The sequence below is a fragment of the Castor canadensis genome, chromosome X, assembly GCF_047511655.1.
Source record: "Castor canadensis chromosome X, mCasCan1.hap1v2, whole genome shotgun sequence".
Classification (NCBI taxonomy): Eukaryota; Metazoa; Chordata; class Mammalia; order Rodentia; family Castoridae; genus Castor; species Castor canadensis.
In genome coordinates, this window is record NC_133405.1 from 131,210,649 (window position 1) to 131,447,697 (window position 237,049).

Below are 237,049 nucleotides of genomic sequence, written 5' to 3' on the forward strand. Positions count from 1 at the left end.
CTCTGAATTCCCACTTGGAATCCAAATCAGGGTTATGTTCAAAAACAATACCACCACTACCTTCCACTCCTCTCCCCCTCCTACCACTCAATTATAAAATATTAGCTCTACAATTACAGAAGAAGAGTCAAACAAATTATCTCAAGGGCACTGATGAAAGATCATCAATTCCCCATGAAAAGAGACAAATTTTGTTGATAACTAGTGTTACATTAAAGCTGTACATATGTTATCCCACTTAAAGCTCACATCAGCCTCAAGGTGCGTGGTAAAGCTAAATATATTTTCAGATGGGATTCAGTTAGAAGTAGTAAGTTGCTCAAAGTTACACCGCCAGGAAGTAAAAGAATAAGACAGTGTAGTCAGACTCCAGAGCCTTAATCTATAATTCAGGGCATCTTCACCAGTGACATTTGGGACCATGTAGTTCTTTGCTATTGGGGGATCTGTCCCCAGCCTCTGCCTACTGAAAGTCAAAAGCAACTTCCCAGTAGTGACAATCAAAAATGTGTCCAATATTGCTAAATGTCTCCTGGTGAGTAAAACTGCCTTCAGTTGAGAAACAGTACTATGTTGGGGGAAGAGTTGGATTAGAGATTAAACAAATTGCCAATCTATGACAATTTGTCAATAGTCCAACCTGTATTCAAACCTAGAATGGCCTGATGTCATATATTAGTATGCCATTTTGATCAATATAGCAGAAAAAAAGCAAGCACAAAGAAAAGGAGCAGCAGAATAAAAGAAAACAATAAGAGTGCTCTTTTGGAATGATTTGCTTTTATTTAAACCTAAAGAAACAGAAATGGTCCCTACAGACAGTTAAAGAAAAAGACTACTAAATATTGTTAAAGTCTCAAAAGGACTTAAGCTTTAACTAAGAGTAAGCAAGGATAGTCTACAAATCAGTGTATCCCAAAACTCAGCTACATATTAGAATCACCCCGTGAATGTTAAAAATACTAGAATCTAGATCTCATCCCCAGGGGATTCTGGTTTAATTTGTCTGGGTTATGGCCTGGGTTTGGGGTTTTTAGAAGCTTGCCAACTGCTTCTAAATAAGAATCCAAAGTTAAGAAGCACTGCTATAAAAGATTAAACTATTACTTTAGGGCTGGATGCATGGCTCAAGAGGTAGAGTACCTGCCTAGTAGGTGGGAAGCCCTGAGTTCAAATCCCAATACCACAAAAAAAAACCACTAAACTAGTACTTTATCTCTATGAGTCTTATCACTTATGTATATTAAATTGCACAAAGTACAATTTAAACAATTGTGCTTAACAAAGTGTTTAATAGAAACTAAGTGGAGGGGTTGGGGATTCAGCTCAGTGGAAGAGCACTTGCCTAGAAAATGCAAGGCCCTGAGTTCAGTCCCCAGCATCTGAAAAAAAAAAAACTAAATGGATACCTAATAAATAGAATACATCCATTGTCATGAATATTCACTGGGCTACTAATCACCAATCACCATTGCATCCTATAACCAAAAAGGAAAGTGTTCTCTAGTTCCTAACCTTTGGGCCATCTTGTGTCCCACTATCATTCCCAAAAGAAAATGAGCAAAAAAGATAGACAGGACCTTGGTTATTTCATAATTTTTCATAACATTATAAAAATGCAATGGGAGAATGTCTTTAATTATTGGATAAAATGTGATTTGGAATGGTTTCAAAGCTCTCAACACTTTATTTTGGACTATTCCAAAATGATTAGATGACTTTCCTAAAATTTAAGCTTGTCCCTATGGCCATAAATAATCCAGAATTCAATAGATGCATCAGTTTCTAACATGTAATTTATTCAGTTAACAACAGGAGATTATTACCACAGCCTTCAACTATGGAAGAGATAACTATTTTCTAAAGTAGCTTTCTATCACAATGACCAGCAATTCTGGCCTAATCTAAACATGACACTCCAAGAATATTCCTTTCCCACCCTTTTCCTACCTGCTATAGTAATCAATAAAATAGTATTGACATTCAGATCATTTCTTCAGTATTGGTAATCATTTCTAACCACACTGAAAAAAATTGTCCAGTAATACGCATTGATTCTTACAAGATGGCCACTTCTCAAATATCAACCTATGTTGTTCAGAACACAGTGCACCAAAATATGGCAGCTTGGCAATTGAGAAAACAGAGGAAGCAGGAAGGTCCCTCTGACCTTCTCTCATCTTTCTCCCTTGAGGCAGGCCATAAAACTTAAGAAGTTCACTCCCTGATCCTCTTCCTTCTTTCCCTTTAAAGGCCTTCATGTGACAGGTGACCTGCCTTATCTATGGAGAGAAGAAATGTCCCAAGAGAGGCCAAGAAGACTCTAAACAAACAGGCCTTGCTAAATTTCCCCCAGTTTGTGACCATGAGATTATAACTTTTTGTCCTCCAATCATACTTCTGCACTACCATCCATTGAAGTACAGTTTTCCTTGGGTCTTTGGGATTTCATTTCTGTTTTTGTTTAGTTTTGCTTTGATTTTTGGCAGTGCTAGGGGTTGAATCTAGGGCCTTGTGCTTGTAAACAGACACTGTACCACCTGAGCCACTCCACCAGCTGGGTTTTCATTTCTGAAGGCTCCTGTATTTCAAAAAAAAATTATATTAAATAAGTTTGTTATCACACTCTCTTGTTAATCTGGTTTTTGTTATGGAGTGTTAGTCATAAACCTTATTATGGGTGAGGAAAGAAATATTATCTCCCCTACAAAGTGTAGGTCTCTTTTCACATACTGATTCATGGAATCTGTAAGGTTCTTGACAATTAAGGAACAGAAACCAAAAATTATGCTCCATTAAATGTTACCTTTCAACTGCTACTCTGAAGATTAGGAGGGTGGGATTGTTATTTTGTTTTGCTGTTATAACTTTGTTGAGTATCTTTCAGAAGAAAGAAAAGACCTGGAGGTGTAAGAAGTTTTCTCAGGCCCTGTAAGTACATAAATACCTTCAAGAATAGAGTGGAATTCAACAAATTATGGTAGAAACTCTTCAAAACAGTATATTCATGTCCATTAGGACAGGATTGAACTGGAGTTTTACTTTAGACACCATAACTAAAAGAAAACACCCATGACCCTGAGTAGCAGAAACACCTGAATTTATATAAAGTATATGTTCACAGAGCTATGTATAATTTAATTATATTTTAATTCCACAAATGGCCCATTCTAACCCAACAGTTAATTCTTTTGCAAAAAGAAAAAAAATGAAGGTAGGGAGCATAAATGCATTCTTCTTTTAGATCTAGCAATCTGCTTTGTATGTTCAATATATGCCATATATACATTTGAAATATGTGCTATTTATTGCTTGGTTAAAGGGAAAATTTCTTAAACTGCATAAATTATTATTCTCTAATTTATTTTGTATAAATTCTGCTTTTCCTCATTCCATCACTCCTTTCTCAACTAGAGGTAAATTCAGGCCAGGATGAAGTCTCGGAATGGAAAGGATGAAGAGACATGGAAGGAGAAGGGAGCAGATGCAAATGTGAGCTTTTTCTGTAGCTATTGATTGCTTGACTCTGCTTTCAGTTTCCATTGATTTGGTGGTGTTGACTGGATGTACTATACCTGTGGTCTGTTTCAGGGAGCCAGTGTTCTATTTTCCCTGCAGCAACATGTCACCTGTACACAGGTCATTTCCCAGAGACCTCACCCTACAGGGAAATAGCCAAGGGCTGAGAAGTAAGCCAAAGTACCTCTGAGCAACCTAAACAGATACTGCCATGTCTCCACTGACCAGAACTTACATAAAGCAGAACATCCTTTAGAGCACTCTGTGCATAATTCTAGTAAACTCAGTTGTGTGATTTTTCTCAGAAGCAGAAAGTTTATTGGGAGTTAGGAAAGGAAGGCTACCAAAGGTTGAGACATGAGCAGCCATAAAAATGACACCTGATAGACTACAAGAGAGAAAAAGGCTAAACAACAAAAAAGAAATCCTGCAAAACTAAGAACCAAACAATCAAAAATCATGCCATGTAGAAGCAAATAATCTAATACTTGAACTTCACATAAGGGCATCATTATATTCTGGTGTGGGAGACGTTGACACTCATCATGATAAGTCTGAAATAGAAAAAAATAAAATGTGTTCAGGAAAACTGTTGGAAAAGGGAGGAAAGTACAGAATACAATTTAGAATGATTTCTAGTCAAAATGGTTTTGAACATTCCTTGCTTTCCAAGGCTGTGGTGATAGTAAGGTCATAATACTAATAAAGACACACCTTCCCAGATTAGCAGAAACCTAACCATTTGGAATCAGCTTTCTCCCACTGCCCGGAATTGCCCAAGAACTTGAATATTAATTCAGTGAAATTCTTTGCAAAGGGAAAACTAGAGAATCTGACCACCATCTAATGGATACTTCCCTATGACTGCTGTTGCTTCCTAGACTATGGCATAGATGACTGGCCACACATCTGAGTAAATGCCCATGGATCTGACACTGTAAACACACATCACCCATCTGCAAAAAGGGCCCTGGTGGGCATCTTTGTTCTGCTATTAACAGACAAAGATAGAGAGGCTCTGAGAAGTAGTGACACAACCAGTAGGTGACAAAGCCAGACCTAAAACAGAGGTTCATCTATTTCACCATGCAAGCTCATTGTGTACAATGCAAATGCCAAGAAAAATCTGTCAATATAAGCAGGACTATTAACCTGGTTTTTTTTAATCTTTCAAAGTGATCTTACACAGTACACATAAGATATGCATAATTTCTGTGTCCTGACCCATGAAATATCTTGTGAGGACGGAAGACATACAGAACAGAAGAAATTATGCTCTAAAAAAGCCTTACACATTTTCGGACTCAAATAACAATAGCCATCAGAAATTAACAATACTACTTAGAGATTAATTTCAACCCAATTCTGATCTTGTTTAAGATGTAATAATAACTTTATGTGAAAGAACAGAGCTGTAAATGAAGCAAGTAATCAAGTATCATTTAGAAACAATACATTACATTATAGAACTTTAAATGTATAGCTATACTCATTTACCATGTTAGTGACATATGTCACTACAATGTATGACTTGGGAAATTAATGTACTTGCTTCAACTTTACAGTATTTCTCTATCAATATCCACAAAGAAGTGTGCCCTCTGCTGGATGAAAATGAGTACTATTTTGGGAAGCTGTACATGAGACCTTACAGTCCTATTTAAAGTAAAAATTTTCAATACTTGAACTCTGAGATATATTTCAGAAATTAGTTGGTTCTATTCCACATCAGTCTTCTAATTTCCTTTCTAAATCACTAATAAAAACACTTCATTTACAGAAGATTCAAAATGTTGCTAAAGACAGAGTGGCTCAAGTGGTAGAGAGTCTGCCTAGCAAGCACAAAACTCAACGTTGTAAATGCCAAATAATTTTAAGTTTGCAAATATCCAAATAAGCACAAGTATTACCCCATTTCATTTAACCAGTATTTATTCCCATGTAGCATGCTAGATTTTGATGATACACAACCAAATAAGGTGTGGTCCCAACTCTCAGGAAATTATCGAGTGGAAGATGGTGAGAAGTAAACTAACAATTGTAGAGTACCAGATGTTGTGAATACTGGGATGCTCTAGATATCCCTTCCACAAGGAACTTGTTGCAAAGGGCTACTTCATTCAACATCACACCCCTTTCCAGGGGCCTACACCAATGACTGACCCAGGTCTGAGAATAAAGGCCCTGACTTCTCAGCCCTACTTCCTACAACTCCCAAGGACCATTCTAGCTCCTAGATCCCCCATGAGGTCCTCCAAGCCTATTTATAGGCTTACATCCAATCTCAATCCTTCTCTCTACCCCAGTGGTTTTCAACTGAGGACAATCTGACACCCAAACCCTAGGGCATTTGGCAATGTCAAATTGAAAACCACTGGGGTAGAGAGAAGGATTGAGATTGGATGTAAGCCTATAAATAGGCTTGGAGGACCTCATGGGGGATCTAGGAGCTAGAATGGTCCTTGGGAGTTGTAGGAAGTAGGGCTGAGAAGTCAGGGCCTTTATTCTCAGACCTGGGTCAGTCATTGGTGTAGGCCCCTGGAAAGGGGTGTGATGTTGAATGAAGTAGCCCTTTGCAACAAGTTCCTTGTGGAAGGGATATCTAGAGCATCCCAGTATTCACAACATCTGGTACTCTACAATTGTTAGTTTACTTCTCACCATCTTCCACTTGATAATTTCCTGAGAGTTGGGACCACACCTTATTTGGTTGTGTATCATCAAAATCTAGCATGCTACATGGGAATAAATACTGGTTAAATGAAATGGTGTCTATCCTCTTGACAGCAAGAGGATAGAGGCCAGGGATGCTGCTACACATCCTACAGTGCACAGAACAGCCCTCATCACAAAGTACTCTCAGTCCAATACATCAATATGGCACAGTTGAGAAACTACCCAATCCTGTTCCTTCCTTTGCCTTCAGTAGGTGTTGATCCCAAGGTCATACTTTACTAAACATCCTGTACCTCTGTTATATAGTCAGCTGTTTAGGGAAGAGTTGTATAATTGCATCTCCAACAAGAGCTATTTAGTTTTATACATGTGCATGAGACAGAGATTGGTATAAATTTACTGATACAAAGGTACATTGTAAGCATATATCAAAATGTGACAGTGAAATCGCCTTTACAGCTGATATATGCTAATAAGAACTTTGAAAATTTTTACTGATATAAAACAAAACCGGGAAAACATACACTGTAAAATAAAGAGTGGTTATTTGAAAGTAATAACCTTAAGAGTGATTTTTATAATTTTCCTTTGTGCTTAAATTGCTTGGGTGTTCCAAGATTTGTGGTTTTGCTCTAGTGTTTGTTTTCTTTGTGTGTTTGTTTTTTGCATTAAGCACATGTCACTTGCAGGGCGGGGGTCTAATTGCAAAGAAAGAAAACAGGGTCAATAGTCAATAGTATCAAATACTTCAGAGAGGCAAAAGAATAGTAGACCGCAGATAGGGGAAAGTCCACAGTGGTGTCAGAGAGACAGTTGAACTGAAAGATAAAGGGTAGTGGAATGAAAGAAAATAAAGTGAAGAAATAAAGGTAACCCACTTTTTACAGAAGTACGACCCAAAGAAGGAAATAGGAAGCTAGAACAGTAAGGAGAAGGGGATGAAAGATCCACACAACCTATTTTAAAGATCGGAGGACTTGAGCACGTTTGCTGCTAATGGAAAAGGGATCAGAGAGAGAGAGAGAGAGAGGTGATGATAGTAGAGAAAGGTGCATAACTGAGAGCATGAGATGCCTGTGAGGATGTAGGATAAGATCCAGAAAATGCCATGGCTGGATTAGCATAGGCAGAAGCAACAAAAGGTACAGTGAGTACAGAGATCAAACAGTGATACTTTTGGAAGTGATGAAATGCATGCCTGGTCTTCCTCATCATAGGCGAGAACATCTTCTGAAAGAGAGGGTCTGACTAGTAGGACAGGCTCTTGAAAACAAAGTGAAATCAAGGAGACAGCTTAGGAGAGGACCTGGGAGGCTTGTGAAGCCTGAGCCTGCTAGAGGGTGCTCCTAGAAAATTGTTCTTTACTCAGCTTTGAAGTAAGAACTTTGGACTGTTTGTATGTGGTTTGGCACCACTTACTTGACCTATACAAGGGGACTGACTTCCAACCAGTTTCTCCACAACACTTGGGTCCTGGGTCAGGGAGGGTGGGATCCAAAAGGTCCATGAGATTAGGTATAGCTCTCCACACCTAGCAACTGTACATCCTTGAGGGGAAATTTGGGTACACAGTCTGAGATTATTCTATGCTACTTCCTATGTTGGGTAACAGCCTCTGTAGACTTCCTTAACGTGTAAGATTTAAAGAAACTACATCTCCCTGTGCCTTTCAACATCCTCTGCAAATCTCACCTCCTACCGTTGGGATGAGCAGGGACAAAGTTCCACAAAGTGTGAAAATGAGGTCATGTCCTGCTACATCCAGAGCTTCATTTGTCTGAGCACCATCTTCCCATCCTTCCCAGACAGGCCACTGCCAGTATACTCTGATGTAGGACTACTGTGACACACACCCTTAATACACCATGGGATTTTGCATGCCTTGTTTAAAGGAGTAGCCCTCAACTGGGGGCAATTCTGGCCCCTGGGCACATTTGGAAAGATTTTTGATTGCCACAAATGGGGATGGGGGACATTCAGTGAGTGGAGCCTAGGGATGTTCCTAACTATCCTATAATGCACAAGGCAGCCCCCACAGTGAAGAATTATCCAGCCCCAACTGTCAGTAGTGTCAAGGGTGTAAGATCATGCTTTAAAGAGTTCATCATCTGAGAGGAGAACACTTTAAAGTTTTCCTATGTAAGGGTTATTTGTAATTTGAAGTGTAAGCCTGTGACAAATGTAAGAAAATTCCAAATAAGAGGATGAGGAATAGTAGAATTTATAAATTTCCACCAGATGGTGCTAAAATATAAATAATAATCCAACCTCCTCTAGCAACCACTGGAGAATTCACTTCTTCCTCTGGAGTAACGGGCATCCTTTTCAAATAAGGATTCTTACCTATTAGGTGCTTAGTGTTCCCCACCACCAATATTTTTATGCAAGTTAGTAAAATGAATAATAACTAAAACTCAGCCTGGAAGATGAACAGAGCCACCTTCTCAATGAGCTACAGAATTTCCATTCCTTGTAGCAAAGAGGGGATGGGAGACTCTGCCAGCTTCTTGTCTTCTTCAGCTAACTTTTACCTGAACACCAGGGCACCTGAAAGACAGAAAATTCCAAGCCTTCTTTATCCTTTGGATGGCTGAATACTGAAGTTCAGCCCATTAGTGGATGTAAACAAAAGTGTTGTAGACAAATTCTAAGGCAAGGACTCTAAACTAGGGTGACTGCCCCCAAGGGTCATTTGACAACATCTGAAGACATTTTTAGTTGTCACAACTGAGGGTATACAAGACAGCCCTCAGGGCAAAGAATTATTCAGCTCCAAATGTAAATACTGCTGGGGTGGAGACACTACCTTAAAGGAAAGGGGCATATCCCAGTTTCCTCCCCCACCCACCCCGCCCTGTTCCCCACTGGCTGGAAGAAAGGTGCAATGGTGTACCAACTTGGACCATGTGGGCCAAGGCAAGAAACCAGGGAGGGTAGAGCTGCAAGATAGAGCTCATGGAGTTGCCGCACTGCCCTGTACTCCTTACACCCAGACTGATGAGAGACAAGGATTTGAGCCTCTCTTCTGAGTCTCTGTGGCAGCAGACAAAATAGCAGCAATGGCTTAGCTAATACTAAGTGTGTGTGGGGAGTGGGGTGTATACACCTCTTTCTCCCTGTTATCTTACCCCTCTTCTCTTCCCTGATGCATGGAAGGCCCTGAATGACTCACCTGCTTCAATATATACCTGACTTTTCCCAGAAGACAACACACCTCAACCCTCACCCCTTAATATCCATAGATAACTAACATAACTCATTTCCTACCACGTTTATTTATTTATTTTTAGCTGTCTTAGGTTTTGAACTCAGAGCCTCCCACTTGCCTAAGCTCTCTACCACTTGAGCCATCACCCCAGCCCTTTTTGCTTTAGTTAATTTTTCATATAGTTCTTTCATAATTTGACTTCACACCTCAATGCTCCTGCATAGCTGGAATCATAGGCATGCCACACCATGCTCAGCTTGTTTTTTGAGATAGTGTCTCACTATTTTGCCTGGACTGGCCTCAAACCACAATCCTCCTACAAACCACGTACATTTTCTGAAGTGGAGGAAGAATCATGTCTAAAATTATCTCCCTTGGCATATATACTTTCTGGCCCTTACCGTACATTTTCTTCATATAACTTACCATCACACACAATTATATTATTTCTTTTATGTCTATACTTCACCCAATACATTGGTAATTTTATGAGGTCAAAACTGTCTTGTTCACCACTGTACATCCAGTAAATAGACTAACACTCCCCAATAGTTAAAATGTATACCACAAATATTTTAAATGTTATAGTGATCACATTAAGTAAAAAACTAAAACGAAATTATTTTTAGCCTTTTATTTAACCTAAACAGTCTTTCCCTGAGATACTTTACATTGTTTTTTTCACACTAATTCTTCAAAATCCAGTGTGTAATTTATCATAACAGCACATCTCGTTTCAAGTCTCACAGTCACATAGAGCTCACGGCCACAATGGACAATGCAAATATAGAATAATACTTGGCACATAGTGGGCATCCAGTCTGTATGTCCTAAGTGATCTTCAGAATCATTTTGATTCTTCTATGGTCTAGGAATAACATGGTAATAATGTCCTGCCGCTGATATTGCCTAATTGTCTTAACCATTTCCTCTTTTTGGGCATTTAGGTTATTTCCAACTTTCACTTTTTAGAATTCTACATTAAACAACCAGTTCATGCTTTGTTTTTCCTTGGAATAAATAAATGCCCAGAGTATGCCCCTTTTTAGGGCTCGCCGCATTTTGCCAAATTACCCCAGAAAGAGTATGCCACTTAGACTTCCATTGGTTTATGCTTGATTACTAAGACTTTCCTGACACTAAACAGGGCAGATGTTGCTGGTGATAATTACGACAAAACACCAATAGGTACTTTTGTTTATTTATTTAATTTTTGGTGGTACAGGAGTTTGAACTCAGGGCCTCATGCTTGCTAGGTAGTCGCTCTACCACTTGAGCCACTCAGCGAGTGTTTTGTCTGCTATAATGCACCCATACAGTAGGTTATGCACATCTTAGGGATGAGAACCACCAGACTGGAGAGGTTAAATAAACTAAGACTGGAATCGCACTCATACTCAGATCTAGGTCAATCTATTTTCAAAGCACGGGTATTTTCCACCCTCCGTTTTGGTTAAGATGAAAGGCTACAGACAAGGGAACAAAAATGAGAGTTGAGAACAAGAAAAAAAGTTACAAGGACAGGGACTGGGACCATGCAAAAGCAACCTTCGCCTTCTTGTTCCGCCACACTCAGGGTCCCCGTTGTCGTACTCGCGCCAGTACCAGCACCTGGCTCAGCACTCAATTCTCCGCCCAAGTTCTCCCCACCCTTCATGTCCACGCCCCACCCCACAGTGCAGATTCCCAGCTCGTACCCCGCCCCCTAGTGTTGCGTAGCCCTCGCGGTGAATATGACGTCCACGGCGTAGGCGGGACTTCCGGCGCGCCGCAGTGAGCCTGTACCGGAAGCGCGCTTTTAGTTGCCGGGCAACAGCCCTTCCCGCCCCCCCTTCGTTTGCCCACCGAAAATAGTTCCCTGCAGGCCCACAGCCCGGGATCAGCAAGCCGCGTGGCTACGAGGTGATTCTGGGGACAGCTGGGTTTCTTTGGGGCAGTAAGGGAGGAACCTGGTTGTCCCGGGGCCTGGCATCCTCAGAGACAGGGAGAGCCTGAGTCTTGGCGGTCATGTTGTCGTAATTATCATACCGCGGCAAAAGTGGGACAGAAGCCGATGAGATATTCCTAAATCCTTGCAGATTGTTAGAGGAGACTAGTTCTAGAGACTCGCAACTCTTGAGCTTCCACATCACTGGATTACTGGTAGGAATTCTGGTGCCCGGGCCCCCCATCCCACACCACTTCAGTCCTAGTTTCTAGAAATGAGGCTCAGGCATTGGGAACTTTTTTTTTTAACTCTCCAGGTGATTCTAATGTTCTGAGAATCACCGTGTTAGGTCTGTAGATGAATGTGGGTTTTTCCTATCCAGTCCAATATCTGAATAGAAGATTGTTCAGGATACATCTTTGGAAGGATGTCTAGGATACTGGCCTGTCTGATAAAAATAAAATAGGGTTTTATTTTTCCTTTTCCCTCGCACTTTGACTTCTGTGGCAGGTCAGAGTTTTTAGTGGAAGTTATCTTGTGAACATGTGGCAGCTGCAGCTGTGATCCGTAAATAGAAAACGCCTTTGTCCGGTTTTCTTGCATAGTAATGTGGTGGGAGTTGATCCAGTGGATCATGAAGTGCCTTTTAGCTCTGAAATCCTGAGATTCCCTTAGTTCAAATGGTTCTAAGCAGGTTTTTGTTTTTTGTTTTTCCAGAAATGATTGTTAAAATTTTGTTTCACAGGCTAGGTTCTGTATTCAGCTGTTTTCAACTTTAACTCAAAGCAACATTACTTGAAAAATCTACACTAAAGATTAATAACACAAACAAGGCTTTCTGATCGCTCCCTTGAATTGTGGGATTGGGGATACTCTTTATATAAATTATACAATTTATACTAGTATAATTTCTTAGAGTAAATCCCTATGAGATAGCAGTGTGAACAGAAACCATATATATATACATTTTTTCTTTCTTTTGTGGTGTTGAGGATTGAAATGAGGGCCTTGCACATGCTCTACCACTGAGGTACAATCCCCAGCCCTTGATTATTTGAGACAGGGTCTCCCTGTGTAGTTCAGACTGGCTTTGAACTCTCTATGTAGCCCAGAGGGCCTCAAACTCAGATCCTCCTGCCTCAGCCTCCTGAATGTTGGGCATGCACCACCATGCCTGGCTCAGAAACCATATATTTTTAAAAGATTGTTGGTACCTTTGCGTAACCTTAAATATAGGCAAATTCATAGTAAGGTGTGTGAATTTCCTCTTGTGTGTTCACTGTTGTGCTGGGAACATACACAAACTAAAGTTCCAGGGAGAAAGTTTCATTCTAAAGCTGTTTTACAGATGAAGGATAATTTGTTTCTTAAGATCCAGTATGTAAATATGAGATGAAAAGGATGGGGGAAGTTGAGCTATTAAGACTACAGTGTAGGTAGGTGAAGTCACAAACTAGGTACAGAACTCTCAGAACTACTTCTCTGAACTGGAGTTGTGACTCAAGTGGTAGAGTGCCTGCCTAGCAAGCGCGAAGCTCTGAGTTCAAACTCAATACCATCAGCAAAAACAAGAACAGAACTACTTCTCTACATTTGGAAAACCGCAGTTGGACAGGTGGATACAGAATGTTACACTAGTTGATTTAAGGCCAGATGAATTGAAAATATTAATGTATTTAAACATTTGCTTCCTGAAAATATTTGGGGCCTTATAGTCAGTTATTTGAGTTACTAGCTCCTCAATTATTTCGGGGAGTAGATGTAGGAGGAGAGAATGTTATCAGAATACACAATTTCAGAAGCATCCAAGGGCAAGAAATAAGAGCTATTTTTTTTTTTGCTAGTAGGCAATTTAAAAGGAATAAATTGTAGAATCTTTGCCTACAAGTAATTAAATGCCCAAATGTGTGAAGCGTAAGTGCTGTATTATTTCAGAAAAGAGAGAGATTAGCATGGAATTACCATGAATATGTTCACAGAAAAAGAAAACTTGGAACAAGACTCTAGAAATGTAAAAAGTGGTCTTAACTATTTAAATTAGTCACAGTTTTTGCTGATACCCCTTAGTTTGCAATACCTGCTTATTCAGTCCTTATTTATCGTCACTAGGTTTTGCTGTATGGAAGACATGCCTGAAGTGAAACCAACTTCATCTGTTTCTTTTCAATTGCATTATCATTATGCTATTATCAGTTACACTGTTTTTGAGTTCTCCCATTGCCTGTTGTGTTCGTAAGTCAGAGGATAACTTCACTTTTTCATGGCCTAATAGTTAACTTCTGACTCTGAAGCTAGTCATGTAGGAATTCAGTGAACTTGCAAATAAATCCATTTACAAATCCATGACCCTTGCTGACAAATTAAACAATGCCCTTCTGTGAGTGGAATGTCATTTATATGGGAAAAAAGAAAAATTGTTAACTGCATCCTTTCAGTCTTCTTCCCCATGCTAATGCCTTCTTTGTGACAATTCTAGTTTGCAACATCCAGAACAGGATAAAGTGGGGCTTGGGGTTGAGAGGATAAAAAGGAAATAAGACTCAGTTGTTTTATGGCTCCCTCACTCCTCAGTTTTCAAGGTAGTTGTGATAGACAGGAAGGTTCAAGCTTTCTAAACACAGTGGCATGTGTACTTGTGATAGGCCTTTGTCCAGTTGAAAGAACTTGGACTCCTCCTTCAGGTGGAAGACAACTTTTCAGACTTGTGCCATCTTTGATGTTCAAATAACTAAGCAGGAACCATGCAAAGCCACAGAAGGGAGCCTGTGAGGGCATCAAGCTGGTTAAGCTTGCCAGCCTCAGCAACCAGCTAGTGGTGGCAGCAAGCCCATCCAAGAAGTTAGGCAGGAAGCAGTGCTCTTAAAAAATAATAATAATAATCCCCATTTTATTAGTATTTTCTGTAATTGAAGTTCCTATAGTGTTTATATTATATGGTTCTCTGACAGCATCGTATGTTTGAAAGATCTCATAGAATCACATGACTCAGTTTCTCACCATGCCTTCATTTATTTTAAAGCAGCCTTCAACACACCTTCTTCCTTGTACTTTGCAGCAGTATATTCTAAAGGCCTTAATTAGATCCCCAAATTATCTGGTTGGCTCAGCCAAATCTGTGGAAACCTATATAGGAAAGTTTGGACTTTGGGGGCTTTAGCCAGAGTAACTGATTTAATGATTGGCTTTTAATATATTTCTAGGTAAAAGTCAAAGTAAATGAGTATTCAGGATACTAGTGAGAAAGGCTTATAAGGTAGAAAGAAAAATCTAGTTACAGGGGATTTTGTGTTTTTATTTTACTTATCTGGTTGCCATAACATGTCCTAGATCCTATATTTATAAGAATATACATATGCAATGAAAAAAATGTCTTAAGCCACTGCCTTTCAACAAAGCCACATTACTTATATGTGGATTTTTTTAGTAACCTGATGGAAATAGTCACATTTTATCAATTGAAAACTACAAAGTTCTTTTCTGTTGTTCTTCATCTATACTTAATGCATCTAAAAACATGTCTTCTAGAGTAGGCAGACTCTGTAGAATAAAATGCATTTTTTTAGAAAGACTAGATGGGAAAATACATCATTCAAGACTTGGCTCTGTCTCGCCTGTAGGCCTCGGCAATGTTCAGTGAATGACCTCAGCCCTGTTTTTTTCCTTCCTTCTTTGGTGGTGGAGGACTGACAATGAATGGTCTCTGTACTCACCCCAGCTCAGCTGGGTGGTGACCATGATGCCATTGTACTCACTGGGGAGAGCTGCCCAGTTTGTAGAGCTTGGATCCGGCCTTCCCTAGCATTGCCAATCTTTTTTCTCTCAGCTCTGCCAGCCCATTAGGGAACAAGTTGTTCAGTTCACGAAGGCTTGTGCCATAAAAAAAGTAAGAGACTCCTGGGAGGTGGGGAATAAAGCATAAAATAAAAAACCATGGAAAAGGCTGTACCCATAGCTTTCTTTTCTTTGAGAAGAGGTGGGGTCTGAAAGTGTTGCTGGAATGCCTAGGATCGTTTTAATGTTGGCTTTTTAGAAAATCAGGCATTCTTATGAGGTCCTTAAGCCCTCTACATGGACAAAATAACCAGCTTTAAAAAGTTAACAGAATCCATTTTCAGAGGACTTTCTCTTCTTCCCTTGGGAGCTAATTGATGGGAACTGATGAACTGATTTCTTAGCAAGGATGAATATATATATTCCTTCTGGGGTGTAGATACTCAGAACTCCGTTCTGCGTTGTGTCCTTGCTGTGGTTCTGTCTAGCAGTGACAGTTAACAAGGTCTTTGTCAGAAACCATGGCACTGCTTATGTTTTCTAATCCTGTTGATTGATTCTGTTTTATAGACAGTCTTTTTTTGTTGTTTTTAATTATGTCTTTAAATGTCTATGACAAACTGTAAGAAATGGTCCAATTTATTTAGTCATGGAGACTTTTTTTTTTTCTTTTCACTGAATATTAGGAACTGATCTCCAAAATTGCCATTGATCCTAATCAGTTTTCTTGTATCCACTAGTCTTATTCAGAGCCTAATAATTTGTGAAATGTGTGAGACTTGCACAGTTCCTCCACTAACTTCCAAGTGCAAATTGAGGAGCAATTAGGATGTTTGATATATCGAGGGCAGAGTATACAACTTAATATGTTAATGTAAAAACAGGGGTGTTTTTTATACTCCAGGGAGCTAGAAATAGTGCTTATATATATTTAAAGGGATGTTTGGTGGTGGTAGGGGGAGTTCTTAGCAAAGAAAAGTATGAACATTATATGAAAAGATTGTGGCCTACAAGCCTGAAATATTTACTATCTGAATCTTTACAGAACAAAATGCTAGCATAAAATAAGAACAGTAATCCTGGAAATACTGAATTAGTGATTGTAAAGCTCTGTACAAATTGCTGTTCCTTTAGACATATTTTTATCTTACTTGATTTTGAAAGATTAATTTTTAAATTCAAATCAGTCATTTAAAGTGGCTAATTTGCATATCTGTTGGATTTTAGTGATTTTACAAACACTTAAAATATAAAAGACATGACAAATAGGTTTGGGGATTTGCTGGGGTGGGAGTGGGGGGGCGATAATAAAGCTGAGAGTGAAATGAGCAGTTTTGACATTTGGCCCCAGTGACACTAAACTTCCTGAAGGATGTCAGCAAAAGTGATTATAAGTATCCCAGTAGCCAAAACTAATTGAATTCCTGTGCTACTTATTATTCAAAAGCGAACAAAATTGCTTGCAAAGTTGCCTGTATTCCATTGTTAACATAAATTTATCTTCCCTTTATGGCCGGGTTTTAAAGCAGCCTAGCACCTGGGTTGTGGGTATAGCTCAGTGATAGAGTGTTTGCCTGGCATGGATGGGGCCCTGGGTTCAATTAATACCACAAAAAAAAAATAGATTGATTAGTTAATATGTCTTTTACATGGGCTGAATCTGAACTGCCTCTGCTTAAAAAGCTGAAACTGACTTTCTTCCGTGATCTCAGCTGATTTTCCTGGTTTTTTTCTTGCAAAAATGCTCATAGTGAGTGATCTCTGTGATTGTGTATTAGGGAAGCCCTTCTAGCAAATTATTTGTTGACCCAAAATTATAAATAACCTCTCCTCAAATTAGTGCTCCTCCCCCCATTTTAATCACAGCCATTGACATTTGAGCAGCTAAGAGAACATCATGAGTTGCCCTTGAACCTCTTCAACAGTCATCTGCTTTATCATACATACCTAAACTAGCTCTACCAAAGGAGCCTCTCGTAGACAGCTCATGGGTTTTCAGAATATTGATGTTACTACCTTTAAGGCCAGGCTGGATTTTCCCAACTATATAAAAACTGGATTTGGACTAGAATAGTATTCACTCACAGTGATGTTTATTACAGATATGAGCCTATCAGAATTCCTAATTCAGGATAATTGACCTGGTTCTAACTGTCTTATAAGGCATAGAAAGAACTCTAAATTCAAAGCTTTTTTATTTTTTTGAGACAGGGTCTCACTGTGTAGCCCAGGCTGGCCTCATACTTGTGATCCTCCTACCTCTGCCTCCTGAATTTTAGTGTCACAGACATGCATCAACACATCCTGCTGGGATTCAAACTCATAATTTTCAGAAGGCACACAGATGTCTCCTAGACTTTTCTAATTTAATTCCTATGCTACTTGCTAATCTATAAAACAAATTTGATTAAGATGCACATGGAGTTCACTTTGATGCTGTTATGTGCTACAGGCTGTCAGAAAGCTATTCAGATTTCAGTGATAGAAATATGAAACCTGGTTCTAATGAATTAGCCACTTACAGTTTGCACTTGAGTATGTGCACTTCAGTATGTGGTTTAGCACTTGAGTATGTATTCATTTCTGCCATAATTTCATTTGTGTTAGTTTTATTTCTTTGGGTGGTAAGACACCCATCTATTGAATGCTTTGTTTCACACTAGCTAAGTTTTTTGGTAACTGCTCATGTTTTAAGCCTTCAGATGATAGCTGAAAAGTACTGTGAATCCAGTTTACACTTTGACTGTGTTTGTTAACTTTTTTTTCCAGTTTGCAGCCACTGTGTACGTGCACATTCCTGAAGTTTAGACAGGGAACAGGACGTGTGGGCTATGGTTAAGATAAATTTACAGATCAGGTCAGCCCTTTTAGAAATAACTTATTTGAAAGCTTGTTATATTTTAAAAGAATATGAATAGTTCTCTTTAGATAGAAGAGCTCAGTTTTTAGCATAGCCATCACAAAACATATGATAGAAATTACAAAATAAGTAGGAAAATTAGGACTCCTTCAGTATCTGATTCCCAGAGTTCCAAAACCTAAGTAGCTGTTCATTTAGCATCAAGTTGTTAGTGGTTTTGTCTCACAGAAGCTTAAATTCGCATGCACTAAGTACATTCTGGTGTAGCCAGGCATTTTAGTATCTCTGAACTCCTGAATACAGGAAGAAAATCAAGTCTGTTTTAAATAGGTTATAAATACCTTTAGGTATTTCATTCAGTGGTTCAGTAAATCACAACAGGTAAGTAGGTGGTGGGGAAAGGAGTAATCCTGGCAGAGTGATGCTATTTGTCAAAGGCAGTCTACACAGTGCCTCCAATGGAACTGTTTTTCCTCTTGCGAAGAAACAGTGCTTAGGAAAGGAGAGCATGTGTGGTGTCCTTCAGTGAGCACATGCTCACTGAAACATAAACCAAAACAAGGCCCATTTGAGGGGCTTAAAGTCTGGAGTACACTTGAGGCTGGACAGATGTCTTGTTTGAAGAGGCTTCTGCAAGTCCCAAACCTAAGGCAAGAACCAGCAGAGGTTCCCAGTCACTATTCAACTCAAGGCTCAGGAGAACCGTAGCTTATTTTAAATAGGCATTGACCTATTTTAAGGACTGGTAAATAAAGTAATCATTGTAAATTCATGCTCTGTGTACTATTTTGTATTTACATACTACTAAATATTTATATGGTTATTTTCATAGACTTTACTTACAGTAGGAAAACAGCAATTAAATGCAAAACCATTTAGGGCCCTTTGACTTAGATAATCATGTCTAAGGGAATCTCTCCTTTTCAGACCACAAGGACATAACCATTTGCCATGGTCTTGTAGGTATTTGCATGAGGTTCAGGCATGGTACTGGCAAGAGGCAGCTTCCCAGGAGCTGCTTTTCAAACCACAACATAGTCATGAATATCCCATAGTGGTACTGATCATACTGATTCACATAGTGGTTATTCTTTCCTAGTTTCAGTGCCCACCTGGACTTTCCCAATCAGAGATGGCAGCACAGGTAAGATTTCTTTTTTTATCTCCTGAGTTTAAAAAAAAATTTAGTCTTTAAATTCTTCATGTTTGGTATAGGAATGTAGCTCAGTGGTAGAGGGCTTGCCAGCATGTACAAGGCCGTGGGTTTTGAGGCTCAATCCCCAGCACTAACAAAAGAAGAAAAATTCTTAATGTTTTCATTCCGTGATAGAGACCAAAGAAATATATGTTGAGCATCAAAAATCCAAAATGTTCCAAAATCCAAAACTTTTTGAGCACCAATATTACGCTCCAAAGGCTGTAGATTTTGGATTTTCAGATTAGGAATGCTTGACCAGTAAAGTTCTACGCAGACATTTCAAAATCTGAAAACACTGAAATCTAAAACACTTCTGGTCCCAGCATTGCAGATAAGGATACTCAACCTGTACATCAGAAAAATAAAAATAAAAACACCATCTAATACATTACTAGATATCTCTTGTCCCAGACATTGGGGAGTGGGCTGGGCCAGCAGGTTAGTAGGGAGCAGAAGAGGAACCAAAGGTTATCATGATAATCAGTTAGAATTGACAGGCCATTTATAACTTGGAACTAGTAGAGATGGCCAAGATGATAGTGTCAGATCTTTTATCTCTCTCTGTCTTATCTAAAAATGATCATTATTAGCTTTTGTCCTCACATTATAAGACACCATAACCTTAAACTAATTGTCCTGTTGGTACCTGATATGCACATACATAGAGATCAAGTGTATATACACACGGTTTCCGTTGTGGGTACAGAACTATCGTATACCTTTTGTGGCCCAGTAGCATCCTCATACAGAGTGTAGGTATTTAGTAGATCCTCAGTAAATATCTGTTGGTTAGTTTATCAAACATTTGAAGATTTCTCTTGAGGATGAACTGTTTGGTGTCTGCCCTACACTTTCCTTTGTTTTGTAGGCATCTACATCGAAAGCTGCCACGTCCTGGTATTGTCATCCGATGTATGCGAGATACTGGCAACATTATTATCAAGCAATGGCTTGGATGCAACGCCACCACAATGCCTACAGGAAGGCTGTGGCATCCTATTATAGTTTCCCATGGTCCTTCCCTCCTACATTTTTGCCCCAAAGTCCTGATGACCATTATATGGCCTGGCAGGGTTCTCACTACAGTTACTCACATTTCGGAAAGTCCGGGCACCCTGCACATGACACCAGGAGGACCCAGACATCCAAAAGAGAAGACCAAGCTTTGTCCGAAGAGGAAGAAGAGATGGAGACGGAGTCAGATGAGGAGATAGAATGTGACCTGAGCAATATGGAAATCACCGATGAGCTCCGCCAATACTTTGCAGAGACTGAGAGGCACAGAGAAGAGCGAAGTAAGTTCAGGCCTCTGTTTCCTCATGCTTCCTTTCCTTGCCCTGATATTTCTTTTTTTTTTTTTTTTTTTAACCTAACCAATCAAGTTAGTTTATAACTCTGTATTTGGGTGTGGGTAATATTCCAAATCCATTTCCAAGCCTGGAAAAGCTATGATGATGTTGCACCTCATTCCAGAGTGATTTTGTTTAGGACTGTTTATTTTAGTTCCAGAACAAAGCTTATCCTAATAATACCTCCACCATTTATCAAATGTTAAATACTCCACCAGATGGACTTCTATACATGTGCATGCATGTGTACATTCTCTAACCTACACCACAGTCCCACAAGGAATTAAGCCCATTTTACAAGTGAGAAAAATGAACCATAAAGAGGTTAATTACACAACAGTCATTTGCTTTTAGGGTTCAAATTGTGTCTGCCTAACTCTGATTCTGTACTGTATCCTCTAAAGAAGTGTCAGGGCTTCTCCTTGAGATTGCTATACTTTTGCCACTCCTCTGGAACTCAGTGCAGAGATGGTCCCGGTGCTGCCCAGCTCCTGAATCTGAAATAGCTCCCTCACTGTAAAGATCAGCATGAAACTAAACAGAACAGTGAAATGCCTCACACTAACAGCTTTCCTATTTGATTCTAAACTGCAGGCTAGAGAGTTGCAGTCAAGACCTGTATCATTGGTTAGAAAGCAGAAATTTTCTTTTCTAAATTTCTTACAATCTTGCTGCCAAAAACTATCAAGATTCAATACTTTGTTTTAGTGAAGTCTAATTGTCTGATATTTTACCTATAATTTTGTTTGTTTTAGTTTTTGTTGTTTTATTTCTTTGGTGTAGGGGCAGGGAGAGTTGTTTTGTTTTGGTGATACTAGGGTTTGACTCAGGACCTTGCTCTTGCTTGGCAAGCACTCTACCACTTGAGCTGTGCCCTTAGCCCTTTTTGTTGTAGGATATTTTTCAGAGTCTGCCTTCCTGCCTGGCCTGGAACTATAGATCCTCCTACCTATGCCTCCCCCATAGCTGCCATAGGTATGTACCACTACACCTGGCTTATTAGTTCAGATGGGGTCTTGCTAACTTTTGGCCAGGGCTGGCCTAAAACCATGACCCTCTTGATATCTGCCTCCTGAGTAGCTGGGATTACAGGCATGAGCCACTATGCCTGGCCTTTCTCTTTTTTGGGGGAAGGGGGAAGAGGTTCAAGACAGAGTCTTGCTGTGTAGCCTGAGCTAGTCTTGAACTCAAGATCCTCCTGCTTCAGCCTTCCAAGTGCTAGGATTATAGGTGTGTGCCACCATACCTGGCTCCTTACCTAGAATTTTCTAGTAAATAGAAACATAGAAGCCTGGAAATGGGAAAGTTTCATTTCTCTTTTAAAACATCTGTATGTTTTAATGATAGGTTTGTATGTGTTGATTCCCACAGGATGCCAGGAACTGAGCAAGGGACTTTGTATAAGCTATCTACCTGTGTTTTTTTCACCAAACTATTCTTTCAGTTATTTTCCACTTTCCTCCTTTTGATTAAACTGTTGACTCTCTAATGTATATTAGAGAGTATATCCAAACAAAAATTCTTTAAAAACTACTTTCTGCTATACATAGAGTACGTTTCTCCAGAAATAAATATATAAATTTTACCTTTTCTCAAAATTCATGCAACCAGTATTCTAATTTAAATATAATTGAAGCACATCCACATTTGGTTGAGATGCTATCTGTTACAGCTTTCAAAAAAAAAAAAAAAAAGGTAAAGTGATGGAGATAAAGTTTATTCCTGTGGTTCTTACCAGAAGGTAGAATAATAAGTTTTTCCCACCAGATATTGATATTTTTATAGTGGAAATTATAATTAAGGATGTGCACAAAAAATAGCCATATTAAAGGTCATTTTGAATTATCTGCTGAATTAAAATAAACCTGATAGTTATTCAATAAAAAATGAATATGAATGAAGTAAAAATTTAATAAAATAAAATGATGTCCTCTTGATCAGATAAATTAACATAAGCAATTCAGTTACTGATATACTTAACAACTATTCCTCTTCCTCTCTCTTGCCTGATAAGTAGATTTCTAGGTAGATTAAAAAAAAAAGGTCATGAAAATTACCTGCTAAGTCATTTCTGGCACTTAAACTTATTTTGAATGAATAAATGAAGTCTTTCAATATTAATTATAAGCTTTCAATCAGAGGTTTCCTGCTCTTGTCCCATAAAATACTGTACTCACTCTGATTCTGTGGGGCATTTTACCATATGATAGAGGCAAATGCTCTATAAACTTGATGAACTTCCTGTTTTTGTTGACTTCCCAAATCTGCTTAGTTTTACTTCAACACTGCAAATTGCACTATCATTATCAATGGTCTGGGTTGATGGCCCCCAAAATACAATGTGGTTGAGTCCTTAACCTCAGTATGTCAAAATGTGACCTTATTTAAAGACAGGGTCTTTCCAGAGGTAATTAGGGTAAAATGAGGCCATGAGGAGGTCCTAAAGCTAGATGACTTGTGCCTTCTAAAGAGAAAAACATGGACACAGGAAGACATGCACACAGGAAGAACACCATGTAAGTACTGGTGTTCCACTGCCACAAGCCAAGGGACATCCAGAAGCCAGAGAGAGGCCTGGAACAAATCCTTCCCTAGCTCCTTCAGACAGTTCATGGTGCTTCTGGCACCTTGAGTTTGCACATCTGACCCTCAGAACCTCGAAACAATAAATTTCTGTTCTAAGCCACTCAGTTTGTGGATCTTTGTTATGGCAGCTCTAAGAAACTAATACAGTCACTCAGTGAGAAATTTCTTTGTTTCGCAAATGCAGTCTGTGACTGGGACATAAGTTAAACCACACAGCTTTTGCCATCTCTGTGAAGACAATATGTTACATATTTGTTTTATCATGATCTAGATAACAAGCCATCAAACAATGGAATTTTATGGAAATCTCCATCTTTAACCTTACTCCCTAATCTTTACATTATTGTTCAGAGTAGTATACAGAGACAGCTGTGGCAGAGCCATTCAGATCACAAGCTTCCAGCCTTGTTACCTCACTTCTTAGCTGGAACTTCTTACTCTCTTGTGGACCCCTACCTTCACTATCCTGTACCTCCGTCTACTCACCTATGAAATGGGGATCCTAATTAATGGACTGATAATTACGAAGATGAAAGAAGATAATACAGGAAAGTGCTTGGTACAAAGACAGTGCCCAATAAATGTTAGCTGTTATGGCTAGCGATCTATCCTTTAATGTGGATTATTAACCCTACATTGATTTACTCTGATCATTTTGCCTTGATTAGTACTTGATTCAGATTATGCATATTTTTAATAAAGATGTTTTGTGGCTTCAAACATATATTTTTGCTCTAGATATCACCTTTCAAACTTTTAAACTGATTTAGCTTTTTTTTTTTTTTTGGTGGTACTGGGATTTGAACTCAGGGCTTCATGTTTGCTAGGCAGGCACTCTACCACTTGAGCCACTCCACCAGCCCTTAAACTGATTTAGACCTTTAAAAATGTGAAGAATGAAAATTTTGATATCTGTTAAATTTAATCATTAACATAATTTATAGTTCTGTTTCAAGGACATTCTTGCTTGACACAATTTAGTATCGTAAAATACACAGAAAATGGACCATCTTTCATATCACTAAAATCACTAAACACAACAGGCTTCAAGTTCTTTGTGCTTTTATAATGTGTAGTTGGGGCTGAGGGTATAGTTCAGTGGTAGGGTGCTTGCTTAGCACACTTAAAGCCCTGGGTTTGATCCCCAGCACCACAAAAATAAAATGTGTAGTTAGAGTATAATTCAAAACTACTTGTCCTAGAGTATCTGCAATGCTTTCATGTCCTGCAGCCTTCCCTGAAATCATTATTGGGTCCTTGGGAGACGTGAAAATTGTCTGGTGAGGGTGAGAACAGGATATGGTGTTGGGCCTAATCTAAAGACTTGGTCTTTATTAAAAGAAGCTGCCAGGGCCTGATCCTGCACCAATAAAAAAATAACAGGCAGCAGATCACTGACATTTTTTTCAGCAGTATTTTTGGTCGGTCCAGGATGAACATATGTTCTTTCAAGCAGCAATGAGGATGGGATTCAAACGTAAGTAATTTGAATGCTGTGTTAATCAGATTTCCACCACCATGACAAAATACCCAAGAAAAAACACTTAAGAGCTAGGGATATAATTCAGTGCTGGTGTACTTGCCTAGCATGTTCCAGGTCCTGGATTCAACCCCCAGTACTGCCAAAAAAAAAAAAAAAAAAAAAAACTTAAAGGAAAGAATGTTTATTTTGACTCACTGTTTCAAAAGATTCAACCCATGGTTGGCTGGCTTCCTATTTGGGCATGAGGCAAGGCAAAATATCATGGTGGCAGAAGTATATGGTTTAGAAGTCTACTCACCTCATGGCCAGCAAGTGAAGAAAGAGGGAGAGTGGTAGGACCAGGGACAAGATAGTCCCTTCCAGGGCATACCCCCAGTCACCCACTTCCTACAACTAGACCCTACCTCCTAGTTTTCACCACCTCCCAGTAATGCCATCAAATTATGAATCTGTCAGTGGATTAATCCATTGGTTAGGTCAGAACCCTCATGATCTAGTCACTTCCCAAAAGCCCATCAGCTGGCAACCAGACCTTTAGCACATGGGCTTTGGGGAGCATTTTAGATATAAATCATAGCAAATGACCATGGTCCTTTCCAATACATTATTCTCACTAGAAATTTTCATGGAGATTTAGTTAACAAACACAGTTGGGGAAAGCTTTAATAAAGAGATAAGGGACCTAGGTAGTGTGAATAGTTTGCTTAAAAGTTTTTGTTTTCTTTTGCTCTTGGAACCACTAAAAGCTACTTGTTCAGTAAGGGCAAATTCAACTTGGAACATGAGTCATTTGGAGAACACAGGACTTTACAAAACATTACTAGCAAGAGAACACAGGACTTTACAAAATATTACTAGCAAGGGAAAGCATAGCTAAATTTAATAGATTTAACTTTTCAGTATTATTCACTTCCATAGGAACATATGAAATCACAATTCATTGTCTGAATCTTGTTTAACACTTTCTTAGGATAAAATCCTTCAGACGAGATACAATGTTCTTGTTTGTGATTGCTTCTCTTCCAGATAATCTCTAATTTAATATCTTTCAATCCTCAAAACATAAAGAAGACTTAAGTAGGATAAGAACTCCTTTTGTGTGTTGAGAACATGTATACTTTTGATTTTATGTGGTCATTTCCTAACAACATACTTCCATTACATAAAACCAGTTGGTAACATTACTTATGAGAAAGTAGATTAGTTGGGAAGTTTTAAAGGTCAGCTGTGTTTTCAATTATTTCTTAGAAATACACGGAGTATTTTTTTTTTCATAACTGGTCATCAATTGAGACTGCAAGGTTATATTCCTAGTACCTAGAGGGAACGTGAATGAAAATTATCAACCCCCATGGAGAATAAGGCCCTCCGAAACAAATACTGCCCCTGTTGTCTTAGAGATGTGTCAGTCAGATACTTACCACCTGTGACTTGTGGATGGACGTTGGATTAAAACAAGGAAAAATTCTCAAAGAATATGATCTCCTTAAACCAGTTAGGAAGAGGAGACACAAATTTTAAAATAATGTATAGAAGAGTGTCTGTGTGTAACCAGTCTTACTGATACAAATGAGGGGAAGAGCCAGTGCCCTAAGCAGTGAAGAGGATCCTCAAGGGGTCATTGTGGAGAGATGGAAAGCACCCTGGCTTAGAGGAATAAGGTCCCTTTGGGATGAGAGGAAAGAGTAAGTCCACTCCCCACTCAGACACTAACGTGCTATTTTTACTAAAGGTCCCAGATGTGTTGTTTATACATCTAATGGGAAACATACACTCATTATATTCTGTTCATTTCAGTCAGAAGGTTTCGACTCTTGTTTTCATAGTGAGCCTTCAGTCAGTTTGCTGTTCTCCTTCATTCCCCCTCTATGGAAAACCTGGAGCATGTGGCAAAGCTTATGGCCCAGTGTTTCCTGAGCTGTTTTTAGTTTAGACAATGTGGTTAAAGTATGAAATCACACTGATTGAGCACAGTTCCACCACGTGTGTTTGTTTCATCTAGTCCAGATGTTCAGAAGAACATATAATATAAAGCAATCAGTAAGATGATAGATGTAGAAGGTCATAAAAAATGTGGAAGGGACAGATGTAAATGCACTTTCCTTGTAAAAGTGCAAATGGTGGTTGTCCACGAGCTTTAACTTAACATTTGTCAGACAACAAGGGACACAGGAAGAGGAGACCAATCAGAAAAGGCTCCAGTTCTGCTGGCAAACACCTGTGTTTTGAGTATGTTGTTGACAAGGCAGAAATGAGGCATTCTAATCTAATCAAGTTTATACTTTCCCTCCCTTGTTCTATCATCATTAATTTTGGCAACATAGCAGGAAATCTCATCAAAAGACAAGCTAATCCAGGAAAAATGAGGGGAAATAATAGTCTCAACACTCATTATCTTAGCGCTTTGTCCTTCAAAATGTTCTGCCTTTGGGGTTAATTATCTGGAATACTGGATGAATATTATCCTGCTATGTAAGATTCTCTAAAGTCTGAGTAACTTTCCATAACTTCTTTTCCTTTCTTAATTATAAGTCAACATTTTTTTTCTTTTCTCCTTTTATCGTTTTTACATTTACTTACATGTGTATACACTATTTGTGCCACATACTCCACCCCCCACCCTCACCTCTGGGCAGAACCTGTTCCACCCTCTTCTTTGATTTTGTTGAAGAGAAAACATAAGAGATAATAAGAAAGACATAGCGTTTTTGCTAGTTTGAGATAAAGATAGCTATACAGAGAGATTCCTAATATTGTTACCATGCATGTGTGTATTACAACCCACATTGGTTCATCTCTACCTGACCTCTTCACTACTCCCTAGTCCCCTTCCCGTAGTGGCCTCTGCCAGTCTAAGATTACTTTATTTGCTCCTCAACAGGGAGCACATCAACCACATTCAAATTTTAGGTTTCCTTCTCTTTCCCTATTCCTCCTGTACTCGTTAGTGTGTGACTCATGTCCAATAATATTACTTCATTTGTTTTAGGTCTGTAATCCACATATGAGGGAGAACATGCGACTTTTGGCCTTCTGAGCCTGGCTAACTTTGCTTAAGATGATGTTCTCTAGTTCCATGCATTTTCTTGTGAATGACAAAGTTCATTCTCTTTTGTGGCTGAGTAGAATTCCATTGTGTATAAATACCACCTTTTCTTGGTTCAGTCATCAGTTGTGAGGCATCTTGGCTGTTTCCATATAAGTCTATGTTGGCAACATGATGTTGCTGTATAGATTAAGAAAAAAAATGAGTCATTATATATCCTATAATGGCCACAACTTACCTCTGAATCTTTTATACTTCGACCCTGCCTGGCAGCTTTCACTAAATAGTGGTGGGGTGACTTGAAAAAAAACCCTTTATCTGATATATGATATGAAAATACTTTACCCCATTCTATGACTTCAATCTTTATGTTTCTCCTCCAGTTCTATTGAAATACAATTGACAAATAAAAATTGTTTATAATCAAAGAAAAAGATTACATGGCCTAAACCCAGATGGAATCCAGTAAAGTTTTTCCTTAATACTATAATACTGTTTTTCTTGTTTTAACCCTGTTTGCATATTACTCCTTAGATTTGTTTCCTAGGACTGCTGTAACAAGTTACCACAAACTTGATGAATTAAGACAACAGAATTTATACTCTCACAGTTCTACAAGTCCAAAATGAAGGTGTCCCCCAGGCAAAAAGCATGTGACCCTATCTGAAAAACAGCCTAAAACAGAAAGACCTGGAGGCAATGGCCTAAGTGGTAGAGCCCCTGCCTAACTAGTGCAAGGCCCTGAGTTCAAACCCCAGTACTGCTAAAAATAAAAAATAAAAAAGATTAACTATCACAACTCTATAAGGAAAAAAATTGCTTGAAAACATTGGGTTCTACAGCTATTTTTAATAAAAATAGTCCAAGCATCCATGCAAGGCAACTATTCCGTCATGTCTGAAGTGTGATATTCGTGCTTCCCAGCTTCAGTAGATGGTTCTCTACCTGGTTGGCTGATCCAGGGACAGGAAGAAAATCTGGTGGTGATTGAGGACCCTTTCTTTCAATGGGAAGGAGGAAGGAAGCAATAAATAGAAAACAGGTGAAGTGGAGGCCTTCACTTCACTGGGATGTTCCATTCTAAGATTTACTTGGTCCCAGAAGGTGATAGGTGCTGGACATACTTTCAGATACTATCTGTGACCTTCAACATATAGCCAGTCTGAGGATATTTGGTTTTAAACTGACTCTTTTTCAAATTTATAATGTAACCTTCGAACACCGCCTTGAGTAAGTACAGGCAAAGCAACTTGAATGTAAGGTAACAGGGTCCCACCCCAACTCTTCAGTGTCCCAAGGAGTCCACAGGGAAGAACCCATTCCCAATACCCTGTGACATTTGAGTATCTGTTTCCTATTCCTGGGTTGTCTTTGTTTTTCTTTAACAGCATCTAGAAGGAAAAGCGTTGTTTACAAAAAAGTACTGTATGACTTTTGTCCAAGCAGTCATTGGACAATCTCTTCCTGAGCACCCCCTTGGTGTCAGGCCTGGTGTCCTTCCAGGCCTGAGGATATACCAGTGAGTAAAGGTGATGTGATCCTTTTCCTATAGATGGCCCTCAGAGTGGATCACACTTCAGATCAGTGTTTTACAGAGGTAACTACTATGCAGGAAACCATGAACCCTCCAAATCTCCTGAAAGGCAGGGAAGAGACAAGGATTTGACCTTAAATTTTCACGAAGCTGAAAAGAAACGAAATACAAATTGAGAATAGAGACACACACAAGGCTGTGTCTTCTATTTGATTCTTTCACTGTGAACTTTACTAAGAACTAAGATCCTGTAAGCAAATCCTGAATATGAACGTGGAACATTGCACAGGCTTCCTTGACTGATGCCTGGGTATGCTTCCTGTTTACAGCGAGTTTTATTCATAGATGGCAACATGTAATTGTTTTACCTATTTAGTATCTATATCATTTTTGTCAGAAGAATAACTAAAAGAAGCATAATTAATACACATTATACATTGTAGAGAAAGAGAATAAAGATTTAGAAAGGTTAAATTCACTCATCCTAACAGCAGAGAACAGTGCTTTTTAAGATAGCTAAGATCCCAGTGTTTTCAATAAAGGAAATGCAAATTAAAACCACACTAAGATTCCACCTCACCCCTGTTAGAATAGCCATCATCAGCAACACCACCAACAACAGGTGTTGGCGAGGATGCGGGGAAAAAGGAACCCTCTTACACTGTTGGTGGGAGTGTAGACTAGTACAACCACTCTGGAAAAAAATTTGGAGGCTACTTAAAAAGCTGGACATCGATCTACCATTTGATCCAGCAATACCACTCTTGGGGATATACCCAAAAGACTGTTACTCCAGAGGCACCTGCACACCCATGTTTATTGCGGCACTATTCACAATAGCCAAGTTATGGAAACAGCCAAGATGCCCCAGCACTGACGAATGGATTAAGAAAATGTGGTATCTATACACAATGGAATTTTATGCAGCCATGAAGAAGAACGAAATGTTATCATTCGCTGGTAAATGGATGGAATTGGAGAACATCATTCTGAGTGAGGTTAGCCTGGCTCAAAAGACCAAAAATCGTATGTTCTCCCTCATATGTGGACATTAGATCAAGGGCAAACACAACAAGGGGATTGGACTATGAGCACATGATAAAAGCGAGAGCACACAAGGGAGGGGTGAGGATAGGTAAGACACCTAAAAAACTAGCTAGCATTTGTTGCCCTTAATGCAGAGAAACTAAAGCAGATACCTTAAAGCAACTGAGGCCAATAGGAAAAGGAGACCAGGAACTAGAGAAAAGGTTAGATTAAAAAGAATTAACCTAGAAGGTAACACCCACGCACAGGAAATCAATGTGAGTCAATGCCCTGTATAGCTATCCTTATCTCAACCAGCAAAACCCCTTGTTCCTTCCTATTATTGCTTATACTCTCTCTACAACAAAATTAGAGATAAGGGCAAAATAGTTTCTGCTGGGTATTGAGGGGGGGAGCGGGAGGGGGTGGAGTGGGTGGTAAGGGAGGGGGTGGGGGCAGGGGGGAGAAATAAACCAAGCCTTGTATGCACATATGAATAATAAAAGAAAAATGAAAAAAAAAAAAATAAACACCAAAAAAAAAAAAAAAAATCCCAGTGTTTGTTAAAACTTCTAAACTCAGGGACTTAGATTTAGACACAATGTTGAACATCTGTTGTGTCACTGAATCTGTCAGTGAAGCCGATTATAGTCTCGGGACAAATTTGAGAGTAATACGACAACGACCCCAGAACTTCACTGAGGCCCTGCCTTCTGGATGCAGAGTCTCTAAAGCACCCAGCAGCATGTATATGGGATTGTCTCCTCCAGACAGATATGAAACAGAGCCAGGGCATCAATAATGTGCCCTGTGCTGCTTGTTGGTGGCAGAGGGAGTCTTATTTTTGCTAATGTGGGAATGTCAAGCCTTCATAGGAGGCCTTGAGTAAGAGATCTTTCAGTCCACTACTGCCTTTAATGGACAGACCAGGGCCCAGCCATCAGCCCCACCCCCAGCCTGACCAGGGTTCTTAGGAAGTACTATTCTTGGAACTTTGGGTAGAAGCAAGTGTGAAAGGCCTGTACATATACTTAGTGACTACACATATCTTACCTGTCTGTAACTGCCTACTGGTGCCCTAGGTCACCTTTCCTCTTTTTGCAAACACTAAGCAAGCTAAGCTTTCCTTCCAAAACCTACTTGAGAACAGGAGTTGAATCATCGCAGGACAGAGGCAGGAAAAAAAGGGATGCACCCAGGGAGAAGCTGGCCCCAGCAGGCTTCCACCCAACCTCAGCACCAGGAACCCATGGATCTTGAGGAAATAAGACACAAATATAGCAACAAGCAACTGCTTTTCTCCCATCCACTTTCAAGTTTTTTTTTCCTCTCCCTAGAAGTTAGTTTGGAAGTCAGAAAAAGTGTCTAGAAATGGCCATTTTCTCTAGCTAATTTGGACCCATTACATCCACTGCTGCTCTGCTCCAGCAGAACTCAGTTTGGGGGAGGGAACTGAACAGCTTAAATACTGGTGTTTGTAACCTGGCAGATCTAAATTTAGCAGCCAGTGCTTGTTGCCCTCCAATTCATTTGCCTATTAGACCAATATTTTTGTTTAGTTCTGCATCTTACACTACATCAATCATATTCCTTTTCTTCGCGTAACAGCTGTAGGGCATTTATTTTGTTTGGCAGCCGTTTGGCTTAACCATATATTACTTCCATATGTAAAACTAAACTGCAGATGTAAAAAAATAAACTGCAGATGTTCTCAGACAGCAGTGTCACATACATGTGACCATATTCATTTTTAACGACGTTTCCAAGTTTGTAAAACTCCTTCCCTCCATCTCTAAGGTGGTAGTTGTAAAGAAGAGAATTTATGAGAGTGGCTGTACATAACCATATAAGCATCTTCCCTTCACACATGATTAGCTCACTGCTGCGCTCCCTTCCAGAGACTGATAAGAGGACCAACAAGGAAGGAATGATTTATATCATTGTTTTATTCTCCTACAACCCTCTTCACTCCTTATCTAGTGGCATTTCTCTTGGTGGCAATAGTAGCTACAGCTAATGTGCTTTCTATCAGTTTCTCTCTTGACAGTCACAAAATCTATGTGAGTTGGCTAAATTTTACCTTCTGCAGCATTGTTTTGCTGACATTTTTATGTTGCTATTTACATAAGAATAAAAACTGATGTTGGGACTTGCTCTAGTGAAAAAGAAATAGGGAAAAATAAATAAAGATTTCTTGCTTTACAGGAATCCCTTTAAATAGGATTTACATTTGCAGTTTCATCTAGGCTAACCTGTGCAGTGGCAAGTGAAATCCCACAGTGAGGAAACCAAAACCTCCCCCCTACCCCCCAGTTTCAGATTTGTTGATAGAGCAGAAAGATCAGCAGGCAGGGGTCTTCTTTCCAGCTGTAGAATTGCATGTCTTGGCCCTTTTACCTTCAGTAAATATCAAATCATTTAACCTTTCATCACCTGGTATGATTTGTGTTTTGCACCTGTGGAAGCATCATAGCTCACAGTTGCAGTCTATACTTAGGAGGGCTTAATCTTTTTCAGCTTATCATCAATACCTCTTTCAGAAGGGTGACCCACACACACACACCTCATTTGTGGTGGTAAATACAGTTTCTTGCAGCACTGGACTTTCCAGGAAGCCTCTCATTCCCATGCTTGAAAGCAGGCAAGCGCCATCAGCCACTTGTGGCTAGGCAGATGACGGGGAACCCAGGTGGTTTCACTTTTCTCCTGTACTTTCAGGGTGCACTGCAGAGGTTTGGTGGATTGGAGTGACAGGTTTCCTTGTGGCTTTTGGCATTTCTTTCAGTGTCTAGAATCCTCGGGGTCAGGAGAGCATCTCAGCTAGCATAGTAGGGCTGATTCCACAGTTGGGAAGGGAAAGCTGGGGGCTTTAGGGACTGCAGGCAGCACTCACTGTACCTCTCTCTTGCCCTACGTATGCATGTGTGATCATGTTCATGTCTGTTTCCAGGGCGGCAGCAGCAGCTGGACGCAGAGCGCCTGGAGGACTACATAAATGCTGACCATGGCCTGTACTACAACACTCACCGCACAGTGGAGCCCCCAAGTGAGAGGCCCGGCGAGCGGCGCCAGGCTGAGATGAAGCGCTTGTACGGTGACAGCGCCGCCAAAATCCAGGCGATGGAGGCCGCAGTGCAGCTGAGCTTTAACAAGCACTGTGACAGAAAGCAGCCCAAGTACTGGCCTGTCATTCCTCTGAAGTTCTGAGCCCTGGGCACAGGGTCCCCATCTCACCCCCTTCCTTTTAGGTATGGTGTTTCTATCTCTCTTGTGCATTTCTCGGGGAAAGAGGGCTCTGTACTGAGATATAAACATGTTCACCAAAGTCCCAGCGGGCCCCTTATGGGGTGGACGGAATATGTCAGCCGCTTAGAATTCTGTCAGCAGGATGTATACTGTTGCCAACATGAGAAATTTTCCCTTGACGTGCCGTAATAATTTGGTATACATTCTACCCATTTCTGATGTCAGTACGACTATTCATTAAAGTTCTTCCAGAGATAGTGCCTAGCGTTTTGCCTTTTTGTTTCCTTCTTTCTTTAACCCGCCTAAACATACGTAAGTCTTAAATAAGCCAGATGTTCTGTGACTCCTGTAGCCCCACTGAAAACCATGCAAACCTGTAGCGAGACAAATCCCACTTGTTGCTAACGCGGAGGTGGGCCTGCATGCTCTGTAAAGAGCCAGGGAGTAAATTCTTTTGGCTTTGTAGGCCACGTGGTCTATGTCATGACTAACCAACCCTGGCCTTACTGTGTGAAAGCATAGATGGTAAGTAAACAAATGGGCATGGCTGGGTCTCAATAAAACTTTATAAAAAAAACAGGCTATGGACTGGATTTGGTCTACAGGTGATAGTATGCCAACTGCTGCTCTAATGGAGTGAAAAATCTGACATTATTGGTATTTCACTTTTACTGCACAGCTAAATGTCCTGCAGAATTGAGAGCCAAATTTGGTCACTTCTACAGACTCCTTTGTTGTAGAAAGTCATGACTGAGCTCTTATATATAGTAAATATTGTTTCAATAAGAGAATACATCTCTGAGAATGAAAATCAAAAAATTGATGGAGCTGTCCATTTATAGAAGCCAGCAGCCTTTTAAATAAGTTATGACAGTGTGTTGCCAGGGTGAGCCCATGCTGGCCTGAGAAGATTAGCACATCCATCAAAGGTTCGGCATATTTCTCCCTAAGAACATTTAGCTTCACATTCAGCCCCTGCACTGAGACAAATGCATTACTTTCCCCAGCCCCGGGTGCTGCTTTTGCCAAGCTCTCGTTACTGCAGTTGTAATTTATGCTGAGATATTGCAGACAAAAATGAGAACTCATTTGCCCCTGATGTGACATGTGACTAAAGTTTCAAATCTAGGTGTTTCTCCTTTCTATTAGAAACTCATGCCTATACAATAAAATAAAATAAATATGATACAAACCAAAGCCTGTCATTGTGCAAGTGCTTGGCTCTTTTGAGAATGAAATTACAAAAAGATTCTTTTTACAATGGACTCTCACACCTGCCCCCAAGAACCCACCGTGCAGTGCCACCCCTGCCAGCTCTGATGCTTTGGGCAAGTTACCTTCACCTCTCATTGCTTCTCGTTCCTTCCTCATTCTTGAATTAAGTATTAATGTAGCAGGGAGGAGAATCAGAAGAAAACAGACTAGGCCTGAGACCTGAGAAAGTAGCAGGGAGGTAGGGATGTTATAGCAGAGAGATAAAACATGAGAAATCTGAACATGAGGAAGGTCATGTAGCACTGGGGAGGGGAAAGTCACGCACTAGGATAAAGTGGCCAATGAAATTAAATATAACCATATAAGGACTAGACCTTGCTTTTTGCTTCTGTAACCTGCTTGCAAGGGTATATAAGGTGAGACCCCTTTGTTCTCAGAGCTCAGCCTTTGGACACAAGTCCACTGAGTCTGTGCTGGCACAATAAAACGTTGCTTCCTGCTAATTGCCTCAAGAGTCCCATATCTCAGAGAGCAACTTCCTGCAACACTAATAATTCCACCTCATGAAGTCATTGTGAGGACCACATTGACTCGTGCCTAGCACAAGCTGTAATCCCAGCACTCAGGAGGCTAAGGCAGGAAGTTCAAGGCCACCCTGGGTGAGACCCTCTCAAAATAAAAAAAGTTCTGGCCGCACGGTAAATTTCCAATATTTATATTGACACTTACTCCCTGTCTTTAAAACTCATCATAAAGTGCTAGGGGAGTGTGGTTATAAAACTTCCAAATATGGAAAAATATTTCCCTGTTAGCTCTTTGAATCGGTGTGATGGTTTCTGGATGCCTCATGCCTGCCTATCCTCCTCCCCAGGTGTCCCCTTGAGTAATTTGTGATAGGCACCCATGACTTGCTCATTCATTTATTCAGCAAATATTTGTGTGCCTTCCACTCCAAGTAGCTACACCACAGTCTTTTTCTCTCAGGGAACCTGCATGCTAGGCAGGCAGGCAGACAGGTGTGCCATGATCATAACTGCATCTGTACATTGCCAGAGGAGCTTCGAGAAGCAAAGGAGGGCAGAGCCTCTCAGCCTCAGCACCACTGATATTTGAGGCCAGACCAGTCTTTGTTTTGGGGAGGGAACTGTCCTGTGCATGTAGGATATTTAGCAGCACACCTGGCCTCTAGCCACTTGAGGCCAGTTGCACCCCCACCACCATTGTGACAACTAAGAATACCTCCAGACATTGCCAAATGTCCCCTTGTGGGGGCAGGGCACAAAATCTAGTGAGGAGAAAGGAAATTGTCAGGAAAGGCCCAGGGCTGTCAAATGGCTTTCTGAGTTTGGGGAACTCACAGTGGTTTGGAGAGACTGGGGCAGAGAGTTCCCTTGGGTCCTGGCTTCAGAGAAGGCTAGACAAGTAGGTAATACTGGTCAGATCTCACAAAGAGCACTTGGAAAATGTTTGTGAGCTTTCTGCCAACACACTAGAAAAGGCTGAGCAAATTCATAGGGAAATGGCTAACAAAACTAACTAGGGTGAGGTACTGAAGGAGGACGTAATCAGCCTTGCAGGGGAACTCAGCTAAGCTCTCAAGGTGTCCCAGAGAATCCACACATAGCTAGAGTTGTTTTTTGGTGGGGTAAGCCAGCTTGCCGAAGGAGGAACTGTCAGATCTGACCTCTTTACTAGCTGCCGACAAATGAATTTACCTGAAAAATGTAAAAATGAGACCCCAGTCTCAACAGGTCCCAGTCTGGATTTTTATCTGTCTCCTCTCTCTTCTTTCCCCTCACCCCTCTCTCTTCTAAATCCTATTTTTGCTTTGTTGGCAACTGCCTGGTGGTTTTTATTCCCTCATGTATGTGAGAGTATCTGGGCATGCAGAGCTCATTAATTGTCTCTAGCTCTTTGGGAAGTCAGAGAAGAGTCTGTGGATGGCTCAACTGATAGGAAGGATAGCTGAGGGGAACACAGATTCAAAGAACTGATGTCTGCTGGCAAAAGCAAATTGTTCTTTCTCTCTCTCTCCAAACTCAATACAACACAGTACATGTCTGACACTGGTTGTATGGCAGTTTTCCCCACAACACCAAGCAGTTCTCCAATGAACGCCAACTGGGTGTCCCATAATTCAATTCAACTCGGACATAGTCTATCTGGACTCAGCTCCCACAAGTTAAAAGCTCAGTCCCACAAAAACCTGCCTCACTTCAGATGCTGATCACAAGTACTAGGATGTCACCTGTAATTCTGACCAACTAGCTATAAGTCGGGGTTCTCATGGCCCCTCTTTGGGTTTCATTAATTTCCTAGGGCAGTTCACAGAACTCAGCGAAACACATTGACCTGTTTGTTATAAAGGATATTACAAAAGATACAGATGAACAGCCAAATGGAAGAGATGCACAGGGCTCATATGTGGAAATGGGTGAGGAGTTTCCATTACTCTCTGGGTGCACCACCCTCCAGGTAACTCCATGTGTTCAGCTACCTAGAGACCTTGAAACCCAGTCTTTTGGGGGTTTTATGAAGGCTCCATTGCATTAGCTTGATTGATTGACTCATTGGCCATCAGAGATCAACTTAACCTTCAGCCCCTTTCCCTTGCTGAGTTTCGAAGGTTGGAGCTGAAAGTTCCAAACTTCTGTCAAGCTAAAACAAAACAAAACAAACAAACAACAAAAAAATAAACAGAGGAATCTGTACTCCCATTTCCTACTTGGGGAGCAAGAAATGTTTCTCTTTCTTCACCTGCCCCCAATTTCTCCCTATTTTATCCTGTTACACTAAAATAAGTACAAGGTGTTGCAAGACACCTTGAAATGCTTTTCACGTTTGTGGATCTCAAGAACTTGTGATTTTGCATGCAAAATGGAAGCTGTGGGAGCCCCTTCACCCCTCCTCCGATAACAGAAGGATACACACACATTCACAATAGTTCTGAACTATGCAGTTAGATTTTCAAACGGTCTGGAGGTGATAAAATTTAATTACTGAATGAGCATTTTAGGGTTTGCTTCAAAATGTCATAGACCACATTTGGTTAGTAAAGGGAGGCAAAATTAAGGGCCATGGTCAGATGTTTAGCTGAAGCATCTTGGAGATTTATTTTGGCTTGATGACTGCTGGAGTGGCTCAAATGATAAGAGAGCCTGCCTAGCAAGCACAAGGCCCTGAGATCAAACCCTGGTACTGCTAAAACTAAATAAATAAATAAAAATAATCAGAGAGATCAGAGAGCTAGTCTCCAAAGAATAATGATACTTATTTAGGAATAGCAGAACACTGCAACAGGAATATGTATGTCATAGTAAATAAACATGACCATTTACAAAGAGGATGATGAGGCAAGGGAAAGTTTTAAAGGCAAAAATGAGGATTACATCAGATATTTTGAAACAATAATCCTTTGCAACAATGATTAATAACCAGAGTGATGTCAGTCCATAGTTAAACAGACAGTTGCTGGGTAAAGGTTAACACAAGTGACTTCGTTTTGATTTTGACAAGTGTCATACCTTTAATTGCATGGTTGTTTCCCTGTCCTGAGGCCATCTAGAAGCCCACTGAGAGTTGCCTCATTAGAACAAAAGATGATCCTGTCGCCCAGGAAATTCCAAGGTTTTTAAGGGCTCTGTGTCAGGAACCAGGGTCAAAGACCAAAGATTAGACCAAAGACTCCTAGAGTCCCTATCTGTAAGAGTTTCAGGAGCTCCATGTCAGGAACCAGGGGTAGAGACCAAATATGCGTTTCTTATCATATCACAACGGTGACCACTTATAAGCCTCTTACAGAAAAGATGTTCAACCCCACTGGTAATCAGAGAACTGCTAATCAAGATAAGAGTGATATTTCACACCCTTCAGATAGGCAACTGTTATAAAAGAGTGAAAATGCCAAGTATGACAAGCATGTAGAGAGTCAGGAAATCATATTGGAACGGGAGTATAGGTTCACCTACCATGTTGGAGAGCATAGTGCACGTGTGACCCAGCAATCCTATTCCCAGGTGTATGCCAAGAGATGCTTCCATGTGAGCACAGGGAGGTGTACACAAGAATGGTCACAGCAGCATAGTAATATCAAACAATAGGTATAGTTCACTATGGGACATAGATCAGTGAACTATAGAATGGCATAGTACATGAGCCCTTAAAAGAACTGAACTGGACTACATGTATGATAAGGTAGTGCTGAGTTTTTTTGAAAGGCAGTTTGTAGGACTGGGACGGTGGCTCAAGTGGTACAGTGCTTGCCTAGCATGCACAAGGCCCTGGGCTCAATCCCCAGCACCACAAAAAAACAAAATTTTAAATTAAATAAATATGATAGTATTTACACAAAGGTTAAAAAAAAAACCCATCAACATATGGGTGGAAATGTATGAAAGTGATCGAGACACACACATTGACTTCAGAATAAGGTTAGTGCTGAGAAGGGGCACCATTCAGAAAGGCTTTTTCTGTGTCTCTAATGTTTATTTTCTTTATAACAGAAAAGCTATGGTAATAACCCAGCTTTGGTGGTTCTATATTCATCAAAGTTTTTTCTAACACAAAATAATTTATCTCTCACTTCACTTCTAGCATTAAATATTATATGAAATGTTTATTTGTTTGACAATGAGCCCTACCCCCTCCTAATTGCTTTACAAATATTAATTTCTTTAACAATCTGCCTGTGATAAATGTATGAGGTAGCTGTGACAGTGACACAACCTGTCTTCCAAAACTGTTAGATTAGGTGTGTTTCAGAATTCAGGCCTTGTTGTATTTTTGGAAAGCAAAGCAGCACATACAAAGCTAATCCCAATGGGCTGGAGCAGCAGGATGCCATCAAGACAGTTGTACTATCAAACACAACACTCTAAATGGGATAAAGAAAGACCATAAATATCTTCAGTTCCATTCAGGTCAGGTTTTGTCATCAAATTGTTAAGGTCAAAGTCTTGCTGCCAAACAAATTTTTTTTAAAAAACCTTTCAGAGTTTTGGGTATTTGTGAAATGTGGTGAAGATACTATTCCCATTTTGAAGCACAGAGAAATTAACCAAATAAACAAGATTTACTTCAACTCATGGAGATGGGCTTCAAATCCAGATATTCTGACTGTCAAACTCCCAGCTTTTAATTACTTCACCATGCTGAACTCCGTCTGGAGAACCATAAGTCACAATATGCGTAAGGTACAGCGTATCCAAAGCCTAAGGAAAAATCTGGAGCTGATTCCTGCTCCAGTGTCTGTCACACTGGAGCTCAGGGTTAGTTAGCTTCTAGAACCTACTTTGGCTTGAGAATATGTGTGTCTGGAGAATGCATTTGCATTCTTTGTCTGAGCTTTAGAACTAAGTGATAAGAAGAGGGGACATATCCCAGAGATACTGAGGAAATAAATAGAGCTTCCAGGACTTGGTGAGCTGAGGTAGGTGATGAATCAGTCTCAGACGGTACTTTCTTCACTGAGGTAAAGAAAACTGAGGAACAGGTTGGGGAAGAAGGGTAATTCTGTTTGGAACACAGAGAATTTGAAGAGCTCAAGTTACATCCTGTCAGTCACTAGATGTTTGAGTCTGCATTAAAAATACAGATTTTTGAGTCCTCGACCTTAGGTATGTAGAAAAGGGGACACCATATGGACTAAGAGGGATGGACCAATGACAGTAAGGTCCTGAAAAACAATGACAAAGGTAAACAGTGGCTTATGATGGGTACAGAGAAGAAATGGCAAAGACAAAAATGAGGAAAACCAGGAGGTAGACATGTGTCAAAACAGGAAATTGAGTGAGACAACCAGACAATATGGCTTCTATTAGGAAGTTGACTTTACCACCAATAGTTATTTTTGAAAAATAATATATGTGTGTGTGTGTGTGTGTGTGTGTAAATGGAATCTAATCAAGAATCTACATCTATTACTAATTTACAGGAAGTTCAGAGAGAAGACTAAGCTATTAAAAGACACTGTGAGGGGCTGGTGGAGTGGCTCAAGTGGTAGAGCACCTACCTAGCAAGCATGAGGCCCTGAGTTCTAAAAGCCAGTGCTACGGGAAAAAATAAAAGAAATACATGACTTTTATGTTTCTTTCAATCAGAACAGTCGCCAAGTCGTCCCCTGTGTACATTAGCTTTTACTACATAACAACCCATCCCAAAACTTGGTGACTTAAGATGAGTTTCTGCTAACTTAGGCTGGGCTCAGCTGGGGGACACTTCTGCTGGATTCAGCGGGGCTCACTCTTATAGCTACAGGCAGCTTGTAGGCAAGTCAGGTGCTGACTGGTCTTGGATGGGTCCATCTCATGACTGGGCTGTGGATCCGGTTGTCATTGGGTTATCTGCTGAGGTAGTGGCTGCTGTTGGGTCACATGTCTCCAGAAGGTTAGCCCAGGATTGTTTACCTGGAGGTAATCACAGGGGTCCCAAGAACAACAATAGAGGACAAGTCCCAGGGTACAAGCACTTTGCAAACTTCTGCTTTCTACATATTTGCTGATTTCCCATTAACCAAAGCAAGTCACGTGGCCAGGCCCAGCGTAAGATTCAAGGAAGGAAAAACAGACTCCAACTTTGATGGGAAGAACTGCAAATCACACTGTAAAAGTGTGCATGCAGGGATGGCCAGAATAACTGCTACTTCTTTTGCAAGTAACCTTTTGCATCCCTTCCTTGTTCCTGTCTATGTGCTAACTTACACAATTTTACTGCTAGAGCGTAGGACCAAGATTCTACTTTGAGCTCTCCCCCGCCAACTCCTATGCACCTCTGGATATACCATTAGGCCTGGTCTCCTGACTTTTGGAATCACAAAATTATAAGGAAACTAAATGGCCAGCCAATTCAGTATCGCACTCAATTGAGGGTCCTCTACACAGTTTCTTGGATGAGGACCATCTTGCAGACAGATGTACAAGCCCTCATCCCTATGGCAGACCTTCAAATCCTTAAAGAGAGTTAGCCCCATGATTTCTCTTTTCCTGCTGAAATATCCCAAATGTCTTTAATTGTTTCATTTTATACGATGTGACGGATTCCCTTCCCTTATTATGCGCCTCTAATAATTACTATGACCCAAGGATCCTTATAAGAGACAAGCAGGTGGATCAAAGTGATGCAAGGAGCATCTGTGCTGGCAGCCTCTAAGAAATGGAAAAGTCAAGAAAATGGAGTCTCCCCTGGAGCTTCCAGAAGAAAAGCAGCCCTGCCAACGCCTTGCTTTTAGCCCTGCAAGACTCATTTCAGACTCCTGCCCTCCAGAAGTGTAAGAGGATATATTTGTGATGTTTTAAGCACTGAGTGTGTGGCAATTTGTCACAGCAGCAACAGGAAACTGTCAGAGATGGGAACTGTGTGATTAATTGGTGAGGCTATGTGCCGAGCACTTCATAGACGCTAGAGGTCAAGTTCTCATTTTCCAGATAAAGAAATTAACTTGGAGGAAGTGAATTGCCCAGAGCCAGCAAGCTAGTCTGTGGCAGGAGCAAAGACTGAGCGGGGTTTTGAGTCTCTCTGAGCTCTTGCATCTGTGCTCCGCTTACCATCTTGAGATAGAGGGAAAGACTTGAGTGAGCTCCAGATTTCCAGCTTGGGAGACTGGGGAACTGTCTCCATCGACTGCATAGGAATTCAGGGGGGAAAAAGGCAAAGAGGAGATTGGCTTGTATATGCAGAGTGGTCCGGTGAGCATTTTAGACAAAGTTCTGGATTCTGGAGAGAAGGTTAGACCAGAGGCAGAAATTGAGCAACTGTGTGTCTGTTTGTGGTGGCAGACTCCACGGGGGGTAGAATAAGCCTTTTAGGGAAACTGCAAAGGCTAAAAGACAGCTAGCTGGGTGCCAATGGCTCACACCTGTAACCCTAGCTACTCAGGAGGCAGAGATCAGGAGGAGGATCAAGGTTCAAAGCCAGCCCTGGGCAAATAGTTCTCAAGACCCTATCTTGGAAAAACCCATCACAAAAAAAGGGCTGGTGGAGTCGCTCAAGCAGTAAGAGTGCCTGCCTAGCCACCATGAGGCCCTGCATTCAAACCCCAGTGCCCCCAAAAGAAAAGAAAGACAGCTAAGGGAGAGCTTTGAGAAAACCTAGAATTTGAGGGGTAAGTAGAAAGAAAAGTATCCGTAACATAAGCCGGGAAACCTCAAAAACACTGTCATTAAAAGAAGCCAGACACAAAAGACCCATGTTGCACAATCCCACTGGTATGAAATGTCCAGAATTAATCAGTACAACAAGACAGGAAACAGATTAGCAGTTGCCAAGAACTGAGGGTTGAATGGAAATGGACAATGGCTGCTAATGGGTCCAGGGTTTCCTTTTGGGGGTGACAAAAATGTTGTGGAACTTGGTAGAGGTGGTGGTTGCACAACACTAAACACACTAGGAAGCACTGAATCCTCACGCTCAAATGAACATTTATGTTATATGAAATTCTGCTCTGTGGGAAAGTAATGAAAAAAAGTTAAAAATATTGGACTTAAAAGCTGTGGTTTAAGGATAGAATAAAACCTAAAGAGGGATGTGCAGAAATCACATAGTATGTGTAATATTTCCCAATTTTTTTCCAGAAGTACTGGGTTTTGAACTCAGAGTCTTGCAATTGCTAGGCAAGTGCTCTACCACTTGAACCATGTCCCTGACACTTTTTTGCTTTTAGTTATTTTTTTAGATAAGGCCTCCCACTTTTTGCCTAGGACTTCACTTGCACCAGATTCTCCTAAATATAGCTCCTGTGCAGCTGAGATTACAGATGTTAGCCACCACGCCTGGCTTATTGATTGAGATGTGGTCTTGCTAACTTTTTGCCCAGGCTGCCCTCAAACTGTGATCCTCCTTATCTCTACTCCTGAGTAGCTGAGATCACAGGCATGTTCCAAAACACCTGGCTTCTTTGTTGAGGCGGGGTATCACTAACTTTTTGCCTGGGCTGGCCTTGAGCCTTGATCCTCTTAATCTCTGCCTCCTGAGTACCTGGGATCATAGACATGTACCACCACATCCCATCCAATTTTTATTTTTTGCCCAGGAACAGTTGTTTCATAGGACAGCATTAATATGCACCAGAACACTATTCCATGAGACAGTTTGAGAAACACCTTTTCATTAAATGAGGCCTCATTTTAGCAGAGTACATCATAGGGGTCTTATGTGGCCACAAGTGCTATAGCAATTACCCATGGAGCAGTAATACAAAGTAAATTCTCTCTGGTACTGTATGATGCATTTTTGCATAATGAACATTCATGAAGCATCCACCATTTTCCAGGTCAGTGGGAGATAGAAAGCAGATCAGATGTGGATCCCGCACCCAACGTTATGCAGTAAGGGAAAAGATGTAAGGGAGGAATAAAGGCAGTGGAGAGTTAAGGCAGTGAGAAAAGTATGCCTATAATGCTTCCGGAATGCAGGGAGGTGAGGGTCAGGGGCCAGAGTGGAGGAATCATGGTTGGACTCCACTTCCTCAAACGGACAGAGTTGGCAACATGGAGGTGGCACAGACTCCAGGAAGAAGGAGCAGCACAAGGCGGGAAATAATGTTGTATATGGGAAACAGAATGTAGCTCCATCCGCCAGCCTCACGAGATCTTCAGACCTGACAGCACAATGGAATCACGTGGATCCCACTCCAGCTCAATTAAATCAGAACTGCTGATGGTGAGGGCCCAGACTTCACTGGGTGTGTGTGTGTGTGTGTGTGTGTGTGTGTTAAATAAAGCTCCCCAGGTGAAATTCAGGAATGGTCCAGTTTTTGAGGACTCAGTCTGTTTTCTGTGCAGTCCTAGTTGAGCCTACGAGGCTAGATCAGTTGTTCTCCACACGGTGTGGGAACCACCTGAGGTTCACTTTGAGAGATCATGAAGGTAGCCACTCCTTTTCAGACTTAGGCACATGTGAGAATCTCCTGGGGAGCTCACTGAAACACAGACTCATGGTCACTGCCATCAGGGACTTTGGCTCAGTGAGTCTGGGGTGGGTCAATGGACTCATGTTTCTGTCAGGTTCTCAGGCAATGATACTATGCAGGTCCATGGATGCCACAGACAGAGGTAAGAACTTGGATTCAGTGGCAAAAGAATAGGAAAAGAAGATTTGCAGCTGTTTTCCTTTCTTAAAGTACATAAAACAAAAGCGAATTAAAGTGAAAAGTGGTGGCATCAGGGTGGCCATTCTAGGATTTGCAAATATCCTGCTGCTCCTCATCCTCCATAGCCTGTATGTTATGACAGGGAGAAGGACGTGAAGCCCTGGCCAGGAATAGCAGGTTCATGAAGCAGACTGATGGTGCAGAAATTTGGGAAGGGGTCAGTTTCTGAGGACTCAGTCCATTTTCTGTTGCTAATAAAACAATACCACAGACTGGGAAAGTTATAAAGAAATGGGTTTATTTTGATTCATGGTTCTGGTCCAAAGTCAAGGGGCAGCATCTTGCTGGCAGACTCCTGAGGCAGTGGAGGACATCACATGGTGAGAAACAGGGACTAGCCAAACTGACTTTTATAGTAGCCGTACATGAATGGATTAATTCATTCATAAGGGTAGAGCCCTAACCACATTTTTAAAGGTCCCACTTCTTAATATCTCCTATTAAAGATCAATTTGCAACATGAGTTTTGGGGCGGACGAACTATATTCACACCATAGGTCTTTACAAACACCTGAACTGAACAAATCCATTTTTCACAAAGATGTTGGCAGTATCTGTTTAAAGGTGACTACCTTGATAAGAATCGGTGAGGCCTCATCTGGGGAAGTGGGAGTGGAACCAAGGAGAGAAGATGGGCATGAGAGAAGGGCAGAAATAGCAACTCTGTCCTTCCATGTGCTGGAAGGATGCAGTAAAAGCAACTGTTTGGGTTTTTTTTTTGGTTTTGGGGGGTTTTTTTGTTGCTGTTTGCAGTACTGAGGTTTGAACTCAGGGCATTCATCTTGAGCCACTCCACCAGCCCTTATTTGTGATGGGTTTTTTCGAGATAGGGTCTCTTGAACTATTTGCCCAGGCTGGCTTTGAACAGTGATCCTACTGATCTCTGCCTCCTGAGTAGATAGGATTACAGGTGTGAGCCTCCAGCGCCTGCTTTTTTTTTTTTTTTTTTTTGGTGGTACTGGGGTTTGAACTCAGGGCTTCACACTTGCAAAACAAGCACTCTATGGCTTGAGCCACACCTCCAGTCCATTTTGCTCTGGTTATTTTCGAAGACGGGGTCTCTCGGACTATTTGCCTAGGATTGGTCTTGAACTGTGACCCTCCCAATCTCAGCCTCCCAAGTAGCTAGGGTTAATAGGCTTGAGCCACTGGCACCTAACTTAAAAACAACTCTTTCACTCTAACCAACCCATCGGAAATCCTATTGACTGTGTCTACTTCTCACACTTCCCTGCTGGTCCTCCGTCCAAAGCACCACCATTTGTTTCTTACCTGTATTAGTTCAATAGCTTGCTATACACCCTTGCCCTCTTACCATCTATTCTCAACACAGCTCTCACAGAGATAATTCTAGAACCGGGGCCAGATCAAGTCACTTTTCTGCTCCCATCTCATTTGTAATAGCTGCTCAAGTCCTTAGTGGCCTGTAACACATCTGTTATCTTTCTAACATCGGTTCATTCTACTTGCCCACTCTGTCATTCTCTAGCCCAATGGGTCTCCTAACTCTTTCTATGAACTTTCTTCTCAAAATGTTCTCCCAAGACCAGCAGCATCAGCATCAATTGGGAGCTTATGACAAATGCAGAATCTCAGGTCTTGCTCCAGACCCAAGAGTCAGACTCTGCATTTTAAAAAAGACCCACAGGGGATTCCTGTATACCTCAGTGTGGGGAACACTGATTCAGAACAGTCTCCAGGGACTGGAGGTGTGGCTCAAGTGGTAGAGTGCCTGCCTAGCAAGTGTGAAACCCTGAGTTCAAACCCCAGAACTGCCAAAAAAAAAGGGTGATCAGGTCAGAACCACCTGGCATACTCAGCCCCCAGATTTTTGCAATCACCATTTCTCTACCTGGAAATGGCTTACTCTCTAGGAAAGGATCCACATGAATCACGGCCTCCCTCCTGTCCTCAAAGGTCACTTAGGCTAGATAATGGGTACCAAAACCCACTCAGAGGGAAATAATACTGGCAGTCTATAACACAAAGGAACTACAGTCTATAAAAATTTGATGTATTTCAAAATAACTAGAAGAGTCTGCAAGTTTTCAATCCACAGAAATGATAAATATTTGAGAATATAGAAATTCTAATTATCCTGATGAGATCATTACACATTGTACACATCCATTGAACTATCCTACCATGCCCCATAATGCATACAAATATTAGGTGTCCACAACAATGGGACTGGACTTTGAGCACATGATAAAAGCGAGAGCACACAAGGGAGGTATGAGGATAGGTAAGACACCTAAAAAATTAGCTAGCATTTGTTGCCCTTAACACAGAGAAACTAAAGCAGATACCTTAAAAGCAACTGAGGCCAATAGGAAAAGGGGACCAGGAACTAGAAAAAAGGTGAGATCAAGAAGAATTAACCTAGAAGGTAACACACATGCACAGGAAATCAATGTGAGTCAATGCCCTGTATAGCTATCCTTATCTCAACCAGCAAAACCCCTTGTTCCTTCCTATTATTGCTTATACTCTCTCTACAACAAAATTAGAAATAAGGGCAAAATAGTTTCTGCTGGGTATTGAGGGGGTGGGGGGGAGAGGGAGGGGGCAGAGTGGGTGGTAAGGGAGGGGGTGGGGGCAGGGGGGAGAAATGACCCAAGCCTTGTATGCACATATGAATAAAAAAATAATAAAAAAAAAAAAGAAAAAGCAGTTCTCAACACCTCGGCTACTTTTATTTCCCTATAGCATTTATCACCACCCAAAAATGGTGGCCTCCAGAGGGTAGAATCAGATGTGGAGAGACGAGGTACAAGATGACTTTTATGAGTCTAAATTTTTGCGGGATTATTTGACTTTTAAATTATGTGCACATGTATATCTTTGATTTGTTTGAGATTAAAAACTGATTAAGAGTCACGCTCACACCTGTATTCCTAGCTACTCAGGAAGCAGAAATCAGAAGGATCACGGTTCAAAGCCAGCCTGGGCAAATAGTTCAAGAAACCCTACTTGAAAAACCCCTCACAAAAAAGGGGGGACTGGTAGAGTGGTTCAAGGTGTAGGACCTGAGTTCAAGCTCCAATATCAAAACAAAACAAAAACTGATAGAGAATAAAGGCACATATTTCCAAAAGAAGCTGGAAAAGAAAGAATAAAGCCCAGACACCAATGCTATGGAAGCAGCCTGGAGACTCTGAATAGCAGCCTTCCAGCAGACAAAATGGAACATCTTTATCTTGTGAGCTGTAGAAAGGGAAGGAATAGCTGAATATCTGAGGGAATTGGTGATGCTTCCTCCATGCACTTGAATGGAGGTGAGCCACCTGACTTGCTTTGGCCAATGAGATGCACAGTTTTCCCTTCCCTTCCCCTCCCCCTCCTTCCCTTCTTCCTTCCCCTTCCCCCACAATATCAGTGTTCCATCCAGCTGCATGAGTGAGGATGTGGAGGTCAGTTTCAGATCCATGGCCATGTGTGTGAGCAACAAATAAACCTTTGGTACTTAAAGCCACTGATATTTTAGAGTCATTCCCACAGTCCAAGCTCATATCTCCTGACTGCCACAGGAAGGGATCTTGGGAGTGGGAGACAGTAGTTTTTTAAGAGTCAACAAGAATGAGGTTTTGTAAATAATCACAGCAGAGTCATCTCTTCTGCACAGGGGACATAACTCAAACATATGGGATCCCAACTCTTCCTGAATGGCTGCAAGTAGCCCACAGACACATGCTTTGTTTGGCTAGGGTAGTTGTATAAATGTTTAAAAAACTGGGGAGAAACAGAGGGAGTGTGCAACTTACTCTTCTCTTAACTATACTCCCTAATATTCCTGTTCCTTACCAACAGCCTCACGTGACTCATGTACTTGCCTGCGTAGACCTGGGATGCATTTGGGTTTATATACCTGGCCTGTCTATGCATCAGACCCATTGAGAGGAAGTAGAATAGTCATTACCATCCTCACCTGAAAGACAAAAAAGCAGAATCCTGAAAGCTCAGGAGGCATCAAAAATGACACGTCACTGGGGTTGGAGCTGCCCTGGCCCAGAGGCTGCTGCCTTCCGCCTCTGCAGTCCTCCTAGGAGGTTAATGCATTGATTACAGACTCCATTGTCTAATCGGCCCACACTGCCTTAATTTAGCACCAAGAAAAATTCTGGGCTGCTTCTAACAGGGGAAAAAAAAAAAGAAAAAGAAAAAAAGCCATCCTGAACCAAACTCCGCAGTCTCAACAAACAGCTTGCCTTTTAAATCCATAAACTAAATACAGGGAGGCTCTTTGCATTCATTCAGCCAAGCCACTGAAGCTCTTTTTCTCTTCCAGCCTGAACTTGTTTGTGGTAAAGACAGCCAAGAAGAGGAAATTAAAGAAATGACTCCAACAGACTATTTCCAGGATATTCTATTAAGTACAAAAAGCAAAGTACAAAAGAATATGTATGGGATAAGGCCATTTGTCTAAATGGAAAGAATACTTCTATCTTTATATATACATTATATATGCAAAAATGTTTCCAAGGATATCTATGAAGCATTATTTGTCCCTGGAGGGCAGTCTGGGGGTTGAGAGCAAGAGGGAGCACACACTGTAGACACCCAACCCCGTTCATTCCCCCTCTGTGACAGAAGCCCTTTAGGGCCACAGAGTCTTCTTGGCTCCTGTTTTAGACAGGTGAAAGTGCCGAGAAGTCATGTTCCCCACACCTCCACCCCAGGGCAGCCCTCAATCAATGGCTAGTGGGACTGGGTAGAGAAGTATGACAATTACTTCACTCTGGGGCCAGATGGTCCTGAGATGTGTTTTCTAGGCTCCTTCCCAAAACTCCTGGGCCTTACCCCACGCCAGTTGCCCCACTGAGACCCTCTCCCTTTTCTGGCTACCAGCCTTTCTCTCATTTTCCTACTCCCTTATCCTTCCAAATAAATTCCTAGTCCTATCTCAGGGGTGGTTTTAAGAGGAGCACTGCAGTACCATAGAATTTTCTTTGTCTGAGCTGTTCAATATGATAGCCACTAGCCACATGCGACATTAAATACACACGTCAGGTGTTCAACAGCTACACGAACAGCATTACCTAGCATCACCCAGAGTTCTGTTGGGCAGTTGCTTTGCTGCCAGCACCGGAAAAAATGAGTGCGCGTGTGCACCATATCCATCAAGAAACAAGCAGCTGTTTTGAAAGGGGAAAAAGACTTGACTGACTTCTTTGACCCTGGCTGAAGTCTGGGGGTTAGGGGTTTTCATGTGGGAAGCTGATTTGAACTCAAGTATTCCCCTAATTCTGCTGCCTAAACCTTAGCCTACAAAGCTGTTTGTTAAGAGCAAGATGCTGTGACATCTTTATGCAGATAAGACCAGGGCACCTTCCCTCCCAGCAGACACAGCCTCACTCCAATGCATACAGCACTTCAGCATTCCCACCCCTCTTGGAGTGTATAAATCCAGAGTAAGGACCAGGCTTTTGAAATTTAAGAACCAGGAAGAGCTTTCTTCCCCCTCCCTTTGGGGGACTAGGATTTGAATTTAGGGCTTCACGCTGCTCGCAAAGCAAACACTCTACTGCTTGAGCCACACCTCCAGTCCATTTTGCTCTGGTTATTTTGGAGATGGGGGTCTCATGAACTATTACCTGGGCTGACTGAGAACTTCGATCCTCCCGATCTCAGCCTCCCAAGTAGTTAGGACTACAGCCTTGAGCCACCAGCTCTGGGCTAGGAAGAGCTGCTCTATGTTTTGCATTTCAGCCCTTCCCTTTGTAATGACACCAGACAGAATGGCAGGACTTGAGTCTGAGTTAGCAGGAGGGCCAGAGGATAAAAGAAATATGGAGAACAACATTAAAAAAAAAAAAAACACTAATAATGCTACAAGAAAAAATATGGTTTTACTACACAAGTGTTAATTTTTCAAATAGCTCAGTAATTTTACTAAGGGAATTAATGATCAGATCCCATCTGTTTCTGTATGACTGGGTAATGGCCTAGTTATATGATTATGCCCATTTAATGACAAATCTGGATCTCTGTAGTCATTTTAATGGATGGGATATTGCTCATGAGTATGATGAAATTATGGCCACATACGGTATCTGAATATTGTATTATTCCACCTAGTACAGAAATATCCAGGAGAGGAAAATCCATAGAGAAAGAAAGTAGATTGGTGGTTGCCAGGGGCTGGGAGGAATTGAGGGAGAAAGAAAAGTGAATACTAATGAATGTGGGGTTTCTTTGGGGAGAGATGAAAATGTTCTAGAATCAGTTCTGGTGATGGGGCCGAGGGTGTAGCTCAATGGTAGGGCACATGCCTATCATGTGTGAGACCTTGGATTCAATCCCCAGTACCCCCAAAAATTGTGGTGATTGTTCCACGACTCTATGACTACACTAAAATGCACTGAATGCTGCACTTTAGCAGGATTAATTGTATAGTATATGAATTGTATAGTATATGAATAAAGCTGTTATTAAAGTGTGAAGAAATACAAAGGTTTATCTCTAGTAAGAAGGAAATTTTACCCTAAATCTATATACATATAGTCTTCAAACATTTCAATTGTTCCTCCAAGTTTCTACAGAATACAGACAATAGCCTCTAATCCTGTGCTAAGAGCGCTACTTCTTGTGGGTAAGCTTGAACTCTCAACCTGCTCTTACTCAGAGTATGACAATTTGCATTAATTCAAAGGTTTCTATAACCCATTTTGTGCCAGTCAGCTTTCCATTACTGTAACAAATACCTGAGATAATCAACTTAAAGGAGGAAAGATTTATTTTGGCTCATAGTTTTGGAGATTTCATTCCATATTGTTGCTTGACCCTGTTGTCTTTAGGCTTGTGGCGAAGCAGTACACCATGGTGGGGAGCACGTGGCAAAGGAAACCGCTCACCTCATGGCAGTCAGGAAACAGAGAAAGAGAGAGAGAAAGGACCAGGCAGGGTCTTAATAACCCCTTCAAGGGCACACACCCAATGACCTAACTTACTCCCACTAGGCCCCACCTCCTAAATGTTCCATCACTTCCCAGTAGTGCCATGGGCTAGGGACCAAACCTTCACGATGTGGGCCTTGGGAGACATTCAAGGTTCAATTCTATTCCTTTTCAGGAAATTCAGAAACCTTGAGAGAACAGAAACACTATCTCTCTGGACTTATGCTTGAAAAACCAAGTGTTCCAATCTGTTGACTTATTTGCCATCTCCCTTTCCTCTTGCTAGAAGAGGCCCTTTATTAGTGTGTAACATTTTGTCAGTGTCAGGTGCTGGGGACAGCCCCATGCAGCAAGATGCTCCCAAATGTCAGCTACTAGGAATAGAGCCTGTCCCATCTCATGCTAACTCTCTGGCTGAAGATAGCTGGAATTTTCTACACATTGAAATTATTTTTTTCTCTCTTTGTTATTTTATCAAGCTGCCTTCTCAAAAGTTGAATATGTGGTTGATATGACTCCACTATAGACTAGTGAAGGATCTTTTGGACAGATCTCAACTCAACAGAAGCCAGCTTCAGCTATATTTTCTTCTGGCTTATAACTCCATTTTGTGGTTTACCTTATCAGCTGAAGACAGTTAGGGGTTGACAGCCATCCAAAGATAGCTGACTAAATAATTGTAGCTATCAGAGCTGGCTTCATACAAGGCTGTTAACAAGCTCTATGAAGTTTAATCCTGAAAGCAATCCTGAAAGGTACATGGTATTGTCTCCATTTTATAGACCTTTTTTATTTATTTTGTTTATTTATTTATTTATTTATTTATTGTGGTACTGGGGCTTGAACTCAGGGCCTACACCTTGAGCCACTCCACCAGCCCTTTTTTTGTGTGACTGGTTTTTCAAGAGAGGGTCTCACTAACTATTTACCAGGGCTGGCGTCAAACTGCAATCCTCCTGATCTCTGTCTCCTGAGTAGCTAGGACTATAGGCATAAGCCACCAGTGCCTAGCTATAGACCTTTTTTAAAAGGAAGGTTCACACTCTTGGGGATATACCCAAAAGACTGTTACTCCAGAGGCACCTGCACATCCATGTTTATTGCGGCACTATTCACAATAGCCAAGTTATGGAAACAGCCAAGATGCCCCAGCACTGACGAATGGATTAAGAAAACGTGGTATCTCTACACAATGGAATTTTATGCAGCCATGAAGAAGAACGAAATGTTATCATTCGCTGGTAAATGGATGGAATTGGAGAACATCATTCTGAGTGAGGTTAGCCTGGCCCAAAAGACCAAAAATCGTATGTTCTCCCTCATATGTGGACATTAGATCAAGGGCAAACACAACAAGGGGATTGGACTATGAGCACATGATAAAAGCGAGAGCACACAAGGGAGGTATGAGGATAGGTAAGACACCTAAAAAACTAGCTAGCATTTGTTGCCCTTAATGCAGAGAAACTAAAGCAGATACCTTAAAAGCAACTGAGGCCAATAGGAAAAGGGGACCAGGAACTAGAGAAAAGGTTAGATCAAAAAGAATTAACCTAGAAGGTAACACCCACGCACAGGAAATCAATGTGAGTCAATGCCCTGTATAGCTATCCTTATCTCAACCAGCAAAAACCCTTGTTCCTTCCTATTATTGCTTATACTCTCTCTACAACAAAATTAGAAATAAGGGCAAAATAGTTTCTGCTGGGTATTGAGGGGTGGGGAGAGGGAGGGGGCGGAGTGGGTGGTAAGGGAGGGGGTGGGGGCAGGGGGGAGAAATGAACCAAGCCTTGTATGCACATATGAATAATAAAAGAAAAATGAAAAAAAAATAAAAAAAAAGGAAGGTTCAAAGGAGTTGTGTAACCTGTCTGGGATCACACAGCCAAGTAAGAGACTGAGATCTTATATAAACCTAGATTCCCAAACTTGGGTCCTTTATCCTTTATCACTTTATCTACTTGCAAACAACCATCAATAATTTCACTTTAGAGCTGGGATCTATTCAGATTCAGTAAATTCTAGTAGATAATAAAATAAGCTTTAATCCAGACAGCTTGAGCTTCATCCCTACTTCAGCCTCTCACTCAAGAGTGACACCAGGCTGGGTGCCAGTGGTTCACACCTGTAATCCTAGGTACTCAGAAAGCAGAAATCAGGAGGATCACTGTTCGAAGCCAGTCCAGGCAAATAGTTCCTGAGACCCTATCTTGAAAAAAACCCATCACACACAGATAAAAGGGGGCTGGTGGAGTGGCTCAAGATGTAGGCCCTGAGTTCAAGCCCCAATACTCCAAAAGAAAAAAAGTGACACCAGGAAAGTAAGACAATCTCACCTCTCTGTGACTCAGTTTCCTCATCTGCAAAATGGGGATAACAACATTACCTGCCCTCATAAAGCTATTTAGATATTGGGTGCCAATGTACTGAGCCCCAAGGAATGAATCATGATGGTTCTAAACCAGCCATGGTCATCCAGTGACCCAGTTCTGCCCAGTGACTTGTTAAAACAAAGGTTCTAGAAAGATTTTTTTGCCCTTGAAGGAAAGCAAAGGGCCACTCCTTCCTGCTTCAGACGGTCAGGAAGGAATGTGCTACTTGGCCTCACTGCAAGCATTTTATGACTAAGAGAGGAAAGCCAAGAGAATGGCCAAGAAGGCTTGACAGAGTTGAGCACCTAAATTAGCCTGTCCACTTTCAGACTTCTTGTCATATAACATGATTCAGTCCGTACTTATAAGCCACTTGACTTGCAGCCAATAGCCTTCTAAATTATGGCACCATAGTCTTTGGAAGAGGGACCAGAGGTAGCCAAGCACAGGTGCAACAGGGTCTTCCTCATGTCCCCATGGGTCTGATTTGGGAGCTACATAGGAAGTGTCTTAGGGAGCTACACAGGAAGACACATAGAGCCATTCCCATGTCTCCAAAAGGAATTTACAGTGCTGACAGGAAGCCTGACCCAATAGAGCATTGACAATGGGGACAAGGGACAGGCTCATAGAACCTGAGAGCTAAGTATGGCCAAAAAAAAAAAAAAACCTGAGATGAACAGAAAGTGAACAGAAAGCCCCAAAGCCCAGCTCTTCCTACAGCAGCCCCAACAATTTGAACTTAGACACAATGAAGAGTCTTGATTCAAATGAGTTTTAAGTTTCTTCCATTCTTCTGTCTGGAGAATTGAATAGAAACTAACATCAATTGCAGACAAATAAGGTTTCAGTCCTGCACATCTGGGCTCAAAGACCAAAAGGCGAACGCATTGCACACATAAACAGGCCATTACAGTGTCACGGATAAGAGGTCCTGGGAGTACCTGAACGGGTTCTTTCTCAGGGACTGAGGGTGGGGCTTCCTGGAGCAGGGGCAGTGGAATTCCTAGAAAGGAAAGAAATTGGAAATAAGGGCACAAGGTATCAAACAACCACTGCATTCCAATCATGGTTTTTGAAAAGGAACAACATTGGAGCATGAAAAATCCATGGAATAATAGTAGTATAAGGGCAGAATGGAGGACAGTCCCTTAAAGAAAACTGTTTAAAAATGGGCACACTGCACAAATGTCTTTACACTTCAACAGAGCTCAGTGAGTACTGTGTTGTGGGTTAGCACCCTTCCTAAGAACCAGCTTTTGGAACCCCCCATATGGAGGGCACAGTGGACAATTTCTGGCTCAGTGCTGTTGTCCCATGATATCTCGTGTTCCTTCTTCCATTGTAGTAGAAACCCTGATTTTTTTTAATTGGATACAAGGAAAGGCTACATTTCCCATTCCCCTTGCTGCCAGTTGTGGTCATGTGACTACATCTAGCTAGTGAGATGTGAGCAAAAGGGTTCCATGACTCTCCTGTGACAGCTGGCATATGTCCATTGCACAGTTGTTCTTCATCCCGTTCTCCTGCTGCCCAGAATTCTAGTGTGGTGGCTGGGATCCTGACCTTCATCTTTAACCACAGATAGAAGGTCACACCCTGGATAGGTGGAGCAATGAAGGTAAGGAGTCTGGGTCCTCAGGGACTTCATGGAGCATAATAGCCACACCAGCTCTGAGTTGCCCTGTCCTGACTTTTACTGAGAGAAATAAATTTCCTCTTCTTGAGCCACTATGATCTGGAGTCTGTTACCTCCAGCTATAACTAATCATTTCTGATGTTGCAGCCACCAGCCATACCGTAAAAAAGTCCTATGTCATGACCGTCAGGATCTGGGCTATTCAAGATGGAGGGAAATGAGCTGGATGCAGTGGCACACACCTCTAATCCCAGCATGTGGGAGGCAGAGGCAAGAGGATCGCAAGTTTGAGGCCAAGTTGAGCTACATAGCAATTTAAAAAAAAGAAAAAAGGATGGTGGGAAGCCATAGTAGATCCCCCCATCCTTGATTCCCAACTCACATCTGCTGCTCACCTGGATCACATTTATTGTAACTCACTCTGTCCGACTTCTCCATTCTCTACAATAGTCAGTTTTCTTTCTATTTTTGCTTAGAGCCATTTCCTAAGATGTTTCAAGCCTTTTTTTTTAGTACAGTAGAAATAGAATTGGTTAACAAACAGAAACAACCCAAGTAGCAGAGACTCTCATTATGTAAGAACCTCATTATGCATGAAGTAAAAAGCAAATGGGTATAAGAATCAAGTTTCTAAAAAGAAACCATAAAAGGCGTTACTGTTCTCTCATCTGTGACTCCCTTCCGCTTCCCCTGGGGTAAATGGCACTCCCTGTGCAAGTCTCTTTTTTATGGTAGACATGCACATCTGTTATTTCTGTTTTAGAATATAGCATGTCTCTCTGGGTCACAAAAAGCCATTGTTGCCCAAGTTATGAAGACAAGAGTATTAATTCATCATGAGCAGTTCCCAATACACAGTACTTTTGTGTCATCTTTCCAGAAAAATAGTTTTTTGTCCTCGTTAGAAAAGCAGATTTCTGATACGATATTCTAAACTCTGCATTTGGTCTTGTTTCATATAAGGAAACAAAATATACTAAGCAAATATAGCCATAAAAATAAAGCCATAAAGCATCATTCCATGAACTGGGCATTGATTGAGTCCTTCCCAGTAATTTGTTAGGTTATGTTAAGAACCTAAGGAAGTCAATCAGTCATAGAAATAATCATCCATGGAGTTTAAGAGCCTAATAAATTGCAACCCTGTTTCTACCCAAGTTTAAGACGAATTGAAAAATAAGTGCAAGAGTACAACCAACAGAGATGGAAATATCAGCTTTGTTACTAATAAGATGATTGAAGAATGTGGTTTTAAATCCAGGTCCCAGTGGACTTTCTAATACATTTCCATTGACTTGAACTTAACTGTGGGCTCCCCTATTTCTCGGGTAGCGTCCAACCACAAGCTCCTCTCATAGTGGAGACCAAGCTAAGTGGACATGCAAATCTAGAAGAGAAATAAACCAAGAAACCTTGAACCCTGCTCATCTCCTTCTACCAAATTCACCGATCAGAAATGCCATTTCTTTTACTCTAGGAGGTGGTTATTAGAGAAGTAAGGACATGGAGAGAAGCTATACTTGTTCTCTTCTTTCCTGTAGCAGACATTGTTCCTGCTCCACCTCTATCCATGAAGACTTACCAATTAAGGCTGCATGTCAACAGCCCATCATCTTTTTGCCCAAGGGTTTTCTCCAAAGCCATGGGGCAGAAGCCCTCAACCAGTGATTAATCCAACTTGATACACACCTAGCCCCCTTGCCCATCATATAGGTAACTCTGAGGTGCAGGTTTTATGCCATTTCCCAGAGTTTTATGGCAGGAAGAGGCCCAGTCCCCCATCATAATAGTCAGTTCCATTATGCTTTCTTAGTGTTATCTGGGGTCAGCACCTAAGCAAGCTGCTTGCTCTCCAGTGCTATCTCAAGTTCACAGTATGTTTTCATACTGCCTGGCCTCTGAAGTTTTGGTTTTGTTTTTGTTTTTTGCTTTCATTTTTAAAAAAATTAAATTAAATTTATTTTTAACTAATACATAAAAACAAAAATTGGCCAGGCACCAGTGGTCACGCCTATAATCCTAGCTACTCAGGAGGCAGAGAACAAAAGGATCTTGGTTCAAAGCCAGCCCTGGCAAGTAGTTCATGAGACTCTATCTTGAAAGAAAGTGTGTAGAAGGGTGAATATGGTAGAAATGTTATGTACTCATGTATGAAAATGGAAAAATGAGACCTATTGAAACTATTCCAGGAATGGGGTGGGGGGATAAAGGAGAATGATGGAGAGGGTGAATTCAACTATGATATATTGTAAGAACTTTTATAAATGTCACAATGTACCCCCAGTATAACAATAATAAAAAAAAAGAAAAGAAAATACCCAACACAAAAAAGGTTGAGAGTGGCTCAAGTGGTAGAGCACCTGCCTAACAAGCATGAGGCCCAGAGTTCAAACCCTAGTACCACCAAAAAATAAAAATAAAAAAAATTGTACATATTCCAAGGCCAACCTGGACAAAAAAGTGTGAGAACCTATCAGAAAAATAACCTAAAAGAAAAAAAGGACTAAAAGAGTGATTCAAGTGGTAGAGCGTTGCCTAGGAGGCACAGGCCCTGAGTTCAAATCCCACCACAAAAAGTAAATAAATAAAAAGAATAAAAGACCGCATCTCTCTACCTCCCTTACAGCTAGGTATGATCATGTGATAAGTATTTAGCTAATAAGATCTAAGCAGAAGTATTATATGGGACTTCCTGGGAGGCTGCTTAAAGAAAGAGTTGCCTTTTTTTGTCTTTTTTTTTTTTTTGGTGGAACTGAGTTTTGAACTCAGGGCTTCCTGCTTGCAAAGCAAGCACTCTACCACTTGAGCCATGCCTCCAGTCCATTTTGCTTTGGTTACTTTGAAGATGGGGTCTCTCAAACTATTTCCCCAGGCTGGCCTCAAACTGAGATCCTCCTGATCTCAGTCTCCAGAGTAGCTAGGATTACAGACATGAGCCATAGGCCCTTGGCTAGTTTTAGGAACATGCATACTGATTTCCACAGTGGTTGCACCAGTTTACATTACCATCAACAGTGGGTTTGACAGATCTAAACTGGGTGGTTAGAGGGCTCACTCTGACCGTGATACTTGGAAAAAGATAAGAAGTTGGGAAGGGAGCAGCCATGCTAGTGTCTGAGAGAAAGCATTCCAGCAGAAGGATCAGCCAGATCAAAGGCCCTGAGGCAGGAGTGTGCTTGGCCTATTCAAAGGACAGCAGGGAAACCAGTGACTGAACCAGATTTGTGGAGGAATCCTACAGGGTTTTGTCAGCTCTCCTGAGTACACTGCCTTCATGAAATGGGAAGGCCCTGGAGAACACTGAGTAGAAATGGGAAATTCACTCTTACGTTTGAAGCCCATCCCTCTGGCCACTGTACTGAGAAGAACCTGGGGGAATCAAGAACAGGGCGGGGGTGCCAGTGCCGGGGTGATGCCTACTGCCTCCTCCCTTTCCCACTCCCAAAAGCACACTCTCAGAGCTAGGCAAAGTAAGTACATGAGAAGAACCTACATTAGCACTCAGGCATTCTTTAAAATGTAATTTTTTTCTGATCATAAAAATAATGTGTACTCATGGTAGGTAACTTGAGAAACCCAGAAAAATATGGATAAGAGAAAAAAGTTACCGAAAGAATACCTCCCAGATACAACCACCATTGATATTCTGGTCTATTCCTCTCTTGTCTGTATAGTTGTACATAGCCAGGTTCATAATGCACACATAGCTTGGTATTCCACTTAATCTCTTAATATACTATAATAAGCAGTTTACCACTAATAGAATTATTTATTCTAATGGAAGCATAATATTCCATTTTGTGACTATATAAAATTTAACTCAAGCAGCCCAGGTAATTATTAGTCTTGCAGGTTCTTTCCACTTTTTCACCATTATGAATATTTCCTTATTTATAAATAACGCTTCACTGAAGGTTTGTATGCATAAATTTTGGTCTGCATTTTCTATTTGGTTGCCTTAGGACAGATTACAGAGGTGGAATTAGCAAGTCAAATAGAGAACATAATTTAGATTTTTGATACTATCAAATTGCTCTCCAAAAAGGTCATGCCTATATAAATTCCCATGTTTACTAAGGTCATGAGCAACCTTAAAGATAAAAATTCCTCATTAACATTATCCTCTTTTAAAAGATTTCTTTTTAAGATGAGAAACTGCTAGAATTTCACACATCATATGCATGGCACAGGGAGAAAATAAGATTCTGCGTATGAAAGAGTCATTAGAGTTTTTAAAAGAAACCTGCAGTTAAATGATGATCCAGCTTGAGAAGTGCATATGAAACCAAGTGCCCATTGGGTAAACTTGGTTGGCTTCGAAGCAGTCATAACTAAATATATATGGTTGCTAAGATACTAAATTGGAGACTAGGAATTAACTTTAACACATTCTCCTCAAATTGAGTCATTCCAGTACTAGCCTTCCTTTCTTTCTAAATGGAAACATTTGTGATAAATTGGTGTTTGGCCAGAAGGGGAAAAAAATGTGCAGAATGAGAAGGTGATAAGAAGTAGGAAGAGGTAGATTTTAGAGCAAGTCATTACTTCATAACTCCATGGCAATCATTTAACCCTTGGAGTTAAATAAAGTCCGAATACTAATGCCCATCTTCTCTACCTCACAAAATTTTTATGAAGATCACACATGCTAATAATTGGCAAAATTACAGATAATCAGAATGCGTTATGTGCATGTTGAAGTCTCAGGTCCACAGCTTTCAACACTTAGATGTAAAGAGGGTCTTCAATACCTCTCCAAAGGGCTCATCTGTATTCATTTGTAGCAGATTCAACAATCTGCTTTCAGGGAAATTCCATTGAAAAGAAAAGAATAGTGATGCATGTCATAATTCTAAGCCCCTGATTAAACTGAAGTTTTCTAAAGAGCAAGGATCATATCTCATTCACCTGGACAAGAAGGAAGTCCAGGGAAGAATTTCTTTCGTGCCTCTGAGCCTCCTTACCCCCATCTAACTGTTCCATCCCCACCCTGAGCTGACAGGCAAGCTACTCATGCAAAATCAGCTCTTCTAAACTTTTTCTGGCCCCATCAATCTAGGTCCAGACTTCTGTCTGCACCCATGTTACGATCCCCTGTTATGACACCATTCCATGGGATGCACTGATGCTCTTCCCCACAGACCAGCCAGGCTCCACGGACTTACCCTGCTGTCTCCTTCTCCCTGGCACCTGCTTTGGCCCCTAGCACTGGCTCCGCACATGTTCTCTGAATAAAGGAATGGATGGGTTTTCTAGAGCCCAGGTCACCAAAGGAAGCCAATGCTCACCTGGTGAAAATGAAGCCATTGTGTATCTCAACTCCAGAAACATAGCTATAAACCAATCCCTACATAAAGGCATGGTTATATACTTAACTGTGTTTATGCAAACCTATATGTAGCATTCTCTTGGTAACATAAAAAGTGAAGAATAGGAGAAGCAGTTGAGGTTACTGAGGCCTGACGCTAATTGTGCAGAAGTCTCATTTAAATCTAGTCCTCCTAAACCAGATGCCTGTAATCCTAGCTATTTGGGAGGCTGAGATTGGAAGGATCGTGGTTCCAGCCCAGCCCAGGGGGAGTTCCTGAGACTCTATCTCATTGGAAAAAAAAGTTGGGCATGGTGGCACACATCCTACCTGTCACATCCTAGTGACAGCAGGAAGTTTAAAATAGGAGGATCTCAGTCCAGGCCAGCCTGGGAAAAAAGCTAGCCCATATCTCCAAAACGACCAGAGCAAAAAGGGCTGGTGGAGTGGCTCAAGTGGTAGAGCGCTGACATAGCAAGCATGAGGCCCTGAGTTCAGACCCCAGTAACAGCAAAAGAAAAAAAAATCTGGTCCTTGTAAATTGTCTACCAGAAACCTAATTCAGTGTGGTTCTTGCATCTGATGATTCTAGATAGCAGTGGTCACTAATAAATACTGTTGCCTGTGAACCACCCCAGAGATTCATAAGTAATTGATCTGGGGCCGGACGTGGGCATCTGGACCTTTGAAAAGCTCCCTGGAGAACTGTAATGTGCAACCCCTGCTGGAAACCACTACCCGAAAGTATCTGGGATTGAGATGACTGATCTAACCAATTAAACCTCAAGGCGGAGCACATCAGGCTCCCTGGACACCTCTCTCTCTCTTTCTCTCTCTCTCATTCTCTCCTATTTATCCAATAAGTTCCTTTGAGATGATTCTGCTGTTTTCTATCCAGTACCGCAGCACCCTGGCATCTTTCACGTGCAGAACATAGCAGTATATAAATCACAGACTATGAAAGGAAAAGATGACGCAGTTGGCCCCTTCTCCTGCTTTAGCTTGTGCTATGTGTGTGGCCTTATTGATGGGAGGGCCTGGGAGAAGCCCAGAGAAAACACCAATACACTGGGTTTTGTCAAACTTGTGTGAAGTTTAACTCTTGGAAGCCAGGCAGAGACAGGGTGGGATACCATGTGACTGCCTTGTGATGGATGCCATGTGGCCAAGAAGTAGTTTAAGATTTTCTGAAATGGGCACTTCCTGTCTTTTTCTTGTGAGTCCAGGGTCTGCAAGAGCCATGACTTGGGTGAAAGATGGGGAGAGGTTTTTTTTTTTTTTTGTCTTTTCTTTTTTGGTGCTGGGATCGAACCCAGGGCCTCACGCATGCTAGGCAAGCGCTGTACCACCGAGCTACATCCCAGCCCGAAAGATGGGCTGAGATGCGTCTCAGTATCAGTGACACCAAAGTGTTCTTTACATAAGATCATCCTTGCATGAAGGATGTTAACTGTGGTCAAGCTCTGACTGAACCCTCTCAGAGGGCCAGGTTCTTCTCTCCCATGGAATTGATCCTCGATGCCTCTCACAGAGAGATATCACCCAGCAGATGATGCATGAATATAGAGCACGTGCCCTGCAAATTGTATTTCAATAAACCACATAGGCCTCATGATTTACTTCTAGCCAGCATCAAAAATGGTTTGCCTCAAGACCCACAGGCACTGAGATTTTTTTTCCATCGGCCTACTCAGAGCCGGAAGGTATGAACCACAAGTGCCCAAGAGAGACAAGCCTAAAATAACATTGGGCATCTCTCTGATGCCATTTTGCTCTGAGGAGGGAGAGCACCTTCCTGGGGTATATTAATGAAAGGGTCACAAAAAACTTTGGGCTACAGATTCCCTGACAGCCGCCTGGCTGGGTCTTGTCCCAGGAGCCTGACACTGATTATCTCCCTGACAATGAGCACCTCAGCACGATTTTGCCAAATATTACTTTTTAAAGCTCTAAGCTCAACAATTCTCCCAGAGAGTTGCATTATCCCAGGAGCAGGTAAAACTGGTATTGCACTTGAATTTGATTGCTACAATCGGGGCCTCAACCATCATGAAGATGAAAGAAGTAAAAATCCAGACAAATCACAATACTTTTCAGAAAACATCAAATAGCAAAAATGTACTATGTCTTTTAGTTCAGTGTCTTGGTTCCGTTTTTTTCCTGTTATTGTGTTTCTTTTGTTGTTGTTAAATCGTATTACCAGGACTTTTATACTAAAAGAAAGGGTTACACAAGAGTACTGTTTCCACTGCCTGTAAAAGTGAAGGAAGTAATTCTAAGGCTTCTACTGGAAGCCCTATTTTCATTTTCACTGAAAGGTTCTCAAAGTTAGTTAATGAGGACTGGGGGCAGTGGCTCAGTGGTAGAGGGCCTCCCTAGCAAGCATGAGGCCCTGAGTTCAAACTCCCAGTACCAACGACAACAAAAAATCGAAGTAAATTAATGAGGATTTCTCAGGGCCATCGTATTTGCCTGCTTGCCCCCAACAGCATCAGCTGATCCTTACGCAGATACATTTCGTGCAGTTCCATGAAATACATCCATTGCATCAAACCTTTTCCTACAGCATCATCTCTTGTTAACACTGGAACATGCCACTCCATTGACAGATAACAAGACTTTTAATTCTACCAGGCAGCTTGACTCAAAGCCACGGGTGCCAGGGCAGAGCGCTAGAGCGCCAGCAGAGGATTCTGACATCTACACTCATTTCTGAACTTGATATTTCACCAGCTTTCTAGCTCCTGATCCCTGCTGTAGCATCAGATTTTGGGTTTAATCATCTGCCGGAAATAAGCAAGCAGTTTTACAGGATAGGAGGTTGTGGGGTTTTCGGAAACTGCCATGATGAGTTTTCAGAAATCTGTCAAACAGAATAATGCATTGTTTTCTTTCTATCTGAGGCTGAATTTAGTTCCTGGATTTATAGACAACAGGTTTGCAGACATTGCTATTTGTGATAATAATGGTAACATTTATCAAAGATCCCTTCCTTATAATCAGGCTTTCATATGCCTGAAAATCACACCCCATGGGCAAGGGCAAAAGCCCTAGATAGGGAGTCCAGAGACCCAAGGTCAAGTTCTGCGCTTGACCTTGCTCCTCACCAGTTAGATTATTTTAGATAAACACTTTTCTGAACCTCTTTTTCCTTTTTTCTCTTTTTTTTTTTCCTTTAACTTCTCTGAACCTCTGTTTCTTTACAGTGAAGTTACAAGTTGGGTGGCAACATCTATTTCAAGACTCTTCCAACATCAACAATTGTAAATAAATACAAATTTCCAAAAACGCTCTCAGTCAAATTTTTTTTTAATGAAAGAACTGAGGGGTTAGGAATGTAGCTCATTAGCACCCCACCTCCCATAAAAGAAAGAGAATGAGAAAAAAGAACAAGAAAAAATTTTAAAGAACCAAATAATTCAGGGTTTCTTTGCTTTTGCTAAACTTTTAATTTGGTAGCTACCATCTTTTCCTCTTATTTTAGTGGGAAGGATAGAAAAAAAAAAGCAGAAATAGAAATCAGAGACACAGGAAGGGAAGAGGAAAAGAAGAGCCAGTGGGATGACAGAAGCTGCGCCCCCGGGCCGGCTGTTCTGCTCTTCTGCCAGGAGCCCTGAGAACTATGGCAAAGAACAATGCCACGAGATGCTGGGAGTCCACCCAGCAGCAGTTTCCTCTCTCAGAGGTCATAATTCAACACACTTCAATAAATATTTGCAGAGTCCCTTTCTCCTGTAAGAGGAAAGAGAGCCTCAGGCCTTTGGAACTTGCAGAGAGATGGGGGAGACAAGATGCTCATGGAGAAGCAATGTCAGGAAGCCAAGAATCAAGTCCAAGGTTGTATGGTAGGATAAGATACTGTGTGGTAGGCAGAGAACAAGGGACTCGTGTGGTCTGAGGGGAGTCTGGGAAGGTTGCAAGGAGAGGTGGGAGTTGATGGACCTTGAGAGTTGAGAGATAGAGATGTGTGCAAGCAGGAAAGATGGGGAAGGACTTTCTAAATCTATCCATTCTCTCTCCATCGTGTCCAGATGCCTAGGGAGGGCAGGTGCCCACTTTTCTTCAGATATGCAGCTAGCATTTTAAATAAGCCTGCATATATGCATCGTCAGTGAAAAGAATCAGTATTTTTCTTCCAAAAGGGCCATTTGGTCAACATGTTGAACTTCTCTATTTCCTGCTAAAATGATTTTTTTATTATTATATCTTCCTGATTTTTTTTTTTATTATATCTTTTTCCAAGAAGCAGTGGATTTCACCAGGCTCAACTGGTGGAGTCATCATTGCACTGGAGGTTTTACATGGTCGTTTGCAAGATGATCCACAAATGTGAATGACTTATTACCTCTTTTTTCCATTCCTCCAGCTCTGGAAATGTATATTTAGGTTGGGAGGCCAGGAGGCATAGAAGAGTGATAACAAAGTCCTATGAGGTATAGGTTTGTTTTCAATCTCTGTAAGGATCAAACCCTTCAAGTTAGAAAGGCAAGCAAATGGTGTGGCTTCTGCCATTGGGGCTTATTTTTAAAAGGTACTTGCTTAATGTATGGATTTTTTTATTCATTTATTCATATGTACATACATTGTTTGGGCCATTTCTCCCCCCTGCCCCTCACCCCCTCTCTCTCCCCCCCCACCCCCTTGCTTCCAGACAGAACCTGTTCTGCCCTTTTCTCCAATTTTGTTGAAGAGTAGGCATAAGCAATAATAAGAAAGACAAAGCGTTTTTGCTAGTTTGAGATAAGGATAGCTATACAGAGAGATTCCTAGCATTGTTGCCATGCACAAGTGCATTACAACCCGAATTGATTCATCTCTATCTGACCTCTTCACTACTTCCTGGTCACCTTCCCATATTGACCTCTGTTGTTTTAAGGTTACTGTATTAGCTCCTCTGTACTGGGCACATCAAACACTTTCAAGTTTTGGGTTTCCTACCTTTCCCTATTCCTCCCATATGTGCCCTCCCGTTAGCATGTGACCTATGTCTAACAATATTACTGTATTTGTTTTAGATCTAAAGTCCGCATATGAGGGAGAACATATGATTTTTGGTCTTCTGAGCCTGGCTAACCTCACTCAGAATGATGTTCTCCAGCTCCATCCATTACTTGTGAATGATAAGATTTCATTCTTCTTCATGGCTGCATAAAATTCCACTGTGTATAAATACCACATTTTCTTAATCCATATCATCAGTAGTGGGGCATCTTGGCTGTTTCCATAACTTGGCTATTGTGAATTGCGCCTGGATTTTGCACACACACACAAGCACATACATGCACACACACCAGAAAGCTATGTTTTGGAAAGCAAATCTCTAAGTGATACAGCTTCATTTCTATGTAGACTACAAGTGGTACATCAGTGAAGACAAGACACAGAATGGGAGATAATCTTAGCAAATTATATATCTCATAAAAGAGTTAGATCCAGAATATAGAAAGACCTTTTGCAACTCAATAAAAAGATGACAAAGAGCTAAACTAAAAAAAGTGGGGGGAAAATCTTTGAATAGATATTTCTTCAAAGATGATATATAAAGAGGTAATAAACAATGATAGATATTCAACCCCACTGGCCATCAGGGAAATGCAAAGCAAAACCACAATCAGATGCCACTTCACACCCCCTAGTATGACTATAATAAGAAAGGCAGACACCAACAAGTATTGGTGAAGACACGGAGAAAATGAGACCCCATATGCTGTTGGTGAATATTGAAAATTATGCAACCACTTTGAAAAACACTCTAGCTCAAAAAGCCAAACCCTGAGTTAGCATACCATTCAGGAGTTCTTCTCTTAGTCATGTGCCCAAAAGAAATGAAAACATGTCCACACAAAAACTTGTACACATAGCCAGGTGCTGGCAGCTCACGCCTGTTATCCTAGCTACTTGAGAGGCTGAGATCAGTTGGATCATGGTTTGATGCCAGTTGGGGCAAATAGTTTGTGAGACCTCATCTCCAAAATACCCAGAGCGACATGGACTGAAGGTGTGACTCAAACAGTAGAGCACCTGCTTTGCAAGAGTGAAACTCTGAGTTCAAACCCCAGTCCCACCAGAAAAAAAAACAAAAACAAAACTCATACAAAAATCTTCATGGAAGCATTATTCATAATAACCCCAGGTTGGAAGCAATCCAAATGTCCATCCAGTGAACAGAGAAACAAAATGTGGCCTATCCATACAATAGAATAGTATTCAGCCATCAGAAGAATGGAGTACAATACATGCTACAACTTGGATAAACTGAAAACCTGATGTTTAGTGAAAGAAGTCAGGCATAAAGACCACATTTTGTCTGAATCTGTTTATATGAAACGTCCAGAGTAGGCAAATCTATAAAAGAGGAAACTATGTTAGTGCTTGCCTAGGGCTGGGGGACAATTGGAAGTGACTGTTAATTGGTCTAGAGTTTCTTTTACAGGTGATGAGAGTGTTTTAAAATTGATTTTGGTTGCTATTGGAAACCACTGAAATTGCATACTTAAAAATGTAGCTGGATGTTGTACTGTACATCTGGAATTAGGGAGTGGAGGCAGGAGGATCAGGGTTTGAAGCCAGCCTAAGCTATTTTTAATGGGTATAAAAAAATGAAGGATCAGAAATCACATGACAATGACTGTTGCTACTTTCTAACTCAATGCATCAAAACAGTTCAAATTGGTGCCCATCTATCTTAAGGAACCAGTCTTGTTGATGTACATGGTCATAGGGCATGTCCCTGAACACACTTTGTCACAGGGTAATGCTGATACCTGAGGTCACCATCCTGGAACCCAGGAATCCCTAGGTGGGAGTGGGATATCTCTCCTAGCAATGTCACCAGGCACCCCACAGAACTAGCACCTTTCCTATAGGCTGAAACCAGTTTGAGTTGGTCAGGAGGCAAGGAGCAGTCTTTGTCACTCTGTCATGGAATCTACATGAAATAGATCAGATTTCTGTGCTCAGAAAAACAACTTCCCAATTTACCTGTACATATCTGCAAACAACGTAAAACTGATTTCTTAAGATGGTCTTTTTTGAGAGTTTATTATCAAGAACCCAGCAATTCCACTTCCATTCTAAAAAAAAAAAAAATTTTTAATTTTGAAAAAAGCCACACGTACTAAGACATTTATCATGATATTGCTCCCATTAGTGAAAAATTGTCCCCAAATTGGGGAATGGTGAAATAATCCCACAATCACAAATCTATTGGAGTAATGATGATAAAACTGGTTTTGAGAAAATGTTCAGTGAAAATGAAGCAGACTAGACATTAGGGAAAGTTTGGAATATTTAAAAACCATACAGCTTGTTTTAGAGTACATCCCTGACCCATCCCCTCTGAGCCCAGAGAGCCCCATTTCAATTGCAAATCCTTTCTTAGGTTAAACTAGAATAAAATTTCCTCCCTCATGAATTTAGGGTACCTGAGAATTAGCACAGGTGTATGCGTGAGCCCAGACCCTCCCCCGGCCCAGAGGCCACTGGAAACAGTGAATGACTCAGATTTTCTCCCCACCTCCAAGTTAAGGATGACATAAAAACAACCTAAAATAAAATCCTTCCCTTTTTTTTTTCCTGCACACGGCGCCTCCATTCCACCTGGCCATGTACCCTACCTGTAATCCCCTTCCCCTTTCCTATAATAAAACTCTGTATTTCCTTCACTACATCCACGTGTTCTGCTTGGATTCTTCCTTGGCAGAGCACAGGGACCAAGATCTTCTGATTAGAATCATCAGTGCCTTCAACAAAAACACCTTTTAAAGGCACATACAGCATGCTGCAAATGTACCATGTATGCATGTGAAATACACACGTACAAAAATAGTGTTTTCAGCCAGGTGCCAGTGGCTCACACCTGTATCCTACCTACTCAGGGGATAGAGATCAGGAGGCTCATGGGTGAAAGCCAGTCTGAGCAAGTAGTTCCCAAGACCCTATCTCAAAAATACCCAACATACACACAAATAAAAGCAGGGCTAGCAGAGTGGCCTAAGCATGCCTAGCAAACATGAGGCACTGAGTTCAAACACTAGTACTGCCAAAAAAAAAAAAAACCCAGTATTTTTATTTGGGTCTTGGGAGGTCCAGTGGTATTTATCTTTTTAGATTCCCCATTTTCTACAATGAGCTTTTATTACTTTTAGAATAAAATAATATTTAAATTCATTAAAGGAATTAAAATTGTGCTTTTTCCTTACATAAAATAATTATGGCTATGAACTATTGCCTGTGTTTTCTGGTTGTCCTGGACAACACTTCTCAAACTTTAATGTGTGTGCAAACCACACAGGATCGTGTTAAAATGTGGTTTGGAGTCAGCAGGTCTTGGGGCCTGAGTTCCTACAGTTGTAAAAAGCTCCCAGTTATAGCTCCTTGCACTTGGGACACACAGCACACTTTGAATTGCAAAAGACCAATGAGTTCCTTGAAAGAACAAAACTAACCAAACAAAAAAACATAGATTGGGGATTGCTAAAGTCAGGGACAGATTCCTATAAACTGGTACCATGCAGAGCCAGGTAGCCAAACTTTCCCCCAGCTTTAAAAAAACCAAAAGGCCAGTGTTTGTTCATCTTATGTGACCTGAGTTCAGTTCAGATATCTTTGAAACTAGAGCTGGGAGCATGACTCAATGGTAGAATGCTTGCCTAGCAAGTGTGTGGCCTTGGGTTCAATCCCAGCACCATAATAACAATAATAATAATAATAACAACAACCTTGAAACCAATCCATGATTCTTTCCCTTAGCTGTCAAGGAATTTTTCTCTGAAATGTCTAGTACTTGCTCACTCTTTCCCAAGGGCTTTCCTCTGGGCAATAACTCACCTGAATCTTGTCCAGTCTGTCTGCTATACTAAAAAATCCAGTTGTTTTTCTGCTCTGCAGCTCTCAGGCTGTGCCCTCATTCACTGCTGTTCATGGTAATGCCCCATTGTGCAATAGTGCTTCTGTGAGTTTCCTGTTTGCTGCTGTAACAAATCACCACAAACTTAATGGCTTAAAACAACAGAAAAAAAATTTTTTTTCACAGTGCTGGAAGTCATACATCTAAAATCAGTGTATTGGCAGGGCCAAATTCTTTCTAGAGGCTTCAGAGAATCCTTCTTCCATTGTGAAAGCACATCATTCCAACCTCTGATTCCATCTCTGCAGCTCCTTTTACTGCCTCTGGCCTTAATTGTCTCCCTCTTATAGGGCACTTTGTGATGACATTGGGCCCACCCAGACAATCCAGAATAACCTCTCCACATCCAGATTTTACCATATAAGTCTCTTTTACCATATAAGCTAATATATTCACAGGCTTTGGGCACCTTTGGGAGTGATATTTTGAACCTAGCACAGTGGCCTATGTACCTATAGTTACTTGTCTCTTGTTAAGTTTGTTATCTTCTTTCTCTTGATAGTTTGGCACCCAGAGTTAGCTGTAGTCAAAGTTACTGATCACAGAGAGCACAGCAAATTAATTTTCTTTCCTTTACTTATTTATTTTTTGGCAGTGATGGGGATGGAACCCAGGGCCTCCTGCATGCACGGAGCTACAGCCCCAGCTCAACTCTGTATGGATTTTCTATTGCTATGTAACACACTTACAAACTTGGTGTCTTAAAGCATTGCAAATTTTCCACCTCCTATTTTTAACAGGTCAGGAGTCCCAGGTATAGTATGACTTGATCTCTCTCAGGGTCTTTCAAGGCTGAAATAAAATGTTTACAGCCCTATATTCCTTTCTGGAGACTCTGAGGAAGAACATGCTTCCAAGCTCATTCAGGTTATTGGCAGAATTCAGTTCCTTATGGTTGTAGGACTGAGGCCCCCATTCCTCCCTGGCTGTTGGCTGTTGGCTGAGAGCCTGTCTCACGGTTCTATAAGACAAGTCACATTCATTCTCAAGTGGTCCCCTTCATCTCCAAGCCAACAATGTCAAGGTGAGTCCTTCTCAGACTTTCAACCTCTGTGACTTTCTTTGCCAGCTTCCTCTTCTCCCATCAACAGTGAGCTCTGCTTTTAAGGGCTCATGCTTACTCAGACTTTCCAGCTGTGCCACATAACATAATCATGGGAGTAGCAGCTCATTATAGTCACAGGTTGTGGGTGTTGGGGAGTGAAGAATCTTGGGGGTGGCGTTTTTAGAATTCTGCCTTTTTTATAAGCACACAACTCTGTACCCTGCTACCCCAAAATTTTGTAAGTGACAAGAGAAAACCACTGAGGTGGGGTGACTCACTGCAGTAAATATTCTTGGTACACTACCTGTGGCCCTAGGGCCTCACCTCCTCAGTGCCCATTAGCCACCTTCTAACTACCAGCATCCACATCTTTTTGCCTGAGGTCATTCTTCAAAGCCAAGAAAAGTGACTCTGCCTGGGTTGCTGAGGAATTATCACTCCCTGGGAGCAACCCTCTGATCAACAGTTGGGTAGCTAGTGGATAACTACCTCAGCTCCTTCAAGCCTGGGGTTAGCTGACCCGCATGCATTTGACACCAGAGCAGTGTGGTTCTGGCACCAGTGGCATCAGTATCAAGGGAGCTGGTTTGAATCTATATCCATGGGCTTCCTGCCAGACCCACTGAATGAGAGAGTCTAGAAATGGAGCTCAAGACATACAAGCTCCCTCTGTGATCTGATGCCTATCAAAGCTTGACTAAGGGACTAGAGGAGCCTCAGTTCTCCAGAAATTAGGACATTTTCAGCAGAGTTCAGCCTTGACATGGCAATGAGGTTCACAGCAGTGCTAGTCAAAGTATGATCCGCAGCTGGGCACCAGTGGTTCACGTCTGTAATCCTAGCTATTTGGGAGGCTAAAATCGGGAGGATCAAAGTTCAAGGTCAGCCTGGGTAAATAGTTCACCAGATGCCATCTCCAAAAATAAACAGAGCAAAATGGACTAGAGGTGTAGCTCCAGCAGTAGAGTGCCTGCTTTACAAGGGCGAAGCCTTGCGGTCAAACCCATCCCACAGAAAAAAGCATGATCCACAGACTGGCAACATCCCCCATCCCTGCCAAGCTTGTAAGAATGCAGATGCCTGGGGCCCCACCTGGACCTGTTGGTCCCTGGAATCCCGGGATTCCAGGCTGCACTGAAATTTGAGAAGCACAGCTCTGATCTGAATGGAAATGACCAGGAGGTCAGTGGCAGAGAGAGGTTTTGAGGCTCCCTCACTCTGATTCATCACACAGAGGGGCCACCAGCTGTGCCTCTAAATTGGTGACCCGGAATGACCATCAGAGAAACGGCTGGGGGCCTTTACTGTGTACACATGGGAGACATTTACAGACAGCCTAGACCACTGCTCTTTGAGACCAACAGATATGCTATCCCAGTTGGCCTCATCCTGCCAGAAGCAGCCAGGGCTGGGAAGAGTGGGCCCCAGGCACTGTCCTCCAGCTCTGCACAAGGAAAGAGTCCTGGAGGGATGTCAGGCAATCCCTTCATTGTTTGATGGAGCCTGTCAGCAGAGAACGGCATAAGGAAGAAGAGCTAGGACCAGTGGGAATCAAAGGAGGAAATGGTAGCCAAAAGGGAAAAAAATAAAACAGAAAGAGAGAGAGAGAGAGAGAGAGGAGAAGGTATAGGAATAAGGAAAAAGAAATCAGAAAAAGACAGATTGAGAACAGTCAGTGATTGTAAGATGTGAGAACAGCAAGGGGGACACCTGCTGGGGGTCCGAGCCAAGGACACTGTGGGGGCGGGAGAATGGGATTTGAGCAGCCGGTGGGTTCTGTCTAAGCAAGCGAGTTTTGCCATGACACTTATTCCCCACCTCAGAGTCCCTTTTACACACATGTGGACAGGCGTGCGTCATCACCTGTGGTGAGGAGCCGTGAGCTACTACACGGTTTGAATACATGGTGAGACAAAGCTCTCCAAAGACAATTAATGCTGGGTTTAGAACTCCATTCCAGGGATACGATGCTTTTTCTTGTGATAAAGCCTTAGTGAAAGGAGATGACCAAGAAAAGCACCATTGACTGCTAGCAAAATGGGACAGGTGTCAATATTTGTGTAAGTACATATACACGAATACTTCACACACACACACACGCACGCACACACATATCAATCTACATAGATACATAAAGTGAAAGTTTGGAGGTCACTCTCCAGTTGGAAGGTGTTCTACAAACACACACACACACTGACAAGCAGTGCCTTCTGAAAAAGCCACACTTATGCAGTGAAGATGACGTAGGATTCCCCCATACTCTGTCCTTCTAGAACAACGCTAGCTGTCAAGAGCTTTCTGAGAGTGAGGCTCTGCACTGCACCCTCTAAGCGCATTAACTCATTCATCCTCCTCACCTTTTAAAGAGAGGTGTGATTCCTCTCCCATTCTACAGAGGAGGAGCGTTACTCAAACAAATTCAAATCATTCAAAGTCCCACAGTTTGTGTAAAACCAGGGGCAGGATTTGAAACCAGGTCCACCTACCTTCAAAATCTGCCTCTTAGCTGAATCAATGAGCTACTTCCCAGCTAAGTGTATTTTGCTGGAGCTGGTCAAGACCAAATGTGACAAAGTACCACCCACCTTTACGACTTGCCTTGCTTCCTAGGATTTGATAATTAACGTCTCCAGCCAGGGAGCCAGGCACAAGTGGCCCAACAGCAAGGTGAGACCCCAACAGCATCAGGAAGAGAATAGAGAACCACCCCCACTCTCCACCCCACCCCATAAGGACCTGGCCCTGAAGGCAGATCCCACACCCCACACCCCACTCAGGGAGACTCAGAAACCCTGTGTTCAGCCACTGCCAAGGGACATCTCTTCCACACAGGAAACTGAACTGGATTTTCTAAGACATCAATCTGCTCACACCACCCACACAAAACTCCTTTACAAAGTGGGAACCAAATGCAGAGAGAGAATGAAACTTCCATGGCTGCACGCCTACATAATTTTTTTCCAGACCCTTTGCTGTGGTACAAAGATGTACACGCTCAAAGGTTGATTAGGAAATTGGCTTCCTAAGTGGCATTTTGTGTGATAAGTTTAAATCACAAAACCACTGTTTTTAAATGCATGCTGGGCAGGGAAATGCAGGAGACAGGAAGGATAATGGGTGTGCTATTCATTGGGGGAAAATAACGCCATACTTTATAATTGCTTCAGAATCAGTCATTTGACAGCACAAAGAAAAAAATTAACTGAGATAAAATTCCCTTTTGGGGATGTGATTATGATTATTCTAAAGCAATCATTATTCATTTTACATATTAGGAAATTGCTCCCCAAATATGACCTGTTTAGAGATAGACAGCTACTTTAATGTAATTCTAATAAAGGATTTTGATTCTTTATCGTAAATTCAATTGCATTTTAAGAGATCAAAACAAGGGTAACAGTTTTTAGAATTAGAATTATGAATTGTGATTGCCTTACTAAAAAGAAAAAGGACATTATGTAGGTTGACTGATGGGCTAATATTTTATCCTGTGTGTGCTATGCTTTTATTTGTAACCCACAAAGCACAAGGGTATTTTTAAACCCATGACTAGACAAAGGAGGGACAAAGAATGAATAGAAGTATGGTTTGGGGCAGATCAGATGACAGAAGGCAGAACTGTCAACCTCCTGGATACCTTCTGTTTTTGACAAGGAGCAAAAAATGGAAAGAAAGAACAAAATGCAAAGTGTTACCATTCTGGCAGGGGGGGACTGAGAAAATGGAATATGGGAAAGAAAAAAATACTGAGTAGCTATTATTGAAATCCCCATGGTTAAGGCACTGAGTCTTAATATTCTCTTCTGCAAACCTTTGATAATGCTTTTCCTGCCTATCTCTATTTCTTGAATTCATTGGGTAACTACTGGGTGATATATAGAGTGCATATACAAATGTATGGTGGATTCACAATTAGGATTTGTGCATGTTTTTAGAGAAAGAGATGATCATAGGGAACCAGAATATATTAAATTGCAGTAGTTAGCTTCCCACGCCCAGATTCATTGCTTTTCCAGACAAAGCTTCTAGAAGGGAGAACAGGGACTGCTCAACATCCTGACTGGATGTCAGGAGGTGTTCAAGCAGAAGGATGGTCAGTCATTGAGAAGAGAGTCCCGAAGCCATGTCACATGGCCTTGTTGGAATGGCAGGGACAATCACATTGCAGGTGTTCCTTCAAGTTAGTTGCAGTGTGGTAAAGAACCAGTCCTTCTCTTGGAGACCAATTCTGGGCAATGAAATGTGCAGTGAGTTGCAAAATTGTTTTATCTGTTCCTCCTTCTGGGGTTGAAATGGGCCCTGCTCACTTCCATTTTGGAAATCACCCTGTTAACATGTGTCTTTCCCAGCTGAACAGCTGAATAAGCCTAGATCTTTGTGTGTGCTAAACAAAAGGTGACCTTTTTCCACAACACAAGTTGCTGTTTCCTTGTGGACAACATAGAGAAATGTGTGCTTGGTGATAGCACCACCAAGGATTATCCAGATACCACAAAACGACCATCCTAATCGAATGCCAGCCAAGGATTTGAGGTCAACGTGAAGATCCTGACAACAGATTGTCAGGATCAATATTTTGTCTACAAGGCAGATGAAAATTTAGGCACATTCACCACAAATAGGAGGAATAGCTAATGTGTTAGGCAGAAGAATCAAGATACTGAATGGTGCATATAGGATATAATGGGGTTTTTTAAATATAAATAAGGTCTTTGGAGATTTTGTGTTTGGCTGGGTATGTAGCTCAGTGGTAGCATGAGTGAGGCCCTGATTTTAAAACCCGGCACAGAAAGAAAGACCAAGGTGGGGGGGGGGGGAGGAGACAGGGAGGGAGGGAGGAAGGAAGAGAGAGAGAGAGGAAGGAAGGAAGGAAAGAGAAAAAAGAAAAGAAGGAAAGAAATAAAGTTTACTTAGTAGCAAAGAAGACTGAGAAATTGTGTCCAGCAAGATAGAAGGAAAACCAGGATACTAAGTGTGATGGTACATGCTTGTAATCCCAGTTCTGGGGAGGCTGAGGCAGAAGAATATCAAGTTTGAGGCCAGTCTTGGATACATAAGGAGTTCAAGTCCAGCCTGAGCTACACAGTGAGACCCTGTCTCAAAAAAACAAAAAAGGGGCTGGTGGAGTGGCTCAAGCCATAGAGCACCTGCCTAGCAAGTGTGAAGAAGCCCTGATTTCAAACCCCAGTGATGCCAAAAAAGAAAAAAGAAAAAGAAAACCAGCAATGTGTGGGTTCAGGGTTCATAGAAGCCAAAATAAGAGTATGTTTCTAGAAGAATGGAGGTGTGCAGTGCAAGAGTCCTATGTGACCACATGACAGTCATTTGTGTCCTTGACAAGAACAATATCAGCCGAATGAGGGGAGCACTAGTCTTACTGGAGTGGGTACTTGTCATATAGGAGTGGACTCCAGGGTGTGGGGGTAAGAAAAGTACATGTCAGTGTGGTGACTCTTCTCAGAGGTTTTGCTAAGAGGGAGCAAGAAAATGGTACAGTGGCTGGAATGTGTGTGCATCCGTGGAAATGCATTCACCTAATTCAAAGTAAAATTGCAACTGTGGCAGACTTTGGAAAGAGAGGTGTTTGGTGCAATGAAATCCTATTGGGTTATTGGGCCAAGTGGGTAGGTCACACAGGACTTCCAGGGTGAGGTGATGCTCACCCTAAGAACCAAACCAGGCAAAGAGGAGGTGAGAATGACGTACACAAAGGCATGCATTGGGAGGGAGGGCCTGAAGGAAACCAGCATGACTGGAACATAAAGAATGAGTGCAGCTGGGCGCTGGCAGCTCACATCTGTAATCCTAGTTACTTGGGAGGATGAGATCAGGAGGCTCGAAGTTCAAAGCCAGCCCTGGGAAATAGTTTTCAAGGCCCCATGTGCAAAATAACCAGAGTAAAATGGATTGGAAGTGTGGCTTGAGTGGTAGAGAACCTGTTTTGCAAATGCAAAGCCCTGAGTTGAAACCCCATCTCACCAAAAAAAAAAAAAAAAAAGGGTGCACACAATGGGACATTAGGGTCACTCTAAGCAGAACTTTGGAGGACATGGCAAGGAGGCCTTAAAATATAGATTATTAGGAATACTACCTCATACCCACCAGGATGGCTGTAATTAAAAGGACAGAAAATAATTGTTTTGGCAAGGATGTGGAGAAACCAGAATCCTCGTACACAGATGGTGAGAAATAAAATGGTGCCACTACTGTCAAAGATATCATGGTGGTTCTTCAAAAGGTGGACATGCAATTACCACATGATCCAGCAGGTCCACTTCTGGGTATGGATCCAAAAGGATTGAAAGCAGGGACTCAAACCCATATTTGTACACCAACGTTCAGTGCAGCATAATTCACAGTAGCCAAAGCATGGAAACAAACCAAACATCTGAAGAATAAATGAAGAAGCAAAATGTGGTATGTCCACGCAATGGAGTATTATTCAGCCATGCAAAGGGAGTAAGTACTGGTACATGCTATGACACGATGCTAAGTGAAAGAAGCCAAACACAAACGCCATATGTTGTAAGATTCCACTTATTTGAAACATCCAGAAAAAGCAAAACTGTAGACAGATTAGTGGAGGTCAAGGCCTGGAAAGAGGGGACAGTGGGGAGTGACTGCTTAATGAGTATGATATTTCTCTTTGGGCCGATGAAAATGTTTTGGAGCTACATAGTGCTGACGATTCCACCACACTGTGAAGGTGATAAGTACCATTGAATGCTACACATTAAAGTGTTTAATTTAGCTGGGCATGGAGGTACACGCCTATAACCCCAGCACTCAGGTGGCTAAGACACGAGGATCTTGAATTCAAGGTTAGGCTACACAGTGAGGCTGTGTCATGAAGAGGCTAATTTTATGTTCTGTGAATTTTACCTCAATATAATAATGATAGTAATAATAACAGAAAGAAACATGTTATCAGAGTGTTTCCAACACAAGGAAAGAGAGAAATCCAACCTAAGCAGCTACAGACTTACATGTTATTTGGAGTCCCCTAGTTTGAAGAGGAAGTTTGGAAAATTAGAGACAATTGGCCATAGGATAACCACGATGCTGAAAGACTTCCAAAACATTTATGAAAATTTCTAAATCATACAAAACTTTGATTTTTATAACAGTCAAAGGAGTTTGAACTAGCTTGGAATAAAAGCAGCCTCCTCACGGGTAGGCAATGGGAAACATGGTAACTTGGAATGGAAAACACTTTAACAATTACAATTGTTGAGAAGAAAACAGTAGTGAGCTCCCTGTACTGAAAAGTCTCTAATTAAGGATGGGTCACCTGGGATTCCAAAATGTGGAGAATTGGACTGGAAGAGTTTTCAGGTTCCCTTTAAGTCAGAGAGATGCTATGACATATTTTTAAGAGTCATTTGGGAGGGGAGATAGCAAAATCCTAGTCCAAACCAACATTATTTTTTCCAAGACTCTACTAAATTAATTCGTTGTTACTGGGCAATTGGGAAGTGTAGGAGAAATAAGAGAAATCACTGTCAGCTAATCCAAATGGTAACGATGAGCTACTTAAATACTTTTAAGGTCTATGCATGGTTTAATATTAAATTTTATCTGCAAAAACAAGGCTACACTGTCAGATTAGCTATATTCCTGGACATTCATTGTGAGTTTCTGATAAACCACTGTGAACTCATCTAAATTCACACATTCAGGTAATTCAGCCACAGTTCAAAAGTATAGTTTCCTGCAAAAGATACAAGCATCAGAGAAGGACTTCTAGATTGAAATGCTCGGTACGAACCAAACAAAAATCACTTGCCGGTTGCTCTGACTCACAGGAGACAGCACGAAATGACCTGTGTTTTAAAGACTTTCAGCCAGCTTTGAAATCTAGGGCCCCCTGGATGTAGTCATTTTCCCCTGTTCTCTATGTCACAGCAGAGCTGAACACTAATTGTAAGAAGGATCCCCTGAATGGACCCATGGTGGAGGCTATCACCTGTCCCTTGTAGTCCAGATCAGCAATCGTAGAATCTGGAACCATCTCCTTCAGAATGAACATGGTGGAGGGGACAGAGCCGGGCTCAAATCTAAACCTAGACATGCTGTGTACTCAGTGTGACCCAAGACCCAGTTTCTCAACAAGGAAAGGTCTCTACACAGTAAGATAACCAGGAAAGTATGAGAGAGAATCTAGTGTTCTTGCCTGCAGTGCAGGGAAGCACTCAGGAGAAAGCCCGGGGCACAGAGAGCCAGAACACAGCCATTTGTCACCTGCAGGTGACTTGGAAAAGCCCCCAGAAGACTCATAAAGGGCCCAATTTCTCCCTTTCCAGAGGACAATCAGACCCTTAAAATATCCTGCAGGCAAAAAACAAATCATCTTGTCTTCCCTTCATAAGTTGAACATGGTAAATTGTAGGAGAAAGCAAAGTTCATCTTTCATTGTTTTGTTTTGCTTTGTTTGAGACAGGTTCTTTTTCACTTCTGCCTCAGCCTCCTGAGTGCTGGGATTACAGGCACGTACCACCACACCCACCAAACTTGATCTTGTCATTTTTTTTTTAAGACAGGACTTTTCTATGTAGCCCATGCTGGCCTTGAACTCAAGATTCTCCTGCCTCAGCCTCCTGAATGCTGGGATTACAGGTGTGAACCACCAGGCCCAGCCAAAGGTGTTCCTCTCCTCCTAGATCTGCCCCTGGGTAGGTGCTCACTTGCTTCCTTACCTCAGAGCTCCATGCTTCCTATTGCACTTTCTGTCTCTCCCTCTTCCATTAAAATTGCCTACTGTCCACAAGGCTGGCATCATGCTAGGCATTTAGAAGCCATCTCAATGTACACTCGAGATGAGGGGTCCTCAGTTTTTGGGAGCATTTGCAGTCAAGTGCTTGTTTCCCGATTCAGTGACAAACTGTCCAACGACACTGGAGAGTTATCTTGGTTTATTTCCTGTTGTTTCTTGAGTCTTTGCCCTACTTTTTACTCACTTGGTACTCAAGGCCACCTGACCTCCATCCCTCACCCAAAGTAAACAAACAAAATCCCAAATGACAGAAGACCAGAAATCAATGATTTCCTTTGCCATCTAGAACAAATGCAGAGCCAAAATGAGGCACTCCCTATCAAAAGGATCGATAGGAGGCAAAATGTGGGGCCAGGCACTTCTAGCACTTTCTCACAGCGGAACCTTGGTATGCCTTCATCCTAAAGCTGGGAGAAAAAAAGGGTTAACAGTGATAACATCACCACCACCACCAAGTCTGCATCTGTAGCTATAATTCATTGAACACCTCCCTCGTGGTAAGCACTTTATCACTGTTTTCTCCCTTAGTCCCTACACCATGATAAAGTGAGGACCATAAGGTATGTCAGAAATAAGGTCTCGGGGGGCCCAGAAGGAATAGAGCTAAACACCCAACGGACACAGGTGGTTTATTTTAAGAACAACTTATATATGTGTGTAATGTATGCACGTGGTGATAACTGCACAGAACAGACAGTCTTGTGATGGAACTCAGCAGTTTCCCGCCCCTCACCCCCACAATGGCCTCCCTCTCCTGAGGGAATGTCCACCATCTAGATTCATGGAGGTGAGGCATTTTGGATATTGGCATGAGAGTTTGGGGTTGTCTCAATGATTGGGGAGCATTATTGGCATTTTGTGAGCTGGGACTGGGACAAGCACCGGGTTTGTTTTTTGTTTGTTTGTTTCTTGGTAGTACTGGGGTTTGAACTCAGGGCCTCATGCTTGCTAGGCAGGCATTCTTGAGCCACTTTTTTTTTTTTTTTTTTTGCTTTAGTTATTTTCCAGATAGGGTCTCAAGCTTTTTGCTGAGGGGAAACCCTCAGATTATGATCCTCCTACTTAGCCCCACCCACCATGCCACAGCTGGGATTACAGGTATGCACCATCAAGCCTGGCTTGTTTCTGAGGTAGGATCTCAAACTTTTTGGCCTCAAACCACAATCCTCCTATCTCTACCTCCTGAGTAGCTGGGATTATAGGTGCAAGTCACTGAGCCAGGCCTTCAGACATGTTTTAATCTTCTGACCCCACTTAAAGAGGATGAGAACATTAATGATGCCATTTGCTTGTTTCTAAATGCCCTTCATTTTTTTCCCCCAGCAGTTGTGGGCTCAAAGCAAAAGTGAGCAGAATACAGAGGTTCCCACACATCCCCAACCCACACAGGCACTGTTCCCCCTCTGCAAGTTCCATTTGTTCCATTCAACAAACCTACATTGGCACAGCCTTGTCATCCAGAGTCCTTATTTTTTACTAGATTTCACTCTTGCTGTTGTACATTCTATGGGTTCTGACAAATTTCTAATGCTATGTAGCCACCATTGAAGTACCACAGAGAACGGTCTCACTGCCTTAAAAACCCTCTGGGTGTCAGCTATACCTTTATATCATCAAGATTTGCTAACGTTTTCATTTAGCTGTGCAAACAGAGTTAAGTCATTTTTTGTCTTTCCCATAGGTGACCATCAATGGTGAAACCCAATTCATGGATTTCCTATTCGTTTGAGAAGGCAACTGTCCTTTTTAGAGAGGAAAATATAAAAGATCAAAATGGTACCTAATGTACTGAGAAAGCAACTAGCATAAACTAGAGGCAAGTTTTTGGTGGTGGTGGGTTTTGTTTTTGTTTTTGTTTTTCTTTTGGTAGGACTAGAATTTGAACTCAGAGCTTCATGCTTGCTTGCTAGGCAGGCACTCTACCACTTGAACAGCTCCGCCAGCCCCCAGAGAGACTTTTAAGAATCACATGTCAAGCCAGATTTCCGGTCCTATGGCCATTGTGTCGGAGAGATAAGACCCATGAGTGCTTGCAGAACAGCAAGGAGCGAGGCTCACACACAGGACTGAATGTCTCCCAAAATACTATACTTAATTATACCTATTGCTAAGATAGTACATCTCAATATTTTCACCACACACAAAAGAATGATAGCTAGGCGAAGTGATGGATATGTTAGATTGATTGTGGTAATCATTTCATAATATATACACATATCAAAACATCATTTTATACATGGCAAGTTTACACAATTTTTATTAACAATTATACCTCGTCAAAACGGAAGTAAAATATTGGAACAGTCAAAATGCATCTTTATGGTGTGCAATTACTCTGTACTCTGAGATGAAACATTGAGGTTCACTTAAATCTCAAATTTTAAAAATTCAGTTAGAACTATGATTTTTATTTATAGTTTAAAATTAAGCTGGGTGTGCTGGTGCATACGTATAGTTCATTATCCAGAAGGCTGAGATCATTTGAGCACAGGATTTCAAGACCAGCCTGGGCTTTTCTTGATTATAAAAGCAATTCTTTCAGTCTCCAGCACTGTAAAAATAAGCAAAAATTCTTGCTCATTGTGGAAGTCTGAGAAAACATAAAAGGGCAGAAAAATAAAACTAAAAACTCCATTAATCCCATATCCCAGAGATGAACCCTGTTAATGTCTTGGCATCAGTTAATATATTAGTAAGGGTAGGGTTACTTCTGTAACAAATAAACCCCAAAATACTTAATGACTCAAACACAACAGCAGTTTATTTCTAGGTCACACATGTGTCTAAGTCAGTTCCAGGTTACCCTTGGGAGGAGGAGGGGGAGACCTTCCGCTCCACAAAATCCTTCAGTGTGCTAGGGTGATAAAGGCAAGGCCACTTCAGCACATGGACTCCAAAGGTACCCTGGGTGGCAATGGCTCTTTCCAGCTGGGAAAAGGCAAATTACGTAGAAGCATGTGTGTTGAAGGTTTTATAGGTAAGGTCCAGAAGGGGTGGCCGTCCGTTCAGACCTCATTGGCTAGAGCTCAAGCACACTGCCTCACCTAAGCATTAAGCCTCTGGGTGTATAGCTAGATAGAAGAAATGTGTTTGTTGAAAAATAATAATCTCTATTCTTGTATATTTTCTTGCAGTCATTTTCAATCCATATATATGTATATTTGAATACAACTAGGCTTATAATGTATATTTAGCTTAAAAAGCTGAAAATCTTTTGAGCATTTTTCTACACACTTCTTTCAAATAAGGTTTCATAATATACAATCACGTAGATGAGGGTTTTCAAACTCAGCACCATTGACATCGGGGGTCAGATCAGTTGTTCTTTCTTTTTATTTTTGGCAGTACTGGGGTTTGAACTCAGGGTTTTGGCAGTACTGGGGTTTGAACTCAGGGTTTTGGCAGTACTGGGGTTTGAACTCAGGGTCTCACACTTGCTAGGCAGGCACTCTACTACTTGAGCCACTCCACCAGCCCTTTCTTGAGATAGAGTCCGAACATGATCCTTCTGATCTCTGCCTCCTGAGTAGCTAGGATTATAGGCATGAGTCACAGGTGCCAGGGTGGGTATAGGGGGGGTGTTGTCCTATGCATTGTAGGTCTTTATTAGCATTCCTGGCCTCTTCCTACTATATGATATTAGCAGCCCTCTCCCCCCTGCCCCCCTGGTTGTGATGATCAAAACTGCTAAATGTCTCCTGAGGGTCAAAATCATGTTCAATTGAGAACCACTGAGCTAGCTCAACAAAAATTTCATGTAGCTACTTCACAAAGGTTGAGCAATTGTTGCGTTCCTGATTTTGTTTTATTGTTTTATTTGCTACTTTATCTTACTCTCTGATAAACATCCTCTCACATTAATTTTGACTTTAACAGTTGGTATTTATTTAGGAGAGTCTCCTAAAACGGGATTATTAGGTCAGATGCTATGAATATTTTTAAGTGTCTTGATACACACTGCCAAATGACTTTCCAGAAAGGCTTGACTGGTTTATTCAACCACCTGCAGTGTATTTTGCTTTCATTTGTAAAGATTTTGGTTACTTAATCTGAGAATATTATTATTTTAAGATAGTGTTTCTTTAAATAATGGTGAAACCAAATATGCTTGTTAGCGCATCTTCTGTAGTGTTAGTAGCCTTTGTTAATTCCCCAACTGCTGTTTTGTTTTCTTAAAGGTTTTAGGGACAATTGCTTGTTGAAATGAATCCATGACATTTCCAAAGTGAGGAAAATTGTTCTATTAAAATGTGGCTTTCCTTTGACATTGTGTACACAATTGTTATAACTTTTTTTTTTAATCACAGCAGCCCATTGTGACTAGCTCCAATATTTGGACAGCTGTTCTTTCTTTTCTTTGGTTAAAAAAAAATTCTAGACTTCTAGGGAATGACAGAAAGTGGACCAATGAGTTTACTTTCATCTCAGTGCACAAAACCTTCCAGTTCTTTCTTGGTTCTACAGTGGCTTGTTGAGGCTGTATTTTGCCAAAATACTACTTCACATTGTCAAGCCCAAATCCCATTCTGTTGTTTTCACTGTCTCTTGGGAGCCTGCTAAGATGTAGGGACCAAACTGTTCTTCCCCAAACCAGGGCTTAGCATGAATTCCTCCTTGCCCTCACCCAGGCCACCTTTGTCTCGCTGTCCTTTGCCGGCAGCCTCAGTTACTGTTGTTGGATTCCCACATACAGTACACTCAGGAATCATTCTAATGGATTATTTTCCTGTAATAGGAGGACACAAAGTTAAACCTATGAGCTCCCTGTTGTTTTATTACTGCATGCAGATTGGTTTGGAATGATTATTCCCGTGGGATTGTGAAAATGAGCCAGTGATCCGCCCGTCTAGCACAAATCTCTGTCCTTTTATGTAAAATATTATTAGGCTTTCTAGAGCTCTGTTTGATGAAATCTTTACTAATCCAATAAATTTCAATAGATGAAATGTTTGCTTCCTCCTGCCTTTCTCAGTTCCAAAGCCTCTCTCTTCTGGCTTAAATGTCTCTTAAATGTACTATCTATTGTTACTGTTTATGTAACTCTCTGTTCAAGTATCACGATGAAGTTCCAAAACACCAAAGGAACACAACAGAAGATATTAGGGGCAAATATGGGGCTCAGAATGTCACAGAAAGCATTAGCCCTACAAAAACTGCAAGGGTCTTACGGCTTTTCTAATACCTCTGTTGACAGGAAGATTGTTCTCTAAGGAGGGAGAACGAATTTAAGACCTGGACACTGGTTAACCATTAATTCGCTTAAAGGCTCAAGTGCGAGGCCCTAGCAGCTTTGGGAGCAGCAGTTGGCTGGAGTTGGAAGTTGGAGTTAGAGTCAGGGGTGGGCTTCCGGGGATCAAGAGGGCTGACTATGACCACCACCAAATCTGACCCACTTCAGATTGGTGGGTGCCACCTGTGTTCTTCTAAGTCGTTTGTTACCCCCAAGTAACTTCAGTCAGGTCTGCACGCTTGTATGCGCATTGGAATCACCTTGGAGGGACTTTAAAGTATGATGCTTGGGTCTCAGCCCAGAGGCCCAGATGAAATCCGGGTTCTCAAAAGCACTCCAGTTGATTCTGATGTGTGGCCAGGTTTGAGACCCGCTACATTGTCACCATCCGCAGCCCTTATCTGAACAAAAGGATTCTGGGCTGTGGATTGAGGCAGCTCTGCCAAGTACTGGGTGTCCTTGGGTCAGTGTCCACGGCATCAGTTTCTTTATCTGTATAATGGGTGGTGGCTAAGACCTCAAGGCCCCCTCCAGCTTTATTAGTTTTCATCGGGGACGCGGACGGGGTCCCAGAATCCCGCTGCCCTCTGTCCCCATCCTCCGCTGGCTCCTCGGGGTTTCCTCGCCCTCGGCGATCTGTCTGGGGTCCCCGAAAGAGCCGCGGGTTTGGCCCGCAGTGCGGGCGCGCTCGCTGCCCCCAGTAGGGCCCTCGCTCCGGGCGCACAAAGCCCCCGGCGCTGACGTCAGGGCCCCTCTCGGCGCGGCCGGCCCCCAGTGCAGGCGGAGCCGCGCGGCGCTCCCACCCCGGCCAGGAAAGAGGAGCCAGCGACCAGCCCAGCGCAGCCCAGCGCAGCCCGGAGCCCGGCCCGTGCACGTGCCCGCCGGACCTGCAAACTTGTGCCACCCGCACTGCCCGTCCCCGGGGAGCCCGAGCGCCCGCTGCCCGCGCCCCTCCCGCCCGTCTCCAGCCATGGGTAAGAGAGCGCGCTGGCCCCGCGCCACGGCCACGGCCACGGTCACGGTCTCGCGCTCCCGCCAGGGAGGGGCACGCCCCGCCGAGGGTCCCGCCCTGCCCCCAGCTCAGGTGGCATTCCTCCGTCACCTCGGAGACCTGGTCCACACCCCCAGGGGGTGGGGGAAGGAGGGTGGACGTGGGAGGGGCGCTGCGCAGGTGTCCGGCTCGCCCAGGTGCGCCGGGCTGCGGGTCCCTCCTCCCGCGGCACCCAGGCCGCACCGCCGAGTGCGAAGCGCCCGAGCTGGAGAGCTGGGTCCCCAGAGGGGTTGCAGGGACAGCAGACGGCGCGTCCCGGGCTGCGAGCTCCTGCTTTATTTCAAGGGGTTGCTCATCTCCTGGGACGATCTCCTGTCTCCGGGTCCAACCCTGTCCCGCCCTGGCGTCATCCCGTTCTCCTTAAACCCACAGGAAACAGATACCCGTTTCCCCAAACCTGGGGTCGTCCGAGAGCTCACTTCGGAACCCTGACCCTTGAAACCAGGAAAGTGAGTGGGAGGACAGAGGAGGGGGGACAGGATGGGACAGAAGGTGAATCTCTCTTCTTTGTCCCTGTTTCCAACTATCTAAATGTGGCCCGGGCGCAGGTGGAGACGGTGTGAAGCGGGTTCCAATGCAATTGGGAGAAGGACTAGCGACGGTGACAGACTGCTCAGGAGAGCGAAAATCTCCAACCTGGCCCGAGGGGGGTGTTAGGCGGCGGTAGGATCCTCTCTGTCACTTCCTAACACCCCGAAATGCTGCTGTCAGCAAATGTCGTCAAACGGGGACTCTGTTAGGAGGAAAACTCATAAAGAGTGCCTCGGAAATTAACCTAATTCCGTGGCAACCCTGGAAATGTCTGAGAGCTGTGCTTGGAACGGGTTTTTCTCTACTTTATTATCCTCTAGTGACAGACTGCTCCAACCACAGCGCCACAAAGACGACGAAGAACCCCTATGAAGCATTGCTAATGGAGAACGCAGTGGGCTTAAACATTGCGGGTTTATGGTGAGGGCTTGGGAACTGCCTGCTGGTTCCCCCCATCATTTACCCGCCCCTGACATTCCCACATTAAGAGTGGGGGGGGGAGTGGTAATTTTATACTGATTAAAATTTCGGTGAGGAATAGTAAGGAGAGCACGTTATTTTGCATTTAAAAGGAGCCTGAAAGAATTTTATAGCTTTAATTTTAAAAAATTTACTGTGCTCAAAACATGAAAGGAAATAAGGTTCCTTAATCCAAGAGGAGCATTTCTTCCCCAAAAGTTAAGTGAGAGCTAAGCTAAGATCCTTCTAGAAAGGGCAGAACTGAGTGGCCTGGAGCTCTACTTCCCTACTTGTTGTAAGGTGGACATGTGAGTTGTCACACCACTGGGGGGGCCTTTTAAATGAGACATACCCAAAACTCAGGCCATGGCAGTGGGTCAGCTGGAGGCAGCTTTGGCCAAAGTTGCTGCCAAAGGTTACAGTTCACAGAAGTACAATATTGAGGAATGAACTAATTTTCCTGAAATAAAGTTAGTTCTGGTTTTTGAACACCAGGCATTGAGATTTGGATGTTGAATTTGGGCATGGAATTACCACATGGGGACCTTCTCAATGGCTTTTGCATTACTCTGGACTTAATTGGGGGTGGGCTTTATTTTTAAGTAGATGTAGATACAGTTCTCATGAAGCGAATGTCAAAGCCAGAGGTCTGTTCTCAAGGAAGTACTTTGTGTCTTGGACAATTATTAGTTCTACACTTCAACTGACAATTTATGTTAATTTGTGCATACTTCACTGATTCTGGCAGTAGCCTTGGTTTTAGTTTGTAGTTTTACATTAAAAAGAAAGTTCCTTTCATGCCAGAAAGGAACATACTGATTTCCTTTAGAGTCGTAGTAAATACACCACAGGGCCATGAACTGGTTTTATTTTTCCAGATGTATTTAATTACTGAACATACCCTTATGAATGTTTTAATTGAAATGACTTACTGTTGAGAAAATTCTAACCATTGATCCATTGATTGGTTCTTTCACAAGTCACTTCCTTATCCTGGTGTCCGTTACTTCACTGGTAAAATGGACGAGGTTTGTAGAAATAAATGCCCCTTTGGAGTCACACTTTAAGGTATTCAAAAATATTTAGAAAAATAAGATTATAAACAGTGGTGGTGTGTACAACTCTTATTCTTGAAAGCATCTTAAAAAGAAAACATGGGTTTTGTTGTTGACCTAATTGACTTTTTTCAACTTTGTTTAGCTACCATTCACATACAATTCAGTTAAGTGTACAAGTCAGTGGATTTTAGTGTATTCAGGATTGTGTGACTGTCACCACTATCTAATGTTAGGTCATTGTCAGCACCCCAAAAAAGATGGTAGTCACTCCTCATTCTCCCCTCACTCAGCCCCTAGCAACCACCAACCTACTTTCTGTTTCTATGAATTTGCCTCTACTGGACGTTTCATGGAAATGGAAAGAGCCAATTACTGTTTGAAGTGTGTTGGATTATTCAGTAACTTAGTTTGTTCTGCACAATGAGACGATGTTGATGTATTGTTTGTAGGCAGTATACCACCTAAATGAGTGTGTTGAACTAATTATTTCTCTGACTGAAAGGTTCTTCCTATTACAGGCGTGCCCTCTCCCCATCAGACTTACTCTGGTTTTATCTGATCGGAACCACCTTGGCCAACTGAATTTTGACTCATAGGCCTGAAGACATAGGAACTGAATGGATTCGGTGCAATAAATTCTTAGAGGGCATTTGTGGAATAGCCCCCTTGCTTCATGTATCCAGGGAGAAATACTGATTTTGTTTCATTAGCTACTTATAATTTTAAATGAAAATGTGTGTGAAATGATTAGATATAACAGAAAACCAAAACAGTTGTTTCCACCCATTTTGTAGTATGGAAGCTTTTTGTTGCTGTTGTTCTTGTTATTGTTTTGAGATAAAGTCTAGCTATGTGATGAAGGCTGGCCTAAGTCATGGGCTAAAAGTGGTCTTCCTGCCTCAGCCTCCTGAGTAGCTGGGACCACAGGCCTGAGCCACCATGCCCAGCTGAAAGGAAGTACTTATGATTATAAAATTAAGTTATTTCACTAAATAGCACTTTTTTAAATGCTTTTTTTTTTTTTTTTTTTGGTGGTACTGGGGCTTGAACTCAGGGCCTAAACCTGAGCCACTCTTCCAGCCCTTTTTTGAGATGCTCTTTTTTCGAGATTGGGTCTCGAGAACTGTTTGCCTGGGCTGACTTCAAACCTTGATCCTTCTGATCTCTGCCTCCTGAGTAGCTAGGATTACAGGCGTGAGTCACTGGGCACCTTGCTAAAATACATTACAGTTTGCATACAAATTGCCTAGCAATACTGATGTAAAGACAGCACTTGGTTCTGTGGCTCTGGGTGGGACCAGGTTTCTGCATTTCTAAGAAACTCCCGGGTGCTGCTACCTATGCTTCAGGATCCAAAAAGTAGAGGAAAAATCTGACAAGCTGCAGAGACCTGGTCCCTGCCCCAACTCGCCCCTAACTTCTTGTGTGATTGTGGGTAAATCATTCTTCTTCACCTCAGCTTACTATAAAATTTTTTTTTTAAAAAGGTGAAACTCCTTTTTGAGCCCTTGGAGATCACAAGTATATAATTGAAAAAAGGAAATGAGAGAGTAATGTTATGCTTGAAAAACATGCGCAAACGGCTCCCTAATTGTACAAACACTATTTGGTTCCACGAAGCCAGCAGCACAGTCATCATTTGTAGTTGGGGTCAATGCTGGCATCTTCTATGTGCCTGCCTACAGGAGGATTGGCTCTTGTCCAAGGAGTGGTGGAGGAAGCCATGATGTGCACGCCCTCTTTAACACCTCCAGCTTTGGCTTCTGCCCTCTACTTTTTAGAGCCTGACTGCACCAGAGAACCTCTCTTGACCTCACCGCCCAGGGCCCGAGGTGGTCCAAAAGGAAGCACACTGAAGACCCATACAGGCACAGTTTGGTTCTGGAAGTTTGCTCTGGAATTCAGATGCAACTGAAGACAAAGCAGTGGCATCCTAATGAATAACTAGGCAGGAAATGGCCCCAGCATGTGTAGCCAGCCTCCCTTTGAGTCTAAAGGTCTAGTAAGGCACCCACCCGGGCCCTGGAGAAGGCTGCTTTCAAAACAGGCTGAAATGTTGAGTAAATCTCAAACCACTACCACAGAGGACCGTTTGTGACAAACAGGAAGTAATTAATTCTTTGCTATATTTTTTCTTCAGCAAAAGCTGTTACCCAAGCCACTTGGCCCCTCCAAGGGGTTCTTAGAAGAGATTTGCTTTGGGATCAAGCAGTTGGATGCTTTATTGAAAATGCCAAAGTGGTGAATCATAAAAAGTGCCACTCTAAGCATTAATTCACTATGTTTTTGTTGCAAAGTCTAGGCTTTTGCTTTGAATGTGAAGTCCTGATTACAGTTCCTTGACGTGTTTTACTTTTTCTTTTTTTCTGACATGAATCACAGCTAAAATTCATTGGCTTCTGTTACCCACTTTGACTTTTTTTAATACTGGCATTTGAACTCAGGGCCTCATGCTTGCTAGGCAGGCACGGTACTGCTTGAGCCACTGTGCCATCCTTCACTCTGAGATTATTTTAAAGGACAATGAGGTTGGGAACCAACCTGTGTTAAGCCCTTTTATATCACTCACCCCACTCCCCATAAACCTTTAAAATTGTCTTGCCCAAAATTATTTTCCAAGTGATTCACTTTCGTTAAGACTTTACAAAGCAATGAACCTGGTTTTCAAGAAAGAAAAACTTTTTCGGGGGACCCATATTTCATTAATTTATATAATATGGAAATAAATCTGATAATTATGATGACAGATACAACTGGCATGAACAGGTTTGGGAAGAAACACAAAGGACTCTCCTTAAGTGCATGATTCAGCTGGTAGTAGAAGTAGCACAGACATCCTAGAGAAGCACTTGGAACCCAAGTTCTATGGACAGTAGTCAGTATGGTTTAGAAAAAGAATGGAGGATCTAGGGTAATTGGGTGGGGCACAGTAGGTGAATGTTGGTAAGAGACCATCTGCTGTATGATTGAGCCATTGTCTATTGATGACTTTAACTTGATTTTTCTGGTTATGGTTAGTTGGCTTGCCAGTACTTTTAATATGTCTCCCTTCCTGTTTAAATATCAAATTTGTTAAGAGCAGAGATCATTTTATTCAGTGTTGTATCCTTGTGTTCATTTGAATGATTGGTATGTCATAGGGCCTGCATAGATACTTGTTGAAAAATGTAGATCTTATCATATAAAATGCATTTTTAAATTAAGGTCTATCTATTACAAATGTGTAGATTTTAAGGTATGGAAAGTTATTCCAAACTATGCTAAATTAAATAGGACAAGTGACATTATTGTTACTTAGTAACAATACTTTTATCTCGGAATTACATGTAATAACAAATTCAGCACGTGAAGTCACTTTAGAAGTAATTCGATTGCTCCAAACATACACAGACACAACAATTTAAAGAGCAGCTTGAATGTTCTTCCATTATTTTTTTTGCTTTTAGTTTTTCTTCTGATGTTATGAAGTATTTTCCTCTCTCTGGTGAAAGTACTTCCTTCTTACCAGATTTTTGAAGTTCAAGCAAGTGTGGGGCGAAACACTTTGTTTCAGTGAAACTCATCATTGCCTTGAGGATTAAAAGGCAACAGTTTTGTTTCCATTCTCACCGGGTGTATTAAGAGTTAAATAGATTTATAGCAGTGTCACACAACCAGCATGTTCTCATGGAACCCCAAGCCTCTGTTCCTGTTACCTAACAGCACCATGAGGCTCTCTGTGAACGTGAGTCCTGCTCACGTGTGCTGAGCACTGTGCTAAGTCTTGAAGCAAAAAGTAAATAAGCCAGACTCCATCCACAAGTAACCATTCATTTGGGCTGGGATGTATCTCAGTTGTAGAGTACTTGGCTAGCATGCATGAAGGCCTTAGGTTCAATCCCAGGACAAAAAAAGAAAAGACAAAAAAACAAAACAAAAACCCAAAACAAAGCAACCAGTCATTTCACACAGGCAGAAAAAGGAACCGAGCATCTGAGGACAAAAGAGGGGAGGTGATCTTTCAAAGAGGGTTCCCTGGGGAGGCATTTATATTTGATCTGAGTCTTGAAACCCAAGCAACTTGGTGGGGCAGGGTGTCTGGGAGAGAACATTCCAGGCCCTGGGTACAGATGGGCAAGAGCAGGACCCATGACAGAGGCTGTTGGGTGGGCACTTTGAGTAGTTGAGAATGGCCTGAGGTGGGGGACCAGGGACCTCATCTCAGGGAGAGTTGAGACCAGGCTAGACAGTGACATGCCAGGAAAGAACTTAGTCATTACTCTGTTTCCCTAGAGGATCATGAAGGTATTTGAAGCAGGCAAGTGACAGCTAGAAAGAAATGACAAGTATTCTGAGGGGATAAAAGAAACCCACTGAAAATCCTTAGTATCTGATTGCAAAACTTCTAATGAAAGTATTAAAGGGTTGGGGCCCTGGCTCAACTGGTAGAGCTCTTGCCTAGCAAGCTCAGTGCGTGGAGTTTAAACCCCAGTACTGCCAATAAATAAATCAATAAATAAATGTATAGAAGGAGTTCTGAGAAGGGTGAAACCTTGTGGTTCCTGTGAAGCTTCCGGTGGAAACTTGGATCAGAGGTGAGTTGAGAGGATAACCCATGCAAGAAAGAGGAGTGAGCCACATTTACTGGCCTGGACCTAGCAGAGAGTAGGCGTGTGGGAGAGGGAAAATTAGATTTGACACTCGGGCTGAAAGCCAGCTGGAGTAACAGATTTTAGTTGATTACGAATGGACACACATCAATGAATCTTTTACAAAAATGTTTTTAATCTTGTCTGTTGTCTCCTCTTTCTCAAGGGTAGAGAAGGAAGTGTGAGCTTTCTGGGAGGCAAAGAGATAATGAGTGGACTTTGCTGTGACTCCAGCGGGGTTGGGGGTTGAAGTAGAAACCCATCCTTGTCTACTTACTCATTTCTAAAAGTGGCATTATTTCTTCTTTAAACATTTGAAAGAATTCAACAAGAAAGCCATTTGGGTCTGGTGTTTTTCTCATGGAAATGTTTTTTAAGTTATGAATTATATTTCTTTAACATTAGGACTGTAGCTGTAGGACTTCATACTTTTTGTTTCAGTTTTGGTAAGTTATGTTTTCCAAAGTCTTTGTCCATTTTATCTAAGTTATTAAACTTATTAGCAGAAAGTTCATATTCTTGTATCACCTGTTTAATCTTGTTTATAGGCTTTGTATTCCAAATGATACAGGAATTTGTATTCTTAATATTTTAATTGATCGATAATTTTTGTTTGTTTGATGGTGGCACTGGGGTTTGAACTCAGGACGTCACACTTGCTAGGTAGGTAATCTACCACTTGAGCCACTCCACCAGCCCTTTTTCGTGTTGAGTATTTTGGAGATAGGGTCTTGCTGAACTATTTGTCTAGACTGGCTTCAATCCGTGATCCTCTTGATCTCTGCCTCTTGAGTAGCTAGGATTATAGGCGTGAGCCACTGGCACCTGGGTGTTTTTTGTTTTGTTTTGTTTTGTTTTGTTTTGTCTTGTTTTGAAATGGGGTCTCACTATGTAGCCCAGGCTGGTCTGGAACTCTCTGTGTAGCTCAGGCTGGCCTCCAACTCTTGATCCTTCTGCCTCAGCCTCTGGAGAGCTGGGATTACAGATGGTTACCACCATATACTCTCCTTTAAAATTTATTTTAATAGCTTGATACTTATATGTAATAATTATATCCAGTAGATAAATCAATCATTTAATGGAAAAGGAACACATTTTTCAGTAATCAGAAAGTAGGATTTTTATGTCTAAAAGTAAACATTGCTTACTTGATTAGAATAAATAATAACTACCAAAGGAAAAATGTTTAAACTTGATCTTTTGAAATTTGCCCTTAATGGCTGCATATCACTCAACATATCTGGACTTGGTATAACAAGATCTATTATAAAAGATTTTAAATTAGAGTAGATCGCCAGTTGAGCTTAGTACTTGCTTTGACTTTTGTTTGGCTCCTGGTGTGGTTAAATTCTCCCTTCTTTGGAGGAAGTGGAGATAGGTACTAAAATTAAGCAAGTTCCGTTTCTTCCCACTTAAGTATGCTGTCACAGCAGGATTTCTCAACCTCAGCCTATTGACATTTTGCTGGCCTTTCTGGGTCTGTCCTCTGCATACTGTGTATAGTATATTCCTCCACTTGTAGTAACCAAAATGTCCCCAGACATTGCCAGATGACCCTGATGGAAGGTGAGGGAGAGACAACAATATTGTGCCATATTGAGAACTTTTTAAGATTTAAAACGATTAAAGCCTTTTTGTGCTTCATAGTATAAAATCGGAGTAGTGACTTCAGTCTTTGAGGACTTGGTTGAGCACATCTGCAGAGTGGGAGGATCACTGGCAAAAAAGATTTTCTTTTTCCAAAAGAGATGCTTGATTTCTCTAGCTGGAGAAAATTTTATTTTGTTTACATCCTTTTCCAACATCACCAGAGAATCTTGAGGCATAATGGGGAAGACCCTTATAGACCACCTGATCCCTTCTTTTTTGGGAATAAAATGGTGTGTAAACCATCTCAATAATGAGCTGACCTCTCCTGGAAATAGAATGTCTGGTTTTCCTGATAACTTCTTCAACGCTTGGTGCACTTTCTTTCTTAAAGGACTGAATCTATGAAGTGTGTTTTGCTTACTAAAATCATTTTCGTTTTCATCATTTTCCTTCTCTTCATTAAGTAAAAAGACATGAAGGATCTAATCACATCCTTAATTACCATGGTGGCCTTTCCATATTTAGAATTGATCTCCTCAGCTATAATCAAATCTACCCAGATTAAGCCTTTAAGACAACCTTCCTGCACGTTCTGTCCTTAGCATATGTGGTCATGTCTTTGTTAGGCTTTTGCTAGGTGTTTGTAGGTGTTAGGTATTTGACAGTTTCCCACAGAGAGCCTTTTCCTATATCCCCCCACCACCTCCCTGCTCCCCCATCTTTAACTTCTTTCCTAAAATGGAAACCATAGCTCTGGGTTTTTTTGTTTTTTGTTCTTTTTTTTCCCCCTTGATCTGAGCTCACTTGCCAAAGAGTGCTAGTGTAAAATGACAAGGGACATCGGAAGCAAAGGGTAGGGGGAGCTTAGAAAACCTACTCTTTTCTGTGAGCATTGGGTCACTGTTTTCAGTTTAGAAATGTGGTTTTTATAACATCTCCCTGAAAAGGCTGTCTCAATGGTGAATTTTAAAATGGAAGCTTAAATTCAGACATCTGTTCCTCCACGCAGTGAGCAAAGAATGGAGGTGTAATTAGCAAAGTAATTCAAGCACTTAAGATAACTTGATGCAGCTCTTTATTTTATATTTTCCTTTTAGTTTTCCCATTTGGCATATTCTGACAGTTTCCATGGTAAGTAAAACAGAAGTCAGAACATTAAAGGATGAATTTTCATTGCATGAATTATTACCATTTTGCAAAGCCATTGTGATGGGTTACCAAAGACTGTTTAGAGCTCTATTACGGAATGATATCTTGTCACAAATATTTTTAGATGTTTTGTAAGAGCATGAATATTACAAAATCATTTAAAAATGTGTTATTGAAATATAATATACACACAAAAAGTAGGCAGAACCTAAGCATACAGCTTGATAAATTTCTACTAATGCTTAGATTAAGAAGCAGAAAATGGGACTGAGGGTGTAGCTCAGTGATAGAGCACTTGCCTAGCATGTGTGAGGCCCTAGGTTCCATCCCTAGCACCCCAAAAAGAAAAAAACAGCTGCAGAACATTCCCAGCCCCTCAGAACCTCCCCTCAAGCTGCTGCCTTTCAAGCATTCCCACCAAGGGAATATAGTTTTAACTGTATTTGCACTTTACATAAATGGAATCATACAGGATAAACTCTTTTGTTGGCAGTTTTTGCTCAATGTTAATAACATTATTTTAAAACTTGGGGATGTTTTCTGTCTGGAAAATAGACCTGCTTCTAAATTATTATGGTTAAAAGCATTTAGGACATGCCTTCATGTATAGAACCATCAAGCACTAGTTCTTACCCTCTATTTTAAGGGAAAAACACTGGCCTAGCAGCTGTGCAATGGGATCTTTGAAATTTCTTTCTTTCTTTTTTTTTTTTTTTTGTAGTACTGGGGCTTGAACTCAGGGTCTACACCTTGAACCACTCCACCAGCCCTTTTTTGTGATGGGTTTTTTTTGAGATAGGGTCTCACAAACTGTTTGGCCAGGCTGGCTTCAAACCGCGATCCTCCTGATCTCTGCCTCCTGAGTAGAGAGGATTATAGGCGTGAGCCACCAGCGCCTGCCTGGCTGAAAATTCTTGATGAGAGATGAGATGGGTACATGAAAAACACGCTCAGAGATGGAGAGATCTCAAAGATGAAGCATCCTTCTCGTCTACCTCAGAAATGGAAAGTACATAGTGAGGACAATTGTGAATAAAGAAGAAGTGGTAGCTGTTGGATATTTGTTCAGGAAATGATCAATAGGAATTTTCTCTGGATTCAGGATATAAGGGTATAGTAGACATTAAGGCCTCCTTCTAATTGGTTTCCTGAGTAAGATGCAGTTTTAAGAGTTGTCTAAATTGATGGTAATTCTTCAGAAACTGTTAGCTAGTAGGTTTGGTAAAAGGTTCAAAAGCCTGGAATGATTTCTGGTTTGCATCTGAAAATTATTTTATATTTTCTATACAGAAACTACCACCTACTTAATAATTCATCATTTCCCCATTGATTTTTATATTTTCTGTATATTTTTTTCATTCCTCCTATCTGTGTGAGTATATCTGTGGACTCCATTCTGTTTCTTTGGTCTGTTTTGCCATGCCTGTGCTAATATTACACTGTCATAATCACCATGGATTAATAATAAGCCTGGCTATCTCTTAGGAGAAGTTTCTTCCTTTTGCTCTTTAAAAGTGGCTGAGCTAGCCGGGCACCAGTGGCTCATGCCTGTAATCCTATCTACTCAGGAGGCAAAGATTAGGAGGATTGAGATTCGAAGCCAGCCCCAGCAAATAAATAGTTCATGAGACCCTATCTTGAGAAAACCCCTCACAAAAAAGGGCTGGTGGAGTGGCTCAAGGTGTAGGCTCTGAGTTCAGGCCCCAGTACTGAAAAAAAAAAAAAGTGACAGCTGTTCTTGATCTTTGCTTTTAAACCAGCTTCTCATATTTCACAAACACCCCTGTAGGGTTTTGATTGGGATTGCAGTGCATTTACAGAACACACATTTCATGACAGTCAATGTCTCTACTGTGTTTATATTGAGTCTTCCATTTGCGTACATGGTATATGTCATTTGATCATTTACATCCCCAGTAATGTGTTTGCATACTCTTGGAATTTTATTTTAAGGTCCTTCATTGTTTTTATAGCTTTTAAAAAAGATTCAAAATAAATAATGTTCAAATCTAATTCCATGGAATGTCATGGTTTCCTTCCATAGACTCATGATTTCAGAAACTCCAGCTAAATGAACAAACTTGGTCAAGTAAATAAAGAAGCTGTAGTGGGAAGCTGATCCTGAGTTATTACATACCATCCTGGTCACTGTATGGCAATGACTTTGACTCTACCATGTACCAACCATGTAGGACACACTGGACACATGCAGACTTTGAATAGGGTTTCATCTCTTTCTGAAAGAAAACAGACTTGACCATCACTGAGGAAAGCTTCAGCTTCTTAACAGAGCTTGGTTTAGTTCATTTTTTTATTCCCCCAGCTGCTTACTTATGTTGTATTTCCCAATTAGTATTAGTTTCATGAAAAATGTTGATTTCGTTGTCATTGATGCAGAATGATGAAGCCAAAACAGCTCTTCTATTAATTTAAGCAGGAAATCTGTTTGCCAATGGAGAACATAGCTAGTGGATAACATGCCAGAATGATTTTGGCTTGCCTCATGTTTTCTCCAGGGAGCTTATGAGTCTTGGGAGCCACCTATTGAAGGTTAAAATGTCTACACAATGACAGAGTTCACCATTTTCCTAAGAAGGGACCTTGTCCAGGTACACCAGAGGCCTGAACATGGTATCCCATTGTTTCAATATTCATACAGAATGCAAGAAAAGAGGAAAGAGTTTAAAATAGATGTGGAGAATTTCCTTCCATTGAAGATGGTTGTGCACCTAGGGAACTGAAATTGTGACAGAGTCCATTAAAAATAAGTTCAGAGGGTTGGAGGTGTGGCACAAGCAGTAGAGTACCTAGCCCCAAGTTCAAAACCCACTACCACCAAATATTTATTGGACTGAGTGCCAAGCTAGTGACATATAGATGATTACGATGTGATTTTCACACTTTGGGCCACATGCTTGTGAATTAAAGGTATGCACACACAAGCCTCATGCATAGCAAGTGCACTAAGTATTGACACAAGTAAAATAATGGCGCCCCTCAAGGTGCTCTGCCTCAGGGAGGATAGTCAGCAAACCCATGTGGCAAGTATTAGGGGGAAAGTATAGGCAGAGGACACAAAATGCTTCTAAACAGAGGGAATACGTGGTGGGAGTCCTAGAGAATGAGCCCAAGTGACAGGAGGTATTTTTACTTAACCCAGCCATTGACATATTATAAGAAAAAGAAAGTCCTCGATACATTAAAATGTGACTTTGGGATTAGTGATGTGGCTCAAGCTCTAGAGTACCCGCTTTGTGTGTATGTGTGTGGTAATGGGGCTTGAACTCAGGGCCTTGCACTTGCTAGGCAGGTGCTCTACCACTCAAGCCACTCCACGAGCCGAGGGCCTGCTTTGCAAACATGAAGCCCTGAGTTCAAACCCCAGTCCCTCCCCCCAAAAAAAGTGACTTTCTTCTAAATGAAAACTACAATTCCATTTGCACCATTACAAAGACCAAGCTGACATTCAATATACAAATTCCAGCTGGGCACCAAGTGCATACCTATAATCCTAGCTACTCTGAAGGTAGAAAGCTGGAGGATGGAGGTTCAAGGCCAGCCCGGGCAAAAAGCTCGTGAGACTCCATCTCAACCAGTAAAATCTGGGTGTAGTGGTGTGCACGTGTCATCCCAGCTACACAGGAAGTGTAAAATAGGATTCCTTTACAGGCTGGCCCTAGCATAAATGAGAGACCCTATCCCAGAAATAAGGAAAGCAAAAAGGGATGGAAGTGTGATTCAAGTGTTAGAGCTGCCTAAGGAGGACCTGAATTCAACACCAGTATCACCAAAAGGAAAAAAAATTGCAAATTCCCAGTTAAAAGAAAAGACAAAGGCCAATTTTCAATTAATATCTTAGAGCAGTGCAGTTAAAGTAATCTCTCATAGAGATTTAATTGGAGCCCTCTGTTTGAGTGTACTTCCATGTTTGCTGATGTTACTTGTGAAAATGAAATTTTCAAGATTACCTCGTTTCCCTAGGTAATTTAATGGAACACTTCTCCTGGAATATTTCACATAGCTGGTCAGTCACCCTGCAAAGGGGAGACTGGCACTTGGGCTGCAGCTCAAACTTGATTTATTCCAGAAAGTGGCTTATTCAGCCATCAAATGAGATTCTGTGAACTGCTGATACCCATCACTTCACAGAATTATTCCTATTCCTCAAGAAGGTCTCAAACTTTTATTGCTCCTTTACTGGGGATGGAGGCTAGAACCAAACGAAACTGCTGGACACTTTGTACGTCTTGACTGATGTCCCTGGGTGACATTGCTCCTTCACCAGCCCTCATGTGCACATTTGTGTATGCATTTCGATTTCAGGTATTGGGGGAGGGGTAACTGGGGATTGATAGATTTCAGTACTCTTAGAAGGCTGCAGTCATGAGAAACTATTCTTAGGGCTGGAGGTGTGGCTCAAGTGTAGAACACCTGACTAGCAAGTTCAAAGTCTTGAGTTCAAACTGCAGTACCACAAGGAAGGGGAAGGGGAGGAGGAGGAGGAGAAAACTTTGTCATTTAGACTGATGCTTCTCATCTGGTGTCAATCCTCCCCTCCTTCCCAAGGGGACATTCAGCAGTGTCTGGAGACATTTTTGGTTGTTATGACTAAGGACAGGGGTGACACTTTTGGTTGGTAGAAAGAAGCCAGAGACACTGCTGAACATCATACAGTGGACACCCTCCACCCTCACCCCAGTAATCAGTCCCCATCCGGGAAGAGTGTCATGAGACTGAACACAAACCTTTAACACATATTGCCTGTGGGAAGGTTTGGGATTTGGGCTGAATAAAGATTCTAGACATCAAATAAAGGGCCCCAGGTGTAGAAGGAGCTGTCCAGTTCTGGGGGTCCTTTTCCAATGGGGATCTTCTAGGATAAGCCTTTTCCTGAAGTAGACAAACCTAGTCCTGGTTGTCAGTCTTCATTGGTGCTGATATGGACCTACTTGTGTAATTGGACTCTTACCATGAACACGACATTCTTTGTGATAAAAATAATGAAACATAAATCATGATAACATATATACTGTAAAAGTGAATCATAATTAGCTTCAGGAAATCTTCTGGACCCTAAAGGTTTTATTTATTTTTTAACCTTTCTAACAATCTCACAATTTTTTTTTTGTTATCTCAAAAAAAGATAACATAGAACACTGAAGCCAACCAATTAGGTTTTCATTCACTATTTAATTTCAAGGAATAGGTTTAACCTCTTTATTTTCTAAGAGCTGCTACTGAATAGTACAAAGGTGGGTTTGAGTATCCTGTTTGCCTGACTTTTCCTAATGGTTGGTGAAGACATTAAGTCGAGGCATAAGAAATAGTTAACATTGGACCATTTTTGTTGTACAAATATGACATTTTCATATGGTTCAGTCTAATATGATCTAGTTGTCCGTAAGCTCAGAGGAAGGCAGTGGTCTCCATACCCCATCCCAGGACCATTTCCACTGGGATTGTGCAGTAAGACTAAGAAATTCTGTTCTAGGCTAGGGGGTGTGGCTCAAGTGGTAGATGCCTCCCTAGTGAGCAGGAGGCCCTGTACTAGGGCTGGAGATGGGGAGTGGGGGTGGGGGGGAGAAGGAAGGAAGGGAAAGAAATCACCTGTTCTTATTCTGAAACTTTGCCCATGTTGTCATAGCCCATTCTGATCAGTTTATGCCCTCCGTAAATGCTGATTATACCGTGCTGTGTTCGCTTCAGGTGCGTGGAGCACCTGTCTGGATGAGTGTTACAGAGGGAGTGGAGGAAGTTCTTTAGTTATGTTCTGTCAGTTATTTCACTTAGACTTAATAAATGCTTCTGAGTAGTAGTAGTTTCTATTGGTGTATAAAATTGATTGCAGTTGATATTTAAAGGAAAGTGTTTTGCCCCTGTATTTGGTTGAAATTAGTAAAAACTATCATTATCATTTCCTGATAATTACTAAATGTCAGGTTTTTATATCTATACAGTTTAATTAGTCCTAAAGATATTTGTATCTCTGTAATACCATATATTTTCAGTTGGGCTACACAGTGAGTTCCAAGCCAGACTGGGTTACGTAGTGAGACCCTATCTTAAAAATAACAAAAGCAAGCAAACAAAAATAAAATTCTCTTCTTCCTACCTCCCAACCCCACCTCCAGTCCATTTGCCTAATCCGTCTTGGTGATGCCTGCCATATGGTATATTATTTGAAATCTTTCTGAAGCAATGTTTGACCTTTGTTGACCCATCCCTACAGTTGAAAAGAGGTTAGATGGAGTCCCCAAGTAAGGAGGTAAAGGGAGTTGAAAAATTAAGGAAGTAAGTGATTCTGATGGAAAGGAAGGTGTACCCTACTGTAGATCACCTGCCCAAGGAATCGGAACTTTTCTGTACATCATGCTCATGAGCAGATGCCTCTATAAATGCTACTACAGAAAAGGTCTACTGTGTCATGATTGTCGCAGTCAGCTATGGTAATGCCTGGAGAGAAAGAAGATGCCACAGACGAAGCCCAAGCTCTGAATAGCCACAATGGTTATTTGCAGTTTTTGTTGATGTCATCAGAGGTGCAGCTTGCTTTTTCCCAGCCAGCTTCTCAACTCTCCTGGTGTGCATTCATTGCCCAAGGGCTACACCCTTGGCCCTTCCACGCTGACAGCCCTTGGTCTTGAAGCAGAGCTCACAGTCTGGTGGCACATGTACCTGTGAGCAGAGAAATTATGAGAAGAGTGAAAAGCAGAACAATAGAAATGTGTTCAAAAAAGCATTTTCTTCTGGTGATAGAGTACTACAAATACTGGACGGCGGGTAGCAACAAAAGCAGAAGTTCTCCCACCTCTCTTTCCATAGCAACTTCCAGCCTCCCCTGCCATTTTCACCCATGCCAGGATTGAGAATCAGAGCATCAAAAGAGGAATTTGGAATTATTGAATCCCCCTCTTGTGCAGGAAGCCAGGAAAGTCTTATAAAAAATTATGAATAATCATCACGAAGGCTTAAAGGAGTTTTACATACACAGCTTTAGAAAGAAGTAGCCACAACTTGGTTTTTCTCCCCTTCCTTCCTCCCTCCCTCCCTCCCTCCCTCCTCCTTCCTTCCCTTCCTCCCATCCCCCTCCCTCCCTCCCTGCTCCTTCCTTCCCTCCCTCCCATCCCCCTCCCTCCCTCCCTTCCTCCCACCCTCCCTCCCTTCTCCTTCCTTCCCTCCCTCCTTTCCTCCCTCCCTCCTCCTTCCTTCCCTTCCTCCCATCCCCCTCCCTCCCTCCCTGCTCCTTCCTTCCCTCCCTTCCTCCCTCCCTTCTACCCATCCCCCTCCCTCCCTCACTCACTTCCTCCCATTCCCCAGTACATGTATACTTTTGTCTTCTTTTACACAGTGGCTGGCTGTTTTAATGCCTGTATTAACAAGTTTCAGACTTTAGTTATATCTCAATGTTGCTACTTTTGCAAGTGAATATCCTACTGAAATGTATTCATTTGGGAAGAATTCGACCTTTTCAAAAGAGCATTTTCTAAATGTAGCAAATTATCATTGATAGTATAATGAAATTAGGAAAATAGAGGTGGTTGGTAATAAAACTGATCAAAACCACCAGTTGTATCATGGATAAACCATAAATGTCAGTAACGCCAATAACCTGATGAAATACCATCATTATCCGATGCTTCCTTCCTCAGAAACCTGGCAGCACCATCACAGGTACCTGAAAATGAATTCAGGCATTGGTGGAATGCTGAACAAATTCTAGCTTCATATTTTTAGTCTCAGCACAATGATTCATTTAATTACTTCTATACATTTATTACCTGTGAAGTTATCTTTGCAGTCATGGAGACAGGGTATATGTTACTGTTCCCATGGTAACTTTGTACTTAAAATGGCAAGCTGCACTTACTTGATTTAAAAATATCTACAGTTTGATTGATGTAAAACCCTCTACATAATTTGTTCCCAACCAGTGACTCACTCCTCATGTAACTGGCATTTCAGTGAGTGACTTGATCACATAAGTTGTTTGGGGAACTAACTATTGCTGTAAAGCACTAATGATATTTTAAATTACCATCATTGAAACATTTGAATATTTAAAAAATACTGCACATGTGTCTTTGCCATGTTAACACAGTGACACAGGCTTAACGAAATGTTTACTAATAATTCATGGACACAGTGACAAATTGTAATTGGGTGTGAGCTATGCTCCATGCACAGTGGATATTGAGGCCAGCATACCCACTTTTCACTTGAGTCTGCGCAATGCTGCACTTGAACATGGTGGTCTGCTTACATCTCCCCTGTTATCATGGAGATGCTATGTATTTTTTAAGATGGAGCCTTGTTCAAACACACAATTAATAAACAAATACATGTTCTTTTCAAACAAAAGTAAGCAGAATGGAAAACTGTACTATTTCTCAGCCAGTAGCCTGGAGTGGGTGCCCAGGGACAATTCCACCTCAGGAGGACAGTATATGGGTACACAGGCTTTGTGGCAACTCTTGACCACTCAGTCCTTTTGTACTTGACTGTTTTGCAAATGGCTGGAGCTTCCAGAGCATTTTGAATTCTGGGAAATTTATATAGATAGATACATTGGTGATATACAAGTGTCCTACTTTGGACATAGTGGTAACAATGCTGCCTTTTTATTTATTTTCTGTTTAGGTGTCCATTTCAAAAACTTGGGGGCAGCATAGGGAAGAGAACTGCTTCAGTCGTGAGCTTCTCTTTTCTCCATATCTGCTGTTATGGAAACCTTTCACTGGCAGAGTGTGGCTGTGTTTCTGTTTGCATCTTTGTTTGATGGCTCAGGCAAACTCCTTTGGTCATTGAGAAAATAAAATTGTAGTCAAAGCCTCCCGAGACAGGCCTAAAGACTGCTGCCTAAGGTTCCTTCCTGCTGTGTACCCAATGTGCAGTCCTTGCAGAGGTTGGGCCAGAGCAGCTGAGGGGCCTTCTGGGCCCTTCAGAGTCTGTTGGGGGATGAGTAAGTAGCAGATGCACTTAAATAGAACTATACTACAAATGCAGGAGAATGAGCCTTAACAGAGTTTTGAGTTCAGGCCAAAAGGACACTGTTTTTATGAATCAACTTGATTTTCACAGAAAGCAAAATTTATGTGTATATCAATTAAAACCTGGAGATATGTACACACTTGCATAACACATATATACTTATAGAAATGAGCATATATAACATGCACACAGACGTGCACAAATGTGTTTTGTGCATGACAAACACACCCACTGTAGGTATATACATGTACATGTCATACACACATGTGACACATACATCTATAAAAACATTTACTGAGTCTTTACTATGTGTAGGCACTGCTCTAAGTGCTTTACCTGATCAACCATTGTAATCTTTGCCATATCACAGATGTGACAACTGAAGCCACACAGCTAGGAAGTATCAAGGCTTTTTTTTATTTTTTGGTGGTACTGGGGATTGAACCCAGGGCTTATGCAAACTTTTGATGGCAAATATTTAATACTTTTCATCTAAAATAAGTTCTATATTTTCCTCATACTTCTAGTAAGATGATTTTGCAAAATCTGATATCTAGTTTTCTTTAGGTCGAGATATGGAAATGAAATAAACAGATTAAACAGGCAATTTTTAATCTACTCCTTAAGTAGCCGTATGGGGAGTAATTTTTAAGTAGCAAAAACAGTACCAAGTACAGCAAGCAATGATTATCCTAGTGACATGGGTGAAATGAAGTGACCATCTCTTGCCACACCCCATCCTTTCACTGATTAAAGCAGCAATTCTTGCCCTCTCCAAGCTATGTAGCCCAGCTCTTTCATTGTCTGACTTAGTTCTCTTTGCATTCACATTATTGGCTCTCCTGTTTAAAGGACCATTTTAATTAAATACTTTTTTCAATTTTGAAAAATTACTGACCTTCTCCCAGTTGTGTCTATCAGAAGGAGTGCTCCAAAGGCATCTTGTTCTCTAGTCTTTTATAGAATTGTTTTAGGCATAAACCTCATATAAACATTAAAATCATAAGGAACAAAGGGGAGTCAGATGATTTTAGGACTAAGTCAAATTTCTGCAATCTGATTTTAGATGCTAATTAATAAAGCACCCTGAGCAGTAACTGTCTTAAAGAGTGACAACAATGAAATGTTTTATTGATTCAGCATCACTTTACTGACTGAACTGTAGAGGTATTTTTCAGCAGTGCAACATATACCAATGGAGAAACTGTAAAAATATTATTGTCATAATTTCTTTACACAGTGCTTTTCAGAAGAGAATTTTAGAAGTAAGAAGGCAGTTTTTTGGATTTTACTTTTAGATTTACTGTGGCTTAAGCCCATGATTGTTTGGTAAGCTTGTTTGCTTTCACCTGTTGTGGCGTTGGTTTTCTCATCTATGAAAAGAAAATGGTGATAGGACAAAGGAAACACTGAACGCCCTATGTGGTTGGTGGCTGGGGTAGGAACATCTTCCATGTCAGAATTTTACGGCTACTGTTGAGTGAAGTTCACATTTGCTTTATCTCCAAACATTTTCTAACTCTTTGGAAACAGACTACATCTTCAATGTGTAGGGCAACACATAAGGGGTTTTCTTCAGGAAATGTTTTTGTTGACTTAGCTGCATTTCATGAGTCACATATTCCAGTTCACAGCAGAGCCTGCTCTGGTGATTTGCCAGGTAAGTACCTGGTAGGAGCACGGAGCTCAAGCTTGTATAAACCCCTTGCTGATATTTTATTTCAACAGAGCTTGAGATGGACTGATGAACTGTTAAATGATCCTGGAAACACAGCCTGCTTTTGGAAGTGAATTTGGTTGGAAAAAGTAATTGTAAAGGGCAAAAATGACAGACCTTTCAGGGCCTCCATCACTGCCTTTTCAATAGGACAGTCACTGGCCATTTCGATTGAATTAGATAAGATTAAATTAAATGCAATTCTCTAGCCACATTAGCTACATTTAAAATGTTCAGTGGTCACATGTGGCTAGAGGCTACTACGTTAGACAAATATAAAACAGTTCCATTATCACAAAAAATTACACTGGACCGCGCTAGTCTGGGAGACGCCTAAGGAAGAATTAATTATGCTATAGCAAACAGAAGATTGGAATGAAGTTGAGATGATTCTGTTCCACCTTGCGTCCTTAAGAGCTCTGTGACCTCTCTGAATCCCTGTAGGCCTCAGTGAACATGTCAGCACTAAACTGCTACTTCTACACACTTACCATATAGTGATATTATTATAACGCTGACGTGACAATCGGATTTGTAAAAGTATTGTTTTATGGTTTAGAGAGTGACCTTTGGAATCAAACTGCTGGATTTAAATGCTACTTACCTACAAGTTAACTTCTCTGGGCCTTGATTTTCTAATCTGAAGAACAAGTGCAATAAAGTACCTATTTTGTATGGTCGAGTGGTGACTGGTTTCTTGTATGTAAAGTGATAGGCCAATGCCTGGCCCACAGAAACTACTCAGTGTTTTAGCTGTTATTATTGATTTATTTAATCCGTCTATTGAAGCACATAGAATACTATCAAAACCTTTTGTTACAACCGGTGTCTTCAATTTTCTGATATTTTCTAGATGTTTGGCCTCTATGTAACATGTTGTTCATGAATATAAGTATGTCACATTGTAGCTTCTTAATGCTTATGTTGTCCTGCATGAATTAACCACCTCTAGAAAGCACATTGCTTGCAGTTTAGAATGGTGTGCTTAATTAAGGTTTCTTCTTTGATATTTCAGCCATATAATTAGTTCTTCCTGAAAGAGACTGATGTCAGTGCTGAGAAATTCTCTGGCAGTCTCCTTCGTTGATGCATATGGTCCTGTCTCCGGGTTGTTAAAACGCAGAGTGAAGTCACCCACAAGGGCTAGGATTCTGTTCAGAAGGGTTTGATTGTACCTCACAGGTGGCTAGCATCCTGTTTCAGTGGAGTGATTGGACTTGACAATGAAGGTAATGCTAAGACAGAGGACTCAGTGTCCACCTCGTGGTTGACACCGTGATCCATGATCTCTGTTTGGATACAGGCACAGATGCACCCATCCCATGGTTCTCGCCCCAGCTGTGCACTGGCCTCACCTAGGGACTTTTGAAAATGCTGATGTCTGGTCCAACCCCAGAAATGCTGGTGTAATTCTCCGGGGTGCTGCCTGGGCATGGGGAAGTTTTTTGAGCTCCAAATGTGATTCTGATGTGCAGCCAGGGTTGGGAACCCCTGCACTAGCCTGAATCTAGTGATAAGGAGTGACCACTTTTGAAGTGGGGCCCACACGTTGAGTCTATACCATCCTGGACGGAAGTAGCTAGAAGTTTTCACAGGGTCCTGTCCAAGTCCATGTTTTGTATTTTTTTTTTAATTTTGAGGCATGGTCTCACTATGTAGCCCAGACTGTCCTCAAATTCACAATCCTCCTGCCTCAGTCTCCAGAGTGCTGGGATTACAGGCATGTACCACAACACCTGGCCCATATCCATAACATTTTTGTCAGTGATAAGAATCCATGTCAAACACAGGAATCAGTCTCATGGATGATGAAGTTGAGCTGGAAAGAGAAAGTAGACATTGGATAACAGGTGCCAAAGGCATATTGACAGGTTAGAGGGAAAGATGCATGAATCTAAGGGGACATACAAGAGGAAGAAAGAGAAAACCTTTTGGTTACTTTAAATAAAACCAACTGAACATGTTTGGGATCTGGGGAACTTAGCTGAACAGCTGTGAGAAGGGTTAGGTTGACCACCAGTTGCAGTGGCTGAGAGTGTACTTTTAGAAACCAGTCTTGAGCTTGAATCTGGCTTCCCTGTGCCCTCCTAGGTGACCTGGAACACATTCCTTATCCTCTCTGTGCTTCATTTACCTCCTTCATTTGGTGGGAATAAGGCACCCGCCGAATTCTATTATGATGAAATTAGATGATTTATGTAAACTGCAGCTCCAAGCCCTGGCCCATATTCAGCACTGTGATTATAAATAATAAAGTCATGATTAGCATCAAGTTGGTCTTCATCATTATTTGAATAATGAGCCTACCCAGAGAGCCAGCAGAGCAAGTCGCTGTATAAGTAGAAGTATCTAGTGGGAGGTGGTGGGGGGGGGGTGTTAACAGGGAAACTGAGTAGGAAGTATATGTGAACTCTATGTACTATTGTTGCAATAATTCTGTAAATCTAAGTTCTAAAATAAAGTGTGTAAGAAAGTTATTGCCAAGGTAGTGTACTGTCTTGGAAAATGAGAATGAGATATTTATTCATTTTCAACAAATATTTGTGTGCCAGCCGTATGCTCAGTAAGCCTGAAATTTACCCTTCTCATAAAGAACCAAAAGATTTTTGTTTTAAATACTCCTGGGGCAGATATTTCTAAGTTATATATTTCCATATGTATGCTGAACTAGATTTGATCCATTTAAAAATTTTATTGATTCTTCTGTCTGTACAACAAATACATCCTAATAAAAAATAATATCGTAAAACATAACATCTGTGCAGGTAGAGGATATAACGATATGTATTGAAAGCTGTTGAGCAATGTGGGGTGGGAGGAAAGGAGTAAAGGAGAGTAATAGAAGGGGTTGAATGGATCAAAGCAAAGTATATTCACAGTGGAGATACTTCAAGAAGCCTCTTTGAACCTTGACTTTGGAATTAATAACAAAAGACAGGACTGTAAAATTAGTACAGAGTGGGGAGTACTTGTGGGAGGGGGGATGGAGAATGAAGGAGATTAAGGTGAAGGAATATGGTTGATGGACTTGATATACTTACATGAACTAGAACAATGAAACCTCTTGCAATTCCTTGCAGTGGAGAGGGGAGAGATGGTGGGGGTGATCTAAACAATGTATAATAAAAGCCTATTTGGAATTGTCACAATGACTTCCCCCATACAATGAATATACCCTAATACAAATCTTTAAGATTGTGTTTATTCTGCAATAACTTTTGATAGAGAAAAGCTGTAAAACAGTACAGAGCTCCTATACACCCTTCACCACCCCCAATGCTAGCAACTTCCATAACCATAGTACAGGGATGGAAACAAGGAAATTAACATGGGCACTATGTTCTTCTTCCAGCAACTGTTTTCTTTTGCAGGATCCTGTACAGGTTCCCATGTGGCATTTAGTTGTCACCTCTCCTTAGTCTCCTTCAGCCTATGACAGTTGCTCTGTTTTCCCATGTCTTTTGACCTCAAATCTTTCTGAAGAGTAAAGTGAAGCATTTTGTATCATGTCCCATGTGGATTTGTCTGATGTTTTCTCACCATGAGTTTCATAGTGTGCATTTGGGGCATGAAGGCCATAGATATGATATGCTTTTGGCAACGTATCTTATCAGAGGACGTGTGACGCCAGGAGATCTCGTTCCCTGTGGTATTAGCCATGATCATTTAGGTAAGGGGGAGTCTGCAAGTTTTTATCTATTTTTTTAAGGACTTTATTTTTATTTATTGATTGATTGATTGATTTTAGTGGGACTGGGGTTTGAACTCAGGGCTTCACACTTGGAAAGCAGGCACTCACAAAGCAGGCACTCTACCGCTTGAGCCACACCACCAGCCCTAAGGACTTTAGTTTTTAGAACATTTTAGATTCAAAGAAAAATTAAGAAGGTACAGAGATTTCCCACATATCCATCCTCTTCTCCCACACATGCATTGCATCCCTCAAGTTTGGATCTGTTTTTTGGGGTTTTTTTTGGTGGGACTGGGGTTTGAACTCAGGGCTTCATATTTGCAATCTCAGCCTCCCAAATAGCTAGGTTTTATAAGGCGTGAGCCACTGGCACCCGGCTTAATAGTCCCTTTTAAAGTTAGACAAACCTGGATTTGAATCTAACTTTCAAGTGTAAATGGCAAAGCGTAATTTGTAAAGTCAGACAAATCTGGATTAGAATTCTGCCAGTCTACTTCAGTAGCAAATTGTTCTGTCTTCCAAGTCAAAGTCTCCACACCCAGAAAACCTGCGGGGTGTTCAGAAAGGGTCAGTGAGAAGATGTAAGTCATGAACCGCATAGCGACGCTTCCATCAATGACAGGCTGCATGTACTACAGTGATTGCATAAGATTATAACAGAGCTGAAAAATTCCTGTCACCTAGCGACACTGGAGCTGTTGGAGAGCAACGTATTACTCACGTTTATGGTGATGCAGGTATACACAAACCGAGCACACTGCCAGTTAGATAAAAACAGCACGTGCAATTGTGCACGGTAAGTACACAGTGCTTGATGATGACAATAAATGAATATGCTACTGGTTTATTTTCTTTTAGATACCTTTATCATTATTTTACAGAATATTCCTTCTACTCATAAAATTCAGTTTGCTGTAAAACATTGTGCCCGGTTAAGCCAGTACCAGCCTCACACATATCGTGCTTACCTCACCTCCTGATTGCGTCGCTTTCTCTTGTGTTGACTTCATCTCATGTTTTGTTCATCATGGCCCTAGAAGCAGTAGGCTGTACCTTGTATGTACCGTACAGACTAGATGTGTAGTAGGTGGTAGCATATAGGATCATGTAACTACACTTTGTGATGTTTGCACAGCAAGGAGGGAGATCTTAGACCAGGTGAGTTTACAAGGTAAGGGCCCAATAAATGTCAGTTGCTTTTATGAAATTATCTATCCCACACAGAGAGCTCTTGATACCACAAGGACTGGAGGTGTGGCTCAAGTGCTAGAGTGTCTGCTTTGCAAATACAAATCCCTGAGTTCAAACTCCACTTCCTCCCCTCCCCCCCACAAAAAGAGTTGACAGCACAAAAGGATAAATTATTAGCTTTATATCCTAATTAATGTGTAAGTGGGCTGTAGAACTAATAGGAGCTGTAGAAGCAGAAGAGACATAAGACTCTTTTGTACATTGATTCCTCACATTTAAGTGTAGTTAGATCATTCTCAAGTTCATGGTCTTGTTTTTTATGGCCATCATTCCAGAATTTTTCTGGGAATGACTGTAGAACACAAAGGAGTATTTTTCCATAACTACCACATAACTTAATAATAAAGGAGTTGTATATAAAATTTAAAAACCTTATTAAAATTGTTCTTTGAAGTCAGTTTGTGGACTAATATGATCATTGAAAAGAGTTTTATAAACTTGAGCAATTTTTCCTTCTCAACATTTACTTCATTTTTTTTGAAGTACTACATATTTCTAATGGATTTCATACTAAGATATAAAGTTTAATAGGCCAGGAATTTCTTGAAAAATAAAAGGTTAAAAAATGCTACGTTCACTGTTTGTCTAGATGGGTTGTGTTTTGAAAGACAGAAGGATTACAACATGATCGACATGCAGTACATCTGTTGAGTTTAAAATTTCATCTAACCATAAATTATTTGTTCAAACTAATCTTGTTATAGCCTAGTGCTATGAGAAACTGTTTGTTTTTAGATAGGTATCAAATCTTTAAAACATAGTGGCCAATAAAAGCAAATTCAGCTACCCTTCCCCCTCACAATAAGGACACGGTGTCCTAGAAACAGGCAGACCTATAGTAGATTCCATTTTAATGCTGAGCCTCCAAAATGGGTCTTTAGAATTAAATTTGGCTATTAGCCCAGATTTACTCAAATTTATAACAAGCACTGCTTTGTATTCAGTGTGCCCCGGCCCCCAACTTTGTAACTGGTTAGGGGAGGGGAAGTAGGAGGAGACGCGTGAACAAAAAACAAAAGCAGCTGCTGGGGAGAGAACCCAGTGAAGAGGGAGAAGAAAAACAATTCTGCCACAGCAGCTGTGCAGATTCTCAAAAGAAGCAGCCCTGCTTTACATTTTATCTGGAAAGTTTTTGCGGATTTCAAGATGTTCTTTATCGGGGGAGAAACAAAATGACACAGGTGAACTGATGTATAAATGAAATTGATTTAAGAGACAGTGACTCTTGAAGCAACACAGCCCTTGCCTCTTTATAAAATTCTGGGCTTTTCTTTAATATTCAGCATCAAGATGGGTTCAGAGGATTATGGGGGTTTTTTTGTTTTTGTTTTTTAAGCTCAGTGGTTTCATGAGTGGAGGATATAGTTGGCTGAGGACAAATATTCTCACACCCAAGATCAAATAGGGGTTTTTAAGTGTATGGCAGTAGAATTAACAAGTGATACAAACTGGGCAAACTGAGAGGATAAGAAACATGGTAGCTCCTTGATTTGTTTTTTGGGATGCTATTATTGGTCAGAAAAATCAGAATTCCCTGGGAAATGTGGAAGAGGCAGAATGGCTGGCTGGACTAGCAAACTCTTTCTTGGAGATGTGTCTCCATGGTGTACAGATGGCTCATGTATATGCAATATTTATGTCATTGTATTTCTTAGCACCACAGGCAAGTTCTGCATTTTATAAGATGGCCCACTCTGAAAGGAAATTTTATCATAGCATGTTAACCACTGAGTTTAATAAACTGTAAAAAACAAAAAAGAATTCTTAAAAGAACCGCATTTGAGTGCAGGGTGATTGGATCTTCTAAGGGCCATGTACCACATCTCTGAGCATCAGATCATTTAATTTTTTCCTGAAGACAGAAGTAGTTCTGAAGTCATGGATGCCTACTCTGGGCCTCACTTTCTCTTGAGTTCAGAGATAAACTACTTGTGCAGTGAGTGCCTGCCCCTTAAGTTCTGGAAAGTTCAGGAGGCCTGGAGGGAGATTGAAGCCTTAAGTGCTTGCCAGGTCAACCCTTAAGGATTGCTTAGACTCTTCAGACCCCCAACCCCAGAGTGTCAGGCTAGAGTTATAGAGAATTCCAAGTTCACTGAGTCTCCCTTTTTCTTTCCCCCTCCCCTCCCATCTATGTCCTGCTCAGCCTTCAAAGCCCTGCATGGATTCCTCTGGTTCTAGTACCTCTGGTGTCTGGCACAGACACTCACCCCCAGCTCCACCTGTTGGTAGTGTCATATTTGTTTGTGTGTATGTCCTGGCCCTAGTAAGACAGGCAGTTCTGAAATCTATTAGGTCTGTCATTCCTTGATAGGAAGGAGCCGCCTTCTGCTCAGGGTGACAGACACATTGATGTTGGATGGCAGTGACCATGAAGATGACCTTGTACTTGCTATGACCATGCTGGCGTCTCTCTTCCTGGAGGCTGGCCTTACATTGGAGAAGATCCAAGAGCCTACATGGGGAAATAATAATGAACACAAGCTTAAGGACAGACTGCCGATGCGTCTCTTCTGCTAACTATGTGCTTTGGGCAAGTGCCCATCTTTTATTCTCTCTGAACTTCAATTTCCTCATTGGTAAATTGGAGATTGTACTTACTTGACAAAATGTTGTCAAGAGTATAACATACTGACTCAAAGAAAAGTGCCCGACCTTGTGTAAGGCAGTGCTCAGTACTAGGGAGGTAGTATTTGCCTTGGCTCTTCCATAGTTGGATGATTGGGGTTAGCCTGGTACAAATCCAGGTTCTGAGACTGGCCATATGACCCCAGAGATGCCTTGAGATCCTGGTGGGAGATAAAAAGATGATGTCTGGACCTGGTATCAAGGGACTCTCACCTTGCAGAGTCACAGTGGGCAGTTGTGGACTAGGAAAAGACCCTTGGACAGAGTGACATAACAAAGCATGAGAGTAAGTCTATCCAACCCAGGCATCTCTTATGATCCTGACGCTCATGTTAGCTTATGGTCATTTCTAGGACCCACTATCTAGCTGCAGAGAGCCCTAGGATGGCTCCAGATTCACCTAGCGGAATCTTAACTACACACTCAACGGAGTACACTTCACTAGAGCCCAATCCTCATTCCCTTCTCTCTGGGTCTGTGGTTCGGGCTGTGGCACTGTAGGTCATGTGTATGGGGGCACCAGTGACTCAGGATTGTCAAGGCTGTAAGGATAAGGCGAGATAGGCCTCTCTGTGATTGGATCAGCATTAGGTTGTATGTCTGAGTCATGATCCCTGACCAGGTGGGAAAACAGAAGCCTGAGACTTTTCCTGGTTTCCTGACTGATTTGCCGCTGGCCTTTGGGCAGCTATTGCAAGTGGGCACTGTTGTGCCAGAGTAGAACGAATGCTGGACTAACGGTAAAAGGTCTGGATATTAGTAGCCCTGGGACTTCCACTGTCTCATCTTGGGCAAGCCACTGAACCTCTGTGTGCTTAAGTGACCTTGCCAAAAAAATATGGTATTACCCTCTCTGAGGAATAAATGAAGCAGTGTTGAGAAATCGTTTCCCGAGAAAGCCACTTTCATTAACGCAATGGAAAACATTCTGGCTCTAGCTCAGAAGGCTGAAGTGGTCAAATGACATAATGGATATAAGTGCTAAAAAAACCCCAATCTCCATTGATAGAACCACTTTAAATAACACATTGAGGGCAAACATTTATGTATTTAGGCTCCGGGTATCTCCCACTTATTTTATTTTATTTTTTTTTTGCTTGTTTATACCTTAACAGTAATGTTCTTTTTTTTTTTCTTTATTCATTTATTCATATGTGCATACATTGTTTGGGCCATTTCTCCCCCCTGCCCCCCGCTCCCTCCCTCTCCCCCCTACCCACCTATTTTTGAAGGCACTCATTGTCAGAAAGGAGAGAAGACCTTGTTAAATAGGCTCTTATTTATATTTCTCTAATGGAAGAGTTTTGTTAGAGAAGATCCTACCTCAGTGGTGGTGGCCTGAGGCTATCAGGAAAACCACACACTTATACTCCTGTTACATAGTCAGCTGCTTTGTGTTCCTATGAATACTCTCCTGATCATATAGGAGTTCTGAACTTAGATCAATGAATGAGGAGTCATGATACATGATGTGCACACTTACAGTATAACCTTGTGTTGTCACCCTTTGCTTCTATGTGGCAATTCTTTAAAATTTGGGGTAGCAATTCCTTAAAAATAAAAATCTTAAAGTCAGAGGTCATTTAATGAGTTTGTAATGAGAAATAAGATCAGACGTAGACCTACTGATCCCTTTCTTGGCTGGGAAAGCTCCCTGGGGATCTAAATTTCAATAACTGTTTGAACAGGGAGAAATAATAGGCAGAATTCACTGAAAGAGGTCCATGATCAGTGCTGCTGAGTTCCCAGCCAGCTCCTTCTGATCCTCTTTAAGTTTGCATTCTCTGCTCCAGAAGTGCACTTGAACCCAGAGTCCCCAGGACGAGCAAACACAACCCTCTGGAGTTTGCAGCATGACCTTGTCTGTCTGTCTGGACTTTAAGAATAAGGGGTTCTCATTCCTGGCAGATTTAGGGGAAGAGTGAAAACCAAGTCAGATGACTCTTATAATTCCCTCAAATGCCACAACAGGAAGAGTGGATTGAGCAAGAGTAATTTTTTTGACTCAGGAGATTGAGTCTTCTTTTTTAGACAAGGAAGTGGGACATTCCAGACGACAACATAAGAAACCAAGGAGACTAAAGCTAATGAAACCTCAAGGGAGGAAATGAAATTCTCTGGGTTGGTAGAAACAGCTGCTTTCCCCAACTGGCCTGTGTCACTAAACTACCTTAGTGCTGGCCATGTTTATCTTCTACTTTCCCTATATTTTCCCAGAAGCCTCAATGACTGTTTTATGCTGAGGCAGTAAAGGATGTTCCCATGCATGGTTCTCTACATGTTGGAAAGAGAATTATGCTTTCTTCACAGTCTCCATAGCTGCCTCCTGTGTGTTTAACACATTACATGACTCTTGTGAATTCATGAACTCTAGCTAGAAAGCTCTGTTTGGGGGTTTCAGAGAATAGTTGATGGATCTGATTCTGAATGAAAACCTCCCTCAGAAAAACAAATCCTTCTTTTTATAGAATATCTGAGTTAAGAAACTGAAAAGACTAGAAGAGGGGATTTTGAAAGTTTTCACCACAAAGAATTGATAAATGTTTCAGGCAAAACATATATTTAACTCAATTTAAACATCAGACAGTGTATGCATGTATCTAACATTATATGGTGCCTCGTTAATATGTACAACTTTTCTGGGTTTTTTTTTTTTGTATTCAGTTAAAACTTTTAAATTTTGCAGTTGTATAAGACACACACACAAAAAATACAAGGAAATTGAACAGTCTCAGAAATACAGACAGTTCTATTACAACACATATTTTGAAACCATGGAAATATGCATATGATCAGAATTTCACATATGCCCATGTGCCATTTTCTTCTGGTAAATGCAGAAATCTGTATTCAGCTGAACCAAGTGACATCAGTCAGAATATATGAAACACACACATGCACAACAACCTCTATACCCATGAGCTGCACTAGTGTGTGCTGCACACTAGAAACCACATCTGTCCACACCTGGTGTTAGGACCTTCCCTCTGAATTCAGAACATGCACCTGTAGTCCTTCTAATGCCCACTCCACAAACAAATGTCAGGATTCAAGGTGAAGTGACATATCTATTATTTCTTAATCATTCAATGTATGTAAAATGGTGCTGCCATTTTTATTGGGTTCCTATCTTCCCTGATGAAGTTTTTGAGTGTTGTGTCCCTAATCCCCGTAAGTCCTGTGTTTAATATGTGCCTTTTGCACAGTGATGTTTTTAGCCCGCCTATGTCACGTGATGGCACAAATGGGTGTACGAGCCTTTTGCACCAAACTTCCCATCTGATTTCATGCCATTTAATGTTATTTTCAAGATAAGAGAGACTCATCTCTTTACAGATATTTGATAATACAATAAAGTTCTATTTGTGATTTATTCAGAATTCACACAAGAAGGAATACATTTATTTGCCAATGGAACAAAATTAATGACCTTTAAAAACCTTATAACTGGAGACAATGATTAATGGAAAAAGAGAAGGCTAACATTTTATGATAACTAACTTTATGCCTTCCAGTAATCCGTGCATTTCATCCTCAGGGCTAACCTGCTCAGGTAGGGAATCAAGGCCCATAAGTGACCAGACTGGGAGTTACAGCTGAGGAGTGACCCTTCTCGCCATAGCAGTTTGATCCACAGTGTCCTCTGTTCCCCTTGTTCATCTCTGTCTCATTCCATTCTTGTGTACTTCTGTCTTACACAGGTATAGGCATAGTGAGTTCCTTGGGTTTTTAGTGACAACCGATCCATTTACCAAGGCTAAATTGGCATCTTGGAAGACTTTGCCTTTTCTATGAATTTGTTGTCCTTGTTGTTTTTGTTCACTGTTCTCAACTTTTTTTTTCTATGGTGCTGGGGATGGAGCCCAGGGCCTCAGGCATGTTAGGTAAGTGCTCTATCACTGAGGTACACTCCTGGCCCCTCAAACTTTTTATGTATTAGTTTTCATCCCAAGGGGACTTTTTTCCTCTAATTGCCTCCTCAGGCCATCATCATACCACAGGTGCACAATATGCAAGTATGCGGGTTAAGTATCCCTCATCTGAAATGCTTGGAGCCAGAAGTGTTTCGGATTTTGGAGTTTTTCAGATTTGGGGGGATATTTGCATAGGCTTTACAGATTGAGCATTCCTTATCGGAAATTCAAAATCCAAAACACTCTGAGCATCAGGTTGGCAGCCAAAATGTAGGTTTTGGAGCATTTCAGATTTTGGACTTTGGGATTGGGGGTGGGCAATCTATATCTGTTTATGAACTGTATATGTATTTGTGCTTTGTACATAAAAAGAGTAAATTTACTTTTGTCCCTCAAGAGCTCATTTTCATCTTATTGGGGGGTGGTATTGCATAGTCAGTGTCTTCAATTCTTTGCAATAAATATATCTGCTTTAAAAATGAATATCAGACTACCTTTGAATGATTTTTTTTTTTGCGGTGCTGGGGTTTGAACTCAGGGTCTACACCTTGAGCCACTCCACCAGCCCTTTTTCATGATGGGTTTTTTTGAGAGATAGAGTCTCGTGAACTATTTGCCTTCAAACCGTGATCCTCCTGATCTCTGCCTCCTGAGTAGCTAGGATTACAGGCGTGAGCCGCTAGCATCTGGCTAGAATGATATTCTTGAGTTTGCAGGAGATGAGGACCATTGCTTGGGTTGTATTTCCTAGTGTCCTATGAGTGAGCATGACAGCAAGGCGACTCACATAGAGCTAATCCTGATTAGACAGTGGGGCATAAAGAAGGAGCACAGGATTCCCCATCCCTCAGTTTCTCTATAGAAAGAAAAAAAGCACACTCATTTAGCTAAAAACAAATGGAAAGTAACCCACTGCTGACTAATAAGTGCTTCTGCTTCAGTAGCCTGTATTTAGTACATGAGTATATTTATAAGACACTACATGATAGATTCCCATCCTGGGTAGTTAGTGCTTCTCCAATTTGAATATGCATCAGAATCACCTGTGGATTGTGTTAGATTCTGATTCAGGCTGCTCTGAGGTGGGGTCTGAGATTCTGCATTGCTGATAAGCTCCCAAGGGATACAGATGCTGCTTGATCCAAGAACCACACTTGTCTTTTCTCTTTTTTTCTTTTTTTTCCCCTCTCACATACAGGTAAGGGCTCTACCACCGAGCTACACCTTCAGCCCAGGGACCACACTTGGAGCAGTAATAGCCTAAGAAAACACAAAGGCACTTATAAGGGGCCCTCAAAGTAATTTTAGAATTTTGCAAAGTCAAGGCAGTAGTTCTCAACTGGGGTTGACTTACTCGTCTGTGACCATTTGGTACTGCCTGGAGCCATAATTTGGTTATCACAACTACAAGGCTATACTAGTGAGAAGAGGCTGGGGATGCCACTAAACACCACAGGATATGAGTGCCCTCGACCTGTGTGGGTATGCTGCGTGAACCTGACTAAGAGTGGTGGGGAATGAGAAATAAAACACACACAGACATACAACAGAAAAGCTGGGTATGGGAGGGCTGCACGTTCCTGATGGGAAACGTGAGCGCCTACCTGAGCCAGAATGTTTATTTTAATAGGTCAGTACAAGGAAAAGACTCAGGTAAAAATCAAGCTTTAACAATTCTTGATGCAAGGTAAAAGGAATGAGGTTTGGTGTGCTAATTTTCCTAAGGCTAATGAAGCTTAATTATAGCACATCAGTTCTAGAACCATCGAGGCACGCAGGATACCTTATCTAAGGTATTGATTAATCTGGCATCAGGGAGTCTCCTAACAGTTCTGGTACTTTATCTAGTTTTGCATCAGGGGACTGGTATGCGGAAACAGCAGGTTGTATTCTTCAAGGAGATGTGAGAACAAAGGTCAAGACACTAGGTACTGGGGAAAATATGGTAGAAGAGGCTGTGCAAACTCCATTATATCCCAGTCCAGGGTTCATGCCTGGTCCCCAACATATGAGGATAGCCCTCACCATAAAGAGTGATCTGGCCCAAAATGTCAATAGTGCAAGGCTGAAGAAATCACACTCTCCCAGTACAGCTGCACTTACTAATACAAGTATCCCCTCTCCTCAGCAAGAGTGGCGTTCAACCCAGTGCATTGGCACCACATGGTTTGTAGTGATAAAGATCTGAAATTGATATTAACAGATATCACTAATTGATTTTAAATGGGGCAGTAAGTAAATTAATTATAATATAAATAAGTGCAGTGAAGTAAATTAAAAGGAAAACACTTTTGGAATCATGAACTGGATGGGTAGTTCTATACATACCGTAGGACACCCTGGGGCTGAGAGGAGGAGATGCCTCGTCCTCACGGAGTGTGCTCGTGGTTTGCTGACCGAGGCTGTACACGCTTGGTTGACACTGTTTATTGGATTGGCATGCAAGAGAGCCCAGCTGGACATATTTGGAACAAACTTGGGACATTCCTTGGACTCCTGAAAATGTCTTACAGCTGGGTAGCAAAGTGGTGCAATGTTAGGATTCACAGATTGAAGATTCTTTATAACAATAGAAATACTCCAGAATTCACTGTGGAGGATTTCCCTTTCCAAACAGTGACAAATACAGATTGGTGCATAGATCTTGGTATGCCATTAACAATCTACTCTTATTTCCTGGAACATGTCAGCATCTGTATTGTTCAGTGTGTTAATGTAATCAATTTGTATTTGAATCATTGAAAACAGCAGTAGTAAGAGATGAGAGTAGCTCATCCGAAGGTGGATTGTTTGAAAGCTTTTTCTGTCCAGTGTAATTTTCAGTATAGGGTAAAAGAAATTTAATGTGATGTGATTTACTCCTGTAAGGTATTTGAAAGTTGTCTATAGTCTCTCTTGGAAGATAGCATAGTAGTAAACCAATGTCAACTGGATAATACCAATCCACTCATAGAAGGGAGAAAAGATGTGTTGGGTCAGTCAAGATGGCTTTAAATCTTATTTGCTGTGAAGGAGAGAAGCATCTGAAATATACAGTTCCGACAAATCTCAAGGCCAGTAGCATTTTAGAGACAGCCTGGCTGTTGGGCAAGAATGTTGGAGCCTGTGTGTTATGAGTACTTCATACAAGAAAATCCAGACTTTTCCTACAAATAAAAAACATGTCTGTTGAATAGTTGATTACATCATCTGGAATAAATATTCCTTACTTTTTTGTCCTCAAGAGTAAAACCAAGTCAATTAGCTGAACCATCATAATTTCTCTTATTTCATTTTTAAAACTCTACACTACCCTTTTATCTAATGGTATGTCTTCCTGTGTTAGATTGAACTGTATGAAATTGCCCACACATGGCCATTTTTACCTACATAATCAACAACTTCATATGTTCTAGTCTAATATTTACCAATACATTTACCACTGTATTTTCATTCTTGTGCGAAAAAGTAGCTTTTATAAGAATGAGGAGTAATATCTGGGTACATTGGGTTTTTTGAACAGCTGGCTCTATCTATTGTGTTGTTCATCTTTACAGGATCAGTAACCACTTCCCTTGGGGGGGATGATACCCCTCATATTTCATGATGCACAAATCATGGTGGTCTCTTTCATTATTTTCCAACAATTCAGAGATCTCATTTCTCTCTCTCTTTTTTTTGTTGGGGGGGGAGGGAGGCGGTACTGGGGGTTGAACTCTAAGCTTCAAACTTGCTAAGCAAGTGCTCTACCACTTGAGCCACTCTACCAATCCTCTCAATTTTTAAAATGATGATCCACCTATCTTCAGGCTATATATTTAAATTTTTGTTCATAGTTATCATATTTAAGATTATTTTAAAACCCTAATTTTTTGGAGGTACTAGGATTTGAATTCAAGGTTTTGTGCTTGCTAGGCAGGTACTCTACTGCTTGAGCCATGCTCCCAACCCTTAAAACCCTAACTTAAAGATTTTCTTTTTGTTTTGTTTTGGTTTTTTGTAGTACTGAGATTTGAACTCAGGGCCTCACACTTGCTAGGCAGGCACTCTACCACTTGAGCCACTCTACCAGCCCCAAGATTGTTAAAAACCTTAATAGTATCCCAGCATTTCTGTCCTATCAACCAGATACTCACATCTCAAGATACTGACAGATATTCCTTTGGGGGCAGCAGGGTTTTAAGGTCATAGAAGTGTCTGGAATACTGAGATTTTAAAAATGTTTGCTTTACTAATGATCTTCTAATGTCCATTACTATTTTCCATGATGGAGATAGCAATTGTGTCACTTTTCAAATATATTTGACTGTTGCATACCTGTTAACATCTCATGGAACTAACAGTCTTCCATATGCAGTCAGGAAAATCCTGTTCCACACCAGTTACTTTCCAAAAGGATTTGTTAATAATTGCCTATGATTTTCACCCCAGAACGATACTGTTCCTCCTCCCCCACCCCCAGCTTTTGGTCCATTCCAAAATACACATGGACTTGACCTAAGAATTTTGCTAAAGGAACATCATTCCCCTCTAGGGAAATGAAAGCTGCATGTGTCAACACAAGTTTAGAACTCTTAAAACAACTAAAAATGAAAAAACGTACCAGGTCATTATATATTTTGCAAAAACTAGATTCATAGGTTTTACTGTGGCCATTGTCAGTGCTTTACTGTGAGGCAGAATCATAGCAGGGGGATGCTAAAGAGCTTATTGTCCCCCTGGGCTGTTGTGATTATGTGGGTATATTTAGAAGCTGTAAAGAAAGCAAAGCATTAGCTAAGAGGCCCCAGTAGACACTCTCAAATTAAGATCTCGCCCATTAGGAGAAAAACAAAGCCAAAAGAAAATATTCACATTGCAAGGAATGATGAGCTCTTTCTCACTGAAATGATGTAATAGTTCAGGGAAAACAGTGACTGTGACTTACTTATTATTGTCATTTATATCTCCTAGGGCTGAGTAGTTGTCAGAGAGGATAAGAGAGAGGGAGTACGTGGGAGGCCTGCTTTGGTTCTCTGCTTATAAAAATCGCCACATTTTAGCAAATTTATATTTTATCCTTAAAATAGGCTAAAAGCAGCAGACCCTCTCACTGCAGGTGCAAGATAAAATGTGAAGCGTTTCTGTAGCTAATCACTGTTCAGAAAAGAGCCCAGGATTGTTTAGAACCAATTGTTGGATCTGCTATATTCTTTCTTCTATATAGCTTTATGAATTTTTGTTTAACTTGTAAATGATCGATGACAAGTGACTGTGTGAGACTCTGATTTAATTTGCAACAAGTTATAGTACAGTGTCTCAGCATGACTCAACTATTTTAAGAGGGAAAATATGTTAACTAGAAATATTCATTTCTCACCCTAAGATAAATGAAATATAACCAAGGTCCGTGGCCGTGGCTGAAAAGAACTATTTTATATAAATTCACATAGATCAGAAATGGGTGATGATTGCTTGATAAACTTTTATTGTCTAGCCTGTCTGATTGGCTAGATTTCATAGAATTTGTCCGGATTTGCTAGCATAATACAGCATTTTTTATCAAGTGTTTTAATCTAAGAGTGAGGGTTTAGTTTATAGAAGAAAGGTTTGGGATTCTTCACATGATGACTGATGCATAACCATTTAATGTGTGGATTTGTTTAATGGCTTAGTGGGCCAAGATGTCTTTGAGACATTTGGAGGGCTTTGCTCCTTTGTCTCCCCTGTGTGCTGCAGAAACAGTGAGTGCTCCCTCCCTGAGATGTTCTGGAGAGAAACTCTTCCCCACATGACAGTGGGTTTCCATCTTGGAACCAGCTCTGTTAAACTCTAGGGAGGATCCAGGCCTAGTTCCAGCAAGTTCTCCTTATGAGGTCCCTGAGGATGTGAAAAGATGTAACACCCTGCAGAGTTTCAGTCTTTTTTTCTAAATCTCCAGGCAGGGTTAAGATCTCTGGGAGAAGAGGGCAGAGACCTCCATCAGCATAAAACATCCTTGCACAGAGAGCAAATATTCTGTCCTTGCACAGCACCCTCATGACAAAGGCTCATCTGCAATGGCTTCTTTCCCTTCAGCAGATGAAATCAGGCTTCCCTGTGCAAGGCTTGCCTTCACTGCCCTGGGGACCTGTGAATCCTGAGATACCAGCTAGTGGGTAACTTTTAGCAGGTAAGTCTTTATTTGTGGGTACTGAAAAGCCAGGGCTATCCAGAGTTCAGGAACCCAAGGCATAGTACTTTGTGGACTCTGATGTCCTCCATTCTGCCTGCTTCTGATCATTCAGCAAATCTGACCATTGATTTCATTAGTTTTGGGCCTTTACGTACAGAGTAAGGAAAAGACGTGAAATTTAGGCTTTTGCTTTTCATAAAATTGCCATCAATTCCAATAATATGTCAGCCTAAGGGAAGGTAGAAATCAGTATTTGATAGGAAGAGTGTTGTTTTGTTGTAGATTCAGTGTTGGTCACCATACTGTCTCACTCTAGTAGGGAGTTCCATTAAACCTAGGAGGAAGAGCTGGTCATTTGAGAAGCTACGGTAATCATATGCCTTCTTAGATGTGAGAGCTTGACAATCCCTGATATCATGTTTAAGAAATACTGCATTTAACTGGGAGCATGGCTCAAGTGGTAGAGCACTTGCCTAGCAAGCATGAGGCCTTGAGTTCAATCCCCAGTATTGCAAAAAAGAAATACTACATTTATAGTGAAAATCCGTAACGCACTAAAAATTTTGGTAAACACATTGCCAATTTAGTTGTGTGATTTAGGTATGAGTCTGGTTATAAAATGCCATCTAGATCAGAGTTTGGCAAACTGTGACTGATAGACCAAACTGGCCCACTACCTGGTTTTGAACAGCCCACAGGCTAAGAATGATTTTAACATTTTTAAATGATTGCAAGAAAAATCAAAAGTACAAGAATATTTTATGATGTACACACTATGTGAAATTCAAATTCAAGTGTCCACAAGTACTTTTCCAACACAGCTAGGTCCTTTATTTTGTGTGTGTGAAATGAGAGCTCCCTATGTTTCCCAGGCTGATCTTGAGCTTGTGGACTCAGCCCTCTGAGTAGCTGAAACTACAGGTAAGTGCCCCCACACCCAGAGAGGTCTATTTATTTTTATATTACCTATCGTCACTTTGTGCTACGATGAGAAAATTGAGTCTTTGCAGCAAAGACCATACAGGGCCTTGCGAAGCCTATCTGGCCTTTTTACTGAAACAATTTGCTAACTCCTAATTTAAATGATCCAGAGTATGCTTGTTTTAAGTTTTGTTAGATAACTTTCCAAATGATCATTAAAATTTCTTGTGGAAAACTGGTCAACCCCTGAGAATAAATCTAAATGCCTGCTCTGAACAAGGCCACATGAAGATATGACCATTGCTTCAGCCTTGAGTTATTCATAATCTTAGTCCTGAATCACACACCAAACACACGCACATGCATATGCACCCCCCCCCATGACTATGTTTAAATTGTGTCTTCTCTTGAGCTACTGGACAATTATTGAGAGCTATAAAATTGGAAGTGCCAAACTGGAATAGAAACCCCTCTTTCCTCTGTTCTACCGTGTGGCCCAAGGTGTGATCACATCAAAATCCTCAAGTTACTTACTGGCTCATTTTGCACCTGCTGTGCTTACCTTCTGAGAGAAAAATCCTCCCCAGACCTCTTGACAACTAAGGTAACTCATAAAATTGTATCTCTGCTTTTACAAGATTGTAGGTAAGTTCTCTGTGCCCCCAGGTGTCTGTCGGAACTTCATATACTGGAGGAAATAGGGATCTTCAGGAGAAAACTACCACAAGGTGTAACTTCTGGCCACTAAAGGGAGAAGTGGTCTTTACACCATTCCCTCCCCTTACTCTGATCTCACAAGGCCTTTTGTTTTCTTGTTTGGGATTTAGTGCATTCAACCTTAAACTCTAGTGATTTGAGTGATTATTCTATTCTCCCACACGTCCAGGGAGCTTCTGGAAGATGGATGCTGTCTCTTACTTATCCTTATGTCTCTGCCATGTGTTAATAGCCATGGATTGGTGCTTTTTTGTTTTTCATCTGTTTTCTTAGGAAGCATTTTTTGATCACCTCTGTATGTGGGAATGGATAATAAAAATATTTAACAACCTTAGGTGTTGGTGAGGTTCCATGATTTGTTCAAGGAAAACTAAGTTGCTAGAGACACACACTTTTTGGTAATTTTTCCCTCCTTTTTTTTTGCAGTACTGGGGTTTTGAACTCAGGGCCTACACCTTGAGCCACTCCACCAGCCCTTTTTTGTGTTAGGTATTTTCAAGATAGGGTCTCACGGAATTAATTGCCTGGGGCTGGCTTTGAACGGTGATCCTCCTGATCTCTGCCTCCTGAGTAGCTAGGATTACAGGCGTGAGCCACCGGCGCCGGGCTTTTCCCTCCTCTTGATCATCTGTGGGCAAGTTCTTACAGTGCATTATGTGTCTTTACTATTGGAGGAAAGTATGTTTCTTTATGTGGAAAATCATTCTGATTAATAGTCATATTTATATTGAAGTAATCTGATTCCTTTTGCTACTACATTAGGAAGCTATCTCCTGGCACAAGGTAAAAGGTGAGTCTTGCAGAAAATGCTTCCAGTAACATGATGCACAGAAGAACCCTTTGAAGTCTACCTACCTATGCCACCTTCTCACATTTGAAACTTTGAAAACAAAATACTGAAATATTGTATTCCTTTATCAGCCTCATTTCTGGGCTTCCTTAGTCCTTTAAACTGTCCTGGAGCTATGTAGTCTAATGTTATACCTTAGGAGATATCGTTAGCTTCCAAAGGCATATCATCTGTTAAAGATTTAGAAATCGATTTGATCATTGATAACAGGGATATATGTATATATACATATGTATATGTTTATACAAAAAATAAGCCTTGGTTGGCTTATACCTACCTTGATGGCCCCATCTACCTATATATCTTTCTATATAAGAGCAAACCTTTTGCTTTCATTATGTGAACCATCCATGTCTACTCAAACGTAGCACAATTATTCATACCTTTTGGAAGATGTTAGAGCCTTAAGCCTCTAGTGTATCTCAGAGCTGTGAAAGGAGGGAGAAAGGAAAGCTTCAAGAAAATTGGATGGACCAAACACTTACTTGGACTGGGAAGGGAAAGGATATTGGGAAGTAAGTAAAGGTTGCCTTTGTGTGGTTCCACGAGGACTTTTCTCATCAGAATTGCAGTGACACAGGCATGTGTTGAGCTTTTTGTTTCCCTAGAAATCATGAAGTCTAGCCACCATCCAAAGTTCAGTATTCAGATAAGAAAACCCAGCTCAGGCCAGGCGCTGGTGGCTCACCCCTATAATCCTAGCTTCTTGGGAGGCTGAGATTGGGAGATTGCAGTTCCCAAGGAAAATAGTTCAAGATAACTCATTTCCAAAATAAGCAGAGCAACATGGACTAGAGGTGTGGCTCAAGTGGTAGAGTGCCTGCTTTGTAAGCATGAAGCCCTGAGTTCAAACCCCAGTCTAACCAGAAAAAAAAAAAAAAAAAACCAACTAAGGAGAAGAAAGGAATGTGCCCAAGATCTCAATTGACTAAGGGTACAGGGAACAGTCTGACATAGGCCCGTGTGAATCTGTGACTGAAGAAGTAAAGAGTGTCTTGTTTGGAAGGAATTTTGCAGAACAGGAATTAAAATGAAAATTTATTGTATAGTTACTGGATAAAATAAACATTATTTATGTAGATACCCCAGATTTTGTCTGAAGAAGTGATTATTCCTAAACGTCTCAAAATGCCAGTTTGGGGACAATCTTGGTAGGCCCCGTGGTACATAAGCTTACACACACATTGATGGAGTGAGTTGTTCTGCTCCTTGTCAGAGCTTACTCGTGGAGGACTTTGACAGGACTTGCCAAGTGAGTCCACCCACACTGACTGACACTCAAAGGCAGCATGGTGGTGCTTGAGCTGTGCTTAGGAGATTGTTGGGTTGGCAGGGAACTTCTCGAGACTCTTGTATGTCAGTATTCCGCTAATCAGACAATTGCTGCTGTTTTAAACACTTGCCTTTGCTTGAGAAAAATGGGTTCCAGAAAAACAAATCCTATCCTACCCAAAAGCCATGCTGGACAGGAGGCTTAAATAGTCGTTTTCCTATTCCTGAAATGAAATGTGTCGAAAGTCCACAATTTGCTGCCCAGGTCTAGAGCACAGTACAGAAAAGAAAAATGCTCGGGGTGCATGGTAGGCAGAATTTTCTGCCTGTGGACATTCACAAGGCTGCATTGTGGAAACAGAAGCTGCTCAATTTGTTCATTGTTCTGTGGCTCCTACTTTGGCAGCCAGAAGCGAATTCATTATGCAGTGATTGGCATACTTTTCTTCTGTTTATTTCATGCCATGGGTACAGTGACACATTCTGTGCTCCCTGCAACCTCTCGCTTTGCCTCTTACTGTTCTGGCCTGCCTCTCGCCTCCCATTCCTCCTGTCCTGCCGCCTTCCAAAGCCTGGACACGAGCAGACTTGTGACTGCTCGTCTGAAATCGTATGGAATGATTAGGTGGCTACTTTCCCTTGACTCCCAGCAAAACACACTTTGTTCTTACATCTGGGTGGGTGAGGCAGCCAGCAAATATTTATTAAGCACCCACACAGCACATAGCAGTGTGTCCAGCCCCTTTTTGGGGACTGCAAGCTCAGACAAATGTCTGAACAAACACGCCACATTTCTCCCTTGGTGTTTCCGCCCCCGAAAATGGGGCCTCCAGGGTTTAGAAGAGGGAAATTGAAATTGAAAAGCAGCTCTTACAAAATTACCTTTTGCAGAGTTTTTAAAAGTCATTATTATTATTTGAATTGCTTTGCGCAGCTGGAAAGCAATTTAACATGACTCCTCCCAAGTCAAGGGGCTGGTTTTAGTGAATTCCGGGACAGTGTTTCTCTGTGCCACCATCATGTCCATTTCAGTCAGCTGGCGATCGGGTTACCATGCAGATTCTGATTCTGCATTTGTAACCAACCACCTTTCAGAAGATGGCAGACTGCCAACCAGGGACCGCCACACTTGAGTAACACATGCTCAATAAGTGGGTCTCAGCCTTGACGGATTGGGATCACCTGGGGAGCTTCACCAACTACTACTACCGGAGCCCCACCCCAGGGATCCTGGGAGTGTGGCCTGGGCATAAGGCAGTTTCATATCTTCCCAGATGGTTTTAATATGCACCATTGTGGTTATCTTGAAGCTTTGTGTGCAAGAACCCAATTTGTCCTCTTGGAAGGGAAGATAAGGCTTCCTTTTGGTTCTAAAAAGTCAAACTGAGCCCTGACCTCCGTTCTTGAAGATGTGGCACTTGAAGAAAGCAACCTTCTAACTTAACTCACTGGTTTCCAATCACTGGTAATTGTGCCTCCCAGGGAGCATCTGGCAGTGTCTAGAGACATGTTCGGCTGTCACATCCGTGGTGCGTAGAGGGCAGGGATGCTGGTAAGCAGCCTACAGTGCAATCGAATAGCCCCAAATCAAGACTGATCTGACCCCAAATATTGATGATGCCAGAGCAGAGAAGCCCTGGTATAACTTGCCTGACACCTGTCCTCAGCAGGCTGAGTTCAATACCTCTTCCTTAACTGGCTGTGGCGAGGGACTAGCTAATCACATAGACCTAATAGCCTTTCTTTTGTTTTTAAATCAACATGATACTATGGCAAGTATTCTGAAAGAGAAAGTCAGTTTTCCTCAGTAAAACTAAGCTATTGATGTACAAGCTTCCAAAGTTCCTTTCAGTTAAAAAAATTCCATGACTGAAAGGAAATGGGGTATGGCTATTGCTTAATAGTTACAGGTTTTTTGTTTCTGGGTGAAACAATTCTGGAAATGGATGGTGGTGAGGGTCACAAAGCATTGTAAATGTTCTTCATGCCTCTGAATTGTAAAGTTCATATTATGCCCATTTTACCACAGTAAAAAGGAGACCCTAGGATTCCTTGATCATTGCTTGGACAATAAACCTTATGCTTGCCTGGTTTTAAAGTGAAATTACCACCCTGCTTCATGTTCTCATTACACTCAGTCCTTTTCTTTCCTAACACTTGTGGCTTGAAATCACGTGGATTTGTGGGATTGAGTGCTGCCCTGCCCCACTAAACTGTTGGCTTTGTTCTCCGTGTCCTCCCCAGCACCCAGCAGCTTTCCTGGGATTTACCAGCCATTCCACAACTGCTTGTCTGATGGCTGGGTAAATAGCCTGCCTGGGGACGGTGTTTGCCATTTCCACATGTTCTTATTTACTATCTTCTGTCTTCTAGCCCTTTGCTGCAGGAGGAGGTGTAGGACAGAGAGACTGTGGTTAGGTACTGGTTTTATGATGCTGTTCTCTGGGAATCGGCTTAGATTAGAATCATCTGGAGTAGTTTCCGATCCATTAATCACAGCAGCCCAGATTCACATTCCATTGATCTGGGGGGGAGGGGTCAAGCATCAGGCCTTTAAAAGGGCACCAAGGTGTACCAATGCGCATGACAGTTGAGAACTACTCCTTAGGTCCTTGCTTCAAGTGTGGTCCCAGGATGAGAAGCATCAGCATCACATCAGAGCTTTTGAGAAATCCAGAGTCTCAAGCCCAGGAATCAGAAAATGCCTTTTAACTAAGGCCCCAGGTAAATCGTTCCCGTATTAAAGTCTGTGAAGCCTGAAGTTTCCTTTGTTGCTACTGGCGCATTATTTTGGTTGGCCTGGAGAGCTGTTGGCTCCCCCATGAAGGACAGTGTTGTGCATTTCTGGAGGCAGGAGAGAGCTCTGTAGTGCAAATGTAGTTCACGGAGAAAGAGGTATTGTTACCATCAGGATCAGTTATGATTCTATTTAGATAATTGACTTTGGAGAAAAAGGTAAAAAGCACTTTTCCCCTACTTCATTTCTAGTCTCAGTTTTTTAAGCCACCACTGAACAGATCGAGAAGAAAAGGGGTGGGGAAGGATGTGGGAACCAAATAGATGAAATAAAAATTCTCTTATCCCATGTAGAAGAAAAATAAAAGACAAAGTTAGGTCTTTTTCTTCCAGAGAAAAGAATGCATTTCCTGTTTGCCTTTGCAGAGAGCCTGAGCATAATGCTTCAGTGTGTGGGGGCCACTGAATAAAGAATGTAGAAATGGCTGAGAGGGCAGAGTTGGAACTGCCAAATATTGGCTCAGTTAGATACCATGTGACAAATGCAACTCTTGATTTCATTTACCAGGGCAAGAGAGAAATGTACAAGCATTTCTCTATGTCCTTTGTGGCTTTGCGTGAAAGGAAAGTGAAGGTAATTAATTTTACCTTGCAGGGTTTTGTGTGGACTTTGGAGGATCTGTGCAATTGAAAGCATTTTCCTATTCCAAGCTTTTCTGATTCCAAGCATTTCCTATTCCAAATGGCCTTCTGCAAGAAGTTGAGCTTTGTAATAATCCCTGGCTGCATAAGGAAATAGTTCAAAACCCTGACGTTTTCCTTTAGTGTCGATTGTATTGAAAGATGACGTGACATGTTACTAGAATCACAGAAATATAGTTCTTAGGTGCTGAAAGGGTCTTTAGGGATCACCTAACTCAGTGGCACTCAGTCTGTCCCTGTCACACCTATAAAATATAAAGCCTGCAGTTAGCATCAGCTGACTAATGCAAGCGTTCTCAAGCCAGTAGGGCACAGCAGAATGGCAGGAGGGATGGAGAAGAGGTCATCTTGGAACAGAAAATCCTCAGTAGTTGGGATGTGTCCCATCCACTATTGGTTCTCAAATTGCATCATCCGTGGAAATCAGCTGGGGTCTTTACAAGCTGCTGCTCTCTGGGGTCCAGCCACTGGGGAGGTAAGACGAGAGGGGATGGCAGGTCTATGATGGAAAGTGATCACTGGGCTTCTGAGACTTTATGGGGACTCTGCTGCCTCAAAGCCACTGGGGGAGGGGTACCCTCTTCCTACCAGTGTTCCTGGTGTAATGGAGCCAGTGAGGAAGAGCTCCATGCTGTTCCTTCTAGCATCCTCAGCAATGTCTTCCCCCAGGATAGCCTCAAGTGCTTCCTACTGTTCTTATCATTATTAGAGTTTGATTTGCTTGCTTGCTCTTTGCTGTGGAAATAAAAAGCATTTATCCGTGGACAAACAGGCACAGACAGGACAGCAATTAAGTAGTTGAATGATGAAGGCCACCATTCCAGGAGAGGCTTATTAGCTTAGCTCCTGTATCAGATTTTGAGAATGAGAGCTGCTCTATTTTGGCATCATTTTCTTTGATTCAACAGTGAGTTAGGGGGGAAGAGAGGTAGAGTCCAGTTCAGTGTTGGTGGTCAGGCATGTTCAGAGCTGGGAATGCCTGCTGAGGGTTTCCCAGGGTCATCTTGTAGGCAGAGAGGAAATGTCTTGAAATTTGAGGACGGAAGCCTGAAGTGAAGGGAATATACAGAGACTACCTGTTGTATGCCCAGCGATGTCAACAGTGCTGGGAATTTATAAATACTGCCTATGTGTGGAGGCTTTTTCACACGCTCCAGTAATGCAGCTACATCCTGATATGTATACTACTATAAACATAAAGATGAGGGAATGCAGAATTTAGAGGGAATGTTTGCAGACTTCACTGGAGAAAAATGTGGGGGACTCCAAAGAGCTCGATTGAGTTCGTAAGGGTATTGGGTTAAATTAATCATTGATTAAATATGGAACTTCAGGAAGAGATTTTGTTTTCTAATTCATAAGCTTACATTTGAATACATTTGCTTTGCTGCATATGTAGAATACTAATTCAGTGAAATCTTTGTAGCACACATCCCAGAAATCAATAAGCATTTTATGCTCATGAATCGTAGAATCAGAATGGGTGAGCAGCAAGGTCAGAATTTCATTTCTGTTGTTAATTTTACAAATTACAAGTCTGTTACAGATGCATACATTTAAATTCTTGGGCTTTACACACATTGTCCTTCTTGTTTTTTGTGTTTAGGTTTTTTGGGGTTTTTTTTTGTTTTTTTTTTTTTAATGTCAGCGTTCTTTTTGTTTTGTTTTTCAGTGGGGCCATTATAACATTTGGAAGCACTGAGGGTGAAAAGTGAAAACAGACCACTCAAAACTTACACGTAAAATAATATCTGGCTTTTCAGTACTAGACAAGCCTCTTCTCTGCTCATTCATTGCAATCAGATGATGGTCTTGACACATAATTGTACATATTAAAGGGGTGCAGTGTTATTTTGAGGTAGGTTTACAATGTGTAATGATCAAGGTAATTAGCATATTATCTCAGCTATTTACCATTTCTTTGTGTTGGGGACATTCAAAATCCTTTTTTCTAGCTATTTTGAAGTCTACAATAAATTACTGTTAGCTATGGCATCCTACTATGCTATAGAGCACTAGCACTCTTTCCTAGTATTTAACTGTGGTTTTGTACCCAATCAGCAACCTTTCTCTATACACCCCTCCCCTTCCCAGCCTCTGGTGACAGCTATTCTACTCTCTTCTTCTAAGAGATCAACGTTTTTAGCTCCCACCTATGAGTAAGACCATTTAGTACTGGCTTTCTCTCCCTGGCTGATTTCACTCCATGTCCTCCAGTTCCATCCATGTTACTGCAAGTGACAGACTTTAGTTCTTTTTCTTGGCTTAATGATACTCCATTTTGTGTGTATGTCTGTATTTAATAAAATTTCTTTATCTGTCAGTGGACACCTAGGTTGATTGCATATCATGTTTATTGTGAATAGTGCTAAAATAAACATGCTAGTGCAGATGTCTCTTCCATATATTTAGCCCATTTCCTTTGGGTATTATACTCTGGATCTTATGGTACATTTAATTTTTTAAAGGAACCTCCATAATAGTTGTACTGCTTTGCATTCCCACCAACAGTGTACAAGAGATCCCCCTTCTCTCCATCCTCACCAAGATTCAGTGAAACCCACAGTGAGGTACCATGTCACCCCAGTGAGCATGACTATTAGTCTTCCGTCATGCTTGTCTGCAGCAGTGGCTTAGGGTGGAGAGAGGTGAGACCTTAGGAAGTAGACCTGGCACTGGGGGTGAGCTATTCACATACTGATAGAGCTGTAAGCATCTTTATACCCTCTCAAAAGAGTGTCTCAAGCAAGGTGACATATACAACATACATTAAATGTTCCACAGATATTTTCCTACACCTTTCTGTGTGTTTCAGTTTCCCACCATATAGAGTCCAAAGCAGGCCAAGTGTTCTGTTGGATCATGTCATCCGAGCCCATCTACTACATGAATCCTCTTAATATTTTGTAGTGGGTTTTGTGGGGGGGGTGCGGGGGGGTACTTGGGTTGGAACTCAGGATTTTGTCCTTGCTACACAAGTGCTCTGCCAACTTGAGCCACGCTCCCAATCCTGTATTGAATACTTATGCAGGCAGGAGTTGTGTATTTTCTTCTGTCACATTTATTTACATCTTTGTCTCTGATCTGGAGTCCTTGGTCGGGAACCCAACTTCATTTTTCTAATGTCTATGGGAAAACTCAACCCACTTAATAACATGCTACATTATAGTTTGTAGCTCTCAGGAGAAAGAATGTGACAAGAGAATGGAGACTACTTACTATTTCTGCTTACACTATGATTCCAGAATCTTTTTATGAGAGCAAATAAAGGCGAGGTAAAATCTGCAGAATCTTTAGCTTAGGGAGTTTGCATTGCTGGTTAGTAGGTCCTAAAAAACATTTTCCCTCTATTTCAGAACAGAACAGATTTTTCCTCTGGCAACTAAACACCGTATTCTTGAAACAGATGAAATATAGATTTAGTTTGGTGCATTTTACTAGGTTGAAGGAGGCCTAGTGACACTTGGTTCCAGATTAAAAATCTGATGAAGAAAGTATGCATTTACAACATAGAAAACTATTCTAGATATTTTATTAAATGAACTTTCCTAGACTATTCTAAATCTGTGTTGTCCAGTGGAAATAGAATGTGAACCATGTATATAATTTTTAAAGAGGTTAGACAGGTATTAAAATTAAAGATTAAAGCCAGGTGAAACTGTATTAAATTAGTTTATTCAACCCAGTATATCCAAAGTGTTATTTCAATGTGCAACCAATATAAAAAAATTAAGCTATTTTACATTTTTTGTATTAGGCCATGTTGAAGTCCACTGTGGATTTAATACTTAGAGCACTTGTCAATTATAACTAACCCCAGTCGAATGCTTACTGGTGATATGTGACCAGGGACTCCTTGTACTGGATAGCACAGTAGCTATAGCTCCTCATTCCTAAGCCCAGGGAGTGAAAGATGGTTTAGAAAGATGACCATTATGAAAAGGGATTCTTTGAAAAGAAATGTGATCAAACATGGTGGTACATGCTTATAATTCCAACATTCAGGAGGCTGAGGCAATGAGGATAATAAGTTCAAGGTCAGCCTGGATGCATAGTGAGATTCTCAAGAAAACAAACAAAAAAGCTCAACAGGTAGTATAAGGAACTAAATTGCTACACATGAAATCTTTGCTTTTGTCCAAGGACCACAATGTGGAACTAGCAATGTATATAATGTTTTCATGTGAAATGGAAGGACTCTTCAGTTTGTAGTTTTGAAAAATCAGATCTTGATGCTTCCTAAAGGCAGATGTACCATAGCATACTTTCTTAGCTTTGTAGCTGTAATAACTGGGTTCAAATCCTAGCTGTTCTGGAGCTACACATGCTAATTTTTCCAGCTTCACCCTAGGAGACCCGGCAATCTGTGTTTTTAAGCCCTCCAGGTGATGTGTGTCAAAAATTGGGGAAGTCACTGTGTTTTTACTGATAGTTGCTCAGTCCAAACAAGTGCAACTAAACATGGCTGAGGAGCAGCCTTTCATTATTATAATGAAATAATTAAAAGATTATCTTTTAAAGACAATGTTGAGCATTTCAGTAGCTTTTGGAATCAAGTGTTTGAATCTGGTCCTTTGTGTTTAAGGCTGTTCATGTTTTACATTTTTCTGTTGGATGCTACTGTAATAGTTTAATATTGCCAAGGTTTCTGGGCTGGCTGCTTGCTGCTTATTAGAATTTTCAGTTGTAGAACTGATAATAATTACATTCTCCAAGTGTCAAATTTAGCAGTCTAATGGAAGAAGCCTCTAGCTGTCCTTCTAGAAAGTTCAACTGAGAACGACCAGCAGCATTATATTTGAATCTAAAACCTATCAGTGACAAAGCCGATTCTCAGTTGCCTAGGAATGGATTGTCTACGCTGTAGCTTCCTTCAGGTGACTTTCTAATCTTTGGATGGCTTATGCCACTAGCCAATCTATTCATACGTAGATGTTGCTCATAAATTATGATCTGCTTATAGGAATGATAAAATTATTATGGCTGGGTGAGAAAATGTACTTTTTGCCAAATACATAGTTGTGAAATGTTGGAAGGGTTTTAATGTATTTTTGGGAAAAAAAAAAAGATGAAGCAAATATGGTGAAATTACTTTTTATACAGTCAAAGAAATGCAAAGGACATATGGCCAGATACAGTTTCTGAAATAATTATTTTTTTCATACTGTCTTAGAGAAATGCCTTGATTTCCCAGGAGCTTTACCTATCCCCTTCCAGCCACTCCCAGTCCAGCTTTGTCAGGTGCCGTGAGGAAGCCCTCTAGTTCAGGGTCCTTGTCAAGTTCCCCTGTTCTTCGAGCTCTTTGGTGGAACACATTTTACATTTTCAAGAACTTGGGATCCTGTTACGTTGCTTGGTTTCTCTTTGACTGCTAAAGGAGACATCCTTGTGAATGGACAGCATGCCATACTGGGACAGAAAGCCACTGTCCTCATCTGCAGTTCTAGCTGGTGAGTGTTTCCTTTAGCTTCCTGAAGGCAGAAAGGGGTTGCTTTGTGTGTGTGTATTGGGGGGAGGGGGGGCGGTCAAGGAAATGTCCTTTTCTGCTCTGTGACCCAGGCCTTGGAGTGACACTGAAATACACAGCTGGGAACTCTGTGACCCAGAGAATGGTCTTGCTTGTGCACTTACATGAACACCAGACATGCTCTGCAACTTGGAAGTTGAGATGGTGCTCCCAAATTACCCCAGCAGCTTGTCCATTATTCCAAGGAGTGACACAGCATCATGGCATGTGCATGATGTCACCTTATGTTGCCAGACAACACTCTTTCGGACATACAGAACCCTGTCGTGGAGGCTGAGTTCCCTTGGGAACAGCTTGTCCCACTTTCCCCAGCTATTATAGGTGGGTGTTCTGTGGCTCAAGCTTGCATAAGCTGGCAAAAGTTTCCTTCTGCTTTTAGAGTCAGCGCAGGCCATCTTGACACACAGTGGATTGTTCCAGACCACCTCAGACCATGTACTAACCACATGTGTACCTCATTCTCTAATGATTCCGATAAAAACTTTAAAGTTCCCTGTGATGTTACCTCCTGAGGCAGGCTTTTTGTACCATTCCTGGGTGACCCAATATGTCAGGAATGTAGGACCTAGGGATATGTATCAGGGCACATTTGCATGTAGAAAATTTGGGGATTTCTTTGTTCTGTTTCTGCAGTGCTGGGGATGGAAACTAGGGCCTCCTGCCTGCTAAACAAGTGCTCTACCACATGTAGAAAATGTTTACAAATGAGAACTGTTAAAATTTTGAAGACAAAGACGTAGACATCTTATAATTCACCTTTGTGTCTCCCTTGATGAATAACTAATCAAATGTATCAGTGACATTCTGAAGACACTCATGGGTGATCTGGAAGTAGATCAATCTGTGGTCTCGGGCTGTGGAGAGACTTGAGCACGGCCATCATTTGTTGCTTGCAGCTTCGTCCTTGATCCTTGCTTAAGGAAGGATTGCCTTAGGGAATTATATCAGGGTAATCTCTCTGTGACAGATGAATTTCCATTAGTTCTCTTCTCCCATAACACAGCACTCTAACCTACCAGAGCTTTTTAAAAAATTACTCTTGTGGAATTTTTCCTTTAACTTATTTTTACTTTTATTGTGGTAAAATATGTAAGTCATACAACTTACTGTTATGGTTTGAATATGAAATGCCCCCCACAGGCTCATGTGTTGAACACTTGGTCCCCAGCTGGTGGTGCTATTTTGGGTGATTGTGGAATCTCTGGGAGGAGGGACCTAGCTGGAGGTAATAGGTCTTAGGGTTGTGCGTTTGAAGGCTATACCTGGTTCCCAGTAGCTATTTTCCTCTGCTTCCTGGCTACTTTGAGGTGCAGAACCTCCTCCATCATGTGCTTCTGCCACCACGATACACTGCCTCACTTACAGGCCCAGAATCAACAGAGCCAAGGACAGAGTCCTCAAATCCTGAGCAAAATCCTTGCTCCCTTAAATTATTTCTGTCAGTTATTTGATCCTAGTCACTATAAAAGTAACAAATACACTTGACAATGTAACCAGCTTAAAGTGGCAGTTTGGTGGCATTTAGTACATTGTGTTGTATAAACATCACTAGTGTCTAGTTCTAAGGCATTTTTGTCACCCCAAAAGGAAACGCCATTAAGCAGTCCCTCCCTGCCTCTCCCCTCTTGTCCTAACCCCAGGCATCCACTACTCTGTTTTGTCTCTGAACTTGCCTGTGCAGAACAGTTCATGTCAATAGAATCATGCACTCTATGGCCCTTCAGGTCTAGTTTCTTTCACTCAGCATCATGTCTTCAGCATCCATCACATGTCAGTATTTTTTTATTTTTTTTTTTGCAGTACTGGGGCTTGAACTCAGGGCCTACACCTTGAGTCACTCCATCAGCCCTCCTTTTCTGTGAAGGGTTTTTTTGAGATATGAAGAGTTTTTTCGAGATATATCTTGCGAACTATTTGCCCTGGCTGGCTTCGAACCACAATTCTCCTGATCTAGCCTCTTGAGTAGCTAGGATTACAGGCCTGAGCCACTGGTGCCTGGCTATTGGTTATGTGTCAGTATTTTGTTCCTCTTTTCCAGCTGATGGCTACTTTATGGTGCAGATAGAAAACATTTTATTTATCCCATTTATGAGGTGAAGGACATTTGGGTGGTTTCCACCTTTTGGCTGTTGTAAAGAGTGCTGCTGTGACCACACACATCCCGAGCTTTTGTTTGAGCACTCATTTTTAATTCTTTTGGGTGTATACCTAGAAGTGGAATTGCTGGGTCAGATGGTAATTGGATGTTTCACTTATTGAAGGACATGGCCTTTTGCTCATGCCATTTTTCTGTGGTATTGTGTCTATTCTATTACAAACCCCTGTTGAGACTTGGCTGCACCTTGATTCCCTTTCTTGGTGGCTTCTTACATTTTCCCATGAGTCATGCAACCTTGATAGTCCCATGGACGCCCCTCATTCAGCTCTGCCTGGAGGAACTACTTCTGCTTTCTTGTATCTCCATTTGTGTGTGGCCTACCTGCTTCCTTTAGTTGTGACCATTTAGCAGAGATGGATGCTAGTTCTGTGCTCAAAGGCACTGGTTACTATTTTTACCTCTATTGTTGGACTATTCTAGTAACAAATGGAAATTACAGAAATAGATTGTGGGTGCTGAGAGTGTGTAGCTCAGTGGTAGAGTGCATGCTTAGCGTGCACAGGCCCTGGGTTCCGTCCCCAGCATCATCATTGACAACAGAAACAAAAAGAGGTAGAGAAAGAAAAAAGGAATGATTCTGTTGTTCACCAAGTTCAGGCCTACACTAAAATATAGAACAAGAGTCTACCTTTTTTGAAATATTAAAAGGCCAGAGATTAGGCATAAACCAAAAAGGGGATGAGAGCTTGAAGGAAAGACTGTTGCATATACTGGATATGAATAAAGGATTTTCAGAGTAACAATAGGGTCAAGTTTGTTTTGTTTTGTTTTTTAAATCTTTACAACCACCATGTGAGGTGGATTCTAATATTATTGCACTTAAATACAAAGAAATGCACAGAGAGGTTTGTGACTGGCTCAAGGCCACATAGCTGTAAGGGTGGCAAAGTCAAAAACCTTTGTGTTTTTGTTTTTTTTTTTAATGGGATGGAATTTGAACTCAGAACCTCATATTTGCTAGGCAGGTGCTCCACCACGTGAGCCACCGTGTGTGTGTGTGTATTGGGTATTTTCAAGTGGGTCTCACAAACTTTTTGCCTGGGTTGGCCTCGAGCCATGATCCTCCTGATCTGTCTCCCGTGTAGCTAGAACTATAGGCGTGAGCCACTGGCACCTGGCCAAAACCTTTGCTTCTTTGAGTGCTCTTCTAGTCAACATCTTGTGGTCCTCTGAGAGAGTAAATCCAAGGTGGCACAGGTATTAGTTTCCTAGGGCTGCTGTAACAAAATATCACAAACAGGGTGGCCTGAACAAAAGGAATCTAATCTCTCACATTTCGGGGAGGCAGAAATCCAGAGTAGAGGCAGACTTGACTCCTAAAGACCCTGAGGGAGAATGCATTCCATTCTTCTCCTAGCTCTGGTGTTACCACCTATCCTTGGTGATCTTGACTCGTACACTCATCACTCCAATTTCTGCTTCCACCTCTACATTTCCCTACCATCTTTCTTGCATGTCCAAATTTTCCTCAAAATCTCAGTCACTGGATTATGACTAATCCTAATCCCCACTCTAATCCAGCATGTTTTCATTTTAACTTGATTACAACTGCAAAGTCACTATTTTCCCATAAGTTCATATTCTTAGATGCTTGTGGGTTAGGACCTGAAGGTCTATTTTTGGGAGACACAGTTCAGCCCACGACAGCACATAAACTCATCTGTCTACAGTGTGTGAGTCTTCGCTGCTGCCATGCCACACCTTTTGCTGCTTTTGAGGGTAGACCCTGTGGCTGTTGTTACTTTCTTATGCCAGCACTGCAGTGAGTACCAACAAGCCTCCAACTTTGAAAATTGCTCTCCAACTTGTGTCCCCCAGAACCTTCCAGAATGTCTTGAGCATACTTAGTGCTCAATGAATATTTTTGAATCTAATTACCAAGGAATATGCCATTTACAGTATTAATTTTCCTCAATATATGTTCTCTTAAGTTCTCCTGAAGCCCTAAAAAGTGTAGGCTTTTTCTTTATGAAACTGTTCATTTTATTCTTAGACAGGAGCTTTACTCTATTCATATTTGTTTACACATTGTAAAAACAAAGATTTTGACTGCCTCATAACGTCTTTGTTAGTTCACACTTTGAATAAAAATAGGATTAATATATCTACTGTAAATTGCTGTCAGCTCAAGTTAATGTCTTTTCACACAGTATGTACTATCAAATTTCCCATGTGTTGTTGCTCAGTGTAAGAAAAGATGACCCAGGGAGTTTTGTTTAAAGCAGCTCAGTCTTTTTGTTTTTTTTGGTGGTACTGAAGTTTGAATTTAGGACCTTAGGCTTGCTAGGCAAGGCACTCTATCAGTTGATTCACACCACTAGCCCAGTCTTATTTATTTATCTTTTAATGCTGTATTTAATTTTTAAAAAACAGTACAGTTTAATGAAATAAGAACTTGATGTTCTGGTGATGGAAAAATGTGAAGGACAGGATACTTCAGCCACATTTGAAAAGGAAATGCATTTTTTAATATAAATGTTTGGGTTTTACTCATTCCTTAGGCAAAAATTGCAACACTTGCATTGTCTAGCTCTCTTGAGCACTTTTTCATGGCGCTTACATGGACTGAAGCAGCTGGACTTTGATATAATCATAATCGCTATCGTTGAAGGGCATAATGTATGGCACACATGTTCTCGTTGGCCCGTTTAATCCCAAGGCTGCCCTGTGAAGTTGGGACAATCGTCCCTTTTAGAAAAATTTAAGATTCAACTCACATAACAGAATGAGCCATTTGAAAGTGAAGAATCTGGTGGTGATTAGTACACTCGCAATGCACGAATGAGGAAACGGACATAGACACGGTCAGCCCCTTTCCCGAAGTTCTCTAACTGGTAAGTGATGGAGCCCAGTGGAAACCTAGTGGGAACCTGAGCCCTGGGACTCAAGGCCACCCTGTGCCACCTTAAGAAGATCCATGCTCGTGTTCAAGCTCTCCCTTGAATCCTGGGTAGTGACAGAAAAGCTCTTACACTCTTTGACTTCATGTTCTTCACTGAAAAGCAGGTGAGAAATCTGCTGGTTGCTGAGACCTCGGGACTACACAGAATTTCTTATTCCCTGGAAGATCAGACAAAACCTTTCTCCCATTACCAGATTTCAAACCCTAGTTGTTTGGAGTAAATAGCACACCAGGCAGGTATCCCCCTTCCATTTCTTGATAGTCTACCTCCACATCTGTCTAAACCAACAGTCTTCCCTTACATTTTAGAAGGTTCAAGAGCTTTCACCAGGGTGGGACTAGGTCAAAGCAAAAGATAAAGGGACACCCACTCACTAAGTCTTGTAAGATACAGGCACTAGGCACTCTCTTGCCTCTCCTAGTCCTATCTGGTCCTACACCTCCTCTAAGATCATGCTCAATTGTCACTCCCTGTGTCCCTATTAACTTCTTTCCACTACCGAATGCTAGGATCTCCCTTACTTCTCACTCTTTGTCTTATTTCTCATTTCGGTTCTCCTGCTCCTTCCACTTCCTAAATGTCAGCAATCTGTGCTTGACTTTTTTTCCTTGCTCTGCGAAGCCACCTGCACCCTCCCATCTTTGTGTTGATAACTCTCCTCCTTACAGTTCCAGCCCTGTTCTCTTTCCCACCCTCAAACTACTAACTGTACTTCCTGGTTAGCCTGGAAAGTCCAAATTTATTCCTGGTTAGTTGGAATCATCATTGATAGTACTCCTGTCACTCCCAAAAGTGCTATACACTAATCTACCCTTATCTGTGGTTTGTTTCCTTTGTTACCTGTGGTCAACTTTGGTCTGAAAATACTAAATGAAAAATTCCAGAAATAGTTCATAATTTTAAATTATGTCCCATTTTGAATAGTGTGATGGAATCTTGTACTGTCCTGCTGTCTCCCACCTGAGATGAGAATCAGCCCTTTGTCCAACATATCCACACTGTATATACTGGCTTCCATTAGTCATACCTAAGGAAAGTTTAAAAATTGGCCGCATGGCCGGGCCATGCCCAAAACCAATTAAATCAAGACCTCATGGAGTAACCTGGGCACTGGGATGGTCCAAAAGCTTCTCAGGTGATTCTGATGTAAAATGAGCACAGGCTGAGCAGCTCCAACAACTAAAGATTTAGGGTTAAGAGAATCAGCCATGTGCTAGTGGCTCACGCCTATAATCCTAGCTACTCAGGAGGCAGATCAGGAGGATCGTGGTTCAAAGGAAAATAGTTTGAGAGACCCTATCTCATAAAAACTCATCACATAAAAAAAAGAATTGGCTGGTGGAGTGGCTCAAGTGAGTAGCGCACCTGCCTAGCAAGCGTGAGGCCCTAAGTTCAAGCCCCAGTGTTGTGGGCCTCCCCCCCACTGCTTAAAAAAAAAAAAAAAGCAGTGAATACAAGTCAGGAGTTATGGTAGTGCCTTGCTGTCTTCAGCCTGGAGCACCTAATGGTGTCTCCGTCTGCCTTCTCTCTAACTTCTTTAAACACATTTGGAAACTGCCAGACTTGGCCTCGCAGTTGTAAAAGGCTTCATTTCTAGACAATGTGACTTTTCTGATAAAATGTATCTAGACGTTATAAAGTACTTTATAATCTTCTCTGCACACATATATTCACTGTGCTTTTTAAAAAGAAAATAGAGACCTTGAAGGATATTCTGGAATGCTCTGACATTTTGGGCTTTTCTTTTGAGATGGGGTCTCACTATGTAGCTCAGGTAGGCTATGAACTAAAGATCCCTCTGCTTCCTGAGTGCTGGAATGTGTGCCATCAGGCTGTCTGACACTTTTGCAGCACTTCTCAAAGTCTTTTTCACCACCGCCCCCCAAAAATGTTAATTTTAAAAAGAAAATGAATGTTGTGTTCTGAAAGGAGAGTAAATAAAGCCAAAAGGGGACCACTGGTTCAACATAGCAATTAAACTAGATAACTAGATTAAAAACTGGCCCCATATTTAATCACAACTCCCTGATGTTTTTAAAGCAGTTTTATTAAGTTGTAATTCCTACATCATACAATTCACCCATTTAAAGTGTACAATTCACTGTGTTTTAGAATCTTCACAGGGTTGTGTCACCAATACCACAATCTAATTTTAGAACATTTTTGTTCTTTCTTATCTTAAAGAAAAAACAGGGCTGGGGACATAGCTAAGTGTCAGAGCATTTGCGTAACATGCATGAGGCCCTGAATTTGATCCCCAACATCACAAAAACAAGATAAACCAAAACCCATATCCATTTGCCAACACCCCTCCCCCCAACCTCTAAACCATTTATTGGCTTTGTCTTTACAGATTTTCCTATTCTAGAAGTTTATTTTGATTGGAATCATATGTGATCTTTTGTATCTTGCTTCTTCAATGCCATTGGATAGATCTAAATGTACCACATTAAGTTTATCCATTGATCACTTGATGGGTCATCTGATATCTTTTGGACCCTTGCCTCCCACATTCCATTCATCTGTTGTTCCAGAAGCTAGAATGTTAGGATAAAGCAACTAACCAAAACAAATAAATAAATAAAATAAAAAATACAGCAACTAACCATCTCCAAGCATCCCACAGTCTTGTTTACTTATGTACACGATTAGCCACTGTGGAATGTCCTTAGAATTAGGGCAAAAAATGCCCCCAGGGTCCCAGAAAGGGGAAAAAAAATGTGGATTATTTTATGTGCAAATCTATAATCTCTACTTCAGGGATCTGTGCAGTGAATTGCTTTAATTGAATAAGTGTGAGAAAGGAGAGAGACTTGTCCAAGAATGCTATTGCCAAACTTTGTAGAAACAGCATACGTTGCTTTCTGTGCTGTGGAATTTCCCCTCATTTGACCTAAGGGATAAAGGAAAACTCTTATGCAACCATCATATTTTAAAAGTTAAACTTTTCTATGTAGGCTGGTTAATAGCCAATAAAAAACAATTTTATAGAAGATGACTAAGCTCCTCTATTTTGCTTTTAGTGAGAGATGATTTACATGTCTAATTCATGTTCTATTAACAGTTATGGGAAATAAATGCAAGAAAAACCCAAGACTTGTTTTGGAGCTGAGTTAAAAGTCCTCTGGTTATATTCAGTTGTGAAGATTATCTTCCAAAGTCAGAAACAGAATAAACTGTCAAATTACTCTGCTGAGGGGTTGTCCTTTTATTTTTAAAATCTGGCAGTTTTAGCTATTGTTGTCTAAAAGATTTTTTTTAACACAAAGCATTTTCTCTTATTTCAACTTTTGTACTTTAAGCATACACTCAAGTAATTTAAATGTCTATGAACTTATTTCTGGAAAATCAGTAGTAGAATTTGAACTCAGGGCCTCACACTTACTAAGCAGGTGCTCTACCACTTGAGCGACTAGGATGGCCATTTTTTGTGTTGGGTATTTTTCGGGATAGAATCTTGCAAACTGTGTGCCCAGGCTGGCTTTGAACCATGATCCTCCTGATCTCTGCCCCTCTCCTGTGTAGCTAGGATTGCAGGTGTGAACCACCAGTGCCCAGCCTAGAAAATTCTTTGTCCTCCTTAAATCTTCCTCAGTGTTCCTATGTCACACTTGGATATAAAATGGAGACGTTTTACAGAGTCTAAGAGTTCAGAAGACGTGCTGGGCTAAGTACTCATGAGCGTAATTTTTAAATCTGTCCACCAACCCTTCCATACAGTTACTGACCTTACTTGTTATAGAAGTGACATCAAGAACTGAACATAGATAATTCAGATTTTGTTTTTTGTAATTCAATGTAAGCTCTAACTGGCCTTTTATGTGGAACACATTTGAGCCTTCGATGTTTATACCAGCTAAACCTGTTTCTTTTGTCTTCCTCTGTTCTGCTGAGTCTGCCCACTCCCCTACTGCTTCCTTTGTCCCCAACTTGAAATCATGCATTTGGTTCCTAATATCCAAATTTAGGATACAACATTTATCATAATGACATTCAACCTTTTCAGATTCTTATCTTTCTGGTTTGTGAAGTCCCTTTGGACATCTGATGATTTTTGCCATGAAATGAGTTGGCCTCACTACCTAGCTTCATGTCACCTGCAATGTTGATAAAGAAAATACCGGAACTCCATTTGAACCATTAATAAGCCTGCTGAAGTACAGAAAGGCCAACTGCAATCACTGGAGACTGCCCAGCACCTTAATAGTTTGATCACTACTTCCAGACACAGCTTTGAGATCTGGGAATCAACCTCACTACAGGTTCTCTCTTCCACATTCCCTTGTGCAGAAGGGTACCTTGAAAGACTTTTGTAAATGTCTGGCTATAATGATTGCTCTTGACTGATGTTTGGATTGAGATGCACAGGAGATTAGTGACGCACACTTCTGGGTGTATCTGTGAGGCATTTCCAGAGAGAATTAAGTAAGTGGGTAAGACCCACCTTGAATGTGGATGGCCCCATCTGATAGACTGGGGAACCAACATGGAATAAACTCAGGCATATTCTCTTTCTGTGCTGTGAGCAGTTCCTTTCCATCATGCCCTGTCTACCATGATGCTCTGTTTCACCATAGGCCCAGAAACAAGGGAGCTGAGGGACCTCGGACTGAAACTTCTGAAATGGTGAACCAAAATAAATCTTTCCTCCATTAAGTTGTTTTGCTCAGTGATGAAAAACTGATAATACATGTGTCAAAATCTAGATAGCTTGTGTCTGGAAAACTCCCTCACCTAACAGTCTAACTTTATCAGAAGAGAGCATGAGTAGCTGGTCTTACATCTAATAGTCACTGCATCCTCTCCTAAGTGATCATAATCTATTCTAGACTCTTGATTCGAATGTATCTCAAATTCACCATTCTGTGTTTTTTTGAAATGTATTTCTTTCTTCCCCTCTTGAAAACTGCAAATGCGTTTCCCTGACTCCATTTATGTTACAGGTGAGGATTTAGTTATTTTATCTTGAAGTTCTCCAAGTATTTGGGGGCTTAATTTGTCTTCGCTGTAATGTTTGAATTCATTTAGAATGTCTTCTATTTAGTTTGTGGGCCCAATTTTCTCCAATTTTTTTCTATTCTTTCCTAGCCAAAGGTCTTAGTGACATGAAGAGTTGGCTGACTTTTCCAAGTCTTGGAGCCTGTTGGAGACAAAGTGGGATGCCTAATTTTTTCACATACTGCACCTCAAAAGACTTTGAAAGCTCACCTTTCTAACCTAATCCTCTGAAATTCTTGTTTGCCTTTTAACTCATACCATTCCCTGTCATTCATGTGTATGTACTGTGAAAAGGGTTGTTACCATAAACCACTCCAACTTCTTGTTTTTCCGTTTGCTTTTCTTTGGGGCTCCTTGATGAGTATATCACTGGAGCGTGATGTCTGTGACCATCCTGTCCTCTAAAGCAGTCTTCCTTTAAAAAAACTTTTGACTCTAATTTGCTTTTTTTTTTTGAAATCTTTGGAAGGTTCTCAAGTAAAAATAGTGCTTTGTACTGTGGTACCAGTCCCTTGCCCCTACTGCCTGGTATAAGAAACATGGTCATGCCAGGCACCAGTGGCTCACGTCTGTAATCCTAGCTACTCAGGAGGCAGAGATCAGGAGGATGGAGGTTCGAAGCCAGCCTGGGTGAATAGTGCTGGAGACCCTATCTCAAAAATACCCAACACAGAAAGTGGCTGGAGGAGTGGCTCAAGTGGTAGAGCACCTGCCTAACAGGCATGAGGCCCTGAGTTCAAACCTCAGTACCACCAAAAAGAAACATGGCCACTTTCTCCCAAGATTTCCTTCACCTTCCAACACAGTGCGCAAGAGAGTAAGCGCTTGATCTAGTGCAGCAGCCCACCTTGTCTACCTTCTGCAAGAGGGAACCGCAGCCTTGCTAGGCAAGGTGATTCAGAACTTATCAGCTGCTGTTCTTTGCTGAATAAGATGCTGCACAGATCTGTTCCACTGGTTTATCGACATCACCCAGTAATGTCCTTGGAGAAAGACTAAAGGTTAAGGGGCAGTTGACTCTTCCAGTTTTGTTAAGTTTCTTGCTGATTTCCCATGGTCCTTCCTACTACAAAGTAGATAATCAAGCAACAGGTGACTTGTTTAATATTACTCTATTCATTCAGTTTGTAGCAACTTTTCCTCTTGCCTTCAATAACCTCTCACTGTTTTTAAGAAGGAAATGGACCCCGTCTGATCTTTTGTTACCAATTTGAGATATAAAAGATATAAAGAATTGTTAGTAAAAAGTTGTCACATATGAAACTGCAACATCAGTATGTCTCTCTGGTTTCTTTCACACTTTGCTGCAAATTTGAAAAAAGGACAAGGATGGACCAAAGAAAAATTATTTCTTTATTTTGCCAAAGACTTTGTATCTTTCCTTTGAAAACACCACATATCCCAGAGTTTGAAAAACTGCTATAATTATCACAGGACAGCTCATTCGCTGGGAAAAAAGTGAGTGAATTTCCCATTAGGAGATCATGGTTAAAATAACCTATCAGTGCTTGGGACCAAATGCAACTAGAAAGTGTGTTCAAAAGCTGCATTCATTGAGGAGGGAGAAAGAACCTTTCACATAATGAGCCCTGGGAAGCTACCAGCATGGAAAAAGGGCGTACAATTGCCAGTTTGGCATCTGAGTAACTACTACCAGCTTCATTTTGCTTGTGGTGGTACAGCTTTTGTGGGTTTTCTCTGGGGCCGAATCCCTGGTGTCTTCAAGCAGAATTTCCACTTAGTCTGTCTTTTAAAGCGCTGCGTGTAGCACTGTCATTTACCATTTTTATAGGAAATAGTTACTCTGGCCTGAGTGAGGGACATGGTGCCCAGTAAATCTTTATTTTAAATGGTCATAGCGAGTGGATAGGAGGTTTCTTATATAGATATGACATGAGCTATGACTGTATGAAGTTATTTGTATCTTTTGCAGCTTGTTTGGCTTTTTTGTTTTTGTTTTTGTTTTTCCTTAAGAATTGCCCCCGAAAGATGTTTTTGGTGAAATTATGAACTTTCTAAAAATGTGCAAGATCCTTTATCAAAGCAGAACAGAGAAGAATCTTGAAAATTTTGGCTTGCTGCCTAAACAAGATTAAAAAAATTATTGGCAGAGTTGAAGGTAGGAAGGGGAGATTGCCTTAAGGCTATATTGCTTTGTATGATTTTTTTTGGGGGCTGTACAGGGGCTTGAACTTGGGGCCTAACACTTGTTAGGCAGGTGCTCTACCACTTGAGCCACTCCGCCAGCCCAGCTTTGTATGATTATGTCAATTTTTAAAGTGTATTTCCACAATCAGAAGTAAAAGAGATAGGCTCTTGGGGGGTGGGCCTCCTAATTCGTATAATTTATACTGCCTACCTGTCCACCATTTTACCCTTACCATTTAATGGTATGAAAATAGTGTTATAGCTGGGCCCTGGGGGCTCATGCCTGTAATCCTAGCTACTTGGGAGGCTGAGATTTGGAGGATTACAGTTTGAGGCCAGCCTCGGTAAATAGTTTACACAACCCCATCTCCAAAATAACCAGATAAAAATGGACTGGAGGTGTGGCTCAAGCAGTAGAATACCTGCTTTGCAAGTGGAATAAAGAAAGTACTCTTAGAGATTTAAAACTGAGACCATGGACTGAGTTTAAAGAAGTTGCAGAGGCTTTGTTGTGTTTATCAGAAGAAACTTTCACTGACTCCAGTGAGCTTGGTGGAGGGAGCTGCCAGTGTCTTGCCCCATTGCTTTTCCCCTCATTCCACCTGGGTCTTAACTACTTTGCCTCCAGAAAAAGGAGGTCACAGCTAAAAGGCAAATAGAAGTTCGTCTTTGGCTTTTTAGCTTCCAAATACCAAGATCTACTTGGTAAGCTTCTTGGTTTTGACTTGTATCATTTTTGCCTCATCTGCTGACTTGTGAACTTAATCTATGAACCTACCACACATATCCTGACCCTGGACTTGACCCGCTGAGCTGTGCTAAGCCAGATGAACTAGATGGTTGATTTTTACTATTTCTGAGTCATGGACTTCTGAAGAGCATGTTGAGAATTTATAACCCCCTGCCCATGAAAAGTGTCAATGCAAACGTATGCAGACTTTACCTATAGATGTCTACGGATTCAAAGTCACAAGCCCATGCTGGAGGATTTCTTTATCTTGTACCCTTTATTTCTGTTTTGATTTTTGTGTTACAATCTAAATATATTACTTTTGTTAATCGAATCTGTTCAGATTATTTTTCAACTAACTAATGAATTAGAAGATCAAGAACCTAAAATCAGATTTTTCTTATTTGATGAAGTACAACTATTGAGTCCTGAACGTGAATTTGAAAGTACAATACTTACCTTTGTGATTGCCAAAAAGCGTTGTTGAGAACCACAATATTAAATAATCATCAAATTTTTAACTGAATTACTTTGAATGTAGAATATAAAACGCACATTTATTATTTGTTATTTGAAACGGTGTCTTGCTATGTTGTACTGACTGGTACTGAGCTGTTAAGCTCAAGATGAAACTAGAATTTTGGACCCAAGACCCGCATGTTCTGGGATTCCAGGTCTAGCCACTTGCCCCTCTATGCCAAATAAAGAGGCACAGTGAAGGCAGAGAAAGGTGAGTTATTACACTGCTCAGGGCATGCCATGGGATGAGGTAGAGTAAGCACTCAGCCCATTTTCAGCCATCTTTGTGGTAGAAACATGAGCTATAGGTTCAAAGAGACAGAACTGGGGGCAGGGGACAAAGGTATGCATAGTTAAACAGGCCGAGTCACAGGTGTGGTCTGGTTGGTCACAGTCTCAGTCCTTGTTCTGAGAGAGATTCTGATCTGAGGTCAAGCAGGTGGTCCACCCTGCTGAGGCTTTACTGTTGGGGGTAGTTTCCATCCCTTGTCATGAAGATGTTATCCTTCATTCCTATCCTTCCTTGATTCCAAGGTGGCTGCAGGAAAGAATGGCTAAGAGCAAAGGACGATAGGTACAAAATGGAGACAGAGATACCATTCTCTGTTTAGTTTACTCTGGGGGCCCAAGTAAGGAATTGTTGCTTTTTAGCAAAAGCAGTTTAAGCACCTCTTACAAAGTGATCCTACTGTCTCAGCCTCTCCAGTAGATGGGACTACCAGCCCATGCTACTATGCCTGACAAACAACAAAAAACCCTGAAACAAACAAAACCCTTATTTAAAGGCCAAGATAAATATGTTGAGGAATTGACTATTAATGGTCTCATGTCCAGGTGGGGAAAAATCTTACAGTTGCCAAAAATGGTTACCTGATATTATCAAAAGGGTAAGAGTGGATAATTGCCACCTCAGGAAAAAATTTACCTACATGTTTTTCACAAGCCTTTGTCTTATGTGCGTGTCTTTAAAAAATAAAATAAAACACAAACTCATTTGGGGATTGTAGAACTCCTTTGCCTTGTTTAGGCTCCATATGGGAATCACATTTTAGACTACATTTTTCAGCATCCCTGAGATTATTGTAAACTTTCTGTATATTTTAAAAGACAGTCATCTTTTACTCTTCCCAACAAGGTTTATGTAACATTTTTGTGCACTATTTAAAATCCATAAAACAAATTAATCAGGGAGGAAAAGAAGTTGATGATGGGGTAGGGGGAAGAGACTCTAAGAATTATCTTGTTTGTCTTCTAAAATTCCAGGTATAAAAACCACCTGGCCAACTGATAAGATTTTTCTTGAACGAACTGTGAAATACTTTTTTTTCAGTTTGTGTGCTAACATTGATGTTTTAGTTGTCGCTACCAGTGGTACCAGTTGCCAAGGTAATAAAACATAGATTTTTTTTTTTTTAACCTGGACTGGAAGAAGGAAGAGAGCCAAAGAAAGGAATGATGCAGCCGACAGGCCTACATGGGTGAGGTGCGTTATCTATCCCTTTATTTCAGTAGCTGTGCATCCTTACTTTGAAGCACTGTTGAATACTCTGTGGGTGGTAGGATCACGTGTGGGAAAGAGCTTAGTTATAATAGCTGGCATTTATTGAGTGCTTGCTATTCTAAGCACATTATATGTATTAGTTCATCTAATCCCCATGACAACCATACGGATTAGCAGGGTTCAAATCCTGACTCATCCACTTCCTAGCTGTGTAAACTTGTGCAACTTCATTTTTTAAATGAACTAAAGCTATTCCTTAGGGTTGTAGTCAGCATTAAGAGATGCCAGTTATAATGCATTTGTAATTGTGCCTGGTGTATAAAAGAACTCAAATAATATAAAAACAATAACAATCTGTGTACACAAAGACTTAAAAGTAAATGTTCATAGCAACATTACTTGTGATTACTCCAAACTGGAAACAACCCAATGTATTTTAACTGGCAAATGGATTAAAAAACAACCATGATATGTACATACTATAGAATGCTTCTCAGTAATGAAAAAGAAAGACATATGGAGTCAGGAAAGGAGATGTGTTAGTTACGTTTGCATAACTGTGACCAAATACCTGACAGAAACAATTTAAGGGAGGAAGGAATTATTTTGGCTCACAGTTTCAGAGGGTTCAAATTCATGGTTGCTTACCTCCATGCACTTGAGCAAAACATCATGGTGGTGGGAGCACATGGTATGTTATGTCCCCTTGTTATGGACAGCAAGCAGAGAAGGCGGAAAAGATATCTCAAAGGACCCTTCTTCAATGACCTACTTCCTCCAGCTAGGTCCCATCTCCTTAAAGTTTCAAGAACCTTCCAAAATAGCACTCCCAACAGGGGACCAAGCCCCCAACACATGAACCTTTTTGGGGGATACTTCATATCCAAACCATAGTAGAGATAAGTTGCAGAAAGGGCACAGGACACTTTGTAAAGTATTGGAGCTGTTCTGTATCTTGATTATGGTGATTATATAACTACATATAATTACTAAATTTCATTGAATTGTACACTTAAAATTGGATGACATTTAATGTAAATTATACCCCCAAACTATAAAAAAAACACACTTGCTGCAAATTATAAGGTTGTATAACATTAGACTTTCTAGTATTTTAGAACAGGTGAACTAAAAATCTTAGATGCTGTTTGGAGGACTGTTTGAATTATTTTGAAGGAGAATTAATGCAGGTATTATTGGGCCCTCTCCCTATACCTATCTACTATGAAAGATACAATGTCTATTTTTTTTTTTCCAGTACTAGGGTTTGAACTCAGGGCTTACACCTTGAGCCACTCCATCAGCCCTTTTTTGTGAAGGGTTTTTTGAGATAGTCTTGCGAACTATTTGCCCCAGCTGACTTTGAACTTCAGTCTTCCTGATCTCTGCTTCCTGAGTAGCTAGGATTACAGGTATGAGCCACTGGCACCTGGCCCAAAATCTGTATTCTTACATAAATCAGAGAAGTTGCAGACAGTTTGTGTACCCTAAATCATCCATCAAGAAATCCCATGAGAATTCAAGATGTGATGAGTACTTGGGAGTATTTGGGCAGAGGCCCAACTCTGGGGGCATCCCCAAAAATTAGGTCCTACCACTTGCTCCAGAAATCAAATGGAAAAGTAATGGTGGAAAGACAGGAAAGGAATCTACTCAATGTGGCCACATTGAGAAGACCAGAAATCAAGCATCTCAGCCCCACCTTTGGTGTACTGACATGAGCTCTAGGTTTAAATAAAGGAAGAATTGGGGCAGTGTGTGCAAAGTACGCATAATTAAATAGTCTTGGTCAAACTGTGCTTTGGTTGATCATTATGCGAATTCTGGTTCTGTTGAGGTGACTCTGGGGAAGTTGTGTTCACTGTTATCTTTTGAGGGAGGGGACAATCTGGTTCCCATGAGATGATGGCTCCTGTTTAGGAGGGGCAACTACTTCATGAGGTGATCTGTCTTTGAGGCTCTGCTGTTTTAGGAATCCAGGGTGTCTGCAGATCGTAGGCAATGACTAGAGACTTCTAGGTGCTTCTCCAAGATATCTGGCTCAGGATATTATAAAAGGTGACAGTTGAATGTCCCTGCAAATCTTGAAAATACCTTAGCTGCTCTTTTCTTGGTAGCTTCAGTCTTGAAGGGGAGAATGGGATAAGCTAGGTAAATTTAGGGCACTTAGTCTTATATTACCAGTTCTTGGACAGACTCCTTAAATGATTGGCATGCCTATGGGAAGGGCTGAGCAGAAATTTGACCCAAAGGAGACAGATACAAAATGGAGGTAGAAGTGCCAAGCTTTACCCTGTTTTTAGTTACCTATCTGGCACCTGTAGGTCCAAGTGAAGAGTCAATTATTTTAGCTAAACAGCGCTGATAATTAATGGGGTGCATCAGATTAGTAGGGAATAGTAATGGCCAGGGAAGTCGCCTGACTGAGATAAGACTTCAAAGGGTTATATAGATGTTCTGGGAATAATTTGAGCAGAGATGTGGCAGCCACAACAAAAACTTGAAAATGACTGGACCTGGAGAGTGTTGGGAATGCTCCAATTATGGAGGACTTGGAGGTTTGTCAGCTTCATATAGGACTGCAAAGTGCTCCTGGTTGTCCATTGCTGTGCCAGCACTAGTTTATACTGGTTCTCACTCTGATTCAGACTCCTCCAACTCCAAGTTCAATGACATAACCTTGGTAGCTTCACGTTGGATTGGCCATACTAGGAAAATTTATAGCATAAAATCAACAAATACCACAGAACCCAGTCTCTCCTCACTCCCAGCCTAAGTGTTACCTGTATACCACTGATTCTAATTGTGAACTTGAGAGAAGGAAGCAAGCAGAATGAGCAAGAGGTGGCTGGGGAAGTATAGAAGGAACAAAAAAAGAAAAAAAACAAGTATTTAATGCCAAAAGGAAAGAAGTAAGATGGATTTTGTGTAGTGTCCAAGAGAATTTAAGCAGCAGGATGCCTTATCCTCAGCACAGATGTAATAAGCATCATTTATACAAAATGAGGTGTTTTCAGACCTTCAGTAAATGGTGCTTCCACTTTCCTCAACTTTGAGACATAAGCAGCTCTGGAATTGTCAATGCAAGCAACGTGGAATTGGATCCTCCCTTCATTGTGCCTCCTGACATTCTATGATTGCCTTCTGAATGAATGAAATCATGAACTAATCCCCACAGAATTGCCCATGCTGTATGCTTGCAGTAAAAAAATCTTGCTTTCTTGTATATCTACCTCATTAATGTGCAGCTTGCAGAAGAGCCAGGAATTTTGTATCTTTGTGTACCTTAACACCCACTACTGTGCACTAGGTGCTCCAGAAATGCTCATTGAAATAATAGAATTAGGCAATTTCCATTTTAGATTCCATGCAGTTATCAGATCAATTAGCATTCTGTTGCATAAAGCAAACCAAGCCTTTCCTAAAATGTTAAAAAGAGGTACTGTTAGGTGATGAAAATCTTGGGCTCAGATGCTGGTCTTTGTTGCTGGAGAGCGTCAGCCTCACAAATATGTCACTTTCTTTGTATAGTATGGAAATCCAAGATGGAGGAAAGCAGAGACTTTGTGGGCTTGAAACCAGGGGCCTCTGGTTGCTGTATGTTAAGGTGAAAAGTTATGTACTACATGGAAATTTTCTATGCTTTTGATTTCTTTGCATCAGATTCTACTACCTACATAGTGATCATTGATGAGTGATGATGGTAGTAGTTATTGCCTCATTCTGGACTTTTTTTTTCTGCCTAATCTATGAGAAGCTGAGTATTGGGGCCTGTAGATGTCCAGGTGATGCTCCTCAGAATCTGTGAAGGTTTCCTTACTGGACAAAAGAGACTTTGCAGGTATGACTAAACTAAAGATCTGGATGGAGAAATTACCCTGGATTATCCATGGGAGCACAGTGTTGTCACAAGCAAGGAAGCAGGAAAGTCAGAAGGGGATGTAAGGATGCACATAGAGATGAGGGGAACAGAGGATTAGAAGCTCTTTGACAGTGGTCATTAGAAACTGAAAAAGGCAAGGAAATGGATTCTTCCTTGGAGCCTCAGTAAGAATTCAGCCCCGCCCGCACTTTGATTTCTTCAGCCTTGTAAATCCGATTTCAGACTTCTGGCTTCAAGAATCTAAGAATAAATGTGTGGTCATTTGTTACGGCAGCCTTAGGAAACTGTCTCCCCAAGATTTACATGTAGTGTTTCTTTACTTCAAGGTGCACAGAGATCACCTAGGGAGTTTGTTAAAATGCAGGTGCTGATGGGGGTCTGGGGAGGAAGGGTAGGATTTGCAGTTGAATAGAGGTCCCCTGGGGATGCTGTGAGGCCACTGGTGTCAGCCCCAACTTTGAATAAGAAGGCTCTGGGGGAGGTATTCATTATCTGGGCTTTTCTCTCCCTAATTGTTTTTGGTCAACTTCACTAAAATATTATATCCTGTTGGGGCGCCTTAGTTTCTAGGAGCAAGTAGAGAATTAGAAAACGTTTCCAGGCTAACCACAAAGACCTGGAGTAGAGCCAATATGGGAAAGAATAAAAAAGCTGCAATTATTCAACCTGAAGAAAAGAAGGCTGAAGGATGATTTAATAATGATATGTGAGAAACCAGAGAGTTAATAAGTGGGAAATGGTGATTAACTGTTCCTTGCCTCTACTGAGCCAACCAGAGGATAAAATAACAGCAAGAAGAATTTGGGTTTAGGAACTCCGTACTGCCAAGGAAGACTGTGGTTTTCTTTGACAGAATTTTGCAGCTGCAAAGGGCCCTGGACTCCATCTGGCTCCAGCCCCTCATTTGCTAGATGTTGAAACCAAGGCTGAATGTTACCTCTGGAAGGTCACAGACAAATGACAGGGAGTGGAGTGGCTTGACCATGGCCACTGCACCACTGATCGAAGGCTGTCCTGAGGGTGTAAAGATTTCATTGTTGCTTGTGTTTTCAAAATGATTTAAAATTGGGGACGGCTCAGACAGTCTCCTGTTCTTAGGTTTGGTCACACAGGTGTGTGCATGCCTGTGTGGATACTCATCAAGTTGTGTGCTTGACATTTGTGTGCTTGACTGTGTGCCTGCTATTTAGTCATGACAAAAAATTCTTGCTAGCGTTTAGAAATTGAACATGCCGAACTCTTCATAACAGCCACAAACTGAAAACAATCCAAATGCCTTTCAAAGTAGACTGGATAAATAAAACAGAGCCTATTCCTATAATGGATTTCTCTATAGCAGTGAAATTAAGTAAACTACTGTAATGTGCAGCAAGGTACATGATTCTCATAAGCAGGTTGTTGAATGAAAGTAGCCAGACACAAAAGAACATTCCACAGGATTCCCTTTTTAGAAAACTCAAAACTGAGCAAACCTGAATGTGGTATTCAAAGTCGTATCAGAGTAGGGTGTGGTGATGCACATCAGTAATCCCAGATCGAAAGAAACTGAGAAGGAGTATATTGAGTTCGAGGTCAACCTTCACTACATAGTGAAGACTCTTACCTCAAAGTCGTGGCAGAGGCTAGCTTTGAGGGGGTGGTAGGAGCATAAGGGAGTTCTGTGTGGATCCATGGGTATATGCAATTTATGAAAAGGAAGGGAGGTACATGCTTCAGATGTTTGCATTTTCTTTACTTGTATTCCAATTAAAAGCTAAATTTTCAAGTGGGGCTTTTAGAAGATTGGAAGAACCTTCTCAGACACCCATCTACTATTAAGTGTTGGAGAATTTAATTTTGTGCTTTATTTTAAAGAAGCATTGTAGAGATAGTTGCATTAGAAATATGTGTACTTTTATAGAATCCCTAGAAAATAATTGCTACAGAGAAACCTCCCGTTGAGGAATTCATATGTTTAAATCTCACTTTTAAACCAAAGAAAACCTATTCTGTAGTCTGCTTTCTCGCTGAGCGGGTGGTACAGTCTGTCTGTCATGAGAATCTGAAGCCAGTACCAGCCCTCAGTTCCTTTTTGGCTCTTTGTAGTGCTGCAGAATGAAAGAATGGGGTCATTTTTTAAACGCACAGCTTGCGATAAATAGTAATTTTGTGAGGAGACAGTTTTGTCATGCCGGGCACATTCTCCTGCGGCAGTGCTTGGAGACTTGCAGTTGGGTTTAGATGGTGTGAAGTGGTTCAAGGCAAGCAGCCGACCAATCAGAGCTTGTCACCCTGAGCCAGAGTTCACCAGAAGCCACGTCCTCATCCTACCATTGGCGGTATAGTTTCAAATTAGTTGGCTGACTTACCTGGAATGATTTCATCCTGGCAGACTGTGCGGGAGAGAGTCGACCTGGCAGAGCTGAAACTGCCATCTTAAAAGGCTGTTTGCAAGGACTGCCCTTGGCTGGTGGCTGGGAACTTGGGTGGGAAACCGTTCCCTACAATATGACACTTCTCCCTTAGACTTTGCAGACCACATGGCTTATGCTGAAGCCTGGAATTGGGGTATGTTTGGGCAGAGGTGCCTAGATCCCAGTCTCACTCTGGAATGGGCTTCCCTGAGCAGGAATGTTGTACATGTGCTATTGTCTTTTCATGGTTAGTGACGGAGTATGCTGTGTAGGACCCCTTAGGGGGGAGAAAGCATTAGGAAGTCTGCATATCTTTTCCCCTTATCTGTCTGCATGTCCTTATGTTTCTGTAACAAGCATTGGCTATAAGTACAATGCTATGCTGAATCTCAGGAGGCCTCTGTCCCATCTCTGAACTTGAGGTGATCTTGGAGACTCAGATACCTAAGTGAACATTTGAAGCGGTTTTTCAGTCTCCCCACTCCCTCCAGTGCAAACAGGGTTAGAAGGCACTCTTGTGGGCTGCTGGTGGGACATCCTGGGTAGAGGACAGGTGGCTTCTAAGAAAATCGTAAACCATTTACCCTTTGATCCAGGAATCTCACTACTGCTGGAAATTGGGCCTAGAAATACACCTGTACAAAGTGATATACATAGCAGTTGTCCATTATACTCTTTCCCCACCCTTATTTGTAACAGCAAAAGACCAGAAACTAGTGTCTGTAGGGGCTGAATCTCCCAGGGCACAGATATCGCTGGGAAAAAAAGAAGAGGAAATTGATCATTGATACATGGAAAGATTTCTTGTAATAAATCAAGATACAGCATGTGATTCCCCCTAACCCCACCCCACCCCTCACCCTCCACCCCCCACCCCTGGGCAAAGGGTTGGAAGTGTGTGCTATGCTTTAAATAATGATTAAAAGTGATGACCTGTCAGGGGCAAGTTAGACTGTGAACAGAGACAGATGTGTATCCTATCTTATTTTGCTTTTACAATTGTGTCAATGTATTATTACAAACATTTTAAAAGGTCACATATAAATGATGTATATAAAAATAAAACTATCATACCTGAAAATAAGAAAATCTGTATGTTCTCTCAATTGTTACCTTTGCCTATATCAACTATGATCTACCTGCCAGCCACCTGTTCTTGTAAATTTTTATTGAAACACAACCATGCCTGTTCTTTATGTATTGTCTGTGGCTGTTTTTGCACTAAAATGGCAGAGTTGAGCAGACACCATATGGTTCACAAAACCTAAAATATTTACTATTTGACCCTTAAAATTTTTTCACATTGTATATGCAGTCATTAACTGAAACGTTGTTATGGGGTGCATGACTATACTGTCATTTATCACATGTCATCTAAAGGTTATACATAGTTTCATTGACATCTTCCATTGACTTTTGGGAAAGAGGTTTAATATCTCAGCTTTTCAAAGAAGCTATATGTTAAAGAGCTTAATTATGTGTTCCCACTCACATGCATGGTTTGCCAGAGGTCCAGACTCCCACCCCCCGCACCCTGTTCTGTGCACTGAGCTACACAGGCTTAACTTGAGCTAGTTAGTAACTGAGTAGATTCTCAATCAGAAAGACAAGCATGTTGCTCGGACCGTTTGTAGATTCTAGTCACTACTCCCTCACACACCAAATATGATATGTATCAAAAATGTTACTTTGGGCTGATTCCCTGATTCTGTTTTCTATTCCCTTCTTGCTATCAATTATGGTAGTTAAGTTCTAGCAAATTGATTTTCACTATTGTGTTGATGACTTTAGTAACCCTATGTGAAGGTAATTGCTAGTTTTATTGTCTTAATGTTATGATGACTGTTAGTATAATCCAGAATAATCAATGATATTCAGCCTCAGGCTGATTATGTTCAATTGTTTCACCATTTGTTTGTGAGTATTTATGGTGTACCATGTACACATCCGGCCTCCAGGCAATGACAATGTGCACAAAAAAAATCAACTGATATGTAAGGCAGTGTGTAATTATGTCAAAATGGATAGGACAGGGTGTTGGTGCCATGGTGCCATAGAGTTCATAGAATGCTGATGTGGTAAGGAAAGGGCTTGTGGAAATCCTGATGGCTGCGTTTTCTTAGCATCTTTTGAATCAGTCCTTTCCTCTAATTTTGTTCTATCTGGTCCAGACCACCATCATCTCTGACCTAAATTACTGTACCAACTCTCTGGTTATGTCACCCACATTTATATTTTTAAACACTTGTATTGAGGTATAATTTATATACCAGTTCTACAGTTTTAAGATGCAATTTAAACAATTTTTAGTAAACTTATTGAGTCATACTGCCATTACCACAAGTCAGTCTTAAGCCATTTCCATCACCCAATAATATCCTTTAAGTTTATTTGCAGCTAATCCCAGCTCTCATCTGTAATACCAGGTTCCCTGGGAACCACTGATAAACTTTTCAACTCTGCTGTTTGCCTTTTCTGGACATTTCAAATAAACACACTTATAGCTGGGCACCAGTGGCTCATGCCTGTAATCTAGCTACTTGGGAGGCAGAGATCAGGATTGAGGTTCAAAGCCAACCCAGGCAAATAGTTCACAAGACCTTATCTTGAAAATACCCAACAAAACAGGGCTGGTGGAGTGGCTCAAGTGGTAGAGCATCTGCCTAGCAAGCATGAGACCCTGAATTCAATCCTACGATTGCCCAAAAAAATTAAAATATAAATAAAAATAAAAATAAACCACTTATGTTTCTTGTCTGGGTGTTTTCTCTCCCCCGCCCCCACTGAGCATTATGGTTTTTTTGAGGTTCATCCATGTTGCAGCATGTATCTATATTTTTATTGCAAAATAATACCCCACAGGTTGGGCAGACAGTGTCCATATATCGGCTAGTGGACACTTGTTAGCACTTCTTGGTTATTATAAATAATGCTGCGAACATTTATGTACAATTTTTGGTGATACTGGGGATTGAACCCAGGGCCTCCTGTTTGTCATGCAAGTGCTCTACTGCTTGAGCCATGCCCCTCTAGCTCTTTTGTTTGTATTTTGTTTTTGAGTATGGTCTTGCTAAATTTACCTGGGCTGGCCTTGAATTTGTAATCTTTCTACCTCTGCCTCCTGAGTAGCTGGGATTACAGATGTGCCTGGCATGTGTACAAAGTTTTTGTGTAGTTATATTTTCATTTCTCTGAGTAGAATTGTCATATAACTCTTTAGACTTTTGAGAATTTCCATATTATTTCCTAAGACAGGTACACCATTTTGCATTCTTACCAGCAATATGTGAGTTCTAGATTTTCCGTATCCTCACTAACATTTGTTATTATTTTTTTCAATTATGGTCATTCCAGTTTGGGTGAAGTGGTATCTCACTCCCTTGTTCAGTCTCCAAACAAACAAAATGATTTTTTTAAAAAACAAATGCATGTCTACTATGTTATGCCTTGTTTGAATCCTTCTAATGGATGTAAAGGGAAGCTTAGATAAACTCTTTGACCTGTGGTCATAGGTTTGGTTCAACTCTGATATGGAGAAATTTGCTGGGTTCTAAATACCTTCAAATTTCTGTGGGGAAATAAAGGAAGCAGGATTGGATAGTGAGAAATTGGGCTGCAGTGACATCACAACCAAGGTGTCTGCTGATCCTATAGAGACATCTGGTGCCAGGGAGGCCTTTCTGGTCTCATAGTGACCAGTCTTTGAGTACAAGAGAAGGTGATATGACCATCGGTAAGAGCAGCCTTCTTTAGCAGGCAACCACTAGGAGGAAATCTACAACTACAAGTTGTCATTGGTCAATTCTACCCACAGTGGGAGTATGAGTGCATTAGTCCCAAAGAGGGAGAATCTGGGTGACACATTACAGCATCCAGTACACTGGCTTCAGGGCCATCCTGTTCTGACATTCTCTCTTAATCTTTTGTGACTTCCCCCCCCTCCTCTCTGGGCTCTACCCTGGCTGCTGTAAGTTTCTTTAGGTTCTCAGGTTTCTTCCAGTCTTACAACCTTTGCACATACTGTTCCTATAAGAGGAAACAACGCTCCCCACTTCCAAGTACCCCTCCCAAACCTCTGATCACCAACTCTTAGTTCTCTCTAAACCTCAGCTTAAAATACCACTTCCCCTAAGAAGTCATCGGTGACCCCATCCAATGATCCTGTGTGTGCCCCTCTTGTCAGCTGCACTTGTCTTTCACAGAGCCACTGCACTTGTAATTATCATATTTGTTTGACATCAGTCTTTCTGTATGGGCCAAAAACTCCATGACACAAGCCTTGTCTGCCTTGGCATCTCTGTATCACCAATGTTCCAGAACAATGCCCAGCATATAGCAAGCACTGGCTATGAGGAAAGCAGTCTTTTTTATCAAAGTGTATCACCATCTTGGCTACTTGCAGTTCCGGGTTCTTATTCACTGAAATCTGTTTTCCCACTGAAATTACTACCTACCCCACCCCCAAATTCCAAGTGTAGCATTAGCCAATTGTGAGCAGATTGTGCACCCCAATTTAGCTAATCCCAGTAAAGGGGGCAGGGCCCCACTGCGTCAGGAATAAAATTGAGGACCTATGGTCTGTTCCTTGTGCTTACTGTGCCTGTGCACTTGTGCACCCTTCTGCAGAAGTAAATTTTGACTTGCCAAGACAATTCTCCGTTTCTATGTCTTCAATTGTGACCCCCGGTGGTCTTTGGGGGTCTTATTTCTAACATGGGTAAATACTTGTTGAATAAACAAATAAAATGAATGACTTAAGGAGAAGCCTGGGGCCTGCATGGGGTCCAATTGAGCAGTTATTCCTCAACCAGATAGTTTTAATGCCCTCCTGTGTCTTCTGCCTGTCCCCAGTCTCTCCTGGTCCTTCCAGTTCATATACAAAGTGGTGTTGGAATTATTGTCCCCCGAAAGCATATTTGATGTTCACCACAAAAATTTCACAATTTTATTGTTTATAAAATAATGGTCACTGAAAAAGCAGAAATCAATGTATGTGTATAGCTATGTAAATGAACATATAAGTAGAAAAATAACTCAGGATTTAGCTCCAGGGCTAGATGTGTGGCTCAAGTAAGCACAAGGTCCTGTGCTCAGATCCCACAAACAACAACAAAAAAGAAATTTAGCTCAAAATATTAATCATGACAGTGATCTGGAGCGTCTATTTTTTCTGTGTTTCACTTTTTTCCTTTTATTCTGCTAACTTTGAGAATTTTGTTAGGTTTCCAACATGCTAGTCTCACTTATAAGCCATTTCCGTACTATAATGAGTGTTATTTATGAAACTTTATTTATTTTTTTTTTGTGGCACTGTGGTTTGAACTCAGGGCCTCATGCTTGCTAGTCAGTCACTCTACCACTTGAGCTACTCTGCCAGTCAGTTTTTGTGTTGAGTATTTTGAGACAGGGTCTAGCAAACTATTTCCCCAGGCTAGCTTCAAACCTGGGTTCTCCTGATCTCTGCCTCCCACATAGTTATGATTACAGGCATGAGTCACTGGTGCCTGGCTGTGAAGCCTATTTGAATACCAGTTGTTTGGAAGTTGGACTATGTTTTACAAGAACTCTGTGCAGATTAAGTGCCACAATGGAAAGATGAAATGCCAAGGTGAAAGATTGTTCGAGCATGTTTGGGGGCCAGGGGAGCAGACCTTGGAAAATGTGTGATGTGGAACAGAAGTTACAGTCACAGGAAGTTCTTGGTTGATTTTTTTTAAAGTCTTTATAATGGTCATTGAATATTCATGTAATTCAGGCTTAGGCTATAGAAGGAAAATGTAGGTGTTTCTTCTTGATTTCACCTTTTATTTCTTGAAACAAATATGACTAAAAAGTGACAAAGATGGCTGGGGGTGTAGCTAAGTGGTAAAGTAAATCTCCAACACTGCCAAAAAAAAAGGTGACAGAATTTTAAAAGTCAGCTAATACTTAAATTACTGTGTTAGTAAATTTATTTATTAAAAGGACCTTGTTATTAAGCTAGTGTTAAAGCTGTAATTTGGAGAGCCCTTTTGGCTGTATTATGAAGTCCAATATTGGGAATTACTCATTTGTGATACATAGGAGCCGTTTTCTAATGCTCTAGAATTAATCCACTTAGTGCTGAGTGGCTAATGGGTTAGCAAACACTTCCATTTTTCTGTAAAAAAATGGATATTGTGAGAGCCCAAGTGATGCAGAAAGGAGGCTGAATAGAATCATAATTCATGTACTCACACCATGCAAAATATAAGTGGGATTAATGTTAGCGTTTCGATGGGGTATTTATGCATTGCATTTAGAAATTACATACTGAAATCCATCAAGAGCAAGGGTCCTTATTTAAATTAGAATTTGAAAGTCATTGGTAAATATTGAAATTTGGTTTCTGAACACTTATTTATTGATCATAATTATTAGACTTTAAAAAATTACCATCTTCCTTTCAATTGAATTTTTTTTTTGTTTTCTTGAGGTACTGTAGATTGAACCCAGGGTCTGGTGCATGCTAGGCAAACATTTCACCACTGAGCTCTATCCTCAACCCTTTTTCAATTTATTTTGAGACAGGGTCTCACCAAGTTGCCCAGGCTAGCCTCAAACTTGTGATCCTTGTACCACAGCTTCATGAGGGAGCTGGGATTACAGGTGTGTACCACCACACCCAGCTGTTAACTGATTTTTCTCCCAACTTTTTCTGTTCAGCACTGAATACTTTAGCAGCAGTTCGCAGATGTGTAAAATGATATTTTCCTCCACCTCAAGTAGTTTCATATGGTCTCATTTGTGTATTATTGGCTTGGATTTTAGACTTATAACACCAAGTTTATATATTTAACATATGGAAATGTAACAAATGCTTTAGGGGGAGCTAATACAAATAGACACGTTGAATGAATGAGTAATCCATCTGCTCATCTGTCCATTGGTAGTAGTCTCTTTGGAATAGTCATAGAAAGCATTTGCCCTTATCAAACACATGTCAAATGAGGCCAAGAAATGAGTGACCCTTCAACCAAAGTGTTCCACAGACAGATGAATGGATCCAGAAAATGTGGTACATATACATAGTAGAATACTATGCAGTCAAAAAAATGAAATCCTGTCATTTGTGACAACACAGATTAACCAGGAGGACGTTACATTAAGAGAGATAAACCAGGCACAGAAAGAAATACTGCATGATCAAGCTCATATTTTGTATCTAAAGTTGATATTATAGAAGTAGAGAGTTGAATAGCGGTAACCAATAGTAACTGGGGAAAGAAGGGAGAAAGGAAGGATGGGGAAATACTGGCCAATGGATATGAAATTATGAATAGGAGGAATAAGTTCTGGTGTGCTGCAGCACAGTAGGGTGACTACAGTTAATCATATTGTCATGTGTACTTTGAAAGAGCTAGAAAAGCGGCTGTTGAATTGTAACAAAAATGATAAATGCTTTAGGTGATATGGTTATCCTGATTTCATTGCTATATAATGTCTATGTTGATTGAAATTGCACTTGTACCCCCACAAATATGTACAATTGTTTCTATTTAAAAAGTAAAAAACAAAAGCAAATCATGACTCCTGCATGTGCTGGCAGTTTACCACAGTACTGAAATTTGCCTAAAAAATGAGGACGAAGAAGAAAACGTTTACTTTAAGAAAAAAACGGTAGTGAAGAGAGAAAGACTTGGCTCTGCTTTAGGGTAGGTTTCTTTACACTTCCCCTATAGAACAAAGACACAGAAATGTGAGCCCATGGAGAGTAAAGCAGCCTTGTTGTGAGCAGTGAGTCTCATTTGGGGTTCAAGAAGGGCCCCAAATATTCAGCAAAGTGCTCAGGAACATGGATCAGAATTGCATGGTACAGTCTAGAAATTCTAGGGTTCATTGGGAGATGTGATAGAGAGATGTAGGGGAATTCAGAACACCACAGAGGAAACAGAAGGAGAGAAAAGGTGGAAAGCTCCAAGGTTTAGCTGTTCCAGGCAGGCAGTCAAATGGCAGAGGAGGAGAAAGATGGGGAAGCAAGCAATAGCATTCTTCTCTGCCCAAGACAGAGACCACCACTGTGTCCTCAGAACACAACCTCCTACATGGAGTGGGGAGCATTTCAGAGAAAACCCATGATGAGGACCATGAATTTGGAGGCTGTTCCAGGTTCTGTGTGGGTGTCCGCCTCTTACAGAACATGGTGCTGAAAGCTTAGCACCTGCTAAATGGCAAGTTTCCTTGCAAAGTTGCTGACTGTACTTACTCTTCGCAGGCCAAAGCATCCTATACAAGTGGTGGAATGCTTAAGATTTAAGTCAAACATTAAAAATTGATTTATGAACATACATCTAGTGGTAAGCAGAAATCTAAGTATCTTTTAGTTGGAACTAAATATGAAAGATAATTAGAGAATTTTCACTCTCAACTTATTTTTGCATGGAAAAATCTGTCTCCTATGTACATTGGAAACATTTTGGTTATAGGAGTAGGTTAGACCAAAGGCCATTTCATTCCAATGAAGAAAAATTTTGTGAGATGGCATTGGTGATTTGTCCTAAATTGATACCAAAAGAGCTGGAAGCCTTTCAGGTACTCAAATTTCCACTGTAGAAAAGAAAACCTTCTGGTAAATATTAGAAGTACCTGCATAAAGTAAAGCGAGATAAATCCAACTTTCTTGATTTTTGCTTCAGATTAAAGACAATGAGTTGTCTTTTTGTTTTCCTGCTTTTGTTCAGAGTGTAGTCAATGGTAAACAATGGGTCAAAAACTCTAAGCCACGGATAGCTCAGTGACAAGGAAATATGTCTGCAGTCAGAGAAGAAGCACCTCTAGCAACAGACAAGAAGAAAACCCTGTGGGTGATGCCAGGATATATTTTGTGTTCCCTGTGTTTAAAGAGCTTTCTGGATCCTGGCATTGACCTGGATAATGATATTCTCCAGTTACTTGGCCTCCAGTTTTCTTTGTCTTCAAGACTTGGCAACCACTATATTGTATCCAACTGGAGTAATAATTCTGATGCTTTTTTATTTAAGTACTTCTGAATGTACTAAATTGATGAAATGACTGGATGACATGTTTGGCCGTGGTGTACATATGTGATTATTAAAGCACCTTTTAACTGTTAGAAGTGAGGCATTAGAAGTTTTTGCTGTTTAATGAACATCAGTCAGATGTGAAATTTAGTGACTTTTAGGTTTAGTTTTGTTTTTGAGACAGGGTCTTGCTATGTTCACACAAAGGCTTGTTCACTAACGTTCATGGTAGTATAATAGCACAAAGTGAAAACAACCCAAAAATACCCCTCAACTGATAAATGGAGAAGCAAAATGTTGGTATATCCTAAAGTGGAACGTGAGTCAGCAATCAAAAGAAAAATACTGGCATGTGCTAGATGTGGGTGACCTTTGAAAGCATGCTAAATGAAAGAAGCCAGTCACAAAAGACTACATGTGTCCAGAGGAAAAAAAAATTCATAGAGAAAATATATCAGTACTTGCTTAGAACCAGGTTTAGGGGAAGTGGGGAGGTAGAATAGGGAGGAATGAGGATTGACTAGTTGTAGGATCAGGCTTTCTTTTCATTTTAAATAAAAATATTTAAACTGAGATTATGGTAACAGTTGCAAGCATACAGTTCGAATAAGTGGAAATAGGGGAATATAATGAAAAGTTTGGGAAGGGAGTTCAATCCCCAATACCTCCAAAAATTTCTTGGCATTATCATGCATCATAACCAGTGAGAGAGGCAGATTGAGGAAATGTTAATACATGATTCTATGCTGTGCCCCTTTGATGCATATTTTAATTCAGGAAATATGCATGTCTAATTACTGCCATTGGATACCTAAGGGTGATGTGTTTGGATAGGTGTTTTTGACCATGGAGATGGTTGTTCTTCAATCGGGTCAATAAAGCAGTTGCTGCTGGCAGATGGATGTGCCTCCTCTTCAACATTGAGGTCATTTGGGGCCCTTGGCCTTCACAAACCTTAGGTGGAAAATTAAAATTGCTTAGCATTTTTATGTATTGAACCCTACTGATGTGTATTAGATGTGTAAATTTGCACTTCATTGTTAGCCAAAATTTTCCTCTCTGGTAATGAAGTGCTATTTACTTAACAATTCCTTGTTTGTTTTGAGACAGGTCTTTGCCTGTTGCCCAGGTTGGTCTTAAACTCCTGAACTTAAGCCTCCTAAGTAGATGGAATCACAGGGGCATGCCTGGCTATTTAAGTTTCTTGGAGGACATGATACATATACAGTTCTTTGTTATTTAAGATTTTAAAGAAATTAGACCCTTATTTTATTATTGGTGGTACTGGGGTTTGAATTCAGGACCTCGGGCTTGCTAAGCAGGTGCCCTGCTACTTGAGCCACTCCACTAACCCTATACTTTTATTTTAAAAGCGAAAAGGTGTAAACATTGCAGATGTTTTAGCAGTTATTATTTGAAAAATCAGTGAGTTCACACCAAATGTGATCACATTTTTCTAAACCTAGGTTACTTGCTCTGGCATGGCACCAAAGAAGAAACATACATGGTCCCTGTCCCATCAGAAATGGAAGTCTTGATGGATTGAAAGACTTACATACATGGACACTTTGGAGAAAAAGATACAATGTCATTATGGGATAACTGGGGGGACAGACCTGAGATACAGTAGAACCAAATCATATTTCACAGAAGCTGTAACCATTGATTTGTACCTTGAGACAAGTGGGAAACCAGTTCAAAAGCAGAGGTAAGAAGGTGCATGTAGGTAACTGAGAGGAACTGCACAAAGGGAGTACAGACACTGGGTTTGATGGAGAGGAAGGTGATCCATGTGGGTTGGTAAGAGCCAACCTCATCTAGTAGGCAGCTTCCATTGTAGATTGGGAGAACGATTTGGTGAAAGTAATAATAGTTTGGGACAGATAAACTTTGATCTGGGATTCAAGATAGGAGAATGTAGAGGTTGTAATTGGCTAGTCAGCCCTTGCTACCAAGCTTGAAGCCAGAATAAGTTAAAGAAAGGGGCAAGCTTTGGGTGCCAGTGGCTCATGTTTGTAAAAGCTATGCAGGAGGCAGAGATCAGGATCTCAGTTAGAGTCCAGCCTGGGGAAATAGTTCTCAAGACCCTATCTCGAAAAATAACCAACACAAAAAAGGGCTGGCGGAGCGGCTCAAGTGGTAGAGCACCTGACTTGCAAGTGTGAGGCCCTGAGTTCAAACCCCAAAAAGGGGAGGGGGCCAAAGGATGGATTTGAACTGTAACCCCCCCACATACACACAACCCTATTTGGTAACTAATCAAATGTGGAGGAGTCATACTAACTGTTATATGTATTTTAGACTCCTTTTTATTTATTTATTTTTTTTGCAGTTCTGGGAATCGAACCCAAGGCCTTGTTTGTGCATGCTAGGCAAGCACCCTACCACTGAGCTACATCCCCAGCCTGCACTAATACAAATTGTAAAGAGAGCACAGACTTGGCCAACTTTGACCGTTCCAAACAATATGGTTATACAGATGGAGAAATGGTTGCCCAGAGAAGAAGAAGTTAGATAACTTCTGAAAGTGACTTAGCTGGTAAATGCCAGAGCTGCGATTCTGAAGTCCTGAGATAAAGTTATTGGGAGGGTGGTACTGCCTTTGAGAAGGGAAATGCTGAGAAGGATGAAGGGGGCATCCAATGAGGTTCAAGAAGGGGAAGGGTGTGGAGAGGGGAGGTGGCCCAAACAATGTATACACATGTGAGTAAATGTAAAAACAATAAAATGAAAAAACTTTTAAAAAGTGTATTCAGCTTGCATATTTTGAGTTTAGAAACGTGAGATATTTAAATTATCGTATGTGTATAAATATGTAAATGTATGTGCATATATACATGCCTCCACACGTGTATTTATATACCTGGGTGAATGTGTGCATTCATTCATGTGACTCTGCATTTATCTGTATATGTATATGAAGGCCTATATTATACCCGTATGTACACATGGCTGTATATATGCATGCATATTTAATACAAGTGCATACATATATCCATGCATACTTTAACTTAAGTATTTTACATCCTTCTAAATTCAAAATGTTCTAAGTTTATCTTCCCTGTCCTTATCAGACTCTTCCTTCATTCTTTTCTTCAAATATGTATATAACTATTTGTGTGTGAATGTGTGTGTATACATATACACAAATATACATCCTTGTGTCTGTGTGTGTTATAAATGAACAAATAGAGCTTAGAAAAGAAATTGTGTCCTAAAACAGAATTGAGGGTTTGGGGCCTGGAGGAATCATTTGAACCTGCTAGTGGGGTGACTTCATGAGAGAGAGCCTTTCACACATTCACAGATGGATCCTGGGGAGACAACTATGGGGGGCCACAGGGGGAGGAGGCGTTGCTTCTCTCTGGGGCAACTGCTCTAGTGTTTGACTGGAAGTAAGCCCAAAAAATGTCATCTGAATTTTTTGTTGTTGTTGTGCCATTACTATGCCTGTTACATAGTAAAACTTGGGGACCTGAGACATGGTGCTAACCCTCTTGGAGCCTCCAGGCAGGCAGGGGACTGTGTAGACTGCTAGCCCATCTCATGAAGGTGACAAAGTGCTGTGCTTTGTGCAGATTTCGCAGGATGTCACAGGTGGCTAGCTGGCTGTAGAGGCCACAGAAGGTTGTTAGCACTAAGCATGGAGGTCAGGTGGTGCAATGCTCAGCCAGCTATTCCTCCTGGGGGACAGTTCTCCAATCCTTCTGTGACCTTGTCTGGAATGAGATACTTCATATAAATTCATCAACTTCTTAAAGCAGAAGTTTTAAAAAACTTTTAAGCCCGATGGGCTGCTTGAACTATCATTTTGATGCTTTCATTTGTGGATCATGCTGCTGATGTTACATTTCCACACTCCTCACCAAACTCAAGGTCATGTAGATTTTCTCTGTTCCTTTAAGAGTTTTATAGTTTCACATTTTCCATTTCCAGTCTGTGGTCTAATTTTCGTAAATTTTTGCTTGATGTGTGTCTAAGTTGATGTTTTGCTTCTAGACATGAAATCGTTCCAGCACCATTTGACAAAAAGACTCCTTTCTGTATGAAATTACTTCGTCAAAAGTCAGTTGACTGTCCTTGGGTGGGTCTATTTCTGGGTCCTCTGTTCTATTCTCATCTATGCATGTGCTTTGGTCAGTACCACACTACCTTCATTAACATAGCTTTACAGTAAGTCTTGAAATCTGCTAATGTGAGTCCCTCCAACTTTGTTCTTTCTTGCAAGGATTTTGGTTATTCTAGTTCCTTTGCCTTTTCATAGGCACTTCACAATTTGGTTGTCAATGTCTCCAAAAGGCCTGCCAGGAATTTGGCTTGACTACATCAAATCTATAGAGCACATTGAGGAGAATGAAACTACCATTTTTGAACATCAGTTTTTTTTTATTTTATTTTTTTATATTATTCATATGTGCATACAATGCTTGGGTCATTTCTCCCCACCCCCAACATCAGTTTTTAAGTAGGGCTTTAATTCCTAGGAGACTTGAAAGTAAGAGAGAGCTCAATTGAGTGGTGATGCAGGCCAATGAGCCCTAGGGTTTGAGTGTAAGTTAAAGCAAAGGTGGAAACTGAGCCTGGATCAGTGACTGGAGACTAGATCACACACAGATGGACGTTGGTCCTAGTGCAAGGTGGGCTGGTGGGGAGCAGGGAGAGATGAACTTCCGGGTGTGAGGGAGAAATAACAATGTCTAGGCACCTTGTAAAGGCAGGAGGCAGGAGGCAACTACAGTTCTGCTGGTGGCTCTGTTAGGGTACAAGGCATACGGCCTTTCACCATCATGCTGTGCCTCTTCCGCCTCTTCTTGAGGAGAGGGAAGGGCAGGAACAGAGAGAAGAGCTTACCCCAGAGGGCACTTGGCTCCATCTTAGCTTTAGGACAGCCCTGGCATTGCATGTCACTCACCCAGGTCACAGGGCCTGGACACCCATTGAGCCTAGGCAATAGCAAAGGAGCTTGGGCTTATGTGAAGAAGGGTACCGTTTTAACCACCCCTACTGCTTTGCAGTTGCCATTAAAGGGCTCAGAGAGAGCCCTTTCAAAGAGTCTTTGTCCTTCTCAAATTAAGACTCAATCCTTGGGAGAATTAAAACTTAGTGGCATAGGACATGAATCATTTCTTTTGCTGGCCTCCTAGAGAGATGTTGTTTTTATGACTTTGCAAAGGTGCCAATCTGCTTTGCTAGGCTGAGCATGTTGCATTTTAGGAGTCTCCTTTAGCAAAGGCAAAGGTGACAGGGACAGTCTTTGAGAAAGATGAATGTGAAGCATTTGCTAACATCCCATAGGCAAATCTCAGGATAAAGCCATCTATGGTGTGTGAGTCTGTGTGTCTTTTGCTGTTTATTCATGGAGAGGGCAACAAAAAAGCATGGCAGCGGTGTCCCCTCGGAGCATTTCTCCTTAATAAATATTTACAATAACTGGATTTCTTCATTTTTGTCAATTTCTCCAGGAGGAAGGGAGATACCTGCTCCACAGCAGGATTGGAGGAAGGGTTCAGGGTTTATGATTATTTTTTTAAGCAAAGAATTTAATTGCAATTTAATGACAAGAGGGAAGCTGTTTATTACACAGCGGCCTAGTAAATACTTTCTAATAAGTTTTTAAGCCGTTGGAGAGGCTTGCTTTAAGAAAATTGAAAAAACTCACAAGGTGCTTTGAGGGAGGCGAATCATTGAATTTCAGACACTGTTGCTAAGAGCAGCCTTGCTTGTCCTCTCCACCCCCCTGGCTTTTTCAAAAGCAGCACGCTTAAAAGGCTCTATTGTGTGAAGGGGGATATGCTAATTCAAGGCCCATTTCCCATCGGAGTCTTTTTAGGCCTGTCATCACTGAGATATGAATGATGATAAAGCGAGGAGAAGGCACAGGGCCACTTTCCGAGGGTTCTGCTTGGTTCCTTATTGTGCAGGGAGAAAGTGGATGAATAGGGTGGCAGCTCCAGTCACCCGTGAAGCCCCTCGGCCTGCGGGCTGCCCAGAGTTGAGTGGGTTCTCATGGGTACGCTGTGCCCTCCCCCTAGGCGCTGCCTCCTGTCATCCTAGCTAGACAACCACATCCTACAGGGGACTCCTGGCCCCCTCCAAGGAAAGCCATGTGCTTAAAATTGAAAAATGAGCCAGGGCAGGGAAATTAAAGGGTGGGGGGCATGTGGGGCTGGGGTTGGGCTGCCACCTCCTAGAAAAGGCATGACCGAGAAAAAAAGCGAGCAGTGTTTTGAAATGGCACTAACAAGTTTATGATGGCAAGGCCATGATTGAAGGGCTATCCAGCTATGGATCCCTTCAAAGCCACGTCTTGTCATGGTTTACTACAATTTGAGTTAGTTATTTTCATCTTCAGCTTATCCCATTGGCTTTCTCTTCAGATAACTAGGTATTAGCTAAATTTTGATGCTTCAGACTTCTGTTTTTGTGGGGCAGATTTTGTCAGGATTCCTGTGAAATGAGACGGACAGTATTGAATGTGGGACTCCTAGGCTTAAAAAATAGGAAAAACGTGTTTTTCTTCCTGCTCTCAGTGGCTGATTTTTATGCAGGAAAGCTCATTGTGCCCTTGTGGGCACATTTTAGCTCAGTTAGTTTTTTAAATGTGTAAATTTTGAAACTGAAGAATAATGCATTCATTAGCAAACAGCCATTAAGACCAGCAAAAGTGCTTCTAAATTGAAATTTCACATGACTCATTGGAGGCAATTTGTATATTTGTCATGTGTACGTGTGGTATATTCTGTATAGTTGACCACTGTGAACCTTTTGAAGCCAAGAAAGGAATGATAATTGAATTGTAGGCTTGTGTTGAGTACTCAGTAGATACCGATGGTGTGTGCTTTAGGTGTAAAGTAAAAAATAGGATATCTTTTTTTCAGTGGTCTCTAATGTTATGTTTTTAAAAAATTAAACACTGTAACTTTGCTTCCTTTGATTATAAAATGAAAAAAGCTAAAGTTTGATAAGTTTTTGCACTGTGAAAATGGGAAGTTATGCTTGGCGTGGTGGCACATATCTATAATCCCAGCACTCAAGAGGCAGAGGCAAGAGGATTGTGAGTGCGAAGGCAGTGCTACACAGCAAGTTCAAAGTCAGCTGGAGTTACATAGTGAGATGCTGGCACAAAAAAACAAAAAATGGGGCTAGCACATGGCTCAAGTGGTAGAACACCTGCCTAGCAAGCATGAGGCCCTGAGTTCAAGTCCAAGTACCACCAAAAAAAAAAAAAAGCCAGGCATGGTGGCTCATGCCTGTAATCATAGCTACTCAGGAAGCTGAGATCAGGAGGATTGCAGTTCCAGCCAGCCTGGGCAAAAGAAGTTCAGGAGATCCCCATCTCAACCAATAGCTGGGTGGGGTGGTGCACGTCTGTCATAGATAGGAGGAAAGCAGTCCAGGCTAGCCTAGGCAAAAAACAAGACTCTATCCCAAAAAAGGACTGAAAGCCTACGTCAAGTGATAGAACACCTGCCTAAGCAGGAGGCCCTGAGTTTAACCCTCAGTACCTCCAAAAAAACTAACACTCAAAAATATGGGAGGGATTCATAGGCTGCATAAGACTGTTTCTGTTAATGGACCACATATACTCCTGCGATCCTGTAGGATTGTATAACCTAGTAGTATAGTTATAGCTATCTTAGTTGGTGTAAGAATACCTAATGATGGCAAAACAAAGAAATCATCTAATCATTCATTTCTCTGAACATATCCTCCTCTTTCAGCAAGGTGTGACTGTATTTATGTCCACAGAACTTCATTGGATAGAAACTAGGGTTAGAGCCCATTCATTCACCTCTATGAAGAAGTAGCTCATATCTCAATACACATAGGTATTAAAATGACTAAGAGTGTAGATTTGTTCCTTCCTTAAATTTGGTCCAGAGTCTTCTGTTTGGTGGGGTCCATTCACTAGTATGGTAAGTATTCATTAGCATTAGAATCACAGTCTGTTAATCACATTCTTTTTTTTTCCTGGTTAAGGTCATAGCAGGTCAGGGTTATCACAGTGAAGAAGTAAGTCAGTCATCTATGCTAGTGATTGAAAGTGTCAGCTGCTGCTGGGCACCAGTAGCTCACACCTCTATAACCTAGCTACTCAGGAGGCAGAGATCAGGAGGATTGTGGTTGGAATCCAGCCCCAGGCACATAGTTTGAGAGACCCTATCTCAAACACCCAGCACAAAAAAAAAGGGCTGGCAGAGTGGTTCAAGTGGTAGAGCACCTGCCTGGCAAACATGAGGCACTGAGTTCAAATCCCAGTACTACCAAAAATAAGAGTGCTGGCTGCCACTGCTTGCAAACCCAAGACTGGTCTAACAGCTCACAAAGCCATCATTCACATGTGTTGTTTATGTGTGTGTTTAATCTCTGTAGGTGGTGCATGATCAGAGTTTAACAGTCACTTTATTTTGAGTAACGTCTTGCGTTTGTTTGAGTCAGCTTTGGTACACCGCTGAGTTGATGCTCTGTTCATATCTCCAGAAGTTGGAAGCTAATACATAAACGTGTCGAGCATTTTTCACATCTAGCAGTGATCATGTACATCTCCTCTTTACTATAAAATGCCAAAGTTGAACAAAAAAGCTAAATATGAAAACTGCCTATTACAGACAGATTGGATTGGGCATGGCACAGAGGTGGAACAGAGAAAAAAAATAGGTTTTTCTTTTATTTCCTTCTGGTCTAAATTTTTTCCTATATGTCAATGTTATATTTAAATTTTTTTTAAAGTAAAGAAGGAGTTCATGTCTGAAGTGGTAGAGTACCTGCCTAGCAAGTGATAGGCCCTGAGTTCAAAGTCTTGTACTGCAAAAAAAGAGGGATGGGGGGTTGCCAGTGTCCTTTGAACCCCAATACCTCATCCCAAGATTGTGAGGAGACATAGAAACCATTTGAGGGAGGGCCCGGTGTATGTCCTCCAGTTCAGACTCTGAGTTGACATTGAGAATTGTGTGATCCTGAAAGTGACACTTCTTGGCGTTGGTTTGGAACTCAGTCATGCACAAGACCCTTGATATTTCAGGCAGCTCACCGATGATGGCGCTACTGATTGGAAAAGGTCATGGATGATGATAGCTTTTTTCGTTTTTTAGGGTTTTTTTGTTTTTGTTTTTTGGCAGTATTGGGGTTTGAACTCAGGGCCTCACTCTCACTAGGGAGGTGCTTTACCACTTGAGCCACTCCACCACTCCTTTTTCATTTTTTAAAGACAGGTCTCACACTATGTTGCCCAGTCTAGCCTCAAACTCCTAGACTCAAGCGCTCAAGCAGTCCTCTTGCCTGTCTCCCAAGTGCTGGAACTATAGGTACACCACCATGCCTAGTCAATGATAGTTTTTTTTAAATGCTCATGTAAGCTGGGTGCCAGTGACTCATGCCTCTAATCCTAGTTACAGGGAATCTCAGTTCAAGGCCAGCTGGGGCAGTAGTTGGGAGACACTGTCTTGAAAATAACCAACACAAAAGGCTGGTTGAGTGGCTCAAGTGGTAGAGCGCTTGCCTAGCAAGTGTGAGGCCACAAGTACGCAAAAAACACACCAAAGGGCTGGTGGAATGGCTCAAGTGATGGAGTACATACCTAACAAATGTGAGTCCCTGAGTTCAAACCTCAGTACCACCAACATAGTAAAATAAAATGCTCGTATAGATAACCAGTTCTAAAGATAAGAATCCAGGGCACCAAGGAGTTAAGTAATTTGCTTCTTTAGTAGTTGGGGAATATCTTAAACTGTTAGCTTTTTCTATGGGTCTAGTGTTACTGAAGAGACTGTGAAATTCCCAAAGGTATGATGTGGTGGGGAGGGGGAGCTCCTGTTCCTTGCTGTCCCTCTAGTACCCATTCTAATGGCGTTCATTCTATGAAGCTTTCCTGCCAATCCCCCTTCTTTGGCTCTTATCTGTCATTAGTGCCCAGAGTTCAGCTCTGCTATGTGCTTGTCCTGTGGTTCCAGCCACCATCCTGTGGACTATGTGAGTTCAGGGAGGCGGAGGATCGGATCTTCTATTAGTCCTTCAGCAACACAAGAGCAATTTCCCCTGGCTAGATGCTGGGCCTGAGCCAGCAAATGAATGAGACTTGGACCCAGTGCTCATGGCCCGTCCAGTATGGCGTGATGCTCGGTGAGTCCAGTTACCATGCCAGTGCCCCTCACCTGAGTAAATAAGTAAATGACTGCTAAACAAGTGAGCAGTTGCATTCCCCAGCTCCCCAATGAGAAACAAATCTCCATTCTCTTGATGTCTGCACAACTCAGCACATGGCAGCATTTGATAAATATGCATCAAGTTAAACAAATGAGTGATTAATTAACAGTAAACTGTTTAGAACTGGTTTTAGGTATCCTAGAGTAAATTACAGGTATTTCAAAAAGAAAGAATTGCCCTTCATCATCTATGGCTTTCTGACTGTGAGTCTTATATATATATATATATATATATATAATATATATATATATGTATATGTATATATATAAACATATATTATATATATATAAGTATATATATAATATATTATATATAAGTATATATATATAATATATGTATATAAAATATATATTTTGGTGGTTGTTTTGTTTTTCTTATAGTGCTGGGTATTGAACGTAGAGCCTTGCACATGCTAGGCAAGTGCTCTACCACTGAGCTACATCCCAATCAAGAAATAATGAGACATCTAGATTTCTTGATGGGCAAGGAGGAGGAGAATCAAAGGGATCGACATGTTCTGGCTGAAAATTTCAAAAGTTATCACTTTAAGCAGGTGTTTTACATTGAGAGTAGTTACTGTAACCTAGCTGAGATGCATTAAAACAAATATACTAATTATCTGTTTTTTATTCAGTGATGAAAAGTAGTCATGAGCAGCTATTACCATGAAAAAAAAAAAACCTCTTTTCCTCTACCAAATGTATTAAGACAAGTATGAGGTTAATAGGTTTGAAGTTAATATCTCATTTCCTTTGAATGTTTTGACTAGTGTTAGCAAAAAATCAAATTACATTTTAAAAAGTAGTAAATGTTTTGCATAATTAATGTATTGACTGATCAATTATCTGTGCATCTGATGAATTACCTGTCACTTTCATCTGTGAAACTGACAAAGCAGTAGAGGGTACACAGCCCATCCTCCTAATAAGATTTTTTGATATTTTAAACAAGCTAATTGTAGGATGGTCAATTAGAAGTAAAACTGGTTAAATTTTCTGAATGTTTGCATTTCATTTTATATCACAATGCTGTGTTCAGTCTATCCTTTGTATGTCAGTTCTTAGGATCAGGGGCTTAAAAAGAAAAAAAAGCTTCAAGCTCAAATTTGGTTTTAGGATTTGAAGAATTAGCCCCAATCAAAAATTAGCTTTTTTGTTCTGTTAGCCCAAACATCAGAGAGCATTTTTTTTTTTTGCAATATAATTGCAGCAGCTTAGATTTTTTTTTAAATGCTTTTTCATTTTAAATGTCTAGAGGCACTTTGTTCTCCTCCACAGCGGCCATTCTCAACAGTGGAGCATAATTAATTACACTTGTGGGCCTCAGTTATGGACAAGAATCTCCAGTAACCTGTTATTTGTAATAAAGCATGAAGGTGTACTGAGTTTCTTTTTTGTTTTTGTAAGCATATGCATTTATGCTGATCCTATGCCACTGTCACTGCCTGGCACTTGGGTGTGGTTTTCCTGCATGCATGAGAACAAATGGGATCTCAGCCTGGGAGCTGGGAATTGCCCATCAGCCAAGTTTCTCCCCTGAGAGTGGGTGGAGCAGGCAACCATTATCCATCCATTATGCTCTGACTGAGGCAGGTTGACAAGCATAGTCCTGAAGCTTTATTGCTTTCATGAAAAAGCATTTCAAACCTCACTCTGGTCTTACCTATTAATCATAGCAACTACTTTTTATTGAGTGTTCTTAGGTCTTGTGCAAAGCCCCTGGCATGCATTAGCTCACTTAATCCCATGGCATGGTTTATCAGTGGCTTTCATTAAAAAGATAAATTGGCATAACAGGTATTGATTTCTAAAGATTTATGGTGTCTTTTCTATTAGGCTCCGTCTTGGCCCATAAGATTTTATTTTGAAAGGGTATTTTGTAGAAATACATGGATACGTTTTTGCTATGATATAGTATATATTTTAGGAAGAATTAGCTCTGCTTAGCATTGTAGATTTAGCATTTGGGCCTCATTCTTTAGAATATTTGCTAACTCTGCACCAGGTGAACACAAGAGCATGTTGGGCTGTGAGTCAAGAGAATTGAATTCTTTCTTTCTTTTTTTTTTTTTTTTGTGGTACTGGGATTTGAACTCAGGGCCTTATGCTTGCTAGGCAGGCACTCTACCACCTGAGAGTTGAATGCTTTAGTCCTGTCTTTCCCAATTACAGATAGGAAAAGGAGAAAAAGGCTAGTTTTAAAACTTCCTTCCTGCTTTGGAATTCTATATATATAACATTTATTTTAAATAAGATGAGAAAATCAGAAGAATTGAACAAAATTCTTGTTATAGTTTTCTGTGAAAAAAAAAATTCTAGATTGATTCCAGTGCCTTCATCTTAAATGCCTAGGTGGTAAAATGAAAGTATATATGTAGTTCTGGCTTCTCAGGGACCTCAATGGTATTGCCATCCCTGTGGCACAGACCAAGGACAAACACCAGTGGTAGAGAACTAGACACCTTCCTCTCTGAATTGCCAGCCATCACCTGGTAGCCATTTTGAATGTATAGTAGTCCATTCTGATTCCACTTGAGTTTATAACTGAGCAACCTCAAGTTGTGAGTTGATTAAAAACACTAAGTGAGCATGACTTTAAAATGTGTACTGGTTTGTTGCCACCTTTGAACTATCTTAGTCCCCAAAACATAGAAAGGGATTTTATGAAGTGGTTTTTGGGGGTCAACATGGATGGGAGCGTTTGCCTGATCTCGTAATCCCATTGTTGTAGTTTGGATGCTGCTAGCCAACTGGGTCAGGCTTGCAGGTAGGCTCAGCTACACAACTTGCAGAGCCCAGTGCAAAATCAAAATATGGGCTGCTTGTTCAAAAGAAAGGAAAAGAAGTGCTGTTCAAACTACTAAAATACAAAGCTTTCCCTTTTCTTTCATGGTTCTGCTCTTGACTTGTCAGGGTAGTTTTGCTTTCCACTTCATGTCATTCTAAGTAAAAAGTGGAATTTTAAATTATTAGTGTGGATCTTACTGATCACCCTTACATTGTGCAGTGCAAGCTTTAGTTGCAAATATGAGAGCATTTAATACATGTGCAATCACTGAAATTGCACGATTCATGTTTTATAGCTAGTACATGCATTTGTATGTTATTTTAACCAGAACAGTGGAAACACTGCACAAAAGTAACTCAACTGTTGAATTTTACTTCTTGGTATGAGCACATTCTCCTAACATTCTTTCCCTCTGGCTTGCTAATGGAAAAGGAAAAAAGTGGAAGGAAAAAGAACTCTGGGTTACATATCTCCTTTCTTTCCATGGCATTATTTTCAGTGTAAGTGCTTTGTCAATAGAGGAATAAGTACCTTGAGTGAGAAAGGATACGATAGGTTCCCTGGCCATTCATGTCTCTTAGAAGTCCACTGCTGCCTTCCTGCATTTGAAACAAGTTGTGGTTTAAATGAAAGCATCACCTTTAGGACTGCCAGTGTTTACTCGGTCTGGAATATAACATGCTTCCCTTGCACTGACTTTGAGTCTAACTGAACTCCCTAGGTACCATGGTCCACCAAAATGTTGAGTTACTGGGCCACTGTGAATGCAATATGCAAATGGAATGACAAGGAGCCCACAGCTCCTTTACTCACTTGTATGCCTCGTTGACTCATTGGACTTCATGTGTGAAATACAAGTTCAAAGATAAAATTAAGAATTTCAAGACAGTGGCGTGAGAGACCCCTCTGAGGTCAGGACTCTGTTGTTGCTTAACATGCTATGAAGGTGGCACTGCTTGAGTGGTTCTCTGACATGAAAAAAGAAATTCAATTGTGTTTAAAAACCAAAAAAAAAAACCCAACTACAGACAAAAATCTAATTTGGTTTTGGGTACCCAGGTATTAGCAAAGCCCTCTAGATTGCAGAAACCCGTTTTGTCCATCTGAGAGTAAGTACCGTTAGAGGCAGGTCATTTTTAATTCTCTTGCCTTATTCATCTCAGTTCTACTTATTTGTAGGTTAATCTCAGGCGCTGCATTTTCTTTTTTCATTTTGTTTTTGATTTTTGGTGGTACTGGGTCTTGAACTCAGGGCCTCACGCTTGTTATGCAGGCACTCCACCACTTGAGCCACTCCACAAGCACTTTTTTTGTGTTGGGTATTTTCAAGATAAGGTCTCTAGAACTATTTGCCCAGCTGACCTGTCACCGCAATCCTCATGATATCTGCCTCCTGCATAGCTAATATTATAGGCATGAGCGACCAGTGCCCGGCTTCAGGTACTGCACTCTTAATGGTCCTCCTTCAGGAGGACTTTAGGATGTTTTGAGGACAAATCTAGGGCATCTAAGGAAAGCCCTTAGAAATCTGATCAGGCAAGTGAATGGGGATAGGGAAGGATCTGGAAGGGCATGAAATCACTAGCTAGTTCATCGTTCCCCCCACCCCGCCCCGTGCCACCCCCTTCCTTGGACCTATGTGATGGTGGTGGGAGCATGGAGAACTTCCGAAACAGTAACTGACGAAGTTGAGGCTCAGGAAGGTCATGTGGCATCATAAGGCTGGTCAGGGTGGAGGTGGGCTGCAAGGGATGCTGGGTGAGGATGCGGGTATGAGATCTCCACTCGGCCGTGGTGATGTGCAGCCCTGTGTTCTATAGTGTGGTTGGGGAGGAAGTTCCAGGTTACCATGTTTTAGGGAGAAAGGAGGAAGTGGTAGGAGAGCGCTTCTGAGTGACTCATTGGTGGTAACCTGGACACTCTGAGTTAAACAACTGACTCCCCATAACCTTGTCACCTGGGTCCTTATTTAGCTTTGGCTCCTTCTGTTGTGACTGCCTGACTCCTGAGTTCCCAGCTTTGGCATCCAATGGCTAAAGCCTAGCTCAAACTTGTATCAGCTGCATGACCTTGGCCAAGTCCCTATGGCTCCCTTTGGCCTTGGTTTCTCTGGCCATGCAAGATGAATGGTGAGGCCCACCTCTCAATACTGTTAGGCAGGAAAAAAAAAAAAAAAAGACAGACAGACAATGGGTTAAGTTCCTGCAGCAACCCTGGTACAGAGGAGATGCACAGGCCCTGAGTGCTAGCTAGCCTCTGCTGTACCTTGTGAGCTACAGTCACATTTTGTGTGAGTGCTGTGAGTTCTCTGGAGACAGTGTTGAGCCCAGTGATTGGGTTCCATGTAGCCAGTACCCTCACCTGGCCAATGGTCCCTGGTAGTTGGCACGTACTTAAATTTCCTTGCAAGTTGGTTGGTAATAGTTGGTAGGAGAGCATGGACAAAGGTCAGTCCAGTGTAACTGGTCTTCAGAGCTGTTTGATGCATTCTGTTACTCAGAGCAGTGGGAAGAGAGCCTGGAGGGGGCTCGTTCAATAGGGGGTCTGTATACCTAGCTGAGAAGACGTGTCTTTCCAGCAGCCCAATAGAGAGAAACTCCTTAATCTGTACATTGACTTGACTTTGGGGAAGATGACAACAACTCTGCGTGTTGAGAACAGGGAGCCAGCTGAAGTGGCACCTAGGAAAGAAAAACCCTTCCTTGTGTACCCTGAGTTCTCAGAAGGGCTCCTAAAGGGTCATCTCATCTTTACCTTGCTAGGCACATCCCAGAAGTTTTCAACTTCTGAAAAGTTTTACAGCCTGGATGTCTTGTGATTTAACCTTGAATTTGAAAATGTCTGTTTTCCTTTGGCACTGCAGGCCAAAGATATCGAGACCCACCTGCCTCATGCAGCCTTCCTTTGGGGCACCCTAGTGAAGGTTAGGATTAGTCTAAGCGGTCATCTCCGACCTGAGGCAGACGGTGTCCTTCCAGTGGAGAGAGTAGGCATTTATCACTGAGAGACACAGGGAAGGGTCTGGGTGACTGCTGTAAAGACACAGGGTGGCCTTTACCTAGGAGGCTTTGAAGAAGAGGAGCTTGGGGCTGTGCCTTTCAGGAGAGTCGGAGCTGGGAATGTTGGGTAGGTAGGGTTTTTGGCAGATGATGCAAGGAAAATCCCTAAAAGAGTTCCCCCAGGTTCCCCCAGCTTTGTAGTTGAGCCACCAACTCTGTGGGTTAAGAGAATATTCCAGCCCCCATGGCTTCTGGTGACATGAGAAAAAGCCACTGCAGAGACATGACTGGGAATGCAATAGCAGTAGTTCAGAGCTAATGCAGGGGCTTGGAAGTCTTGCCCTTGTTTTTCTTGACCTGGTCCATGCTATGTAGATGAGTTAATTGGGAACCCTTGCAGGAAGAGCTCATTGATGGCATGCCACTCTTAATGAGAGAATCTGAGCTCCCCACAGTACGTGATATTTAACCAGAAAGCATGTTGCCAGTACATCAGCTGTCTCCCAACGTATGCCTTTGTACATGGAAGAAGTAAAAATTTTCCTTTATCAAAACCATTTTAAAAAAAACACACTGTCATCTGCTTCTCTTTATTTGGTGGGGGGTGGGTGTTAGGTGTAGTTCTATCATGTTGGGGTTTATTTCCCAGTGTGATGACACAGTAAGAGTATTATTTGTCTCTCTCCCTCCCTGGGGTGACTGATCCCCTGAAAAGTCAGCCACACTCAGGCCCCCAAGCAACCCAGACTTGGGTCAAACTGCCTACTTTACTAAGGCCAAGACCATCAGCCTTCCATCATGTGACCCATAAGATGGGGCTGGTGATTGCCCCCTCTTAAGGCTGTCACGTGGACTACATCAAGTTGTAAACATAGTCTTCTCCATGCTGGACAGCTTGCACTTGTAACCTGACAGTCACAACCACCTCTTCTAAGATGAAATTCCTTAAATGCTGGAGTTAGATAGACTTTTCCTTTTCCCTCTATTTTCTCTTTCCTCATTTTCATGTTGGGAGGAGAAATGTCCCATCCTGCCCCCCATGGCTGGTGTCTGCCTCTTCTGTGATGTCAACATATCATTTATCCACCTCTGTTTGCATCTTAAATCTCTCAATCCCCGCTGCTTCCTTAGCATGGAATATTAGAGGGACTGTCTTCTGCCTGTGTTTTTTCTTTATCTGCTGCATCTTTCCCTTGCCATTCCCTCACTCCATTTCTTTGGAATGTGGGCTGCCCTCACTTTCTCTTCACTTTTCAGTCCTTTCATAGCCCCTCTAAAAACTGGTTTCCATTCCAGTCTCTGTGCTGATGCTGGCAAGGCAATAGGAATTTTCCATTTCAGTGGTCTCTGCCAGATCCTTGCCTTCTGGCTGCCTTCACTGTGGAACACCCCCTCCTTCTTAAAATTCCCTCCTCTGTGACAGAGCCCTGTCCTGGACCTTCTCCAGGACATCCTCTGCATTGTTTGAGGGTGGTTCTTCCACTAGAGACCTCCTGAATTAGATGGAACCTGCAAGGTTTGCTCATCTGTACCTTATGCCTTGGCATCCCACCCACTGCCGCCATAATTGGGTTCCTCTCTGCTGATAATACCCAAGCCTTCATTTCCAAGCAGCTACGCAGACACGGCTCCACATACCTTCCAATTGTGATAGTCTTCTCTCTCTCCTCACCTGTGGGGGCTGAACTGGTGTGTGGTACGTGTGTGTCCCCTGCACAAATAATTGAAGTCCTAATCCCCAATACCTTTATTAGGAAATAGTTTTGGTAAATATAATCAAGTTGGAATGAGGCCATATTTGATTAGAGTAGGCCCTAGTCCAATATGACTGGTCTTCTTATGAGAAGAGACATAGATATAGACAGGGAGAACACCATACAATGACATGGGCAGAACCTGGAGGGGTGCATCTACAAGCCAAGAGACATCAAACGATGGCTACCACTGGAAGCAGTAAGGAAGGATCCTCCCATGGGTCCCTTCTGAAAAACCATGGCCCCGTCCACACTTTGGCTTTGAACTTCTAGCCTCCAGAATTATAAAAGAATAATTTCTGTTTAAAGCCACCAAGTTTACACTACATTGTCACACAGCCCTAGGAAAGGAGTGCGTCAGCTGAGCATATGTTCCTTCAGCATTTGATATCCTTTCAGGGATCCAAGCTGAAAGTCCTCTGATCAACCATGAATCCCCCATTCCTCACCTTAATGCTTACTTGTTCACTTTCGCCCCAGCTGGTTGCAGAGTCTCTACTTACTCCTCAGTCAAGTGTGGTTGCCCTGACTCCAGCCTCTCTGGTTTCCTATCCATCTATCAAACTGCCCTCCATGTACTCTTTCTAAAACAGCTCTGAGTATGTGACTGTCCTCACAGCACACATTTGGTGTGTCCCTACTGCCTACAGCAGCTGGCTGCACGTTGGAATTACCTGGGGGAGATATTAAAGCTTTCATGGGGACCACATGGTCCTGACTATCCAGTCAGAATCTCTGGGGCTGGAAACTGGTATTACTATTGTCAAAACCTTCCAGATGATTCCAGGCTGTGCTCTTACCACTCTCTCAGTCACTGCCTGAGAGAATGACAATAGCTAAAGCAAACATAGGGAAGAAATGATAGTTTTAAAGCAGTGGTTCTCAGCTAGGGCATGATTTTCCCCCAGGAGACATTCAGCAGTGTTTGGAAGAATTTTCAGTTGTCAAAACTGGCTGTGCTCCTGGCTTCTAATGAGTAGAGACCAGGGATGTTCACGACATTTAGGTCAAGGCCCTCCAGCAAAGAATGACCCAGTCCCAAGTGTCACTTTTGCTGAGGTTGAACAGCCCTGATATGAGAGGAGTGCTGACTTTGTGACAGACAGATGTGGTCCACACCAGTGAGGAAAATACAGAGGCTGCCTCATATCTGTGCTGTGCCCATTCCTCAGCCTGGAATGTTGAAATTTATCATGCTGCACCGGTTCCCATCATGGGAAGCCCCAGCCAACTTACTCTCTTGCTCTTCGTTTGGAAATGAGGTACCTTTTTTTCTTTTTTTTTTGTCTGGAAAGAGGTGCATCACATCTCCAGTTGGCTCTTGCCAAACTCCACTCAACAATTGCTGTTTTGGCAGCTCCTGATGCTCCTAATGAGGACACTGCCTATCAGTAAGTAAACAGCTGATTAGAGCAGGAAGAAAGTGGCCAGGAGAACCTTGTGTTCATAGTTACTGACACTAGCCAGGGGTTGGCCTGGAAGCCACCTCTACCATTAAAGAAAAACACTAATACTGATAGCTTATCCTTATGGAGCTTTGAATTTGAGAGTGCTTGTATATAACCATTCAGTTTGATCTGTCCTTTTAGCCCTTAGCTGTATGCGATATAGCAGATATCCAGGAGGTACGGGGGAGAGGCATCTAGAAGGAGAATAGAAGTAAGGAATCAGAAGACAGCCACATTGGATAAAAAACTAGAAATTTAATTTTGGTAATGGAGGACAAAGGCTTTGCCAAATTGATAAAGCTTTGGAGAAGGCTAGTTATGGAAAGGACCTGATTCTAGACAGTCAAGTTCTAAATTTCTGACTCTATTCTGTATTTCTAGTTTATGCATTTTTTTAGTTTATACAATATTTTAAGCAGCATAGAATTAATATTTTGGATATTTCTACTTTATAAAAATATCTTTTCTGCTTCAAATGTACTATTTAAAAATTCTTGTTCTATGGACTACATGAAATTAAAAAGCTTCTGCACAACAAAAGAAATGGTCTCTAAATTGAAGAGACCACCAGAGTGGGACAAAATCCTTGCTAGTTATACATCAAAGGACTGATATCCAGAATATACAGGGAGCTCAAAAAACTAAACTCCCCCAAAAATCAATGAACCAATGAAGTGGGCAACTGAACTAAACAGAACTTTTTCAAAGGAAGAAGTCCAAATGGGCAAAAAAAAACATGAAAAAATGCCCACTATCTCTGGCCATAAAGGAAATGCAAATCAAAACAACACTAAGATTCCACCTCACCGCTGTTAGAATGCTTATCATCAAAAAATCACCACCCCCAAAAGACCAAAAATCATATGTTCTCCCTCATATGTGGACATTAGATCAAGGGCAAACACAACAAGGGGATTGGACTTTAAGTACATGATAAAAGCGAGAGCACACAAAGGAGGGGTGAGGATAGGTAAGACACCTAAAAAATTAGCTAGCATTTGTTGCCCTTAACGCAGAGAAACTAAAGCAGATATCTTAAAAGCAACTGAGGCCAATAGGAAAAGGGGACCAGGAACTAGAGAAAAGATTAGATCAAAAAGAATTAACCTAGAAGGTAACATACATGCACAGGAAATCAGTGTGAGTCAGCTCCCTGTGTAGCTATCCTAATCTCAACTAGCAAAAACCCTTGTTCCTTCCTGTTATTGCTTATACTCTCTCTTCAACAAAATTAGAGATAAGGGCAAAATAGTTTCTGCAGGGTAGCAAGGGGGTAGGGGGGAGAAGGAGGGAGGGGGGGTTAAAGGAGGGGGTGGGGGAAGGGGAGAGAAATGACCCAAACATTGTATGCACATATGAATAAAATAAAAATTAAAAACAAAACAAAACAAAACACCACCACCAACATGTATCGGCAAGGATGTAGGGAAAAAGGAACCCTCATATACTGCTGGTGGGAATGTAAGCTAGTGCAACCAGTTTGGAAAACAATATGGAGGCTTCTTAAAAATCTAAACATAGATCTGCCATATGATCCAGCAATCCCAGTCCTAGGGATATACCCAAAGAAATGTGATGCAGGTTACTCCAGAAGTACCTGCACACCCATGCTTATTGTAGCACTATTCACTATAGCCAAGCTATGGATTCAGCCAAGATGCCCCACTACCGACGAATGGATTAACAAAATGCGGTGTTTATACACAATGGAATTTTACTCAGCCATGAAGAAGAATGTATACACAGCAATGAATACGCATGTGAGTAAATGTAAAAATGATAAAATAAAGAAATAAATAAAAATTCTAGTTCTATCTGTAATTCTGTTTTCTGTGAATAAAAAGAAGGCTCAGATAGCTGTTACCAGAACATGGCTTTACTTTTATTTTGGGAAGTAGTGTGAAAAGAGGAATCACCTTACAAAAATCTATTTTATTTACTTAAATATTTTTTTGAGACAGAGTCTCACTATGTAATACTGGCTGGTCTCAAGTTCATGATCCTCCTGCCTCCTCCTCCTGAGTGATGGGATTATAAGTGTGTACCACCACGCTCAGCCAAAAACTTCTTTTAAAGCAATTTAAATTCATGCAAGTAAGTGTGAGGGATTTTTACGCTAGACTGTGAACTGAGGGTTGTTTTGGTTCTGGAGTTGTTGTTCTGGGTATTGATTTCCTCTGAGGGACAATGAGGAAGGATTATGTGAGAGCATATTTCATGTTACATAAATGTTCCACAAACTGTGAAAATTGCAGAGGAATTAGTTGTTAGAAGGAATTTGAAAATGTCCCTTTTTGGTGTTTAATGACTCCTCATTTTGAGGCCAAAAGAAACCTAAAATGTAATTCCAGAAAGTTGGAAAAGGTAGGTAATTGGCTGTGTGGCTAGGATAAGGTAGATTATCCTGCAACTCGACGAATTCTCAGTTGGCTGAACAACCATAGTCACGTAGGATAGAATAATGACTCGATTTCTGGTACGCAGAGTACACTTCACAAATCCTCCTCTGCTCACTTTGTTGTTACTTCTATACCATAGCCCTCAAAGCAGGTAGGAGCACCCTGGTTTAGGAGAGTTCTGTGTCCCATTAGCCTATGGGTTGCTTGAGGAAGGCACCATCATTTGTTCATGGCTGTGCTTCTTGGAGATATTAGCACCTGGGACATCATTCCGTGCATGTTTACTAAGCTAACTGTAATCCTACAAAAGACTTACAGGTTTATATGAGATAAGCCATGTGAAACTGTTGTTGTTCTTAGGCAATATCAGCAATATCATCGTTTAATCTAATACATCCATTTTGTGGTGCTGGGGTTTGAACTCAGGGCCTACATTTTGAGCTACTCACTTTTTTGTGATGGGTTTTTTTTTTTTTTTTGAGATAGGGTCTCCCGAACTACATTCCCTGGCTGACTTTGAACCATGAGCCTCCTGATCTCTGCAGGCATGAGCCACCAGCGCCTGGTGTGTCAATATTTCTTATTGCTTTAGCTTTCAGAAATATCCTTCCTGTCTTATAGCATGGGACTCAAAGAAATATTTTCAGCTCTGGCAAATATTTCCCATCTGATTCACTCTATATATTCACTTTTCTGGCCAAAAACTGGATGCATACCTCAAAGATGTTATATATACCTCTTCTGCTTTCTTTTTGACAATTTTTCTATCACTTTTTTCTAATTTAGATGGCTTATTATAAACATAAGTGGTATTTGAGGCTGCCTATGAAGTGATACGATGGTACTTTCTAGAACTGTCTTAAATCATTTTCCTAATGAAATTAGTGAAGTTGCAAATAAAGCAAAACAGATGAATTGTTCATTTACCTGTAGTTTTTCTAGAGTGAAAGTGGATAAAGGTATCTACTGGAGGATTTGTGACTGTTTTGTCCAGTGGTTTTTTATTTCTGTCACTATGATATAGAACTAAGAGTCGTCCTCAAATTAAGAATGTCTTCCCGTTTGTATTGTTACACGGAAATAATATTTCTAACTAGGTACAACAGCAGGGGTCTGTGGTCCCAGCTGTTGAGGAAGGTGAGGTAAGAGGATTGCTTGAGTCCCTGGATTTGAAGCCAGCTTGGGGGGCATAGCAAGACCCTGTCTCTAAAGTTAATTAAATAAAATAATATTCTTAACAGTCAAAAGTTATCCTAGTCAGTTTTAGAATCAAATGACTTTGTTAGACACTTAGTAATATAGGTAATCATATTGTTCTCTTTTGTGCTGAATTGAATCTTGTTTTGGTTTGAATTTTCATTTGGATTGCTGAGGGGAACAAGCCTGTCATACACCAAGACTTTTCTATATGAATGGACCTAGGTTGTCTTTGCAAAACGTGTTTAAAACTGCCCCCTTAGGACAAATGGTAGGTTTTTCCATGAAGGCAGTTATATCACAAACGAATCTGTTTTTCTAAAGGCTGCAATTTTAGGCTGCATGCTTCCCTATTGCCTCACCAGGATACAAAAAAGTTGGCTTGAGACCATAATTTAAGTGAATGGTTGATTGTGGGTGTGGTCACCTAAGACAATGTTTAAAGAGAAAAGCGAGATGTAAAATTAAAAGAAAGTGTTGAAACAGGGTAAACTGGTTTTCTAAATCTTTCCTTGCTTAACATGCCAGAGGTATTGAATGCAAAAAGGTTTAGGGGAATTATCTAAAACCAAAGCATTAAAAGATCAGGTTCTTAGAGGATTTTGATTCAGGATCTTATTTATTTATTTTTAAATGTATTGAGCAACAGCCCTCAAAACTTGGGAGAGTGTTTTTGGAAGAAATGGTCTTCAACTTGCTTTATGTTGACTTTCAAGATGGCTGTTAAGTCTATCCAACCTACAGACTATTCTTGGTCAGGAATTCCTTCCACTTGTAGTGATCAATGGTTGTCTTTGTATTTGACTTGAGTTTCTGTAATTATTCTAATAGCAACACTGAAGGTAAGCGGGCCAGCTTAATACACTTAAAAATGGGGCAGAAGTTAGTGATGCTTGTAAGCATTAGGTTCGCAGTCATGATCAAGGCTTATGTGCTGGAGCAGGTTGAGAACATTGCTCCTACGGTATCTGCTTACTTAGGAAGGCTATAAAACCAGCCATCAGAATCATTAACTGAGTATTTAGAATGCTCTTGATTTTGTGTGAGGGGATCTAATGAATAAACTCAAAATGTCAGCTTGTAACATGTTATGCTTATTTTTAAATAAGGGTCCTTTTTTTTTTAAAATAAATTGGACTTGAGCTCAAGTTTCTTCTTCTGTCACATGTATTGCTCACAGACAAAGGCGTGGATTCTTGCTACTGTTAAACCCATGTTTAGGTTTTCTCCCCCTCAACCTACTTTTACTCCTGTCTTTAGTATGTTTCTAAAAATCAACCTGTCTGTCTTTGAGATTTGTGAAAAAGCATTTTTTAAAACAAATAAAATAGAGGCCACGGGTACGTCCTTTTGACTGTGCTTTGCCAGGGTTTGGGGATAAACAGAATAAATTAGACCGATGCCCCTTGAAGGGGCGGCATGGGAAAAACAGCGCTGTGCTCATGGGAAGGCAGGCATTCTCCCAAGAAACAACATATATTGTGTCCCCGAATAAGTCACGTGGTGGGAGGGGGCTGTTTTCTTTCTCCTCCACATCCTTTCCTCTGATGTCACAAATCTATTCTTTCCTGGGAGAATTAATTAGTATTCATTGGGTGCAGTTGGCAAGAAGAAAGAAGGGAGCAGAGGGAGGGGGAGATCTTAAGAGAGACTGCAGGGAGGAAGAGCCTGGTGGGGGAGCAGGTCCTTCCTGGGGTGCCTTGTGAGTGGGGGCACAGTCGACGCAGGATGGCTGTTTTATAACTGGGATCCTCTGACGTATGGCTGCCTGCTCCTTGGCAGCCGTCTTTATGGACCAGTAGGCAGAGCGCAATTGACGCTGACAGGACTTTTACATCTTGGAAGGGACTGTAATCTACTGTAGTGAAGAACAGAGCGGCTCAATCAGGAGGGTGTAAATAAGAGACGGAGGGGAGTCCAAAAGAAAAGGAAGAGGAGGAGAAAAAAGTGTGTGTTGGGGGGAAGCAGGGAAAAAGCATTTTTGGTGAATGGTATGAAGCCAGCCATGGAAACTGCAGCCGAGGAAAATGCTGAACAAAGCCAAGAGAGAAAAGGTACCCAGCGCTTGACAATGGCCTGGATAAAGCTTTTCACTGACGGTGCTTGAAAAGGGTTAGCCGGGTTTTGTCTCTTTGTAAAATGGCTCTGAAACAATCCCTATAGCATGGTCTTGTTTTAGGGTGGTTTTTTCCTGTGGGTTGAGGTTAAATTGATAGAGTACCTCTCTTCAGTCCACTCCTGTTGCAAATTGTCCTACGAGCATGATATTTCATAGAAGGATGACCATAGTTTGTCACCTTGGGTGGCTGGATTGGGGGATTGGGGAGACTTTTTTTTTTTTTTTTTTTTTACTAATATAATTAATCCTAACTCAGGTTCAATGTTCTGCATGCCATATTCTGGGGACATGAAATGTGCTGTTCTCGGTGGGGCTTGCATGCTAATTATGCTTTGGCTCCGTTAATACTGGAGTGATTTGGACATTCTAGAGTTTTCTATTCTAATAAGTTGCTCTCTCTGTATCAGGCCCTGACTATGTGACATGTAATAAAGATTTACAGCTGGAACTTGAGAGAGGGAGCATCAGCCTGGCGCTGATGGAAGCGGGGGTCTTCTGTTAATTATGACAAAGATTTGGGAAAGGAAAATTGATAAAGGTCTTGTTCCTTAAAGAGCATCTTAGACCATGTCACAATTTTGATATCTAGATTAGCTCTTTGGAGAAATCTGTGTTTTTGTGGCTAAAAAAAAAAAAAAAATGGCAGAAAATAGGAGCTAAAGTTAATCTCTCTTTTCCTAAATATTGACTGATGTCAAGTTTGATGCCCAGTGGAATCAGCTCAGCCTCTGTTAGGTTAATGGCATTATAACTGATCTCTCTCACTCAAAGATATAAACCATCCTAAATGCACAAAAACATATTCTGTGACTGCAGTGACTGTGGTATCAAAAGCCATCACACTCAGACTTTACGCCCAATGAAAGTCACTAAATAACAGTAATGCTACAGGATGAAGGCACAACTCCGTCTTCCTTATGAATATGTAGGTTAAGCCATATGAAATTGCTGACAGTCAACCATTTTAAACCTAGAAAACCAGCATCTATATGTAATTCCACTTACAAGCGTGCTGGTATAAAGGCTGCTTCTGTTATGCAGAATTTCTTCTGTATCCATTAATATTGAATCCGAAACAGGCCAATTTCATTTGTAAAATTTAGGTTTTAGAAGCATGATAAAATACACATAACATAAAATTTGCCACCTTAGCCATTTTTAAAGTACACAATTCAGTGATATTAAGCACAGAGCATTTTAATTGAAAAGTTGATAGTTTAGTTTAATCCTTGTATCAAATCTATCTTTCCCCCAATAGAAAACCACTCTGTCATGTCTTTCTTTTCTTGGCTATGTCTTTTTCCCCTAATCTATGTGAATGATCAAAGAGAATAAGAGAAGCTCTTGGGAATATTTATCAAGTCAAGGAAGTGAGACAAAAGTTTAAAAATTCATTATTATGATTAGATACTAAGTTGATTGCATGCTCGAGGGGTATAATAACATACTTGTCCTGAGAGAACCTATCACAGTTCATAGCATTTTTCTCCTAAAGGAGATGATTTTGTTTTGTGCGTACTTTTTATGAATATAATGTTTGCCCATGGCAGATATAACCATTTTGTTCTCTGCAAAAATATACCATTTGTTTTTCTCTTGAAGATAAGCAAAGGACACATAACCTATACAAAGTCCTTAGTATACGATTGTGTAGTTTTAGTCTGATGGGCTGCTGTTATTTTTTTGTCGATTAAATATTTAACAACAGGTCTAGAGGTTCCCACTCCATCCTTGACAACCTGTGTATGAACATTGTTAGCTGTGGATTTAGAGACAAAATTAGAAATAAAAGATTATTCTTGGAGGAACTTTAAAAATTACCAAAATTTATAAACACTAGCTGTTTGTCAAATAATTAAAGCTGGCAAACTACCAAAAGATAGTGTCACATGCATGATACATGCTTGAATAAGAAAACAGACCAGGAAATTTATTTTTACTGATTGATCTGTAGCAAAAAGGATTATGGTCATCTTGTGATTCACCAAAATGTTGATCTGGAGGGTGTCTTATCTACTAATGTTAATTTAGAACAAGTTCATATGCCAGCTGCACAAGGTCAGAACTCACAAGTATCTTCCATAGTTCTCCAGTTTGCTTGCTTATTGTCATTAAGGTCCATGAAAAACAATAGCCACAAATGGTCACGTGTGCTTGTCACTGCAGTCTTCCTTCAGATTTAAATTTAAGTTTATAAAATAAATGCTTATTTCATTGACATTAACATTTAAAAAACTGACATCATTATTTATAAAATGCATTATATAATTCTGGAGCTGGTAGAGTCCTTTCTTCCTTCTTTTCTTCCTTCCTTCCTTCCTTCCTTCCTTCCTTCCTTCTGCCTTCAGCAAGGGTTCTTATTTTCTAAATGCAATCCTATACATTTTGACACTTCACTTTTTTTATTCCCCTCTGTTCCTCCTTTCCCATTTGTTTTCAGTTGTTGGTGACAGGGACAATGCCTGTCTCTTAATTTGGATTATTATTACCCAATGCCTAGTACCCAACAGCTTGTGAATTAACAACTTTGGATAATTATTACAGTGTCTATTAAGAATGTAAATTAAACTTAGATTTATGAATTGACCTCAGCTTTTCTAGTTGTGTCCTTTTCCCCGGAGGGAGTTTAGGCAGGACAACTCATCTGATGTATTGTGATTCACTAACTACTACTGTTTCTTCAGAAACTCAGTGAGAATGGCTTTGTTCCTATTTTCAACAAAACTAATCCAGGTCTTTACAAAAGGAAAGCATTTGTGTTTTGGAAATAGTCAAGAACATGGAATACTACTGTCCACAGTTCAACTCAGTATTCAGTAGATAGTCAGGGATTTTTAAAGAAAGCAAGCAGATTTTCTCAGATGGATGTGTGAAATGCCAAATTTTTACAAATGACAGTTTTTCAGTTGAGAACATTCAATTAAAGTATGAGGATTGAGTACGCAGATTCACTGCAAATAGAATAAGTGGAGGAAATGAATAAGACAGAATCAAAGGAAATAGATCATAGGCTCTAATAATAAAAAGATAGTTAGGTTTCCATTTATTTCCGTGGAGTATTACTTGATGTCAATTCATTTGAAAACAGATGCATCTGGAATTGCTGGGAGCATGTAACCACTGGGTAGAAAAACAGTTGAATTATAACAACTATGGATGCTCTATTATATAAAAAAAAAATCTTGAGTATCTGTGATGAAAATGATTACAAGAAGGAAATTGGAATCTCCTGAAATAATTATGGTAAGGCTAGTTTAGTTCCTATGAGTCATTGCTGAACCCAATTCCAGAATCCAGGCATCAAAAATTAAGTTCCTAACTACTAGGGAGAAAAATAGAGTACATTAGAAATAATATTTACAAATTATTTACAGGATATAGTCAGAGTAAGAAATGACTCCAAATTATTGATTTGTTTAAAAGATTAGCAGATCCATTTTAATCTTTTTGATTAAGTTCATACAATTTCTTTTTAATTTAGCAAAATGCACTCTTGGCTTTCCTTTATTTGAGAAGAAAAGCACTCTTCTGGAATGCATGACTCATATAAAAACTCAAAGGGACACATTTAACTTGTTACACTATGCTTAATGATGTACAAGTTACTGAATTTTTATTGACATTTTTCTAACTTGTTTCTATGAATATGGCACAGAGAAAATTTTAGATGCAGATTTTCTCTGTAAGTATTTGCCAAGGTGGACATCTGAAGACATGGTGTCTGGGGAATAGGTTGTAGAGAAAAGGGTCTGGCCAGATGGTGCGGGACGTAAGTAATAGGTACGATATGGCATCCTTTGGTATTGTTTTTTAAGGAAATTTAAATGTGGAGAAAGGTCTGGATGAACCATTTGATGTATCTGCTACTTTTATATTGTCAATTCTATCAGCATGCTTGTCAAGGCTTAGCTCGGTATTTCATTTGAAAAAAAAATCTGGCTCATTTCTGGAAGTTGAATGTAAACCTGAATTAATATCATAATTAAGATCACATTCCTCTGTTACTTGGAAGCACAAGTCAATTTAGAGTAAGTGATCTTAATAAAATAATTTCTCAATCTTGCTATATCTGAAAACATGCAAAATAGCCCATGGTAAACTTCCCCTCACCGGGACTGGTGATGAATTAGATTATTCCAAAGGGACTCCCTTAACCTTTTTCTCCTTTGGATCAAATACATATACACGTGAGGTGGTTGGTCAGCAGTAGGGGTTGGCCAGCAATAGAACGGTTTTAAGAGAAGGAGGCTACAATCCCAGCCTTGCAAGTTTGCTTTTGTTGTTCATTACTTGTTACTCATTTAATAATGTCCTTCTTTGAAATGCCATCCTTTCTGTCCTCTCAGCTCACGTTATAGGAATGAAAGGGTACTTACTCATCTTAGGCACCATTCGGAGTAGTGTAATGTTGAGTGTAACCATAATTTTGCTGGTTGGTGGCAAATTAAATAGCCAACAATGCCACAGAAGAATTTTGGTCCTCAGCCAGCCCAGTGACATTTGTTTTCAAAGAGTATATAATAATAATTAAAAAAAAGTCCTATTTTAGAGGGCTGATGTTTTATTAATTACATTAGCTGCTTTACATATTTAAACCTTACTATGCTATATTTAATAGTAGTGCTCAACACACCTTTTTCATAAAGGTGGAGTAGCAAATATTTTAAGCTTTGCAGGACACAGGTCTCTGTTGCACCTGCTCAAATTCTGCCGTCATAGCATGAAAGCAGCCATGGATAACAAGTGGGTGTGACCAGGTTCCAGTAAGACTTTATTTACAAAAACAGAAGGCCATCCATGCCAACCTTTCCTTTATTCTATTGTATTGTTATGGCTTTCTTTTAATGTTTTTAAGTAATGGCTAAAAAGGAAGGATGACAAATACAGCTTTGAAAGACCTTGACCAGTGAATATGGGCAGCAGTGTTTGCCACTTAGTTGCTTCCAGTGATGCAACTTCCAGCCTGCAGTTCATTTGTTCATTTAGCCTTGTCACTAAATCGCATTATGTAAATAAATGGAGAAAAACGGAACAAGACATTGTTTTCCTTTCCTCAGTTTTCTCATTGTTTATGTCATGCCCATTTTTGGCAATGACTATTCACAATTGTCCATGTCTCCATAAGCCACTACCTCATCTCTCTTACCTCAAAGGGAGAGCATTTGATAGTCTTTCCTGTGTAGGGCACCAGCCATTTTCTCATTAGATGTCTGGAATCAGGACATTTCACTGTAGCATTGGAGCTGAGGCTCCTGTTGCAATCAGTTGATTCCCTTCTAGGTGTTGGGACTCTGTTCTTAGTATTAAAATGTGTACTGTGATCTCTGAAATTTTACACATAATCTTACATTTAATGCCTCGATTCTAAGTTTGGTTCAAAAATATAACATAGAAGTGATTTTCTTCATCTCCTAAGATTTACTGTTATACAAAAGCTAGTATTTTTAGTATTAGTCCCAGGGATTGGAACACATTGCTCAATCCCATATCAGCATCTGCTGGAGTAGCCATGTTTTCATGTTCTGTGAAGCCTCTCAGGCATGGATGCCATATTTTTCTCAGAACACATATCACTGTTGGGGAGTCCATGGTTTTTTCACTGTCATTGCCCACAGGCCACTGCCCGATTGCCCGAATGTCTACAGATTTTCCCATCCATGTGAGGAGATGAGGACAGGGTTGGGATGGATTTTCTCATTTGCCCAGCCACACTAGGGGGAAGTCAGTGTAGGGGGTCCTGGAGATCCACTTATGGGCCCACGGGGTCCTAGGGTGCTCCTCTACTTAATACCAAATATTCATTCAGTAAACACTGGGCACCTATTGTGTGCTAGGCCTGTAGTAATAAAATTTTAAAAAGGAAGATGAGGGGCTGGAGGTGTAGATCAGTGGTAGAATGCTTGCCTAGCATGTGCGAGGTCTCAGATTCAATCCCCAGCACTCACCACAAAGAATGGAAAATTTCACATCAAAAGTGATTGAGCTACTTAGAATCCTCTTGCTTGGGGGGTCAATATGAAGGGCTCAGTGGTACTTTACCAAGAGGAATTTGGATCATACCATAAGGTGACTTGACCTTCTGGTTCTTTCCACCAGCTTTGCTGGGGTTCTTTGCTTCAGAAAATGTAGGACACCTTTTGTTTGAGAGAACTGCCTAAATAGCAGGACAAACATCTAAATCCAGGGAAGGCTAAGAGTTAAGAACTCTTAAAAACCCTGGATTAACAGCAGTAGCTGAGGACCAGCACTGTTTATTTAGGAGACACAGAAGCACAGCTCACCTCCACATGGACTTCATTGGGTGCAACCACTGCCTCTGCAAAACAGGAGAACACCCACATGCCTGGGCTGCAGGTAGATGATGCAGTGGTCTCAAAGAGCATCCCCTGGAGGCAGATTTCCCAGCTACACATCCACGCTCCTATACCTCCTGGTTCAATGACCATGAACAGGCGATGATGGTTCCCTTCTGTTGCCCTCGGTTCTTCATTTGTCAAGATAGAATCATAGCTTCATAGGAAACTTCTGACAAATGAGACAACAGGCACCATGTGCTTAACACAATGGCTAGCACATCATAAGCGCTCCATAAATTATAGCTATCATCATTATCAACGGCAAAAACAGCAGCACAAAAATAGCTTCATTATGCAGTTCTGATCTTACCCAAATATCTTCTCCTTTTCCTTTTAATAAGACAAAATTTTATCTTACCAGAAAGATCATTGAAATAGGATTTAAGACAGGACATTCTAGGCTCTTACATCATGAGCAGAAAATGAGGTAACAGAGAATAAATATTTCAATGGAAAGACAGGCATTTCATCCAAGATTCAGCGGGCCATGGGGTTATTTGCCAGATTTTCAGGACTGGAACTGGGTGCCATTGTGGAAAGGGGCCCCTGTTCACCTTTGCTTGTGCAGCTGGCAATAATTGTAGTGCTAGGTTGGTCTGAAAAGAAAATACACAGAAAGAAAAATATTGTGAGAAAAAAAATTTTAGTTATAAATAGTATCTTCCAAAAATGAGCATTCTTTGGTGGTGCTGGGGATGGAGAAAATAAGCAAAGAAAATTTTGATTTGTATAAACTTAAATTCAAAAATAGAGGATGAGATACCAACACTCTTAAATTTCTGATGCTGAGTTGAGAAACTGGTACTGAAGGGTTGCATTTCAATAGCACGTGTTTTAACTACCCATTTCCTTTAACTGTATGGTAAAAGATTAAATAAGAATGCTGATATAGAAACTTTGCTGGAGATAGACACTGACTCTTTGCCACTGAAATTGGCAGTGAACAGCAGAGCTGAAATGGAAATTGGCAGGTACCACTGGATGTACCCAGGCTCAAAGAACCACCAGTACCGTCCCGTGCCAACCCTGGGGGACAGGGCTGGCCCCTTGAGCAGTCCAGGTAAATACAGCGTTGGGGTGAATTCTAATAGCAACTCAATTGTTATCTTTCCTATGATTTGTAATGGCTTTTAGTTTGGTGATATTTTATGTTTTGCTTGATGCATTCATTTGTTGGCATGGGTAGAATTGGCCCTTTGGAATTTTTAAAGTCATTTTTCATTTTCTATCCCCCTCTCCATTCCACCCCATATTTCTCCACCTTCTTTCCTCCCTTCCTCTTTCTTCACCCCCACCTCTTCTCAAAGGGAGCAGTGTACAGTGAGAGATACCTTTGGGTTAACTATAAAATTTCCAATGTCTGAACCAATAATGGGGAAGAGGGACTACACGTGTCCACCACAGGCCTGAGAACTGGGCTGGAGCAGTCAAGAAGCTTTGGCTCTGGAAGTCCTGAGCAACTCGAAATGTCTTTCCAACTCTGTTGTTTGTACCGCCCTCTTTTAATGTCAGTCATTGCCTTTGAGAAAGAAAAATCAAAGCCTATGAAATGAGAATCTGCTAATTGTGTTTTGAACTCCCTCCCAGGTAGGTTCCTTGGGTCCAGTTTCTATTTTTCTGGCTCCTGAAGAATGCTGGCCTCTCAGACCACTAGGTGCCAAGTCTGAGTGAAATGTGTGTGAGTCATTTTGGGGACCCAGGATGGGGAGAATGCTGAGCAGTATGAACATCCTTCTTCCTACGTCCCCAAGGTCTACCCAAGTCTCGCTGTTCAGCTCAGTGATTTTGTCAACATAGAACTGAAGTTCAAATTGTAAAATGTGATATTAAGGGCTGGTGGTAAGTCAGATAAACAACAAGCTTAAAGTATTGCTGTGATTTTGTGTCAATCCATAAAGTCATTTCTCCCAAAATGGTTGCATATTTGTTCAGAAATGAACCAGAAATAAACCAGAAATGGCAGTGTATCTAGTAACTTTAGAAAGAGCAATCCCAAAGTACAATGTAAGACATCCCCATTGAATGGCAAAGCCATAAATCCCATAATTTAATAAAACTGTTTCTTTTTTCATTAAGACCCAAATTGTGGTGTTGGGTTAATTAACATGAAATCTGACTTTGAATTTAATTCTGTCCTGGGTTATGCATTCTTCCATTCAACATATGACTATTAGGTGCTGGTTCTGTACATGCTACACTGGTTAGAAAAGGTAAACAAGAATGGGTCAAGTTAGCCGGGCATGGTGGCACACATATGTAATCCCATCTTCTTGGGAGGTGGAAGCAGGAGAATCATGGTCTGGTCTGAGGCCAGCCCAGGCAAAGTAAGTGTGAGATCCTATCTGAAATACAAACTAAAAACAAAAGGGCTGGGGGCATGGCTCAAGTGGTAGAGCACTTGCCTAGCAAGCATGAGGCTCTGAGTTCAATCCCCAGTACTGGCAAGAAAAGGAAAAAAAAAAGGATTTTGTATCCATTCTCATCTTTTAAATAATTCTTTAAAGAATGCAAAGAATGCACAGGGTTGGGGGCTAGAATCTGGATTTAAAAACTTGCCGTTAGATGTGACATCTCTATTCAGCAATAAAAAGAATGAAGTACTGGTATATATTATGACACGGATGACTATCAAAACATGGTGCCAAGTAAAAGAAGCCAGAACAAATGCAATGTGGCTCCATTTGTCCATAGAGATAAAAAGTAGTTTAGGTGGTTACCAGATGCTGGGGGAAGTAGAGATGGAAGGGTGACAGCAGATGGGCACAAGGGATCTCTCTTGGGGTGATAATAATGTTCTAAAATTAGATTGTGGTGATGATTACACAACTCTGTAAGCTTACTCTAAATTGTAACATTTAAAACAGTATATTTTACATTTTTATAAGTTGTATCTGAAAGCTGTTGTTTTGCAAAAGTCATTTTCCCTTAAAAAAAAAAAAGTCATTAGATATACAATAGCTCAAGAGCAGAGAAGGGGAAGGAAGGAGTATTTGTTAACATGACAAGAAATTCCCCGTGTTATTAGAAACTACCGAATAAGTGTTAGATGACACCAGGCCCATTGGAAATCCAGAAAGAACTTAGGAGTCTTTCCTGAATTTTAGTTATTAAGCCATGTGGTAAACTAGTGGCTCATGCCTGTAATCCTAGCTCCTCAGGAGGCAGAGATCAGGAGGATCACAGTTCGAAGCCAGCCTGGGTAAATAGTTTGCGAGACACCGTCTCGAAAACAACCATTGCAAAAAAGGGCTGGTGGAGTTGTTACTGGAAAAATGGCCTTGAAAATTACCTTGGTTCTTGTGTCCTGCAGAAGAATTCAAGTAAGACACAAAGATTCAGTAAAAGTAACAGTAAAGTTTATTAGGAAAGGATTACACTTTCAACAGATTGAAGGTGGGTTGTCCCTAGAGTGAGAACAACAGGGTCAAGGGGAAGAGAAAGAGACATTCCCTGTTCCATGCAGGAAATGGGAGCAGAAACTCAAAATGGTGGTCCCCATCTCCTAGTCTTATACTGGAGAGCTGGGGGAATCACTTGGCCAAACATAATGAATGGATCTGGGTGGTTGAGATGGCTGTTAAAACAGGGAAGGGTCATTTTGGCCCCTGGGATGATTTTCTGGATTTGGGTCATTGTTTTGTTAAGAATGACATTGAGTAATCTAGTTCTTGCTCTAATTGATAGAGAATTTCTGTTTGAAATTTCTGACGTTTGCTTTATCTAGCTGTTAGGTCTTGATGTTTAGGGTGTGGGTTACTCTTGGGTAAAGAATGAATTAAGCTTCTGGGTAGTGGTTAACTTTAAAGCATCCTGTGGTAGCCTCTGGGTTCTGGCTACCTGATCTTATGTAGAAATTAGTGGAGTTGGGAAGTTGAATTAAGATGATTTTTTTCCTGTCTTCCTCATGTGGTCACTACTTATGTCTAACTGCTACCTATGAGAGTGGCTGAAGGTGTAGGCCCTAAGTTCAAACCCCAGTACCACCAAAAAAAAAAAAAATGTGCTAAAGAGAAAACACTGATATTTTTATTGGGAAAAAAAAATTCTTCTATCAGTTGCTCCTGAAGGGTTTTTCCAAGTATCAAGCAGTTTCTTATAAGAGCCCAGATATATGACTTTTGTGCTTTTTACCCTACAGCCAAGCTTCATGATATGCACATTCTAGCCATCAGTTGCAGCTAAGAAGGAAAAATATAAGGTTGCAGTTGGCTTTCTGAAATAGGCTTGTTTGGAGTTTTTCCTGAAGAGTTTGGGGTTTTAAAGGTATTATGGTGCACATGCTGTCTGTACACAATCCTATCAGCAAGGTCTGGGTGCTGCTACAAAACCAACCTATTTATCTTTCTAGAGAGCCCAGGTCTAAAATGTGAAGCCAAACAACAGCCCCTTGGCCATTCAGTTGGGGTTTGGCACCAAGGAATTTGAGGTCAGCACAAATTGTCTTGCCAGATGAGTTAGGCAAATAGTTTGTGAGACCCCATCTCCAAAATAACCCGAGCAAAGTGAACTGGAGTTCACTGGAACTCAAGTGGTAGAATGTTGGCTTTGTAAGCACAAAGCCCTGAGTTCAAACCCCTATCCCCCCTTCCAAAAAAAAAATCCCTAGTTTTCAGGTTCTTTTGAATTCTGGAATGGTATGATGAGAGATTATCAAAATCCCATGGTATCAGGTTGCTAGTGATGTTACAAGTGAGAATTCCATGAGCTAGCAGGTTTATGCCTGGGGAGAAACAAAATCAATGTATTTGATTTAAAAAATTATCTTCCTACATCCTGAGATGGTGTCTATCCATACATGGTTGTAGTTTTTGTGTGTACTGATTGCAATCATTAGAAAAGGGATGCTTTTGAGGCCCCAAATACTGGGACCATTTGTGTCTTGAGCTGATTGCAGAGACCTTACACTTGACAGATTAAAAAATGATGGTGCAAGAGATGGACTGAGGGGATGTGACCCAGCCATACTATCACCTTCCCAGGCACTTGGGTTTTTCTTGGCTTCGTATCAATGCAGCTGCCATTCTGTACTTACATCCCGAGCCAGATGGTGTAAGGGAAAAAATAGAGAATTCCATATTGCTCTTAGCTTTTTTTTTTTCCCCTCATATTTCTCAGTTTCCTTTCATGGGGGCAAAAGTGGTTTTGATACAAGCTGACCAGGAAGTCTTTGCCAAAGGAAAATGTCTCTTTCACCCATGCAGTCACTATACAGGAGACTTAGCGCCTCCCCAACTTCATTATTTCACACTGGAAAGGTCAAGGTCACTCCAGTGTCCTTAGCCTTGATCTTCTTTTCATGGCTACTTATCTTTTCTTTCTGCTGGGACTTCCCAATAAAATTGCATTTTTAGGACATGGATAGTCTCTCACTATTGGTTTAATTCCTTTGGGCCGGCACTGTCCACATCTTGTCTAAACCTACAGGAGATGAAAGGATGGACTCCACGTGAGGCTGCCCTGAGGGGCCAGGCCTGAAATGGTGGCCTGACACAAGTGGCAAGTGGTGACAGAAAGAATGACTAGGAATTAATGGGAACTTAGGAGAAATTCTCAAATGTCTCTTACTTCCCTCCTTAACATAAGATGCTATTATTTCATACAGGCTACAAGCTAATGGACCAAGATGACTGTTAATACACTGGTAAATTAATAGGTTAAAGTTGAACCTGAGGAGTACTCACCAATCACAGAGTCCTTCTCTCCCAAATCCACATTGCTGGGATGCTTGGGTTGAGATGGTCATAGATAACTCCAGAAGTCCAGATAAGGAGTATGCCTCTAACATACAGAACACAACAGAGGGTGTGGCAAGAGGGGAGTTAGGGGATCACTGGTGTTTAGCAAGAAGCCCATGTGCTGGGATTAGTATTGGCAAACATAGAGGGTTGGTGCCTGAGAGGGAGGGAGAAGTCACTGCTGTGACTCAGCTCTCACTGTTGGAGGCTGTGCTACCTGCCCAGGTATGACCTCCAGCAGGCTCCCTGAGAACTGCAGCCTTTATCTTTCTGCACCTTGTGCTGAGTGTACTTCCCTGTCGTGATCTGCTCTGCAACCTGACACCTGTGAGTGTGACTCTTGGGAAATATTACTGGATTTTTGCTCTTGTTCTTTAGGGCCATTCTTTATTCACGTAAGTTTGTAAGACCACTAAGTTTGAGGTCTTTTCAAAAAACACTTACAATGTATTTCAGGTTGGAATCCCGCTTTCCTGTCTTTGCATACACCAGGAGCCTTTGTCTGGGCTTGGGTGTCCACTACAACCAACGGGCTGATCACGTGATGTGGATTCTACTGGCGCTACCTCTCTGCTCCCCACAGGCTGGGTGCAGAAGCTGAGCTTATTCAGCTCAAGCTGGGGAAGCTTCCAGTCACTCCAGGTTTCCAGTTCGGTGCAAGGAAGTAGTGAACACAAGGCAGGCACACTGTAGCTCAGGTTCATGCTGTGAAGTTCCTTGGTTTTCAGGGTTCTTTGCATTTTGTTTTTTTCTACAAAATGGTCTATGGTACAGTAACTGTTTTATAGCTTACTTAGCAAAGACTATAATCAACCCTTTGTGTGTGAGTGTATGAAAAATTCCTTGATTGTTTACAAGCCTTCACATTTTTTGTCTGCGTACTATTGGTGTGTGATTAGCATGGGCGGTGTAACAATGGCCTGCTAGATCTGTGCCCTCTTGGTCTTGTATCTGCTCCTCATCTTGGAGCAGGCAGGCAAAGGTGACAGAGACAAAAGCAAATCAGTCGGTATTCACTGCTGTCAGGAACAACAGATGGTTTTAGAGAGACAGCTCAGATGAATCCAGCCCGAGTAATTCAGTCTTTTACAAGTAGTAACATCTGATCTTTGCCTCTGTCATGATACCACTTGCATTTTGTTTTCAAGTTATTTAATTTTGGTTTGGAATCTTTTGCCCCCTTTAAGGATATCTGGAGATACTTGGAAGTTGTTAGAAAGTAGCTGAGGTCAGCTACTTGAGTCGTCTTACCTCTTCAGGCTGGGTCCTTTCAGATGCCCCAGTCCACACACAACCTCCTTCCATGTTTGTGGAAAGCTGACACAAGATGGCTTTTGTCCTAAGTGGAGTGTTCTCTGTGTATCAGAAGCCATTCAAGTGGGATGAGGTTTTCTCTGAAGACCATCATGTGGATCTTATCTGCTGATTCCCATGCACGGTGCTGTACACACACACACACACACACACACACACAGAGACACAGAATAACTCTAGTGATGTTGGGCCAGCAGGAGAGGTAATGAGTAGACTTCAAACAAGCCCTTCCCATCTTGAAATAGCCTTGCTTACTTTCCATGCTGTCCCACTGTGGTGATTAATGGAGATTCCTATGAGGATTCCTATGAGACTTGTGATGCTGCCCATTGTGTCTTTGTAAATAAGGTTTTGTGGAACCAGCCCCGCCTATTCACTTACAGATGAAATGTGACTCCTTTCAGGTTCCAACAGTAGCATTGAGAGGTTGCAACTTGAAGCCCTCTAAAAAGCCCTGAATCAAGAAGTGACATCCTATCACTTTTGCCATATTCAAATCCTCAGAGAAGCAGTTCATTAGGTTCATCTACACTGAAGGGGAAGGAACTCCAAGGGCATGAATATAGGAGGCGGCATTACTGGGGTTATTAGAAGGCTGCCAGTTCCAAGAGGTATAAACATTTCACAGTGAACATGGAGCCAGTGCACTTTCCCTAAGCCTCACCTGTCAGGGTGGAGAGCATCCCCACCTCCAATTGCTGGGTTCCTAGTAAGTGACAGATGACCCTTGAGGCACCACACTACAAGCTGTCTGAGTGGAAGTCCTCATTATTTCTTCTCTGCTTTGTCCTGCCTCAAGGACTGGGACCAAGAAAGCACTCATGACACTCATGGCTGTATATGATGTTGTACAGTTTGGGTGTCTTTTGTGTATCTGGCTGGATTCTTGGACCAGGCTGGTAAGACCTTGCCTTCTGAATTGTGCAGTAGCACATTCAAGTGAATTAGCTCAGTAGGCATTTAACTGAATTAGAACTTGAGTGGCGAAGGCAGGTCTCCAGTCATCTGCATTGGATTCTAAATTGGGAGAAAGAACATAAATGGTACAAGTATATAGTAGACCCTTGGTGTCCATGGGTATATGGTTCCAAGGAGACCACCATTGAGGGGAAAGAAGTGCACGCTTAGGATGCATAGAGTGTCTGCTATACTGGGGGCACTTGACTTGTTTTTCCCGTGACGCTACCCATCTTGCACGGAAGGATAGGCCACCTTTCAACAAGTCTAAATTTTCACTTTATCACTTAAGTTAAGCACATTCACTTTTATCTTGTGTTTGGACACCATTTACTTTTGGGAAGGCAGATTTTCACAAAATGAAGGGTAGAGAAACACTCAGCAGATCACATAACAATTTAAACACAGCTGACAATAATGCGGGACTCAGCTTCTCTGAATCAACTGAGCTGCGGAAGGAAAGTATGGGAATTAAAATTGAAGTTTTGTTTTTGACTTTATTTTTACCATGCTTGGTCAAAACTGCATGTACTCAGTCTGTGAATAAGGCGACTTACTGTACATATTCCACTGTGCTATGAACGCTGTCTGTGCAAACACATCCACGGGGTGTGGGGGCTAGTCTGGGTAGAGGAACAGGTATGTTTTAATCAGCTTCCTGTATATTCCACCCCCCCCCCCAATTCTAGCTTCTTGTCCTCTGCTTGTCCCAAGTCCTCCCAGAGGACACTTCTGCCTTGCCTTGCTGACCTGAAGGCTCCTGTCACCAAGTGCGGGGAGCTCACTAGTTCTGCAGCCATACCATTGTCCCCCTCCCCCCCAACCCACTCCCACCCAGGCTGATGTGGCTTCTGCCTTTTGCTACTGATCCTGAGGTTCCCAGCCTCTTTAAACTGTTAGTGTCTGTTGTAAGAATCAAACTTAGCAAACGGGTCTTTATAAAAGCTTGTTTTGAGGTATAATTGATGCCTCCACTGCATCCATGCCAAGTGAAAAGTGTTGACTTGAGTGTGCATCTGTCACACCCCTTTTAATCCCTCCAGGCTGCCTCCCTCCCCGCAGCAACCACTGATTCGCTGTCTCTCTCTCTCTCTCTGGATTTGTTTGCCTTTTTTGGATTGGCCTTTATGAAGATTGGCTCACATAAATTCTGTCATCCTTTCTCATTTATCTGTTCCTGTAAACTTTTGTGTGACATTGGTAGCGTAATGGCTTCATGACTTTGTCTGGTTTTTATCCTTTCTGTTGCCTTTAAAGACACCCTGCTCCCTTTGAATACAATTCAGAAAGACCCTTTCTGCTACCACCTACAGATGAAGACTTCAGTTTGCACCCACTCCAGTCCAGCCTACACACCATTGCCAGATTCATCTCTTACAAGAACATTTCAGAGCACGTCACTCGCCTGCACACAAGCCTTCTCCTCTCCCACTTCCTGGAAATGTAGCAGGAGGCTCAGACTGGTTTGGACGCCTCCCACGGATGGGGGAGGGCCCACCTGCCTTTTCCAACTTCTCCTCGGTGTCCTTGAGAAACTTAGCCATACCCTGGTCCCCACACCACATCTGTCCTGCTTTCTGTCCCTCAGGCTTGCCGTAGAAATCTGTCTGGTCTTACAGGCCTGTGCACACTCCTGCCATTCACAGACCCTTTCCTTAGCTTCCCATACTAACAGAGATCTCACCCTACCTCACTCCTTCATGTCCTTGTGTTGTCCCTCTTTTTATTCTAAATAAATATTATCTTATGTGTTATTCCCTCATCACTACTCCCCCCCCAACACCCCAAGAATTAGTGTCATGAAAGACACACCTGCAACCTGCACCACAATGTCTCCCACACAGCAGTGAGTTGACACTCACTGCATAAATAGAAGGGGTCCAGGACAGCAGAGATGCTACCCCCTAGACGGTCAAAGAAACTGAGTGCCACTGGAACTCACCATTGCTTCCTACAAATCTCCCTGCTCTGAAAATACATTGTCTGGATTCAGAGCTAGCTTCCCTTATTCCACATCAGTCTCCCTAATTCCTTTCCCCCCCACTTCATGAGATTAAGGGCAAACATATGATCTTTGGGAGTGCCACAAAAAGTAGTTTGTGGAACAAAAAAGCAAAGGAAGGGACTAACAAGTGGCTTTCTTCGATTTGTTTATTCTCAGCCATGTATCTTTACTCTTCTATAATCATTAATTTTCCATTCCTCTTACCTTATCACAAATGTCTGAGGTTAATCTATTTTAAGATGTTCACAGCGTGCCACAAAAATGAAAGTTCCTTATTAAATAGATTTTAGGGCAGTCTTTTAGAAGTTTGCTGAAAACCAATTGCCTTTATGGCATTAGAAATAGTCTCTGCATTGTTAACATTATATGAGTGAACTCTTATGTTTAGGACTCTGAGAGTCAGAAAAGAAACCTATCATTTCAGTGACCTTGCACTTAGCTTTTTAACAGGAAGCCCTGATGAACTGACTTCATAATACTCTGAATGCTTTCTACTAGTGGTTTTCAGACTTCAGGATGTTAGGTCCCTTTATACTCTTAAAAATAGAGCCCCCCCACCCTTCCCCAAAAAAGATTTTACTCTTGTAAGTTATACCTATACTTTCTATGTTAGAAATTGTAACTAATAAATGGATGTAGTGTTTAATAATTTCTTATTTTAGCCAAGTGGTCCACCATTGAGCTACATCACCAACTAAACCTATTTATTAAAAATAACAATAAACCCATTATATGTTATCCTAAATAGTGTTTAAAAGAGATAGCTGTTTTTCAATTCAAAATAATACTTTAGTGAGAAGAATATGTACTGTTTTACATTTTTTTGCAAATCTCTTTAATATCCAGCTTAGTTTAATAGTAAACACCTGGATTCTTGCCTCTGCCTTCATTCAGAACTATCCTATAGTGTCTTACTTTAGTTGAGGTATATGAAGAAAATTCATTGCCTTACAGGTATGTAATTAGAGATGAAATGAGTATTTTAATGGCTTTTTAAATCATTGTGGAATTCTTCCTTGATAATCACCAAAATTCAGCAAGCAGTGGTTTCTTAAAGACTACTTACAGTGTGGAATCTGAAACATTTTGTACTTTGTTCCATTAAAAATTCATTGCTCTGTGTTACACTTTGATTGGCTTTTATATGTGAGAATGATTTTGTAAAATCACATACCGGTTGTTTGGAAAATATTGATTCTCAGAATTGTACAGATCTTCCAAATATTAACACATTTTATTAAACCATAGCAAAAAAAAAAAAAAAAAAAACCAAAACCATTTGTTCCTATCACCAGCGATTTCATCAAGATGTCCTCTAAACTTGGGAAGCAGGCAGGCTCATATGGGCAGGTATAAGTTTTCCCAAATTCATTGGCAACAGATACTATCAGTTGTTTCCTTTGAAATGACATGCTGCTCTCTTGGTTCATTTTTTTGAGAAAATTTTTGCCAAACACTTATGCCTGAGTAAGTATAGCTTGTCAGTGATTCTTCCAAGAAAAAAATGGTATTCTGCAAAAAAAAAAAAAAGTATTTGTCTGGCTTATGATTCAGTTACATCAGAACTTTAATTTGCATGCAGGTGAGTGCTGTATGTATCCTTTCTCCCATTTCATTGCATAAGATATCAAAAGATGTGTACTTGGGTTGAGGTTTAATAAAAACAATCATTTTTATTGCACCCACTTAAAGTGGGTGAAACTGACTTTTTCTTTTCTTTTCCTGTGAGTGCATGGTGATGAAGAATAAGCCACTTCTATATACACTTTGGGGTCACTGCTGATTTGAGTTTTACAGTTTTACCTTGCAAATGTCAGTGCAGCAAAAAAAAGTAAATAATATCTTAGCACTGGTAGCAAAAGAGTTTTGAGCTTGCAGTCCTTCTATAGGGGCCTGGGAGCAGGGCTGTACAGACCATCCTTTGAGAACCCTGTGTTCTGCCTTCCCGGCTCAAAGTGGAACTGCCAGACCTGCATGATGGAGCCATGGGGAAGCTAGTGGGAACAGCAGAAGCATACTCCTCTCCCCAGGCCCCCCTGAACAAAATTCTGCATTTTCAAGTTCACATTTAAAGTTTACAAACTACAGGGCTCTACGGATTTTATTTTAAAGGGCCTGATGGTAATTATCTATGGCCAAGTGCTCAACTCTGCCTCTGTAGCTTAACAGTGGCTATAGATGATATGTAAATGAATGTGTGTGGCTGTGTGCCAATAAAACTTTATTTATAGACACAGCAATTTGAATTTCATACTTTCCATGTGTCACAAAATATTTTTTGAGCTTTTCTTCCCCCTAGCCATTTGGAAATGTAAAAATCATTCGTAGTTGATAAGCCATATGGAGAATGAGCTAGATTTGGCCCATGGGCTACTGTTTGCTGATCCCCTGCTCTATTCACTGGTTTTTCCAAATTGAGCATTTGTTGAAATCACCTGGGGAGCTTAAAAAGCAACTCTTTAATTCCTGAGTCCTACCCCTGGAAATTCTGGTTTAATTGGTGTAGGGTAAATGCTGGGTATCAGGATTTTCAAATGCTTTCCAGATGAATCCAATGTGCAGGAGAGTGAGAACTTCTGCTCTATGGTTCTTTTTTAATACAAAGTAAATTTTGTCTGAAGCATTTATTTTAAAGTTTTAGAATTTGGCAGTGTCACCGGCTATCTGAGACAAGGATTGTGCATTGTAACCTCAGAGTGGGGGGTTCTCACCCTTGGCACTATTGACATTTTGGATCCAGTCATTCTTTGGGATTAGAGTCGTACTGTGTCTTGTAGGATTTTTAGCAGCATCTCTGACCTACACTTACTAGATTCCAGTAGCAACAGCTGTGATAACCAAAAATATCTTCAGACATTGCCAGATGTTGCCCAAGGGGCACAATCATCCCCTGTAGAGAATGCTCTTTAGCCTACTCAGCATCAGGAAGGCTTCTGTCACCTGCTAATCGCTTCTGCTTCTCTGAAGTAGTATTCTATCTGCCTCCATTTCCCTGTTGCTGTGTTTGAAGGTTGCAAAGCTTGGTTCTTGCTGCTGTTCTTTCTAATTTTGTAGCTCATTAGAAATCAGTAAAGTAGTAAGGAAGGCCCAGTGTAGAGGGCTGTATGGTGGATGTGTGGATGTGACATTCATTCCCTGGGGAAGAATCTGAGCTGTTGTTCCCGCTGGCCCTCCTTCTGAGCCAGCATTAAATCTGCAGCCAAGATCATGGACAACTTGGGCAAATCACTTGGCCGTTATGAACTCACAGCCATGGCAACGGCCATCCACAAGCCTGAGGACAAAAGGTGTTTTATTCTGTTGTTCTGCACAAAAGGTTCTAGGGATGCTGGAGACAAAATGGCCATTGAGAGTTAGAGGCATTGATGTGTATTTTTTCTTTCTCTCTACTATGTGGCTTATATTTAAACTGCCTTAGGCTAATGTACACTGGAGCTTTTGTATGAAACAAAACCTAAAACTCTCTTTAGTGAGAGACCAGCTAAATGAATGTTCAAGACACTGGCACAACAGAGTTTTGGGGAGAGTAATTGTAAATTACTAATAAAACATGCTAGAAAGCCTGGTATTGGTTTTTTTTTTTCCCCTGAGTAGAGAACAGTCATAAAAAGTTTGCTTTCCTTGCCCCCTTTGGTTCATGTTAACCAACATTGCCATTGCTGATTTGAAGCTTGGGAAAACTCAGTCTGTAAGGTTTCATAAGAGTATCCAAGCAAAGCACTGATCTTCTTTAGCTTTTAGCAGTTCAATGCTATGCTGATACTAGGCACCACCCCCATATTTAAAACAGCTTGCCAATGACTTCTCCCACTGGGGACAGCCTGAGTCTGAGGTCCACTTCCTTTGTCTGTATAGGCACTTCCGGCATACACAGGGTGTATTTAAGTCTGCTTGCTCAAGTGGCCATGTACCTGTTTTCTCAGTCCCCACCTAAAACATGGCACTAAAGAATCTTTGATGTGAGAAATTCTGAGGTTACCAGTGCTTGCTTGGCTCTGAAAAAGCATTCTAGTCCTCTTTTCAAGACAGCCAAACAACTTGGTACATTTTGTTTTCTTCCTCACAGCCTCTGGAACTTGCCATTTGATTTACAAGTGACTAAAGTGGTACAGCCAAACCCTAGTGGGGGCCACTATTATCTTAGAGAGAAAATACCAAACACCACTGAATGTGAACGCAGGCATTGCGACATGGACATGCGCCTGAGGCTGGGAAGATGGAACTGCTGACGAGAAATGTACTTTTCAAACCTCCCTTCCTGTTTATACAGACCACCAGGGAGTGGGGCTTGTTACAGTGCAAGTGCAGACTCGGTAGAGGGTAGGCCCAAGATTCTGCATTGCTCACAAACTTCCATTTGTCACAACCTAATGTGGTGGTCCCAGAGCTGCCCTGTGCAGAGCACTTTCAACTGACACATGATCCACTCATCTCTCTCTCTCTCCCTCCCCCGCTCTCTGCCCCTCCCCCGCCTCCCCCACAAGGTTTCTCTCTATGTAGCCCAGGCTTGGAACTGGTCATCCTGCCTCATCCTATTGAGTGCTGGGATGACAGGTATGTGCCACCATGCTGGGCTCTTATCTCTTTTTGACCCCTGAAAGTGTTCATTGCTGTCCAGTAGAAGTTGTCAGCATCCAAGTTTAGCTCTTTTGGGTGGCAGGCCCATGTGTCCTCTCACATCAGCCAGAGTAATCTTCTATAACCCCAATCTGTTGCCCCTGCTTCAAAATGCTGAATGGCTTCACATGATTCTGAGGATGAAGTCCAGAATCTTTTAAGGCAGCATAGAAAGCCCCACGTGGTCTAACTCACAGGACCTCTCCTGCCTTCCCTGCCTTCCCTGCCTTCCCTGCCTTCCCTGCCTTCCCTGCCTCACCTTCTCTCTCAACTGTTCTCTGGATTCTTTCACTAGAATGTTCTGCTTTTTCTGTTCAGGTGGCCTGAGAATGCACCCTGCTCTCTCCCACCCTATAGCTTTTGTTGGTGCTCTTTCTGCTTCCTGGATCACCTTTCCTACCCATCCTTTCCCCCTTATAGCCAGTTAACCCTAATTCAAACTGGATTCAAGCTCAGGAAGCCCAGAAACCCGAGTCAATCCCCATTGCTTGCTCTCTTCACACTTCTTAACTTAAAAGTTTAATTCATGTCTGCCCGTCCCCACCCCCCACACTCCAAGAAAGTGTGCACCATACCTGTCTTAGCTCACCATTGGGTCCCTAGTGCCTACCCCATTCTCAGGACATCAGAGACACTCAGTGAACACTAAGTATCTGCTCCTTGAAGAATGTGGCTGGCTTTTCCCTCCCTGTCCATGCTTGCCTCCACCCTTTACTCTGCCTCCGCAGCAGCTTCAGTTAAAGGAGACCTCTAAAAGACCCAACACCCCTGGTGATGTTTATGGCAAAGAATTTCTTTTGTTTGAAGACTGAATTGTGCCTTCATGTGTACCTATTCTGCTTGCTTCTTTGAAATTAATTATAGGTCATCAAAGTTGATTCCTTGATTCTTTTGTGTATTTCTTTTAGTGACTGACTTATTAGCCATGGATGGTTCTTCATAACCTGATGTCTAATAGCTTCAAGATTCTTGGTTCATATATTCTGTCCAGTTTTTTAGCTGTTTCAGGCAGGTCTCTGGTCCTCCATCTTGGCCAGAAGCTGGGAATAATTTTGTATTGTTAGATTTTCATAGTGGAATTTGGCTGGTCATAAAAGGAAACAGATAGAACCAGCCTCGTAGAAAGCTTACATGATTCCTCACGCATTTGTTCTTAAATTTGAGCATGCATGGGAATCACCCAAAAGACTTACAGAAACACAGATTTCTGGGACCACTCCCAGAGCTTCTGTGGGATAAAAGTTCTGAGAATTTACTTTTCAATGTGTTCCCAGATGCCACTGCTGGTCCAGAAGCATACTCTGAACCAGCACTTCTAGATATGGGTCTGCAAACTTTTTCTGTAAAGAGTTAAATAACATGTATATCAGGCTTCACAGGCTGTGTGGTCTATCACAACTGTTCAGTTCTGCCACTGCATGCAAAAGTAGCCAGACGCTGTATAAATGAATGGGTGTGGCTCTGTTCCAATAAAACTTTATTTGTAAAACCACAGGTCGTGGTTTTGTAACTCTTGTTTTTGGAGAACTTTGAGCGTTGACTTTGTGATGGATACTGTGGTGGGTAATTGCTATTCTCTTTCAGAGTGAAGAAGTTATTAATATTCCTGTGGACATATTGCATTAAACATGGCTAGTTCTTTGATATAGTTTGCTGTACTCAGAATTACATGATAGACAAGGCAATGTCTACTTTTCTAAGCTGGATTTCTATCTAATATTATGAAAACAGAATGTTACTGTAGACATACAAGATAAAGAATTTCTTTTGTCCCCTCCACACACACTCAGGACTGACCACATAATTTTCAGGCCTGGTATAAAATGAAAATTCAAGCACCCTTATTTAAAAATCAAGAATTTCAAGGTAACCATGGCAGAGCCTTGAGCCAAGCATGGGCCTCTACAGGACTGCATCGGTTACATACCCATGAGGCTGGCCTGAGCGCTCAACACCATCACGGCCTCTGCCATATACACACCCACATGGATTTCTGTCAAATGCTATTTATGTGAAGGCAATAATAGTGATATCCAGTTTTAGAAAATATGTTTAGTTTTTTCTTTTTGTAGCAGTTTTGGATGAGTATGTACCATGTGATCAAATTGCCCTATATTCAGTGATTCCTTGCACATTGGATAGAGGCGACTTCTAGACTGACATAGATGATATAGTGGAAACGATCCATTTGGAGGGAGTTGGATATCCACAACAAATATAATTTAGATCTTTGGATAACTGGTCAAGCAAGCTAGGATAAGCTGTACACCCCACAGTATTATTTCCTATCAACTTTTCCTAGGTTGTATGCCACAAGCTTCTAGTCATGTTGACTAGCAGGGTTTATAAGAGTTTTCTCTGTGTGTGTGAAACAAACATGACCAATATGGTGACTTCAATTCTGTAGGAGCCAGGTTTCCACCAGCCACAAGATAAGCCTTCTGCTGAAAACGTAAGAGCGTTGGCATCTGCCAAGAGTGATTTTATTGAAGTGATCTGCCAGCTTCTCGGATCCCTGGTTTCCCCTGCTATTACAAAACTAGATCCACAGCGTGGGATATATAGAGTCTTTGAGAGAGATAAATTGGAGGGAAACTTCAGCTTTGATGTAGTGTTCCAACTGGGGACTGGACAGCATCATTCTTCTAACCCCACTTCTCTTCTTGAGCCTGGGAGCAGCTGTGATATTTCCTTTGAAAGAAGCAGAATGCTCTAACCCTTTGGGTGAAAGTTCCTTTTGAAGTAGCAACTGTGAATTTGGAAGGATGAGTTCTATTATTAAAGGGTGAAGGTGCTGTACCATAATACCTAGCCCTAACAAATGAAGAAAAAGGACGTGGTTAATTTATATATATATATAAAATAAAAATATCCAGAAGTTAATGAGCATTTTATCAGGTTATATATCACCGTCACGTCAATTGCTTACTCAACATACTATGTCTTTCTGTACAAAGCCTTCCTGCCCCCTCTCCAGTATGAATAGTACTCCCTTTCATCCTTCCCTTTCCCCCTCTTCATCCTCCTCAACTGGCTCTCCATCAGTCTGTATCCTGGCCCTCATTATGTTATACTATAATGAATATGTTGCCTGCAGCATTAGACTGATCTTGAAGGTGAAGTGTCTTTATTTCAGATTTGTATCTTGGATGTCTAGCCCAATGCTTGGTACCACCCAATAGGTCTTCAAAAGTACCGAAGTCATAAAATCCAAAAAAACATGGCTAGAACTCAGTTCACATTACAGAAAACCCAATACATGACATGTCAAAATTTGTCTTCCAAAGCAGCGTTCTGTGATGATGAAACATTTGTGTCTGTGTTGTCCATTATGGTAGCCAATAGCACGAATGGTTACTACAGGTAATGTGGCCAGTGCAACCGAGGCCTTGAATTTTTCCTTTTATTAAATAACTTAAACTGCCTTATGTGCTAGTGGCTACTTTATTGGACAGCACAGTCCCAAGGCCACACAGCTCTGTTCAGTAAGGACCAGACATAGATGCATTAGCCAGGAAAGTAAGGCATTCATCTTGTTCTTCCCACCATCATAAAGACTGAGAATAGGGTGAAGTTGTGAGTACATACACACACACACACACATGCACCCCACACACAGGTGCAGTTTCTGTTTATTTAGTGGGATACACTCAGACCAAGGATGTTGATTTCTCTTGGTTTGGGAGCCTGGAGAAAATTTTCTCTTTAGTTGCATTTCTCTCACTCCAGTCCCCAGAAAGGCATATAACAAAATAAGATTGAACTCCATCATTCCTGTTTACAAATCCCAAGTGTCCAAAGCTCTTTAAGGTATCAGCCTGCTGGTAAACTTGAGCCATATTGTGCACTGGTTCCTATTTTATGAAGTTTGGAAATCTGTTTTGAGGCGAATGGTCTTCCTAAAAACAGCTGGTCATCTTTTGAAGAAGGAAGCACAGGCTTCTTATGAAACCCTGACATTTTGTATTTTCTAATGAACCAAAGAGAAATCTGGTGATGAGGGTCTGGAGTCACTCCGTGGTAAGTTTAAGCAAATGCTAATTTCAAATTGGATCCTCATCCAAACGGAAGAATTCATCTTGGTGTATTATTCTGGGATTTCATTCCCTGAACACTATGAAGATCATTTCAGGGAAACAAATCTAACTGCTTAATGTGCTTGCCCCGAAGTAATGAATTGCTCTTGATTGCTGTTAAACATCTTAACACATTTAAAGTTCAATTTCCCTGACAAGCCATTTACTGAGGGCTCTGGCTAACGTAAGCAAGAATGGGAAGTCAGGAGAGGTACTGAGAGTGTCCTGAGGCCAGCACTGCTGTACCTAAGACATAAATGTCTCCAAATTGAAAATGTCACCTCGCTCTGACTGTCAGAGAGACCTTTATGGATGTCTCAAAGTTTATTTTAAAAATGAGTAAGAATCTATTCTTAAGATTAAATGTGAAGTATGGCTCTATCTCCTTCATTTCACTTCATGGATGCTCATTTTGTCTTTTTTTTTTCCTTTCTTTTTTTCCCCTTCAAGTACCTAAATATCACCCATTGGGTCTGGGTTCTAACTATGAGCATAATGTGTGTGTCGGGGAAAGGGGCAGATGGAAGCCCGGTAGGAGGAGGATGACTATGAATGAATTACTTGTGCTGCCCGGGCTGGGGGGGGAACAGTTTTATGAAAAGGTTGGGGTAATTTCTGATATCAACTTGAATGAAACTTGAATGGACCAATTTGAGTGGATCTTGGTGACTTTGCACTTCACTAAACTGGGGACCCAGATACCTATGTTCTTTCCAAAATGACCCCCTTGATATTTTTCCAAACCTGGCAGCAGTGTAATTATTGCATTGGAATCTTCCAGTTCCAAGGTTAAGGGCTTGGAGAAAGCCACTGGCTGCTACAGCAGTAGATACACTTAAAACCCCAGAAGGCTGAGTTTGGAGAAAGCCTGACTGTCGCTTTTCCTCACAGACCTGCAGCTTCACTGTTGCTCTCTTTTGGCTGTGTAGTGAAATGAGTGTTCCTCATTGTTACTTGGGCAGGGGCCCCTCCACGCTCCCTTCCCCCAGGAAGCCCTAGAACTGTGACATGCTTTGTAACTGTTTGTCAGTTGACTGCTCTGCCACCCACTACCCTTCCAGACTCTGAACATGTTAAATTGGAGCCTCAGGGCCCTCACCTGCAGAATGCAAGACTGGAAATTACCCTTCTCCCTGCTCCTTGGGATACTGATGTATTAACCATAGAGCATGAGCGGGAAGTTGGAGAAGTAGGAACTTCCATGTTAATTAGTGGTGTTCATGAAGACCAGAGGTACCCTTGGCCTATCACAGCTACCTTTTCTCTTCTTTGGGTCCAGGCTGCTTCGAATGCTGCATCAAGTGCCTGGGAGGAGTCCCCTACGCCTCCCTGGTGGCCACCATCCTGTGCTTCTCTGGAGTCGCCTTGTTCTGCGGCTGTGGGCATGTGGCTCTCGCAGGCACCGTGGCGATTCTAGAGCAACACTTCTCCACGAACACCAGTGACCACGCCTTGCTGAGTGAAGTGTATGTATCTACTTCCCTTTAAAATGTATTTAAAGTATGACTACCTCATGATGTTTTCTGAAAGACATCTCCTGGTAGAAAACTGATGCTTTTAATTAACGCTCACTATGTGCAGATAGAAAAAAGTCCATGAGAGAAGGTACAAGAAAAGGCTGAGAATGTAGTAGACGTTTGAGCCCCGGGGTGGGGCAAGGATGTACTCAGAGGGCACTCTACACAATAGTGGAGAACTGTGACAAGATGACAGGTTGATGTTGCTAATCACTTTACCAGAGTTAATATTGTTCCCAAGTAACAGGTCCCCTCCAGTTTCTCCCAGGAAATGACCATCCCTGCAATGATAGGAGCCCTGTTGAGGACTTACTCCAATTTTTCTACAGGAGTAGCATCTTAATGTTACCTCTGGCAGAATTGCAAATCCTGGGACTTTCTCTGATGCAGAAGTTCTGGCCATTTAGCCAGTAATCCCTGCCTTCCTACTCTGGAATAATTCTCAGGGGAATTTTGTGCAAGCTCAGTTGCAATATGCTTCTTTCCTTCAAATATCTTCCCCTTCTCCATTCCATCAGCATTTTTTGTTTGTTTTCCTTTTATCCCAAAGTTTCACAAGAAAGAGTCTTGTAATTGTAAAACACTTTCTCCTCCAGAGTGGAAAAGGTATAAATGGATGTTTATGGAATAATAATGAAATCATGTGGGGAATTCTTTTTTTACCTGTTCACAATTAACATCCAAAGAAATGAGTGGAGGTGGAGAGGTTAGGAGGAGGGATTAAGCAGTACAAGGGACTGAGATGCCTTAACAAATGGCTATGCCTCACCACCCCAGACCAGTTAAGTCACAATCTCTGGGGTTGCCACCCAGACACCAGTATTTTCTGAAGTTACCCAGGTGAGTCCATGGGCAACCGATGGCTGAGGACCTGTCATCTGGGTCTCTGTCAACTTTCAAAGATGAACTTGGTTATGAATGTTTTGTAAGTTTTTTTTTTTGCAGGGGTGGTGCTGGGGATTGAACCCAGGACCTTATTCATGTTTAGGAAAGTGCTCTATCACTTAAGCCATGTTCCCAGCCCCAGCTTTCTGTGCTTAAGTTTATTTGACATACCCTTACTTATGTAATAAGAATCTCGATGCAAAAATCTGCCCAAAGTACTCCTTAAAGAGGCCCTGAGGAGTTACTTAGGAGTTTTAGCAGAATAATATCAACTACCAGGCATGGTTGGGGGAAGCATTTTGATTTGGTGAAAAGAACATGTTAACTGCTGAAGTGATGGCTCAAGTCATATGGAGCCTGCCTAGCAAGCACAGAGCCCTGAGTTCAAGCCCCACTATTAGAAAAAAAAAAATTGACCACAGCTCAAATCTTGGTTTTGTCATCCTGTATGCTTAGAAGAATAACCTAACTCCTCAATTCCTGTGTTGTATGCAAATGAGGATTCTAACTATCATGACTCAACATTTGGGTAAGTCTTAAGAAGTTACAAGTGGGTCCTGCCCCTGACCAGAGGAAACTTCTCTCTTGCCTGAGAAGTTGTCTTCTTCACCCACTAGCCCTGGAAGGAAGCTCCAGGCTGATGAGGTGGGCAGAGATGGCTGTCCAGGATGTCCCATGAGCTCACTGAGACTACAGGAGACATCATAGCAATGTCACCTCTGTCTTCTCTCCAGAACTGGAAAACATTTGTACCACACAACAAATTTAACATTTCAAGAGCTCTTCTTTTTGTAGGATACAACTGATGCAGTATGTCATCTATGGAATTGCATCCTTTTTCTTCTTGTATGGCATCATTCTGTTGGCAGAAGGTTTTTACACCACAAGTGCAGTGAAAGAGCTGCATGGTGAGTTTAAAACCACCGCCTGTGGCCGATGCATCAGTGGAATGGTGAGTACAAACGTCTGCTTATAGCTAGAGCTATTCATGGCTCTCTATTTGTTGAAAACCATGAACTGTGTAAGAGAGGCAAGTGGGTACATGCCTCAAGTATTGGTCTTCCCAATGTAGAGGTAGGAATTTGAGAACCTTCAATATGTTATTATAATCAATTAAGATTTGTGACTGGGGCTCACACCTATAATCTTAGCTATTCTGGAAGCAGAGATCAGGAGGTTTATGGTTTGAAGCCAGCCCGGGCAACTAGTTTCTGAGACCCTATCTCAAACACAAAAAATGGCTGGTGGACATGAAGAAGAACGAAATGTTATCATTCGCTGGTAAATGGATGGAATTGGACAACATCATTCTGAGTGAGGTTAGCCTGGCTCAAAAAACCAAAAATCGTATGTTCTCCCTCATATGTGGACATTAGATCAAGGGCAAACACAACAAGGGGATTGGACTATGAGCACATGATAAAAGCGAGAGCACACAAGGGAGGGGTGAGGATAGGTAAGACACCTAAAAAACTAGCTAGCATTTGTTGCCCTTAATGCAGAGAAACTAAAGCAGATACCTTAAAGCAACTGAGGCCAATAAGAAAAGGGGAACAGGTACTAGAGAAAAGGTGAGATCAAAAAGAATTAACCTAGAAGGTAACACCCACGCACAGGAAATCAATGTGAGTCAATTCCCTGTATAGCTATCCTTATCTCAACCAGGAACCCTTGTTCCTTCCTATTATTGCTTATACTCTCTCTACAACAAAATTAGAAATAAGGGCAAAATAGTTTCTGCTGGGTATTGGGGGGGGGAGAGGGAGGGGGCGGAGTGGGTGGTAAGGGAGGGGGTGGGGGCAGTGGGAGAAATGAACCAATCCTTGTATGCACATATGAATAATAAAAGAAAAATGAAAAAAAAAATGGCTGGTGGAGTGGCTCAAGGTGTAGGCCCTGAGTTCAAGCCCTAGTACTGCAAAAGGAAAGAAAATACCCAATACAAAAAAGAACTGGTGGAGTGGCTCAAGTGGTAGAGTGCCTGCCTAGTGAGCATGAGGCCCTGAGTTCAAACCTCAGTACTGCCAAAAAGAAAAAAAAAAGTCACTCGTAGTATTAAACCAAATGTTTTTCTTATCAACATAAGATAATTAGGGTAAGAGGAGTCTTTAAATGTGAAGTTCCCAGTATAGGAGGAGATAACTTCCTATTGATTGTCTGAGTTTCCTTTTGTTTGTCTTTATGAATAGTGGCCAGAAGGATGGTCACCATCCCTCTGTAAGCTTTGACCAGCACACACTGTATGAAGCATCTCACTGAACTTTGCTCATCACCAGAGGTCAAAGATTAAAACGGGTTCTTCCTTGATTACTGAGCTCTCACACTAAGACAGTAGCGAACAACAGCCTGCAGGCCTGATTTGGCCTGCTGTTTTTGTATAGCTCAAGAGCTGAGAAGGTTTTTATTTCTCTAAATACTTAGAAAAGAGCCAAATGAATATTTCATGATATGTGAAAATTACACAAATTTATGTTGTGATGAACATGAAAAGTTTTTCTGGTGGCCAGCTACGTGGATGCCTTTGTGACTGGTCTGTGGCTGCTTTCGTATGACAGTGACCTGCAAAACCAGCCCTGATTTCTTTCTGGCTCTTTATAGTATTCTGGTCTACAAGAAGATAAATGTTAAAAATAGCAAATTAAAAGACAGAGTTAAAAAGTGCTGTAGCATCAAAGGAAACCCAGTGAGAGGCCAAGGAGGGCAGAAGCATGGATGGGTATAGGTTCAGATTTTGGCACACTGCATTTGAGGTTTTTCTAAGCATTAATACTTACATGTTTTTTCTTTTCTTTTCTTTTTTTTTTTTTTTGTGGTGCTGGGGATTAAACCCAGGGCCTTGCACATGCTAGGAAAACGCTCTACCACTGAGCTATATCTCTAACCCTTACATGTTTTGAATTTGAGTTTGGAAAGGCATAGTAACATCACAATATCTCACAGGCAGCTGTGCATGTAGGTGTGACATTTGAAAGACCGATCAGGTATAAAGACAACATTTGGGGAGCCTGAGAGCAGCACTAATGCTGTGGAAGAAATGTTGGGCTTCCCTCCTGTGAGGAAAGTGTTTGCCCTCATGAGTGGGCTCCATGGCTCTCTGGTATGTGGGGTGCTGACTGAGCCCCATTGTCAGGGAGGAGAGGACGTGAGTCTGGCTTTCAGCACTAGGGGAGCCCACTGGTCACAATTCTCCTGATGGCGGCATGCTGATTGGGGTTGAATTCTCTGTGACTTTGACGCTGTAGTCTGAACCTGGGCATGAAGGGAGCGTAGGGACTATGACAGAGAGCACATCAAATTTCTTTTTTTTTTTCATTTTTCTTTTATTATTCATGTGTGCATACAAGGCTTGGTTCATTTCTCCCCCCTGACCCCACCCCCTCCCTTACCACCCACTCCACCCCCTCCCGCTCCCCCCCTCAATACCCAGCAGAAACTATTTTGCCCTTATCTCTAATTTTGTTGTAGAGAGAGTATAAGCAATAATAGGAAGGAACAAGGGGTTTTGCTGGTTGAGATAAGGACAGCTATACAGGGCATTGACTCACATTGATTTCCTGTGCGTGGGTGTTACCTTCTAGGTTAATTCTTTTTGATCTAACCTTTTCTCTAGTTCCTGGTCCCCTTTTCCTATTGGCCTCAGTTGCTTTAAGGTATCTGCTTTAGTTTCTCTGCATTAAGGGCAACAAATGCTAGCTAGTTTTTTAGGTGTCTTACCTATCCTCACCCCTCCCTTGTGTGCTCTCGCTTTTATCATGTGCTCATAGTCCAATCCCCTTGTTGTGTTTGCCCTTGATCTAATGTCCACATATGAGGGAGAACATACGATTTTTGGTCTTTTGAGCCAGGCTAACCTCACTCAGAATGATGTTCTCCAATTCCATCCATTTACCAGCGAATGATAACATTTCGTTCTTCTTCATGGCTGCATAAAATTCCATTGTGTATAGATACCACATTTTCTTAATCCATTTGTCAGTGGTGGGGCATCTTGGCTGTTTCCATAACTTGGCTATTGTGAATAGTGCCGCAATAAACATGGATGTGCAGGTGCCTCTGGAGTAACAGTCTTTTGGGTATATCCCCAAGAGTGGTATTGCTGGATCAAATGGTAGATCGATGTCCAGCTTTTTAAGTAGCCTCCAAATTTTTTTCCAGAGTGGTTGTATTAGTCTACATTCCCACCAACAGTGTAAGAGGGTTCCTTTTTCCCCGCATCCTCGCCAACACCTGTTGTTGGTGGTGTTGCTGATGATGGCTATTCTAACAGGGGTGAGGTGGAATCTTAGTGTGGTTTTAATTTGCATTTCCTTTATTGCTAGAGATGGTGAGCATTTTTTCATGTGTTTTCTGGCCATTTGAATTTCTTCTTTTGAGAAAGTTCTGTTTAGTTCACATGCCCATTTCTTTATTGGTTCATTAGTTTTGGGAGAATTTAGTTTTTTAAGTTCCCTGTATATTCTGGTTATCAGTCCTTTGTCTGATGTATAGCTGGCAAATATTTTCTCCCACTCTGTGGGTGTTCTCTTCAGTTTAGAGACCATTTCTTTTGATGAACAGAAGCTTTTTAGTTTTATGAGGTCCCATTTATCTATGCTATCTCTTAGTTGCTGTGCTGCTGGGGTTTCATTGAGAAAGTTCTTACCTATACCTACTAACTCCAGAGTATTTCCTACTCTTTCCTGTATCAACTTAAGAGTTTGGGGTCTGATATTAAGATCCTTGATCCATTTTGAGTTAATCTTGGTATAGGGTGATATACATGGATCTAGTTTCAGTTTTTTGCAGACTGCTAACCAGTTTTCCCAGCAGTTTTTGTTGAAGAGGCTGCTATTTCTCCATAGTATATTTTTTCAAATTTCTTAACGTAAATGTGATCCTGCCTTGGGCAGACATGTCACTAGCCCCAGAAGGGGCCCTTAGAGCCTGCAGAAACCATGCTGACACAAGCTGTTCCAGCTGCTTCTCCGCCTGGCCCTGGGTTTCTGCTCAGTTTCTGTGTCCTTGGCCAGACAGTCAGCGGTGGCAGGGGGCCCAGGGACAGGGGCTCTGCTGCTTGGTGGAGAATCAGCGAGGGCTTTGTGCCAGGGCAAAGCAGAGGAAATTCTTGGGGAAGAAGAACCAGCATGAGCAGAACAGGGAGGCCTGGAAAAGTGGGGTCCAGTCAGGTGACCAGGCTGGAAGGGAAGGATGTGGCAAAGGAGGAAAATAGCACCACTTGAGAGGAACAGGGACAGATCAGAAAGGCCTTGCCTACCAGGCTGGGTATGAAATTGATAGACAAAGATAAGTAGGGTAGTGATGTGACCATGTAAGGCCTCTAGTCTCTTAAGTGGCATGGAGGGTGGATTGAGAGAGAGAGAGGTTTGCAAGGGGCCATCGAAAGGCTCAGATGAGCAACTGTGTACATGTGAACTAGGCCCTGACAGTGGGCTGGAGAGGGGCTCTGGGTTTGGTCAGCAGGAGTAAGGATGAGAGGAGGGAATGAGTGCCAAGTCTGGCTTGGTACCATGCTGAGGAGGGTGGATTCAGTGTGACCCATCAGGGCTTGATGTGGCCATGGAGAGCCAGGTGGATTGGCCAGGTTGGATTAGCCAGCATGGTACATAGAGGCTTGGAGCTGGGGTTTCTGAGAACATTCTGAAGTTCTCTGAAGTAAGGGTGGTGGCAGTGAACAAATTCACGGAAAAGGTTTGTGCAGGGGGAGTCCTGGAGCAGGACACCATCTGCTGGGAAAGTCAAGAAGGATTCCTAGTTGGGAAACTGAGGAAGAATAGCCAGAGAGAGGGAATTAACGTCTTGGAGTTCAAGAAGGAAGTAGCCAAGGAGATGTCTCCAAAGGCTTCAGATCATTTGATGTAGCCTCAGATCCTACCTGTGTGTCATTACTCCCTGTTTCCAGGCTCACAGGCCATCAGAGCCCACACCCTAGAGGCTGTGGCGACTGGCACCTGGAGCTGGGTCTCTTCCCCAGGATATCTGAACATGGCTGGCAGCCACTTCACACTGATTTACATACAGGTTGCTGTGCCCAGCCCCCTGCTGGTTCTGCTCAGACTCCAGCCTCAGACCCTGTGTCCGCCATTTGAGTTGTGTGAGGTGGGAGATGATGACGCCCTTCTGTTCGCGAACACCTTGTTCTCCTAGGTCTTTTAGGGGAGACTGGTGCCCAGAGCCCACTAAGGAAGCAGCTTTGAATGCTGGAGCCCCTGTGACAGGACCAGCCTCCCTGACTCAGGGGGCTCTTTCCATGGGGCACTGGCCTTCCAGGAGAAGGGAAGCCTCCCCAAAGCCGCCGCCACCACCACCACCACCTCATGTCCTTATGGTGTTATTAGAGTGTAGGGTTTTCCTTTGAGGGGAAAAGAAAATGAAACCCTCCTCTGGAGAAGCCTTAGTGGAGAAAGGGGAGGTGAAACTACTCAAATGTGCTGCTTTGAATAGTTTTAAAAATGCAAACACTTCAAAAAAAACCCATAAATGTCCTTGAAAGCAAAGGACAAAGTGCCTTGTTTCTGCAGTTTCCCAGGGTGACCAATAGGAAGCAGTCATTTGAGCCTCACCCCGGCGTGGCCTCCCTCTGGTCAGGTATCTCCAGCAGTATAAAAAGTTAGGCAGAATCCTCAGGCCTTCACCATTAGCTTAAAAAATAACAAAGTAGGAGATCTTCAGGTCTGCCCACACGGCCTGTGGGTGCATGCTCTGAGAACAGAAACGTCATAACTTGCTTGAGGCAGCCTTCAAAGCTCTCTGAAAAGTGGTAGTGAAGGCGAGGATTATATTCTTACTGGAATTGTGATAAGCCACTGCTTTGCTTGCAAAGCTGTTGTGAATGTTAGAGATGAAAGAAAACCAAAGGAAAAGCAGAAACAGCAGATTCACTGTGCACTCAGCTTGTGTTCATGACCATTCGAAACTGCCGATAAGGGTTTAAGCATCTAATGCTTTTAGTAATTTCACAGGGTTAGGAGACTAACAAAGTTCCTTTTGAGAGAAGGCTTCCTGTAGCAGGTGCTATTTTTCCAGACACACGTATATTGTAAAACAAAGGTAAGTTCCGAGAAATTAATGTTTCATTGTAATTCTGTGGCCTGTGCGACCATTCTGAACCTGTCTAATGTTGGGTAGGACGCTCAGAGTTTTGGGAACAGATGTATAGTAAGAGCATCTTGTGCCAGGCGTGGTGGTACACATCTGTAATCCCAGTTATTCAGGAGAAAAAGATCAGGAAGATAGAGGTTAGAGACCAGTCTGGGCAAAAAAAAACTTGAGATCACATCTTGACCAACAAACTGGGTATCATGGTGTACTCTTCTGATCCCAGCTCTGTGGGAGGCTGTAGATAAAACGATTTCATTTTGAGGCTGGCCCCTTGCAAAAATGCAAGATTCTATCTGAAAAATAACTAAAAAAGGCTGGTGAAGTGGCTCAAGTAGTTGACTGCCTGCCTAGCAAGTGTGGGGCCCTGAGATCAAACCCCAGTTCTACCAAAAAAAAAAAAAAAAAAAAAAAACCTTGTTGGGAATGCAAATTAGTTCAGCCACTACTGGTGGAACCACTAGTATGAAGATTCCTCAAAAAACTAAAAATAGAACTACTATATGATTAGATACAGTGTCTGGGCGTATACCCAAATGAATGTAAGTCAGCATGTAAAGACCTGCACACCCATGTTTGCTGTAGCACTGTTCACAATAGCCAAGCTAAGATATGGAATCAGTCTAGGTGCCAATGAATGGATAAAAGGGTAAAGAAAAAGAAAATGTGGTATATATACACAAAGGAGTATTATGTAGCCATAAAAAGAATGAAATTGTCATTTTCAGGAAAATGGAACTGGGGATCATCATTCAGACAGATTATCATGCTTTCTTTCATGGGTGGAACCTAGAATTAAAAAAAAAACCATGAAAGTGGAAAAGGGACTATTTGGGAAGAGGGAGCGAATGGGGGGGGATGACAAAACAGACACATTCTATGTGCTTTGTTCTTCTTTGTGCTACTTTACTGAATGAACATTTTTTTATCAAAAAAAAAAAAAAGAAAAAAAGAAAGAGTACTTTGTGGGAGGCCCTGTCACTAGTTTACTCTGTGACCTTGGACATATAAGGTCACTTTTGGGGTCTCATGTCCTTGATGGTTAAAAGAGGAGCCTCAAAAAGTCCCTGAGGTGTCTTGGGATGCCGCTATCCTAGATCCTTTGTGAGGAACATGGCCAGATCTGGCTTCCTCTGCTCCCCCATGCTGCACTGGCATTTCCTTCTCATTGCCATAGCTGGGTGAGGCCCCCCCAGGGTGCATCCTGCATCCATAGCTTTGGTACTGGGCTCAGAAATGCACAGTCCTTCCTCTGTCTGGGACGTGCACCTGCTTGTTTCAATGATTTTTTTCCCCCTCCTCCCGTTTTCTGCCTAGTTTGTTTTCCTCACCTACGTGCTGGGAGTGGCCTGGCTAGGCGTGTTTGGTTTCTCAGCGGTGCCTGTGTTTATGTTCTATAACATATGGTCAACTTGCGAAGTCATCAAGTCACCGCAGACCAACGGGACCACGGGTGTGGAGCAGATCTGTGTGGATGTCCGACAATATGGTACATCTTTTAATCCTGTTCCCATTAATTCTTTATCCTCTTGTGCATATGTCTGGAACTCAGTTATCACACGGGCAGGCATCTTTTAAATAATCGTAACTTTTTTCACTACATTCTTCTTTTGAATAGCTTACATTCTTTCCCTCAATATGCTCAGTTTTCTGGATGGAAGCATCCTTGAGCTTCTTCCTTGCTAGAGGGTATCATTCAAGATTCTGTTGTATTTTCAAGTTCAATGTGTAGTAAAAGAAGCTTTTTAAAAATTTATTAGATTATTGTACTGGGGATATATCATGACATTTACCAAAGTTCTTACAATATATCATAGTCGAATTCACCCCCTGCATCATTCTCCTTTATCCCCCCTCCCTCCGTTCCTGGAATAGCTTCAACAGGTCTCATTTTTCCATTTTCATACATGAGTGCATAATATTCCACCATATTCACCCTCCCACACCCTTTCCTTATGTCCTCCCCCCTCCCACTGGTTCCAGCCCCCAAGACAGGACCTGTTTTGCTTTCCTGTTATTTTTGAAAACAAGACATTTTTGTTTAAGACAGTTATACAGGGTGTTTCATTGTGATATTTCCATGTGTATAAAGAAGCTTTTTATAATGCAAAGGTACTTTCTAGTGCAGGACAATCAAACAAGACTTTTGGAGATCCACTATAAAAAATTTATTTCTATATTCTTTAATTTCAGTTTTATAACTGACTTCACCTACAATATTGATATCATACAATCCAGTTAATCTGCACATGCAACTCTTTAAATCAAGTCTTTCAAAATGACCAGTTGCATAAACTTCATCTGTACTGAAAAACTAAACATAAAATTCGGACATACTTCAAAGTCATCAGGCAAACTGCCTTCAGCTGTTAGAAACTGGTTCAAATACCCTTTCTAATGAATAGGATCTTCACAACGGGGAACTAAGGTTGGTTCCTTGTGACAAGCTACAGAGTGGGCCATTGGCTCCTCCTGTCAGTTCATTTGGAACTTGACTTCTCTGCTATGGGAGAGAAGCAGCATCCTAAGGAGGAGTCTTAATTACTGCTTTTGACTGGGATAGTGGGAAATCCACTCTTGGTACAAGTAGCTAGGAAGGAAGAAAGCTTTTCGTTAGAATCCAAGAGGAGATAATTGTTCTTGCAGAGCTTTTCTGGAGAGAAATGACTATTTTACTTTTGCTTCTTGGTTTTCTCATGTGGCTTATTCTCAGTGTCTCATCTTAAAATGTAGACTGAAACTCACCTAAAACTACCCACCAAACGTAACCTCTTCTCAAAAAGACCCAGGCCTAACAACACTGTTCCCTAGAATGGATTTAAAAACAAAGCCTCGAGTTGGTTTTGAAAGTATTCATAAAGGAATATTTAAATGTCTTAGCATTTCTCTTCTCCTTAAAAAAAATTTTCACCACAAATTTTTCATAACTTTCTGTATTTACCTAACCAGTTGTTCATGAAATCACTGCTTTCAGTGACAATTTCCCATTCTTCCAAGGCAGAAATATTTACTTTTGGCCCATGTCAGGGATGGGGATGGAGGGAATAAGGACTTTGTTTTTCCTTTAATATTCCTTCCTTACTTCCTGGGAGAAGTGTAAATGGAGCTTAATATATAATCATACACTTACGCATCAAGGGGGAAAAAAGCATCCCAATGGACAGTTGTCACTGAAGGGGAGGGACTTGGAGTTACAATGAGAAAGACACCACAAACAGTACATGTCCCAGCCTCTGGGGCAAAAGACACTGGTGTTTTTCCTCCCACCCCCACCCCCCACCCATTTTGATCTTCAATCCAAAAATAGTCCCAACACAAACATATAAACTATAAATCCAAAGTGTCTTATTGAATTCAAATACCATACTCTATCAAGTTGCCACAAAAACTTCTGAGTGTGTCCTCTAGGTTTCAGAATGTAGTTCATGGCTGAGCACTAACAAAGAATAGTCTGAGGCTAGGCCACAGACTAGACCTTCAGGTGGCAGTTTACCTGCTCTCTACATGATACAATGCTTTGTGAGGGGCCATCTTACAGGTGTTTAGCAATAGCTGATAAATTCATTATAGGGAAAACCTAGCTTTGAAAATCTGACTTTTACAAATATCAGCTCCTTTGAACAAAGTCAAGATGTTTAAATTGCTCGTGGATGAGTAGACTTTGTTCTTACTCTATTGTCCAGATGAGACTTACTCTTTATTCCCAAATGCCTGCTCTGCAGACAGCAGATACTTCAATCATTGATGAGGAACATAGCCTACAATTATATTGTAACTGCCTTCCAAAGTGTGAGGTCTGTTAAGAACATGAGGTGGGGAGGGGATGTACCTGAGTGGTAGTACACGGAGAGCCTGGGTTCGAGCCCCAGCACAACAAAACAAACAAACAAAAAAAACCCAAAGCAAACCATGAGGTACTGTAGTTTGCTTCATATTCTTCTGGATTTTACTTTGCAGGTATTATTCCTTGGAATGCTTTCCCAGGAAAAATATGTGGCTCGGCCCTAGAGAACATCTGCAACACAAATGAGGTAAACCTGTCACATCCTATACAGGATGGCCCCATACCATAGGCTGAGAAAAGGTTCTCCTAGCTGGAAAGAACAAGAAAGATGGTCCAAATGCTATTAAGAAAAGCCCTTTTATGTAGACCCTTCATTAAACTCTATGTAACCGTTGCTATTCAATCATTTTCTACCTACAAAAATGGTCATTTTATATGGTTCAGCCGATTTAGTGAGGATCCTTAGGAACCAGTGAGCTTTTCCTCAGGACAATAGTTTAGGGGAGACCCTAAATCTACTAATCTGAGAATCAGTTCTTCTTTTTCCCTTCACAAAGTTTTTCAAAGTAGTACACTTATCACAGAAAAATGTAAAATTGGGACTGGAGGTGGAACTCAAGTGGTAGAGCGCTTTCCTAGCAAGTATAAGGTCCTGAGTTCAACCCTCAGTACTCCCTCTCCCTCAAAGTCACAGTCAATCATTTAATCATTTATATTTCCATAACAACTTGATGTTATTTCTCTAATGCTTCAGTTTAAACTGTCTCAACCCCAGAATATTCTTTAGGCTTACAACTGTTTATAAAACAAATTCTTTTTTTTTTTTTTCTTTAAAAATTTTATTAGCATATTTTTGTTGTGCCGGGGGTACATTGTGATATTTTCAAAAGTGCTTATAATATGTCTTAGTAAAATTCCATCATTCTCCTTTAGCTCCCTGCCTCCCAAAACAAAATTCTTAAATGCACTGCTGGGAGCTTGCATATCTCAGAAAATATTGATGTGTTTTTGGAAAGCACTGAGTTACAGAAAATCAGCCTCTACCTTATCTGGCTTGTCAGTTTGTAGATCTATAATATGGATTGGCTCCAAGCACAGCCTCTTAATCTCAGCTATACACTGCAGTCATCAAGGGAGGGTTATAATATACATAACGATGGCTGATGGCTGAGGCCCAGTTCCCAAGTGCTTAGATTCCATTGGTCTGGCTGGAGCCTGGGCATCAGAAAGTTTTTAAAGCTCCCCAGGTGACTCCAATGTGCAACAAGTGCTCTAAGGGAATGCAGATCTGCACCCAACTTTGCAGAGAATAGCCGCAAGGGAGGATGATGCAGTACCCCAGAATGCAGGTAGGCCATTTCATTCCACATAAAATGCTCATGATGGTGCCCTGTTCTTTCCTAGTTCTACATGTCCTATCACCTGTTCATTGTGGCCTGTGCTGGAGCTGGTGCCACCGTCATTGCCCTGGTGAGTAACTGCCTCGGGACCATCCTAGTCTAGCTCCCCTACCCCCAGCCTCCAAATGACAGATTTCCCTTTCAGCCTTTATCAACCTACTGAAACAAATAATCCATGTACTCATCGTGTGTAAACTTATACTACATGTCGAGTTTGCAGGACGCACTAGAGGCTGCCTTAGCACCGATTATAGGTGATGTAATTTGAACTCTGTGGAAAGAAGAGAGGATACCACACCTGGAATTACATTTAGCACTTAGTTTCATGATTTCATTCATGGATAGATGCTCACAAGAGACTGCCCATTTTTTTGGCAAAGAAATCTTAACTCCAAATAGAAATATGCGTATTTTGAAATATGCATGTATACATATATAATTGATCTCCTTAAGCATAATAGTTATGTTCTATAGTCACTTCAAATGCTGAAATTGTGTATATGAAAATATAGGCTAGGGTTCCCGTAAGCCTCTGGTCACATAATTTTCACCAACCTGTTAGTATATAACATTTTGTGTGTGTGTTCAGTGTAAAGACACCTTATTTAATAGATATTATTGATTCACTACTGTTGAATTCATGGCCAACATCACTGTCACTCATGCCTGAGTGATGTTTCTCTAACACATTATCTCTGTAAGGCATATCACAGCTTTCTTACAAATCATCTTAGCAAAACCAACAAAAATCACAAAAACATGCAAAAATGGCACTAAATATATAGCTCCAGAAGGACATTTGTTTACAGTGTGAGAGCTGTAAAAAGCATGGCTTCATTGAACCTCAGCTGGGAAGGTGGGCCTTAGGTGACTATCTTTCACTGCTCTGTGTGTGTTCTAATGTCTGAGAAAGTGCCTCAAGTATCAATTCAGTGATTACAAATAAATTTTAGCAAGTAGGCAAATTTGGAATCCAGACATGAGAATCAACAGTAGAAACACTCAGATTTGTGTGTGTGTGTAATTTGGGGATGCTTCATTTGTGATTTGAAGAGAGCCAACTAAGACTGATAGAGCGATGGGGAGATCTCAGCTGCTTGAAAATGAGTTATTCCCAGTCTTCCTAACGTTAAGTCATTCCTTCCCATGACAGTATATGAAAAACCCACCCCTGAAATCATGGTGGTGACCTGTTTGCTTGGCTGAGCAACAGGCAGGAAGAGGACTAATTGTTGCTGAGTAGGCAGCTGCTGACCCAGCTCTCCAGCTTGTTATTCTTGAAACACATCCAAGCCTTTTTAATTAAGTGTACCAAGGGCAGAGCCAAGAACTTACATCATATATGTGTGATCAGAAAGTTTGTGTGCTAGATGTGCAAATCATCTATTGTGACTGGAAGTGGGGAAAAAGAAACCCCATAGACGATGTAGGAGCTGGCACCCATCCCTGCCCCAGCTTAGAAGTGTCGTGACATCAGCCCTCACTGCCTGAATCTTACTGTCCTGTTTTGTTCTCTTCCACCAGCTGATCTACATGATGGCTACTACATATAACTATGCGGTTTTGAAGTTTAAGAGTCGGGAAGATTGCTGCACTAAGTTCTAAATTGTATAAGGCCAATAAGGAGCTCTAGAGAGCTCTGCTCTGTAGCGTGAATATCACTGACACTCCAGACTAAAGCAGAGTCTAGGTTTCTGCAGTTTTGTTACAGTAATTTGTAAATAGCTTCAGTTAACTCCTTTTGCATGGTAGAATAATATGACTTACTGTATATGAATTACAAAATAATGACAAAATAATGAGATCTGGCTAGTTCCACATTTTGAAAAGGATTCAGTTATTTACTGACATTGGTGAGCATCCTTTGAAAAATAATTTTCTTGAACTTTGAGCAGTATCTCTAAATGAAGTATTAATGCTTTGGCATATCTGCATTTTCCGTTATTTTGGCTTGCTTGATAACCAATTTTAATGATGAAAATGAAAACAAGTGCTGAAGATAAAATGAAGAGAACTGTTTTAATGTGGATTTCGTTTTGTCACTCTTTCTAGAAAATATTTTGCAAATATACTTTCAGTTTGATTTTAAACAATTTTTATGATCACATGGTTCACTACTCTGTGAATGCTCCCTCAAATAAACCAAATGAAAATTTGGAGAAAAAGAAGGGTGTAACCCCCTTGTTTTCTGTGGAAAAAGATTATATATATCTATATTTGCATAACACAATCATTCCTTTAGAGCCCACAAAAATTGGTAACTTTGAATTCTTTTGGTGAGTAGTAACTGTTTCATCATTGCTAGTTCTGAAACTGCACGTGAGATTTTAATGGCAAGAGAAATTGGGCCCAGATCTGAAGGTCTCAAATACGTTGAGAAGGAAGTATGAATATAAAAAAATTGAGATATAGACTTATTTTGCAGGAAATGAGGAAAATAAACAGGAGAGAAGTGTGTGCCATATCAACTGTAAAGAATGAGGATTTTTACATTGTGTGAACTGAAATAATGGCAGTTATAAAATGAAAAAATGTAGTTTTACTACTAAAAACTTGTTATCACAGAGACTGCATGATTTGCTTAGTTCTTAATTTTGGTTTTGACATTCAATTTTTCCATGTTAAATATGTAGTTTTAAAATTATTTACTCAAAATAAACATTGTTCACACTTCTAGGCCTTTGGGCAAATTGATTTTTACCCACAGGTGGAATAGGCCTTTTCATCACACTTACTTAAGCACAACGTGTTTCTGAATTTCTGCATCAGTCTTTAAATTACCCTCAATATGGTAAAAAGCATGATCTTATATTTCATTTTTGCTTTTTCTTAACAACTTTGGCCATTTTTTCCCAAGTTCACTATATTTGTGTACTAACTTTTCTTCAGCCTTTTAATATGAAGCAAACTAGTAGAGCATGCTCTGTGTCTGCCAGCTCTGCTAGCCGAATGGGTGTTAATAGCAAATAACCCTCGCCCCTTTCACAGTTGAGTCCGTCTAATCTGACTAGCAGCTCGCTTTACCTTCTCACATGCTCACTAGCCATCATGCTCACCCTTCTTTTCCAGATCCACTTCCTCATGATACTGTCTTCTAACTGGGCTTACTTAAAGGATGCGAGCAAAATGCAGGCTTACCAGGATATCAAAGCAAAGGAAGAACAGGAGCTTCAAGATATCCAGTCTCGGTCGAAAGAACAACTCAATTCTTACACATAAATGTTTGCCAGAGTGTTTCAGCCGGCGAATTTACAGCTCTGACAAATCATCAGACAGCTGCTCTGCAGTACAGATGTGTATCCCACCAAACTAATGTAGACGTACCAACATTTCACTGTCTGTCTCAAGCTGCTGGGATGTATCTCTAGGAAAACCTTCCAGTGGGTAAATCTTTTTCTTTAGAACAGATATTGGAGGTTTCATGATAGCCATTTTAAAAGGCAACACTCACTTTGACAAAATGCTGGTTTTCATCCTTTTGAAATTTGTGGCATGTGCACACTTATTGTAAGAGCAATTCCACCAAGACAAGCAATGGGAATATGTCATATTCCTTGATCGGGACCCATGTCATGTCAGCATCAAAAGATGTGGCCATAAATTTACATATGCCATCTGTCCTCAGATGTTATCTATATAAGAAATTAAGTGGAATTGGATGTGAAGTTCCATTTTTGACAGCTGACCTTTATTAAACTTTGGCTCAAAGATAACGTGATTCTTACAAATAACTTTTTTTTTTAAATTAGTACTTCCCAAGTCCAGGTCCATTAATTTCCTGAGCCAATAAGAAATGTATTTTTCAATAATGCTAAAATGAGCTACAATTCTGCTAAACCTACCACTGGATTCTGAGTTGTTAAGCTTTGCAGAATCCGTTTTATAGCAGGTTTCATTTTAAAGAAATGATAATGACCCAATTATCATTCTTATTGGGAAATAAATGTCAGCTCTGCCTTAATGAATATTTGCTTTAAATTTCTAAGAATTTATATTGTAACAAGAGACCCTAAAATCCTTCGCAGAATTTTGTTTCATAAAGTTTTCTTAATTAAGAAGTGTTACCTTATTAAAATGACCACCATTCTAACCATTTTTAAGTGGTCTAGATAGTGAGTTTACAGTTTCATACCAACTAAAACCTAACTGCAAACTGACCACAAACCTCTAACCTCCTTTTAGACTTGAATAATAATAATAATAATAATAATAATAATAATTTAAATTAGGGTTGGTATTTATTTTATTTTTTTCTTAATTTCCTGGAGTAATAATGTTTGATGTTCAGCAAGAGAACTGCTTGAGTTTAAGCCATTTGCAAAAGAAATTTGCCTTCCGATTCATTGTGTTCCAGAACATTAAGTGACTGTAGGGTACTGGGTATTAGTGATGGTAAGCTTTGTGTTGTTCTTTCTGAAATGATCCATATAACTGTGGGGTGCATCAGTGCTTTTCAAAGGGGCTGCATACTATAGGGTTAACTATGTATATTCATGTTAAGAGTTAACTTGTGGTTTGGCTGTTTCCTGGATTTAAAAACATATACATGTGCAGAAATGTATTCAAATGAAAGGAAGCATACCCTTATCAAGATGCTATTAAAATTGAACATCAAGTATAATAATTCACTTGGATTTTTTTTTTTGTTAATGCCTAAAAATGCCTATTTGGATTTATTTTTAATTGGGAGAAGCTCTCTTCTGTGTAGAACTGTTGTTCCAAAGTAGCTTAGTGTTTTGTTTTCCTGTTGCATGACAGACTTAATATTTTTCCAGCAGTGGAGGTGCTGTTAAGAGTCCAGTGTTCTAGAAGAGGCAGTGTCTAAAGCCTAATTTTACTTTTCTAATTCTGGTAGCTATTACCAAGAATTTTTGAAAGTTTTGTTGAAGTAGTCTAATATTTTTTATGTAAAGAGCATTAAATTTTGCTATGTATAAATTTTTGTAACCTAACAGTGAATCAATATTTTCTATCAGTGCCAAGGGCTTCCTGTAGTTTATTCAAGTGTTACAATAAATATTTGTAGATAATAGTCAATACTTGTGTATGCTTATTTTAAAGATCTATTTAGGTGGAAATAGTTGTGGATGTACTAAGAGTAATGAAATAAAATTATAGCTTCACTTGCTTGCCTTTTTACCATACATAAATTCTATCTTTCTCTTGTTCTCAGTATGGTGTCATTTTTTAAATAAGATGTATAATCGAGATTTCACATTTGTATAGAAATCTAGTCCATGAGAGAGTGCTACATATTTTATTTCTCACCAGAATCTCTATTTTCAATGAGAGCAATTTGAGAAAATATTGTAACCCACTGGGCTGTATTTCGCATAACATACAGATCTGTGAAAAGTACAGGATTTTTCTCACTAGTATCTCCAATAAATAAAAGCCACCTACCTACAGGATTAACACAAGGCTTAATCTTGGGCAAACTACAAATCATGGGGAGCCTTAATAAGGGTTCATGTACTGTTGGCTAATTTTCAAACCTAAAGTATAAATGTCTCTGTAGGATGACTTATTCAGGAATATAACAAAATCTAGTTTTAACAGTTATTCTCTGAAGCAAGGGAGCTAAATCTGTTGCTTAAAATTTCATTTTATAATTTTTAAAAGCTATGTCTCTTACAGTGTGATTATGCATTTGGATTTTCTACATCTGACCTTTCTTAGTGAGGACCAGTCTTTGTCATTA

The 237,049-nt window shown here is 41.2% G+C and overlaps 2 protein-coding genes and 1 non-coding gene across 8 annotated transcripts; all 3 read left to right on the forward strand.

Annotated features, from left to right (window-relative positions):
* The first annotated feature begins 11,173 nt into the window (after window positions 1-11,173).
* Window positions 11,174-33,686, forward strand: Gemin8 (gem nuclear organelle associated protein 8). 2 transcript variants are annotated; one of them, XM_074062322.1, is made up of 4 exons: window positions 11,174-11,305; window positions 19,061-19,105; window positions 20,028-20,454; window positions 33,134-33,686. In XM_074062322.1, exons 2-4 carry the CDS (start codon window positions 19,094-19,096, stop codon window positions 33,388-33,390), a joined length of 696 nt encoding a protein of 231 aa, XP_073918423.1. In that variant the 5' UTR covers window positions 11,174-11,305; window positions 19,061-19,093; the 3' UTR covers window positions 33,391-33,686. The 2 variants fall into 2 exon arrangements, with proteins under 2 accessions (XP_073918423.1, XP_073918424.1); XM_074062323.1 differs by lacking the exon at window positions 11,174-11,305 and adding an exon at window positions 11,390-11,545.
* Window positions 33,687-85,759: 52,073 nt separating this feature from the next.
* Gpm6b (glycoprotein M6B) lies at window positions 85,760-236,520 on the forward strand. 5 transcript variants are annotated; one of them, XM_020159910.2, is made up of 8 exons: window positions 191,143-191,542; window positions 198,904-199,023; window positions 217,947-218,133; window positions 219,865-220,021; window positions 227,482-227,653; window positions 230,122-230,195; window positions 231,353-231,418; window positions 234,418-236,520. In XM_020159910.2, the coding sequence occupies exons 1-8, from the start codon at window positions 191,482-191,484 to the stop codon at window positions 234,565-234,567; spliced, it is 987 nt and encodes a 328-aa protein (XP_020015499.1). In that variant the 5' UTR covers window positions 191,143-191,481; the 3' UTR covers window positions 234,568-236,520. The 5 variants fall into 5 exon arrangements, with proteins under 5 accessions (XP_020015531.1, XP_020015499.1, XP_020015507.1 ...); XM_020159918.2 differs by having other exon boundaries at window positions 191,144-191,542; window positions 232,873-234,516; XM_020159942.2 differs by lacking the exons at window positions 191,143-191,542; window positions 198,904-199,023 and adding an exon at window positions 85,760-85,933.
* Trnat-agu (transfer RNA threonine (anticodon AGU)) lies at window positions 221,024-221,096 on the forward strand. Its single transcript has one exon. It is a non-coding gene; the product is annotated as a tRNA-Thr (tRNA).
* Window positions 236,521-237,049: the final 529 nt, after the last annotated feature.

Bases quoted from the DNA above. Each gene is read 5' to 3' on its own strand.
- Gemin8 (XM_074062322.1), top strand. The intron at 20,455-33,133 runs GTAAGTTCAGGC...GTCTGTTTCCAG, and splicing joins GAGGCACAGAGAAGAGCGAA to GGCGGCAGCAGCAGCTGGAC.
- Gpm6b (XM_020159910.2), top strand. From the start codon at position 191,482: ATGAAGCCAGCCATGGAAACTGCAGCCGAGGAAAATGCTGAACAAAGC. The intron at 199,024-217,946 runs GTAAATACAGCG...CTTTGGGTCCAG, and splicing joins TGGCCCCTTGAGCAGTCCAG to GCTGCTTCGAATGCTGCATC. The intron at 230,196-231,352 runs GTAAACCTGTCA...GTTCTTTCCTAG, and splicing joins ACATCTGCAACACAAATGAG to TTCTACATGTCCTATCACCT.